Raw genomic sequence first — 288,358 nt, forward strand, 5'->3', positions numbered from 1 at the left:
TTTTTTTTTTTTTTCATATTTGTTAAGTTTTTTTCCCTCCCCATTTATTTCTATAAGTATGATCACTTGGATTTTTATTTTATTAGAGATTTAAACTCATTACTACTATTTACTTTGATGCTAAATTGTCCCAGATTTGGCCAGTGGGAACTCCTTTAAGCTGGTTCCATGATTCTTTGCACATTTCCTCACTTCTGGGCAGATGTGCTGGGCTCATCTTGTACTTTTCCTGTTCCAGTGCTGGGATCAGTCTTTTCTCCAAGGAGCTCTGTGCAGGGTGTATTTTAAAAAACTGGTCTTGGATAATGACTGCAAATAATGCAAATGTCTGACTTCTGCTTGAAAGATCAACCTTGTGAACTTAGTTAATGAGAAAGGATTCTCTAGCATTTAGCCACCCTGGTCGGTGAAAGCAGCTAGCGAAGCTCAGCAGACGTGGCTTCTGACATCCAGTGCAACATACAGCTCTACATCCAACACATGTTCATAGTGCCTTGGGTTTCGGTGAGGAGTGTTAAGTGGGAACTGTCCCCAGTTGACGGTAACTGGAAACTAAAAGCTCATCACAGGTTTCAGAAATGTTGTGGTGACCTCCCTGCCACTTCTCATGGTAACCTCAATCTTCACAGACTGGGGAAAAGTCTGCCTCAACTTTTAAGAACTCCTCGTCTCCAAGATCACAGACTCCACTGACCAGGCAGAGGAAATACACAACCTCACTGGGTGTTTTGTGGACCGTTCAAACAGCCTAGGGAACTCCTGGGACCATGCTTAGAAATCAAGGAAGGCACTCGATACTTCTGGAATAAGATTCTATGCTTTCCGATTCCTTTCTGGTTCCTGTTCTAAAGAGCTTCAAACAGGACTGCATCTTTTTCAATTTACATACACTTGAGAAACATAATTAGAAATATTTCACCTTAAAGCAACAAGGAGGGGCCGGCACTGTGGCACAGTGGGTTAAAGCCCCAGTGCAGGCATCCCAAATGAGCGCCAGTTCGAGTCCCAGATGCTCCTCTTCTGATCCAGCTCTCTGTTATGGCCTGGAAGCAGTAGAAGACAGCCCAAGTCCTTGGGTCCCTGCACCCATGTGGAAGACCTGGAAGAAGCTCCTGGCTCCTGACTTCAGATCAGCTCAGCTCTGGCCATTGTGGTCACTTGGGAAGTGAACCAGAGGAATGGAAGACCCCTCTCTCTCTCAGGCTCTACCTCTCTCTGTATCTCTGTCTTTCAAATAAAATAAAATAATTCTAAAAAAAAAAAAAAAAAGCAACAAGGAAAGAACAGAAGCAGAAACTTGTAAAAATACATCTTTTAATAAACATCAAGAAGTACAGTGCACTTTCAATGAGGTTTTACATTAAAGTTTACAGCAAATATTGTATCCATTATTGTGTATATGTACAAATAAAGTAAACTCAGGTTCATTTGTTTTCTCCCATGGCTGGGTAAACCAAATCTGACACATCCTAACACTTTAATGTTGTTTCCTAAGTTGCTGTCAATAAAGGCCTTTAAGTTGTTATCTATAAAGGCCTTTAAAATTAATAAGCTTTTAATATTAATGGAAAAAGATAATGCCTCTCAACATAATGACAGCCTGGTAAGTGCTCTAAAGTGACTGAAAAAAATTGTAAGCATTTGCTTTCATTTGATAGCTTTCAAAAGTAGCTTCTCCATAGCAAATCTGAAACCCTAAAGAAAAAAAAACAAAGAAGCAGTTGTTTTTTCTGCCTAATAAATCCATAATAAATAACTAATTTGATGTTACAAACCAAAAGATTCTTGTACAAAAGCTAATGTTTATATTTACAATCCCATGAACTAAAAACTGTCTAGTATCTTAATGGCTTAGTCTAGTTTTCTTTAACATTATGTATATGAAGACCAAGGGGATGGTGGAATTCTCAATACTTCTGGACAAATGCTTCATGGGAGAGATTAATTAATTACCAAATAGGCAAAATTAATATTAGTAGTTTTAATATTAATCTCAAAATTCCACCCCCATTGTCTTGGAATGATACAGACTCAGCCACATCAGAAAAAAATGAAAAGGATCAGAACTCAAAGAAATCAGAAACTGTAAATAAAAATCCATAGCCTTGAGAAAATTATACAACTGGCCTTATTTGCTATATACATAAAGTAGTGTTGCAATTAGGAAAAAAAAAACCACATGTAACTACAGAATTATAAGAATCTTATTCAGATTTGCAAAAGAGGCATAATAATTTTACAACTTCCTGCTTGTAAAATCCACAATGGCTAAAGGAACAAAATCCTTTTGGACACAATGCTAACATGTAGCAAATTACACAATAAGCAGCTCAAACTCCTAATAGTAAAGGTCCAATATCCCTGAATTTCTAAGTATTTGTCTTAGCATTAACATGGTTTTATCTAATCGTTAACCCATCAGAAGAGATTTTAAAAATTTCTTCCTTCTTAACATGGCATCATACTTCCAAGGGTGGAAAGGATACAACTTCATTGCTCTACCACTTCTGCCCATTCCTGTGCATCTGATATAGTGTTTCACAGCATCCAGGTTAAGCTAGCTCCCTAAGGATCCAATGAATTGAAGTAAACTGAATTTCTCTAGGTTCAGGATAATGCTGGTGTTGTACAACTAGTGTGCTAGAAAGTCAGATCTCTAGTCGAAATATATTCCTGGATCAATGATTTTGAAGTCAAAGGCCAGCCATCAGTGAAGTCAGACTGTTCCCTAATATCAGATAACAACTGCATTTTCCTATTATTTTAAAAGTTATTAGTGGATGGAACCAGAGAGCACACTCTTCAGGGATTCTCTAAAGCACCTCCGAAGGTACTGGGCAGAAATATATACACAAGGAAATCATCAGTGATGGTGCAGGAACTGAGTCAAAGGTAGAGGAGGTCATGGAAAAACCATTCCTTACTTCTTCAACCATTGCTCAACAGGGAGTCACCAGAATGAGGCTCTGATGTTGTCACTGGACAACAGACTCTTGTCCCCTACCACATATGTCTTTCAAAACCCAAATCCTTAGGGCCCTTTTATTTATTTCTGTTAGCCACTAGGAGATTATGTGTGGGCATGAGTACTGCTTGATGGGTGGTATCTGGAAAAAGGTTTTCCCTTCTTCCCAGGAAGCACCAACCTGTCACATGGCACGTTTAAACTCTGATAATACAATTTATGAAATCATTAACTTTAAAAATTACAGTAAGTATTATCCATAACTAATATAGACTTGAAATGTTAGTCTTACCCTGATATCACTTAAAATGTATTTTACTTTTAAACACTGGCATGAGGTAGAAGATAAGAAACTCACAAAAGAAAGTTATATTCAACATACTAAAGTCTACTTAGCACAATTAGTCCCAAGAGTGAAGTAAGAAAAATTATAGCCTTAAATTGGTAGATTATTGACTATAGTTAAAATTTTACCTTTATTTGGAGTAAATTTCTCATATTTGAATTGCCTTTGAGTTTAAGTATCACAGAAAAAGGAAAATACACAACAGAAATATTCATAAAGATTGTATGCAATGATTTCTCAGAGTTATCACTCTTTAACCATGTTACTCTGTCACCTCAATTGTGACATAAGTCCTTTCTATTTAAATATTTGACCAGATATCAATATGAAAGTTAAAAATCTCTCCATAGAAGAAGCAATAGGAATGATTCACATTTAAAATAATGTCCTTCCCATAAAAACTAGCAGCACTTCATTCTAACAAGACATACAAATTTGGTTTCACTGGTCAGGAACAAAGGAAAATGTATATATGTCCAAAAATGCTCCTTGCACAAGGGGAATATGAGGCTACAAGAAATTTTCTTTAACAACTATTTCCCCATTAGGTGGCGTGGGAAACTACTGGAATGTCAATTTCAATGGCAGAGAGGCGGGAGCGTGCTGAATAGGGCTGTGAGTAAGTGTGCATACTGGGAGGATGGGAGTACAGTGGTTGCCAGAAAGGAGAGGGCAAGGATTTGCAGACACAGTACCAAATAAACAGCAAGAGGGAGGTCATAAACAGGCCCCCTGCACTGGCGATCGTGACATACACTGCATAGTCAAACGTAAAGACTGGCTCAAATTTCCTGTTCAGGTGGAAGTTGTAAAAGATGACCCAGATGGACGGGGAGAGGCTCACGGTACCTGCCAAGAAAAACAGCAGCCCAGCCACAAGGTGGCAGCCGGCACTATTGACCAGACACTTGGCCAGCTTGATGTTAGGCACGGAGGCTCTGAAGGCCGTGTTGCACATTCCTATGAGGGAGAGCAGCAGGGCGCCCATGGCGATCAGGATGCTGAGGGGCAGGGCAAACTGGAGGACACGCAGGTCCAGCTGGTCAACCGACGAGTACCAGGTAGTGTCGTACATCAGGCAGTCACTGCTCCCGTCATACCGGGCACATTTTACCCACAGGCCTGTGTAAACAGTCAGGTTCTTCTCATTCCTGTTGAACGTGATCAGTCGTAACTTTCTCCAGTTGGGAAGCATAGTCCCCGCGAAGAGACCTGCTACTGAGGCGATTCCACACAGGAAAGAGAGGACTGTGGCCGCGTGGACATCCCGACAGCCCATGGCAGGAAAGCTTGTGCAGTACTGGCAGTCAGACTAGGGGTGACACACAAGAAGACACAAATGAGGGGACCACAGGAGAGCAGAGCAGGAAAGGTGGTGCCCACTGGCAACACATCTAGTAATGAGAGTCAATACAAAGGGGAAACTCTCCTTTGTTTCCTGTGTATAACAGGAATGTAAGAAACACATGTGCATGTGGTCCTGGAGCACAGGGTACACACCTACACTTGGTTATCACTGCCTGGGTCCTGTAGCAACCATAATCTTTAGTCATCAGTGTTTTTCTTTACAGTTAAACAGAGGAGCAACCAATGTCAAATTCTCTAACATCATACCTTAAATTCTCTTGGCTGTCAATAATCATTCATTCGGCACACATACATCAAGTACATTTATGTGCTGGGCACTTAAATTTATAGCGGGGGCCAGAGCACTCATCAATCATCATTTAGCTGCAAAAACCACAAATGCTCATGCAAGTGTAAATTAAGAACAGCACACAGCAAAGGGGAAGCAGCTCAAGGCAAAGGTGTGGGCCAAAGAGGCAGTACAGGACAGCAGAGTGGCTGAGAGCTGAATCCAGCCAGAATGCTCGAGTTCTAATCCTTACCTCCTTATCTACAGGCTGAGTGACCCTGGGCCAGTTACAGAACTGCCCTGCATCTCATTTTCCTCATTTGAAAAATGGAAAAAGTAACAGTACCTATTTCACGTGTTGTTCATTGGATCTGATGAGTTAATGTCATGTCAAGGGCTTCAATCATGTTTGGAGCTCTGTAAGCTATGCGAGGGTTTACTACCTCTCCGCATTCAATGGTCAGCTCTGTACTTGGCATGCTGGCCAGTTCAGGAAACATTTGTTGAATGCATGTTTAAGAAAAAGCAATGGATTTCATTTCTACACACTAGACACATTGGTAAATTACAGAAAGCAAATGGACTCATCTCCAACCAGTTAGTCAAGTGAAAAGATAAGAACAAAGGTCCTTGAAATTATTCAACTATTTCCTGACTGATTCAAGATCACCCAAGTGCTTTTCAAAGAAATCTATAGCCCTCGTTGGTTCATGTACTTTTACTATTCACATTAAGATGAATGCAAAGATTTCTGAAGCAATGGCAACCTATCTCTACTAATGCTATTGGAAAAAAAAACAGAGCCAGGCTTCTCTTCTCCCAAATTAGAAAGCTGTGTTCCTTTTCTATATGAAAAACAGTATCTTATTCAGCTTTAATTTCTTCAAGAAATTAAAACTCCTTTTCAAAGCACTACACGAACGTATTTTCTCTGTCTTATATAATACCCCCATGAGGCAACAGAGCAGACCTTTTTTTTTTTGGCCAGAGCATGAAAAAAGTCACAAAGAATAATTCTTATTTCTGGATATAGTGTGGTGGTGCCTACATAGTCCATCATCCTTTGCAGAATCAAATATTATCTGCTGAGATGGTGGAGTCGCACTCCTAGGAGTTCAGGATTAGAAAAATTATCATGACCAAACTGCTAGGAAAGTGCGTCAAGACACGATTCAAACATGTGTTCCATCAGAAAGGCATAATATTCTAAACAGTATGTTACATGTATATTTAAGCCAGTCATATGAAACAGGAATAACTTTACTAGCAAAAAGGTCTATGTGTATATACCTATAATCATAGATATATAAGTATTCAGTATAAAATCAGTTTATGCACAAATGACTACTTTATAAAAGTCTGTAAGTTAAACATGGTTAGTTCTAAATGTTTCCACTAATATTAGCTTACTACTTGTTTATTATGTTGCCTCTATCAGTATTCTCAGAAGTAGCAACTGTTTAAGAAAATCTCATGGATAAAAAGACCTAAATAAATTATATTGCTAATTTTTTCATGCAAATTGGGGTGGGGGGACCTCCTGCTTAACGTTAGTACCTTGCTTGCATGTGTCTTGATTAATTTTACCACGATGATCTAGCAATGGAAACTCTAGTGTGGATTTGAGGATATTTACTTTGGATAACAGTTTTAATGAAGCCAAGCTCCACAATCCAGCTCTCTCCTGGTTTTTGCTTATTCACCTATCTCCCCATCAGGAACAACTTGCACACCACCTGGCACGCAAGTCATTCTAGCTTTAATAAATGAGCAGCGAGCCCTGCACTAGTCAGGAACATGAAAGGTGGGCCACAGGAATTGGATAAAGTAGTAGCTATTGTAAGCAATCATTCAGCAAGTACATAAAAAATACAAGTAGTTATGTTGTGCTGAGTATCTACAACTGCAAAACACTCTGTTTGGCCTGGGAAGGACACTGAGACCACTGGTATCTGGAACCTGTTCCTATGTGTTAACAGCCAGGAAAAGAACATGCTGTTTTATGCAAACTCAAATGCTGACAGTGAATCAACTATATGATTACTACATACTAAATATTCATTGTTAGCTACTTTATGAAATGAACTAATAAGGTATCTACTCATAGAAATTTATTATCCAGGGTTACTAAGCAATAAAGGAAAATAAGGATTTGATCAATATTGTCAAGATAGATGAAAAAGGTTCCCTCTGTTTTTTTCAAAGCTTGAGAACTCCTTCAGACAACCCACTCAGAGTCTAACACAATCACAACTACTACTTGCTTTCAGAGGTAAGGAACAAATACTTGGAATTCCAATGTAACAGATTTCATCAATCAAACTGACCTATACTACTGACTACTGCAAAGTAAGTGCACTGAAAAACAAGATCAGGATGGATAATGTTGTTATTAATAAATTCCTTTAAGTCTTAGCCTACAGATTATGAAATGACATTAACAAACAGAGGTGGGCCAATACTTGTTTCGATATTAAGTGTGTTTAACTATATCCTCTACCAAGTCAATACAAGTGTTCTATCAGTCTTCTGAACTTGCTTCTGCTGAAGCACGTTTAGGTCCGATCTTAGAGACCGACTGGAAACGCTATGTATATGGTCATCAAAGACACAATGGCATTTTTCAGAAAAGAAATATTATTAGCCTCTGTTCTTACGCTAAATTCCAACATTGGTGATGAAACTGGCATCTAGTTCCTTCTAACTTCCTTTCACTGCTTTACTTTTTCATGCCCTGTTCTTAATTCCAGATGCCTACGATTTGATGTCATATATTTTACTAGAAGAATAAAGCAATATTTTATAGTATACTTAGGGGAAGGAATATATTCAGTGTCTTAAAAATCAAAGATGCTAAATTCCAAATTAGGATTTTTTCATACTTGAGAAGATAAAAAGACCTCTACTCTTGTGCTATGTCAATTAACTTTGAATCCAGATTAATTTCTTTAAATGAAAATCTTATGTCACAGCAATTTTTACCAATCAGTAGTTTCCATTTCTCACGTAGTAAAGTCATTACAGTTTCCAGTCTTCCTCAGTTTACCCACCCCCATCTGGTTCCTGCTTGATCCTCAACCTCCCTCTGTCACTCCCCCAACTTACATACCACAGTCTATGCAGCCATAATGTCTTTTTTTTTTTTAATTGCATTTATTTATTTGAGAGGCATGGAGACAGGGAGAGAGACAGACCTGTCAGCTAGTTCACTCCCCAAATCCCTGCCATCACCAGGGGCTGGGCGAAGGCCAAAGCCGGGAGCCAAGAACACAATCCAGGTCTCCCATGTCGGTAGCAGGAGTCCCACTACGTGTGTCATCACCACTGCCTTCTCGCATCTGCAGAAACTGGTCAGGTACTTCAGCATGGGATGTAGGCCTCATATCCTAGACTAAACACATACCTCTGCTTTCTTTTATAACTTCAAAAATTTTTCACTTTCTGATTTGGTTAAGGGATTCCTCTCATGTTATTCTTTCTTCTATAACTTTCTTAACCCCATCCTATTTTTTGCTTAACTAACAAATTTATCCTTCTTTCTGGTTTCCACTCCAATCTTCTTCCTCCTGCCCATGGTTATATGCTATGGCAGCACAACACCTCTGTGTTTTTTATTTGGTAGCAGTAATCATGTTTATAATTCCTTGTTCAGTGTTCATCTTTCCCACCAACCTATGAATCCCAGGACAAATATTTTTGTTTTGTGCACTTTGGCCAACACTGGCACATAGAAGACACTCGGTTATTTGTTGAATCAATGAAGAAACAAACAAAGGGTCCTTATGAGACTGATCAGGATACAGAGAAAGTTATAAATTTGCTCAAGTGTCAGTTTCATTCATCTCATTTGGGACAATTCACATCATCATGGGCAGTGAAGCTTCCAGGCTGCTGTTATAACCATGGCCCTGCTGTCCACTCCTTACCAGCCAAAAGTCTCAAAGGTCATTTTCTTCTCCCCAGAATCCTGTGACCAGAAAAGATGAGGCCATTTGCAGACTACTTATAAATAGACTATGCCTCTAGAAATACATATCTAAGTTTGGCAACACTAACTTCAATAGTGGTTAGGAGAGCAATCAATTCTGTCTGTGTTTATTTTGTTTTCAATTTAATAGGCATGTGGCATATTGGATATACTTCATTAAAAGTGCTTAGAATATCAAATGTATGTTTTAATAGCAGTGTGTGGGGAGAATACATCTTTTTTGCTACATAAAAACCCCTAACTGGGGATGACAGAGAAGATGTAAGGCTAAGAACACCCTTTACAAATCTGAAGCTGGGTCACTCGTACTGACGCGCGGTGCCATTTCCAGCCGGCAGGCAGCTTGTACTGTTGTTGAGGAGACCAATGACCCAAATACTAGTCATAACCTATCATTTTCAAAGTGAGCAAGTCATCTATGCCTTCTGAACCTCAAATTTCTCATCTGCAAAATGTCCCCCAAGGTAGCTGTGAGACGATGAACAGCAGAGCCCTTTGCAAACCAGAATATGGTCACAAATTTAACTTTATAATGATAACTAAGTAGGCATATTTACTTCAACTAGGAAGAAGCCTTTCTTTTGAATTCTCAGCTTATAACCACAAGCAATTATAGTCACATAACAATAATGACAAAATTTTATCTTCAGAGCAGTTACTGACCAAATCAAATAATCACTGTTTCAAAACAACCTCTTCACATTTGTTATTTGACTATCTTTTCACAGTGACTTTCAGAGAAGAAGGTGGATAAAATTTGGAACATACTTAAATGTTATCAAAGATATCACTTCAAATAAAAATGTTTTCAAAAGGATGTATTTTCTGTGCTTTTGAACAGAGTTCAAGCAAGGCTAGGAGCTTTAGGAATTCAAAGACCCATTACTATTTTTTCAAAGGCAATTCCAAGGAAAAGCTATAAGAGAACATGTCTAATAGCTAAATTTCTCAAAGATAACACTGATAATTCTGTCTAGCTGTAATTTGGGATTTTTAGAAAATGTAAGTCATCAACCACTGCACTCAGAAGAGGTCTGCCCCATACTTTAATTTTGTTGAACAAGATTAGAAAGTGTCATTACTGTTGGATAAATAGTAGCAGGAGGAAGGGAAATAAGATATTATCAAAGGATGTACTTACCCTTTGAGGTATCTGATAGTTTTAAAATAGCTTTAACCAACTTAAAAGAAACACATGTACATCTGAACACACAGTAGAGATGATCTGGACCTAAAGAATGAGTAAAAAATCCCAGATTAATACAGTACTTCTCCAAAATCTCAATTAAATTCATATAGAATTATGAAGCTCATATAGAATTAGAAAAAAAATTAAGTCTAAAACCAATACAATGTTATATCAAAAAGGCAGACATTAAGTTTTTTAAAAAGACAGCTTATGGCCGGCGCCGCGGCTCACTAGGCTAATCCTCCGCCTTGCGGCGCCGGCACACCGGGTTCTAGTCCCGGTCGGGGCGCCGGATTCTGTCCCGGTTGCCCCTCTTCCAGGCCAGCTCTCTGCTGTGGCCAGGGAGCGCAATGGAGGATGGCCCAAGTGCTTGGGCCCTGCACTCCATGGGAGACCAGGAGAAACACCTGGCTCCTGCCTTCGGATCAGCGCGGTGCGCCAGCCGCAGCACACCGGCCACAGCGGCCATTGGAGGATGAACCAACGGCAAAGGAAGACCTTTCTCTCTGTCTCTCTCACTGTCCACTCTGCCTGTCCAAAAAAAAAAAAAAAAAAAAAAAAACAGCTTTTTTTTTATTTTTAAAGATTTATTTATTTGAAAGTCAGATATACAAAGAGAGAGGAGAGCAGAGAAGAGGTCTTCCATCCAATGGTTCACTCCCCAGTTGGCCACAACAATGGCTGGAGCTGCGCCAATCTGAAGCCAGGAGCCAGGAGCTTCTTCCAGGTCTCCCATGTGGGTACAGGGGCCCAAGGACTTGGGCCATCCTCCACTGCTTTCCCAAGCCATAGCAGAGAGCTGGATCGGAAAAGGAGCAGTCAGGACTAGAACTGGCGCCCATATTGGATGCCGGCACTTCAGGCCAGGGTGTTAACCTGCTGCACCACAGCGCCAGCCCCCTGCTTATTCTTAAATTCATATATTATTTATACTTAAGATACAAGAGAAAAAATTAACTCACTTTATGATTTTAGGAGATAGAGGAGAAATAAGGCTAGAAATTACTTGGAAATATATGACTAACGTTTAATGAGCTTTTAGATCTTTTTTATAACTACAGTGAAAGAGTAAGGAAGGCAAAGACACCCCTACAGTTGTCTTAGAAGTAAAAGAAATTATCTCTTCTTTATCAAAGGATACTGACAACAAAACCAGGCAAAGGTGATCTGTACAACGCATCCTAAAATTTGCAACTAAAACTTTTTTTCTTTGAGTTTATAATCCCACCAATGTCTCAACACACCACTTAAAGATGTTTCTACACACAGGTTCAGTACCCTTGTCTGAAATGCCTGGAACCAGAAGCGTCTCAGATTTCAGGTTCTTTTTGCATTTTGGAATAACTGCATGTGCATAATAAGATAGAATGGGGATGGGACCTAAGCCCAAACAGGAAATCCATGTAAGCTTCACATACACCTTAGACACACAGCCTGAGGCTAATTCCACACAGCATTCTCAGGGTGCCCGCACTCTGCGACCTGGCCCAGGAGGTCAGGGGTGGCATCTTCCGCCTGTGGCATCACACCGGTGCCCAGAAAGCTTCCCGTTGTTGGAGCATCTGGATTCCGGACGCTCACAACCTGCACCTACTTCAAACATCTGGAACTTCCTCTTCAACGACTAGGATGAGAACCACAGCTCGTGACCTGGGGCGCTTCCAGGATGGAGGCGTCCATCAGGGGCCCTAGGGGGACCATACTGCACAAGGTCCCTGCAGCAGGGTGCAGGGAGATTTCAGTCCGGTCTCAGTGTTAGGTTTCCTGAGCTGGAATCCAGGAGACCTGCTCACTCCAAAGTCGGAGGAAACGGCTTACCAGTTAGGAACACGCACAGGATCCCAGGGCAATCGTGGGTGGGGGGTGGGTGGAGGGGACAAGGCTGGCCGTTCTCTAACAAGGTTACCGATCTCTAACAAGGTCACCGACCCCTTCCCAGGCCCGGAGCCCAGAATGTCAGAAGACAGCGAACCAAGCTTCCAGCGCAGCCCGCAGCCCCCTCCCTCCCACGCCCTCCTTAGGAGCTGCGTCCTTAGAAGCACCAGAGCCGGCAGAAAAAAATAAAGCAGGCGATCAAAAGGCCTCCAGGCTGAGCCAGTGGAAGGAGACCGCGGCAGTGCCCGGGGCCGCGCTCGGGGCCGGCGTGGGGCTGAACCGCGACTCGGGCATCAGCGTTACACAACCAGCGTCAGCCGCCTCGTCAAAAATAGCACCCCGCAGCCCCGCACCGCACACCCGGCCCTCCCCGCCCCCGCGAGACACCGCCACGTCCCCGCACTCCCGCGGACATTTTATTTCCCGAGTTTTATCAATTATCTCCTCACACCCACCCTGTCCACGTTCACACTGTGGACAGCGTTTCCCAATGCCCCCGACGCTCCTCCCCTCAACTATTTTACATAAAATTCTCAACTGCGTATGCAAAAGACCCCAAGCCCGCACACTCGTGACCACACCTACCTGATCCCCACACCCGGGGCAGAACCCTAGCCCCCTCGGAGGAGCCTCTCCGAGCGTCTCCCTCTCGGCGTCCCAGGAAGTGCGTTCCCTGCAAGCCGTCCCGGAGGCTTCTGGGAGCGCAGGCAGGTTCTCCCGCGCCCCGAACGCGAACGCCCGGCCGGCCGCGAACTACAACTCCCAGCATGCACTGGGCCGCCGGCGCGAGCAACGTCCCGCCACCCTCGTCGCCGACCTCTCCCGTTCTTCCCCTCGCACTGTAAGTTCCGACCAGACTCAGGTCTTCAAAAAAACAAAAACAGAGACAACACCGACCAGCAGCACCAAAAAAAAAAGAAAAAAAAGACAAAGCGAAACGAAACTAAGAATAGTTGTGACGGGTATTCAACCCGTTAGGTTAGCAAAAATTGTGAATCCGTACCCCTCCACACCCCTCCCACCGCAAGTATATTGATGTAGGCCTGAGTGGTTCTCACTCCAGCGTCGGGGTCCTGTTGGGGTGGGGGCTAACCCTGGGCACGCAGCCCCTCTCTGGGGCTACCTGTGACGCTGGTGATACACCTGTTTCGGACGGTTGTCCTGAAAACTAAGGGACTTAAGCAAGTACCGAGCACCACTGGGTATTGGAACTAACGTTGCTGTCCCGCACAATGTCAGCTGCGCTTCCCTGTCTTTGCTGGGTTCTTTTTCAATCCTTATTTGTGTATTGATATTTGAAAGAGGGAGAGAGACAAAGATGGAGATCCCCGCTACTGGTTCGATCCCCCAGTGGGCAACAGCTGGGGCTGGGCCAGGCTGCAGCCAGGAGTTCCACTGGGTCTCCCAGAGGGTGGCATGGACTCAAGTGCTTGGGTCATCGTCTGCTGCTCCCAGGGGAGTTTGCAGGGTGCTGGACTGGAAGCCGAGGCGGGACTCCAACCCACGCCCTGGACATGGGATGCAGTGTCTGCCTCTGCTGAATTCTTCTAAATACGAGGCCCTGCGTTGGTGAACATCTGAATTACAGTAAAGGATTCGGACCTTCTAAACAGCACTGATCTGATTGTTTTTATGAACACAGGATGCTGAAGTGCTCCACCTACAACTTTAAAATGATCACACACAAATGGAGACCCAGAAAATGTTGCAAATGTTTGAATCTAGGACAGAAAGTATATTGGTGTCCATTATACTATTCTTTCAAATTCTCTGTAGCTTTGAAATTTTCAAACTGAAAGGAAAAGAATCGTACTTTACACAAAAGTAAAGGATGACAACCATGTGTATGACTCTGCGCCCCTGCGTGGTCCTGGGCAAGTTAAGGAGCCTCTTTGCCCCTCTGGGTGTCACAGTAACACTGTGCTGTATCCACACTAGAAATTTTTGAGAACTAAATGAGTGACTATACAAAGTCTCCAACGGGGTGCGCACAATAAGGACTGTATATTTGCTATCAGCATTTTCAGTAATAACAATGGGATTATCTGTCCATGCAGGACAAGGGGAAAGGTTTTACCTGTCCACTTCTACTCCTGTCTTGTTGGCCGTATTGCTTCAGAGAATGGATAAGGTTATTTGAAGCCAGGAGCAATCTGATTCCAGAGCCAGACCCAGAAATGCACTAATGAGGAAGAAAGCACTGAGCAGGGAATAAACGAGTGAGCAGGATAGGCCCTGGACTTCAGGCCAGCTCTGGCATTAGCAGGAAGAGGACGGCAGTGTGACACAGGAGAATCACTTCTGTGCTCTCACTTTCTCCCATCTATTGAACTGAATTTTAAAAACTGAACAATAGCTGGTGCCGCGGCTCACTAGGCTAATCCTCCACCTTGCGGCGCCAGCACACTGGGTTCTAGTCCCGGTTGGGGCGCCGGATTCTGTCCCGGTTGCCCCTCTTCCAGGCCAGCTCTCTGCTGTGGCCCGGGAGTGCAGTGGAGGATGGCCCAAGTGCTTGGGCCCTGCACCCCAGGGGAGACCAGGAGAAGCACCTGGCTCCTGCCATTGGATCAGCGCAGTGCGCCGGCCACGGCGGCCATTGGAGGGTGAACCAACGGCAAAGGAAGACCTTTCTCTCTCTCTCTCTCTCTCTCACTGTCCACTCTGCCTGTCAAAAAAAAAAAATACTTTAGGTCAGTTTTTAACAGTCCTGGCTGTCCTGTTTTTCTAACCACAGATTTAACGTAACAAGTAAAAGCTTTTTAAAAAATATTTATTTATTTATTTATTTGAAAGGTAGAGTTACAGAGAGAGGGAGAGACAGAGAGGAAGATCTTCTATCCTCTGGTTCACTCCCCAAATGGCCACAACAGTTGGAGCTGGGCCAATCCAAAGCTAAGAGCCGGGAGCTTCTTCCAGGTCTCTTACAGGAGCAGGGCCCAAGGACTTGGGCCATCTTCCACTGCTTTCCCAGGCCACAGCAGAGAGCTGGATCAGAAGAGGAGCAGCCAGCACACAAATCAGCGCTCATATGGGATGCTGGTGCCACAGGTAGAGGCTTAGTCTATTACACCACAGCATCAGCCCCAGAAGTAAAATCTTAGAACAAATGCATTGCAATAAACCATTTACCACCAACCTCTTACAAAGATTCCCATTTGGTCACTATACTTCTACTGCTGTTGTAACAAATTACTACAAACTCAAAGACCTAAAAACACCACAGATGTATTCGCTTACAGGTCTGGAGCACAGAAGTCCAACACAGGTCTCCTTGGGCTAAAAGCAAGATGTCAGCAGGGCTGCGGTTTCCTTGTGGGAGTTTTGTTTTGCTTTTGGAGGCTGCAGGGGAAAATCCTTTTCTTGCCGTTCCCAGCTTCCTGAAGTCACCTGCATCCCCAGGCTTGTGGCCCCTCCTCTCTTCAAAACCAGCAATGTCTGGCCAAGTCTTTCTCACGTCACATGGACATCCTTCTGCCTTGTTCTTGCATCTTTAAAGAACCCTTGTGATTTCTCAGGCCCACCGGGATAACCAAGAGTAGTTTCTCTGTTTTGCAGTCATCTGATTAGCACCTTTAATTCCATCCAAAACCTAAATTCCTCCTTGCCAAATACAACAGTTGGCTTTGCATTACTACAAAAAAGTACCTGAGGCAGCTAACTTTATAAAGGGAAGAGGTTATTATTATTTTTTTTTTATTTTACAAGTTCATGCTTGTAAAGGGCATGGAATCTACATTGGCTCAGTTCTGGTGAGGACTTCATGACCCAAGGATCACACCAGGATGGAGAGGGAGAAAGAGACAGAGAGGGAGAGAGCAAGAGCGCAAGCTTGCTCTTTTAATACCAATCCTCTTTGGAGAATTCAAGGGTTCTCATGAGAAATACCTTCTCCGAGCATGCCCCTACTGACCTATGGGACCTCTGACTAGGCCCCATCTGATAAAGGTTCCCCCACCCTCCAATATGGCCACCACGGTGCTCAAGCCCCCCAGTCACATGAGCCTTTGGGAGGATATAAATGAAAGCACATCCAAACCATAGCACCACGTAACACATTCACACTCTGCAGATGAAGATGTGGGTCTCGTTGGAGACAGTTATTCTCCATACCCACAGTCCCAGTAACCTCTTCCTGTCTGAACCCCAAAGCCTCTTCTCCATCTTCATATCCACATTAAGCAATTTTTTTTTTAAAAAGTTGAACTCCTTTTTGTTGATGAGGAAACACTACATTCCTTCTTCTAGTTCCCTCTCCACTTGTGGCTTTCACGCTCACCCCCTATTCTCCAATGCAGTTAACAAATGGCACTGTCCTAGGTCCCTTCTTTGTCAACAAACTTCTTCAGAGGGCCACCAGTTTTCTATCTCCAGAAATCTGTTACTTTAGCCCAGACTTTCCACGACTTTAGTATTATTTCTAATACTTGCATTTTTTTAAAGATTTATTTTATTTATTTGAAAGACAGAGTTACAGAGAAAGGCAGAGACAGAGAGAGGGATCTTCCATCCGCTGGTTCACCCCCCAGGTGGCCACAACTGCTGGAGCTGCACCGATCCGAAGCCAGGAGCCAGGAGCTTCTTCTGGGTCTCCCACGCGGGTGCAGGGGCCCAAGGACTTGGGCCGTCTTCTACTGCTTTCCCAGGCCATAGCAGAGAGCTGGATTGGAAGTGGAGGAGCCAGGACTAGAACCGGCGCCCATATTGGATGCTGGCACTTCAGGCCAGGGCTTTAACCTGCTGCACCACAGCACTGGCCCCTAATACTTGTATATTTAACTTCAAATTCAGCATTTTCCAAAAACAAATGAATAAATATACCTTTTATGTCTTTCATCATTCCTTATTGTGTCAGTGATTTCAAATTACTTCTTATCTTCCTTGTATTTTATCCATTGATTTTACTTAAATTAGGAATCACATTCTGATTCTTCCTTTGAAATATCCACCTGTCTCTTATTCTCTACAAAGAACTGTCATGATATTATTCCAGCCCTCACCTCCTCACATCAGGACAGAAGTAACAATGTCCTATCATATATATTGTCAATTAAAAATTACAGATATCATTGATCAAGCATTTATATGAACCAAGCACTGGCTTCTTTGTCATCAGTCATCTAACTACAATGTCCCCTATATTTCCAGCACATGATTAAGTAATTTGCCCTACATTGACAAGGGTTATGTGGTGGCTCTTGCTAAAAGGTTGCTGTTACTGCTTGGAATGCAACAGACACACACCAGTCTCCTTATTGTGTATTTCTTCTGCAGTACTTACTCTAAGTGCTCCTTGAAGGTGTTCCTGAATTTTAAATGGCCTCTTTCTATCCTCTTTGCTCACCCAAATCCTGTGTTCCCTCTTCTCTCAATATTTGATCCTTCTATAATCTATTCACAGTTCATCCACTCCACCTTGCACGGGTTTTACATTAGTTATATCTCACCAGAGTATTTCCAAGTCCATAAATGAAATTCAACAAATATAGATTAATGAAAGGCTCCCATATACAATTTTAGGAGCATATCAAAAAGTAATAGATAATATTATCTATTAATTGGGAGGTGTATTAATACTAAGTGTAGAGAAAAAATAGAGGTGCCTCAGGTTGAACTGTGTCATTCCCACCCCCCAAGTTCATATATTGACGTCTTAATCCCCAGTAGCTTGGAATGCAACGTGATTTGGAGATAGGGTCTTTATAGTTAGGTGATTAGGGTGGGCTCTAATCCACTATGGCTGATGTCCTTATAAAAAAGGAGAAATTTGCAGAGAACCATGCACACATGTGATGATGAAGGCAGAAATTGGGATAATGCTGGGGCTGGCTCTACAGCACAGGGGGTTAAACATGCTTCAGTGCCAGCATCTCATATGGATGCCAGTTTGAGTCCTGGCTGCTCCACTTTCAGTTCAGCTCCCTGCTAATGTGCCTGGGAAGGCAGCAGAGGATGGTCCACGTGCTTGGGCCCCTGCAACCACAAGGGAGACCTCAATGAAGCTCCTAGCTCCTGGCTTCAGCCATTTGGGGAGGAAACCAGTGGATGGAAGCGCTCTCCCTCTCTCCCTCCAACTCTGCCTCTCAAACAAAATAAATAAATCTTTAAAAAAAATTGGGATGATGCTTCTAAGAGGTTATTTCAAGTTCACAGAAAATGGAATTAAAAGTTTATTTTGCTGTAAAAAATACCTGAAGTCCATGCATAGTTTCTCAGAATCTACATCTCCAGGAACTTTCTGAAGCCACCATGTGCTAGCCAAGGGATGCCCAGCGTTGTCGGCAAGCTTCTGCTGCACAAGGTGTGGGCAGACTCTGCCACAGCCCTCAGAAGCAACCTCCACCGCTGCCAGAGCCGCAAGGCCATACGTTTCCGCAGTGTAAGTCACCGATTAACAAAGAAAGGATTTTCAGTAATTTAAACAGTGATCTATTACTTTTCAGGACTTTGTAGTGCACCACCACTAGGTGCACATTTGTTTGCTAATAAAATTACCCTGGAGGGGAGGGAGAGAGAAAGGGCTCTGCACCTAAGAATTGGCCTCTAACGAAGGGAGCTGAAGGCTCTTGCCTGCAGTGGCTTCAGGCGGGTTAAATCTTCGTGCTTTGGGCTTTACCCTGCTTGCCACCCCTTCCTGCCCCACCACTATTTTTTTTTTTTACCAGATTTCAAAAGAAACCTGTATTTCAGCAGATGAAACAAAAATATGTTACAAATCCAGCATTATAACAATAATGGTTCCTTGAGGCAGATCAGTTTTTCTGGCTCATATTTTTATAGTAAACACTCTGTGTGCTCATATTTTTCTTCCAATTTCTCTTGACCCCAAAGTGTACCACTTCCTGGAAAGATTTGTTTTTGAAACTGAGGCTCAATTATTGACCAAGGGCTTCTATTTATTCTGTCATTTAATCATGTTCCAAATCTATCCAAAGTCATAAGCTTTTACTCAATGTCTATCCTTGATTTAAAATTTTCAGGATCCTTCAATTTGTAGCAAACCATATACAAACAAAAATGGAAAGTATATTTTAGCTTTACAATTGTGCCCTTTCTAAATATGAGAAAATTACAGTCTTTCATACAGAAATAATACCAATAATAATGTTTGATAACCAATAGAAAATGAAGGCAGTGGTTAGAAGATATTGGCAATTTCAGAAAAATACATTGGAATATGGATCATGAACAAAGGAAGCTTTTGTCCTTTGCTTTCAACCTTCAACGCACTTAGAGTTTACAAAACAAATAGGAAGAAATTGTCTAGCCATATATCGCTCCAAAATTAGTTATAATATAAAGTGCATAGCCTGTTCTTCAAATTCCAAGAATTGCAAAGGACATGATTCAGATAATAGTTATGCTTCACAAAGCTTGGTAGCTGGACATCCCAAAAAATTTAATTTCTATTTTTAAATACATTAATATGTACAAAGGTGATTACTTCCTCTGAAGTCTTGCAAGCACCCAATAAATATTAACTAAGAAACTTTCATATGCTCAGAAACATAAAAAAAATTTATAAAATCAGTGGCTAGTATTGGTCAGAGTAGGTAGTTAAAATTGCCCATGGCTTTTTCATGTCAGTCAACTAAAGGAATACCCTATCTGCTATCCCTGAGTTATCCAGTTTTTCAACATTCCTATTTTTCTCTCTGTCCTCTCTCCCTTTCTCAAGCCTCATATTTATTTGTTTTCTCCTTTAACCAGCTAGTGAAACCTAAGCACAGCTAGAGATTACCCTGACATTTTCCCTCTACTTCCCAAGCTCCAATCAAAAAAAAAAAAAAGAGAGAGATAGAAAAGGTCTCTTTTAGAAACTTTTGTAAAGACAAGACTACACATTTTCTCCTAATGTCTTTTTCAAAAGTTTTGAAATATCAGAGTGAATACTTAGCCTAAGCTGCAGGTAATGGCACATGTATCCCATGTCAGAGTGCCTGAGTTCAGTTCCCGGCTCTGAATCCTGATTCCAGTTTCCTGCTAATGTGCACCCTGTTAGGCCACAGGTGATGGCTCAAGTAGTTCGGTCCTTGCCACATGCAGAGCTGACCTGGACTGAGTTACCAGCTCCCAGGTTTAGCAAGGCCAGGTAATGGTTTAGCCATTACAGATATCTGTGGAATGTACCATCAGATGAAAGTTCTGTCTCAAATAAAAAAAATAACTTATCAAATATTTTAGAATCTCAAAAAATTTAATACTGCATATATGCATTACTCATTGAAAAACATAAATGACCAGAAGGCAAGACAGGCTAGTCTTTACATGAGTTAATATATGTGATGTACTCAGCACAGTACCAGAATATAACATTCCCAACTCAGAACACATTACCACACATTCAAACTACATTTCTGGGTTGGTTTCACACAACTTTTCTGTAAGGATAGATTTAAGCCAAATTTGAGATACTCTTAAGGATTTGAAAATATACATTAAATTCAAGTTACTATATTTGGTCTTCAAATAAAATGCTGCTCTATGTCTGCAAATGTCATTCGTGTGGGTTTACAATTCACATTATTGCTTACTTTCATTTTTATGTCAGAAGACAGGGACTCAACCTGAGTCTCCCAAGTTGGCAGCAGGGACCTAACTATTGTGGCTTTAACATGCTATCTCCCAGTGTCACATCAACCAGAAACCAGAATTGGGAGTGGAGCCAGGACTGGAGCTATGATGGAACCCAGGTCCTCCTACAGGATGCAGGTGTCCCAAGCAGCCTTCTAACCACCACGCCAGATATCTGCTCCTGGAACATTATTTTCAATCAACCTTAATTATATTACAAATTTCTGGATAAGCAGAGTGGATAGTGAGAGAGAGAGACAGAGAAAGGCCTTCCTTTTGCCATTGGTTCACCCCCACAAATGGCCGCTACAGCCAGTGCGCTGCGCCGATCCGAAGCCAGGAGCCAGGTGCTTCTCCTGGTCTCCCATGGGGTGCAGGGCCCAAGGACCTGGGCCATCTTCCACTGCACTCCCTGGCCATAGCAGAGAGCTGGCCTGGAAGAGGGGCAACCAGGACAGAATCCGGCACCCCGACCGGGACTAGAACCCGGTGTGCCGGCACCGCGAGGCAGAGGATTAGCCTAGTGAGCCATGGTGCTGGCCAGGATATATCTTTTTTGAACTGTGTTTTTAATCTGAACTTTTCAAGTTCTATGAAAATACTTGAGAACTACTTCATGTGTTGATGTGTATTTTTTGACAAGAAAAATATGGCTTTCATTATCTCAAAGGAATCTCTGATCTCAACCCTTAGAAAGCAAATAAGCACAGAATTAAAAGGAAACAATGTTACAAGAAATGGATAAACCTGCCGGTGCCGTGGCTCATAAGCTAATCCTCCGCCTAGCGGCGCCGGCACACCGGGTTCTAGTCCCAGTTGGGGTGCCGGATTCTGTCCCGGTTGCCCCTCTTCCAGGCCAGCTCTCTGCTGTGGCCAGGGAGTGCAGTGGAGGATGGCCCAAGTGCTTGGGCCCTGCACCCCATGGGAGACCAGGAAAAGCACCTGGCTCCTGGCTCCTGCCATCGGATCAGCGCGGTGCGCCGGCCGCAGCGCGCCGGCCGCGGCGGCCATTGGAGGGTGAACCAACGGCAAAGGAAGACCTTTCTCTCTGTCTCTCTCTCTCACTGTCCACTCTGTCAAAAAAAAAAAAAAAAAAAAAAAAAAGAAATGGATAAACCTGAAATTAAATACCCTTGAGATAGTTTTTCCCAATTATGTCTACCATTTAAAGGAAAACAAAGTTCACCTACCATGATAAATAATAATATGGACATTGCACAATGACATTTTGGTCAACAATGCTCCCTTAAGATCATATGGCCTCCTGATACTGTAGCTGTCTTGGTTTGTATAAGTAAACTCTATCATGTCTGTGCAACTAAGTAACAACACAGGTCTCAGAATGTGCCTTTTGTTAAGTGATGCCTGACTGTATATCACAAAAAGCACAATACAATAAGCAAACTCAGTTGAGCTAAGTAACATACACCCTTTACACATTGATTTTTTGTGGTGAGAGCATTTAAATCTTACTCTGATTTTTAAAATCCATTTTGTACACTAGACCTCCAGGACGTACTCCGTGTCCTGTGACCAGCATCTCCCCATTTCCCACCATCCCCAGGCCCGGTAACCACCACTTTCTCTGCTTCCATGATTTCCAGTCCTTCAGATTTCCCATGCAGAGGGTATCACACAGCGTTTGTCTTTGTGCCTGGCTTATTTCACTTAATAGTAGGTTTCCCAGGTTCATCCACATTGTTGTAAATAGTATTTTCTTATTTCTTAGGTCCAAATAGTATTTCTATCAATACCACTGTTAGTAGACTTCAATTCTACCCCTTCTGGAATTGTGACAGCATGCTTTGATGGTGGCTCACTGGACGTCTGTAAATTAAGCAGCTGTTTCTTACGATATGCATCGTTTCCCTGGTCGGCATGCTCATCCAGTGACTTCCTTATACAGTTCTTTAACTCCTCGATCCCTTCTCCGGTAACTGCAGAGACTGGGATGATGTGCTGGAACGCCATAGTCCTCTCTGGAATCATACTTCTTTCAAATAAATGCAGAAAATCTGAAACAACACAAATCTAAGCTGATTCTCAAGGTCTTTGAAAATAAGTTAAAACTGTTAAGGGTTTGATTTGTGAAGCAGGGCACTGAAAACTGTTGGTTTTTTTTTTTTAACTGACACAAAGATTGTATGTGTTTATGGGGTATCACATGATGGTTCTATACATGTATACAATGTATACTGTCCAATCAGGGTAAACATACCTATCTCCTCAAACGTTAAAGATTTCTTTATGGTAAAAATATTCAGAACACTTGAAAAAAAAAGAAATATATAACACACATCATTATCTGTAGTCATCCTACTGTAAAACTGAACAGAATTTATGACTGCTAATTATAACTTAGTACCACCCCTGCCCAGCCTCTGGTAACCACAATAACACTCTAAGCACTGATGAGATCACCATATTCAGGCTACACTTGGATGAACTCATTTGGTACTTGGCTTACTTCACTTTGTTTAATGATCTCTAGTTCCAACCGAGTTTTTGCAAATTTAAGATCTCTTCCTTTCTATGGTGAAGAGTATTCCTTTATGCATATGTAATATGTATCACATTTTCTTTGTTCATTTATCAGCGAAGGGCACTTAGGTTGTTTCCATTTCTTGGCTACTATGAATAGTGCTGCAATAAACATGTCTCTTCCATGAAGAGATTTCATTTCCTGTGGATACAAACCCAGGAGTAGGAAAGCTGGGTCATTTGGAAGCTCTATTTGCAGTTTTTGGAGGAACTGCCTTACTGTTTTCCACAATGGCTGTACTAATTAATGTACATCCTACCAACAGTGTGTAAGGGTTTCCTTTCCTCCACAGCCTTGGCAGCAGTGTTATCTTTTGTCTTTTTTTTTTTTTTTTTTTTTTTTTTTTTTTTTTTGACAGGCAGAGTGGACAGTGAGAGAGACAGACAGAAAAAGAGGTCTTCCTTTTCCGTTGGTTCACCCCACAATGGCTGCTGCGGCCAGCACACCGTGCTGATCCGGAGCCAGGAGCCAGGAGCCAGGAGCCAGGAGCCAGGAACCAGGAGCCAGGTTCTAGCCCCGGTCGGGGCACCGGATTCTGTCCCGGTTGCCCCTCTTTCAGGCTAGCTCTCTGCTGTGGCCCGGGAGTGCAATGGAGGATGGCCCAAGTGCTTGGGCTCTGCACCCCACGGGAGACCAGCAGGACCTGGCTCCTGCCTTTGGATCAGCGTGGTGCGCCGGCAGCAGCGCGCCAGCCGTGGCGGCCATTGGAGGGTGAACCAACGGCAAAAGGAAGACCTTTCTCTCTGTCTCTCTCCCTCACTGTCCACTCTGCCTGTCAAAAAAAAAAAAAAAAAAAAAAAAGGCCGGCGCCGCGGCTCACTAGGCTAATCCTCCGCCTAGCGGCGCTGGCACACCGGGTTCTAGTCCCGGTCGGGGCGCCGGATTCTGTCCCGGTTGCCCCTCTTCCAGGCCAGCTCTCTGCTGTGGCCAGGGAGTGCAGTGGAGGATGGCCCAAGTGCTTGGGCCCTGCACCCCATGGGAGACCAGGAAAAGCACCTGGCTCCTGGCTCCTGCCATCGGATCAGCGCGGTGCGCCGGCTGCAGCACGCCGGCTGCGGCGGCCATTGGAGGGTGAACCAACGACAAAAAGGAAGACCTTTCTCTCTGTCTCTCTCTCTCACTGTCCACTCTGCCTGTCAAAAAAAAAAAAAAAAAAAAAAAAAAAAAAAAAAGATAAGGGTCTGGTTTCATTCTGCAGATGGAAATATAGTTTTTCCAGGAGCATTTGCTGAAAAGTCTATACTTTTCCCAGTATGTGTTCTTAGAGCTTCTGTCAAAAATCAGATGCTACAGATGCAAGGGTTCACTTCTAGGATCTGTGTTCTGTTTCACAGGTCTATGTATATGTTTGAATGCCAATACCATTCTGTTTTAATTATTGTAGCTCTGTAATGTATTTTGAAGTCAGGTAGTGAAATGCCTCCTGCTTTTGTTCTTTTTGCTCATGATCACCTTCAGCATTCAAGAGCCTATTCTGGGTTTTCTTTTGTGGTTCCACACAAATTTTAGTAGTTTATCTATTTTTGTGAAAAATGTCATTGGTATTTTTATAGGGATTTCACTGAATCTATAAATTGCTTTAGGTAGTATGGACATTTAAATGACAATGATTCTTCCAATCCATGAACACAAGATGTCTTTTGATTTCTGGCTATATTCTTCAATTTCTTTCAGTGTTTTACAGTTTGCACTGTAGATATCTTTCACGTCTTTGATTAATTTTAGTAATAGGTATTTCATTTGTTGCATTGGAAATGTGATTTTTTTTTTCAGATAATTCACAACTGGTGTGTAACAATGCTATTGATTTTTCTGTTGACTTTGTGTCCTGCAACTTTGCTGAATTTATTTACAAGTTTGGTAGCTTTTTGGTGGAGTCTTTGGGTTTCTATATAAGTGATCCTGTCACCTGCAAACAGTGACAATTTAACTTCTGCTTTTCCATTTTGGAAACCCTTTCTTTATTTTACCTAACTGTTGGAAATAACATTTTTGATTCATTTTTTCCCTTCTTTGTCTTGTAAGTTTTCAGATTCCGGTAAGCTTAGGATTTTACTAATGATAATGTTAAGGTTCTTCAAGATAAATACTTAATAAATATTTTTCAGTGAATAGATTTTAAACTAAGTATAAATAGAAGATAAATCATAAAATGATGCACTTATAGAATTAATAAATTTTGCTTTGGGAGGTTTGAATAAATGAGGCAACATAGATTATTTGAAAGGAATTTGCTGTCAAAATAACATCATTTATAACATGGAACCTTCTAGCTGGCCTCAGCACATAGAAAAACTTTAAATTCCCCAAAATATACCTACTCATTACTGATGCTAGGATCCATACTAACACTGAAGAGACAGTGGGGAGAGCTGAGGGGAGATCATTTCTCACGCCACAGTGGCTGAGAGATGCTTTATCTCTCCTCTTCCCTGCCTCCATGGCATGGAAGCGGGCAGCATGATGGGTTAACAACACTATGAACCAGAAAAGCTGGACTGCAAGCAATTGGACAAGTCATCAGGGAGCTTGGTTTCTGAGATCTGTAGACCCCAAAGGAAGTCCCGAGAAGCCAACTCAGGAATCACCACTGAAGGGCCTACATTTTGTTTTAAGATGGTCTAGAATAGCTACAAACTCTTGGGTTACCCTCACTTCTCAGACCTCCTCTGAAAATTCTCTTCTCTAAAAGACCTACAAGCAAACAGAATAACCTTATAAAGCAAATGACATTAACAAATAAAGATTGGTATCAGGAAATGTCTATATTTGAAGACTAACTCAACGCAAGAACAGCTCTACCATGTATATTACACAGAGGAAACTTTCTGAGAGAAGAAGGATCTTCTGAGGCTGTCTGCTAGTCTTAATATAGTACATTTACCCAATTGTTATTCCAGAGAGAAAAGAGTGCCATTAAAAACATGTGAGGCACTTAACCATGCACCCTACTTTTCCTTGTTTCTACATGAAGCCCCCTATTAGTCTCAGAAAACTGAAAGTATCTTCACCATAGGGTGAAAGTGTCCGGCAAAGGTCAATGTTCAAAATTGTAGAGCGTCAGGTAAAGTGATCCATTTGGGAAATTTCAAACAAATACTTTCAAAGTAACAAGATCTATTTTTCTGTGTCACACGCACACAGGACTCATGTTCTTTCTAGAGGCCTAATACTCTTCAGAGACCTATAGAGTTGATGTTGCAAAGAAGCACAGCTCTACAGAACTATTGGCTCTGTTTTAAAATTTATGGTGTACGAGGGGAATGAAATTCTAGAGCTTGCAAAGTATGTCAATTAAAGTGGAACTCTTCAGGGAGATGCGGCCTTCTTCCTCCTTTCATCCAAATCCCATGCACTCTCTTTAAGGGTTCAGTTTAAATTTTATTTGTTTATGAAGCCAGACCTTTTCAGTTCAAATTAATTTTTCTTTTCCTTTGCCTCCTTTAACTTACTTACTGTGCATATCACATTCTGAAACTTGATTGTATTTACAATGTTATTTAAATGTATCAAATAGTAAGTGTTGTTTCTTCAAACATCCATGGTTTTTAAAAGCAGAAACTGTCAATTTTCTTTTCCAGTGATTATAACCTTTATCCTTCTCTGTAGAGAATGAGTATCCATTACACTGAGATTAAATGAATAAATGGGCCTACCTTTAGGGTTCTGGAGTTGGTTCATCAGGTCCTGGAATTTATCTCGTGCTCCAGGCAAGTCCATTTTATTCACTGCCAGGAGTGCAGGTTTTGTCTGAAGTTCTTCTTTGTACAATTCCAACTCCTTTAAACCAAAAAAACCAAGTAACTTTACAAAAGTTACCTATATGAATTACTTACAGGCTAATATCTTTCTTTAGTAGCATAGGTAATCTAGAGTCTGTTCACATTACTGAACTCTACTAAATCCCAACAACCACAAAATTAGAAAAGGAAATTCAGGAAGTGTTCCTGGCTAGGTCATATGTGAGTATATTTTAGCTCACATGACACCCTACAGATAGCTAGGATTGTGTCCAAAGCCAAATACTGAGCTGCACACAGATGAAATTTAGATAATTTACTGTTTTATTTACAGTATTCTCAGAAAAAGTAATGTACTTAAGGAGTACATGTTCATGACTTTGCATTAAGCAATCATTTTTTAGATATGACAGCAGAAGCACAAACAAAAACAGATGAGATTTCATCAAAATTAAAATTCTTGGATTTTCTTGCTATTGAGTTATTTGAGTTCCTTATATATTTTGGATATTAAGCCCTTACCAGATATATGGTTTACAAATATTTTCTCCCATTCCACAGGCTGTCTCTTCATTCTGTTGTTTCCTTTGCTGTGCAGAAACTTTTTAGTTTAATGCAATCTCACTTGTCTGTTTTCACTTTAGTTGCCTGTGCTTGGGAATCATATGCAAAAAATCACTGCCAAGAGACCTGTGTCAAGCAGCTCATGCTTATATTTTTTTCTAGCAGTTTCACACTTTCAAGTCTTACTTTTAACTAATTTTAATTCATTTTAAATTGAATTTTGAATAAGGGATGCGATTAGGGTTGAATTTTATTTTTCTGAATATGGGTATCAGGTTTTCCCAACACCATTTATTGAAGAGACTGCTTTCTCCCTCATTGTGTATTCTTGGTATCTTTGTTTTTAAAATTAGTTGACTACAAATGTAATAATTTATTTCTGGGCTCTCTATTAAGATTTATTTTTGTGGGGGCCAGATGCTGTGGCACAGCAGATTAAGTTGCCACCTGCAGTGCCAGCATCCCATGTGAGCACCAGTTCAAGCCCCGGCTGCTCCTCTTCTGATCCAGCTCCTGTTAATGTGCCTGGGAAAGCAGAAGAGGATGGCCCAAGACCTTGGGCTCCTGCACCCACATGAGAGACCAGGACACAGGATCCTGTAATTCTGACTTGCAAATGAATCAATCATTTTTTAAAAAAAGTTTATTCTTGTTTCTCTGAAAGGCAGAGTTACAGACAGTGAGGGAGAGACAAAGACAGAGATCTTCCATCTGTTGGTTCTCTCCCCAAATGGCAACAACAGGTAGAGCTAAGGCAAGTGAAAGCCAGGAGTCTGGAACTCCATCTGGTTCTCCCACTTGGGTGGCAGGGGCCCAAGCACTTGGGCCTCTTCCACTGTTTTCCCAGGCCCATTTGCAGGGGGCTGCATTGGAAGTGGAGCAGCCTAGACTGGAAGTGGTACTCATATGGGACGCTGGTGTTGCAGGCAGTGGCCTAACCTGCTGCACTACAATGTTGGCCCCTGGGTTCTCCACTCTGCTCCACTGGTTTATACGTATACTGTTACACCAATACCAAGATGTTTTGATTAATATGGCGTTGTTGCAGAGGTCCTGACATTAGGTACTGTGAAGTCTCCAGTTTTTCTGTTTTAGCTCAAGATTGCTTTGGCTACTTAGATTTTTAAATTTCTGTTTATAATGCCATGGGACACAATACTGAAGTGTAAATCACTTTTGGTAGTACAAATCAGATTAAAACTTGGTAATCTGAATAGGTAATTTTCAGAAGATATATAAATGGCCAATCATATACCAGAAAATGCTCGACATCACTAATCATCAGGGAAATAAAATTAAAACCCCAATGAGATATCATCTATCAGAATGGACATTATCAAAAAGGCAAAAGATAACAAATGTTAGCAAGAGTACAGAGAAAAAGTAACCTTTGTACACTGTTGGTGGTAATGTGAATTAGTATAGACATTATAGAAAACAATATGGAACTTCCTCAAAAAATAGAACTATCATTATGTTCAGCGATCTCACTTCTGGGAATAGATGCAAAGGTAAACAAGTCAGAGTGTCACAGAGATATCTACACTTCCCTGTTCACTACAGCATTATTCATACTAGCCAAGATATGAAATCAACCTAAGTGACAGATGAATAAAGAAAATGTGGTATACATAAACAATGGACTACTATTCAGTCTTAATAAAGAAAGAAATCCTGGGGCCGGCACTGTGGTGTAGCAGGTAAAGCTGTTGCCTGCAGTGCTGATATCCCTTATGGGTGCCAGTTCAAGTCCCGGCTGCTCCACTTCCAGTCCAGCTCTCTGCTATGGCCTGAGAAAGCAGAAGAAGATGGCCCAAGTCCTTGGGGCCCTGCAGCCGGGTGGGAGACCTGGAGGAAGCTCCTGGCTCTGGATCAGCGCAGATCTGGCCATTGCAGCAACCTGGGGAGTGAACCAGAGGATGGAAGACCTCTCTCTCTCTGCCTCTCTTAAGAAAAAGAAAGGGAGGAGGCCGGCGCCGCGGCTCACTAGGCTAATCCTCCGCCTAGCGGCGCCGGCACACCAGGTTCTAGTCCCGGTTGGGGCGCCGTATTCTGTCCAGGTTGCCCCTCTTCCAGGCCAGCTCTCTGCTGTGGCCAGGGAGTGCAGTGGAGGATGGCCCAGGTGCTTGGGCCCTGCACCCCATGGGAGACCAGGAAAAGCACCTGGCTCCTGGCTCCTGCCATCGGATCAGCGCGGTGCGCTGGCTGCAGCGCGCCGGCCGCGGCGGCCATTGGAGGGTGAACCAATGGCAAACGAAGACCTTTCTCTCTGTCTCTCTCTCTCACTGTCCACTCTGCCTGTCAAAAAAAAAAAAAAAAAAAAAAAAGGAAAAAGAAAAAGAAAAAGAAAGGGAGGGAGGAAGGGCAAGCAAGCCTACCACTTTAAATAACATGGAGGACACCGTGCTCAGTAAAATAAACTGGGCACAGAAAAACAGATATGGCATGATCTAACCTACATGTGGAACCTAAAAGACTGAACTCATAGAAGGAGAAAGCAGAATGGTGGTTGCCAGAGGGTTGGGTGAGTGGGGGTGGGGGTACAGATCAAGGGAATCAACTGTGAGTTAGGATGAATAAGTTCTAGAGATCTATTACACAGCACAGGGACTACAGTTAATAACAATGTACCCGCATTGGAGACCAGGAGGAGGCACCTGGCTCCTGGCTTCAGATCAGCGCAGCGCCGGCCATGGCAGCCATTTGGGGAGTGAACCAATAGAGGGAAGACCTTTCTCTCTGTCTCTCTCACTGTCTATAACTCTGTCAAATAAAATTTTTAAAAAATGTATTGTGGCTGGCATTGTGGCTTAGTGAATAAAGCCATTGCCTATGATGCTTACATCCCACATGAGCACCAGTTTGAGCCCTAACTGCTGCACTTCTGGTCCACCTCCCTGCTAATGCACCTGGGAAAGCAGCGCAAGACGGCCCAAGTGCTTGGGCCCCTGCCATCCATGTGGGAGACCTGGATGGAGCTCCTGGACCCTGGCTCCAGCAGCTCAGTCCCAGTCATTGAGGGAAGCGGGGGAGTGAAAGAGCGGATAGGAGGGAACTCATTTTCTCTGACTCTCAAATAAATATTTAAAGAAAAGAGCCTAAAAAGTAGACTGAAAAATAGTTTAAGTAGCAACAAAATCAGATTACGGTGTAGCAAGCTAAGAATGGAGAATTTTTCAAGGAGAAATAGGCAACATGTCACAGATGAAGCAAGAGAAAATATAAAAAATATATAATAAGGATTTGGAAGCCCACAAGAGTTTTATCCATTGTAATAGTTTAAGGAACAGATAAATATTACAGAACTGGAGTTTAAATAATCCTTTAAACCTATAAAAAGTTGGAATATGCATTTATTCTTTTTTTTTAAGATTTATTTATTTGAAAGGCAGAGTTAGAGAGGCAGAGTGGGGGAGAGAGAGAGAGGTCTTCCATCCGTTGGTTCACTTCCCAGATAGCTGTAACAGCTGGAGCTATGCCGATATGTAGCCAGGAGCCAGGAGCTTCTTCCCAGTCTCCCACATGGGTGCAGGGGCCCAAGTGCTTGGGCCACCTTCTGCTTTCCCAGGCCACAGCAGAGAGCTGGAGCGGAAGTGGGGCAGCTGGGACTCAAACCAGCGATCATATGGGATGTTGGAACTGCAGGGGGCGGCTATACCCACTACACCACAGCGCCGACCCCAACATTAATTATTATGCTATTTCATATAATCCCCCATGCCTATTCATCAGATCAGATACAGAACACAGTGAAAAAAAAAATAAAAAACCCTACTTTTGTAAGCAGTATTATGGTTTCAAAGGCAGTTCTGTAATGAGTTTGGGATGAAAGCTGAAATCCAGAAATATCGACCTGGAAATGGAGAGGGAAGAGATAGTTCATAACATATGAAGAATAGCTGCATTACATGTTTTGAAATGCTCTATTCTCTCAAGCTAAAAATAATTTCTCAATCTAAACTCTTGGTAATTTAGTAATTCAAAGTAAGCAAAAGAAATTGAGGTGTCAAGATAACTATCAGTATAAAAGAGGAAACTAGTTTAGATAAGACTATGCAAACATTGACAAGCACAAAAGAGTGCTATAATAGCATGTTGGAAATCTTAAGGAGCTACATATTGACACCTGATAAGGAAACAATGCAATTTGCATCTCCATACTATAAACAAAAGTTCGTTCCTGTATTTGGCTCCCATCTGAATAGACTCAGTGAAGTAACAATTGCTATTACAATCACAATTGCTTAAGATAAGGAACTGTTCTAAGAAATGTGATTTCACCATGGCACAAACATCACACAGTGTACTTACACAAACTAAGACAGCTGCATCATCACTAAGCCATATAACCTTATGGGACCACCACCGTAAATGCCAACGGTTACTGACTAAAATGTTATGCAGCCTATGACTGTACTTTCTCTTCAAATCTTATCTACAAAAGTAATCTGTGAACACTAAGTTCATTCATTTGAACATTACATTGGTATGCACATTACTTACAACAAAAAGTAGATGTCTAGTTCTTTCTATATGCTTGAGGAATTTGTGGCCCATTCCTTTGTTCATATGTGCTCCTTCTATCAAACCAGGGAGATCAGCTACAGATATCTGATAAACAGTAAAGGTTGGTTGAAAAAGAAAAATATATGAAACCCACAAGTCCAATTACATCCCCATATTTTCATATTTCAAATATTGTTTCAAGTTTATGATCACTACTATAACTTTGAAAAGCCAACATATCTTTATAGTAAAACTAATGTATATTTTTAAAGATTTATTTATTTGAAAGACAGAGTGACAGAAAGGGAGAGAGCACAAGATCTTCAATTAATAGGTTCACTCTCCAAATGGCTGTCAACAGCCAGGGCTGGGCCAGGCAGAAGCCAGGAGCCAGGAACTCCATCTGGGTCTCCCACAGAAGTGGCAGGGGTTCCAAGGATGGAGGCCATCAACCACTGCTTTCCCAGGCAAATTAGCAGGGAGCTGAGTAGGAAGCAGAAAAGCTAGTACACAAACTAAAACTCCCATATGGCTGCTGTGTTGCAAACAGCAGCATAATCTACTGCATCAGAATGCCATCCGCAGAATAAATATTTTAAAGATCAAAATCTCTTGTTACCAGATATTAGAGTCCCATTCAAAATCAGCTAGAAGCTGGAATCAGGTGAAGAGCTGAAAACCGTTCCCGGGCATCTTAACTGATGGGCCCTTTGTCCACTCCTAAATGCCCATAATGTCCACATTTCCATGAACACTATGAAGCATCCTCATATGAGAAAGCCATATATACAACAGAGATCTCATGTCCTGAAATATTCCTTGGAGGTCCTCTACTGATTCCCTTAAAAATGACATATAAACAGTGTTCTTGGGACAGGCATTTGGCACAGTTGTTAGGACGCCACTTGGGACACCTGCATCCCAAGTCAGAGTACCTGTGTTTAAGTCCCAGCTCCGCTCCTGACTCTAGCTCCCTGATGATGTGTACCACGTGAAAGCCCTGGATTGAGTTCCAAGCTCCTAGGTTTGGCCACACTGAACAATTCAATAACCCAATGTTGCAAGCATTTGGGGAGTGAAAAAAGTGAATGGTACATCTTTCTCTGTCTCTCTGGTAATAACATAAATATATTTTTAAAAAATGTCCTCTTTTCTTCTAAATATTATTTTCTATATTATGTTACACAGTATTACAGTTTTAAAATTTAATATTCTATAATTATTGAAGTTATTACTATGATATCACTACTTAAAATGAATATAAATCTTTTACACCTTTTGAATTATGAAACTAACACTGACTCATCATTATCATGCAAAGTCCTTGACTTTAGGATTCATTCTCAGTTTACATCCTAAGGGGTTTGATAAAAGCACAATGTCATTATAATACCACACAGAGTATCTTCACCAGCATAATGATCCCCTGGGACAGCTCTGCCTATTCCATTCCTCCTTCCTCCCTGACTCTGACCGCCACTGATCTTGCTGCTGTCTCCATAGTTCACTTCTTCCAATGCGTCACATTGCTGGAACCATAAAGTGTGCAGTCTTTTCAGATTGGTGTCTTTCATTCAGTAGTACGCAGACAAGGTTCTTCCTTGTCTTTTCATGTCTGCAGAGCCCATTTCTTTTTATAGCTGAATGATATTCCACTGTCTGGATGTATCACAGTTTAATGATTCATTTACTGAAGATCTGGTGACTGTTTACAAGTTTTAGTATTTATCAATAAAGCTGCTAGAAAGCATTTATGTGCAGGCTTTTGTGGGATAATTTTCCCAAGTTATTTGGTTAAATACTAAGGGGCACAACTGTTAAACTGTGCATTTTAAGAGGGACCTTCAAAAAGTTCATGAACAATTCACACTATCTTTCAATTCCATTTTTCCGGCCGGTGCTGTGGCTCGCTAGGCTAATCCTCCACCTACGTTACCGGCACCCTGGGTTCTAGTCCTGGTTGGGGCGCCGGTTCTGTCCCGGTTGCTCCTCTTCCAGTCCAGCTCTCTGCTATGGCCCGGGAAGGCAGTGGAGGATGGCCCAAGTCCTTGGGCTCTGCACCCGCATGGGAAACCAGGAGGAAGCACCTGGCTCCTGGCTTCGGATCGGTGCAGCGCACTGGCCATAGCGGCCATTTGGGGCGGTGAACCAATGGAAACAGAAGACCTTTCTCTCTGTCTCTCGCTCTCGCTCACTGTCTAACTCTGCTTGTCAAAAAAAAAAAAGAATTCCATTTTTCCAGGAATTTTATGAAGTCCCCCTCATATACCTTTAAATGCGTTATTTTCCTTTTTTATTTCAGTTTTTATTTTCTCTATTACATAGAACATCAACAGATCTATTTCAAGGAAAAGCAAAATTTAATACTTTGATGAGACCAAATCCCATTAAAACTTTTTTTTCAAAAGAAGAAATTTATAATAGTCATTTCCATAAGCATTAGAAAGTGTTTCTAGTATATGAAAAGCAAGAAACCAATGTGGTAGTAAAATATACACTTGTAATGAGAAGAAACAGAAATTAAGGAAATAATAATACATACATAAAATAAAACAAAATAAAATGTTACAGTGATAAACTGGACCTAATATTTAGAAAAAGGAAGAATTAAATTCTTACATAATATTCTGCTATAATAGTACTGGGCAGAATTAATGTGACCATATTTCCCCTACCATAAAACAAAACCTTCTAATTTTTTCCTAACACCACAGAAACAGGCAAACATTACAAAGTCAAAGCATCAACACAAAATACTTTTACTTCTTATCAAGTGCTCTACTTTAAAAACACTTACTTGTTTGTAATCACTATACATAATTTTTCCAAGTTGTGGCTTCAATGTTGTAACTGAAAGGAAGACAATAATCAATTTTTAAGGCTGATACTTTGAAAAAAATCAAATTAAGGCTGATACTTTGAAAACTGTCATACCATTACGTATAAAATCAACAGTATTGTTTTTTTGTGAATAGTTTAATTCAAATATTTTTCTCAATTTGTTGAAATGAAGCTACAATTATCCTTGCCAATTACAATGTGCTTGGAAAAAACAAAACTGCATAAGCTTAAACCTAATCTAATTGCTGGTCCTCAAAGTCTTTCTACGGCACTGAGGGTGCACACAAAGAACGTTTGGAGAGGCTCAGAATGTAGGTTTCTGTCCCTTATGTCTGGGTGACACTTTTCTGCCCTTTCTCATGTAGTTATCCTTAAGTTTCACGAATCCTCTCTCTAGCTTTGCTTTGCCTCTCCTTTCTTTCTCAAGAGTCCAGTGTATTTTGATAAACACTGGCCATGTAATTTATAGTAACTAGCCCAAAGTTAACCCTGGTTTATTGCAGCCTAATTTTAGAATGGGTTAATTTTATTTGCAGGTTAATGTTAGTCTATGTTGTTTTTGTTCAGTGATGGCAGAGATCTTATATTGACTCATTACTCTTAAATCTAAGCTTCCATTATATCTTAGTAGTCACTGCAACACCCTACTAACTGGTCTTTCCAGATCGTTTATGTCCCACACCAATTCATTTTCTACCTCACAAGCAGAGATTCTTTTTGAGAAAGCTCATCTAATCATTTTCTTCCTTTCTTCAAGGTTTCCAGTTGCTTTTAAGATAAAAACACGGATTACCCCCTATGTGATCTATGTGATAGTCTCTACCTACATCTCCAGCCTCATCTCGATTCCCTCCTCCCTTAAATTCATATCTATTATCTGCCACCACAAAGCCTTTGTGATTATGCCATACCCTCGGATTTAATGATCCTTCACCTCCATTCTCATCCACTAACTACTTCATTATTATTCTTCATAACTCAACATCGCACTTTCCAAGGAACTCTAAAGCAATCACCTATACTCGTTCACAGAACGCATTCATATACCCTTACATTTATTAGAGATATACACGCCTTACATTTATCAGAGATGTACACGCCTTCCATCACCAGTCTAAAGCACAAAAAAGCCAGAACAGTAGCTATTTCTGCTCCACCAGTATTTGTAACCTCAGAACCTAATGTGGCTCCTAGGAAAAATATTTACAAAATGAATGAAAAGTATTCATCTCTGCCTTTGTAACATTTATCACAGTGCTTGATAAAAGGCAGGTGGCTCATAAAATCTTAATTAAAGCAAATGATTGTGCAACAAAGAAATAAATGCAACCAAGTGTCTAACAACTACCAGAAACCTTCCTGAGGGCAACAGAGGTATCAAAGATGAACAGGAAATGCACCTTTCTATGTGTCAAGTTTTGAAATCAGGACTACCCTCAGAGTTGTTATTTTATTCACACTTAAGAGAAAAATTGGTCTTTCAAAGTTTACCTCCACACATTTAAATACAGAACCCAATTATACTCACACGCATAATCTGCAATAGCAGGCTTTGCATGAGAAACCCGACTTAACAAAGAGGATTTTCCAGCATTTGGGAATCTGGAATGAGAAAATAAAAATTATACATTACAACAAACATCAATATCATAATTCTTGCTTATCTTTGAATTCCAAACAATTCAAGAAGTAGACTTCTTGCAAATTTCTAGGACTATATATACAGAGTAATCTACAAAAAACTAGAAGAGAACAAAACAAAAAAGATAAAGATAAATCCATGCTAGACACTACAGATACCGTAGATGTTTCAGCACTGAGATACTAAAATAATTGCTACGGCCAGCGCTGTGGTTCACTAGGCTAATCCTCCACCTAGCGGCGCCGGCACACCGGGTTCTAGTCCCGGTCGGGGCACCGGATTCTGTCCCGGTTTGCCCCCCTTCCAGGCCAGCTCTCTGCTGTGGCCCAGGAGTGCAGTGGAGGATGGCCCAAGTCCTTGGGCCCTGCACCCGCATGGGAGACCAGGAGAAGCACCTGGCTCCTGGCTTCGGATCAGCGCAATGCGCCGGCCGCAGCGGCCATTGGAGGGTGAACCAACAGCAAAAGGAAGACCTTTCTCTCTGTCTCTCTCACTGTCCACTCTGCCTGTCAAAAAAAAAAAAAAAAAAAAAGAAAAAAAAATTGCTACTAGAAGAACAAATAAAAAAAGATCTTGAAAGCCATAGAAAAAAATAGACAATACCTGCAATCTACTATCTCTAACCAAACACTGGCAAAATATTACTCATATTATTATGTCAACTGCATTTTTTAAGATGTTGTGAACATTTTTAAATATAAATAAAAGTAGAAAAGAGTAATAAATCCCACTGAGCTATTATCTGGCTTCAGCAAATATTAATGCATTGTCAATACATTTTTAATAATTTGGTTTGCTTGAACAGAGACCAAATAAAGTCTGTGCATTATAAATGGTAGATATATCTTTTACACTTTTGATGTAAGCAACATCTCCATCTTTTTTTCCTTTTGCAATTTATTTTTTAAGAGTTATTTATTTATTTGAAAGTCAGAGTTACACAGAAAGAGAAGGAGAGGCGGTGGGGGGGGGAGGTGTCTTCCATCTGCTGGTTCACTCCCAAGTTGGCCACAACTGCTGGAACTGCTCCGATCCGAAATCAGGAGCCAGGAGCTTCCTCTGGGTCTCCCATTAGGGTGCAGTGGCCCCAGGACTTGGGCCATCTTCTACTGCTTTCCCAGACCATAGCAGGGTGCTGGATCAGAAGTGGAGCAGCTGGGACTTGAACCAGTGCCCATATGGATGCTCGCACTGCAGACAGCAGTTTTATTCGCTATGCCACAGTACCAGCCCGTAAAATTTATTTTTACAGAACTGGGTCGTTTGTCTCATAGAGTTTCTTTTTCACATAGTCTGGATTTTTCTACTGGCACCTACACAGCCTCATTTAATATGCTCCATTGCCCCGGATTTTCTACAAATTCATATATACAAGGACTTGATTTTTTTAAGACTACTTTATAGTTGGTTGGCATGCTTTTAATTGAATAATGTAAGGTGAACACCTTTCAAGGATACAGTATAATTTACCTAATTTCCTGATAGACATTTAGATTGTCTCCAATTTTTCACTATTATAAATACCATTGCAATATATAAGATAATACACTGTTAATAGTCATTTCCAAGTGCAGAGGGTTAATAAATAACTTTGTTTTGTTCTACAAATAAATGCATGTTATTTGTCTAACTCTTTTCTGAACTTTAAACAATGCAGTGATTATCCTTGAATACATATCTTTAGTCTGTCTTGGGATAAATTTCAAGATGAAGAAATACTAGATTAAAAATATATGCTCATATCAAAGTCTTTTTGATTTTACCGTATAACGCATACCATACAGAAAAAAAGTACTAGGAATGATAGTCACTTGAAAGATTCTTTCGTACATCTCATTATACATTTTCATTACACTTATCCAATAAATAGTCATGGAGTAAAGACTCTGTATCAGGCAGCATATGAACATCAGAAATACAGTAATGTGACATATGTGATCCCTATCTTCAGAATTTTCAAATTTGAGGAGTTTCTTTAAAAAATTCTGCCAAAATTTTATATGGACAATGTAGTATTTTGTAAATATTAACTTGGAATTCTGTAAAATGTTTAAGCTTTACAATGAAGCTTTTAATAACTCTCTCATAAAAACATTCTTATATTGGGGCCAGCTCAAGTCCTAGCTGCTCCACTTCCAATCCAGCTCCCTGCTAATGCACCTGGGAAAGCAGTGGAAAATGGTCCAAGTCCTTGGGCCCCTGCACCCTCCTGGGAGACCCTGAAGAAGCTTCAGATTGGTCCAACTCTGGTCATTGCAGCCACTTGGGGATTGAACCAGCAGATGGACGATCTCTCTTTCTCTCTCTGCCTCTAACTCTGCCTTTCAAATAAATAAATATATTTTTAAATCCTATAGTAAATTTAGGATAAAATGATGCAAGATTTCTTAAAAAGACTTGTTTTCCCTGTAACATACATTATTTTCTCATATCCTGTTTCTCCTGAGCTCTTATAATTTTTTGAAAAGCAAATTGCAACTATTTTTATCCATGACTATCACTATCTGAACTTGCTTATTCGCCAGTACCTTCATATTTTCATAATAATGATTAGCACAGAAAAATTCAAGTAAATGTGCATGCTGGGAGGGAGGAGGTGACAGCTCAAGTGCCTGAGCCCCTGCCACCCACAGGAGACCCAGACTGAGTCCCCAGCTCCCAGCTTTGGCTTGGCCCAGCCCTATCTGTTGTGGGCATTTGGGGAGTGAACCAGCAGATGACAGCTGTGTTTCTCTCTCTCCCTCTGCCTCTCAAATAAATAATTGAAAAAAAATTTTTTTTCATTTTTATGCTTTAACTACATTTTTAAACCCACTTCTGAAAAATCTAGTATTTACTATATGTAGTCACCAGTAAGTTGGCAACACAATGATTATATCAGCTACACATCACTGAGCATTCCTAAGGGCAAAGCATGTGTCCAACGGTAAATGCATTATCTTATCTACCAACACTTTAAGGTGAGCTCTCTAACCACTATCACAGATGAGAAAGCAAAGTTGTAGAGAGGCTGCGTAACTCATCTATTACCAGCCAGGCAAGTGCTGAAGGATTTACGATTCTAACCCAAATAGTCCACTCTGAGTTGCACGGCCCAGCCCACCTTTACTACTCAGCCTGGCTAAGCTTTGGAACTTGAAACGGTTTTTTTCTACCAAATGAGACTGTGGATGGCTGGACTCCCAGTTTAGACCAGAAAATCCTGTTATTCTCATAATATCCCTGAAGAATAGAGGATTACAGAATTCAGGTCTCATAACTCCTACAACTTTGTTTTACTGAAAAAATTAAATGTGAATGGCAAGCCAGGATCACATCTTTGCTGTTGTAATTTGAGCAGGAATGGGCCTCTGTAAACAGTAAGCCAATGGCGATAAGACTCAATAGCTGCTCAGGCTAGGATAGAGGGGAAGGACTTAGACTTTGATAAGTCTGCCAAAGCAGTGAGATGCAGAAGAAAATGAAAAGAGCTTAGCAAAAAAAAAAAAAAAAAAAAAAAAACAAAAACAAAAAAAAACCAGAAACACAAACAAAAACTATAGGGAAGCAAGAAACAGAACTAGCTACATCCCATATGCTGCTGACTAGTGCATAGGTCTGAGGACTGAAATCATTTGCACTTGTCTTCAACCATTTGATTAATGATACCTCAATGTCTTGGATCACTCTTTATTTTTTTCCTTTTTTTATTCTCTTCTGTATATATTTTAAAATATGGTTTGTTAGGATTTTGAATCTTATTCCTTAGTATCTGATAGCATTCTTTAACTTTCTTATATTTCATTTGATTTACTTTTCTTTTTTTATTCTCTAACATTCTCACTGAACTACTCAATTTATATGATTTTCCTTTTTTAAAAAAATTCTTATTTATTTGACAGTCAGAGTTAGAGAGAAAGACAGATCCTCTGGTTCATTCTCCAGATGGTTACAACTGCCAGCCCTGAGCCAGGCCAAAGTCAGCAGCTTCTTCCAGGTCTCCCAGGAGGGTATCAGGGGCCCAAGCATTTGGGCCATCTTCTGCTACTTTTCCCAGGCATTAGCAGGGAGCTGGATAGGAAGTGGAGCAGCCAGGACTTAACTGGTGCCATACGGGATGCCAGCATAACAAACGGCAGCTTTACCTGCTATGCCTCAACACCAGTCCCCCATCTAGGATCTTCCTTTTACAAATTAACAATAATATGAAAGTCTGCGTTGACTTATTGGAAAATAACTATATTTGGCAGCATATTCCCAAAATACATACACAATGCACAAATCCCATAAACTAGAAATAATTCTGGCCAAAATTATAATTTACACTTAGTTCCTATTCAAAGACTGTTTCTACAAAAGTATAATAAATATAAAAATAATACTTACCCTACAAGGCCTACATCAGCTGTAAGTTTTAGATCAAGGTGAATTATTCGTTTTTGGCCTTTCAACGGTAAGAAATTTGTAAGTAATTTACCACCAAGACCTCCTTCAGCTACCAAAATTCTGTCCTCCTCCTTATTGAGTTCTCCTTAAAAAGAGAAATATAGCAAAGATTAATTAAATGGAATCATAAATATCACATTATTTTTATTTATGAATTGCATTTTTATTCAGAATACAACATGAATGGATACAGTAAAATATGCTTACTGAAATATGGCAGGCACAGAAAGTCAGTGAGCATTTCCTTCAAAATCAGTATCTACAACAGACAAATTCAAAGGAAGAGGAAGAGAGACTACCCTGGGATGGAAGGAGAGAGAAGTCTGTGTTGTAATTCAGCGTTTGTGTTGGGCATAATGGAAACTGTTAGTGCACATGGTGGCGATGGGCACATGGTATTGTCATTGTAATTAATGTCCCTGAATATACTTACAAATTACAGAACAGTCAATGTTAAATATCATACATACCATTATAATCACAATGCCCAATGGAATCAATGGCAAATGTGGTAGCAGTTTATGCAGATCCATGCAAGCTGAATGATCTTGGGACAGGTCAGGAGAAAAGCAGGGACTTCTCTGACCCCCTCTACACTGGTTCTTTCATATTGCCTGGTTGTCTTTAGCAAGACAGCCAGGACTCCGGTTCTCATCTCTTCCCTGATCCTCTTCTGGGGCTGCCTTTTTTTTTTTTTTAACTTTTATTTAGTGAATATAAATTTCCAAAGTACAGTTTATGGATTACAATGGCTTCCCGAACCCCATAATTTCCCTCCCACTCACACTCCTCCCATCTCCCGCTCCCTCTCCCATTCCATTCACATCAAGATTTTGAATTATCTTTATATATAGAAGATCGATTTAGTATATATTAAGTAAAGATTTCATCAGTTTGCACCCACACAGAAACACAAAGTGTAAAATACTGTTTCAGTACTAGTTATAGCATTACTTCACATTGGACAACACATTAAGGACAGATCCCACATGAGGAGTAAGTACACAGTGACTCCTGTTGTTGACTTAACAATTTGACACTCTTGTTTATGGCGTCAGTAATCTCCCTAGGCTCTAGTCATGAGTTGACAAGGCTATGGAAGCCTTTTGAGTTCGCCAACTTAGATCTTATTCTGACAGGGTCATAGTCAAAGTGGAAGTTCTCTCCTCCCTTCAGAGAAAGGTACCTCCTTCTTTGATGGCCCCGTTCTTTCCACTGGGATCTCACTCGCAGAGATCTTTCATTTAGGTTTTTGTTTTTTGTTTTTTCCCAGAGTGTCTTGGCTTTCCATGCCTAAAATACTCTCATGAGCTCTTCAGCCAGATCCAAATGCCTTAAGGGCTGATTCTGAGACCAGAGTGCTATTTAGGACATCTGCCATTCTATGAGTCTGCTGTGTATCCCACTTCCCATGTTGGATCGTTCCCTCCCTTTCTGATTCTATCAGTTAGTATTAGCAGACACTAGTCTTGTTTGTGTGATCCCTTTGACTCTTAGACCTATCAGTGTGATCAACTGTGAACTGAAGTTGATCACTTGAACTAGTGAGATGGCATTGGTACATGCCACCTTGATGGGATTGTATTGGAATCCCCTGGCACATTTCTAACTCCACCATTTGGGGCAAGTCTGATTGAGCATGTCCCAAATTGTACATCTCCTCCCTCTCTTATTCCCATTGTTATATTTAACAGGGATCACTTTTCTGTTAAAATTTAAACACCTAAGAATAAATGTGTGTTAATTACAGAGTTCAACCAATAGTACTAGAACCAAAAAAAAATACTAAAAGGGATAAAGTATTACATTGTACATCAACAGTCACCCTCTCTCTCTCTCTGCCTCTCCTTTTGTCTAACTCTTTCAAATAAATAAATAAATCTTTAAAAAAAAAAAAAAGATGCCAGTTAGGACACAAGATGTGGGAATGCCTGGGGTTAATTCCTGGATCTGGCTTTGATTCTAGGTTCCCACCAATATGGACAAGGCAGTGGTGATGGCTCAAGTGACTGAGTTCCTGCTACCCACGTGGGAGACCTGGATAAAGTTCCTAGCTCATAGCTTTTACCCTGGCTGGCCATTGTGGGCATCTGGGGAGTGTATTGATGGGTGGATGGGAGCTCTCTGTTTCTCTGTCTACCTGCCCTGCCCCTCTGGCTCTCAAATGAATAAAATTAAAAAAAAAAAAAAAAGGTTCAAAATTCTAAAACTCTAGAGAAGCTATTTCCAAAAGCTGCCTTATAATTTTAGAAAATATGCACATTCTTGGGCGAACACAGTGGGTTAAGCCACTGCTTGGGACGCCTACATCTGGTATCGGGTGCCTGGAATCAAGTCCCTCCACTTCCAATCTAGCTGCTTTCTAGCGTACACCCTGGGAGCAGCAGCAGATGATGGCTCAGGTATTGGGATTCCTGTCACAGAGAAGTGAAACACAGACAGAACTCCCAGTTCCTGGCTTTAGCCTGGCCCAGCCCTGGCTATTGCAGACTTTGGGAATGAAAGAGATGAAAGATCTCCCTCTATTTCCCTCTATTTCTGTCACTCTGCCTTTGAAATAAATAAACGTTTTTAAAAAGTGCACATTTTTCACAACCTGAGAAGCTATAGTACACTTACCTATAATTTTACCATTTTCATCTTTTACTGAAATACCAACAGGTGCAGGGATTTCACAGTCTTTTCCTTTGGAGCCTTTCAGTGCACTAACCCTACAAAAAAAAAAGCTAAATTAAAATAAGGAAAACCTACTATATTAAGTGGCCTTATGCTTTAAGCAAATTTAAAAGTTTACAAGTAAAAGCAGCAATCAGCTCTTCTAACACAAATGTTAAACAAATATTAAAGGAAAACTAAAATTATGCCTAATTATTTTTTTTTTGGATTTTAGACTACAGTATCCTATAAAAATGGTATCAATAATTTGTTACCATGGTAACTACCAAAAGTCATTTTAGCCCATAATGAACTAAAGACTTTACACGCCTGAAATGAAGAGATGGTTGCTACAATACAAACAGGCTTAAAAAACAAACAGAAAACCCGCTGGCTGAGGAAGCGTTTAAAAACTTGACCTCAAATAGAGTACTCAAATTACAGCAGGACAATTTGGCTACTCTCAAGCTGCTTAGGAAAAAAAAATGGGTACAAATTCTAACTTAGTGATTCTACTTCAGGGAATTTATTACACATAAAAATTATCAACCATGGAAAACAGTGTCACAAAAGGACATTGAATTACACTTTTATTGTAAAAATAAAGAAAAAAGTCAACAATAACCTAAGTAGGCAAATGACAAAGTAAATTATTAATATATTGCACAGCCATTCTGAATAACTTTCTGACATGGAAGTAAATGTTACATGAAGAGAGGAGGTTGTGAAGTATTGGGCTGTCACTTTTGTATCCCCAGATTTTCTATGTAAGAGACTTAGAAAAGTCAAGGGGAGGTTAACAGTGCTAATATCCGGGTGGAAGACCGACAAGGGATTGACTGGGTTGGTGGTGGGGTGGAGTAGCACAGTTGGGCTATGAGAAAGATTTCCTAAAGGCTGTAAAAAATAACTGAGAAGAAAAGAGTGGGGATTCAGAGAATTTTTGTTTCTACAAGCAGAAGTACAAAAAAGAATACAGACAATTAGAAGAAATGGATGAAAAAGCCCCAGATATTCTGTAGAGCCCATTTTCTACGAGCTGAGACATTTTAGACGTTCGCTCCATTACAAACACAGGAAATAAAACCACAGTCATTCAGCAAGTACTTACCGACTATTTGCTCCTGCTCCAGCCACAAACCGCTTCTGAGGATATTTGTCTCTCAGCTGTTTCAAGGTCATTTTTGTGTGGGCCACAACCCAGACGTCACCCCCTTTGCCACCTTCTCCACCCAGGCGAGGGTAGCCCATTCCTCCACTTCCTCCCTTGGCGAAGAGTCTGAGGTTATCAACGAAATTTCCAAACTTCAAAAAGAAAGAGAGGTCTGTATACCAAAGGCGCTTATGCGCCTACCAATTCAGAACTCCTAGCTCTTTGCTTTTTGTTCCACTAAAAGTTCTTTAAGGGGATGGGAGAGAGGGAGCCTTTCAGTATGCCAGTTCTTCTTCTTTTTTTAAAGATGTACTCCATTTATATAAAGGCAGAGTTAAACAGAGAAAGAGACAGACCTTCCATATGCTGGCTCACTCCTCACGCAGCCCCAAGGCCTGGGCTGGGCCAGGTCAAAGCCACGAGTCTAGAACGCCATCAGGTTTCCCACAGGGTGGCAGGGGCCCAGTACTTGAGCCTTCTTCCACTGCTTTCCCAGACACTTTAGCAGGAAGCTGTATCAGAAGTGGAGCAGCTGGGACTCAAGCTGGCACTCAGATGGATGCTGGCATTGCAGATGGCAGCTTAACCTACTATGCCACAACTTGTCTGTCCCTCAGTATGCCACTTCTATAAGCTTTTCCTTCTTGGTTCACCTTCAGGCTGACCTCTCTCCCATGTGATTATCTCTGCTAAGACTTTTTATCGGCCGGCACAGCAGCTCACTAGGCTAATTTTCTGCCTGAGGCACCGGTACCTTGGGTTCTAGTCCCGGTTGGGGAACCAGATTCTGTCTCGGTTGCTCTTCTTCCAGTCCAACTCTCTGCTGTGGCCTGGGAAGGCAGTGGAAGATGGCCCAGGTGCTTGGGCCCTGCACCCGCATGGGAGACCAGGAGAAGCACCTGCCTCCTGGCTTCGGATCGGTGCAGCTCTGGCCATGGCGGCCATTTGGGGGTGAACCAATGGAAGGAAGACCTTTCTCTCTCTCTCTCACTGTCTAACTCTGCCTGTCAAAATAAAAAAGACTTTTTCTCAATTATTGTCTCATCTATCCTCAGGATGTCTGCCTTGGTCTCCTCTTCATTCTAAACCCTCTCCCCTGGGTGGCCTGAGGCTGTAACTATTACCCAGGTGAGACAGTTTCAATGTCCAATTCATTGGATATCTCCACCAGGAACTAAGCGTTCAGCAGTTTAAAGCAACTGAGAACAGGATCTGTATTTAATTTATATTTGAAACCCAATATGTAACTTGTTCATGGCTATCAGTCAAAAAGATAAGTCACTTGAAAAAGAAAATGTTAACATAAAACCTTTCCCAGGCAAAATGTGTTCCTCCAGTAAATCCATACTTTATCAATTCATTGAGAGTGCACAAAGTGGAAATCTTTTAGACTACACCTGCATCTTTCTTGAAGTCCTGTACTCTTTGATTCAGTACCAATGGCTTACTTAGGTCAGTATGTTAGCTCCTACGTGATCTCTCAATGTCTACTCATTTCTTCCTGAATGCATCCTTCATTTTGCTGCCAAGTTATTTTTCTGAACCAGGTTTGGTCCCTAATAATGTTTCTCCTCTATTCAAAAATTATCCATGATTATTTGTGCTTATAAAATAAAGTCTAAAATTCTTAATATCAAGGGGCCAGCATTGTGGCCTAGTGGGTTAAGTTGCCACCTGGGATGCTGGCATCACATATGGGCACCGGTTCAAGTCCCAGTCACTACACTTCTGATCCAGCTCCCTAATGATACTCCTGGGAAAGCAGAAGAAGAAGGCCCAAATACTTGGTCCCCTGTCACCAATGTGGGAGACCAGGATGAAGTTCCTGGCTTCGGCCTGGCCCAGCCCTGGCCACTGCAGCCATTTGAGGAGAGAATCACAGAACAAAGATCTCTTTCTGTCTCTGTCTTTCCCTTTCCCTGTAACTCTGCCTTTAAAATAAAATATATCTTTTAATACTATTATGAAACACCATAACCCTTCAGCATCATTTTCATTTGTTCAACTCTTATCTCCCTACCTTTTTGCTCTACTCTAGATGAAGTACTACCCAGTTCCCATGACACCCTGCTCACACCTATTCTCTACTTAGAATGTCACCCTCTCTTTTCTAGCATAAACCCGTGTGAGGGGCCGGCATTGTGGCACAGCAGGTAAAGCCACCACCTGCCACACCAGCATCCCATATCGGTGCCGGTTTGTGTCTGGGTCCACTTCTGATCCCCCTCCCTGCTAATGGCCTGGGAAAGCAGCACATGATGGCTCTAGTATCTGGGTCCCTGCCACCCACATGAGAGACATGGAAGATGCTCTTGGCTCCTGGCCTCAGCCCGGCCCAGCGCTGGCCATTGCAACCATCTGGGGAGTGAACCAGCAGATGGAAGATCTCTCTCTCTCCCTCTCTAACTTTTTCAAAATAACTGAGTCTTAAGAAAAAAAATAAAAAACCTGAATGCCATAGTTTCTACATTCTCTCAAATAATGGAACCAAAATGATTCAAAATGGCTTCATTATTTGACAAAACACTAGAGAACCATATTTCTTTCTTTCTTTCTTTCTTGACAGGCAGAGTTAGACAATGAGAGAGAGAGACAGAGATAAAGATCTTCCTTCCATTGGTTCACCCCCAGATGGCAGCCATGGCCGGCGTGCTGCGCTGATCCGAAGCCAGGAACCAGGTGCTTCTTCCTGGTCTTCCATCCGGGTGCAGGGCCCAAGCACCTGGGCCATCCTCCACTGCCTTCCCCGGGCCACAGCAGAGAGTTGGACTGGAAGAGGAGCAACTGGGACAGAATCCAGTGCCCCAACCGGGACTAGAACCCAGGGTGCCGGCACCGCAGGCGGAGGATTAGCCTAGTGAGCCATGGCGCCAGCCGAACCATATTTCTTAATTCCTCTAATCAACTCTTACCCTGAGTTGGGTCTCTCAGCAATTTATTACACTCATCCCTCAGGATCTACAGGGGACTGGGTCCAGGAACCTGCCCCCCCATAACAAAATCCACAAAACCAGAAATCCTTTATATAAAATGACACAGTATTTGCATACATGCTACTCATATCTTTCCAAATACCTTACATCATCTCTAGATTATTCATGATAACCTAAGATAATACCAATGCTGTGTAAATAGCTGTTGCTCTGCAGAGGGAAAACAACAAGGAAAAAAGTATGTTATCTGTTCAATACAGATGCAGTTTTTTAAAGAAATATTGTGGATCCCTAGCGGATTCCACAGAGGTTGAACCTGTGGACACAAAGGACCAACTCCATATATCACCGCACATTGCAAATCTTGAACTGCCTTTCGTGTTTACCTGTTTCTTTCACTAGATCAGGAACTTAGCATAGACAAAGATCGTGTGTATTAACCTCTCAGGCTATCAAAGTACCTTACAGAGTAATTTCTCAAATTTACAATCCTCACATCTTCAGCCATCTAGGGCAGTCATAAGTATCAAAAACATCTGGGAATGTTTTCAAAAAACCTCAGACACTGTTCTGTTACATTCTTGAGGAGTTTTTAAAGTTCCCTTCAATTTGCGACACTTTCTAATTGTTCTAGATTCGTCAGAATCAAAGGTTTAGGTGCCTCACTTAAAAGAAACATCTCACTCTGATCATAAGGTAATGGCAAAATGACGTAGGCAGGCTTTCTAAAGCATTACGGGTGCGGCCCTTATCATTTGCGTTTTTCAATTTTAAATTGGAAGCAGCTGTAGATTTTTTTTTGGACAGTGAGAGAGACAGACAGAGAGAAAGGTCTTCCTTTACTGTTGGTTCACCCTCCAATGGCCGCCACGGCCGGCGCACTGCGCTGATCCGATGGCAGGAGCCAGGTGCTTCTCCTGCTCTCCCATGGGGTGCAGGGCCCAAGCACTTGGGCCATCCTCCACTACACTCCCTGGCCACAGCAGAGAGCTGGCCTGGAAGAGGGGCAACCGGGACAGAATCCGGCGCCCCAACCGGGACTAGAACCTGGTGTGCCAGTGCCGCAGGCGGAGGATTAGCCTACAGAGCCGCGACGCCGGCCAGCAGCTGCAGATTTTTACACGCATGATTCCACAGCCGGCACTGCACAAAGAGGGACCCAAATTTTTCTGCAAGAAACCACGTCAGTTACGTATTCTCATTTCCTGATAGTTAAAAACCTGCACTGGAGAAAAATTTCTAGCAGAGGGATACAGATATTAAAGGGGGGCAAACGAGATACGATCTAAACCAAAAAGCCAACCAACCGTTCAGCACATTAAGCAGGTACCCCACCTCCGTATCGCAGGTGCACACAACGCTCCCCAAGACTGGGAACTCCCCACCCCTGATCGGCAAAGCCCTAGAACTGAAGACCGGAGAGGACTCTGACGAAACCAAGCAACAAGGAGGCCTCCGGAACGGAAACGGGGCGGGGTGCGACAAGGAGCCAGCGCCCGACTTGCGGCTACAGGCACTGGGCTGAGAGACAGCGGGTACGGACCTTTCGGAACAACAAGCAGCTACAATGCACCATGATTGCGGCCGACTAGGGTACACTCCCGCCTCAGCAGCACGAACCGAAGTGCGGCGCCGCCTTTGTACGTCACTGACGGCCGCCGAGGCGATTTGCCCTCCGCTCGGGCCAAGGGCCTCGCGCATGCGTTGTGTGGTGAGCTCACGGCGCGGGGTGGGGTGGGGGGACGCATGCGCCGTCTGCCCTTCGCTGCCGTCTGTGAAGCCGGAGCCGTGTTTCTATGGATGTAAAGCAAAATCAAACACTGGGATGAATTCAGGCACTGTGGCAGGGGACAATAGGGTGCCCCAGGAATTAAAACTTTGAGTAGACCCCTGGTGGGGACCGAGACTTAAAAGACGTTCTGTGCTAATTAAGGAAACCATGCACTCTGAAAACGCCTCCGCCGTCTATGAAACCGAATGCCTAAAAGCCAGAGAACCCCAGCTAGGAAAAAAAAAAAATGACCTGAAAAGTTCCCAGCCAAGGCTTCCAGGGGACAGTGGACTTAACACTTACGGCGCGAAAGTGTCACTCAAGATAAGGACCAGGCCGCCTGTGGCACAGCAGGAAGGAGGCCAGCATGGCTTCTCTCCCAGCTGTCTGCCAATGCACCTGGGAAAGCTGCGCAGATGGCCCACGTGGGAGGCCCAGGTGGAGCTCCAGACACTTGTGTTAGCAGGCTTTTTGTCACTGTTCCTAAAATTCCTGAGAAAAACTGCCTGTGAAGGAAGGAGGTGTGTTGTGGCCCGTGGTTCTGGAGGTTCACAGCCCTAAATTAGGTGATGAACGTAGACCATAACTGGAAGGGCCGGCCTCACATGGCCCGCCAGGAAGCATGCTCGTCCTCCAGACAGCGCTCTCTAATGCTATAATGCTCTCTTTATAAAGCCACTGTCGTTACATGAGGCTTAACCTGAGCAACATCATGCATGCAATTTAGCCACTTCCCCAAATCCGCGCCTTCAAACATCACAGCCAAGTAGGTGTTAACCTTTAATTCATTAACCGTTAACATAAGACTTTGGGAACCAACCCCATAATACATGAGCCCTGAGAGGCCCCCAAACTAAAGTAAAATGAAGCATTGACAAAGTTAGAGCTTCAGGCCACGTGAAGAAAAAATATGTGAAGAAAAAATAAGTGGCTTTATATTATTGCCTTTCTTCCTAGACATTTACAGTTCACTCATTTATATGACAATTGGGATTCCTAATTTGTTCCACATACTCAGTTCTTAGTAAAAAAAAAAAAAAAAATTGGACTCAAACTTCAGAATGCAATAGAATTCATTAAAGTCCTACAAAGTTTTCCAATCATACCTGAGCATCAGCCACACCTCCCTACCCCTGACCTAACAGAATGCTGAGACAACTTCTAATGACTCAAAAGTACATGGCAGTGATTGAGCAAAACAGAGGATGAGTCTCCATCCAGCGAGCAAGCTGTTCACTCTGAAGGGCCCTGTTAGAGTAGTGTCAGAAGGTTTATGTGTGGGTGATCCTCACGTTAGTTTTACGTTGAACAGCCCTATGAATAAATTCTAGCTTAAATAAATGTCTTCCGTTATCTCCTTAATTATTTTCAGTGGTGGGAGCTTTTCTCATTTGAGTTCCAGGATTTTCTGCCCATCTTTAGATTGAGCAGTCCTGAAGACATTTTAAGGCCTCAAATTCTGTCTAGATTCAAAAATTACCATGTTGGTTCCTGTATAGTATAGTAATCAGAACTTTGAATTTAATTTAAAGTTACTTCTTTTCCCCTCCCACAGCTACTGCTGATTTTAGGAGCTGGCTCATCGAACTTAGCTTCAGAACATTCTGGACCTGAAGTATGGAAGACAGAAAGAGAAGGGTAATAAGAAAATTACTTGAACTTTTTTTTTGGTGGGCTATGTTTGAGTTCCTTCCTGATTGTCCGAATCCTGGGGTTAAGCACTCCCTCATGGGTACTTTTGTGCGTACTTGGAAGAATCCCATCACTTGGGCCTCTCACCTCTGGTTCTCTTGACAGATCTCGCTTCTCTTAATACCCCTAGAAAACCATCTGGGATCTGCCTAGATCCTTGTGGCTGGACCCTTGATCTCTTTCAGTAACTTCATTGGATTGAACCCCAAGTTAGCTCTGTCTCATACTTGATCTACCTCCAGGTCATGAGAAATCCTCATGTAGACTTTACCTGGGCACAGATGGAGTTCAGGCCAACCTCAAAGCTGTAAAACCCGTCCCCCTTTCCCACCGACCATAGTTGGTAGGACAATTTCTCTGCACAGGAGAGAGACTACAGTCATTATTCCTCCCCACAGTAAGTGAAGAGAGCAAGCTCTCCTATAGGCTTGTTGCAGATCCCTGACCAATCAAAGAACATGAGGAAACGGGTAAATTACTCCCTCCTCCTCCTCACTAGGAATGCAAGACCTGAAGGGTCCATGAATTTTGTGATTATTTCCTATAGAAATCTGGGGGGGGGGGGGGGCTGGCGCTGTGGCGCAGCAGGTTAAAACCCTGGCCTGAAGCACTGCCATCCCATATAGGCACTTGGTTCTAGTCCTGGCTGCTCCACTTCCGATCCAGCTCTCTGCTATGGCCTGGAAAAACAGTAGAAGATGGTCCAAGTCCTTGGGCCCCTGCACCCACGTAGGAGACCCGGAGGAAGCTCCTGGCTTTGGATCAGCGCAGCTCCGGCCGTTGTGGCCACCTGGAGAGTAAACCAGTGGATGGAAGACCTCTCTCTGTCTCTACCTTTTTCTGTAACTCTGTCTTTCAAATAAATAAAACAAATCTTTAAAAAAAAAAAATCTGTGTGGATGTGGCAGCTTACTTTGGTTGGAGGCATTTACTCCATCTTAATGTGTCAGGTGGAACTTGTCATTCAATACCTTGAGGTATTTCCTTCTTAAATAAAAATTTGAGGCTGCAATTTAATTTGACTAACATAGACACACATTGTTTTTGCATTCTTTCCTGTCTCTCTGCATGATTTGAAACTTTCATCATTTCTCTTTCCTTGGTTCATTGATAATTTAGTATTGGAATTGGAATTAGCCTAGGGAAAATGTTGATATGAATTTTTCTCTTTACAAGTTTTCTATTATAATAACATTTATTTGGAAATGATGCCCTCAGCCTCTTTTATCCTTTTTTTTTAAAAAGAGGTTTATTTTATTTGAAAGGCAGAGTTACAGAGAGGCTAAGGAAGAGAGAGGGGGGGGGGGGAGAGGTCTTCCTTCCATTGGTTCTCCTCAGATGGCCTCAACAGCCAGAGCTGCGCCAATCCAAAGCTAGGAGCCAGGTGCTTCTCCAAGGTCTCCCACATGAGTGAAGGGGCCCAAGGACCTGAGCCATCTTCTACTGCTTTCCTAGGTCATAGCAGAGAGCTGGATCAGAAGTGGAGCAGCCGGGACTCGAACCGCACACATATGGGATGCCAGCACTGCAGGCAGCAGCCTTACCTGCCACGCCACAGCGCCAGCCCCATCCTTTTTTGTGTAATGTGAAGGAAAAAATAACGTCCAAGAAACCTCCATATGTAAACCACCATCCTTCTAGTGATGAGGTGCCACCACCCAACTTCAGTTACTCTGGGAGTAGGGTTGGCAACATCCCATCGTCATCAGTGAGCTGAGCTCTGGAACAGAGAGTTCTCTTGTCGGCCCTGGGGCCAGAGAGGCAGCACTGAGTCACTTAGTGATGCTGGTTGTGCTTCTCTTGCTGGCACAGGGTCGATCTTAAGCTGTAACAATTGCCCTCTTCCATGCCATTAACCTACATTTTGACTTCTCTTTACCTACTGTGTAAATTTCTCTGATAGGAATGATTACATCTGTTCATTGATGAAATCATCTCATATGAATGTCATCTTAGAAAAAATGTTAATAATGCCAATCTTGTCATTAAGACTCCTGACAGAAAATTCTCTTGTAGATGAAAGGCAGTATTTTTTTCTTTTTATCAAAGAAAAATGGTGCTATATTATTTGGTGAACACTTTTTCTTGAAAGAAGATGAGATCTATAATGTATCAAAATGACTTATAGTTCACAGAGGAGAAAAACCCAATAACTACATCAATTTCATATTGCATCCTTCTAAGATACTGAAATGAGACAACAAGAAAGCAAGCAGATCACACAAAAATATTACTTTAAGGGTAGACATAAAAGGCTATAGCAGAATTAGACAGGATATAGAATTAAGCAATCCTGACCTATTTTATTTATGGAGTCCCATCAGAGTTACTACTGACTCAAAGCTATGATCCATCCAGTCTAGCATTTTACCAAAAATGGTAACACAAGTGCTGCTATGCTAGTGCTACTCATCATGTGTGAGAATGCCAGGTGGCGTCACTTGGTAGATAGACCAGAAGATAGTTCACTGAGCTTTTCTGACCCATCACTTCTAAAGACCTAAATGCATCCTGGCTCACTTCATGTCTTATTTGATACGGCTAGAGTTGGGGTTCAGGTGAATCACCAATTTTTTTCTCATAGTATGTTCAGTGAAGATCATGACTGTGGTAATTGTTTCCAAGTCAATTCAGGTATAATAATGGTTCCCAAATTTATATCTCTATGATAGTTTCACTACTTTTAATTTAAATTTTTAAAATTTTGTTTCTTTATGTAAGTGACAGAGAGTTAGAGGAGAGAGTCCTTATTCTTTGGTTTACTCAAGAAACACCTGCAGTAGCTGGGGCTGGGCCAGGGCTCAAGCTGGGAGCCAGGAATGCAACCCAGGACGCCTGTGTGGCTGGCAGAGACTTGGCTTCCTGAATCATCAACTTGCTGCCTCCCAGGCTGTGCATTATCAGAAAGCTGCAACCAGAAGAGGAGCTGGGACTTAAATCCAAGTACTCTGCTAGAAGACATGGGTATGATACTTGCTAGACCAAATGCACACCCCCCTCCCAATGGTGATTTTAATTTGAAGTTAGTCATTAGAGAAATTTACATGAGATTTGCAATTATCCTCTGAAGGTGTGTGCAGGAAACTAGGCTTTGCTATAAATCATGGGTCATGTGCACATGTGTGTGCATGTATATGTGTTTTGTTGTTGTTGTTGTTACTGACATTCTGTTCACATGTCTTGTTCACATGGCTCAGAACCCAGGTCCACAGCTTCTCCTGCTCCCATGAGATCCTCAACATCTCTAATTTTGGAGCCAGTAGCATGTGTAGCAACACAGCCAAAGGTACCAACTTTTTCTGCAGATGGCCTGCATCTGCATCATTGGGGGTTGGTAGTGAATGGCCAGCATAGCTTCAGCTTTGTCTACATGGGGTCTTTGTTCTTGCTTCACCCCTGAATGTCCAGCTGAACTTCCCACCTGTCTGACCTGCTGACAACAATGACTACAGATTCACCACCCGCCCCGGAAGCAGGGGAAATAGCCTGGCATGTGCTTTTTCACCAGATTCCTTTGTGGTCCCGAATTTGTGACTTCTATTCGGTCCTCCAACAATTCCTTTTCAGACTTTTATTTCCTCAGCACCCACACTGTGTACATTCTAATAGCTATGATAAATTCCTTATTCCATAGCATTCATAGTGCTCCCTTGATGGAACTCTGTTTTACAGATGGAAGACAGAGAATGGGACAATGCTTTAGTTACATCTTCGTTAGACAGCTAAAATAAACAAAAAGAAGACAGGAAAATCTAAGGGAAAAGATGTCTCTTAGAGCACCAGTTGGAGATTCAGCTGCTGTGCTTTCAGTCCAGCCTCCTGCTAATGCACCTAGAAATGTAGCAGAAGATGGCCCAGGTATTTGGACCCCTGCTACCCACACAGGAGTCCTGGATGGAGTTCCAGACTCCTTGTTTTCGCCATTGTGGCCATTTGGGGAGAGAACCAGCAGATAGAAGATCTCTCTGTCCCCCCGCCCCATTCTGCCTTTCAAATAAATAAATAACTCTTCTAAAAATATATGTCCCTCAAATGTGCAAGGAAGAAAGTGTGTGTTTAGCCTGGAAGGAGAGCTCAGGATAGAGTACACCAAGGAATGTGGAAGAAACTTGAATAGAATAAGGGTATTTTTAAAAATTATTTATTTGAATGGCAAAGAGAGAGAGAGACAAAGACAGATCTCCCATCCACTGGTTCACTGGCCAAATGCCTGCATCGGGCTGAATCCAGGAGTCAAGACCTCAGTAGGTTCCCCATGTGGATAGCAGGAGCCCAGCCATTGGAGCCATCACCTGCTGCCACCAGGATGCACATTGGCAGCAAGTGACCTCAGGAACAGATCTGAGACTGAAACCCACAGACTCTCAGGTGCCATGTGTCTGTCCCAAGCAGGTTTTTGTTTTGTTTTGTTTTGTTTTGTTTGTTTGTTTGTTTTGGCAGGCAGAGTGGACAGTGAGAGAAAGAGACAGAAAGAAAGGTCTTCCTTTGCCGTTGGTTCACCCTCCAATGGCCGCCGCGGCCGGCGCGCTGCGGCCGGCGCACCACGCTGATCCGATGGCAGGAGCCAGGAGCCAGGTGCTTTTCCTGGTCTCCCATGGGGTGCAGGGCCCAAGCACCTGGGCCATCCTCCACTGCACTCCCTGGCCACAGCAGAGAGCTGGCCTGGAAGAGGGGCAACCGGGACAGAATCTGGCGCCCCGACCGGGACTAGAACCCGGTGTGCCAGCGCCACAAGGTGGAGGATTAGCCTAGTGAGCTGTGGCACCGGCCCCCAAGCAGTTTTTTAACCATTACACCAAATATTCACTCTGAGATTAGCATTTGTTTTGGTAGATTAAAGAAGGTTGCCCTCACAAATGTGAGTGGGCATCATCCAGTCCGTTGAGGTCTGAGTAGGACAAAAAAGGTGAAGGGAGGACAAATTTGCTCTCTACTTGACCTGGAACATCCATTTTCTTCTGTTTGTAAACAGTAACACTCCAGGTTTTCAGGCCTTTGGCCTTAGAGTGAAACTTATACCATTGGCTCTCCTGATTCTCAAGTTTTTAGACCTGGAAAGAACTACACACCCAGCTTTCCTGGCCTCCAACTTACAGACCACAGGACTTCTCAGCCTCCATCATGAGACATTCTGGCAAAATAATATTCTTTCTGCATGCCTGTAGGTACTTAATGGTTCTGTTTATCTGAAGAACAAACACTAATATAAATTGTCAAAGATAAAACCTAAAATTACCTTAAAAACTAAGAAACATGAAAACATCAGAGTGACATGAAATTTTTGAGAGAAAAGACAATCAACAGAGATCAACCAACAAATGCCCCAAATATTGGGATTATCCAAGAAGGATTCAACACAGTTACTATAAACATATTAAAGGACATAAAGGAAAAGATGTACATCATGAATGAAATATGATAAAGCTATGATGGAAATAGACACAACAGAAAGAAACAGGGCCAGTGCTGTGGTGTAGCGGGTAAGCCGCTGCCTGCAGTACCAGCATCCCATATGGGCGCCGGTTCGAGACCCAACTTTTCCACTTCCAATCAAGCTCTCTGCTATGGCCTGGGAAAGCAGTGGAAAATGGCCCAAGTGCTTGAGCCTTGCACGTGCATGGGAGACCTGGAAGAAGCTCTTGGCTCCTGGCTTCGGATTGGCATCGCTCCGGCCATTGCAGCCAACTGGGAGTGAAGCAATGGATGGAAGACCTCTCCCTCCCTCCCTCCTTCTCTATCTCTCTCTCTCTCTTTCTCCGCCTCTGCATCTACCTCTCTGTAACTCTGCCTTTCAAATAAATAAATCTTAAAAAAAAATCAATAGAAATCCAGAACTAAAAAAAATATGAAATAAAATTAATCATATGGACTTAACCAGAGAATACAGATAACAAAACTAAGCCAGCAAAACAGAAGATAAATTGACAGAAATGATCTAACCTGAGAAACACAGAAAAAAAGTAAAGCAATATGTCTAAATAATGTATAATTAAATCTCAAAGGGTATGAGGGATAAAGAATGGATTGAAACAATATCTCAGGGAAAAATAGCTGATTGTTTTCAAATTTGGTGAAAGATCTGAATTTACACACCCCAAAAGCTCAACAAACCCCATATGAAATACATTAAAAAAAAAAAAAAACATGATTGTGGGGGCCGGTGCTGTGGTGTAGCTGATAGACACTGCCTGCAGTGCTGGCATCCCATATGGGCACTGGTTCTAGTCCCGGCTGCTCCACTTCTAACCCAGTTCTCTGCTATGGCCTGAGAAAGCAGAAGAACAGGGACCAAGTGCTTGGGCCCCTTTCCCCCAAGGAAGACATGAAAGAAGCTATTGGCTTCGAATCGGCCCAGCTCCAGCCACTGAGGCCATTTGGGGAGACCGCTCTCCCTCTCTCTCTCTCTCTCACTCTCTGTCTCCGCTTCTCTGTAACTCTTCCTTTCAAATAAATAAATAAATCTTTAAAAAAAAAAAAAAACATGATTGCATAATAAGTAATTTGATTGACTTTGTTTCCTACAAGGTACCACTAACTCCATGGATTTTCTTGGAGTGTTAGGAATGTTTTTGCTATATATAATGGGTCCTTGAGCCCATACCTGGACTTATGCTAATGAGGTGACTCAGGATGGGGGCTGATTACACCCAAAAGACCAACCATGTGATCACAGGTGATATCAGTTAAGCCTTTCAGAGAACCTGGAGATGGAGTTAAATCATAGGATGATTCAATCAGTCGTGTCTATGAGATGAAGATCCAGTGAATACTCTCACTATGAGGCTCTTCATTTGGCTGGTTCTGAATCACATCCTTGACCAAAAAAAAAAAAAAAAAAAAAAAAAAGGTGTGGTTCCTTTTTAAAAAAACTATTTATTTACTTGAAAGTCAGAGTTACACAGAGAGAGAAGGAGAGGCAGAGAGAGAGGGAGAAAGGTCTTCCATCCGCTGGTTCACTCCCCAATTGGCTGCAATGGCTGGAGCTGCGCCTATCCGAAGCCAGGAGCCAGGAGCTTCTTCCGGGTCTCCCACACAGATGCAGGGGCCCAAGGACTTGGGCCATCTTCTACTGCTTTCCCAGGCCATAGCAGAGAGCTGGATTGGAAGAGGAGCAGCTGGGACTCAAACCAGTGCCCATATGGGATGCCGGCACTGCAGGCGGTGGCTTTACTCACTATGCCACAGCGCTGGCCCAAAGGTGTAGTTCTAATCATGCTGTGAGTCATTCTAGAGGATTACAGATCCTAAACACTTGAGGGGAAGCCCTCGGTGTGTAGCCAGCTGATCAGAGCATGGGTGGCCTGAGAACCCCAAAGCTTGCCGCTGGTTCTGCAGCAAGAGGGGGCCGTTTCCTTCACCTGTGACTGTATCAGAATTGCATCGCACACTCCTAGGCATGTCACCATCAAGTGGCACAGATATTTTGAAAGCTGTCAGAGAAAAATGGCACATTATATGAAATGGAACTATAATCTGAAAGAGTGTTGACTTTTTTAAAAATTTATTTGACAGAGAGAGAGAGAGAGAGAGAGAGAGAGAGAGAGAGAAAGTCTTCCTTCTGTTGGTTCACCCCCAAATGGCTGCTATCGCCAGAGCTATGCCGATCTGAAGCCAGGAGCCAGGTGCCTCCTCCTGGTCTCCCATGCGGGTGCAGGGCCCAAGCACTTGGGCCATCCTCCACTGCACTCCCGGGCCACAGCAGAGAGCTGGCCTGGAAGAGGAACAACCGGGACAGAACTGACGCCCCAACTGGGACTAGAACCCGGGTTGCCGGTGCTGCAGGCAGAGGATTAGCCAAGTGAGACATGGCACCAGCCCCGAGTGTTGACTTCTTATCAGGAAGATAGTGGAGGACAGAAGACCGTAGAACAGTATGTCTAACGTCTAGGGGAACCATATCAACTCAGAGCTCCATATCCAGTGAAAATGATACTCCAAGCACAAAGGTGGAAAAATACAATGTCCAATACAGAAAACTAAAAGGATGTGTTGTACTATGATTTGCATATGGTTTGTCCTCCTGAACTCACTTAAGAATTTAATCTCTGGGGGCTGGTGTTGTGGTCTATCAGGTTAAGCCATCCCCTATGGACACAGGTTGGAATCCTGGCTGCTCCACTTCCAATCCAGTTCTCCTCTAATGGTCCGGGTCCCCTCTAATGGGCACCAGAAGATGGCCCATGTGGGAGATCCAGATGAACTACTCCTGGCTTCTGACTTTGGCCTGACCTCACCCCAGACTTTGTGGACATTTGAGGAATGAACCCATAGATGGAAGATCTCTCTCTGTCTCTCCCTCTCTCTTTGCAACTCTGACTTTCAACTAAATAAATAAATCCTTATTTTAAAAAAGAAATGTAGATGCCGACATTGTGGTGTAGTGGGTAAAGCCACTGTCTGTGAAGCCAGCATCCCATATGGAAGCCAGTTTGAATCCGGCTGCTCCACTTCCAATCCAGCTTCCTGCTAATGGCCTGGGAAAAGCAGTGGAAGCCGGCCCAAATATTTAGACTCCTGACACACACACATGGGAGACCTGGATGAAGGTCCTGGTTTCTGGTTTTGGCCTGGCCCAGCCTTAGCCATTGTGGTAATCCATGGTAATCATTATGATAATGCAAGACTGGATACTACATGCTGCAAAAGGACATACAGTTGAAGAAATAGCAAAGGCATCCTTTAAACTTGAGAAAAATAAAACTAGAATGAAAAATCATATCTTGGAAGATGGAGAATGATGAGCATTGGCTATTGTAACACTGCATCATGAAGTTAATAATGTATGAGGGTACTTCACAAAGTCCATGGGAAATAGAATTAAAAGATAACAGGTGTTTTCCATGAACCTTCTGAAGTATGCACTTGACAACTATAGCGGAAGAGATTGAAGGGTAAGTAAATGACTCAAACCTTGTAAGCGTTTTCTGTTTCACAGAAATTGATTCACTATTAACCCTAAGCACCCTGTGAGCAGTTAAGGATGTTAGACCCTCGGAGTGAGGATGCTAACACGTCGAGAGTCACACCCCAGAGACTCAGACTCCAGACCAGCTGATGCAAAATCAAGAGGATTCGGCATCTGCACAGACGGGCCTCCTGAACTCGGGAGTCCGGAGAGCGCCCCCAGCACAAAGCCACACGGTTTATATACCCGCAGCGACCAATCAAAAGCACTATAGAGTCCATGCACACAGCAGTCCAGTCCGCGAGCTGATCATGTGAAGGGCATGCATCTTCTATCCAATCAGCTACGGGATCACACGGGAGGCATGCACCTCGTCGCCATTTTGTTGTTTACTTTTTAGTAGTTCCTTTCCCTGCCAGCGCCATCTTGTTCACCCTGAGGGGGACGACATTTTGCTCCCTTTGTTCCCCTGGTGGGAGAGCGGCGTCCCGCTTCCCACACCATTATTTGAGTATTAGGAGGCATACAAACTAGGTTAGGTCTTAGCACAGCCAGGCACAAGTGTCGCAGCTAGCTAAGCATAGGGTCCCTTATTTTATAGCTGCACCTAATGTTAGCTTTGGGGGAAAAAGTTTAGGGCTGTAATTTTAAACTTTAATTTTTATTTGGGGCAAAGGTGACTTCTTGTTTTTAATGGTATTAGCTTAGGTCACTCCATCTTGGTTTGATTTTTAAGGTTCTTCAAAGGATAGGTGTAATCCTTCCAGCAACCACTAAAACACAATACAAAGAAAATGAGGATCCTACAATATAAAATTTTTATGCCTTCAATGTTCTTATGTCCCAAGACAAACTTTTATCTTTTTCTTCTTAAACAATAACAATATATTTTATACTAATAATCCTTTTTAAAAGGACTAAGGACCAATGATCTCTTTTCAACTTCTCTCAACTCTTTTTTTTTCATTCTTGTCACAATTACAGTGTTATATTCATCTATTTTCCTGGAGGGGAAAAAAGCCTTTCTCTTCAATTAGTCAGAGGTCCAGGAGTGCTTCTTTCTCTATGGAGTTGTTATTTGTTTCAACTTCATTTCCTGCGCTCCTTCTCCCCAGAGTCATTGAATCACACTTTGATTAACACACTGTTACTAGGGTTTACTAGAGGCAACTGCAATTGCAGACATTTTAAATTAATGTCTTTCATTATAATGACTCAGACGTCAGGGAATTGAAAAATTATTCTTTTTGTAGGTATTGGGCTGCATTACTCAGTCAATATGTCCCTGCTGTGGGTGCTCTTCTGGATTCTGTGGGGAATAAGGATGGCAGTGTTTCCTGGAGACACGAGTTGTACACAGAGTAATCGGGTAGATACAAGGGTGACAGAACAGCAGCACAGTGATGGGAAGGTAGCAAGCCTGGGGGCCTGTGACAAGACTACCAGGACATTTTCACAGGTACCACTGGAGTTCCAAAGACTTGAGGGGCATGGCTGGTTTAAAAAAAAAAATGATGGAAGGTCCTAAGGGGAGGGAATGGCATAGATATGAAATAAAAATCAGCTGAAAATGTTTATTCAAAGCCCTTGGTACTAAATGACAGACACTAAATGCAAAATAAAGATAGCAGGGGCTGGGGCAGGAATTGGGCCTATCAGTTAAGAAGCCTGCATCCCACATTAGACTGCCTTAGTTTGATACTGGGTCCATCTCCTGACTCCAGCTTCCTGCTAATGCAGACCCTGGAAGGCAGTGCTGGCTCAAGTAATTGGATTCTTCCCATCGGTGTGGGAGACCTGGACTGAGTTCCTGGGGCTTCGGCCCGCGTCATCACAGGCATCTGGGGAGTGACCAGCAAAGGGGAGCCCTGATCTCTCTGTCTCTCTCTGAGTATGTGTGTCGCTGCCACTCAAACCTACAAAACAAAATGAACCAAAAGTACCTTGTGGTGTGGATTTCACATCTTCGTGGAGAAAAGAGAAAATACTGTAGTAGTTCACAGTTAGGGGACATGGAATGTCCTGCAGTAGACAGCTAACTGCAGAGAGAAAGCTGAATTAAGTGGCAAGGACTTTGGAGTGTGGTCAAGTCTCCACGAAAAAGAGTGAGGGAGAGAGAGAGAGAGAGAGGGAGAGAGAGAGAGAGAGAGAGAGAAATGGAGTGGGTAAGATGCTCTACTATATAACTAAGAGACCAATGGAAATGTAGTGAGGACAGGATGTTGATGATAAGATGATAATAAATATTTTGCTGCTGGTGAAATTTTAATAAAAATAATGCTTGTCTTGAAAAATATACTGGTTTTGTTAAATGTTTGAGTTTGGATATATGGATTGAAAATTCCTAATCTGAAATGTTCTAAAGTCTGAAGCTTTTTGAGGGTTGACATAATGCTACAACAAGAGGAAAATTTCAAGCCTCACCTCATATAATGCATCACAGTTAAAATGCAGGTGCACTAAAAATATCGTACAAAATCATTTTCAGGTAGTGTGCATAAGGTATATATGAAATATATGTGAATTTCCTGTTTAGAATTGGGTTCCATCCTCAAGATACCTCATTATGTATATGCAAATATTCTAAAATTCAGGAAGTATCTGAAATCTGAAACATTCTATTCCCAAGTACTTTGGATAAGGGACACTCAGACTGTAATGATAAGTTTGGAGGATTACTTATGTAGTACACTTGGCTTTATAGATTAGCTACTGTGAAATCTAAACTATTATGTAAATGTATCATGGCTATTTTTTAAACATCTTGTGTGCTTTTGAGTTTTGTCACTGTGCCTCCTTTTTCCAAACGAAAAATGTAGTTCAAATCCAATTCTCTTAGCCCTCTTTAAGCTGTTTGATCCTACAGTGGTTTTCTTGTTCTTCAACTACCTCCCCCCTTTGCTTCTGTGACATTATACTACGTCAAGCACCCCCACATACACACAATCCTATGGGCTTTTTTATTCTGGAAAACCCAGACGAACATGCCTCATATGTTCACCAACACTAGATAGTTTCAGATTTCTTAATTTTTAAGCTGATGTATATGAGTTCACTTCTCATTATGGTGTTGATTTAAACTTCTTTGCTTATGGTGCAATTATGAATATATTCATATGTTCCTTTACTATTTATCTTTGCTTAACTATGAGATGCCACTTTAAGCCTTCTGTATAGATTTCTATTTTGTAAGATTTATTTATTTATTTATTTATTTGAAAGGCAGAGTTACAGAGAGGCAGAGGCAAAGAGAGAGAGAGAGAGAGAGAGAGAGAGAGAGAGAGATATCTTCCATCCAATGGTTAACTTCCCAAATGGCCACAACAGCCGGAACTGGGTCAATCTGAAGCCAAGAGCCTGGAGCTTCTTCCAGGTCTCCCACATGGATGCAGGGGCCCAGGGACCTGGACCATCTTCCTCTGCTTTCCCAGGCACATTTGCAGACAGCAGCTTTATCTGCTATGACACAGCGTTGACCTCATTCTGTATGGATTTCTAGTTCAGTGTTTACCTTTTTCTTATTGATTCCATGGAAGGTTCTTACACCTTGGATTGTAATCCTAATTCATTTGTGGCTGAATATTCTGAAAACCTATTCTCTCAGATTATGATAATTTTAATATCTTTCTTTATTGTATTTTTATTTAATAGAACATGAATTTTTAATGTGACCAAATATAGTAATTTTTTTATGGTTGGCACTATTTGTGCTTTTTGTGAGAAGCCCTTCCCAACCCTCAAGATCAGAAAAATATTCATTTGAAATTCTTGAAGTTATGGGGCTGGTGCTATGGCTCAGTGGGTTAACGCCCTGGCCTGAAGTGCCAGCATCCCATATGGGCCTGGTTCTAGTCCCGGCTGCTGCTCTTCCGATCCAGCTCTCTGCTATGGCCTGGGAAAGCGGTAGAAGGTGGCCCAAGTCCTTGGGCCCCTGCACTCACGTGGGAGTCCTGGAAGAAGCTCCTGGCTCCTGGCTTTGGATCAGCGCAGCTCCGGCTGTTGCGGCCATTTGGGGAGTGAACCATTGCATGGAAGACCTCTCTCTCTGCCTTTCTTCTCTCTGTGTAACTCTGACTTTCAAATAAATAAATAAATCTTAAAAAAAAGAAATTCTTGCCGGCGCCGCGGCTCACTAGGCTAATCCTCCGCCTAGCGGCGCCGGCACACCGGGTTCTAGTCCCGGTCGGGGCGCCGGATCCTGTCCCGGTTGCCCCTCTTCCAGGCCAGCCCTCTGCTGTGGCCAGGGAGTGCAGTGGAGGATGGCCCGGGTGCTTGGGCCCTGCACCCCATGGGAGACCAGGAAAAGCACCTGGCTCCTGGCTCCTGCCATTGGATCAGCGCGGTGCGCCGGCCACAGCGCGCTGGCTGCGGCGGCCATTGGAGGGTGAACCAACGGCAAAAGGAAGACCTTTCCCTCTGTCTCTCTCTCTCACTGTCCACTCTGCCTGTCAAAAAATAAATTAAAAAAAAAAAAAGAGAAATTCTTGAAGTTATAATCTTTGCTTTTTACTTTTAAATTCTTACTGTCCTTGGGATTAAGTTTTTTGAGGTAGAGATCTCATTATAGTTTTTCCAGATAAAATCACTATTTTCCTATAGTTTTGCATGTTGATTCTGTTATATGTGTGATAACTAAACATAGTGCCTAACACACACTAAGCATGCTATTTGTGTTTGTTTTATAAAATAATACATTATGTCCACAGAAAAAATATTTAAATTAACTAGAGATTTTTGTAAGGTGGCTGAATATAAATCAATCTACATACTCCATCCCATCTCCATGTGTGAGCAAAAGCTCGATTTCACAAAATTCAATATATCTCATTTCTTACTGTACTTACATAACAGTTCAACAAAGTCTAAACTTGGTCTCTGTACCTCGCCATCCTCTCACTCTCTCCTCCTCCTCCTCTTACTCCTTTTCATCAGTCTTTGGTTCTTCTTCCTTTTGCTTCTTCCTTATTCCCTTGGAAATTTCACTTTTTTGATTACCCAACAATGATTTTAAAAAAATGTCATTTAACCAGGCTCTATTTGCAACATAGCTTCAGTTAGATAAAAGGATGTATCTTGTCACTAACTTGAGGGTAGATGCTGTATTAGCTTGCTTTTCTTTACTTTAACTAAAATGCCTGAAAAGAGCTGCCTGGAGAAACAGAGGTTTATTTCAACTTACAGTTTGGAAATAGTTCCAGACTAGGCAGCCCCATAACCTGCCACCTATAGAGGCTGGTCACAGTGGGTATGGAGGCGAAATCACATGGTGAGCCAGGAAGCAGGTAGAGAGGGAGAGAGAGAGAGAGGGAGAGAGGGAGAGAGGGAGGGAGGGAGAGAGGGAGAGAGGGAGGGAGAGAGGGAGAGAGGGAGAGAGAGAGAGAGGGAGAGAGGGAGAGAGGGAGAGAGGGAGGGAGGGAGGGAGAGAGGGAGGGAGAGGGAGAGAGGGAGAGAGGGAGGGAGAGGGAGAGAGGGAGGGAGGGAGGGAGGGAGAGGGAGAGAGGGAGGGAGGGAGAGAGGGAGGGAGAGGGAGAGAGGGAGAGAGGGAGGGAGGGAGAGAGGGAGGGAGAGGGAGAGAAAGAGAGAGAACCTAGAATAAATTGGAACTCAAGTATTAACTCTCTTGGGAAAATCGCCCTCCAGGGGGGCACACCCGCCATGACCCAAAGACCTGCCACTGGACCCACCTCCTAGCTGCCACATGGGATCAAATCTCCACCCTTAATCCATCAACCATAATATTAAGACATTAGAGTTGGGGCCGGCACTGTGGCCTAGCAGGTGAAGCCTGCCTGTAGTTCTGGCATTCTGTAGGAGCACCAGCTTGCTTGAGTCTCAGCTGCTCCACTTCCAGTCCAGCTCTCTGCTATGGCCTGGCGAAGCACAGAAGATGGCCCAAGTCCTTGGGCCTCTGCACCCATGTAGGGGACCTGGGAGAAGCTCCAGGCCCCTGGCTTCGGATCAGCCCAGCTCCGGCCATTGCGGCCATTTGGGGAATGAACTAGCGGATTTGAAGACCTCTTTTTCTCTCTTTGTCTCTGCCTCTGTAACTCTACCTTTCAAATAAAGAGATACATCTTAAAAAAAAAAAGACATTAGAGTTTTAACATCTTCACCGGCGCTGTGGCTAAGCCTTTGCCTGCTATGCCGGCATCCCATATGGGCACTAGTTCTAGTCCTGGCTGTTCTTCTTCCAATCCAGCTCTCTGCTATGGCCTGGAAAAGCAGTGGAAGCTGGCCCAAGTGCCTGAAGAAGCCCTGACTTCTGGCTTCAGATCAGCCCAGCTCTGGCTGTTGTAGTCATTTGGGGAGTGAACCAATCTATGTCTTTTCCTCTCTGTCTACAACTCTGCCTCTCAAATAAATAAATCAATAAAACAAAAATATACTTTGAAAATAATAAAATAATAGAATAAAAATATCTAAATTCTGCATGAGTTTTGGGGAGACAAATGCCAACAGTAGAATTTCCAAATCACTTTCATTTGAAAAAGAATATGCCAGTTTTCTCCCATGGTGATTAAGCCAGCTCTTACTCTGTCAAAAATACATGAAACAATGATTTTCTTGAAAATTTGCTAACACTGTATGTTACCAAATTGATTTGTTTTAAGCTCTAACTGGGGAAAACTATGTATCATTTCCTTAAAGTTAGCATCTTTTCTCATTTTTACTGGAAATTAGAAATTACTCTTTTGTGAATTGCCAGTGTTTTTGCTCGTTTTTTCCCCACAGGCTATTATCATTATTATTATTCAGGATATCCTTCCTTGTGTGTGTATGTGTGTGCCACCACAGTCATACCCAAATATCCTTTACAAATGCATATGAGGAAATATTTGAGATCACATAAATGGAAAAAAGTGTACTAAGTTATCCTTATGCCAGAATTTGCATTTTAACAAGCACTGGTGCTTTCGGAAGAATGTTTGTGTTCCTCCAAAATTCATGTTGAAATTTAATCTCCACTGTAATCATATTAGGAGGCGGGGCCTTTAGGGGATAATCAAGTCAGGAGGAGGACACTTCCCACTTGAATGGGACTGGGGCTCTTCTCCAGGGGGCCTCACACAGAATCTGCCCTTTCTGCCTTTGTTACATGAAGACACGGGAGGAGAGAGACCCCTGACACCAGGTGACTGGGTGTCGGTCTTGCACTTACAGGCTCCAGAGCTGTAAGAAGTAAATTTCTGTTTTGTTTTTGTTTTTGTTTTTTTTTTTTTTTCCTAAAAGAACTGTTTATTTATTTGAGAGGTAGTGTTAAAGACACATAGAGGAAGAGAGAAGTCTTCCATCCTCTGGTTCACTTCCCAAATGGAGGCAAAGGCAGGAGATGGGCCAATCCGAAGTCTCTTGCGGGTCTCCCACGCGGGTGCAGGGGCCCAAGGACTCAGGCCACCTTCCACTGCTTTCCCAGGCCATAGCAGAGAGCTGGATCAGAAGTGGAGCAGCCGGGGCTCGAACCGGCGTCCATACGGGATGCCAGCACTGCAGGCGGAGGCTTAGCCCACTACGGCCACAGCTCCAACCCCAAGATGTAAGTTTCAGTTCTTCATAAATTACGCAGTCCCTGTGCTGTGACAACAGCACAGACAACTGGGAACAAAAAGTGGAAAAAAACACACCAACCATTGCCTCTATATTTTTCTGTATCTTACAAGTTTTCTATAAAGGCTTTGCAAAACTTGCACACAGAAAGCGTTTCATGAAAAATAAAGTACATTTCACAGAAATAAAGTTTGCGGGTCCTTCGGTAGAGAAGCGAGAGCAGATGCACCTTAGAAGGGACTGGGGACGAGCCGGTGTTAACTGGAGGATGGGAGGGGATGGGCGGTGCCCACAGCCGGCTCCGCTGGGACAGCAGCAGTGGTGCGTGGAAGCGGCCCCGGTGGGATGCTGGACTGGGAGTCGGGCTAGCTCCTAGGACAGAGGGGGCTTTCAGTAGAGGTAGACGCCGGCAGAAGCGGGCTTCTGGGGACGGGAGGAGAGCCACGGAGGGATCGGGGTGCCGGGCGAGGCGCACACCCTCGCGCGGGTCTCCCCGCCCCAGGTCGGGCACCTGCCCAGGGCGCGGAGAGAGGCACGGCCGCCGGCGGGGCGCTGAGATCCACTCCAGCTGCCTGTGACCATCGCCGCGGGGTTCGGGCACGGGACACGGCCGTAAACCACGAAGACGGTCCCAGCGACGTGTCGGGGCGGCGAAGGGTGCAGAACACGGACGGGGAATTCTAGGGACCCGCTCGGAGGCTCCGATCCACCGACGGCCGAGGGAAGTCGTTACAAACGCCCTGAACTCCGGCGCAGGCGAAGTCCGATTGCGTGCCGGGGTCAGTGACTTAAACGGTGCTTGGTTAGGGGGTAGAGCCGCCCTGGCAGGTTGAGCGTTTAGTGGGGTTCACAGCCGTGAAAGCTTTCCGCTGCGCCGAGCAGGGCGTGGGGGCCGGGGTCTGCGGACTCACGATGGCCCATTCTCCGCGAGGAAGACAGCCCCGAGCCGCTGCCCGCTCCAAGGAGTCGGAGGTGGGCGAGAGGCGCTGCAGTACGCTGTCGGCCCCCATGCCCGTGAGCCGCGCCAGGCGGCGGGGGCGGCGCCTCCCAAGCGCAGCCGCCCCCGCCTCTGCCCCCTCGCTCGGCCCCTAGAAAAGGAGCGCGCCGGGGCTGCGGGAGTCCCACGCGGCGGCCTCGGCGAGCCACAGCCTCCCAGCTGCCTGCGCCCCGGTTAGGGCGAGACCGGGCCGGCCGAGCGAGACCCGAGCGCTGTGGCGCCTTCTGCCCGCTCCGGGGCGGCTGGTGCCGAGCACCCGCGGCCGCCGCCTGCGCCTCCGGGCGGGCGCAGCGCACGGCCAGCACCGCGCCGGGACGCGCGCCCCGGACACCGACGAGAGCTCCCCGGTTCCCGCGTACTCCCTCCTTGGCTGCCAGGTGAGCCTACCCGGGCGCGGACAGTGGTCAGGCGGCTAACCTGGGCAGGAGGGGCGGGACACGTCCTCGGTCCCACCCCGCGCGTCCCTCTTACAACTGTCCACTGCCGGCTTGGTGTGGGCCATCTGCGGTCTGCGACGATAAAGCGAGCCGCGCCTATGGTTTAGATGGGTTTCCTAGATTTCTCTCTGACAGTAACTTTTTGGGGGGAGGTGGCTGGGTGCAGGGAAGCGCGCTGTCCTGGGTGCTGGGTCCGCCCCCGGCCGGTCCCTGCGCGCTGGGTGACGGCCGTGCCGCGCCAGCCTGGACAGCAGCTCCGTGGCCGTTCGTTAGCCGGCTCAGCGCTATCCTCCACCGGTGCGCCTTAGGTCAGCGGAGCCACGGACTGACCGGGAGTGGTCGAGATTTCGCTGACCCTAAGCGGCCCTGCGCCCTGGTTAGCCTCTCGCCTCTGTGCGTGGACCTGCAGCCAGCTCCCCCCCCCCCCCAGCAGCGGGAGGGAAGCCGGGGCTCCCCCGGACATCGCCTTCATTGAGTACTGGTGGAAGCTGCAGCGACTCTGAAACGGAGGGAGGTCCAGTTAGCGGATCTGGGACATTTCCCCACGAGTTAGCCAAACCTCCTCAGGGTTTACCCACACAATGGGCTGGGCCGACGGGGGTCCGCAGGCTTTGAACTTTTCCGCTCTGTGAAGGGAGGCTGCTGGAGCGCCTGCCCTTTCCTTCCCTCTGAAAATGTTGTTTAAATAGACTCTTGAAGACTCGAGTAACTTTGCGAGCTAAAAATTCCCTCTTTCCCCCTTGTTGCTGTGTAGCGATGGGGTCTGGCGCGAGGCGGCGGCTCTCCCTACCCCTGAGCTGCGTGCTGCTCCTCGGGCTGGCCGGCGCGGACCTTGAATTGCAGAAGGGAGTGCTGGCCGGCGTCAGCCCCGGGATGGCAGAGGACGTGGACCTCCAGTGCTGGACCGCGTGCTCGCTGACGCTGATCGATCTCAAGGAACTCAAGATAGAGCGCAGCGTGGGTGCTTTCTGGAATTTCATGTTGTTCCTGCAGAAATCCCCGCGGCCCGGACATTACAGTGTCTTCCTAAACATAGCTCAGGACTTCTGGGACATGTACATAGACTGCCTGCTTTCCAGGTCCCATGGGATGGGCAGAAGGCAGGCGACACCTCCCAAGTATAATTTTCCAGAGAAAGCAACAGGAGGTAATTTAAATGTGTACTTAAGAGGGTAGTTTCATTCACAATTCAATATTTAATCCTTTGGATTTTTCCAAGTTTATTCAACATGACAGCAACTTTCCCTGCGTGATAGGCTTTTTATTTTTACTGGTTTTATATAATTTGGAAACCATGGGAACACTGATGTATAAACACTTGATTCTAAATGGTCTTGGAATATAACACATTTTGGTAATCACAAAAGTTAATGTATTGTTTTCCCAAGAATAGTTAGTTGGAAAATACTTTAACCCTGTAGTTATTCACAGTTGTTGAAGAATGTTTAAACATCATGTACTTAGGCTTTTGAAATGATTTTTTGATAAGAGTGGTAGAAAAGGGTGGAATCTTGAGTCGTAGTAGAGTAAATATGAACGACTTCTCTCTAATCTACAGGACTGAGTTTTATAAAACACGAGGTTTTAAAAAAAGTTTAAGAGGAAAAACACAGAGGATACCTCAGGCAAGTGTTTATGAGGTCAGATACCTCCTGCAGCAGTTACCAGAATAGATTGTTATTTGTAGTTCTTTATTATTGGTCAAAGTTGTATTTTTGTTGATGTGTAATTGCTTTACTATTACTATTCCACCTTTTCAGGTTATTTGTTAACAATTTTTATTTACTTTGCAGAGTGTCTTTGTTTTAAAGAGAACACCACTTACAGTGAAAATGTGATATATTTTTACCACAGTAGTCAATTGAGCAACATTGTAACTTATTTTTATAAGGTACCTTATTCCCTCAATATTGATCATAGAAACTGTGCCAACTCTAATGCCAGTATTATCTGAAAAATACTGAATCTTGATGTAGTATACTGTGTAGGTACTGAAACGTGCATTTCATCAGCAGGCCATCTTATATATTAAAGTATTTTTCTATGCATTAAGAAGTAAAAATTTTGTGTTCTCATTTTCATTGTCTTAATTTGGAAAATAAAACAGCAAAAGGCACTAAGAAACTTTATTTTAGCGAAGTTTAATTCAATAGAATTCTTGTCCTTAGGTGTTATCTTCTTCTTTAAATATTACCTGTGTATGTCTCAAATCTTATTCCACAAAGGATGTGACGCATTAAAGAAATCTACCAAACAATGGCATAGCAGGACTCCGAAGAGGAACTGGAATGATGGGAAATGAAGACAGGAAGTGCTAACATGCAGTTGGTTTAGATTAGTGCTCTTGCGTGCATGTCACAAAAGCCTAAACCTTTGACAAATGGTACCTGTGGATTTGGTCTCAATTTCTCAGAAGTGAAGAGGGTCTCAGGATTCACATGCTAATATGAAAACCCAGGCCACAGGTTCAGGAGAAACCACCGTTTGTTTCCCAGGGCTCAGAACCAATGGGAACCTGCCCCACAGATCCTCATAATAGCTACCAGGTTACCCAAGTATCATTATAATGACAGATTTCCTTTCTATGCAAGTAGATGCAAGTATACCCAAACTCAAATATCATTCATTTTAAAAGCAGCAAAAGTCATATGACACAAATATGTTCCTGTCTGATGGTTTGACTGAATAAAGTACTTTGGAGTAAAGGAGGGGGGCATTCTTTTTTTTCTTTTTCTTTTTTTTTTTTTAATTTATTTGACAGAGTCAGAGACAGAGAGACAAAGAAAGGTCTTCCCTCCTGAGGTTTACTCCCCAAATGGCTGCGGTGGCCGGAGCTACGCCGATCTGAAGCCAGGAGCCAGGTGCTTCCTCCTGGTCTCCCATGCGGGTACAGGTGCCCAAGCACTTGGGCCATCCTCCACTGCCTTCCCGGGCCACAGCAGAGAGCTGGACTGGAAGAGGAGCAGCCGGGACTAGAACCTGGTGCCCATATGGGATGCTGGTGCCACAGGTGGAGGATTAACCTAGTGAGCCACGGCGCAGGCCCCGGGGGCATTCTTTTGGGTTACAGACTACTTTGAAACTGTGATGAAGGTATAGACCCTTTGCTAGGGGTTTTACAAGGATTCAGGAGGGTACATGAACTCCAGGTTAATAATCCTAATGGACTTGCATGGCTCTCAGGTTATTCTTTTACACACACACATATATTTTGAAAGGCAGAGTTGGAGAGACAGAGATAACTTCTATCTTCTGGTTCACTCCACAAGTGGCTGCAACACCTGGGGCTGGGCCAGGCAAAAGCAAAGAGCCTGGAGCTGGACCAGAAGCAGAGCAGCTGGGACATGAACCAATGCCCATATGAGATGCTGGTGTTGTAGATGGAGGCTTAACCTGCTACACCACAGCACTATATAAGCAAGCTTTTCATAATAACTGGGTAGCAAATACTATGTCTGTAGGCTGAATACATTCCTAGATTGAGAATTTTTTATCTTGCCAATCGATAGCGAAGCCTTAAGGAAAACCAGCTGCAAGGTAGGGCTAATGGTCTCATGACAAGGACCAGACACTGAGGAGGGTGTCTAAAACCCATTCCTTGCAGACGGCCTGAAGAGGTAGCCACAGGCACAGTTGGAAGCCATCATCACACTTACCCAATAATGTACTTACTGAGTACTGATTGCAATCATGAATGAGATAGGGTTTCTGTCTTATGCTTGGGAAGTTAAAGTCTGGGGCAGGAGCTTATTGCCTACAGAAGGGGGCAAAGACTCATTGTTCTCAGCCATGGTGTATCTGAGGTACCTGAATGTATCTGGTGCTTTTGTGTGTGCATCCCGTCAGTGCTTGCCCCTTACACACATCCATTCTGGTCTTGGGCCTTCAGTGAAGAAAAGGAATAAATTGCGCTTTCAGATAATACTTTGCAGGTGGCAATAAAGGAAGGGATTCGAAAGAGAACAAAGCCCATAGAAAAGCTGATGCACATTATCTACTCTTGTGAGCCACAAGGGGACTGGGGCAGGGTGAGTTGCAAGCCAAAGGTCAGCTGGCTACTCAGTTCTTTGTAACAAATTTTAACTTTACTCATTTGAGAGGCAGAGGGAGAGAAGAAGGAAGGGAGGGAGGGAGAGCGACAGACAGAGAGAGAGAGACAGAATGAGAGAGAGAGAGAGAGAGAGAGAGAGAGAGAGAGAGACAGAGAGGGCTCTCATCTGCTGGCTCACTCCCCAAATGCCTTCAATGGCTGGGACTGAGCCAGGGGGAAGCTGGGAACCAGGAACTCAATCCAGGTCTCTCACAGCAGTGGCAGGGACCCAACTTCTTGAGCCATCACTACTGCCTCCCGGAGTCTGTATTAGCAGGCAGCTGGAATCAGGAGCAGAGCCAGGAACAGAACCCAGGGCAGGCCAGTGTAGGAACATGGGCCAAACATCACCCCATGGCATTTCATCTGATTGTAACTGCAGTAACTTCTCCTTTCACTGAAGATGCTATTATCCTTACAGACAGGATAGCATATAGTTGGGGAAGGTGGAGGAAAAGGAGATAGGAGAAGATGGACCCCAGGGGGTGATGGATCCCCCTCTTACCCTATAGTGAAAGTGGAATGCTTGCATCTCTGCCCAACCCTGCATTCAGTTCATCACATTTGTACTTGAAATTGTAGCCAAGTATTTCCACCATGCAAGTAGGAAAACACTATAAACATGAATGCTACTCCCCACTCCATCCATGTGCTTTGGATGGGGGGAGGCTGTCTCTGGCTCCAGGAGTAGGAGGCACTCAGAGCTAGCCAGTCACAGAGAATGGGGCAGGAGTGGGCATGCGGCCGATTAGGAATCCTGAGGTGCAGAGGCAGCTGTTGGAACTGTTGAGACAGACATGCACACACACTTCTCTGCTGGGCAAAATCCTACTCACAGAGTTTCAGTCCCTTGATGCAAGAATGCCTGTAGCCCAAATCACTGCTAGGTTTGATAGGTCCAGAGCTTGCAAACTTTTTTTTTTTTTCTTTTTGGCTTAGACTTGTTGAAGTAGTTCACATGCTGCCTGTCAACTCACATACAGAAAGATTCTCCAAAGAACAATGATATTTATTCAGGTAGGACAGAGCACTACAACTGGAATATGCATGCCATAGTAAACTTTGCACCTGTCAAGAAGTTGGTAAAACAAGGGTGTTTAAAGGCAAATGGGAGAAATCTACATAAACTACTTGGACACCTAGTTCACTGACCTTGGAGACCCACAGCAGGAGGCCCTTCCTTGGGCCAGTGTTCTGTCCAGGGCATCTTGTCTGAATCGTTTCAGTCTTTAAAGAATGTTCAGGATAAACTGTTACAGAAACCTGGGCATACCTGCAGGAGAGGCATGCAATGTATGAAGTGTGTGTAGGACACAAGAATCTTTTTAGGGCCTTTGAAAAGTCACTGAGAAAGTAACTTAAGTAGGCGAGCACAGGGCTTTCTCTGCCCTGCCTGAATGTGACAAGAACAATTTCACCTTGGTATCACCAACTCCAACGAACTGAGAGTCCGCCCTAACTGACAGACCACGTTTTACAATTTCAGTTACGAGAATTAGAGAATCAGTAGTTTTTCTAAAGAAATTGATGATAATATTATACTATAAAATAAATTATTTCTTACTTTGATTTTTAATAGTATTTCACTAAAATTGTTATTCTAAAATATTGCTTTGCCTTTACATATAAAGGTATGTCTAACTAAAACTTGTAAGCAGAATTTATCCCAGCGTCCCCCGAGGGCATCAGGTGGGAACACTCTTCTTGGGCTCATCCGTAGTCTTCACTGCTTTCACCCTCTGCAAGGCGCCCCCTCGAACAGGCAGCCTTTTGAGGGCGATGTCGGTGTCAGCCAGAGGTCCCCCCAGGAACCGCACAGGGGTGCTCTCCACCGTTACGACTGGACCAGAGGGCACCTACAAAAGCCAAAGGCAAATATCTGAGAGCCCATTTATAAAGTTTTTCAATAAGAGAAACATCCACTCATCCTCCAGTTCACTCCGGAAAAGACACAAAATGTGCGCTCAGTGGCAGGGAGCAGCAGGGCACACCGGAAAGGCGAGGGCATCTGGCATGGACAGTCCTGCTAGGCAAAGGACACTGCACACTTTCTGTGGGAAACGTGAAGATGCACAGAGCCTCGTGTCTGTAGCAGCTCCGCGGGAAGCTAGCGCTCCATCAGCACTGGGCGGGCGTGGGTGTGCCTTGGAGATGGGTGTCCCTTAATGATTTGAAATTTGAGTAGGAAAAAGAAGAAAAAAATGAGATGAAAACCCCACACAAATAACGTTTCGGGAACCTAAATTCAATGACTACTGAGAAAGAGGTAAAGAGCAAAGTAAGCTTACCGTCGTGTTAAGGCCTTTAATATCTGTCTGGTGAAATACCGCATTCTGTGGTCGTTCACTGTGTCTGGAGGCTTCTATAGCTTTTTCCTGAAGCCTCTTGGCTTTCTGAATATTTTTAAATTAGAAAGAAAAGTGTATCAGTTGCTGGTAGAGCGTTCGTTATGAGCATGTAATGAAGATACAAAGTGCAGTTAACTGTGCCTCACTTATGCTCTGGCTGTTTATCGGGTAGCCTGGAACCTGCATTGACTCATTCTGGCTAAAAAGGCAATTTAGTTAAGTAGATTGGTAAGTTACACTCTTTGTGTATTGAGGAAGATACCAGTCACCTAAAGATTTCTAGAGGTGCTGGTCATATACGTCCCAGGAATAAAGCAGCTTTTGAGGAAATTACATTTAATTCCCAGCACAAAAGCTAATAAGCCACTAAATGTCTATCAAGTGATGCATGTTTCAAAATATGCTGCATATATGAAATACTAATTCAGTACACTTAAGTGTTTCAAGCATTTAGAATTATATAAATGATACTAATCTTTGCGGTTGATTTGAGTTCAATGTATGAGACATTACAGAGGTGAAACAGGAAGTAGTATGGTCCCGAGGGAGGAGGCTGGTTTTGCATTAATTATCCCTTTAAAATACAGGCAACTATGAAGATAATTTGCAAGTAAGGCTGGGAAGAACTTTGACTGAAAAGGGCCATCCTCGCTACTATTAGTGAGCTTATTCTCAGCTTTGACTTTCCTCTCTTAATATGGTTCCACTACTTTCAGGGACTAAAAAATTAACCATTTCATATCTGGAGAAAGAATTATAACATTAGGCAAAAGTACATCCAAGGTATTAAAGGAAAAGGGTGGGAAAAAGTAATGAAATTTTGGAAATTCATGATTCTTCTTGCAGATTCCAAGTGAACAATTAGCATTATGAACTTTTTTTAAAAAAAGGCTTGACCTGTAGCAGCTGCTGGTTTAAAAAAAAATTTTTTTTAAATTTATTTTAAAGGCAGAGTTACAGAGGTAGAGAGGGAGAGAGAGAGAGAGGTCTTGCATCTGCTGGTTCATGCCCTAAATGGCTGCAGTGGCTGGAGCTGGGCCCATCCGAAGCCAGGAGCCAGGAGCCAGGAGCTTCTTCTGGGTCTCCCACACAGGTGCAGGGGCCCAAGGACTTGGGCCTTCACCTACTGCTTTCCCAGGCCATAGTAGAGAGCTGGACAGGAAGTGGAGCAGCCAGGACTCAAACTGGCGCCCATATGGGATGCCGACACTGCAGGTGGTGCTGGCCTTAGCATTATGAACTTTTTAGAACAGTTTCTAGCTTCTGACTAAAACAGCTTATCACAGGTTCTCCCAAAGGGCTATTTATTTCAAATTCTCACTGAAATGTTAATTTCATGTTCCTTCCAGGGATCAGAGAGGGAGGGAACTCCTGGGAGGAGTGGGTGACACAGGACGGCTGCCTCTTCCGTCCTTCACTGGACTCCCTGCAGAAAGCAAATCCATGAGCAGCTCCAGGTGGAAAGCGCAGCCTTTGTCCTGCGCTCTCCGGGCTGACTTCCACCTCCTCCTTCATGCAGGCAGCAACCCAGCCTTGCTTCCTGCTCCAAAACCAACTGCAACTCCAAGCGGCACCTTGTGTAACTGGGGCAGCCATCACCCTGCACTGCATCTGAGGATCTAACAGTGTCTGACAGGCTGCAGAAAGGTTACCAGAAAAACAGTGAACGCACAGTCATTGCTGAAACTGTCTGTCTGTAAGAACTGGTTACTTGTTGTGGATATTGTAAGATTTAAAAAATCTTACCTTTAATGTTTTAGCATTTGATGTTCTAGCCAAGAAATTTTCCCATGATTTATTAGCCAGTTCTCTTTGTTTGTGTGTGGCTTGTATCTGAAATGAGAAACATAATCAACAGTTTCTGTTTCTGTGCAAGGATATCGAAGGATTGAAGGTTCTTATTTTGAGGCAAACACCTCCCTTCCCAAGGTTAAGGCTGACTAGCAAAGGCAGTAACAGATTCATAGAACTTAACAAGTCAAAATACAGCAGCTTTAAAACGAAAAAAAAAAAATCCTTAGCTGCTCCTTGTATGTCTCAGGTTTGAACTGCTTCCCGTAAGATGTGATGTATAACTGCTATTTTCATAACAGCAGTTTCAGCAATACTGCTTTACACTGTTGCCATTAGTGAGGACAGATCAAAACTCAGAAAAAGTTATCTGAGTGACTTAACGGAAGATTCACAGGAAAAAGTAAAAAGAGATTCTTACTGACTACTAAAAATGGCTTATGCAAAATTATATTGGCAAAACTGCTTCTATTTTGTGACTGCAGCAAGACAAGCAACTCTGTGAGAGTGCTGAGTGTAATGTGGTGACGCAGTCTAGGAAGGCAATGACAGCAGCTGGCTGTCTGGTCCTCAGCAGACTATCTATTAAACATACAATGGGAGAGCACACACCCCTGGTTGGTATAGAATATACCTTTCTCTCTGTCTCTCCCTCTCTCTGTAACTCTACCTCTCAAATAAATAAATAAATCGTTAAAAATGTTTTTTGAAAAGAAAAAAAAAGTCCTCCTGCTAACTTGAGAATTTGAGATAATCTTTGTGACACAAAGTCCACCATCTCCTCAAGTCACCAGCTTCTTGAATAAACCCGATTTCTTTGCATCCACTCTCGTCTTTCAAGCACTGGCTTTTGAGCAGCAAGCAGTAGCAGTCTGCTTTTGGTAACAATGTCATAAAGCATCATGTAATATAAGTCACTGAGTCTCATTATCTTAACTCTGGCTGCTTCTTCTCCTCCTTCTTCTTCTTCTTCTTCTTCTTCTTTTTTTTTTTTTTTTTTTTTTTTGACAGGTAGAGTTATAGAGAGAGAGACAGAAAGAAAGGTCTTCCTTCAATTGCTTCACTCCCCAAATGGCAGCCATGGCTGGCACTATGCTCGTCCGAAGCCAGGAGCCAGGAGCTTCTTCCTGGTCTCCCACGTGGGTGCAGGGGCCCAAGCACCTGGGGCATCCTCCTCTGCCCTCCCAGACCACAGCAGAGAGCTGGACTGGAAGAGGAGCAACCGGGACAGAATCCGGCGCCCATATGGGATGCCGGCGCCACATGCGGAGGATTAACCAAGTGAGCCTGGGCACCGGTCCCAACTCTGGCTTCTTTTAAAACTATAGAAAGTCACTGAAATAACAGAAAAGAAAATAACTCATGGCTGAAACATTCAAAAGATAAATATACCCTATGGATAACTTCATCTTGTTTATACATAGAAATGGATAGCTTGTGCCCCAGTGGTATCCTATGCCTTACTTTTGCATATACTTTTTGTTCATTCTGCACATCTTGGCGAGCTTGGCTTTCAATCATTTCACTCTGCAGAGAAACAACCATCTTTCCGATATTTTCTGATCCTGTTGTAATAGCTTCCAGACTTTTTTTATCTGTAGTGACTGGTCTTAACTTTTCCAATTTTATTTCTTCATATATTTCATTCCATATTTCTCCAATCTGTTATAAGAAAGTTTAAGTTTAATGAAGTTAAATGATCCAAAAAAAGATATAATTTTATGTAATTTTTTGGCTATTCCTGTTAATGCACAAGTTTTTCCTAACTAACTTCTTGAAATAAGCTAGGTGCATTGGGAATGATTTGGGGTACCAGTTCAATAATTCAGAAGGAATTGACCAAATGTTTTCCATGAGAAAGTGTTCGTGTGTGATGCGCCATGATTTATGTCCAGCCCACGCCCTCTGTTTTCACAGCTACAGAAACTGCTAAGTTAGTCTCCTCTTCCTGCACCACTGCAGGCTCCCTCCCTAACGGTCTACAGTGACAATCAGGCAAGCTCAAGCTGAATTTGCGAAGGGTGTCCTCCAACACTAGAACCAGCCACCCTGAGAAATATGGCCCTGCCTCTCATTTTCCGGTTAAGGCAAATTATAACTGGATCTGAAGCTTTTATCTCCGTGGTTCTATCATGCTCTTGTACTCTGGGTTATCTAGAAATTAATGTACCTGAGACAATTTAAGATTAGAGAAAATTTTACATATCTAGGTTAGGCACAAGAGTTAGCTTTTTTTTTTCATTTGAAAATAGTGGTTTATTCAATTACACTCAAATACATAGTGCTAATATTAATAGGATGAAAATACTTTCCTAAAAAGACTTTCCTGAAACTTCAAAATTATTTATTTACTGGTGAAAATATAATTAGTGAGCTAAGCAACCTAATATTCTTTCACCGGGATTTGATCATGACATAAAGTAATGATAAGATATTTTAATAAGTAGTAATAATATATTTTAATAAATAACATTTAATTCTAGTTCCTAATCTTCTTTAAAGAGAATAAATTACATTTCTTAAATGCTGTCAGGATTCTGAGCAGTTCCACGTCAGTAACAACCATTTTCTAACTAATAAATTGCTGAATAAAATCTTATTCCATGAAAAACACCCCATTAATGGTACATTTCTTTAACAGCATTAGATGCAAAATTTGGAAAATAAAACTGTACAATATATAAGTGATTGCCCATAATTTTTATGAGCAGATCATGTATTTTCCAATTGATTATTTGTCAGGTAGCTTTTAATAAGAAGGTTACTTAAAAGGTACTTACTTTAAAATCAAGATATCTATGTATGATGCAAAGGGTGACAAAATCTTCAGCAGATAGGCCTGGTAAATTTTCAAAATCTAAACAAAGGTCATAAAGAGAATTTACTTAAATAGAGCAAGTCATTCAAGAGGCATGTGTTTATCATAAAAACAAATGCAAACAATCATTTCTGAGTTCACCTTCATTTAAGAAAAAGTTACTCCTGTGAGAGCATCTGGCTGATTCCTATGATTTAAGCTCGACAGATCATCTTTATCTGGACTACAGAAGAGGAATAATCCTTCCTGTGTTTTTGCTTTCAGAGGCTGAAGAGTGTTTAAGGACTTTTTCCTTAGTAGGAAGCAAGGACATCAAAAACAAAATTAACTCAGATGACTCCAAATGCTATCCTGAGTCTAATCATCTAAACTAACTGCCCTGAATCTGAGCTGCACACTGGAACTGGCTGGAGAGCTTTAGAAAATACTGACGCTGGCATCCCACACCCACAGAATCTGACGTGTGGTTAGGGATGCAGCCTGGGCACTGGAGTATCAGTGGGACATCCATTTACCTGTATAAAGGGACTTTTGTTCATTCTATTTGAGAAAATGGGTTCCTGAGTAAAATCAGCATGCATAGTGTGCACATTCACACAGGCTGTTATAAACCAGAGGAGCAGTTTCTTACCTAGTTTGCCCAACACAGCATAAATTTTCGCTCTGATATTCTCGGCAACGTCCATAACTGCAACAGATGGGCAGTTTGCAGGCAGTGGCATGATTTTTTGTTCTTCTTGAAAACTAGTAAACAAGGGTTTCTTTGTATCTAATCATGGAAATACAGAAAGGAGAGATAAAAACCATAGGGAAAAAGAAGTTAATCTTAGATTTTAGTCTACAACATAAAATTTATAAAAATATTTTAACAGTAAAAATGTCATATATGGTTACTCTTTTGAAAGCATAAAGAATCAGTAATTTCTTCCCCACTCAGTAACAAAACTTAAAGTTCTCATTATTATTTATGTAAAGTTTGAAAGTTCTACAAAATTACTTTGAAAAGTGAAACTTACATAAATACACTAGCATTTATGAGATCTAGAAATTGAATATGTCAGTTTAACAATGATGGCACCTCCTTTGTTTTTGGTTTCCATCTACTATGTTATAAATATAAAAATATTTTATGATGTTATAGATCAAAACTCAGAAATAATAAAATTGCATTAAAATAGAAAAAATCAGAAGTATTTTTGTTTAAAATGAAGTAATACAGTTTAAATGAAACATAGGAATCTTAAAAGATTTAGAAAATGTAGCAATACAGACTATATAAATGAACTATAAATTCTGATATTGCAAGCTTCATTAATGTAGAATCTAGTAAATTTATTTATTTATTTATTTTTATGTATTTGACAGAGTTAGATAGTGAGAGAGAGAGACAGAGAGAAAGGTCTTCCTTCCATTGGCTCACCCCCCCCAAATGGCTGCTATGCCAATCGGATGGCAGGAGCCAGGTGCTTCCTCCTGGTCTCCCATGCGGGTGCAGGCGCCCAAGCACTTGGGGCATCCTCCACTGCACTCCCGGACCACAGCAGAGAGCTGGACTGGAAGAGGAACAATTGGGACTAGAACCGGGTGCCCATATGGGATGCCGACGCTGCAGGGAGAGGATTAACCAAGTGAGCCATGGCACCGGCCCCTAAATTTATGAACATTTAATTTGTTTTCAAGCATTCCGCTTATATTGTAAAGTTTTATTGGTAAGTGAAATATCACCGAATCTATATTTGAATGCAGGAAAGCAAAAGAAACTTCTTTAGAAAGTACTGTTAGTTTTTTTGAGTTAACGAACATAATCAAATACCATTTCTTGAAAATATTCTATAAAAATATGAACCTGCTACTAATTTACTTGGCTTTCTTCCAATTATTCAGAATTTATGTTATCAAGTTTTTTTTTTTTTGTGAAAAGAATTTTAGACAAAGGAGTAAAAGTCTTCATACCTTCCCAATACCTTTTAAAATTCTCTTTAAAAAATAAGCATTTGCTTCTACAAGCATAAATAAACTTACCAATGATCTTCCCATTTTTGTCACGTTTTACTCCTAATTCTTTTTCTTCCTTTCTCCATAATTTAATTAAAAGACTAGCAGCTGTCTGATCTTTCTTCCCTCGCCAAGCATTGACATGAGCTGCTGTTTTGGGATTATCACAAAATTCAACCATTATTCCAAGTATTAGATTACAGAATTTTTTTTGGCTCAACTTTGGCAAGGAAAAGGAAAGGAGAGAAAAAAAGGAAAAAAAGTTGCCATAAATATTAAGGATTATTGCCTTTAAAAAAAAGGAAAACTTGTATTATCAGTAATTTCACCATTATTAGCAATCAGTATTGCACACTAAATAGATATTTTAGCAGAACTGTATTAAGTAGAATCCTCAATCAAATGAGTTTAATTCCTGAGAAAGAGGCATATATCAAAGGTTAAAGTTGGTATAAAAGTGTCATTAAAGAATATTTGTAATTTCTACTGAACCTGATTGGCTCAGTCCATATTTAATACAATCCAGTAATACTCATAACAGACACACAGCAGTAACATGTGTCAGGCACATATGTATGTGAACACATCTGTGTGCACCTGCACACATACACCCACAATATCACTCATTTGATGCTCCTAACAGTGTGATGAGGTAGCTGCCGTTATCCCCGTGCGGCAGGTGAGGAAGCACAAGACACAGACATCAACCATTGTTCTTTCAGGGGGTGAAGAGGCACAAGTAATTTTCACACCTTTGCGAAGTCAAAGTCATGTTAATAACATGAAGGCCGATGGCAATCACAGACGGTGGCACGGTTGGAACTCTATGCGAGTCAACCTCAAAGAGGTTTACTGCAGCACAGTGTACTTTTCCTCCCTATCATCGTGACTTTGGACCCCACTTGGAGTCAAAGCTAGCAGGGGTTACAGTCATTGCAGCTGCCGCCTGGGCAGTGTCCTTCTGGAAGGCTGAGAAAGCTCATTCCACAACACATGGGCTGTGACACACTGGACTTCACATCACCTCCAAACTGTACACTGTTCTTGAGAAACACTTACTTTGTTCCTTATCCACTGTTGAAGTAACACCTGGACAGTAGGGACTCCATTTTAGAGCACCCAAGACTCCATCTTGAGAAATCACCCCCCATCGTGAGACTTAGGTCTGAAACTATGATCTAAAACTCACACAGTGACAGTCCTCAGACAGTAACAGTACACTGCATCCCACTTGGCAGAGCATAGAAATTTGCTACCATGATAGCTCAAGTTTAAAACAAGCTGCACCTGGATTACTATTAAGATTATAATTTGTCTATTGTCAAGATTGCAACTGATATTAGTTTCTCATAGGCCTTATTCAGGTCAGCTTGACCCTAGTAAACACGTATTCCTCCCAATCCTAGCAACTATGTATTCTCCCTCCTCTCCTTGTGGCTTTTGCCTTTATAAACCCTGTTGCTTTGAACTTCAGGGTCCAGAGCTCTTTAGGGCATGAGCCCGCTCTCCACCACTGACAATAAAGGACTATCAGATTTTATCAGTGGGTGGTGCTGCTCTGTTCGCACTTGCTCAGGCACAACACTGTGGCCCTTAACCTTTAACACTAGGGAAAGAAGCCAGAAGTTACTAATACATGACCATGGGTTTTGATACACCTAGCTCTTCATAAGCTGTTTCTTAGCAGATTGATGGAACACAATGAAAAAACAAATTCTCTGTTTATGTATATTTGGGAGCACTGACGTAAGTAAACGGATTTCTTTCTTTCTTTTTTTTTTTTTTTTTTTTGACAGGCAGAGTGGACAGTGAGAGAGAGAGAGAGAGAGAGAGAAAGGTCTTCCTTTGCCGTTGGTTCACCCTCCAATGGCCACCGCGGCTGGCGCGCTGCGGCCGGCGCACCGCGCTGATCCGATGGCAGGAGCCAGGAGCCAGGTGCTTTTCCTGGTCTCCCATGGGGTGCAGGGCCCAAGCACCTGGGCCATCCTCCACTGCACTTCCCTGGCCACAGCAGAGAGCTGGCCTGGAAGAGGGGCAACCCGGACAGAATCCGGCGCCCCAACCGGGACTAGAACCTGGTGTGCCGGCGCCGCTAGGCGGAGGATTAGCCTAGTGAGCCATGGCGCCGGCCACGGATTTCTTAATTGGAAGAATTTTCAGAGTGTTTCCAAATACTTATTTATTCATGTATTTATTTATTTATTTTCATCTGATTTGAAAGGGGTGGGAGGAAGGGAGAAGGAAGGAGAGAGAGAGAGAGAGAGAGAGAGAGAGAGAGAGAGAGAGAGAGAGAGAGAGAGAGAGAATCTTCTACTACTTTACTCCACAAATACCTACAACAGATAGTGCTGGCAGGTTGAAGCAAGGAGCCTAGAACGTTTTTCTTTTCTTCTTTTTTTTAAATTTATTTGACAGGTAGAGTTATAGACAGTGAGAGAGAGAGAGAGAGAGAGAGAGAAAGAGAGAGAGAAAGGTCTTCCCTCTGCCGGTTCACTCCCCAAATGTCCACCATGGCTGGCGCTGTGCAGATCCGAAGCCAGGAGCCAGGTGCTTCCTCCTGGTTTCCCATGCAGGTGCAGGGGCCCAAGCACTTGGGCCATCCTCCACTGCCCTCCCGGGCCATAGCAGAGAGCTGGACTGGAAGAGGAGCAACCAGGACTAGAACCTGGCACCCATATAGGATGCTAGCACCGCAGGCAGAGGATTAACCAAGTGAGCCACAGTGCCGGCGAGCCTAGAACTTAATCCACGTCTGCCATGAGGATGGCAGGGACCCCACTATCTGAGCCATCACTTGCTGCCTCCCAGAGCGCACATTAGCAGGAAGCTGGATTGGAAGCAGAGGTACCAGGACTTGAACCCAGGCACTCCAGTGTGGGATGCAGGCATCCCAGGTGGGACTTAACCACTGTGCCAGATGCCTGCTCCTTCAGGGTCTTTACTATGCTATTTTACTATGACTCCTGTAGGGGAGATTTTGTTTAAAACAAGGCATTTGAACACGATCTGGGGCAAATCTATTCACAGATTAGTTTTTGCTACTACTCAGGTTAGAAAAGGCTAATAAAGACATACTTATCTTTTGTCTCATAATTGTCATAACTATACTTACTGACAATATATCCAAAAGGAGAAAAATGCCTTCCTTCTCAAGAAAGTAATCCTCTGAGGAATAACACCCCAAAATGCAGCACCTTAAATTAAAACAAAGTTATTCATTTGCCAAAACTTTATTGTTAAATTCAATTGCTAGAGCCTTCTATCAAAGCATTTGCAAATAATATCTGTTCTTAATCCCTTTACAAGTAGCTAATGTTTTTACTCAAAATATACAGAACTCTGAAGAAACTTCAGCAGTGTGGTTTACTCTCAACTATTTTTTAATCGATGTCAGTGAATTATTTTTCATCATTGCTTATTTCCTTTCTGTAAATGCAACATTCTCCTTTGCTTCCATGACATTAAGGATTCTTAAAGATCTCCTCTAGTTGCTCTGGTAACTACTGCTTTTAGGTTTATCTGTTTGTTTCTCTTTCAAGATGCTGGCGTGTCTGAAACATTTGCTAGGTTGGGATTCCACCTCATATTTGATGAATAACCACAGAGGCCAGTCGCTATTCCTCCGGCATTTTGAGCTCCCCTGTATCCCTTTACTGAACATGGTTCCCTCACGAAACAGAGACCCTTGTTTCTACTGCTTGTTCCATGGCAGCGGCTGTGGAGGGGGTGGAGGTTGGTGCCTAAAAGGCCATCGGCTTGGTTCTTTCCATTCACGCGGTCTGGTTACCACCTCTGGGGTTATACCACATTATTTTGGGTTCTGAGGCTATTTCTGGATGTGATTTACGTTTCAATTAGCAGTAGACTAAATAAAGCAGAGCAAGTAGGCTTTATCTAACCAACAGAACAAGAAGGCTGAGTAAAAGAGAACCCCTCTGACTGCCCTGAGAGGCAAACTGAAGACGGCTCTTTCTGGGCCTCGGGTCTGATGGCCTCCAGGTCCTCAGACCTGCACCTGCAGGCTGGAATGACCACAGATGCTCTGGTCTCCAGCCTGCTGACTTCTGCCCTCCACATGAGACTTTGTGGCCTTGGTTATCACTGAGTCTCAGAGAAGAGAGAGAGAGAGCTTCCATCTGTTGGTTCACTCCCTAAATGCCTGCAGCAATCAGGGGGGCGGGGCCAGGCCGAAGCCAGGAGTCCAGAACTCAATCTGGGACTCTCACAGGGTGGCAGGGACCCAGGTTCTTGAGCCATCACCTACTGCTTCCCACAGTGCACATTAGCAGGAAGCTGGAATTGGGAACTAAGTGTGGACTCAAACCCAGGCTTTCTGATACGGAATGAAGGTGTCCTAACAGCCCTAGCAAATGCCTGCCTCCAGGAAACATGTCTTGAGGAGGATTACGGCTGCGTGGGTACTTCTGTGAGAATTATGGAATGATATGCCTTAGCATATGCATCTTTAAAAAGAAAAAAGTTTAGAAAGCATTAAAAAAAACCATAAGCCCTCTGTGTAATTCTGCCTTTCTAATAAATAAATCCTTAAAACAAAACAAAGCAAAACAAACCATAAGACAACTGTAAAGGGGCCGGCACTGTGGCGCAGCAGGTTAATGCCCTGGCCTGAAGTGCTGATATCCCAGATGGGTGCCAGTTCTAGTCCCGGCTGCTCCATTTCCGATCCAGCTCTCTGCTACAGTCTGGGAAGGCAGTATAAGATGGCCCAAGTCCTTGGGCCCCTGCACCCTTGTGGGAGACCCAGAAGAAGCTCCTGGCTCCTAGTTTCGGATGGGCACAGCTCCAGCCATTGCAGCCAATTGGGGAGTGAACCATCGAATGGAAGACCTCTCTCTCTCTTTCTGCCTCTCCTCTCTCTGTGTAACACTTTCAAATAAATAAATAAACCTTAAAAAAAAAGACATAAGAGTGGCTTTGTATTTGAATAATGGAGAGGATAACTTTCCAGAGTATGTGGGCATCATTTTTAGGCTAAAAGAAAAAGGCATCGAAGGAGCTATCTTTCTGATACAGTTTTGAGGGAACAAAATCGGGGTACATGGCTTCAGGTATAATTTTCTTATGTTGTGACTCTACCTAAGTGGGTTATAGCAATACTTACCAAATGCTGTCCAGCGTACTAAAAAGAAGCACATTATAGCCTAAGCCACTCTGTAACTTCTTGGGGTCTGTTTTCATTACATGAAGAATTATATCTACTCCTTCTGTTCCAAAAATTTCCTGTTTAAGAGATTTGTTTAAAATTATTTCTTGAATTTTTGAAATAAATAAATATACACTCCATTCTTTCCCTACTTCTGAAATAATTTTATTCTACCAGGAAGATTTTGTTAGCAACATTGTCAAGAAGATAGTATTTTTAATATAACTTTAAAAATTCAGATTTGCTTGTTCTGAGGAATTTAAGACAATTATTGTGAAACTAATCATTAAAGGCATCAATGTGCCAACATAATATCCCTTGCATTTTTCTTCCTTTTCCTTTGAAAACAAAAATACCCTGTAGGACTGGCCCCCTGATTTTCTCTACATCACAATAAATGCAGTCTAGCAACTAGCATCATGCCAGATGAATACTATACAGCAATAGCAGACATGTCAAATGCTTCCAAGAGAGAAGTGTTTTAGTGGAAGTTAAACCTTTCAATAATTTATATGATGTTACTACTACTTAGTATTTTCCCCTTATCAATTATTTTACTCATTTTCTTTTTGTTTAGTTCTGGATCCCAGTAAGCAAGATTATGATTATTTCTCCAGAAAAGCACATGGTATCAGAATATGAGGAATACTGTATAAAAGTATGGAGCTAAGCATGTATTCACTGTTCTTAAAAGCTATACATGTAGGGGCCGGCGCTGTGGCGCAGCGGGTTAACACCCTGGCCTGAAGCGCTGGCATCCCATATGGGTGCTGGTTTGAGAACTGGCAGCTTCACTTCCCATCCAGCTCTCTGCTCTGGCCTGGGAAAACAGAAGATGGTCCAAGTCCTTGGACCCCTGCACCTGTGTGGGAGACCCAGAGGAAGCTCCTGGCTCCTGGCTTCTGATCGGCGTAGCTCCACCCAGTTGCGGCCAATTGGAGAGTGAACCGTCGGATGGAAGACCTTTCTCTCTGCCTCTCCTCTCTTTGTGTAACTCTGACTTTCAAATAAATAAATAAATAAATCTTTCTTTTTAAAAAGCTATCTATGTAAATCTTCAGCATTTTTCAATTTTATCTTTTTTTTTTAAGATGTATTTTATTTATTTAAAAGACAGAGTTACAGAGAGATGGAAAGACAGAGAGAGAGGTCTTCCATTGGCTGGTTCACTTCCTAGATGGCCGCAATGGCTGGAGCTGTGCCGATCCGAACCCAGGAGCCAGGAGCTTCTTCCAGGTCTCCCATGTGGGTGCAGGGCCCCAAGGACTTGAGCCATCTTCCACTATTTTCCCAGGGCATAGCAGAGAACTGGACTGGAAAAGGAGCAGCCGGGACTAGAACCAGCGCCCATATGGATGCCAGCGCTTCAGGCCAGGGCTTTAACCTGCTGCGCCACTGCACTGGCCCCCAGTTTTATCTTTTCAATTCCATTTCTTTCAATTTATCAATTTCTGAGACTCAGACTACACTATGGAGCTCAACGTGATCAAAAGAAATGAAACTCTTACTCTTTTAGTTTTAGGTATGAACCCAATTGAAAGCCCAAAAAACATTTACAATAGTAGACACTTTATTTATTATTTATTTATTATTTTATTTTTTTTTGACAGGCAGAGTGGACAGTGAGAGAGACAGAGAGAAAGGTCTTCCTTTGCCGTTGGTTCACCCTCCAATGGCCGCCGCGGCTGGCACGCTGCGGCCTGCGCACCGCGCTGATCCGATGGCAGGAGCCAGGAGCCAGGTGCTTTTCCTGGTCTCCCATGGGGTGCAGGGCCCAAGCACCAGGGCCATCCTCCACTGCACTCCCTGGCCACAGCAGAGAGCTGGCCTGGAAGAGGGGCAGCCGGGACAGAATCCGGCGCCCCAACCGGGACTAGAACCCGGTGTGCTGGCGCCGCTAGGCGGAGGATTAGCCTAGTGAGCTGCGGCGCCGGCCTAATAGTAGACACTTTAGAAAACTGTTTGGGCAGTTTCTTACAAAGATGAATTTATATCTTCTTTATGATCCACCAGTTATACTCCTGTGTATTATTCAAGACAAATGAAAGCATGCGATCAGTAGGGGAATGGATAAACAAATTCAGGTACATTCATGTAGTAGAGTATCATTCAGCAATAAAAAGATTGTAACTACTGATATAGGCATCAACATGGACATATTTTGGAAATATGATGCTGGATGACAGAGATCAGGCATAGGAGAGTAAACACTTTGTTATGCCATTCATATAGAGGTAAAACCAATCAATAGGAATGGAAACCTGAATGATGACTGCTTAGAGGTGAATGGGGGATGGCCGTTAAGAGGATGAGGAAATTTTATAGTATATGGCCATAGTCCATATTTTAATTGGGGTATTAGTTACTTAAAGGTGTATATAACACTCATCAAAACCTACTGACATATATATATGTATGTATATATATATGACTTGTACATTTTACTGTATTTAATTGTCCTCTGACCAAAAATATTAAATTTTCACAAGATTTTAAAAAAACACAACATCTGCAGGCACTTTTTTTTTTTTTTTTTTGACAGGCAGAGTGGACAGTGAGAGAGAGAGAGAGAGAGAGAGAGAGAAAGGTCTTCCTTTGCCGTTGGTTCACCCTCCAATGGCCGCCGCGCTGATCTGAAGGCAGGAGCCAGGTGCTTCTCCTGGTCTCCCATGGGGTGCAGGGCCCAAGCACTTGGGCCATCCTCCACTGCACTCCCGGGCCAGAGCAGAGAGCTGGCCTGGAAGAGGGGCAACCCGGACAGGATCCGGCGCCCCAACCGGGACTAGAACCTGGTGTGCCGGCGCCGCAAGGCAGAGGATTAGCCTAGTGAGCCGCGGCGCCGGCTTCTGCAGGCACTTCTAAAAGTTAGGTGATTGGGAGATCTAACCAAAATTTTGATTCATGGGCATACGTACCTTCCTTTGAATATGATTTTCGCAAAGACCAGATAAGATAAGTAATATATCAGACTGGATTTCCAAAACAATGGCCTCTTCATTTTCATCAGGGTTGCTTATAATAGTTTTAAATATTCCTGTTACAAAATATTCAAAGATTGTAAAGGTATTAGAAACCCATATTTCTATTTTTATCAGTGTTTAGAAACCATTTCTAAAAACTTTCTTCACTCAAATTATTTTAGAAGCGGGGCTACTTTCATTGCATAATAACCAGACGCTGTGGACAGAGGATGATAAATTGATTTCCTTCAATCGGTAGCCCCACATACGGAAAATTCTATAAACACATGTATATAGCACTGCAAACACTGAACTTCCATACGATCAGTAGGCCTGCAGACACAGAAACACCAACACAGAAGTAACGTCAGGCCTTTAAAAGGTGCCCTCAACAACCTGATACTTTGCCCAGCAAACTGTGTTTAGAAACACAGAGTTGGGCCGGCGCCACGGCTCACTAGGCTAATCCTCCGCCTTGTGGCGCCGGCACACCAGGTTCTAGTCCCGGTCGGGGCGCCGGATTCTGTCCCGGTTGCCCCTCTTCCAGGCCAGCTCTCTGCTGTGGCCAGGGAGTGCAGTGGAGGATGGCCCAAGTGCTTGGGCCCTGCACCTGCATGGGAGACCAGGAGAAGCACCTGGCTCCTGCCTTCAGATCAGCGCGGCGGCCATTGGAGGGTGAACCAACGGCAAAGGAAGACCTTTCTTTCTCTCTCTCTCTCTCTCTCTCTCTCTCTCACTGTCCACTCTGCCTGTCAAAAAAAACCAAACAAACAAACAAACAAAAAACAAAAAAAACAAAACACAGAGTCTTCACAAGGCAGCCATGAATGCCTTCGCAAGTACTTGTGTGTGACCCAGTGCCAGCCTGCAGTCTGCCTCTATCTGCCTCTCCCCAGGCCAACTTTAACAAGTGTGGAAGATCTCTCCAGGCATATTCCTCTCCTTGCAGCTTTCTGTGTCTTCTCATGTCTGCCTGAGGATATATTCCGCAACTTCAGGCAGCAGTATTCTGTGTCTTTTAAAATCCGTCCTTTGCTTGTAATCAAAATTGAAGGACTGGAAAACAACCTCTAATACTGATCAAATGACATTCACAGTAAAACAGGGTCTCAAAAAGGAACTTTAATCTTTAGATAAGCAACGAAAGTTATTTTTCCTGTTGAACAGATCACTGGCATTCGCAGGCAGATACGGAGCTACGTCCTAGAGTAGAGGCTTACAGAGATATTCCTGGTCCTGTTGGGATGAATTACAGGTGGGGAGTGAGACCCTAGGGAGGCCCCTGGAGCCTGATGGAGGACAGGTGTGGGGCTTCCCAGGGACATCAGCCCCTTGTCCAAGGGCATCTTCTAGGAATCCAACCTGGGGGCAACAGGTCTGTTTCTGTTTCTAGATTATCTCATTCTCCTACCTAGGTGTAGGTCTATAACTTCCCCTGCTGTCTTTTATTTTATTTTATTTTTTTGACAGGCAGAGTTAGACAGTGAGAGAGAGAGACAGAGAGAAAGGTCTTCCTTTTCCGTTGGTTCACCCCACAAATGGCCGCTACGGCCGGCGTGCTGCGGCCGGTGTGCTGCACCGATCCGTTGTGTTGAGCTTCCTCCTGGTCTCCCATGGGGTGCAGGGCCCAAGCACCTGGGCCATCCTCCACTGCCTTCCTGGGACACAGCAGAGAGCTGGACCGCAAGAGGAGCAACTGGGACAGAATCTGGTGCCCCAACTGGAACTAGAACCCCGGGTGCCGGCACCTCAGGCGGAGGATTAGCCAAGTGAGCCGTGGCGCCGGCCTCCCCTGCTGTCTTTAACATATAGTATAATAATACTGAATGGCTTTCTCCACATTTAAGTATACTTAAACTCTCTGCCTTTCTCTTTCCTTGTTCTATTCTAAATCATTCTATTGCTTCCAGTTTTCTTCCTAGAACAGCACTGTACACATAACCTCACTGACACCTCCCTACACCTCAAGATTAAGGTAAACCGTGGTAGAGTATCACTCAAACCCTTTCCAGCTTGTCCCCTGACTATATAACTAGCCTTATCCATTTGTCTTCATAAGACCCTGGTTCCTCTTAAACTAGCTCTGAACACATCATCAGGCATGTTTTAGCACTAAGTCTTTGTTCATGCTATCCCTTTGTTTGAATAGCTATCCCATTTTTTTTCCCCTCTTGAAAATACTCTTACCCTCACAAGCTCCTATTAAGACGTCCTAGCCTTTAAAAAGCTACCCAAGCCTCCCAGTTTCTGCAACACACACTATTTATACGACTAACCAAGTGCCTCACTGATGGTGTCGGGTAACACACGCTATCTTCCTATGATATATGTATTGTCTTTTGTGTTCTCATCAAAGGCAAGGTCCCAAGTGTCCTGCTCTATAAATGTTTGCAACCCAGTCTCTACACAGAAAGTGTAAAACCACTGAAGTTTATAATGCGGTTACTGCTTATTGACTGTCTTACCACCTCCAATCGATTTAAGATTTGGTGAGAAAAGGCCCTGCCTCCGAGATCTCACATGAGAACCAACACCAACTTCTCTCCCGCTAAAGGGAGAAGGACCTGGGACGAGATGAACCTTTACAATTGTTCTCTTTTCCCTATCACATCTCCCAGACCAGGCAAATTAAGACTTCTTCCAGGATGTGTAGAAGAAAGCACTGCCACCCACACGGGAGACCTGAATGGAGTTCCAGGCACCTGGCTTTGGTCTGGCCCAGCCCCAGATGTTGCAGCCATTTGAGGAGTGAACCAGCAGATGGAAGATCTTTCTCTCTCCCCCTTCCTCCCTCTCTCTCTCTGTAACTCTACCTTTCAAATAAAATAAATAAATTAAAAAAAAAATTCAGTAAACTAGCATGTTGTTTTTTACCTGTAAGTTGCTGAATTGCTCCATTCTCACAAAGATCTGTGTTTACGGTCTCATCTTCTGTGCTGACCATGGCTCGCAGGAGTCTTAAACTGTAACGCATCTGGGCAAACTTGTTGCCGCGACCACCTGAACCATGAAAACTGTTGCCATGACTAAAGAAGGGATCTGAGGAGAAAGATCAATAATTTACTCTACATCAAGAAGCTTCAAACATTAAAGCAAAATGCTTAAAATAAAATAAGACAATATATCAGATATCTTATAAATCTACCTCTAAGTTTAAACGGATGTCAAAATTTTGTCATATTTGCTTTAGAGAAACAAAATTTCATCTCCCTTTTTCTATTCTCAGAACAGATACTGCTTTAAGATTTTATCGAGTATATCATATCATGCATTTATTTTGCAGTTTGCCTCTGTTACTAAATATGTTTTTGAAATTATTCATGTTGTGGGCTGGCGCCATGGCTCACTAGGTTAATCCTCTGCCTGTGGCACTGGCATCCCATATGGGCACCGGGTTCTAGTCCCAGTTGCTCCTCTTCCAGTCCAGCTCTCTACTGTGACCCAAGTGCTTAGGCCCTGCACCCGCATGGGAGACAGGAGGAGGAACCTGGCTCCTGGCTTCGGATCTGCGTAGCTCTGGCCATGGCGGCCATTTTGGGAGTGAACCAACAGAAGGGAAGACCTTTCTCTCTGTCTCTCAATCTCTCACTGTCTAACTCTCTCTGTCAAATAAATTAAAAAAATTATTCATGTTGTTACAAATAATCTACAACATTTATTTGAATTGTTTTCAGAATTCATTTTACAAATGAGTCACAGTTTATACATTCATTACTACAAACTGCCACAATAAACATTCCAGTTCATATTCTCTTATTTCCAATGAGAAGAGTTTCTCTACATGACACTAAATTTATAGGGAATACTCATGAATTTTAATGAATTTGTCAATTTGTTTCCCAAAGTGACTATATGGATGTAATATATAACATTAATTCATCATTCCCCAAACCTGTTAAATGTGAAATGGTAGTTCATTGTTATCTTAATTTATACTTTCTTGATTACCAATGAAGTTGAGTACTTTAAATGTTTTTAAAAAATAATTTGGGATTTTCTCTGTGAAGTGTCATTCCTATCCTTTCCATATTTCTCTACTTTATGAACCTGGATGCTAATCCTTTATCAGTCACAGGGTAACAAATGTCTTCCCTCAAATTATTGACTAATAGTTTATTTAGATGTCAAAGGATCTTAACAGTATTTTTAAGTTTTATAATATCCAAATGCATCAATCTTTTTTGTAAAGCTTAAGCTTGAAGGTCCTTTTAAAGAAATACTGTTTTGTAATAATATGCATTCAAAAGTTATTGTTACTGGAACTGCATTTAAAAAAAAAAAGATTTGAGGCCGGTGCCGCAGCTCACTAGGCTAATCCTCTGCCTGTGGCACCAGCACGCCAGATTCTAGTCTCGGTCAGGGCACTGGATTCTGTCCTGGTTGCTCCTCTTCCAGTCCAGCTCTCTGCTGTGGCCCGGGAGTGCAGTGGAGGATGGCCCAGGTCCTTGGGTCCTGCACCTGCATGGGAGACCAGGAGAAGCACCTGGCTCCTGCCTTCGGATCAGCGCGGTGCGCCCGCCACAACGCGCCGGCCGTAGCGGCCACTTGGGGAATGAACCAACGGAAAAAGGAAGACCTTTCTCTCTATCTCTCACTGTATAACTCTGCCTATCCAAAAAAAAAAAAAAAAAAAAGATTTGTTTAGTTATTTGAAAGGCAAAGTTACAGAGTGAGAGTGAGAATGAGAAAGAGAGAGAGATCTCCATCTGCTGGTTCATTCCCTGAAATGGCCACAACAGCTGGGACTGGGCCAGGTCGAAGACAGGAGTTGTACCAGAGTCTCCCATGTGGATGGCAGGGGCCTAAGTACTCTGGCCATCTTCTGCTGCCTTCCCGGGTGCATTAGCATGGAGCTGGGTTGCAAGTAGAGCAGCCAGGACTCAAATGCAAGCTCACATGGGATAACTGGGTACATCACAATGCCGGCCCCTACAGAAATATTCTGAAAACAGAGTAAGACAGCTGTGGAGTAAGAACCTCCAGTGGTCATTTCTTCATAGAAATACCAATTTGAATAGTTGTACATGCACCATCTACCTTCATAAGAGCCAGGGAAAATAGGTGAGCGATTACAGTACCTGACTTTAGCACAATGACAAAAAAAAAAAAAAAAAAAAAGATGCAGGAAAGAATGAGCTGCCTATCTCACTTCATCCTCAATTCTAAGCAAATTAGCAAGGAGAGAAATGCCTCCTACTTGGAAGAGGGAGAAGAAATTAACCAGGCCTTAGACTTGAAACCTAGTGCCAGGCCTTTAAAGGCGAAACAGTAGTTGGCAGAGCCCCCTGGTTCCTTCCCCCAGGACAGTGCCCACGGACTCAGCCTCTGGAACCACATTTGCCTGTTGGCCACACTTCTTCCATCACCACTCCCCCAACCTTAGGCATGCAGCGCAGCATGGAGAAAGACTCGGTCTTCTGGGAGGTAAACCAGGAAAGTAGGCAGCTTTGCTTGGAACTGAGTGTGAGGCTGATGAAAACCAACTCTAGGTGCATCCCAACAGCCCTAATCCTCAGGTCAATGGCCAGACCTGTAGATGAAGACCCTGGACCAATGTGATGTCAGGCAGAGAGACCTGCTGCTCCAATCCAAGGAACCTGTGTTCCAACCAGCACCTCCTGTGGCTCAGACCATAAGTACACCACAAGAACAGTAAGGCCACAGAAGCATGGACTTGATTCAGCTTCTGTGCCGCATTGGTCTTGGCGGGCTGAGGGTTCTGAGTGCAATCTAGTGTTGCAGTGGTGGTGGTCACAGGACTGTATAACCTATCCTTCCCCTAGGCCCAGGCAACACCACATACCAATAGTTAGTATCTGCTCTGGGGAAGATGAGGAAGGTAGGTACCAAGTTGTAACACAGGATCCTAGATGTCCCATTCACTGTGTGGCCCAGTGATAGGCAGTATCCACTAGGTTATGACCATAGGCTGGTGATTGTGGACGGTGAATCCAGGCCTTGCTTGGTCCACAGAAAAGGCTTGTGGGGATGCACTGCCTGTGTTAGTAACTTCCCCAGTCTATCTTGAGCAAAAGACCGACTGTTAATTTGGGACAATCCTGGACTTGGAGCATCCTTTCTTGCTGAAACAAGGATGATGGCAGGCTTAGAGAAAATAGGGAGCCTGCTTAGAATCTCTGGAAGGATTCTAAGGAACACACAAAGCCATATTATTAAGACAGAGCACTTAATCCTTCCATTTGCAGACACTGTTGTATGCTAACAAGCATCAGGAACATTCAAGGGACCATGATCTCACCTAATGAACAAACTAATGTGGCAGACACTAATGATAAACCAATTAATATGTGTGAACACTTAGGCAGAGAATTTTAAATAGTCGATGAACTTCAAGAAAACACAGATAAACAATTCATTACTTAGCTGAGAAATTTGACAGAGATTGAAGTATTAAAAAAAAATCAAATATAAATCTTTGAGTGGAAAACTACACAAAAGGAAATGAAAAGTGCAATACTTTAGCAGAACAGATCATTAGCAGAACAGAGCAAACAGAAGAAAGAAGCAGCAAAGTTGAAGACAGAGCTATTTTGAAAATACACAGCTCAGGGCTGGCACTGCTGGCTTTAGATCAGCATAGCTCTGGCCTGCAGCCATTTGGGGGGTGGACCAGCAGGTGGAAGACCTCTCTGTCTCTATCTCTCCCTGTAACTCTGTCTTTATCTCTCTCTATAACTCTATCTTTCAAATAAATAAAATAAATCTTAAAAAAGAGAGAGAAAGACAATCTCCAGGTACAAGAAGGTCAAAAGTCTGATTCAACTCAACACAGCCTACTTCAACATATATTATAATCAAGCTCTCAAAAGTTAAAAACAGAGAGGATTTTCAAAGAAACAGGTAGAAAAGTGATATTATATAAGGATGTTACAGTTTGCCTGACTGGAACTAAGAGACTAATTAAAAATAACAACATTACTATTAAAAGATAGTCAACACAGAAAGAAGCAAAGTAGGACATCAAAATTTCAAAATGTGGGTAGAAATGCAGTGCAAGTGCAGAGATTTTTACTAGTGTTTTTAAAAGGATTTGTTTCTTTATTTTGAAAGGTAGAGTGGCAAAGAAGGGAAGGAGAGAAAGAGGAGATGGGGGGGGGCGGAGAAGAGGAGAGGAGCAGTCGAATCTTCTATCTGCTGCTCCTTCCACAGATGGCTGTAACAGTTAGGTTTGGGCCAGGCCAAAGCCAGAAGCCAGGAACTCCATCTGGATCTCCTATGAGGGTGGCAGGGGCAAATGTACTTGAGCCATCATCTGCTGTTTCTAGGCACCTTAACTGGGAGCTGGATCAGAAGTGGGGTTGCCAGGATCCAGATCAGCACTCTGATATGGGATGAAGGCATTTCAAACAGCAGCTTTCCCTGACACCTTACACAACTGGTCTCTCATTATTTTTTAATCTTTCTTTTTTGTTGTTGTTTTGTATTTTTATGACAAATGATGAATTGTTATCATTTCAAATAGTTTGTTAGAATCAAAACACTCTACTAAAGAAAATCACTTAACTACAAAGGGTTATAAGAGGGGGAGAAAGCAAGCAAGCAAAGAAGGGAGGGGGGGTTAAGTAATGAAATGTTGGTAGTAAGACTCTACCTGTCAATAATTTTCTTAAATAAAAAATGAATCAAATTCTCTAATTAAAAGGTATAGAGTGACTGAATTTTTTTGAAGACCCAACTACCCAACTATATACTGTTTACAGGAAATCACTTCATCTCTAAGGATACACATAGACTGAAAGTAAAGGAAAAAAGATATTCCATAAAAATGGAATTCAAAACAAAGTAGGAGTAGAAATATCTATATCAGATGATGTAGAATTAAATAAAAACAAGTTAAGACAAACCATGAAGGTCATCGTAGAAAGAGGTCAATTCACCAAAAGTAATATTTATAAATACATATACATACCAGATTATGTAATTACAAAACAAATATTAATAGACCTAAAGGAAGAAACAGACTCCAATACAATAAAAAGGACTTTTAACAACCCACTTTCATATATGGATAGATGTTCCACACAGAAAGTTAACACAGATCATGATTAAACTGAGCCCTAGACCAAATGGACCTAACAGCTATCTACAGAACATTTCGTCCATTAGCTGCAAAATGCAAATTCTCCTCTTCTTACAGCACGTGCAGTATTATCCAAGACAGATCACATGGTAGGCCATAAAACAAGTTTCAGCAAATTTTTAAAAGGGGTCAGTGCCGTGGCTCACTTGGTTGATCCTCCGCCTGCAGCGCCAGCATCCCATGTGGGCGCCAGGTTCTAGTCCCAGTTGCTCCTCTTCCAGTCCAGCTCTCTGCTAGGGCCCGGGAAGGCAGTGGAAGATGACCCAAATGCTTGGGCCCCTGAACCCGCATGGGAGACCAGGAGGAAGCACCTGGCTCCTGGCTTCGGATTGGTGCAACGCCGGCCGTGGCACCCATTTGGGGGGTGAACCAACGAAAGGAAGACCTTTCCCTCTGTCTCTCTCTCTCTCTCACTGTCTATAACTCTATCTATCAAATAAAAAAAATTTGAAATTTTACCAAGTATATTTTCTGACCACAATGCAATAAAACTAGAAATCAATAGTAAGAAAGACTTTGGAAACTTGGAAATCTATGGAAAGTAACCAACTCCTGAAGAACAAATGGATCAAGGAGGAAATCAAAGAAATTTAAAAATTTCTTTAAACAAATTAAAATGGAGATACATCATACCAAAACCCACTGGATACAGCAAAAATAGTATTAAGATGGAAATTTACAGCAATCAAGGCCTACATTTTAAAAGCAGAAAAATATCAACTAAACAACCTATTGTTGCACCACAAAGAGTTAGAAAAACAAGAACAAATCAAACTCCAAATTAGTAAAAAAAAAAAAAAAAAAAAAAAAAAGTTCAGGGGGCTGGCACTGTGGCATAGTAGGCTAAGGCTCTGCCTGCGGTGCCGGCATCCCATATGGGTTCTGGTTCATGTCCCGGCTTCTCCTCTTCAATCCAGCTCTCTGCTAATGGCCTGGAAAGCAGTAAAAGGTAGCCTAAGTGCTTGGGTCCCTGCACCTACTTAGAGACCTGGAAGAAGCTCCTGGCTCCTGACTGGCCTGGCTCCAGTTGCGGCTGTTTGGGGAGTGGACCAGCAGATTCAAGACCTTTCCTCTCTGTCTGTAAGTAAATAAAGTGTTTTTAAAAAGTCCATTAAATTTGTTAAAAATTAACTGAAAATTTAAAAAGATCAGAGAAGACTGAATGAAACAGATTTAAAAAATACAAGATTAATGAAATGAAGAGTGGTTTCTCCAAAAAGAAAGAAAATTAACAAATCCTTTGTTAGGCTAAGAAATAAAAGAAGACTCCAAGACTCAAAAAAAAAAAAAAAAAAAAAAAAAAAAAGAGCAATGAAAAGGGAGGCATTACAAATGACACCACCAAAAATACAAATGGCCATGAGAAACTATTATGAACAACTATACACTAATACATCTGATAATCCAGAAGAAATTGACAAATTCCTGGATATTACTCTGCACCTTACCAAGAATGAATCATGCTGGGGCTGGCACTGTGGCACAGTAGGGAAAGCTCTTGCCTGCAGTGCCAGCATCCCACTGGGTGCTGATTCAAGTCCTGGCTGCTCTACTTCTTTTTTTTTTTTTTTTTTAATTGACAGGCAGAGTTAGACAGTGAGAGAGAGAGGTCTTCCTTCCGTTGGTTCACCCCTCAAATGGCTGCTATGGCCGGCGCTGCGCCGATCCGAAGCCAGGAGCCAGGTGCTTCCTCATGGTCTCCCATGCGGGTGCAGGGCCCAAGCACTTGGGCCATCCTCCACTGCTTGCCTGGGTCCCAGCAGAGAGCTGGACTGGAAAAGGAGCAACCGGGACTGGAACCCAGCACCCATGTGGGATGCTGGCACTGCAGGTGGAGGATTAACCAAGTGAGCCATGGCGCTGGCCCCTGGCTGCTCTACTTCTGATTCAGCTCTCTGCTATGACCTGGGAAAGCAGTAGAGGATGGCTCAAGTCCTTGGGCCCCTGCACCTGCGTGGAGAGACCTGGAAGAAGCTCCTAGCTCCGGCTTTGGATCTGCCTAGCTCTGGCCATTGTGGCCATTTGGGGAGTGAACCAGCAAATGGAAGACTTCTCTCTCTCTGCCTCTGTCTCTCTGTAAGTCTTTCAAAAAAATCTTTAAAAAATGGAAAAAAGGACGAATCATAATAAAAAACCTGAGGAGACCAACAATGAGTAAGGAGACTGACTCTGTAATAAAAGGTTTCCTATCAAAGACAAGACTAGGATCAGCTCCTTCACTGCTGAGTCCTACCAATGCAAGAATTAATATTAGTTATCTGGAAAAAATATTAGTTGTCAAATTATTCCAAAAAATTGAAGAGGACGGAATCCTTCCAAACTCATTCCAGAAGGCCAGCATTACCATGATATCAAAAACAGAGGATATAACATAGCAAGAAAATTACACACCATTATCTCTGCTGAACACAGTAAAAAAATACTCAACAAAATATTAACAAACCAAATCCAATAGCACATTAGAGAGTTTGTTCACCATGATGAAGTGGGAGTTATCCCAGAGAGGCAAGCATACTCCAGCATACACAAATCAAGCAAGCATGATAAAGCACCATCACATGCAGTAAGTCATTTGCTAAAATTCAACATTGTTTCATGACAGAAACTCCGAACAAATTAGGCACAGAAGGAATGTACCAAAACATAATAAAGGCCACTTACGAGGGTGCTTCCAAAGTGTTCATGGAAAACACAAAAGATTTTGGTGAAGAAAAAAAAAATGAAATCCATGTTTGCTTTCTAAGAATTAAAATATTAGGGCCAGCACTGTGGCATAGCAGACAAAGCCGCCAGCTACAGTGCTGGCATCCCATATGGACGCTGGTTCCCGGCTGCACCACTTCTGATTCAGCTCTCTGCTATGGCCTGGGAAAGCATTAGAGGATGGCCCAAGTCCTTGGGCCCTTGCACCCTGCATGGGAGACCCATAGGAAGCTCCTGGCTCCTGGCTTTGGATCGGTACAGCTCTGGCCATTGCAGCCAACTGAGGAGTAAACCAGTGGATGGAAGACCTCTCTCTCTCTCTGTCTTTCTTCTTTCTGTGTAACTCAAACTTTCAAATAAATAAATAAATCTTTAAAAAATAAAATAAAATATTAATACATATTGGGACTTTGCCAATTTGGTAAGCTACATAAGAAGTAATCACTTCTGGCTAGAGATGTAGAATTTAAGCTCCAAGAAGTAAGGATTTTTTATTATTTCTAAAATTTATTTTTAAAAATTATCTTTTCCCATTTATTTGAAAAGGAGAGAGGGAGGGAGTGAGAGTAGAAGACAGAAAGAGTACAAGAGATAGAGAGGGAGATAGAGAGAGAGAAAGAGAAAATGAATCAGAGAAAGATCTTCCATCTGCTGATTCACTTTACAAAAGCCAGGGCTGAGTCAGACCATATCCAGGATACCAGAATTCAGTCCAGGTCTCCAACATGAGTGGCAGGTTGCCAACTACTTGAGCCATCCTCTGCTGTTTCCCAGGGTACACCTTAGCAAGAACCTGGATAGGAAATGGAGGAGCCAGGACTTGAGGTTTAATTGCAGTGCCAAATTTCTGTCACAGACTTTTATTTATTTTCAGCAGTTAAAATAAAATAGTAGCTAGTACCTAGTAGGCATTCAATAAACATTTGAAGGAATGAATTAAAATATTATCAGGATTTATTTCCTTCCTAAATATAATTTCTGGATAGTAATACTAAAGTATAAATCAAATCATGTGAATGATTTCTTTTGGTTGTATATCAACGATAGTTACATTTTCAGAAGTCTCACTCTAAATGAAATCTCAGTGCTTTTTCTTAAAACATAGAGATATAGTAAATGGAAAGCAAGTCTATATGTTTTTATTTCTCTTCACCTTAATAAATTTCAGTTTTTTTCTACACACATATATGAAAGTTGAGATATGTAAGGGCCACCCACTCACCTTCGCTTTTACACCACTGTAGAAATGCAAGAACTCGAGCATTTCCCTGGCACGACATGTAGTCTTCTATCAATAAAGGAGCCACCGAGGACAAAGTGGCGATTGCATGCAGTTGTAATTCTTCATGCTGTGCCAGAGACCATTCAATTATTTTATGTTTCTCAGGCTTTTTCACATAGGTAAACAAAGCCAAAACAACTTTGCCATCAATTAATAGCTATAAAAATAAAGCAAAAGACACTGTTAGAAACGTAATAACTTTAATCCAAAAAATTTAAATGAAATAGTTCCAATTTAATGTTTTATTGATGATAATTTCAAATATTTCCTTCACCAATCTACAACATCAAAGAACATAAAAACTAAAAAGACAAAAACAAAACAGAACTCAATAGTACATCAGTTGGCTACGAGCCCCTTTTCTGAGTTATGAGCTCTCTAGCTGATAATATAAAATGTGTATTGTTTTTAGATATGCTATATATATATAATATAGCTTACACTTACGATGAAACCATAGTAGAATATTTTGGCAAACAAACTTGCTGGCATTTCTTTCCTCATCCCCTCTTTCAAAGGAAATATATACATATACACATATATATATTTTTTTTTGACAGGTAGAGTGACAGTGAGAGAGACAGAGAGAAAGGTCTTCCTTACGTTGGTTCACCCCCCAAACGGCTGCTATGGCCAGCGCTGTGCTGATCCGAAGCCAGGAGCCAGCTGCTTCCTCCTGGTCTCCCATGGGGTGCAGGGCCCAAGCACTTGGGACATCCTCCCTGCACTCCCTGGCCACAGCAGAGAGCTGGACTGGAAGAGGGGCATCCGGGACAGAATCCAGCGCCCTGACCAGGACTAGAACCCGGTGTGCCGGCGCCGCAAGGCGGAGGATTAGCCTAGTGAGCTGAGGTGCCGGCCCCCAAAGGAAATATTTTTTAAAAGATTTATTTTCTTACTTGGAAGTCAGAGTTACGGAGACAGAGGGAGAGAAAGTGAGAGCGTCATCTTCCCTCTGCTGGCTCACCCCCAGGATGGCCACAACGGCCCCGGGTGGGCCAGGTGGAGGCCAGGAGCTTTATCCAGGCGTTGGGTCTCCCACTTGGGTGCAGGGCGCAAACACAGGCCTCTGCTGTTTTGCCTAGGGCACCAGCAGGGAGCTGGATAGGAAGTGGAGCAGTGGAGACATGAGCCTGCTCCCATGTGGGGTGCTGGAGTTGCAGGCAGAGGCTTTACCTGCTCTGCCACAGCAGTGGCCCCTCGGAGGAAATATTTCAAAGACTGGTTGTGTATTATTAAAAAAAATTTGAGGTGATGACTACAGTCAATATTTAACTTCTGAAAATACTCTATCAAATGAATGCCACTCAGGTCACAAGCCATGTTACACATCTAGTGTGGAAAAAACTGTGCTGAATCTATAATTTCAATGTAAATAAAATAAAAATGCAGTTATTACAAAATGGCAACAGAACTATCATCACAGTTGGTTCTGATGCCTATTTACAGTTTTCTAGAGTATAAAACACCTGATGCTATTTTCTATTTAATTTTCTTTTATTTCAGTGTTAATCTATAAAGACTTTTTCACAATACTGATTTTTAATTTTTGTAAATTCTCCACAAGTCCACATGGAAAGAATGCCAGACTTAGAGCAGAGAAAACAGGAATAAGAAAAAGTACCAGTTCTGGCTTTTATAGGAAGTAAGTGGATAATGTTTTTGATACACCCTGTGAGCTACAAATGATAGCACACATATTCTTTATCATCACTATTATTGGCCACAAATGTACAACATGCACAGAAAGTGCTTCACCAAGTTCACCACAATCTTTGTGCTATTTTACTCTGTTGGCTATGAAGTGTCCAATCAACTAAAATTGTTTTTTAAAGTGGAAAGTTTATTGTTTCTTTGTGTCTCATTTTAATAGCTGTATAATACTATACTGGAATAATAAAATATTTTATGGAATGATTTTCTCTTTGGCATTTTAGAAAACATATTTAAATTCTATTTAGTATCTATTTTTGACACAAACATTAAAGTCATAACTGTAAAGACAATTTCTCATTTTCTGGGTATTTAAAAATACATACACATACCTCTAAATGGCATCATTAAGAAAATGTTGAGCTCATTTAAATACTCACAATAATCCTATGAGGTAAGCTATTAGTCTCATGTGTAAACTGAGCTATCTGGGATTTAGAGAAACTAAACCTACTCAAGATCATAAGCTATCAAGCAACAGCAGTGGGATTCCAGCTGACAAAAACCTTATCTTCTACCTTATCTTCCTATTATCAGTAATGAGTTGATAGAATAGATTCCCACTTCTTTTTTATGGGAGGCAATTGGAGCGTGAAAGACTTTTAGGACTAAAAGGAAATTGCACTCTATGCAACAGGCAACGAAACAAATGAAACTGCTAGTGGCCGGCATGCGGCTCACTAGGCTAATCCTCCGCCTTGCGGCGCCGGCACACCGGGTTCTAGTCCTGGTCAGGGCGCCGGATTCTGTCCCGGTTGCCCCTCTTCCAGGCCAGCTCTCTGCTGTGGCCAGGGAGTGCAGGGAGGATGTCCCAAGTGCTTGGGCCCTGCACCCCATGGGAGACCAGGATAAGTACCTGGCTCCTGCCTTCGGATCAGCATGATGCGCCGGCCGCAGCACGCCGGCCGCGGCAGCCATTGGAGGGTGAACCAACGGCAAAAGGGAAGACCTTTCTTTCTCTCTCTCTCTCTCTCTCTCTCTCTCTCTCTCTCTCTCACTGTCCACTCTGCCTGTGGGGAAAAAAAAAAAAAAGAAAAGAAAGAAACTGCTAGTAATACAGTTTCTCTCACTTTATAGTTTACAGAACCTTCATCTCAGTCTCACAACAGGCCTGTCAACTGGGCAGAAATATTAAAGTCTTTCTTTTACAGATGGTGAAACTGAGCTTCAGAGAGTTTACGTGAGTTTTCCGAGGCCATGCAACTAGTAGGTGATAAGCCTGAAGTGAAATTCAATCCCAGCATTCTTCAAATTACATCAAGTTGCTAGATTGGTATTAAAGTAAGTGCAAGAATAATAAAAAATATTAACAGTGCTAGGTTTGCATGGAGAAAAAGCAGATTCACAAGGGATTGAGATTGGCAGTGCAAAGGTTAATGGTTTCCTTCAACATTATATCATTCCTGTTGTTATGGTCAGAGAAAGATTATAGGTTGCATGTACCTGCATTCAACTCCTTTATGTTTTCTTATTCAGGAGTTCTAAATATGTTAATAAATCTCTTAGGTTCTAATGCTTTTCACTGATTTAAATTGAGGTACTTCACTGCTTATTAACAGATAAGCAAAAAGAAATTTTTTCAAAGCTAAAATGCAGGCCAGTAAGAATTTGTTACTTTTTATGGTACCTATAAGGTCAATGACAGATATGCAACCATGATTTAAAATATATACATATATATATACAGACACTACATAATTTTAAATGAATTTTTTCTCTTTCAATTACTCTTTACCTGGACAGTAGGTAAATCTTTACATAAAATCACAATTACATTAAATAGCAATTTCTTCAACTCAAAATCTTCATAGAAATTTGAAAGTTTAAGACCTTTTACCAAAGGATTTTGACTTTTAACTGTGAAAGAAAGAAAAAAAGAGTAAAATGAAAGCTAGATTATACACAAGGTTTATTGATAAAAGAAGTTTAAAGATTTATGGTTTTATACCTTCATTAAAGGTTGCAAATAATATCAAATCCTTGGTAAAGCCAGCTTCCTGATACAAACAAACAAAATGAACAAAGAGATGAATTAGAAGTTAAGGTACAGACATCCATACTCATATTTACCAGCTGTTTAAACGGCCTTACTAAAATCCTTTATTGTCATTCATTTGAATTTCTAAAGTGCTAATAATAATGAGATGAAAGTAAGAAAATAAACATATACTGGTAGACAGACTTGCAATTTATTTAATTTTAAACTTATTTCTACAGGTCCTAAGAAATACTTTACATATTCTAGAGTATTTTACAAGATAGCATTTAAAACGTAGTGTAGGAATCCCAAATGGTTTTTAGCCCCAGAGTAGGGTTGTTAGAACACAGAGTGCTCCCTTGGTCTTGGTGGCTTGAAGTATTAAGGGGACAGGAGTGACCACAACCACTAGAGAAAGTAGGGGAGAAATCCCATAAAGGAGAAAGACAGAGGGAGGGAACTCCAAATTCTGTATATAAACTCTTCCACAGTCTCTGGCGGATGCTTTACCCACATGTGCAGGGAATACTCAACCATAAGTGAAGACAGATACTAGATGAGGCAAGAGGGACTGAACTAAGATTTAAACTGCCACAGGGCTGATTGGCAAGTCAAATGCCTAGTAATAACAATATAAAAAGGCTCTTCAGAGGGGTCTACCAGACCCACAGTAAGGGTGCTCATGATGAACGGAATGACAGGAACTGTCAGCAGACAAATGGAAACTGTAAAAGGCACACAACAAAGCATTTCCAAAACTGAAAGACATAAATTTGAACCAAAGGCACTAGATGGGATTAACAGCAGAATGGGGACGACTGAAGATAAGAGTTAATGAATTTAAATATGTAGTAATTCAAATACTCATTTTGAAGAATACAGAGAAAATGATTGAAAAAAGTGAACAGAGCCTCGGAAACTATCAAAAAGTCAGACAAGTAATCAGAGTCTGATAATACGAAGGGAAAACTAAGAGTCTAAGCAGCAGGCACTGTGGTGCAGTGAGCTATCACAATGGTTTGCGATGCTGGCATCTTGTATCTGAGTGCTTTTGCAGCTCTCCATCTGGCTTCCTGCTAATGCCCCTGGGAAGGCAGTGGATGGTGGGCCCAGTACTTGGGCCCCTGCAACCATGTGGGAGACCAGGAAGGAGGAGTTTCTGCCTCCTGGCTTCGACCAGATGGTTGTGAGCATTTGGGGAATGAACCAATGGCTGGGAGATTTCTTTCTCCCTCTCTGTCCTTTCTCTTCTCTTTCCATCTCTATTCTTTTTAAATAATACTTTAATAAAAAAAAATCTTAAGTGGCCAGTGCTGTGGTATAGCGGGTAAAGCCACCACCTGCAGTGTTGGCATCCCATGTGGGTGCTGGTTCAAGTCCTGGCTGCTCCTCTTCCAATCTAGCTTTCTGCTATGGCTTGGGAAAGCAGTGGAAGATGGCCCAAGGCCTTTGACCCTGCACCCACGTGGGAGACCTGGAAGAAGCTCCTGGCTCCTGGCTTCAGATCAGTTGCAGCCTTTTGGGGAGTGAACCAGTGGATGGAAGACCTCTCTCTCTCTCTCTTTCTCTCTCTGCCTCTGCCTCTCTGTAATTCTGCCTTTCAAATAAATAAAATAAATCTTAAAAAAAAAAAAAGAAATCTTAAAAAAAAAATAGGGCCAAAAGGATACTTGAAGAAATAATGGTCAAAAATATTACAAATTTGGTTGGTGACTTAAATTTATATATTGAAGAAGGTCCATGAATCCTAAACAGGATAAAGATAAGAGATCACACTTTGGCACAAGTAGTAAAACTACTCAAAATTGAAGACAGAGTAAAAATCTTGAAAATAACCAAAGGAAAAACTGATAAATTGTAATAAGGGAAACAACAATTCAAAACAATAAATACTTCTCATAGAAACTATGGAGGCCAGAATGCCATGTTTAAAGTGTTAAGAGAGAAAATTTCTCAGTCTGAAATTCTACAGTCAATGACACCACACATCAAGATTTAAGGGGAAGTAAGCGGCATCTACTGGCGCAGCCAGCAGATCTTCACCAGAAGCAAAGCTGCAGGGAGTTCTTCAAGAGAAAGAGGGAGGCCGCCAGGTGCAAGAGAAGGAAAGCACCGCGATTGCTAAGTTGGATGTAAACTAGAAAACATGAGGATGGCCCCAAGTTTCTGAGGACTGTAAAGAAACCTTGACGGAGTGACAAGCGTACTGGTGACTGTTAGGACACACAACATAACTTGGCATAACAATAAAATACATAAACATATAACAATTTAAACACCTGCCAGGCCCACCACTTCCACAGCTAAAACTAATGCAATTTGATTCATACTTACAATCATCGGTGCTCCAGGGTTTTGAGCTATAATTGTAGTGATAACTAATATATCATTTCTAAGCTGACGATCATAATGACTAAAACTTCTCATAAATAGATTCTTAAAAACCTCCTTCAAGGCCCTAGAAAGTGAAACCATATTTTAGAAACATTTCTGTGGAAGGAATGTTTGTGTACCTCCTCCAAGATTTCAGATGCTGAAATCCTAACCACCAGGTAGCTGAACTGGGAGGCGGGACCTGTGGGAGGCAGTGAAGTCTTGAAGGTGGAACCCGCATGAATGGGATTAGTGCCCCATAAACGGGGCCCCGGGAAGCTCCCTCACCATCTCTCCTCCGTGGGAGGAGATGAGGTCGGCAGTCCGTCACCCGGGACTGCATCTTCACCAGGACATAACTGTGCTGGCTCACTGATCCCAGACTGCCAGCCTCCAACAGGAGTTTGTTTTTCACAAGCCATCCAGTCCATAATACTTTGTTATAAAGTCCAAACTAAAATATGTAGTTCTATGGAAATACTATTGGAAGGTCTATCAACAAAATCCGACTTTTCATATTAGATGTTTTGTTTTAAGCTATTTCTAATCTCCCACATTTCCCAATCTGCCTCCCTAGTTCACTATGCATGTATCATAAAACAGCCCCACCAATGCACGTGGTCAAACTGACTGCTCTAAAATAAGATTTAATCACACCAGCTTCCTTTTTAAACTCTTTTTTTTTTTTTTTAAGATTTATTTTATTTATTTGAAAGACAGAGTTACAGAGAGAGGTAGAGACAGAGAGAGAGAGGGAGAGGTCTTCCATCCACTAGTTCATTCCCCAGATGGCCGCAATGGCTGGAGCTGTGCTGATCCGAAGCCAGGAGCCAGGAGCCAGGAGCCAGGAGCCAGGAGCCTTCTCTGGGTCTCCCCCGTGGGTTGGGCCCAAGGACTTGGGCCATCCTCCACTGCTATTTCAGGTCACAGAAGGGAACTCGATCAGAAGTGGAGCATCCGGGTCTTGAACCAGCGTCCATATAGGATGCTGGCACTTCATGCCAGGGCGTTAACCCACTATGCCACAGTGCTGGACCCATTTTAAACCCTCTTAAGGGGTGGCTATCTGGTGCCACAGTTAGGATGCCAGTTGGGACAACCATATACCATATTAGAATGCCTGGTTTTGGGTCCGGACTCCACTCCTAATTCCAGTTTCCTAATAGTGTGGACTCTGGGAGGCAGCAGATGACGGCTGAAAAAGCTGGATTCCTGCCTTCCACACAGGAGACCTGGATTGAGTGCCTGACTCTCGGGCGGGCATTTGGGGAATTAACCAGCAGATGGAAACTCTCTGTGTCCATCCACCTTTCAACTCAATAATTAAATTTTTTTTAAAAGCTTCTCTTTGTTCTTGGGATAAAGCCCTACCTCCTTAACAAGGCTTATCAAGTTTTTCATGTTATGGTACCTGCTAACATTGTTAGCTTTATCCCTCACCATTCTACTTTGTTCTTTCTGCTCTCTCCATAATGAATTTCTCTTAGATTTTTGATTTTGCTAATTCTACTTTAACTTCTGCTTCCCCTATCTCGGGTGCTCTGTGCGTGCAAAACTGCGTTGCAAATTCCTATTTATCATTCCGGAAATCAGATTAGGGTTGATCAGAAAGACTTATTAACTCTCCAAATGTGCCTCAAGTTCCTTCTGCAGTAGACACTTGTTACTTTGTCTCCTAGGGCCCACCTGCCAGCATCCTTATTTTACGTAGGCATTCACTCCTCCCCAGCAATTGGTCCTGGGAAGCTGCCCTGGGCTGCCTTCCGTAGTCAGAGCAGTCCTTCTCTCAGGCATTGTTATTCACTGTGGAGTGGGCATCGGTCAACATCAGACCATTTAGGGCCAAAAGGGACTCAACTCAACTTTTTCCGTGTGCTTTCGGGTAGCAAGCTTACTCTTCTGTTTAGCTTGGCATTGAGAGGATCTGAATCTGTACTTCCTAGGTCTCACCACGTGGAGCTTGAGAGTGAAGCCAATGCCGTGGGAAACTGCAGAGGGATAAAGACCAAGTCCAGCCTTAACCAATGCTGCTGATGAAAGTTTCATGCTTGGTTTCATAGTTTTGTGAGCCCACACATTTCATATATGGATTAAGTTAGTTGGGTTGTTTTTTTGATCCCTTGCAAACAAAAATGTGCTGATTCAACCCTCTTCTGGAGAACATGCAGCATGTTACAAGAATCTCTTTCAAACATTTACTACACTTGCTCTGAGTTGCCTCTTCACTTGTCTATCTCTCCTAGCAGTCATAAATTCTGTGAAAGTAGAGACTATGTTTGTATTGCTTTCAATTATAATTTTATGGCCCAGAACTGAACCTGGCACAGAAGAGATAACAGTTATTTGTTGAATAAATGAGTAAGCAGCTTGGGGGCTTCATCACATTTTATTGCTAAAGTTTATTTCAATATCTGGAAGGTAGTAAACATTCAATAAGAAATTTAATGAATAATTGAATCAAATAGTTCTAAAAGTCTTATTTCATTCATATGCAAAGGCATAATTTATCCTTAGCAAGCTACTTTAAGAGCTTTCATGTAGAAAAACATATCCTACTACTGTTAGGATTCATTTACACCACGCACCAAAAAGATGTCCTGAAACATTTTCAATGAATCAAAAGCCTAACAGAATGCAGGCTTACCCAAAGATGTTAGCTATGGCACTGTATTTTTAAGGTTAAAAAATCTCTCTATCCAGCCTCATATACTTACAGCAAGCATTCCAAGTTACTAAGCTGTTGTATGATTTCCTCTTTTGAAGACTTCTCCAGTAAGTTCCAAAGTATTTCTGCTGAGCGAAACAGAAGCTGTCCTGAGGGATCTGGGTCATTGAGGTGGGCACAGATCTCCCTGGCTGCTTCTGCCTTCATCATGGAAGCACAATTCACTTCTGACAATAAGGTTTAAAAATTATTTATGTTGTACAGTGGAAAGAAAAACAACTGGCCATGAAGTATTCAGATCTAATAATATTATACAAACCAGAAGTGGAGAGATGTTGCAGAACTTTAAGTACCCAAAGTTTCTCAGCAAGTTGATTTTCAAGCAAGGTCATTGACCAGACCATAGTTTTTGCCAGTCCTCCAACTTCAGCCATTTTAATCTTGTATGATGAACTAGCTTGCTGGTACCCTACCAATAATTAGTTAATGAATATGTATAGTTATTATAGATAATAATCATTAAGACAAAAAGTCAGAGTAATTTACCATTTAACAACAGCAAAAAAACCAGAAATTTTTAAAAAGTGTATAGCTTTAAAAGTTTTTTAAAGGTCAGATTATAAGTACAAATATCTCAAGCCGTGGAAAATACAAGGCTTTTGCCTCAAATACTCAACTCTGTAGGATGCTATAGCACGATACATAGCAAGGAGCAGCCATGGACAATATAAAAATAAATGGATGAGGCTGTGTTCCAATAAAATTTTATTTCCAGTGGGTTGATTCTGACTCCACAGTTTACTAATTGCTGGTAATGTACTTGAAATAGGACCATGAATTTTGGGGCACATCTTGAATTCTAAAAAGAACAAGTTTCTCACTTGCCAATTGATATGACTTTCTGTAAAGAAAAATGTCATGATTACAAATACTGAACGTTTTCAGTATTCAGGTTAGTATATTACTTCAGTGCTTTCAAGGGACAAGTATGTTGGCACCAGCAATAACATCAGAAGTGAAATGTGCTGCTTTGATAAATGCTAATCGGCATTTTAGGGAGTTGATTCTTGGTGACATGTACTATAAGAATTTCCTTCTGCATGAGGGATTATGAGAAATAGCCCTTCTTTTTTAAAAAAAATTTGACAGATAGAGTGAGAGAGACAGAGAGAAAGGTCTTCCTTCGTTGGTTCACCCCCCAAATGGCTACTATTGCCAGAGCTATGCCAATCAGGAGCCAGGTGCTTCTTCCTGGTCTCCCACGCGGATGCAGGGGCCCAATGACTTGGGCCATCCTCCACTGCCTTCCCCGGCCACAGCAGAGAGCTGGACTGGAAGAGGAACAACCGGGACTAGAACCCGGCGTCCATATGGGATGCTGTGCTGCAGGCGGAGGATTAACCAAGTGAGCCACGGCGCCGGCCTCCCTTCTCTTTCCAGTACTGTCATACAGATAGCCACCTACCTACCTGTACTCAGTGAGGGAGTAACTAAACATCACAAGTACTTTCTCACCTGAGATGAAACCGTCTTTTCTTAGTAATCTCACTAATTTAACTCCTTAACTTGTTATCGTTTGAGAACAAAAAGAGTTCTTTATTTTGCCAAAGTTCTGAGCTATCTGTCAGCTTGTCTTATCTTTCTGAGTTTGCACTCTGGCCATGGACAAGGTCCTGTCCATTCCTGGGATGGGTTCTCTACGATATGCTCCAGCTACTCACTATAGGAACTTAAAACTGCTTTTAAAAAGAATGAAGGGGGAAATTTAAATTTTCTACAATTTCACCATTTAGAAAAAGAAGCATTAACATTTTGATATATTTCTTATTGATATTTCTAATATATGTATTTTCTTTTAACAATGTACTGTATATAGAATTTTATATGCTATTATTGCCACTAAAATTTTTATTGTAGGCTTCTTATGCTCTAAAATATTTTCCAAAATCAAAATATTTATTTGCATACTGGTCTTTAATATAGATGGACCAAAAGATACTTTGTACTTAAATAAAATATTTTTTTCTATTAAGTTCACACTTCTTTAGAAAAGCATAGTAATAATAAAACTATGGATCTAATTCCTATTCCATGGCTATGTCTCTGTGATCCCAATATCCAGCTTAGCCCATCACTGGAAACCATCAGTGTGACAGTGAATGAGTGTGTTAACGCTCCTGATTTCCAGTCTGATAAAACTAAGGTCAGGCCTCTCTTCTTTGTACTGCAAGATCTGTTTTAACATACATGCCACTGTCTGTCTTCCTTTTCACTGACTGTATTTTGCCAAAATTAACTCTAAGCTTGTATTGTTAACTACATCTTCTTAAGCTTTGAGAAATTTGTCTTATTTTTTACTTACTATCTGCTAGTTCCTCTGCCTACAAATTTTACTTCCAGTCATCCTAAGAACAACAAATCCTAGTAACCTTCCTTTGATTTTGCTATCATTTGAGCTGTTCTCCAGCTTTCTTCCTGTTCTTCATAACTTGATCCTAAAATAAAAGGAAGCTTCAAAAAGTTCATGGAAATTTGCATTATCTTTAGAAAAATTATTTATTTTCACTTTTCTTGAAAGGCAGGGAGACAGACATAGAGAGATTTTCCATTCACTGGTTCATTCCTCAAATGCCTACTACAGCTGGGGCTGGGCCAGGCTGAAACCATGAGCCATTTGGTTTTCCTGTGTGGGTGGCAACGACCCAAGAACTTGAGCCATCATCATCTGCTGCCTCCTGGGATGCTCATTAGCAGGAAAGTGGACTGAACTGGCACTCAAATCAGGCACTTCAGTATGGGCACTCCAATCAGCCTCTTAACCACTAAGCCACTCACCCACCCCATATTGTCTTTTAATTTCATTTTCCATGAGCTTCCTGAATCCCCTTGATGTAAGCTTGCAGTCACGCACTGCCTCTATTCCCTCACTCTTAAACTCAGTCACTATTCTTCCAAGCCTCCCATTCGTCAATCAGGCATCTGTCCTGAGCACTTTATTTCTTTTTCTTCTTTTTTTTTTTACAGGCAGAGTGGACAGTGAGAGAGTGAGAGAGAGAGAGAGAGAGAGGCAGAGAGAAAGGTCTTCCTTTGTCGTTGGTTCACCCTCCAATGGCCGCCGCGACCAGCGCGCTGCAGCTGGCGCACCGCACTGATCCGAAGGCAAGAGCCAGGTGCTTCTCCTGGTCTCCCATGGGGTGCAGGGCCCAAGCACTTGGGCCATCCTCCACTTCACTCCCTGACCACAGCAAAGAGCTGGCCTGGAAGAGGGGCAACCGGGACAGAATCTGGCGCCCCGACTGGGACTAGAACCCGGTGTGCCGGCGCCGCTGGGTGGAGGATTAGCCTATTGAGCTGCGGCGCCGGCCCTGAGCACTTTATTTCAACAGATCTGTCAAAGGGTAACTTTTTTTTTAAAGATTTATTTATTTATTTGAGAGGCAGTATTACAGACAGACAGAAAGGTCTTCCATCCGCTGCTTTCACTCCCCAAATGGCTGTAATGGCTGGAGCAGGGCTGATCTGAAGCCAGGAGCCAGGAGCTTGTTCTAGGTCTCCCATAGGTGCAGGGGTCCAAGCACATGGGCCATCTTCTACTGCTTTCCCAGGCCATTAGCAGAGAGCTAGATTGGAAGAGGAGCAGCATCCATATGGGATGATGGGGCTGCAGGCAGAGGCTTTACCTACTATGTCATAGCCCTGGCCCCTCAAAGAGTAACTTTTCAGATGCCACATCAACTTGGTACCTTCATCCTCAACTACAGAAGCACCTGCAACACTCCAGAGACCACTGCCTCCTTTATCAAACATTTCATTAATTGGCAAAAAAGCCATCGCAGGAAGTCTTTAGGTTTTCGTCCCTCCTTTTGAAACTCACTTCGGGCACATGTAGGGGCATAGCAAGTAAAGCTGCCACCTGTGATGCTGGCATCCCATATGGTGCTGGTTTGAGTCTCAGCTGCTCCACTTCTGATCCAGCTCCCTACTAATGTGCCTGGGAAAGCAGTGGGAGATGGCCCAAGTGCTTGGGACTCTGCCACTTACATGGGAGACCCTGAGGAACCTCGTGGCTCCTTCGGCCTGACCCGACCTCAGCCATTGCACCCATTTGGGGAGTGAACCAGTGGATGAAAGATCTCTCTCTGCCTCTTCCTCTCTCGCTGTAACTCTGACTTTCAATTAAATATATAAATCTTAAAAAAAGGAAACTCCCTTAAATGCTAATTTCTTTGGATCATATTTCCCAAACCTCAATATGGCACTCTCCCTGATGTACTTCTTAATCCCTTGTTATGTATACACTTCATCTCCTGGCAAACTTGAGCACTCTCATGGCTTTTATTTGGCCATCTCTGTTTCGAGAAATTCCAAGCCTATATTTTTGGCCTCTGATATTTTTAGCATCCAATGTCTACTACCCGCAAAACACTATATCATTAGTAGTTCAAATTTGATATTTAATAATATCCTTACTAATTTCTTTAGTTCAGAGGTTATTTCCATTTTTCCCTAGTCATAATCTTTGTTTTGAGTTCTAATTTCCACCTGTGTTAAAGAACACATAAATTAACAACTACTTATACATTTTCTCTTTTGCTAGATCAATTATAGAAATTATAAAGGTAGGAAGTCTATATTAATAATATTATACCCTCACAGGACACAGGCCCCTCGACACCACCCATTTCAGTGTATTTCATTTTACCATGACATATTACGATGCCTTAGCTTAACACATAGAACTGTTTCCCCAAACATGATTGAGAATGATACTAGCATTGTGAATTTAGCATCTCATTGGGTGGGAGAGATATTATGAATAATTTTTAAATGTCAGAAAAATAAGTTTAATGGCAGCATTAAATAGTATTAGTTAAAAGTAAGTTACAATTAAACTAACTTGAATGTGACCTCACAAATTGTCATACACACTTAGCACCTGAATAAAAATAGCATGCAAACCCCAAGCAAAAAAAGTGTTATTTTTAGGATGACTGAACTACTGAGACTACAAAAAAGTTTTGTTTTCAATATGTTGTATTTATGAGCCTATCTCTATCTTTCAAGTTCAAAGAGAAATGAGGTAGCATATTTTACTTTCTAGAGACACAAGTTGAAAAGTTCACCTGGAATATGCTTCTTTGGTGGTTCTGAATGATAAAAGTCAACAATACACTTACAAATTTGTATCCTTAATTCAGAACTTTGTATTTTCATTAAATCACCTGCCAGAAAGAAAAATAAGTGCTATTTAATAACACTGTCATAAGTTTACTTGCAAATTTAAGCATCAAATATTAACATTATGATTATTAAATATATTCTTATCAGGGATACAAATTGGGTCATGTGTAATTTTATATGTGTATGTATATGTGTATTTCTTCCTCCTAGGAAGAAAAGAATGATTAATAACATAAATGCTGGAGGGACTGTGTATTATCACCCTTTTGGCAAGATGTAGATTAGTAGTTTTTCTCCCTAACTAGAGTCAGTAATTTGTATCCTTCACTTAAGAGATGTAACAAGTGAGCTTTGCTTTTCTATTTGCTGGCAGACTGGAAGGGAGCAAATTTCTAGGTAGTCTTTGCCCAACAGGTTCGTTATCTGGGTGGTACTGAGGAAATGGAAGGTCCCTTTACTATCTAAACTACTATCAAATTGGCTCCAGCCTATTATTTCAAGCTGGATTGCATTTATTCTGTTGAAGTCCTAGAAGTATTCCAAAGGAAACTGAAAATGATGTGCAAACTCTGGAAATGATCCATGCCCATTGGATTCCTGAGGACAAATGGAGTCGCTGGCATCAGCTTTAGAAACGAAAGGGATCCAGTTGGATTCTATGAGAGTAAATGAATGATTAGGTGTTTCCTGAAGATTTGAGTTTTGTCTTAGACTTTGAATAATGTTTATCTCTGGAGGAGAGCGAGTGAGAAGGTAAGGAGATGGAAGGAGGGGACACAAAGCAATGCCTTGTTAACATTTTTATTATTTATTTTTTAAAGACTTACTTATTTACTTGAAAGAGTTTTACACACACACACACACGCACACACACAGAGTCTTCCATTTGCTGGTTTGCTCCCTAGATGGTTGCAACAGCCAGGGCTGGTCAGGCTGAATCCAGGAGCCAGGAGCTTCCTCCAAGTCTTCCACATAGGTAGCAGGTGCCCAAACACTTGGGACACCTTCTGCTGCTTTTCCCAGGCCATTAGCAGGGAGTTGGATCAGAAGTGGAGCAGCCAGGACACAAATAGGAGCCCAAATGGGATGCAGGGGTTACAAGTGGTGGCTATACGTGCTACACCACAGCTCTGGTCCCATGGTATGTCTTACTCTTACTTAGAGTTCAGCACAATCCATCTGCAAAAGATACCACTTTAAAAATGACAATTTCGGCCGGCGCCGCGGCTCACTAGGCTAATCCTCTGCCTGCGGCGCCAGCACACCAGGTACTAGTCCTGGTTGCTCCTCTTCCAGTCCAGCTCTCTGCTGTGGCCCCGGGAGTGCAGTGGAGGATGGCCCAGGTCCTTGGGCCCTGCACCTGCATGGAAAACCAGGAGAAGCACCTGGCTCCTGGCTTCCGATCAACGCGGTGCGCCGGTCGCAGCGCGCCGGCCACAGCGGCCATTGAAGGTTGAACCAACAGTAAAGGGAAGACCTTTCTCTCTGTCTCTCTCTCTCTCACTGTCCATTCTGCCTGTCAAAAATAAAAAAAATATTTAAAAAGTGACAATTTCAAGATTATTTTTTAAAAATATTTATTTTATTTACTTCAAAGACAGAGTTACAGAGAGGGGTAGAGACAGAGAGAGAGGTCTTCCATCCGCTGGTTCGCTCCCCAGATAGCCACAATGGCTGGAGCTGTGCCGGTCCGAAGCCAGGAGCCAGGAGCTTCTTTCGGGTCTCCCATGCGGTGCAGGGGCCCAAGGACTTGGGCCATCCTCTACCGCTATCCCAGGCCATAGCAGAGAGCTGGATCAGAAGAGGAGCAGCCGGGACTAGAACCGGCACCCATATGGGGTGTTGGCGCTTCAAGCCAGGGCTTTAATCTGCTGCGCCACAGCACCGGCCCCTCAAGATTATTTTCTTAATTTAATCTTTTGGACATTTCTTTTGAAATCGCAAAAAATCACTGTTTAGGTTTTGAAAAACTTTAACCAACAAGAGCAACTACACTTTTTTTCGACAAAAGTACTGAAATGTGCAAGGTTATAGAAAATTCTAGGATTTCCCAATTGCTTCTCCACCTTTTTAACTCCTGTAAATTTACATAATGCCTTATTGATTTCCGTTTTATAATTCTGGGGCTCAGTAACAACTTCTTCCCTCATCCATTTCCAGAACTTTGCCCCTGAGTCTGAAGAGTTACAGACAGAAGAGTCACAGAGCTTCTACCTTTAGAAGAAAGCATGATTTGACTTACTTGTTCACAGTAGAAACTGGAAGGTATTAGGAAATATCATGCTAGCCTTTGTTAAACATTTCATACTGTGTACAATTATTTTAAACTCAGGTTTCTAGCAATTAAGAAAATAAGGAATAGTAGTACTTGCAGTCAGTACTTAGTGAAGGGAGCTTAGTTTAAGCTAAGAGTTCATTCTGCCCTCAAATGAAACAGCAACATGTTCTGTAGGCATCAGTAAGTAAGCAATGAGCAGGTGGATACTCAATAAGAAATGTGCCATGTATTTATCATACAAATGTCTGCTCATACAATTAAAATAATGGAGGGAACAGAAGAATAATTTTAGCAATAATTTACCAAGAAAAGCTACACTTTTAATCTGTTAACACTGCCACATCTTTTTTTGGGTTGGCTTTCTACTACACATTTATTGATGACAGAGATTCATGGAATTAAAATTTCCCACTATTTTTCAACCTGCCTGCTTCTTAACATTTCCTTCTCTAAGGGGCTGTGCTGTGGTGTAGCAGGAAAAGCCGCAGACTGCAACTCCAGCATCCTATTTTTTAAAGATATGAATATTTTTAGACTTTTTCATTTTTAAAAAATTTATTTATTTATTTGAAAGACAGAGTTACAGAGAGGCAGAGGCAGAGGCAGCGAGAGAGACAGAGAGAGGTCTTCCATCCTCAGGTTCCCTCCTCAGATGGCTGCAACGGCTGGAGCTGTGCTGATCCGAAGCCAGGAGCCAGGAGCTTCTTCCGGGTCTCCCACATGAGTGCAGGGGCCCAAGGACTTGGGCCATCTTCTACTGTTTTCCCAGGCCATAGCAGAGAGCTGGATCGGAGGTGGAACAGCTGGGACTTGAACCGGCACCCATTTGGGATTTGCCCACTTTGCAACAGCTTTACCGGCTATGCCAAAGCAAAGGCCCTCATTTTTTTAAAAAAAAGATTTATTTTATTTGAAAGGCAGAGCTATACACAAAGAGAAGGAGAGACACAGAGAGATCTTCCATTCTCTGGTTCATTCCCCAAATGGCCGCAACAGCCAGGACTGGGTCAGGCTGAAGCCAGGAGATTCTTTTAGATCTCCCACGTGGATGCAGGGGCCCAAGCACTTGGGCCATCCTCCACTGCTCTCCCAGGCTCATTAGCAGAGAGCTGGATTGGAAGTGGAACAGCCGGAACTTGAGCCAGAGCCTATATGGGATGCTTGCACTCCAGAAGGTGGTTTTACCTGCTGTGCCACAACCCAGGCCCCAATAAATCAATCTTAAAAAAATTTGTTTCCTTCTCTAATTCCTTGTGTTTATACAAATCTCCATGACACTTTCTCTTATTCTAGGCCAGAAAGTAGGTGAGCTCTAGGTAGTTCTTCTAAAACAACTAAAGTTGAAGACTATGAAACTTATTTAGATTTACCAATGGAAATGTTAAAAATAAAATGTTACAATAAAAATGTAAAATAAAGTATTAAAAATAAAATTGCTAAAAATAAAAATGCTTTTTACTCATTGAATAACATCTGTGCAAAGTAGAATGCTGAGATCATAACTAGCAAACAGCTTTTCTCTTTTTTTTTTTTTTTTTTTAATCATTGGGTCAGTCATGTATTTTTTATTTCCCTTTTACAAATAAAGACATAAATCAACCGACATGATGCAGGATTCGTTTGGGAACATGCTGTCATGTCTCAGGGGCTTACTCAAAGGGCTCAGGTTTCACTGATCTCTTTTCCTAGGAAACTATTATTTTCTTTCTCCAGAAAGTCAAGCAATCACTCAGGCATGAATTCCTACTTTTTTGTGCTTTTTTTTCAGACTTCTGTGTACAAACTACAGGTACCTGCATCTTTATGTGTACTTTGCCAAAGTTCTTCATGCACCACCATTTTATGATTTTTATTTAAAATTTTAGATAATTTAATGAACAATGAGGTCCTCAATGATTCTAGAAATTAAGTATTAAAGTTGTAAGCTGAAAACTTTTTGTTGCTGCTGGAGGAGGGGAACATATGCTTTCTGACTGAAAACAAATGTTAAATATTTCATCAAACTAAACAACACCAAGTCAATTAAGCATGAAGAATTATCTGCCAGTCTTTGCAATTTAGGAACATAGAACCTTGTTATCAAGAAACACCTACGCAGAAAACAAGTGCAGCATTATCACCAAGCACACTAGGATTAATTCCCAGCCGGAAAAGAAAGAGCGAGCCGAGACCTGGGCAGCAACTTTCTGTGAAGCTTAGTGGACTTACTGAAACAGCAGGCACTGGTACTTGTTAAACTCCCTCCCGTAAGGAAGCCTTAACGTACCGAGAAGTGCAATTGAATTGGCAGTATCTTCAGCATAAGTTACTTCATCCGACGTTTTCTTTTTCAAAAATGGCAGGCTTCAATAAGAATGAAGAATGTAAGACAATTTTTTTTAATGGAAGCATCTTTTGTAAAGAAGGGAAGGGAACAGTTTCTTTCTAAAGAATAAAATGAGAATAATATCCTGTTCTTTAGCCCTGGGGGAACTGATAGCTATAAATAAAAAAAGTATTTCTAACTGACCAGAAGAAAAACTGTTTTATAAAAGTGAAAAGAAATACATGTAAAAAGCATGGGTTAAGAAAGCTGTATCACATCTCATGAATAAATGACTTAGGAATTCTCTTTCTCATTGAGGGCAAAGCAATAATGAATTACAGCATAATTCATCAAAAGTTAGGAAGATAACAGTCTGATACAAAGACAGATCCAAGTTCACCTATAACTTAAAAACCGTGCAAGGGTTTTCTCTAAAGTTTTTCAAACTCTAGTTAATAGATTGGTGTCTGTTTGTTCTTAAAGGTCAGTGCCCTTTTCTTTGTTAACTGGATTAGGGACTGTCTACAAAGAACAGGATGCTTTGGGAGACACTAAGGAATTCAAGTTCAGTATCACTTATACTACAATTGCATATCACAGCTGTCAAATTCATAGTTATCTGAAAATAACTTATCTAACTATCATAAAAGATAAGGCACATAACCTGGGTCATTAGTCTGAACTTCAAAGGAGAGATAAAGTTATTTTTTTAAAACAAAATATAAACTGTTTTGGCATTTTGTGAATTCAAAATTTGAGTCTCCTGTGCTATGTAAAATACAATATATCCTATATATAGAATTTTTAAAAATATTTATTTATTTGAAAGAGATTTATTTCTCTGAGCTGGTTCATAAGTGGAGTAGCTGGGATTCCCACCCACACTTTGGTAAGGGGTCTGGGAATCCAAGCAGCAGCTTAACCCAAGGGCCACATGCTGGCCCCGGTCATCTAATAGTTAGGGAAACTGCTTGCCTTTTCCACATCTTGGTTTCATTATCAATGGATTTTTAGACATGCCTACCGCCTAGAATTATTGTAAGAATTAAAGTTTGCACTGCTGAGGAAGGCTCCCTGGGACTGTCTGACCACGTCCCCCTCCCCCTCCCCCTCCCCCTCCTCGCAGCCTCTTGTCCGCGGAGCTCTCAGGCCGTCAGCATATTCTGGGGTGAGAGCTGAGAGAGGGGGACTCCTGTCTGTGATGGGTGGAGTGGCTGTGTGGGCTCGCACCAGAGCTCACAGAGCAATACCAAAGTCTGGTTTGGATTGGGCAGGGTGGTCAGTAACCTTAGAGTATTTCCCAGGGTCCTGGGAGGGTGGCTCACTAATGCTGTTTTGGACATTAGTGTCCCAGTTTGGAAAGTTGCCATCAAACCTAGCCCCAAGCCCACACGGGGAACTCCAGCCTTGTCCCTCCCAGTGATTCTGTTGTAGAACATGGAGGCCTGGGCCTGACTCGGGTGGTGGGAGAAGGAGGTGGGAATCAAACCCAGCCATTCACCCCTGGAATTCTCTTAATTGAGTGAATTGACCTTTAAATGGAGCTGACTTGCAGCCAGAGCGGGCACAGGCCACAAGCTAAGGGGCCCGGTGAAGGGAACTTTAGAGCCATAAGGTCTGTTCCAGCCCCACTGGAGGCCAGAGGACTGGGGTCAGTCAGTGGAAGAGCAGTCGGCTGAATGTGTAAACTGAGTAAATATCTAAACTGTAGAAGTCACTTGTATGGGCCTTTGGGGCAATGGTTAAGTCATCTCTTGAGTGCCTGGGTTCAAGTCCCCGCTTACTTCTCTGTTCCAGCTTTCTGTTAATGCTGCCACCCACCCGGGAGTCCAAGATTAACTCCTGTCTCCAGGCTTTGGCCCTCCAGCCATTATGGGCATTTCTGGGCTGAACCAGCAGATGGGAGGTCTCTCACTCTTGAAATAAAAGTTTTAAAACAAAACAAAACAAAAAAATAAATTAAAGTTTTAAGTATTTCTAAGAGCATTTAGCAAGGTGCTTAGCACACACATTGTGAATGCCCCATAGATAGTAACTCTTTTGATTTAAAAAAATTACTTATTTGAAAGGCAGAGAGAGAGACCTTCCATCCGCTGGTTCCCACCCCAAATGGCTGCAATAGCCAGGGCCAGTCTAGGCCAAAGCCAGGAGCCAGGAACTCTGTCCTAGTCTCCCACATAGATTGCAAGAGCCCAAGTACTTGGGCCATCATTCACTGTTTTCCAGGCACATCAGCACGGAGCTGGATTGGAAGTGGAGCAATTAGGACTAGAACTGGCACTCCAATATGGGATGCAGGCATCACAAGTGGAGGCTTAATCCTCTGTGCCACAATGCAGGTCCCTAGAACTTTAATTTATGTCTTTCAAGGAAAAAATAACGAAGTTGGAAAATGGTCCTGAGAACTATCACAAGGTGAATGTAGAATACACAGGTCAAGCTGAATTTAGAGATGAATATTCAGAGGACAAGCTCTGAGAAGGACAAATTTATAAATGCCACAGAGGTTCATTTCTAGTGTTTTTAGAGTAAAATAGCAAATAATATATTACTTTATCTGACTATTCTTATCTCTAAAGTGAAGAATTTTGAAACTAGTACTTTTCATCTTCAAATGTTTTCCTTTCCTACCACAGGAGAGAACCTACAAGAAGCAGCATCAGAAGAGTTTTTAACTAAAAAGGCTAAGTAAGAGTAGGCATTATACTTCTGATGCACTAAGGAAAACATGCTGCTCAGAAAACAAAACCAACAGGTTTGATTTTACTTTTTTATTCTCAATGTTTCTATCTTCTAAAAATGTCTTTAAAAGAATCGAATAAGGATAAGGTGTGGAGAAATGCAGGACAGAAGTAGAACTCAGGAAAGTAGAAAAACTGCAGAGCCACGTAGGAGCACTGGTGTTGAAAGTAAGGATTGTGTTTCCTTAGAACTTGCACAACCCTGAAATTTGAAAGTGTTGTACATAATAAAATCTCATGTCATCATAATAATAATTTTCAATTCATTCCTTGAAAGCAGGAGAGCAGTCATTTATTTTTCATGGCTCCTATGAAAAGTAGGGCATGATGCAAGCATTCAACAAATTATTCTTGATTATTTTATTCAGATTATCAAAAATAGTAAATTTTAGTGGCTATAAAATTTTAAATATTATTGCTGCTAAATCCCAAAAAACAAACAATGTTATTGAAGACGTTAAGTTGGTAGAAACACTTAGAAGATAAAATTGTCAGACAGGTTTATTTACAATGGCGGTTTCAATACATATCCAGGTTAGCCACTGTGTGGCAGCAAAGTAGCATAATGTATCGTAGTTTCCAGAATTGGTTGTAGAAACAAAAAAGTAGGGAGAATGGGATGTAGTATTTTTATCATTGTGACTTCTAATTTGCATTAAAAAGTGTAAGCCAAACATAATTGATAATTTATTCTTCATTCAAATTTATAAAATCAAATAAAACTTGACACAGAGCTTACTATTATCCTTGAGAGCCAAATTTTCTAAAGACAGAAAAAAAATAGACTGAAACAACACGTATTATCTAGAAATTTATTTAGTGAATTTTTAAAAATACTAAAATTCTTTTATTTAACTTAATACTTACCAATCACTTGACAGTAACTAACTACAAGAAAATATTTTAGTATGCTTACCATCTAATCTTTTGTGGCTAATGATCACAGGCTACTGTAAAACTGACAACCTCTGAAACAAACCGCTGGCCTCCAAGGATCAGCTGAGGCTTCCTGAGTCTATGTCACTCTGCTGCCCCATAATGCATAAACCTTCTGCGATACATAATAATAAAATACCACATTCTAATACAAGATCAAAGAAAGTCAACTTACCCACACAGTTGTAGGATATCATATGTAGATTCTATGAAACGGGGATGGTGTTCAATTTTTCCTGCACACAGATTAAGAATTTTAAATATCTGTGCCAAATCCCTTAAGGGCTTTAGTATCATTGGTTAAGAAATAAACAGTAAGATTAATATATTTATTAAAATAGTCCTTATAGCCCATCTGCCAAGAAAATCTATAGAATCCCACTTATTTTGTTCAATGTGGCAGATATTATTACAATTATTTTTATTTTCAAGTCTAAAGAAAATTTAGAACCATTTTAGAAGTATTATTTTGACTCAGTAATCTCACTCAATTTCTTCTTCTCACCCCAGTGTAGGACTAGATTACCAACTACAACACCACACACTCAGTGGTTCAGTGATCTACTGTTGGCCATGAACAACACCACACTGCACAAAGTCACCTTAGTGATTAGATTCAATTATATCCTTTCTCTTCAACCTCCCACACATAAATACCTACCTCAAGGCTTATCTTATATTACCACATTATTTATTCAAGTTTAACTCAGACACATTTTCTTGTATTTAAGGTTTAAATTGGTTGGGACTTCATTTCATTTAAAACTAGCATGTAGGTGGGCACTTAGCCCAGCAGTTAACACAAGAGCATGTGTATGAGCTCGATACCCAGCCCTAGTTCCTGAGTCCAGCTTCACGCTCATGCACACCATGGGAGGCAGCAGTGACAGCTTGAGTAGTTGGGTCCTTGCCAACAAGTGGGAGACCTGGATTGAATCCCTGCTCCTGGCTTTGGCCCAGTGCAGATCAGGCCATGCCTCTGAGACTCAACCAGTGAATGGAGGCATTGTCTTTCTCACTCTTTCTGCTTCTCAAATAAACAAATAAAAAATTTAAAACTAATATGAAAGCAAACTGTAACCTCTCTAGACCTTCAGGTAAAAGTACCTTTTATTTTACCCTTTTAAATAACCCTTCTGTTGCAGAAATAAAATTTGTTGATTTTGTTTTACAACTAAGAAATCATGGTAGTTGTGACTTAAACGTCTTGGCTGAATCCTGCTACTTCTGGCCTCCTTCTAGGAGCTTCTTAGGAAAAGCTGGAAGAGCTGGGTATATGAGGACTTACATCTGTTAACTTCCTAGAGAAGTGATCAGACAGTGGTCTAACTTATCTTTGACAAGTTTTACAACTTCCTAAAGACAGCCTGCTACAGGCATTTAGAAATAGAGCCATCTGCCACCAGCTGTTTCACCTGAAGAAATCAACAGGAAATCACCTCCCTGGCTACCAGTAAATAGTGCTTAATATCCACAAGCCCTCACTGGTCCAACAGAGCCATAGAAAACCAGCTTGAAAATAACAGAAAAGATTTAGATGAACGTAGGAGGCACATTTTCCTGACGGGAAGCCTTGCGGTGCTTTGAACTGGAACAAGTTAATGCCAGAGGCCGCAGTCTTTAGACATGTCAGAGATGGTTTACATCAGTTCTGCTCCAAGTGTGGTATACAAGACACTGCCCATTCTGGAACTGTACTTACTAGCCTGTGGTAAGAAAGTCAGAGTGGGCATTTAAAAACTTTATAATAATCTGATATTTTTGTGGCACTTCTATTCTTTTTTTAAAAAAAGATTTATTTATTTACTTGAAAGAGTACAACACAGACAGAGGAGAGGCAGAAAGAGAGAGAGAGAGAGAGAGAGAGAGAGAGAGAGAGAGAGAGAGAGAGGTCTTCCATCTGCTGGTTCACTCTCCAGATGGCCACAACGGCCGGAGCTGCATCAATCTGTAGCCAGGAGCCAGGAGCCTCCTCTGGGTCCCTAACATGGGCACAGGGGCCCAAGGACCTGGGCCATCCTCTACTGCTTTCCCAGGTCACAACAGATAGCAGATCAGAAGTGGAGCAGATGGGACTTGAACTGGCGCCCAAACAGGACACCGGCACTGCAGGCAGCAGCCCTAATCACCATGCCACAGCGCCGGCCCCTGCAAATGGCTTTTAACAGCTGTAGCTGGGCCAGGCCAAAGCTAGGAGCCTGGAACTCCATCCCAATCTCTTGGGTGCAAGGACCCAAGGATTTCTTCCACTGGTTTCCCAGGTGTGTTAGCAGGGAGCTGGATTGAGAGTAGAGCAGCCGGGATAAGAACCGCTACCCATACAGGATGCCGGCATTGTTGGCAGCAGATTTACCCACTGCAACACAACACCAGATCCACTTTAATTCTGTTTCCCAATTACACAGGTTTTTTTTTTTTTTTTTTTTTTTTAAAGAACAAAACAAAAAAATGGTTCTTCAGCACAGATAGTTTTGAGGTTTTGAGCCACATATTCTGACAGGGTGGCAGATTCTGCGGGGCTACTGCATTCACACCATGTTATGCAGATTATCCAGTACTTGCACATACATTGCCTCTTCTGATCTTACCAACCTCATGAAGTGTGATTATATCCTATCTTAGCAGGAAGGAGAAGTGAAGAAGCTTATCAAAGGTGCAAGTGCTCACACAAAGTGGTAGAATCACGACTTAGGCTCGGTCCTACTAACTACACCCACTGTCTTCCTAAATCTGTAGAAAGTGACATTATCCAAGAGTTAATCGTGCTACACGGTTTCTTCCATTTTATTTATATTCTCTGATAGAAAATAAAATTCTGTAAAAAAATACAAAAGGGGCCGGCGCCGTGGCTCACTAGGCTAATCCTCCACCTTGCAGCGCCGGCACACCGGGTTCTAGTCCCGGTTGGGGTGCCGGATTCTGTCCCGGTTGCCCCTCTTCCAGGCCAGCTCTCTGCTTTGGCAGAGAGTGCAGTGGAGGATGGCCCAAGTCCTTGGGCCCTGCACCCCATGGGAGACCAGGATAAGTACCTGGCTCCTTCCACCGGATCAGCGCGGTGTGCCGGCCGCAGCGCGCCAGCCGTGGCAGCCATAGGAGGGTGAACCAACGGCAAAGGAAGACCTTTCTCTCTTTCTCTCTCTCTCTCTCACTGTCCACTCTGCCTGTCAAAAAAAAAAAAATACAAAAGGTTACAGTATTTTTTACTGTAGACACAATAATGGCCACCTCAAAGACGTCCACGTCCTAAGCTAGGGAATTCACGTACATGCCACCTCACATGACGGAGATACTTTTCAGATGTGGTTATGGATTTCAGGATTATGCAGGTAGGCACAATGCAGTCACAGGGATCCTTATACAGGAAGGGGGGGGGGGCTGAGAAAGAGAAGGAAGTGTGATGTCATAAGCCAAGCTGAGAGTGATGCCAGCTGTGAGGAAGGTGATGAGCCAACGGATGCAGGCAGGAAGCCTCTGGACAGTGAGGCAGGCAAGAGAAAGGATTCTCCCCTGGAGTCTGCACAAGGAACCAGCCCTGCCGGTACCCTGACTGTAGCTCAGTGAGAGGAAGTTCACACTTCTGATCTCTAGAACTGTAATATACTGGCTTACATTGTTGTAAGTCACTAAATTTGTGTAACTGGTTGCAGCAGCAATAGGAAGCTATCAATTTTCTAGTAGAATTTCTCCAGTTTCAGAACAACCAAAATGAATACACATATATACATGCGAAGGATACAAGTCCATTCTGGTAATACTGCATCACTTTCTTGACAGATTTAAGTTGTTTTTCTTCTAAATCATCCTAAAACAAATGATCTATTTTAGCCATTCTGTGTTATTAAATCTGTTGATATATCTAACATTACAATAACAATTAACAATAAAGGAGGCCCCCTACAATTATCAAGTAGTTCTTAAATTACTATACCAGAAGCATTATAAATGTTTCCTGAAACAGTAAAAGCAAAAATAAACTGCCATTTAAATTTGATTGGGCAATTGAGAATTAAAACTAGGCTAACATAAAAGCAGTAATTACTTCCAGAAATAATATTAACAATACATGCAAAAGTATGAGAATTTTTTCTATGCAATGCACCAGATAAGCACTAACTACGTACATATTACTTCATTCATCTTCAAAACGACTTTATTAGGAAAATATTATTATTATTATTCTTTTCCAGAACAGGAAACATAAGCTGAATCACTGTTGATAACTTGTGCAAAAACACATAACTAAAAAGTGTTGGTGGGGACCAGTACTGTGGTGTACCGGGTAAAGCCGCTGCCTGCAGTGCCGGCATCCCATATGGGCGCTGCTTTGAGTCCCAGCTGCTCCACTTCCCATCAAGCTCTCTGCTATGGCTTGGGAAAACAGCAGAAGATGGCCCAGATCCTTGGGCCCCTGCACCCATTTGGGAGACCCGGAAGAAGCTCCTAGTTCCTGGCTTTGGATAGGTGCAGCTCTGGCCATTGTGGCCAATTGGAGAGTGAACCAACCGATGGAAGACCATTCTCTCTCTCTCTCTGCCTCTCCTTCTGTCTCTGTGTAACCCTTTCAAATAAAATAATAAATCTTTTTTTTTTTTTAATGATGGTATTAGGAGTCAAATTTGGCAATATGACTCCAGAAACCACTTTTTTTTTTTTTTTTTTAACTTTTAAAACATGAAGTTCAGGGCTGGCATTGTGGTATAGTGCATAAAGCTGACACCTGCAATGTTGGCATCCCATATGTGTACCAATTCATGCTCTGGCTGCTCTACTTCTGATCCAGCTCCCTGTTGGGGGCCTGGGGAAGCAGTGGAAGATGGCCCAAGTGTTTGGGCACCCACATGGGAGACAGGGAGGAAGTTCCTGGCTCCTGGTTCCGGACTGGCCCAGCCCTGGACATTGCAGCTATCTGGAGAGTGAACCAATGGATGGCAGATCTTGCTCTCTCTTTCTGTTTCAAATAACATTTTAAACAGTTTAAAAGTTCAGTGTACTATATAAACCAAGTATCCTTAGTCAATCAAAAAAGCCAACCAACCCAAATTCCTGCACAGTGATGTTTTCTTTTTTTCTTTTTTTAAGATTTATTTATTTATTTGAAAGAGTTACACAGAGAGAAGAGAGGCAGAGAGAGAGAGGTCTTCCATCTGATGGTTCACTCTCCAGATGGCCTCAACAGCCGGAGCTGCGCCGATCCAAAGCCAGGAGCCAGGAGCTTCTTCCGGGTCTCCCACATGGGGGTAGGGGCCCAAGGACTTGGGCCATCCTCTACTGCTATCCTGGGCCATAGCAGAGAGCTGGACAGGAAGTGGAGCAGCCGGGTCTCGAACCGGTGCCCATATGAGATGCCAGCACTTAAGGCCACAGCATTAACCCACTGCACCACAGCACTGGTCCCTCAGTGATGTGTTTTCATGACTGAGTCTCTCTATCCTTTAAATCTTCATAAAACATTTATAAAAAGCTGTGGCATTATCTACGCTTTTCCCCCCTTTTTTCCCCCTCCAACCACACTTCATAACAAGCAATTAACAAATACTAGATGACCACTTCTCTACTCTTAAGATTCAATCTGTTTATATTACCTTCTCCATGCCTCCCTATGTGGCAAAATATATATATTCCCATGAACTTTTTACAGATCCCTTGTATATTTATCCTAAATTTAAACAGTCCTTGCATGTAAGATACATACTGTTTGAAATGTTTTCAACAAAAGGAGTTAAAAGATTTACAGTTGGTGGAATACATGTTACCATTCAGGGAAATAAAAGTTCATAAGTGATGTAGCTTACTCACGTTATCGGTTCCTTCAAGGAGTCTGATGACACGATTAAGGTCCATAGGTTTGAAAACACCCTAGAAAACACACAACTCCTAGTATTCTACATCATGGGAATCAAGAAAGTACATCAAACATACTACTTTTAGAGGGTATTTTCCCTCTGTAACTTGAGAATAATCTTATGACCATTAGACAGTAGGAAAAGTGAAAAGCAGATGAGATCTTACAGGAGCAAATAATTTTGGAAAAAAAAACATAAATCCTTCTGAATTCTGGTGTCATAACTGTAATGCTTAAAATTTCATTAGCTCTGAAAAGCCCATGAGCATGTGAAATAACAGCATTTGTGCTTTAAAAAATAAAAGTATCTGATACGTGCATACATTATGTTAAGTTTGCATAAGGAGATACATAGTAAGACCAGCTTCTAAACTATGGGTAGGAGACCCTCTTCTTTAATTAGGTACTCCCTCTCTCTTCTGGTACTAGCATTCCTCTACCCACTGCATTGGAAACAGGAACCTTTAAGATTTTACATCTCACTTTTCATTTCACATATTTCTTGAGACTACTCCTCTTCCTGATTTAGGCAGTCATCCGCTCTCACTCAGTTGCTAAGGTTTCCTGCTGCTCTCCTGGCATCCACTCTTGTACCCTTCAACACCATCCTTTATGGTCAAAATAATAAAACTCTAATCTGAACATGACCTGTCTAGCTCATGCGATGACTCATCACTAATACCATATCCCCGCTCCTCTGTTGTCCCTTATATTGTTGTAATCATATTCGCCTCCTTGGTTCATTCCCACAGGTCCTTCAAGATGAAGTCCAGGTGTCACTTCCCCGAATGATAAAAAAAAGGCTAGAAAAATGGTCTCTCCTCCGTGTCTCTACAGCACCCCACGTGTATGTGTATCTGCTGTAACTACAACCCTGTCACCTTGTTCTGAAAGGGCTTCCATGTTTTCCCCCCAACCACTCCATGCTCTCAAGTCTGCATAAGGACTAAAACGTTGTTCTTTGGCACCCCCAGCACCCAACACTGTGCCTGGCACACAGAATTGTTAGTTGCTCAACAAATGCTTAGAAAATGCCACCAAGAAGAGGCCATTTGATGATAAAGCTATCAGGTAAGGAACGAAACAAGAAATGCTACTTTCCAAATGAGTGACTTATGGAGATACAGAAGTCTCCAGTTGTAAATGCTGCTTTGGTTATATTTATTTCAAAGATTAATTCTTTATTGAGTAGTATTTTCTTTTCAATTTAAGTATTATGTTAATATCACTTGTTCCCATTGCATGAATTAAGCTATTTCACATTAACTCTTTGTTTTTTTTTCACATTAACTCTTATTTTAAAATAACTGGGGCCAGCGCTGTGGCATAGTGGGTAAAGGCCACCGCCTGCAATGCCAACATCCCACCCATATGGATGCTGGTTCAAGTCAGGACTTCTCCACTTCCTTTTTTTTTTTTAATTTTTTTAAAGATTCATTTATATTCATTCAAAAGACAGAGTTACATAGACAGGTAGACACAGAGAGAGAAAGATCTTGCATCTGCTGGTTCACCCCCCAAATGGCTGCAATAGCTGAGGCTGAGCAGATCTGAAGCCAAGAGCCAGCCAGGAGGTTCTTCCAGGTCTCCACCACGGGAACAGAGGCCCAAGGACTTGAGCCATCCTCTGCTGCTTTCCCAGGTGCATTAGCAGGGAGCTGGATCAGAAGTGGAGCAACTGGTACTCGAATGGGCACCCAAATGGGATGCTGGTGCTGCAGGCTGGGGATTTAACCCACTGTGCCACAGTGCCAGCCCCATGCTCCACTTCCAATCCAGCTTTCTGCTATGACCTGGGAAAGCAGAAGATGGCCCAAATCCTTGGGCCACTGCACTCGCATGGGAGACCTGGAAGAGGCTCCTGGTTCCTGGCTTTGGATTGGCCCAACTCCCAAAGTTGTAGCCATTTGGGGAGTGAACTAGTGGATGGAAGACCTCTCTCTGTGCTTCTGCCTCTCTGTAACTCTGCCTTTCAAACGAATAAATAAATCTTTAAAAAAAAGAAGAAGAAGAAATATTGGCAGAAAGAGGGACATGAAACACGTGATGATTATGCTTCCCAAGTCAACCACAGAGGATGCCCTGCTGCTCTCCAGGGTGACAACCTCCAGGGTAGGTCAGAAGCCTTCCTCGTCCCTCTTCATCCACGGTAAAGCTCCCTGCCTCCCCAGGCTCTGCCTACAGCAAGTGATGGCAGCTGATGGTCTGTGTTCCCATTTGTGTGGTCTTCATTTATCTCCGCTAAATTCAGCCAGAAGAACGTGATGATAAAACTATCATTTTGTTGGCTTGGTGGAGACTGAATTAGAGAGGATCAGACTGCGGGAGGGAGTCTAGTTGGTAACTCTGGGTTTTTACTAGGGTTTTGGCAACTAGAATAGACAACAGCGAATGGAGCTGAATCATCAAAGAAGCAGAATCAGCCGGACTGAATGACTGATGGGACACAGCGGGAAAAGAGGGAAGGTAAGGGTGACTTCACAGCTTGAGGGTCATACAAAAGACACAGGCAATGCTGGAGGAAGCGGCTTGTGCTGGGGGTGACTTACATCTGTGACAGGCTTCTGAATCATAGACTTAAGCAGTAATTGAAGATTCTGAGTAAAAAAGATCAACTAATCACAAATACATATTTATTCTACAAATATTTATTGAGTGCCCATACTGTGTTTGGCAGTTCTAATGGCAAAAGACACAGGCATGATTAAAATGTTCACAATCTGCTTCTATAAGAAACTGGCATGCTTTGGGGGAGACAGGTGAATAAGTTGTATAGCACAGGACAAGATGATAACACTGCAGAAAATGAAGGGGGTGGGAAGTGCTGGGGAGCTGGGAGTACGATTTTACACCCAGTGGCCAGCGAAGGACTCTCAGAGAGGTAAGGGTACCAAAGAGAAGACTTCCAAACAGTGGGCAGAGCAAGTGCAAAGGCCCTGAGGCTGGGACACTTGGCCTCGTTGAAGAGAAGCCAAGGGTCAAAAGGCCTGGAGCATGGAAGCCTTTCTTAGCTAGGACTTAACTTTATACCCTGAGCTTAGAATGGAGAAGTTCTGGGAAGGACACAGAACGACCAAGATATCTAAGGCGGCTTCGACAAGTTCAGGGCCAGTGAAACTAAAAGCTAAGTTGATTTTGGTGAAGTTATTTTGAAATCCGTGCAATTATTTTCATAATTTGGATTTTTCATGAATTTTTGAAGACTCCTTTGTATTTCCTACTCTTAAGGAACACATATTCTGGTGGGAGAGACAAAAACTTAGACAAATGAAACAGTGACCAATGTAAAATAAGCGACAGTAGGTAACAGAATGTGTGACTCAGACCTAGGGCGATACCCAGTCATGAGGATCCAAGTAGATGGGAAGTGTCACCCAGGGAGCTGGAGCTTCTAAAATCATTTGGGCCTAGAAGCTCAGGACGCCTCTGGAATTCTTAGTATTTCCAGTGGCTTCCAGGATGTGAGAGTGAGACTGGATCGCGCTGAAACAACACTTGCTGTCATCCAGATACCCATCTGTTTTCCTTACCTCAGCAAAGATGTTTCTAAGTGGCAGTGAAGATTCAAGAATTTAGGAATGACACTTTGGCTGCCTATGTCTTTGACAGCTTTGTATCAGCTTCCTTATTACAGACCTAAAACTTAACTGTTTCAGTGACCCTACACCAAGCTTCTATATTTGAAGAAATAGGCTTGACCGTTGTTACCTAAGGCAATGGATAAAATGTGCAAGTTACTTTGCATGCTTTTAATGAATATTTCACTTCTTCTTTAACTAGTATTGATATTTGTGTTTTTCATGGAAATAACTGTGTAGGAGACAAAACCACAAATTACATTTGCACGATATTGGATTTTTCTTACTTAACTAACTTTGGAGTGGCTGTAGATGGAATTGTGGAAAACAGAAATCTGGATTATGAATTGAAGCTAGTAGTCGATAAGGAAACAATAGTTAAGGAATGTGGAATTTTGGATTTTATCTTTTGTTTCATGTTGTGATTTTCACAGAAAGGTATTCATTCATTCTAAATACTCTATCTTCCGATTTTCTAAAAATTTGTATAACAGTTCCTAAGTGTAATGATTAGAAAACCTTTTTAACATGGCTTACTGGGCCAGCATAGCAGTGCAGCAGATTAAGTCGCCTCTTGAAATGCCAGCATCCCCTACCAGAGTGCCCACTGGAGTCCTGGCTGCTCTGCTTCTGATCCAGCTCCCTGCTAACACGCTTGGGTAAGCAGCGGACAACAGCCCAAGTGCTTGGGCCCCTGTCATCCACATGGGAGACCTGGGTGGAGTTCCTGGCTCCTGGCTTTGGCCTGGACTGACCCTGGTGAAGACATCAGGTGGGTGAACCAGCAGATGAAAGATCTCTCTCCTTTCCCCACATCTCAGTCTCTGTCTCTGCCATTCAACCTTTCAAGCAGATAAAAATAATATAAAATAAACATGAGAAATTTTTAAAAAAATATCTAAAAATTACCTGTTATACTTTCCAGGTGTCAAAACAACAAAATAGTACCAGAATTTTGGTGATCTCCACTTTTTAAAGATGAAGCTACTTGGCTGAAAGGCTGAACGATGGATGGGGAGATTCTGAGATTTCCATCCGCTGGCGCACTGCCCGGATGCCTGCAGCAGCTGGGCCAGGTGGAAGCCAGGAGCCCCGACCTCCATCCAGGCCTCCCATACAGGTGGCGGGGACTCAAGTACTCGACCCATCATCTTCTGCTTCCGAGGTACGTGAACAGGGAGCCGGCTCCGAGGCGGAGCAGCCGGGACTCCCACCCACACTTGGACAGGGGGTCTGGACATCCCAAGCAGCACCCGCTTAACCCACGGGACCACAACGCTGGCCCTGGTCGTCTGCTTGCCTTTTCTGTCTCGGTTTCGTCATCTGTAGATTTTCTCTTACGCCAACACATGAAAATGAAGAACCATACAGTTTCCCCAGCTCAGCCACCTACCTCTCCAGTGCCTGGGAGCGGAGCGGCACAGTCGGGCGTCCCTGCAGCCGGGGGAGAGCAGCGGTCTCCGGCGTGGAACACCGCCACCTGCACCGCTGGGGCCCCCGCGCCCCCAAAGCGCGGCCGCCCCGCGTCACCGCGCGGACGTCGGGGCCCCGCGGGGGAGCTCGGCCCACTCCCCGCAGCACGGGAAGTCCCCGTGCGGGCAGCCGGCCCCTCGCGGGGAGCTCCCCAGGGCTCGGGCGCCCGGCGCCGCTGACGCAGCCCGGATCCCCGGGGCGGCCCCTCTCGGTCAGCGCGAGGCCGGGCAGGATTCCTCCACAGGATGCCTGGATCCGGGGGCACCGCCGCGCCCCCTCCCCCGGGAGAGCCCCAGTGTGAATGAAACTAAGGGCCTGCGGTCTCTAAACGCCTGGGCCCGGAGGGTCCCCGGGCGCCGTCTCTCCGAGGACCGCGAAGCCAGCGCGAGCCGGAGTTCCGCTCTCCACGCCTCAGCGACAGCCCTGGACGGCAGGGACAGCGAGTTCGCACTGGCGCGCGCCTCCCGGCTCCTCGGCGCCCACGCTCTCCGGACCACAGCGGCGGAACCCCGGGGGCTCCGACCCCACCACACACACCGCCCGGCGACCGCCGCCGGCGGGATCCGCCCCCGCGCCGGGAACCGCCGTCCCGCCGGCGCGCCGCGTCTCCTCCCGGCCCCCAGACCCCCGCCCGTACCTGCGCCTCCGCGTCCGCCGTCGCCGCCCTCATCCCTGGCGTTTGGCGGGCACTGCTGGACTTCTTCCTGCCGCCGGGTTCCGGGGCCTCGGCCGTCGCCGCGGCCTCGCGGGCAGACATGTCTGGCGGCTACGGGATGCGGGGCGAGGTCCTCCTGGGCTTCTGCTGTGCGGGCGGCCGCGGGGCCCGAAGAGGCCCCACCACCAAGAAGAGAAAGCAGCCTGCCGGCCACTAGAGTCTAGAAAAGCCTCGCGGGTTTGGTGGCAGCCTCAGCCACCGCGATGCCCCCTGCACAGCGCCCACCTGGGGACCTCGACGCCCGCTAGCCCGCCGGTTGCTAACACAAGCGGCTGCGTTGCTAGGGGCGGGGCCAGAGGCGGTGACGCCTACGGAAAGCTGGAGAGCCAAACTACCTCAAAGGCCAATCTCTTCCTTCCGCTCTCGGAAAGGCCGGTTTGCAGGTGTGCTGGAGGGAGGAGAGGGAGACCAGGTTACGCGGCGGAGGGGCGGTCCCTCAGGAGTCGAGCACGTTGTGGTGTTGGTAGTTCGGTGGCGTGGTGAGGGGAGGCTGTGGGTTACGTTGCAAGTGAAGTGATGAAGAGTGTGGAAAGCATACCCGTTTAGAAATGACCCGTCTCACCTACCTTGCCCAGCCTTTGCGCCTCTTCTTCTCGGTAGCCGGCCGGACTGGGGACGGATAAGGCCTGCTACCCAGTGTTGAAAGGCTTTTGTCAAATATTGAGTCTAGGTAAGTTAGCCCTTGGAAGCCCACCTTTTGTCATCTATACAGGGGATTATTGAGAGGATTGAATGAGATGGCGGTGTTAAGTGGTGCTTGGCATGGAATAAGGTCTGGTCAAGATCTTCTCTTTTGGGGGTCGCGGGACCGCGTCAGGGAGTGATCCCAGCCTCGGCCGGAAGGTGCTGGGAGCTCCCCAGTAGTCTGCATGCTTTATCTGAGGCCCCGCGTGCCAAATCTCTAGCTTTGCAAAGTCTCCTGGACGGGGGAAGTTTTACTTTGAAGGAAGGATATGGAATAATACTTCCCTAGCCAGGGTGAGAAGACTGGTTGTGGGACCAGATTCCTGGACCCAACCCCAAACCACTACGTCCTGTGGGAGGGACTTGGGAGTAAGGCAGGGTTTTCCACATCTTGTTTCCTCATAACTCGATCCTGGGACAGGGTGCTGGGAACTGTCCTAAGCAGTGGGTTGTGACGATTGGCAAAAAGGGTGGCTGGGGAACAGTCACAGACCTGCTGCTCCTGAGCTCACTCCTGACCCCATTCTGGGCCGATGTGATTTATTTATTTGCTCCCTTGGATAACTGCACCTTGGGTCCCACTTTCTCCAGGATGCCAACTGCACTATGTGCGAACGATGTATCTTGTGCATTTGAACTTTTTTTTTTTTAATATAAATAGTCTGGGTTTGTATTTTTGTATATTTTAATCAAAGGCCCTCATTCCTGCACTGTGTTCTCAGGTACATGAGCAATCTCAGGGATAAGTCCGCAGCAGCTCCAGGTCTGCACAGCAGGAAGGCTTTTTGTTGTTTTTATCACCATGGAGAGCAACTATTTGGAGTGCACAGCCTATTGAACTACCTCATTTTGCCAACTGGAGCTGGCTTTTTTGCCACAGTGTCCTCTTGAAACCCCCTCCACCTTGAAAATGTTTCAGGGAGATGAAGTGTTAATGGGGTTGTCCCATGATTGAGCTCCTCCTCCCGGAAGATTGAAAATGAGTCTGGACAAGAAAATGCAGAGAAGTCAGGCCATGCCAGCTGAAAGGACCAGAGAGGAAGCCATGGTCAAGGTTGCCTGATCCTAGGACACAGGTCTTTTGCTTCACTTAACAGAGCCATCCTTCACCAACCAGATTTAGGCGAGGCCCACTATGCACAACAGGGTGTGTGTGTTTGTGTGCACACATGCGTGTGTGAAAAATGGGAGCTGGTAAGGATGAGTTGAAGACCAATACCCTGTACCCATCCTGTGCTGTCCAGGGGTGAACATGAAGCAAGGACTAAAAAATCCTTAACCTTCCCAAATTCTTGGCTTCCAGGGAGACCCATAAGTGAGGGTCCCGGTGGTGGTGTCCGGAGCCAGTGTCCTGCCCTGTGACTTTAGTGATGACTGTGTCATGGTAACTAAAGGAGAAGGGGATTTCATGTACATGCTGAGAGATCACCACAACCTACCTCACTGTGCTGAAATGGGACAAATGCATTAGAACGCATTGGGTGACGTGTGTCTGGTCCTGGGTTCCTGTCTCCCCCAAATGCTGCCCCCCTTCAGTTATTGTATTGTCTGGGCTTTGTAGGACTTCACTGCGTCTCTGAGTTGGTGATTGCTAGGTGGCCTAGTTTGTGTAAATATAATGTGTTGGTCTTTCTCCATGTTCTTTTGGGGTTTTATTGTTTACAAACTTCTTTTTGTATTGAGAGAAAAATAGCCAAAGCATCTTTGACAGAAGGTTCTGCACCAGGCAGAAGGATCTGAAACACAGGAGGCTCTCTTCTTGAAGCGGGGATCTTAAGCTCTCTTTGGTGTTCCCTTCCCCTATCCTATTCTGGATCTCTGTCCTTAAAATTTGACTCCTAACCTACCCTCTTCTCCATTCCCCCACCCACACGTAAACATTGAATCCTGGGTGTCTCCACACATCTAAAGGATTCATGCAGAAATCCTGAACAAAATCGGAAGCTCCGCCCCTTGTTCCCAACCTCCTGAGTCAAGACCATTTCCTGATGGGACTCATGCCAAAGACTTAAGACACTGATGCTTTTGGATGGGTCAGACCTCAATTTATCCGAAAGAAGAGAAGCTATTGGGCACCTTCTGTGTAGAAAAGGGGTTTGGAGATCAAGAAGGGGACTATGAATGTACATCCAAGTCACTCAGGAACTTTTATGCAGGTGCAAGAAACTTATGTCAAAGTGGCCATAAGATTGTTTGATAGGAGACGGACGAATGTAACTCCATGTTTACTGCTAGAAACCAAAGCTTTATGTGAAATCTTGAATTTATGGGTGGGAGGGAGGGAGGGTAGGAAAGCTTGCATCTGTTCTTTGGCTGACCCCCCTCCCCAATTCCTGAACTGCAGGAGAATAAGCCCCCTTGGGTTTGGTGACCCCATCACTGGGGAGTGTGTATTTGAAGGTTGATTTTTGCTGTACTGGGTTCCTCCTTTCCCATTTTCTAATTGCTTTGTAACACATATGCTGACTCTCCCCATCCCTTCTCCTTTCCCTGGGGAAATACAATGAATAAATCAAGACTTATTGGTACTGAAAAAAAAAAAAAAAAAGATCTTCTCTTTCCTAGCACTGTCGTTTTCTATCCAGTGTAGCCTGAACAATCAGAAGGCCGAAGATATTAGAGGAAAGCTCATGATGATCATCTGGATAACTTCATTCCCAACACCATGCCTTGACAACTTTAAATCTTTCTACCCTTTTAATCTTTCAAGAGTTAAATGTGGCTTTTTATGTCAGCTATAGAATATACAGATTTTAAAATGACACCTGACAAACTCCATGAAAATGTCACTTCCCTTCTCAGAAATTCTCTCTTCATTTGTAAAATGGACAGGTTGATCAATTTTTAAAAATAATTTATATATATTTTTTAAAGATTTATTTTATTTATTTGAAAGGCACAGTTACAAAGAGGAGAGATAGAGACAGAGAGAGGGAGAGACAGAGACTGAGAGATCTTTCATTTGCTGGTTCATTCCTCAAATGGTTGCAATGGCCAGGGCTGGGCCAGACTGAAACCAGGAGCCACGAGCTTCCTCTGGGTCTCCCATGTGGGTTCAGGGACCCAAATACTTGTGCCATCTTTGTCTGCTTTCCCAGGCGCATTAGCAGGGAGCTGGATTGGAAGTGGAGCAGCCAGGACTGGAACCTGTGCCCATATGGTGGTGTCAGTGGTGGTCCAGGCTTTACCCACTATGCCACAACACTGACCCTGATCAATGACTTCCAAGGTTCCTTCCAGCTTAGACACTGAATGACATTTCTGGCCTTAGAATAGAAATGGAAAAACGAGATTGGGCCTGGCAGTGCTTAACATATCCCATAGCCAAAGAAACCAAGGTTCTTCGAAAGACAGTTGAGCACTTCCAATCCCTATATCTGCTCTCTGTTGTAGTTGCCTGGTCCTTAGTCCCCTGAAACTGCACGGAGATCACAAACACTGTTGTCAAAGTTGGCTGTGAACACCTTTCTGTCCTGTAGTATTGTACACTGTTGGCCACTCTCTCCTGGAAACTCCCTTGCTTAGGTTTCCACATTCCTGTTTTTTCATTTTTATCTTTACAGATACAAGAGCACTTAAAAAGTATCTTTTTGTCTACTTGAAAGGCATAGCTAGAGAGAGGAGGGAAGGAGAAGAGAGAGAAATATCATCCATCCACTAGTTCACTCCCCAGACACCTGTGGGAGCTAAGGCTGGGCCCAGCTGAAGCATAGCAATAGGAGAGTCATGAGGAATATTATGGTGATAGGAGAGAGATTTGTGGGAGGAGCAGGAACTAAGGCTGCTACAGAAGTCTGGAAAGAGCCTGGTAGGCCAACAGAGCAGTTGTTATGTTTTATCTAACACGCTATTAATTTATAATACTTATATATTAAGAAAAAATGCTACCTATTATGACATGATGCTTAGAAGCCATTGATTGAAAGATGCAGGGGAAGGGGAGGGAGGGAAAGTGAGAGGAAGATCTTGTATCTGTTGATTCATTCCCCCAAAATGGCTGCAATGGTAAGGGTGGACTGTTGCTGTGGATTCCTTCCTGAAGAGGAGGAGCATGGTGGGGGCAAGAGGCGCGGAGTCACCACACAGACCCCGGGAGCCGGGTGAAAGCGAGCCAGAGGCGAGCAGCCCGCAGACTCATTTATTTCAGTTGGTGCAACAGCTTATATAGCCAAGGCAGCCAATCCGTTCAAGGGGCAGTCTATGCCCTAACCAATCACAGCCTGTTGCCAGGCAGGCTCCGAAGCCATCCAATCACAACCTGTTGCCAGGCAGGCTCCGAAGCCAGGCAGGCTTTGTTTGCCATGTGGTTTCCAAAGCCATCCAATCACAGCCCATTGCCAGGCAGGCTCCGTTGCCAGGTAGGTTTCATGGCCATTCCTGAGTAACTGACAGTTGCTTGCCATCTGCCATCTTGGCATGGCCTTCTCATTCCACCATAGTGGACCAGGCTGAAACCAGGAGTGTGGAACTCCATCCAGCTTTCCCACTTGGGTGGCAGGAAGCCAAGAATCTGAGCCATCATCTGCTGCCTCCCAGAATGCATTGGCAGGAAGCTGGATCAGAAGTGGAGCTGCTAGAACTGAACTGCACTCTGATATAGGATGTGGGCATCCTGAGAGGCAGCTAAACCTGCTGCACAATGCCCATCTCTTTTCCACAGGATCTTATTTGTTGTTGTATAGTCAGAGGACACCAACTGAAAGGAGACTGAAACCACTTGGACAGAACAGAATCCTGTGAGTTGACACCCAAAACCAAGATGGTCACCCTGGCCCCTTCAGATCAGAAAAGATAAAGAGGAGAGATCACAACGGGCAATGCTGCACTTAAAGTGGAGCTTGCCTCAGAGACACCAGCTGACTATTGTGTTTCAGCTCAACCAGCTGAAGCTGATAAGGGTCCATAAACCTCCCTGACCCTGGAAAGGCAGACCTTCCCCCTGGGCCTCCCTGAAGTCACTTTCCTGACTAATGATCAACAGGATATTTATTTTAACCAACTGTGTACAGACCCATGTATTTATTCTGTCCAGAGTGCCAGTTCCCACTGCTCCATGAGCATAATGCTCACCAGCTCTCCCTTGCTAGCACTTAACAAGCCTCTGAAATTTCCTCCTCAGTGAACTAAGGGAGGCTCACCACAGGGCAGGTTTCCTGGTGGCCTGGTGAGTTAACAGAACCAGTTGCATATATATATATTGCATATATTTAACTCCAATGGTATTTGTTTTAACCACTGACTAGTGAACATGATAGACATTCTCGAAGAGCCCACACTCAGCCATCTTGAGAGAAGTTCTTGCAGTTCTACACAGGTGTCAAGCATCCTCCTGTGCTACTTCTGCATTATGTTGTAGAGTTGTCACTGGGTGTCCATGAGGGAGTGGTTCCATTCCACCTTGCCCAAAAGTTAGCAAAATCAAGGGGCCAGCCCCATGGCACAGGAAGTTAATCCTCTGCCTGCAGTGCTGACATTCCATATGGGTGCTGGTTCTAGTCCTGGCTGCTCCACTTCTGATCCAGCTCTCGGCTGTGGCCTGGGAAAGCAGTGGAAGACGGCCCAAGTCCTTGGGCCCCTGCACTCACGTGGGAGACCCGGAAGAAGCTCCTGGCTTTGGATCAGCGAAGCTCCAGCCATTTGGGGAGTGAACCAATGAAAGGAAGACATTTCTCTCTGTCTCTCCCTCTCACTGTCTGCAACTCTACCTCTCAAATAAATAAATAAGTTAGCACAATCTGCAGATGCTCAAGTCTCTAATACAAGATGGCTGGTATTTGCATAAAACTGCACATTTTCCTGCTTTAGACAATCTCTGGACTACTCATATACCTGTTGCAAAATAAAAGCTATGAAAACAGTTGCTGTGCTGTTATAAGGAATACTGACCATGAAAAAGACTACATGTTCAGATTTGCTTTTTAAAGAGATTTTATTTGAAAGGGAGAATATCAGAAAAAGAGGGAAAGACACATACACAAAGAGAGAAAGAGAGCGAGAACTTGAGAGAAGCAGAGAGAGAATCATCCATCTGCTGGTTCACTCCCCAAAAGCCTGCATCAGCCAGAGGTAGGCTAGGCTGAAGCCAAAAGCCAGGAACTCCTTCTGGGTCTCCCACTTACAGCTTCCCAGGCACATTAGCAGGAAGCTGGATTGGAAGCTGAGGCAGGAACTGACCCCAGGCACTCAATATGGCATGAGGGCATCCCAAGTGGTGCCTTAACCAAATGGGTTTAAGGCACAATGCCTACCCTAACATGCAAGTTTTTATAAAGAGTATTTTTGCTTCACGGTTTGTGGTGGAATAAGAAGGCCATGCCCAGATGGCCTCTGGCAAGCGAGCGTCAGTTACTCAGGAATGGCTTTGAAACCCACCTGGCAACGGAGCCTGCCTGGTAACGGGCCGTGATTGGATGGCTTTGGAAACCATATGGCAAATGGAGCCTGCCTAGCAACAGGCTGTGATTGGATGGCTTTGGAGCCTGCCTGGCAACAGGCTGTGATTGGTTAGGGCATAAACCGCCCCTTACCAGATCGGCTGCCTTGGTTATTTAAGCCGCTGTACCAACTGAAATAAACGAGTCTGCGGGCTGCTCGCCTCAGGCCTGCTTTCACCCAACTCCCGGGGTCTGTGTGGTGACTCCGCGCCTCTTGCCCCCACCACGCTCCTCCTCTCAGAACGAATCCTCTCAGAAAGAAATCAGCCTCCACAACGGTTGGCTAAATTTGCTGATGGAAAAGCTGACATTGCAGAGGGTGAACATGCCGTTGTCTTTAGACGGCTAACTCCCTATGAAACTCCACTCACCTGACCCTTTCTAGGAAACTTTCTGAACACCCTCTGCCTTGCCACCGTGTGTGACATTCTGTTTCCATGCTCAGCATATACTTAATGGTATTTACTGATTCAGCAGCCCAACCCCTTCCCACCATACCGGGGTTCTTAAAAGCTAGGAGATCACTCGGGTTTGCACCACAGGCTCTGTGATACACTACTGTCCAAAGCAATGGTTTCCGAAAACTTAGCATGTGTCAGAATCACCTGGAGATCTAGTTAGAACAGACTCCTGAGCCCCTCTCCGAGGTATTTACGTCACTAAGTCTGGGGTGAGGCCCAAGGGTGTGCAGCCTTAACGAGTTCCCAGGTGACGCTGATCCTGCTTGTCTGGAGACCACACTTCGGGATCTCCTTGTCTGGGTCACACTCGGTACTCACTCAACACTCAGAGGTTTCGAGATTATAAGTTCCATTTTTAGTTGATTTGAAGCCCAACTTAATTTCACACGTTACCCAGAGTAAGGCCAACACTCCTAAGTCATTGCACTGCCTGTCTGCCCAGGGGCTCACTAGGAATGCAGACTCCCTGGCCCCGTGGTAGACCTGCGAAATCAGAATCTCCATCTCCACAAGACGCCCAGCTGAGCCACACACGCCCAAGCCTGAGAAGCTGCTCTCCCGTGCCACTGTTTTGGAGCAGTTTCACAAAAACCAGCTTTTACTAATCACCCCACTTCTGAATTTTCCGTGTTCTTTGTTCCCAGGATGATGGTAATATTAGATTTATTTACTTTTCTTCTTGGTAAGTAAACCAAGCCTAAGGCTCTTAAAAGCTTTAACTGCTTAAATTATGTGAATTTGATTTTAATCATTATTCACGGATTCTTTTTTATGATGCCAAAACATAGAAGGATGAAAGGGTGAAATAACTATTGAAGCGGCAAATTATTTCAGCAAAAAGAAAAATGAATAGTAGAGAAGCACAGGAGATGAATTATACTTAGAAAATAGAGATGCTTCAGTCTGAAAACAATTCTGCAGAACAACTGTTGAATTACAAATTTTTAGAAGCAACTATAGACTTAAAAATTAACTAGAAATTTTACTATGTTGACCTACACACAATGTTTACTTTAAATAGTAACAAAGAAAGCTAAATACATTTTCAAAATAAATTAAGAAATAATAAGATTTTTCTAATTTTTTTGCTTTTGATTTTTTTCTTGTTTGCACTCTACCAATGTTTGGTAAAACTGTAATTACTCATTAGCCTGAATTAAAAGCATTCCAAATAGGTATTTTAGATTACATGTTTAGTTTGGGATTCTGTAAATTAATGCCAGATGTTTGAAATTTTCGAACAAATATTACTCCTTTCTGAGTCAGTAAATTAAAGAGAATTTTTATAGAACATATGAAATTTAATTACTGTCTTAGCAGGTTAGCTTTAGGGGAATTTTGTACCACTAGAAATGCATGTAGCACTGGAATTTAATCTACTTTGGTGTCTTTAAAAGTCTTTCAGGTCGGGCTGGCCTCGTGGCACAGTGGGTTAAGCGGTCTCTTTCTATGCTGGCGTCCCATATTGAAGTGCTAGTTGGAATCCCAGCTGCTTCACTTCTGATCTGGCTTCCTGTTAATGCTCCTGGAAAGGCAGCAGAAGATGGCCCAAGTGCTTGGGCTCCTGCCACCCACCCAGGAGACTAGAATGGAGTTCCTGGCTCCTGGCTCCAGCTTGGCCCAGCCTCGGCTGGTGCAGCCATTCAGTGAGTGAATCAGTGAATGGAAGATCTGTCTCTCCTCTCTCTGTTGCTGTGCCTTTCAAGTAAATAAATTTTAAAGAATCTTTTGGATTGACTTACAGAAATAAAACCTAAGAAAGAAATAAAACTAATTACTACTTCTTTCCATCAGTTAATGATGCAAATTTGGGAATAGTAACCATGTGGAACAACAACAACAAAAATCAAAGTAAAAGAATGGCCAGGCCTGAAGTCAAGTGTACTGACAGTAGTCCAGATTGCATGTGATTTAAAGCAGGAAGCAGGAGGAACTCTTTATATCTAGGGGAAAGTTAAGTAAATGCTAATAAATGAAAAATTTATTAAGGGCTGTATTTATCTGATGTGAATCTTCGGCTCTATAGGAATAATTACATGACATTTACAAGTTCCTGAGCTTTTAGTAGTAACAACCATTAATTGTGTTTACATGGTTGGGGGGCAGATTCAAAGAAGTACACCTATTAGTTAGACAAATCTACTCCAACACGAATTCTTCAGGCTCTGCGATGAACGCAACTCGTTCTGATTTCACAGACTGTGTTGGATTGCCGGGGCCACAGTAACACAGCAGGTGCTGGAACGACAGAAATGCATTTCCTCACCGTTCTGCAGGCTAGGAATCCAAGACCAAGGTGCCTGGCCAGGTGCCTCTTCTTGGCCTGGTCTCTTCTCCATTTCTTCACACGGTCCTCCCACTGTGCATGCCAGTCATGTTGGATTAGGGCCCAACCACATGACCTCGCCTGACCTCCATCACCTGTAAAGGCCCTGTCTCCAGAGACAGTCATAGTAGGGGGGGCAGAGGGTAAGGACTTCAACACATGGATTTGAAGGAGCCGCAGTTCAGCCCGTAACACATCCCAGTATCCTTTGGATTCGAAAGTGAATTGTTACAAACATGAGGCAATGATGATATTTTTTCCTAGGACAGTGATATTTCTCACAGTAGTGATAAATGACTGCTCTCATCTATCACCAAACATTTGTTCCATGTGAACCCATACTCAAGATAAATGTACTCTCAGGGATCTCAACAAATCAGGATTTTGAGCCTGCAGGATCCTGTGCCAGACTGTCAAAATCACATTTCATGCATCCCCTTCCATTCAAAGAATCCACTCCCAAAAGTACTGTGCTATTGGGGGGGGCGTCCCTGAGCCTGCCATAGAGAAACCACATTTGACATCACTCACCTGCCACCACTTTACTGGGGACTGCCCCTCCCAGGAAGCAGAGGAAGGGAATAGAAGTGAGGTCCTGGAGAAGGTGTGACTCGGTTTTGGAACTAGCACAGGTAATTGCCTGGTCTTTTAGGATATTTTCATGAAGGATTTATGAACAGCCCATCTGGGAGGACAGAAAGGGAGGAGAATTCATCCACTTCTCCCTTGGGCTACATCTCTTTGACGCAAGCTCAGCCTTCCAGTCCTGTTGTCAGAGTCAACAAGGCATACAAGCCACACTTGGAACACATGTGCACTGAAGTCATTGGCTGGGGGCATTTCCGGTTTAAGTGAGAATCCTGCTTTCCACTGGCAATGCTGCTCTTAGGACATTAGCACTCTGGGACTCCCCAGCAGCGACCAGAGAAGCCAGAGACTCCCAGATCCAGCACACAGGCTCAGAGGTCGGAGCACACAGGACTCCTTAATAGCAGTGTGCTGGTGGTGGCAGCAGCCACAAGGAGTCCACGCTAGGAGGAAAGGACAGCTCCAGGCCACGGCCCTGAAGCAAGGCAAGGAGTGGAAGCCGTGAGGATCAGGGGTATGAAGAGGCAGGGGAAAATGGGCATGGCTGCACGGATGTGACTGATAAATAACCCAACTTCTGTAAAAATGAGCTACAATTCATCATACTATATCTTCAATGTCAACCACCGCTCCCACTGCACTGGGCACTGGCATTTAGAAGTCATTCAAAGTTTCTGCTTGAATATTGTGTAAATCCTCATTTAAAGGTGCTTCATGGATATGCATGTAATGAAATAATTTGAAGAATACCACCTTATTTTGTTTAAATTTTTTTTTTTTTTACTTATTTGAAAGGCAGAGTTACAGAGAGAGGAGGAGGGGGAGGGGGAGACGGAGGGGGAGGAGGAGGGGGAGGAGGAGGAGAAGGAGCAGAGAGCTCTTCCATCCACTAGTTCACTCTCCAGTTGGCTGCAAAGGCAAGGGGTGGGTTATGCCGAGGCCAGGAGCCCAGAGCTTCTTCTGGGTCTCCCACATGGCTGCAAGGGCCAAACACTTGAGCCATTTTCTGCTGCTTTCCCAGGCGCATTAGCAGTGAGCTGGATCAGAAGTAGAGCAGCTGGGTCTTGGATCAGCGCCTATACTGGATGCCAGCATCACAGACACTGGCCCCAGATACCTTATTAAGTAGAGGGCTTTCTAAATGACTACTTTAGTAAAAACAAAGTCCCCTTGCCTGCAAAATCATCACACATATTGCTTTCTGGATGCCTCTGAAAACAAAACAGGAAGCTATTAGATGGCCTCCATCAAGTACTGGAACTATTACTCCATAAGGAGGAAAAAAAAATCCATTTTTCAAAAGAAGTGAAAACATTAGTATTTTTTATTTAAATGTTTATAAAGCAGATCTATGAGAATGATATAAAAACCTGGCATGTAACTTGATAGTGATACTTTGGAGATTACACAGATTTAGCAAATATCAATTACACAGTTATAAAGAAAACAATATTTTCTAAGCAGATACAAAATATCTAATGAAAAATCAAGGCAAGAAAATGAGCACAATTAACTGACAATGGAAATCCAATTTAATATGAATTGCACATTACCCTTTACAAGATTTTAAAGGTAAGAATTATTGCAGCCTATTTTATTTGAACAGTCTTACACAGTATCATGATAAAGAAGCCAAATCCAGAAAGGATTAATTTTGACTTCAGGTAGCAAATAAACCCAACATTTGCAATGGCTTAAATGCAGAAAAAGCTGTGGAAGTAGGGAAATGCTCAAGGTCTTTCTAGTCTAAACTGCCTTGTGGGGGAGGGGGTGGCCTCAATCCTCTGAGGACAGTGGCCAGGGCTCCTGCTAAGTCCACAGCCCCAGCAGCAAGGAGGAAGCAGCAAGAACACGGGCTGCTGTCCCCTGGGAGACTGGATCTCATTGGGCAGCAGGACAGCCAGCTGCAAGGGAGCTGAGGCGTGGGAAAGGTAGCAGCTCGTAAAAGGAGGGGAACACGACTTCCATTGCTGCCCGGCTCCGAATCTACAAAGCTGAGCAAGACCTGTACTGAGAAATCCGGAGAGAACACGTTCTCAAGGCTGGCAATTTGGAAACCACACAGAAGCATCTGCTTTTGTGACTTAATTTAACCCATTTAGTCACCCATTTAGTCATACGGTTGGGAAAGCTAAAAAATTTCTCAGTGTGTGTGTGGGTCTTGGGCCGAACAAAGGACATTTTTGTCTCAGTTGGACAGAATCTTTGAAAATTCAGCACTTTAAAATTTTCTCCCACTAAAAAAACTCAAGAATCTATTCATTCCAGTAAATCTCATTGTTCAAAGGTAAGAACAGATTGTATTTTCACTAAAATTACTGCAGTTCCATTTAGAGCTAATGACAGATACAGAATATATGCCTGACTGTGTTTTACTACTTATGAACAAGTGAGAGTGGAACATGTCATTTCATGATGACACAATCTTGACACTGGCCTGAGGCTAATATACTCTGTGTAGTAGGTCATAAATTACTAAATAAATTCAACGTAGCATTTTAGGCTGTTTAAACACGTATTACAAAATGTGGACTTTATAGACTGCTATAGCTATAGTTAGTTCAGTGTTTACAGTATTCCTAAAGAAATACCTATAAGTTATATTTACGGTACTTTATTTAAAATATCACCTAGGAGACCTTAAGTTTCATAAATAAACCTCTTTTGTGGGGAAAACTCTTCATATAGAATCTATTATGAAATAATTTAATGGCAAAAGGCAATTAAAAAGAATTAAGGTTTTATATCACACTAGACAAATGAAAAAACTGAATATGCTATATTCTCAAAGCCCTTTTACACAGTTTTCATAATCTGACTGATGTTAAGTATAAATATATCTGAAGCTACTGTCACAGAATTTTGAAAGTAAAATTCCTTAAGTGAGGGATATGCTAATTTACAAAAATTAACCAGGTAGTGTAACACCAGATCTCATTAGCCATCTTTATGTATGTAGCCCAAAATAATTATCTCAGATAAATATTTATAAATATAATTTATTCATACTTTTACATATTTTAAAATTTAAATAAAAATCTCACATGTAGACTATCTGGGCTGATTTCCATATATGCTTTGAAAAATAAATGTTAGCATGAATATAGTCATATTTAAATATGACTTTAAAGATTCTTACTAGAGAAGACACTAAGTCTGTACATAAAAGCTAAGTAGCATGACGTAACTCACGGTTATTTTCCTCATAGGAAAAAGTTACTAGATTTTCTTTGCATAGAATTAAGACTGGGTATATTTTCTATATTCTTCTAATTTTCTCAGGGGTGCTTCTCAAAACACCCATCAGGGCACAAGTCACTGCTCTGAAGTTAACACTCCATTCTCACATTTACCAACAGCAGAAATTAGTCCTACCTCTGAGGACAGCAGAATGATGCAAAAAAAATACTTACTAGGAAAAATAATGATTCACAAACATAATCACATAAGCAGTAGAAGCAGTAAAATCAATTTCGTTTTTAGAAAGGCTTTAAACACTTAGCATAATAATTAATATACTACATTTACCCTACAACTTCAAGATTATCTCATTTTTATAAGACTGAAAAGGAGATATTATCATTTTGAACAATTATGTCTTTCATACATTTTCAGAATTTTTTTTATATTTTCAAAGGCTTCTTTTTTGATTCTTTTATTTATATTGTGGGCTACTTATTATAAACATGCAACAATATACTTGAGTAGTCATCTAACTTTTAGAACTATTTCATTGTATTTCCAAATTGAATGTTTAGGGTATGGTATTCAGTGAGTGAAATTTGAGGAGCAAGACGGTATTGAAAATATCTTCAAGTATGACAGTGTGTTTAGGTATTTACCCTTAAAAGTTATCATCCAATTGAATTCCAACCATGGACAACAAGTGATCCCCAAGAGGGGAGAAATGTAATTAAATAAAGAACACAGAGAACCCAACTGAATAATACAAGATATTAAAATTCACCAAGCAGAGAACATCAGAGAGTCTTGAATAGTTCATCAAACCGACAATGCAATGGTGGGAAATCAGCTGGTGGTGGGAAAGGTAGAGCCCGCTAAAGAAAAGTCCTTCTATTTTTGGCAGCTGGATTAAAGTCGGTGGGTAAGTTCAGAAATGTTATAATTTCCTGGAGAGGAATGCATATAATTGCATCTTGGCTGTAACTTCCCATCTTAATAAGAGTCAATGGAAAAACACATAGAGCATTCTAAGATTTGAACAAAACACAATTTGAGGTGGAATGTCAGCACCAAAAACTTGTATGAATAATCTGTATGATTCTGTCTCTACAGGAGATCTGTAATTAACCACTTATCCTCACACCCTTCATGCTGTAAACTGCTCCGTAATGAATGGTTGTGCAGGCAGGAGGGATGGTCTGGCAGAGAAAGGGAGATGACCAGCCCCACCGGGATTATTAAAAGATTCTGCAGGACCTCAGTAACTTATTGGCACTGCTGTGGCTCTCTCTCTGCCCCAGGCTTCACTGCACAGGGAGGCACGCAGACTGCTTGGGGTCTCCAGGCTCCTGTTGCAGTAAAGTGACTGGACTGCCCAATGAGCAGTATTGTATTTATGACTGACAGAAACAAACCACTGTCGAATGCCAGTGTCATCCTACAAAAGAGGAAGCGTCTTTTATGCCTGGGGATGGAGCAGAGGCTGTGCAGCCCAGTAGTTACAACCGTGGCTTCTGAAATATGGTTACCTGGACTTGCAGGTTCACTCTGCCACTTACTAACTGTGTGGACTTGGGCAAAAAGGTAAGTAATGCCCTTTCTAACCTTCAGCTCCTCATACACAAAAGGAGGATCATACCTATCTCATGGGAGTTGTTTTGGGTATTCAATGGGGTATCACAAGTGAATGCTTAGCATGGTGCCTGGTACATTATAATCCTTCACTGAATATAATCTGTAAAACCGCGTACCAGAGAGAGTGGTGTTGGCTAACGTGTGGTGACAAACAACTAGTAGTTTGTCTAAGAACAATTACACAGTCCCCAGAACTGGCAACATATCTGAGATGGCAGTTTGGGAACCCAAATATTATGGAGTCCTCTCCCTGATCAACATATTAATATGAAAATGAAACTGCTCTGCACATGAGAAAGAGTAAATTTTCATGAGGTATGCATTATCAGCATGTATGTCATGTCTCCAGTGCACTGTTAAAATAATTTCATGTTTGTCTTTTAAATTTGCTTTTATCATAAAATCACATTGCTTCATACAATTAGCGACATTCTTCACATCCTATCTTATGAGAGAAATACAGGAATGTTACTACGCACCCTTATGTAGATGCTACTGTAATGTATCATTTCTTAAAAATGATGTATGATTATGCATTTCTATTTCTTAAGTTGAATAATTAAAAATTTAAGCTTCAGAAAAAATGTATTCAATGAATTATATTAAAAGCTTAAAATTTTGCTGGTTTGCATAGTATTTTTAACATTATGCCATATCTATATTGCTAACCATGACTATTTTTGCCCGAGTATGAAGTAGTTAAAATAACAATTGTGTTACAGTTGTGCAAAACAAAAACAAAACATACCTAAATTTAAACAATATGCTGACTACAAAAATTCATATTGGCAAAATGTGACACTTGTGAAAATTAACTTGAAGAAATTTCTGTAACTAATTTGACTGCACTCTCATTTCACAGGTATCATCAACCTGCCTCACTGACAGCGCACTTAGAGCGGAACACAGAGGAAGTCCTCAAAACACCTTCCCGTGGCAGCCGGGAGCGCCACTCAGCGTCACATCACCGTGACCCGCTCCGGGGAGAGCTGCGGGATCGCTCCGGCAATGCCTTCTTCCGGAAACTGGCTCTTTTCCCAGCCTTTCTTGATTCTTTTTAGCTTTCGGTTTATGCACGGAAAGAGCAAAATGATCTTACCCAGAATGACAACTGAGGGCAACACCAGAGCAAGAACAAAGTTTGGCGGGGTGTAGAACCTGTAGTACTCTTCCTCGAAAGCTCGCTTCCAGCCGTAAATTAGGACATGGAGAGTGCTTATGAGCAGAGCCACGTACCCCAGTGTAGACTTGGGCATGGGCAGGGAAAGGAAGCAAAGAGTAAGGGAAAAAAATCAGTCAGACTCGTGGTCTAAGCCTTCCAGATACACCAGCTTCCCGTCTCAATAAAACGGAATTAAGCACTTTCTAACCACTTCTTATTTTCCACCTATACAGCTGTATTGACTTATTAATATGCATAACTTATTTTACACAAAGAAGGCCACATGTGTACATTCAACATCCTGATAACTTCATTTATTCTATCAGGGTCATTTTCCTTACGTCTTTAAATATGAAACCATTCATTGATACTGCATAATATGCTATTAAATGCATGTGCATAATTTTGTTAACCATTTCTTTTTGTTGATTATTTACTGTTTTTCCCTTTCTTCAACTATAAATGATGCCACATTAGACCCTTTTCAATGTCTTTATTTATCAGATAGTAGTGGGATTATTGGTCACAATGTGTAGCTTTTCCTTGTGTGTCGATAAACTCTGCTAGCTTTTCCTTCATAAAGGTGTTCCACATCCCCAAAGTGGTGTACACAAAGGAACTTACAAGTTTATAGAAAATTAAAAAATAAGCTTATTTGGGTGCAAAAATTTTGAAATCCATGCATAGTGTTTCATAATAAGGACTTCTTATATATGTGAGTATGTATATGTATACATACATATAAATACATAATAAACACATACATGATGAAATTACATGCTGAAGAGCATTCTCATGGGCATACAGACATGCACACAAACATATATATGTATATATATACACCACTAGTTATAGGTAAATATGAAAAATTCTACACTATTAATATGTAATATAAATGGCAATTAAATGTAAGGCTTTAATGTCAATATTAAATGGAATTGAGAATATTTAAGTCAGGCAGTTTATAGGTTGAATTCTAAAATCTTAGCGTTCTTTGGTCCCCTAAATTATTGTGTTTAAGACTGCTTACTTAGGCTGGCGCCGCGGTTCACTAGGCTAATCCTCCGCCTGCGGCACAGCATCCTGGGTTCTAGTCCCAGTCGGGGCACTGGATTCTGTCCCAGTTGCCCCTCTTCCAGTCCAGCTCTCTGCTGTGGCCCGGGAGTGCAGTGGAGGATGGCCCAGGTCCCTGGGCCTGCACCCCCATGGGAGACCAGGAGGAAGCACCTGGCTCCTGGCTTCGGATCGGCGCAGTGCGCCGGCCATAGCAGCCATTTGGAGGGTGAACCAATGGCAAAGGAAGACCTTTCTCTTTCTCTCTCTCTCTCTCTCTCTCACTGTCTAATTCTCCCTGTCAAAAAAAAAAAAAAAAAATGCTTACTTTGAGAAATGGTCCAGGTTACAAAAAGTAATATTATATCAGTATAATGATGTAATGTCTAACTTCACAGGGGAAAATACCCACTCATTCAGGCAAAGTGATTGCAATTACTCATCTAAATTTGCAATGATAATTTGTACCTGTCTAGCACCTTTTATCAGAGAATTTTCAATTTCTTTTTACGTGTGATTAAACTGGTAGTTGGGAAAATATTCATTTTCTCTTCTTCAGAAAGGGAAAATGAGTTTAGACAAGGGTTATGTCCTGAATTTGAATGACATTTTTACGTGATTTTTTTTTTTAAAAGCTCAAACAGGCAAAGAAAGGAAACAGAAATATACTACAAAGGGACACCCATCTAGATGTTGTACTATAAACACTTTGCATATAACCAAGATATATATTTTGTGATATGTAAGTCAGGTCTAAGTTTGAGCTATATGTTTTTAAAATATGCAAACTAATTATATAGGTATTACTGGAGAAGGCGAAGGTTTAACTTACTGCAGTTCTGAACTCCTATACATCCGCATACGGCTGTTATAGTAAATGAATTACTAGCAGGAGTCCTAAGGCTGGCTGCTGCCATGTCCATGAACCTCGTCACCTGGCTTGACACTGCTTGTATTTGTGTGTAGTTTGTACACAGACTCACAGTTATTTAAAATGCTTGACTTACTTGTTCCCCACTTGAATTCAAATGAATGATTTTTCCTCTGGACAGATTAAGATGAGTCAAGACAAAAAATATGTTTTCCTTTATTTAGCCAATAATAAACTAACTTGGCAATTACTTTCTTTTTCTCTCTAAAATAACCTTTATCTTGCCTTTCAAATAAACAAGTAAATCTTAAGAAAAGAACCTGTATCTGCACATGTTCGGGGGTGCTGTCAGAGCCTTCAGGACACTGAGGATCATGTCTTGCACTGACGACACCGGCCTGGTTCTAAGCTGGCTTCCTGCCATGTGTTTCCCAAGCTGCATGCACAGATACAGCCCCCAAAGGCACTCTCTCTAGAGGGAGCACATTTTCTAAAACATTTTATTTCAGACTAGTTCTAAATTTCCAAATATACAGGAATTGTGAGACAGTAATGGCTCCAAGGAGCAGGTTTAAAATGCAGCTTAAGAAGGAACTCCATGCAGCCCCAGACCTCACCAAACAAAGCCACACACACCTGAATGAAACTGAATTCCCTCCAGTTGAGAGCGCTGCTCACGGAGGGGATGGAAGTGACCGCCAGCAGGGAAAGCAGGCCGAGGCTCATGATGCCGAAGGAGATGTACATTTCGATCCTCCAGACCTCCTCCTCGTTCCAGGAGTTCTCGATGTTGGCATGGACCTGATAAAGAAGGCGGATGTGAACGGCCACGATCTGCTGCTACAGTGACTGAGCACCGAGTTCCCCCTCCTTCACACACGAACACACTTGAGTTGTATTAATTCGACACTCCGGGGACCTCGTTACTGTTCAGAGTAGAAGGGAGAGGGGAGTTAAATGTCAGGACTCAGCCCTTCTGCTCATGTCATTGTATCTGTGATATCCTCCTGTTACAGGGAACCTGGAGTCCAAGACCATGAAATACCAAGAAGTGCTGGCAGTCACACTTGGGTTTGAGGTACTTTCACAAGCTGGTTTAAACTTGTTTGAATATACGGGGTACATTCTTGTCTTAATTCAGCTTAGAATTCAGGCAGGCAGTTTCTTTCTTTAAAAAAGTATTATTTACTATTTTTTAAAATGTGCTGAAGGGTTGGGGTAGAGAGAGAGAGGAGAGAATCTTCCATATGCTGGTTCACTCCCCAAATGCCCACAACAGCTCAGGCTAGACCAGGCCAAAAACCCCAGGAGCCTGGAACTCCCATCCCGGTCTCCCACGTGGTGGCGGGGACCCAAGAACTTCACTCACCGCAGGCTGCCTTCCAGGGTGCACAATGGCAGGAAGCTGGAACTGGAAGTAGAGCCAGGCACTCTGATACGGGAGCAGCGGCTTAACAGGCAGTGCGAGTGCCCACCCCCAGGCAGGAAGTTTCCGGACTACTTTTATAGCTTCCTGCCTCACCCAATTAATGTAGCTGAATTGATTTATCTCTTTCTTCTTACCTCCTCTTCTCAGGAAGCTGGGTTTTCTCTGAGGACAAAGCTCTATAAGGCAAATATTTACTTGAATTGGTATACAGCTGCTGTATTTGGATACAGTGTTTTTCCAAATGTGAAACAAGTTTAAGTACTAGAAGTTGCCTAGGTAGGTCAGGATGCCCCGGATGCTTGCAAAATGCAAAGTATTTTATGCGTTTGTTTTGCTGCAAGGTCCTTGGCTTTCATTGAGAAATGCTACACCAAAGAGCTTCAGGGAAATCCCTCACACTGTATTTGCAGAATGGGAATTACTGAGGAAAATCCGTTTACCCTTCCATGAAGGTATTTTTCCTGCTGCGTGGTAACAAGAGCCTTTTAAGTAATGGGGTCTCCTTTTTCATTGTTTCAGAAATCACCAAGCCAAACAGAGCTGTGTGCACACTCTGATATGTGTTTTCTACTCTTTTTATGTTGTTATTGGTTCTAATTTTATTGTCCATGTTTACTGACAGTTGTTTGATAATTTCGTGGACTGCCAATTATAAAACTACATTAAGATATATAATGCTGGAGCCGGTACTGTGGCATAGCCGCCACCTGCAGTGCCAGCATCCCATGAGTGCCTGTCTGAGACCCAGCTGCTCCACTTGCAATCCAGCTCTCTGCTATCGCCTGGGAAAGCAGTAGAAGATGGCCCAAGTCCTCAGGCCCCTGCACCTGCATGGGAAACCTAGAAGAAGCTCCTGGCTCCTGGTTTGAGATCGGCCCAGTTCTGGCCATTGTGGCCACTTGGATGGTGAACCAGCAGATGGAGAAGATCTCTCTCTCTAACTCTGTCTTTCAAATAAATAAATCTTTTTTAAAAAGTCTACCATATTAAAAAAAGATATATAATGCTGTTGTAACATAAATGATTAATGTTATCATTCAATGATAAAAGCAACCATTGCAATCATAACACTATGGAAAAAAAATAAAAATCAACATTTTATTTATTAAATTATATTCTGCAAAGCAAGAGATGGTAGCAGCTTCTAACCTGATGTTGACTTACCCAAATAATTCTTATTTTTTTATTAAAACTGTTTATATTTATTTGAGAAGCAGAGAGAGACAGCCAGAACTCCCATCTACTGGTTCACCCTTCTAAATGCCCACAATAGCCTTAATCTGGGGCTGAAGGCTGGGAGCTGGGGATTCAGTCCATGTCTCCCCTGTGAGTGGCAGAGACCCAACTACTTGAGCCATCATCACTGCAGACAGAAGAGAAGCCTAGTATCAATCTTTTTTTTTTTTTTTTGACAGGCAGAGTGGACAGTGAGAGAGAGAGAGAGAGACAGAGAGAAAGGTCTTCCTTTGCCGTTGGTTCACCCCACAATGGCCGCCACGACCGGCGCACTGCAGCCGGCGCACCGTGCTGATCCGATGGCAGGAGCCAGGTACTTATCCTGGTCTCCCATGGGGTGCAGGGCCCAAGCACTTGGGCCATCCTCCACTGCACTCCCGGGCCACAGCAGAGAGCTGGCCTGGAAGAGGGGCAACCGGGACAGAATCCGGTGTGCCGGCGCCGCAAGGCGGAGGATTAGCCTAGTGAGCCGTGGCGCCGGCCCTAGTATCAATCTTAAGCACTCTGATATGGGACACAGGCATCCTAACCAGCATCTTTTTTTTTTTCTTTCTTTCTTTCTTTTTTTTTTTTTTTTTTTTTAAAGATGGAGCTACAGAGAGAGGTAGAGACAGAGAGGTCTTCACTCCCCAGATGGCTGCAACAGCTGGAGCTGCGCAGATCCGAAGCCAGGAGCCAGGAGCCTCTTCTGGGTCTCCCATATGGGTTTAGGGGCCCAAGTACTTGGACCATCCTCCACTGTCTTCCCAGGCCACAGCAGAGAGCTGGATCAGAAGAGGAGCAGCCGGGACCAGAACCCATGCCCACATGGGATGCCGGTGCCTCAGGCCAGGGCCTTAACCCACTGCGCCAGAGCACTGACCTATAACCAGCATCTTAATGATAGGCCAAATCTCACCCTTAGCCAGAATACTATTCAGAGTACAGTTCTTTTCCTCCCTAAATAAACCAAAAGAAAACATGCATTAGGAGGTATGCACAACGTCACAGTCTGTACTAGCAAAGGCATTCACTGGCATCAGATGAGTAGCAAGCAGAAGCTCAGTACCTGCTGGTAAGCCATGTTGAGAAACAGGTATCTTTCTGACCGTCTCATTGGTAAGCAGAGGCTGTAGGCAACGTGGACAACAGTGAAGAAAAAACTTAGTAATCCGAGCTGTTTCCTGCACTGCAACCAGGTCTCCAGCCAAGGCGGAAATCTCCTGTACTTGGTGCCATAATAAAGTTGATAGGCAGCTGCCAGGAGCCCTGCTAGGTACACCAGCGACAGTAGGGTAATGGCAACGACAGGCAAGGTTTTATTCACAACCTCAACAGGGATCTTGTAAAAGTCACTCTGCTGATTTCTCGCATATGGGTGGATCACATCTCTGACAAAGGAGTAAAGGAAGAAAAACGTGGCCAGGCTTATGGCCACCACTACTGGCCCTCTCCAGAGGGTAAACAGTCGCAGGGGTAAATTTTCAATCTCCCTGGCAGATGATAAAGATCCCAAGTCAACGGGGATGAAATTCAATTGACGGGCAAGTTCAATGACCTGCTGTCGAGCCTGAATATTGTTGCTGCATATATAAACCTGCAGGAAGAACAAAAAGACTCATCATTAATGACTGTTGTGGTATGTGTTTGTTTTAATCTGAAAGATAAGTCAGAGTCACAGAGAGAGAGGTGGGTGGGGAGAGAGGGAGAGAGAGAGAGTGAGAGACAGAGAGAGAATCTTCCATCTGCTGGTTCATTCCCCAAATGGCTGCAACAGCCAGGGCTGTGCCAGGCCAAAGCCAGGAGCCAGGAGCTTCTTCTGGGTCTCCCACAGGGGAACTGGGACCCAAGCAATTGGGCCGTCCTCCACTGCTTTCCCAGGTGCATCAAAAGGAAGCTGGATCGGAAGTGGAGCAGCTGGGACACCAACCGGTGCCCACATGGGATGCTGGAGCTGCAGGCAGCGACTTTACCCACTACGCCAGGACACCAGCCCCTAATGATTGTTGTTTAAAATAATGGCAGTGGGCACGTGCTCCTCTCAATCTCATCACTTGTGACAGCCTTGAGTGATGCAAATGATTCAAGTTAAGGAGGGAAAGCATTTATTAGCCTATTATTAATAGATTAGAAATGGTGCCATAAAAACAAAAAAGTCCTTGTCACCTGGGGATGACATGGGGAAAAAAGTGGGACGATCCAGCTGCAACCTGGGATCCTCAGAGGAGAGTCCTGAGGAGCAGCGAGCCAGGTGGAAAGAAAGGTGGCGCTGTCTGGGTCGCAGGGCGAAGCCTCCCTTCCTGCGGTGCAGGTGGACTCTAAGCTGCTGGCTCTGCCTCTCTCCCTGAGGCTAACTCCCCTAGGAAAGCGGGGGGTGGTGGCTCTCCCTGCATTGGGGACAATCTTTGTTCTAGAATTACAGTGATTCTGCCTACGAAAGTGGTTGCAAGTGCTGCTCAGATACAGATACTCAGCAGGAGACAGGATGGACAGGGCCTCAGCAAGGAAAACCTCAACATTTTGCCATGATGTTGGGCAATGTGTCTGACACTTAGCTTTAGGCTTAGACACCAACTTGGCTGAGCATCCCTGAAAAACCATGGCCAGTTTCAGGTATATTATTTCATGGGTCCGTATATGGGCAAGAGAAAGATTGCTACAGAGTCTCCAAGAAATGTCTAGTAAAACAAACTCCTAAATATGTCCCTGAAGATGTTTGTATAAGGGCTCTGAAATACGCCACACTGAAATATCTGCATGCTAATCCTATTTACATAATGGGGATGATGCGGGGGCTCTTTGGTTTCTTAATCTTTACTAACATCAGCCAAAACGAATGACAAATCCTATACTATCATAAAAACATTCATGAACTTCTAAAATGGAAGTCCTTTAATGCCAAAGAAATAAGGAAAAATAATTTATGAGCGTTGTGACAACAGTAAACTTTTTTTTCATTTAGGAATAAAATGTCTATAGACTACAAAATTTTATAATAAATCTAAAAGGATGAATCAAACATTCAAAATAAGGACACCAGCACTTTGAGAATACAAATCAAACTACTAACATAGCTTATTTTGGATTTAATCATTGTTACTTAATTTTTATCTGTTAAACATTTTAAGCAATCACAAATGTAGATAAAGGATTAAATCCAGGCTTGTCTCACAGGTCCTGGCTGTATTTCACTTGTTCCATAGCTATTGATAAACTTCAGCAGAGATACAAAAGAAAAAAGAGTATACCAATAGCCTCCAGGAAAGTACAGGTTGTTTTGCTGGCCTTTGCAACAGATTTGACAATGAAATGGGTATCATGAGTCTGATGTACAGCACACAACACCACTAACTTCATATTCATGTTGTAGGGAATCTAATCCACTGTCTTTACAGACAGGAGTAATAAATGCAATTTATCATAGTGCTCAATTACAATGCATATATTTACAAGATTCTTAGGGCATCCTTTTTTATGTCTCATGGAAACACTCATATCACAAAGATACGGACAGCACTCGCCACCTGCTGTATTCTCAAGTAGAATTAGATAAAGTGCTACATAGATTTGCACGCTCAGAGGGAAGCTAAAAGACATCCAGCCTGTCTCTACTTGCACAGATTAAAATCTATCCTTAAAAAACTCCAACTGTACTTTTTAAAATCCTATGAATATTTTATCTATGTATAATAAAAAGGCTCTCATAAAGCATTCTTCTTGAGATTCATGTCTTGCTCGGAGGTGGAATACCGTGGGAACAAATTTTGGCAGGGAAGGGAGAGGGAGGAAAAGAGCAAGAAGAAAACAGGTTTGTTATTGTTTCTGTGTTTAGGGGAGCCAGGAGAGACCCAGTGCAAGGAACCTCATTATTCACTGGCCAGCACCACCTTGTCTTTAATTAACTGGCTGTGTCAGGGCAGACCACGTAACTTTCCTAACTTTCCTTGCTTTCCATATGGCTTTGAGAATGGAAATGACATGCATTTCCAGACACTCATATGTAGTTTACAAAACAATCACTGAAGGGAGTCAGAATTTGTTTTTAAATGTCTGGTATTTGTTTAACTATAAAACACCAGATGAGTAACGGTAAAATTTAAATACACACCTGACGGCTGGCGTCCTTAGGTCCTAACTGAAGGGCCCAAGCTGAGATAACATTGAATCCTTTGACAACCAAGGAATCTGGAAATAATGAAGCCAAATATTCAGCATTGGACTCCGGGTACTGGTTTATCCTCATGTTATTGCTCACGTCAATTAGGACTTTGCCCACGAGCAGGTGCCGCAGGTCCCACAGGGAGGTGTAATGTTCTCTATGTATAGCAACGAATATTATATTTGTTTTTGTGAGAGCATCTTCATGATGGGTGACATCTACCACGTGAGGAAAAAATTCAGAAGCAAACTTAGGATTTCTGCTTCCTATAACCACGTGATAGCCACATCTAATCAGTCGAATGGTCAGGGATTTGGCAAAATCCCCACTTCCTATCACTCCCACAGTGACCTTCCTTGCATCTTTGATGCCATTTATGCCATTAGGCAAAAAGGTTTCACTTAGGCTCTTCGGGCTTCCCATCATAGAGATGGATTCCATGGTACGACTCTTCCAAGATCACCGGGAATATCCTAGGACAGAGAACAAGAAGTGTCCATCAGTTATCTATTACCGAGCTTAAAAATGCTTGTAGTAATTTAGCGAGATTCCACATTTCTAGAGGTAAACTATTATCAAGGTACAATTTGCAACCTAAAAAAAAAAATCTCTAAATAGAAAAATTAACTGCCACAAAGACAATGAGCCAAAATGGGGCTTCTCCCATTTTAATGTATGCATGAATCACCTGGGAATCTTTTTTGTTGTTGTTGTTCTTTTTTCTATTATTTTTATTTTAGAAAGCTTTTATTTAATGAACACAAATTTCATAGGTACAGCTTTAGGAATATAGCAGTTCTTCCCCCTATACCTGCCCTCCCAACCCCACTCCTGTCCCACCTCCTACTCCCTCTCCCATCCCATTCTTCATTAAGATTCATTTTTAATTATCTTTGTATACAGAAGATCAACTCTATATTGAGTAAAGATTTCAACAGTTTTCACCCACACAGACACACAAAGTATAAAGTACTGTTTGAAGACAAGTTTTACAGTTAATTCTCATGTTACAACTCATTAAGGACAGAGATCCTTCATGGGAAGTAAGTGCACAGTGACTCCTGTTGTTGATTTAACAATCAACACTCTTATTTATGACATCAGTGATCACCTGAGGCTCTTGTCATGAACTGCCAAGGCTATGGAAGCCTTCTAAATCCACAAACTCGTCAGTATTTAGACAGAGTCATAAGCAAAGTGGAAGCTCTCTCCTCCCTTCAGCGAAAAGTACACTCTTCTTTGATGGCCCCTTCTTTCCATTGGGGTCTCACTCACAGAGATCCTTCATGTAGATCATTTTTTTGCCACAGTGTCTTGGCTTTCCATGCCTGAAATGCTCTTATGGGCTTTTAAGCCAGATCCAAATGCCTTGAGGGTTGATTCTGAGGTCAGAGTGCTGTTTTAGGTGCTTATCATTCTATGAGTCTGCTGTGTAGCCTGCTTCTGGGAATCTTATTACACAGTAGATTCTGGGCTGTTTGTCCTAGTGGCTAAGTCAACAGTTGGGATGCTCATGTCCGTATTGGAGTACCTGAGTTCCATTGCTGGTGCCAGCTCAGACAGTTGCGTCCCTGACACCCATGTGAGAGACTTGATTGAGTTCCCAACTCCTGACTTCAGCTTGGCCCCGCCCCAGCTGTTACAGGTCTGGCGAGGCTCAGGATTCTGCATTTCTAACAAAAGCAATGCTGTGCTGCTGCTCTACAGAGCCTTCTCTGAGCAGCAACAGGGTTCCTGGAGCAGAAAAGGAAGAGACTGAAGTCTACACCCAGAATGTTTCCAAATACAGCTGTAAGGAGTGTGATAACCCAGCATCTCAGCAGGTCAGAGGAAGCAGCAAACCAGATAAGAGGCACACAGAAGGACCCTGATACCAGGTGACATGGCACACAAGACCACTAAGACGATACACTGTTTAAAAAGAGAACTCTAAATCAAAACTATAGTCATTTGTGGTGTGGTCCACAAACTCTCCCATGCACACTACTGGCTTTAAAATAGCTCATAAAAATGAACCCTTGGGGCTGGCCTTGTACTGTAGCGGGTTAAGCTGTCGTCTGCAATGCTGGCATCCCATAAGGGTGTCAGTTCGAGTCCCAGTTGCTCCATTTCCAACCCGGCTCCCTATGTATATGCCTGGAAAAGCAGTGGAAGATGGCCTAAGTCCTTGGGCCTCTGTATCCATGTGGGAGACCCATATGGCTTCTGACTTTGGCATGGCCCAGCCCTAGTTGTCGCAGCTATTTGGGGATTAAACTAATGGATGAAAAATACTCTGTCTCTTCTCTTCCTCTCTCTGTAGCTCTGCCTTTTAAATAAATAAATATTTTAAAAATTGACCTCTGCTAGTTTAATAAAATTATATTTAATGAAAATATTTTAACTATATTTTAAGAAAATGATATTTTTGGTATAATTTAAGAAATGATATTTTAAGAAACATAAGCATCAGGGCCGGTGTTGGTGCACAATAGGTTTAAGCCACTACTTGCGATGCCAGCATCCCATATGGGCACTGATATGAATCCTGGCTACTCCACTTTGGCTCTGGCTCCCTGCTGATATGCCTGGGAAAGTAGCAGATGATGGCCCAAGTGCTTGGACTCATGTGGGAGACCCAGATAAGAGTTCCTGGTTTCAGGCTTCAGCCTGGACCAGCCCCAGCTGCAGTGTCCATTTGGGGAGTGACCCACTGGATGGAAGATTGATTGATCTCTCTCTCCCTCTCCTCTCTCTCTCTCTGTCACTCTGCCTTTCAAATAAATAAATAAATATTTTTTAAAGTAGAAAAGAAACATGGGTATCAAAATATAGCAAAGGATTAATTAAATACCATAGACTTCTATCCTTCACCCTGAATCCTATGACTTACTGAGAAAGATAGCTTCCCTACGGCAAAGGAGTTAGCAATGTGTTCACAGTCTTAAATTATACAGCACTTGTGAAATCGTTTTTTTGCCCTTTCATTTGTTGGCTACAAAGCCCATGATGCAGCAATTCTTCCTGGAAAATGTTGTCAAGTTATTTTTTATTAAGTGACTAACATCTGAAAGGTTCCTATTTGTATAACTTTCTCAAGAAAGTTCACATCTGTATAACCTTGTCAGACGGCCATGAATCAGTGTCACAAACGGGTCTAAACGAAAAATACTCCTCCATTCCACCATTGCACAATTTCTTTTATGTTAACACCAGATGTGGACAACTTCAGAAGGTTAATGAGTTTTACAGGCACTGCTGGAATGTTTTACAAGCATGTTTTGTAGGTCTGTACTAAATGAAACCCCAAATTACTGGAGTCATGAAAATTCAACTTTTTACCCTAGAAATGGATCACATTCAATAACTGAAAACATCCATAAATCAAACTTGAAAGACATTACTGTCGGTACTATCATCTAGTTCTTCCACAGCACACACTGTTTCAGTTCAGCCTAGTGTTCTGCAGACACTGACTGACTGGATCTGCACAACCACCCTTGAGACAGGTGCTAACTTTGTCATGTCAATTTTGCAGAAGAGGAAGAGAAGGGAGGAAGCCCAGATCAGAACCCAGGCAGTCCAGCCAAGACAGGTGTCATCTGGGTGGATGTGAGAGATCTAAGAAAGGTTTTTTGGGGGTAGTGACAAAGGGATGGGTGTGACAGTCTGAACATGACTCGACTCCCCAACTCACACATGTTTCAACTCCAGAGTCTTATGTTAATGGTGCTAACCGGGTGGAGGCTTGGCTCAATGATAGGAGGAGGATCTGAAGCTCTGTAACGCCCACCCATCCCCCTCCAGCAGCAGGTGCAGGGGCGCACAGGCCCCTCGGTAGGGCTGGGCCTTCAGAATCCCCAAGGTGACTCAAACAACAGTGTGGCCAGCGTGGAGCCAAGCAGGACTCCCTGGTAGCATGGCCACTCCAGGGGGCAGTGGCCAGCACAGCCACAGGGAGAGCTTGGTGGGCCAATGTGTGGGCCCCTCGCTGGGCTGAGCTGGCATCCAGAGCTCCTCCTGGGGCAAGCATGTGCTTTCCTGTAGTTGCAGAGGGAAATAAAAAAAAAAAAAAAAAAAACAAAAAAAAAAAACGGGGCAGGGGGAGGGGAAGGGTGGGCCTTAGGGATGGGATTGAATTGGACTGGGTTGCTAAGATGGGGCCCTGTGATCAAACCATGGTGGCTTTCAACCAGGGACCACTTGGATGGATGTGTGTGCTCCCTGTCTCTGTGCTTCCAGGCTGGCCACGTGACTGTTCCTCCCCCACACACTCCATCTGCCAGCCTCCACCCTCATTGGACACCAGACAAATGGGGTGCTTGCTCTTGGACTGTGAACCTCCAAAAGCGAGCTGACATCAACCTTTCCTTTATAAGTTACTTCCTCTCAGGTGTTTGAGTCGTGAATGAAAAGCTAATAGTGTGGGAAGGTTATGGCTGTACTCGTAACAGCGTACACTGCTTCTTCTTCGGTCATTCCATGGCTTCTCAGCTTTACCTAGTGATCTAATGTCTAATTTAGGAACTGGGAACAGAGAAAACTGATTTGAGGATCGACTGCCCATTTTATTTCACACCTTTCAGGACAGAAGAAGTGCTATACATCTGCTTTCCCCTAAGAGTGGTACCATGTACCAGGGTAGTACCAAACCATCAGCATCATCTTGGAGATACTACTGACTGTCTTCAGGACCAGGGGCAGTAAAAGGAACCAGAAATAATGGAATTAATGTTCATTTCCTTTGAATCTTAAGGATGAAGTGACCAACACTTAGATGCTATGTATTATCTAGGGGTGAAAAAGGTCACTAGATTAACACAAAGAGCTCATGGCCTTTATAGCACAGTCCTGAGTTCTTCTAAGTATACCCTGAATCATCTACCAAAGTAAAAGAACTACCAAACCTTTAAGTCTAACAATGAGGATGATCAATGTCTTTTCAAGCTACAAACACAAATATGTTACCTGATTACCTTAAAAAGTAAGTCAAATCCCTTCTGTAAATAAGAATATGAACAGGTAAAAAATACATTAGGATCTTATAATATCACCATGAGTCCCTTGTAATGGCACATATTTGATACATTTTAATGGGCGACTCTGGTCTAACATGTGTGAGATTTCCAAGGGCAAGTTCTAACCAAACCCTTTAATAGTGTGGCTATGGCTACAAACAGAAGTTGGCCTAATAAATGACTCTTTTCATGACAGTTTTAAGGTATGTATGTAAAAGCACCCAATAGAGAAAGGGAAACAGAGACAGGGAAAATGAGAGCCAGCAAGCAAGAGAGAAACAGCTGCAATTCTGTTATGGATCTGGAAGATGGCAGGCATTTAACACCATATGCTTGTGTGCCTTTTCATAATTCAGAGTTTTCAAATATAATATTCCCTTAATTCTGAAATGGTTTGGAGTAGAGATTATGCCTATCTTAGAGTCAGGGAGACACTCAGAACTTGAGTGATTTGCCTATTACAGTGCAGTTTGTGGTGACACAGCAGGACTCAAATACAAGTCTTCCAATCTTGCTTATGTGTCTCCCTTATGGGGAATACTAAAACTTGCAGTGTCTACCTTATACGGAGAATATTCAAACTGTGTAGCATCTCCAAATGTCACTCACAATGCTTTCTAAAAATGATACTATCTGTAATTAAACTATGGCCCACAGCTTAGAGTAGTCGTAGATATATCCAGAGGTGTACATTTGGAAATTTTAGTTATAAAACACATTTTAATATGGTGGAAATAACCCCTCCTTTTGGATCAAAACCAACAAATGACCTATATTTATTAATACTATGAAACAAAACGTGATTGGCTGCTGTGTAACTATGAAAGAAACCTGGACAGCAACTCTCATGTCTTCTGTAGTCTCTGCAGACACTATGAAGATGCATACTGTTTTAGAGGGCGAGAAAGGAAAAAGGCCTAGAAGTGTGTCCATGTCCTCTTAGTTTCACCCATATCTAGGACAAAGAGCTATGGGTGATCATCTGGTGCTGAGACACTGGGGCAAATTAGCCTCAATTTGTAATTTGCTAACCTAGTCTTGTTGGATCATTTAGTTACCAGCTGAGCTGAAGTTAACATCACGGTATTCATGTGGGGAACAAAAGGGTCATAAAAATGAATGATGTTGGCCAGTGCTGCGGCTCACTGGGCTAATCCTCCACCTGCGGCGCTGGCACCCCGGGTTCTAGTCCCGGTTGGGGCGCTGGTTCTGTCCTGGTTGCTCCTCTTCCAGTCCAGCTCTCTGCTGTGGCCCAGGAGGGCAGTGGAGGATGGACCAAGTGCTTGGGCCCTGCACCTGCCTGGGAGACCAGGAGGAAGCACCTGGCTCCTGCTTTCGGATCAGTGCAGTGCATGGGCTGTAGCAGCCATTTGGGGGGTGAACCAATGGAAGGAAGACATTTCTCTCTGTCTCTCTCTCTCACTATCTAACTCTGCCTGTCCAAAAAAAAAAAAAAATAAATAAATAAAATAAAATAAAAGAATGATGTCAGGGTCAGCATTATGGCGAGTGGGTTAAGCCACCGCCTGCAAAGCCGGCATCCCATGTGAGCTCTGGTTTGAGTCCCTGCTGCTTCACCTCTAATTCAGCTCCCTGCTAACGGCCTGGGAAAGCAGCAGAAGATGGCCCAAGCGCTTGGGCCCCTGCCACCCATCTTGGAGACCCTCACGGAGTTCCAGGTTCCTGGCTTTGGCCTGGCCCAATCCTGGCTGTTGTGGCCACTTACGGAGTGAACCAGCAGATGGAAGATCTCTCTGTCTCCTTCTCTCTGTAACTCTGCCTTTCAAATAAATAAATTGTCTAAAAAAAGATTTCTGTGTGATTAAAAGAAGAATAATGTCAACATCTGAAGGAAGTTTATCTATTTACGAAAAAGAATAGTAGAAACACACGAACTTTGTCAGTAACAAGGAATGCAGCAACAATAATCTAACAGCGGATCTACCCTCTGTGGCCCAACAGGAATGCAGTCAGATCACTGTGTGCTTTGTGTCTAAGAGATAAAAGGCGGAAGAAGACACAGTGCTCACACCGATGTAATTTACATTCCAGTAGGGAGAGACAGGATGTACTTATATTAAAAAGTGCAATAAAATCTTCTCATCCCCTTAAAATTAAGAGCTAGATTGTATGATCAGAGAATACTCTAGAAAGTCAGCGAAGAGATAATTTTTCACAGTGTGTTTCCTTACCCCAAGCCATCGTTTGTGTGTGTGTGTGTATGTAAGAAAACTAGTAGGGGCCGGCACTGTGGTGTAGCAGGTAAAGCCGCTGCCTGCAGTGCCAGCATCCCGTGGGCACCGGTGGGCGCCGGTTCAGGTCCTAGCTGCTCCACTTCTGATCCAGCTCTCTGCTGTGGCCTGGGAAAGCAGCAGAAGATGGCCCAAGTCCTTGGGCTCCTGAGCTTGCGTGGGAGATCTGGAAGAAGCTCCTGGCTCCTGGCTGTTGCAGCCAATTGGGGGGTGAACCAATAGATGGAGGACCTCTCTCTCTCTCTCTGCCTCTCCTTCTCTCTTTCTATAACTTTCAAATAAATAAATAAATCTTCAAAAAAAATTAGCAAAGACATTTGCAAAACAATCTCTAATTTGCACAGAATTTCTTCAAATCAATTTGATGACACTTTAGTACAAATTCACCTAGCTTAAAATTAGAAGATCCTTAAATAATGTGAATTTTTGTGTGACCTCACCTTAAGGAGTGTTTGGGCACTGGTTCTTAAATAGTAAATATATGGATAGAGCCAGGAGTTTGCTGTAGCAGTTCAGCCACCACTTTGGGACGCCCGTAGCCCATGTAGGGGTGCCTGGTTTCGAGTCCCGGCTCCGCTCCAGCTTCCAGCTTCCTGCTAATGTGCACCCTTGGAGGCAGCTGCTGCAGCCATCTGTGGACTGAACCGGTGGATGAGAGATCTCTGCCTGTCTCTGTCTCTCCCTGCCTTTCCACACACACACATACACACACGGGTAGAGTAGGGGGCTTTTCATTAAAATTATTCAACTTAAAAGAACTGTCCTGTCCTCTGAGAGCATGTCTTTCCTCCTTGTAGGGGTCAGGGTCCTTTCTCATAAAATGATGGTGACAGTCCCCGTGTGTCTGAGTTGGCCATCCCGCATGGATTCTTTCCTATGTTCTCTTTTACTCATCTGCAAGTCTGAGGACCTCTGCCCTCACAGGTGGTAGAAGCCCTCTCTCTGAAACTGTTCCTTCAGCCGCTGGACAGGTTGGGGGGGGGCACCGAGGACCCTTGCCCCCAGCCCTGACACTGGATATGTGCGCTTAATGACATCCAAGAACAGGGCCACATTCTGAGGCGAAGTGTCAAAAATCCTAGTCGGGTTTTTTACAAACATCTATTGTCATTTATTTGAAAGGCAGAGTGGCAGAGAGAGGGGGAAAGACAGAAGTATTTTCCATCTGCTGTCTCACTCCAAAACGGCTAATGACAGCTGGGGCTGGGTCAGGCCAAAGCTAGGAGTCAGGAACGCCATCGGGTCTCCCACATGGGTGGCAGGGGTCCAGGTACCTGGAGTGTCTCCTGCAGCTTTCCTAGGTGCGTTAGGAAGCTGGATCTGATGCATGGAGTAGCAGGGACTTGAACTGGCGCTCTGATACCGGATGCCAGCTGAAATGTGGCAGCTTAACCCCTCCCCTCCCCAAACTGGATCTTCTATAACTAGATGTTGACTGTTACCATCACACTTTGGATTAAAATAGCCCCTAAATTCTCTTGGAATTAAAATAGACAAAATCTAACACTTTATATCTATGACAACAAGAGAGAAAAGTGGAGTTTTGTTTTGGAGTTTTTGTTTTTTTTTGGGAATTCTTACTTATTTTTATTTGAGAGGGAGGAAGGGAAAGAGAGGAATGGGGAAGGGGAGGGGGAGAGGGAGGGACAGGGAAGGGATAGGGAGAGAATAGGTAGACAGGGTCTCCCATCCATTGCTTTACTCCCCAAATGCCTGCAAAGGCAGGGGGTGGGGCTGAAGCCAGGAACTCGCTCTAGGTCTTCCACATGGGAGGAAGACTTGAGCCATCACCGCTGCCTCCCAGGGTCTGCATCAGCAGGGAGCTAGAGTCAGGAAGAGACAGAGACAGGCAGAGATCTCTCATCCACCGGTTCAGTCCACGCTGGGATGGGATGCAGATGTCTTAACACCTGCCCCTGGAAAGCCTTCAGCCCTTTAGAAAGTCCTGCAAGCAAAACTGCAATTCTCCCTGAAGGTAGGAATGTGATTTTCCAATGCAGTCCCTGGGCTGGCAGCATCAGCAAAACCTGGAACTTGCTCCAGGTGCGAATCTGCAGGCCCCACTCAGCCTTCCTCGGTCAGAACCCTACAGGTGGAGCCAAGAAACCTGTGTTTTAACAACCCCTCGGGGCCGGCGCCGCAGCTCACTAGGCTAATCCTCCGCCTAGCGGCACCGGCACACCGGGTTCTAGTCCCGGTTGGGGCGCCGGATTCTGTCCCGGTTGCCCCTCTTCCAGGCCAGCTCTCTGCTGTGGCCAGGGAGTGCAGTGGAGGATGGCCCAAGTGCTTGGGCCCTGCACCCCATGGGAGACCAGGAGAAGTACCTGGCTCCTACCATCGGATCAGCGCCGTGCACCGGCCGTGGCGGCCATTGGAGGGTGAACCAACGGCAGAGGAAGACCTGTCTCTCTCTCACTGTCCACTCTGCCTGTCAAAAAAACAAAAACAAAACAAAACAAAAAACCCTCGAGGTGATTCCATGCAGGTCAAGCTTTGGGAACAACTGCCCTGGTGTACTGCAGTCTGGCCGGTATTTACTGCTTGTTTTTACATTAAAATCCATTTACTTCAGATTATTAAACTGTTTCCCTCAGCTGAAAATCATTCTCCAATAATTAGGAGTGAACAGTAGTTTTATTAAAATATGAGCTTATTCTTTGAAATTCAATTTATAAACTGCAGCAATTACAAATAACTTATTGATAGTTCATGCTCAGTATGAGTGTGCTGGTTCATGTTTTATAGCACCAAGCAAGGAACTATCAGGAAAGAAATAATAAAGCATTACAGCTAAAGTCGACTAAATCCAAGCTTCCAAACTCAACTAGAATTTTGATGAGGAAATTTCAAAATAACAAGTAATTTCCAAGTTATTACCTAGGTTCAATATGTATTCAATACGTACATTTAGGTGTGATTTATGGCATCTCTAGACCCTAAATCACCAAACCAAAATTGTTTATGTTTATTACATTCCACTTACTAGGACAGGAATGCAGTCTGGTTCATAATTACGAAGAGATTCAATAAAAAGCCTTTCTGATTAAATCTAGGTTAGTCCAGAATTTCACTTAACTTGTTTCCCCCAAGGATTTCAGTTAATAAAATGTTAGGATCCTCTTCAATAAATTAAAACAACCACACCTCAATGCCGCCTCACTCATGGTTCTTCTATTTTGGGGGCAGAGACTGGTGTGTCCGTCCGCCCCTCTACAAGTGCAGCCTGCTGTCTCAAGCAGAACTGTGTGCCCTGCGCATCCCTGGCCTTCCTCAACGTGGCAAATTAACATGACCAGAAAGTATGTCCAAAATGAAGCAGGGCACAGCACGTCCTAGCAGGGCTCAGGTAACTTCCCCCTCAGATAACCTTGCTGCAGATGGAACTATGTTTACTGGCCAGCAAACTCAAGTTCTCTGTGTTGCACCCATTTCTCTGTAAAGAGTGCTACGTAAGGCCTGGCACTCTGGCCTCAATGCAAGTCCACTTCCCTATCCCATCGCCTTACCAATTAATAGGTTACATGTGCCTGAGGCACCAGGGCTCACAGAGTGCTGTCAGCTGTAAGGATCTCTGGTGACTGACAGTCTAGGAATCAGTCCATCACCAAAGGTCATAATGATATTAATCATCCAACCATCCATCCATCCACCATTCACCTAGCCAACATCTCACTGAGCTCTATCCACCAGGCATTCAGCTAGTGCTGATACACCAATTACATAAAACAAGCCTTGGCTTCCTGGTTATCTAATCAATACGATGAAATTATGAACATTAAAGTGTACATAGCAACTTAAAAAACTTTAATGAGGTATGATTTACACATAAAATTTACCTATTTTAGCTATAAAAACTAATGACTTGCAGCAAATTTACCAAGTTATACAACCATCACCACATTTTACTTTTAGAATACTGTCATTCATAGTAACTGTTACTGCTCATAATTTAAAAAAAAATGGCCAAGGATAAATTCTCCTTTTCTTACAAAATGATTCTACTTCCTTCCAGCCAGTGACCTGAGTTTGAGGGATTTGGCTTCAGCCAAGGGTAGCAACAGAGAGTCCTTGTGTTTCAGCAGGTGGGGAGGCAAAGCTGCAATCACAGAGCTGCCCCCCCACCCCCAAGTCACAGACGGCGATTAAAGCAATGATTCTCTCTCTCTCTCTCTCTCTCTCTCTCTCTCTCTTTTTTTTTTTTTTGACAGGCAGAGTGGACAGTGAGAGAGAGAGATAGAGAGAAAGGTCTTCCTTTGCCGTTGGTTCACCCTCCAATGGCCGCACCGCGCTGATCCGAAGGCAGGAGCCAGGTGCTTCTCCTGGTCTCCCATGCAGGTGCAGGGCCCAAGCACTTGGGCCATCCTCCACTGCCCTCCCTGGCCACAGCAGAGAGCTGGCCTGGAAGAGGGGCAACCGGGACAGAATCCGGCGCCCCAACCGGGACTAGAACCCGGTGGCCGGCGCCGCAAGGCGGAGGATTAGCCTAGTGAGCCGTGGCGCCGGCCCAGCAATGATTCTCAACCTCAAGTGCACACTGAAAAGCCCTGGGAGCTCCAGTACAGTGATCCCTGCTCACTGCTCCTCCACCCTGGTTTCTATTTATTTACCATAGGGTTCAGCCAGGACATTAGGATTTTTTTTTTAACAATCTTCACTTGTTTTGATTGGCATTCATGATTGAAAACAACTCTCAAAAGACCCAGGATCCAATTTAATATTATTTTGATATTTGGAGATAGCAGATGTGGTTTTCTGACTCCTGTGTGCATTTTACATCATGTTTTGCAATAATGAAAAATGACACTTGCAAGAGTGAAATCGTTGCCCTTGAGTACAAGAAGCTGTAGACCATGTGTGCAGTCCACTTCCCTCTCCCACTCAGACAGGAACTGAATCAGAAGGTCCACTCCCGGTTTGTAATTTCCTTACTTCCCTAGTGGGAAGGACAATGTCATTCCTTCACATGTGTCATCCCACCACACAGCACATTTTGTTCCTGCTGTTTTACAACACTCAGAATTCAAGATGTGCCGATGATAACTCTCTTCCTTCTGTCCTATCAGGGCCTGCTCTCCCCAGTTCCAGGCATGATGGCCCTGCTGACCTAGCAGATCAGAGTCGGCAGGTGAACTGTCTCACTCTAGAACAGCACTTGTCAAGGTCAATGCAAGCAGCATCACCCGAGGGTCGTGCTAAAATGCACATTCAGAGCCTGAGCTGGAAGGCAGAGGATTCTGTACTTCTACCAACTCCCACCTGATGCCTGCAGAACTGGTTCATGGGCCACACTTTGACTAACAAAGTTCTGCCGTCTCTCTACCTTTTCATTGGATGGTTTTCACAGGTAATCCACATTATGTAATGATAAAATCATGTCATTTTTAGAAAGCTTTGGTTTGGGGATTTCAAGGTAAAGCGACAGGTATAGCCTCCTGAAGTCACCTTGATTCTCTTTCTCCAAGTCTCAGTTTTCTTTCTTGAATGAGAAATAAAAAGATGGCATTTAACTCCTGTGGGCCTTTCCAACACAAGGATTCTGGTTTCTAAGTCTTGAAGCTACTTAGTAGTGGTGTGTCACCACTCTACATTTAACACTTCAACCTTTAACAGCCCCATCTAAAAACAATTTAAGTAGCTCACGACTCCCTGAAATTTCAAGGACCCTCTTCTCTTGGATAAACTTTCGACTTGCTCTAAGTATCCAATGCATGGGAGTGCGTTATCAAGGTGAAAAAAGCCTCAATTATGCTCAGCTACACAGCCTCCTAAGGCTCTCAAGGTTAGACGGACTTCCTGGACATTCCTCCAGCTGAACAGCAGCTGTGGTGCTAGATTATATTAGAAACAGATTCTTATTTGTTTCACTCATAAACATCTAGGGCATTAATCATTAGATGAGGTATCTCGGTAATTGCTTCTTGGCCTTTTGGCTGAGATCAAGTGAAGGACTCAGAGCTGTCCTCAGACTTCTCGATGACACAACCGACCTGCTGACGTGTACAGGTTATCCAGAAAATGAAATCCCCCAGGGACGTGAGCCGAGGGGACTGTACTCTTGAATTAGCAAGCCCACATCCGAACCTTCTTCTCCTTCTCTCCTGCAAACACCCAGCTCCTTTGAGGCTCACGGCACCTCACGACACCTCTCACTGCCCTCACTGCTCTCACCCACTTATGTCTAGCTGATTCCTGGAGCCCCCAGCCCCCAGTACACACATGATCATCCTTTCTGCCCCAGTAGCTGTCTGCTTTCCCCAGAATTTCATCATTTCCGGGGAAGAACCATTCAACTTCACGGCCTCTTGTTTCCTTGACTCATTCATCAAAGGCGCTGAATCTTTGCCTACACCCCGCCTCACTCACTCACTCACTGCCTATTATCTCCAAGCATTATCCCCTAGCCTCCTAATAATCTTAGTGTGAACACTCAGATAGAGAATTCTAGACAGAAGAAATCCGACCTGTTGACATCTCGTCCCATTACTTTTTCACTCTGCGTTCACCTGCTTCTGGTTTCTCTATACTCAGTCTAGGTTTCATAGTGGGTGTGCAGCCAGTGCCCTGGACAGATCTCCACTCTGTTACTCTCCCTGATATTCACCTGGCAAAAGCCTAGTTCTGGAAGAGGCCAGCCAGCCATTGTCCCTGTCTCTGTACCCAGGTAGGTGAAGGCTGCTGAAGACAAGTCAAACTTCTGAGCTCATTAGTTTTACCCTAAACCCACACTCGTCAACTTCACCTATCAAGGGCCATCTCTCTGCTTCTGCCCTGGAAGCCAGGCCTTCTCTCCCTGCAGGGGGCTCTGGTCATGCCCCCTCTCAGTGAGAGCTCTAACATAAGAGGTCCAAACCTGCACTCTTTTTCCACCCAGCCCTATTTCCACTCACCACAATTTCCTCATCTCAGGCACTCAAGTCAGAGTCTGGGAGCCGGTCTCACGCCCTTGCTTCCCCCACCCTTGACATAAAATCCCACAGCAACTCCTGTCCTCTACATTTCTTAACTCCCTCTTCCCTGACACCTGCCTGGTCCGGTGTCTCACCTAACAAACACCTCCTAACAGGGTGGCCTACCTTCTCCTTCACCCTTTTCAAAGCCATTCTCCACCCAGCATCTAAGCCAGTCCTCAAGCAGACACTGTCACCAAAGGGCTCTCTCTTCCTCCTTGTGCTCAGACCCAGAGCCACCTTCCTGACCTGGTGTGAAAGGCCCTCACCGGGCCGGCCTCTCTCACCTCTGCATGTTCTCACTCTGCTGTCCAGCCACTGCCTCCCTTTCTAGAAGCAGAAAAGACCCATCCGCTTCCTGCCTTGGGAACTTTGCGTATGGTAGTCTCTCTCTGCAGTAGATTTACCCCAGTTGTTTTTTCCTTCTCTTGTCACTCCTTGTTAAATTTCCTGGATACTTATTTTATGGGACTGTTTCCTATCTCTCCCATCAGACCACAAGCTCCCTGAGAGCAGAGCCATGTCCGTCACCGCCTCTGCACTGTGTGGTACACAGTGACTAAGCATGCAACAAACATCCACTCTTACTCTTACTGAATGCATACAAGAAATGTCAGGACCGAAAGAGATGCAGTAGGCCTCTAGATCAGACCTCTCTTTGCTATCAAGACAGGCGGACCCAAAGGGAGTCAGTGATAGGTCAATGCCATGGTTGTTGCCTGTGCAAAGAATAAATGCAGCTCCTCACGTCCTGTGAATTTCACTGCATCCAGGGCCTAGTCTTTCAAAGTTTTGGTGTGTCCTCTTTCTCTTCTATATTATCTGTGATCCTTTACAAATTTGCCTTCATCTGTGCTGTTTGTCCTTCAGAAATAAAAAACAGTGGTGCTCATTCACCGTAAGGGCATTTTCCATGGCACCAGAATGGTGAGAAGTGATCTGGATAAAGCTTTTTCATCTCCTTGCACAATTAGCTCCATCTATCATTATTGATAAACGGAGCAGCTAGGAGCAGAACCTGCAGCCACCCCTAAGCAGAATACGCAATTGCTCTTACTTTCTAAAAATCCAGGAGGGGTGTTTTCCTTCTTTAAATGGCCTCTATGCTTAGAAGCAGCAGAGGGAGAGATGGAGGAGGAGAAAACACGCAGGTTAGAGAAAGAAAGGAACTGATCAGTGAAATGAAGAGACGATAAGGGGTTGGAGAGGCAGGGAGGTGGCGGGTGCGCAGCAGGGGCTGCACACAGGATCCGACCCTAATTTAAGTCAGGAGCCTGGGGAGGGGGCAGGCGCCTGGACCCCACTTCTCCCAAGGTGATGCGCAAGCCTTCACCTTGGCCCCGAATAAGTTCTCCTACCTACAAAACTATGCGCCACGGCGTGGGGGAGAGACAAGAGATGGCAATTCCTAAAGGAAATCCTCGCAGATCGCTCTCCGCTCTATTTTTATAAGAGCAACATTTTTTTTTTTAGGGCAGAATTTTCAACAAGTTTTGGCTGAAGCTGAACGCAGAGCGCAACGACAATCGAGAACAGTCCACGAAGATGCCGATGACTTCCTGACACAAAATGGCCTAGACGCGCCACGCCGACATCCCCCGGGTGATCCACGAGGTGACCCCGGCCCGTCCTCAGGGAGGCAGGGGGACGCGCCTGCCCGCTCCCTCCCGGGCACGTCCTACCTGGGACGGCTGCTCCCGGCTTCCTTTCTCCTGGGCCCACCCTCAGGACTTCCAGGCAGCTCGAGGAAGACCCAGAGGACTGGGGAGTGGACTGCGTGCCACGGCCACCCCACCGCACCGTCCCCACCGCCCCCGGCAGGGCGCCCGGGCGGCCAGGGGGCAGCGGCTGCGCGGGGCTGACGGCCGCACCGGGCGCGGGATCCCGCGGGGGCCCCTGGGGCTGGACCCGCAACTCCGCGCCACCGCCTCCCGCGCTCTCCCCAGACCCGCTCACCTCCGCGCCCTCTGCGCCGTGCAGAGGCGAGCTCTGCGGCTCCTCGGGCGCGGCGCCCACTCCCTCACGGACGCGCCGGGGCTCCGGGGCCTGCACCTCGGACTGGCGGCTGCAGGCGGCTACCGCGGCGGTCTGGCTCGGGCGGCTTCCCAGCCTCCGCAGCTGGTTCGCGCGGGGCGAGCTGGAGAGCTGGCGGGCGGGCGGGCGGGAGGCCGGCGCGCCGAGGCCCGCCGCGCCGTGACGCGCCGCTAGGGGCTGCACACCGGCAGGGCGCGGGGAGGCCGGGCGCCGGCGGGGCTCGGGGCGCGCGGGCGAATCGGGGCGCTCGTGGCGCGTGCGGGCGCTGGGGAGGAAGAGTTCGAGGGCCGCGCGGCTCCGCAGTTTTGCGCGCCCTGCAAGTGGGAGCCGCGGCCACACACCAATGCTTTGGGAATACGTGGTCGCCTTTCCGCTCTAGACTAGCGGGTTATGGCGCCCCCTTCTCCATTGCCCACCTCCCCACCCACGGATCCCGACAAGCCTGCCAGAAAACTGCGCCTTTTCCCTGCCTGTGCTTTCCTGTCATCTTGACCCAGCTCCAAGCACCTTGAGGCTGGAGTGTGTCCTTGGAATGCACTGCGCAGACAAGTCCTCTGACGCGCCACGCTGTAACGCTCGCCTGGCTAGCAGGATCCCGCAGCCCGCGGGCTGGCGGCTTCAGCCTCTGCCTCTGACCTTGGCGGCGCGGCCAAGCGGGTCAGGCCGCAGCCCGGAGCCGCGGGTCCATGGCCTTGTGTGTCCAGTGGGTGTCAGCTTAGAAGTTCAGGTCTTTGATTTTCCAAGATCTTTGATTTTTAGTGCACCCGAAATTCTCATTTTTTAGGTAATTTTTTTCCCCATGACTGAGTAGACTCCCATTTCATCAGAGAAAGTTTAGAAGTTCTCCCTCCCGGTGGCTTATTAACCAGGCTCAAAACAAAAAACAAACAAAAAAACCTGAGAAGGGGGTCCTGGTTGGGTCACTGGGGCAGTGCACTTTCCCCTTGTAGCCCATGTGCCCACGAACCTTTGCAAAGGCTGCCGGGCCGTTACATCCTCCGACTGGAAGCAGGCCAGGTCGTCCAGGCTCAGTACTGCCTGGGCTCGGCGTGAGCATAAACCAAACGTTTAGTGATGTGTGTTGACCCCTGGTAAAATTATTTCACTTCAGCCACTCTCATAATGAAATGCACAGGTTTTTCTTGAGCATTTTGAAGAACTGGTGTAGAAAACTGACGAATCTTAGCAGTAAATGAAAAATGAAAAGTTTTTTCCCCCACTTTTTAAAAGGAATAGCATTGTATAACTTCCATGAAAGGTTATGAAAAGATACATCATTTTTGTCTACCCTAACACCAGAAATTATTGTATAAAGCACATGAGTAAACCATTTATTTGAAACAGTTTGGAAAGCTGTCTTAACATGGACTTTGATGATCCAAAAAATACATAAATAAACACAATACGAAGAAGAGAAACAATGAATCACCCATTTCCAGTTTCCAGAAGGAATATGTACTTTCCATACTTGAACTTTTAAAATAAGCAAATGTCCTTGACAGACAGCCCAGTGTTGCCAAACGTTGGCCAAGATTCGCTGGTGTTGATATACGATGCCGTTTGGTTCATTCCTGAACAGTGATTTCCACCATTGTTTTTTCAGTTGGAGTTTCAGAGTATAAAAATTATTTCGCCCAGCTTTTCCAGGTCACGAAGTACTCTCTGAGAAATCTCTTCAGCTCCCTGAAGTAGTAATTGATTCTGCCATGCGCAGCAATAATTTATTAAATGGATCTCTGGTGGCCTAGTGCTGCTAACACAATTTTTTCTTAGAAGTTACTGAATAACTTCAGAGTGGTAGTTCCCAAAGTGTGTAACTTTAAGCCCTTGTGCACCCATAGGTTCCTCTGGCAACTCATTTACTACAGAAAAATTTACTGAGTCCGTGTTATGCGCAGTGGCTGGAGCTCCAGGAACACTGCTGGAGGCAGAGGCAAAAGTAAGCTGCTTGGAAAGAATTTGCAAGAATTCCTCGAAGATACTCAGTAGAGGAGTGTGAGGAAGATGTACACAAACTCCCTTACACTGGGCCAATAAATGTCAGTTATGATAGGAAGGTAGATTTTGAGATAAATAGTAAGAACAATCTCTTCATTTTAGAGATTCATGATCGTATTCATGGGTTAAAGGCTTTGATAATTGAAGCAAATTTCTGTTTATTTACTTGAGAGGCAGAGGGTATGCTCCCGTTTGCTGAGTCCCTCCCCAAACGCCCGCAGGCTGAAGCTGGGAGCCCAGAACGGGATCACATCTTCCATGTGGGTGACAGGGACCCAGGTTCTTGAGCCGTCCGTCCGCACTGCCTCCCAGAGTGCACATTAACAGGAAGCTGGAACAGGAAGCGGAGCCCCGACTTGAACCCAGGCACTCCTAAGTGGATGGAGGCCTCCAAAGTGGCATCTTACCAGCTAAGCCAAACACCAGGCCCTATGAAAGCATATGAACTTACATCTGTACAAAACAGATATTTTATAACTATTGTTGTAACAATGGCGATTTCCATATGTTCACAATTCTTAATGACTGTGTAGTCCATAATATTGATAAAGCATAGCTTTCTTAACCCTAAGCTGTAGGAAAATAATTTTCTAACCCACTTACTATAAGCAACATTACTTTAATCTTATTGAACAAAGTACTTCTTGAGGTAGTAAGTGGAAGGAGTATTTCTTTGGGATATATTCTGAAACATGGGGTTATTGAGTTAAAAGAAATTATAGCTTCTTCTTATATATTCACATATTTCTTTGTGTAACAACCAAAAACCTATGAAAAATGCAGAAGTGTTTTTGTCTTTTAACTTCCTCTCATTGGCACTGCATTTTTAAATTATTTTTAGTTACTTAAGTAGAGTGAGGAAGATTTAAGATGTGTGGAATTTACCCACAGGAAAAAAAGAATTTGGGTCACTTTGGTTATTAATCCAATAGAGGCCTTAAAGCTATTTCCTTCCCAATGGGTCTCTCAATTCTTTTAAGCTAATTTTGTGGTAATCAAAAAAATTATCTTATGCTTAGAAAAATCAGTGTATAAGCATTGTTTTGCTGGGATAGGTCAGCAAAGTTGATTCAAGAACATCGTTGGAAAGAGGAGCCAAACTTTGACTAGAGCCTAAGGATGGCCATTGTTGGGCACTCCTGTAGGAAGGAGAAACTTTCCAAGCTTTCTAGAGGAATGGGATGCAGGTGTCCCAAGCAGACCCTTAACTGCTGCACCAGATGCCCACACTTGCCATTTATTTATTTATTTATTTATTTATTTTTGACAGGCAGAGTGGACAGTGAGAGAGAGAGACAGAGAGAAAGGTCTTCCTTTGCCGTTGGTTCACCCTCCAATGGCCGCCGCGCTGATCCGATGGCAGGAGCCAGGAGCCAGGTGCTTCTCCTGGTCTCCCATGCGGGTACAGGGCCCAAGCACTTGGGCCATCCTCCACTGCACTCCCGGGCCACAGCAGAGGGCTGGCCTGGAAGAGGGGCAACCGGGACAGAATCCGGCGCCCCGACCGGGACTAGAACCCGGTGTGCCGGTGCTGCAAGGTGGAGGATTAGCCTAGTGAGCCGCGGCGCCGGTTTAAGACTTTTAAAGTACAGGTATGAAAACTTTTTCAGACGAATATTTCCTTTGTTTTTTATTTTTGAAAATTACAAAGCTGTTGTTTCATGGTTTCATACCATTTCATCATCTTTTTGAAACCTGGTTTAAGACTGTAGGTTCCAGGAATAATTGAGTAGTCTCCAACATCACAAATCCTGTTGTCAGTATCTGAAACCAGCCTGAAGAAACAAACGGAACTGTTGTTTCTACAAACAAATGTTTGACCTTCATGACTGTAAAGGGATAAGACAAGATTAGTAATGGAAGAGATAATGAAACAGGAATCTATTTTAATCTGTTTTGTTATCTTTTAAATTATATTTGACCTAGTTCATTTATTTAAAAATACATTTCAATACAATTAAAATGTTTTTTAAAATGTTGGAATTTTATGATTCTAAATCCAACTATATCTGAAAAGAGACTGCTGTCTACTTCCAGACAAATGTTACAAGGACTGATTACAGTGTTTATAAATGAAAAAATGATTTGTCATGCTCAGTGTCATACACTAAGCTATTTAGATTGGAATACACAACTTAGGGCGCCAGCATTGTGGCCCAGTAAAAAAACTGCTGCCTGCAGTGCGGGCATCCTACATGGGCACCAGTTCCTGTCCTGGCTGCTCCACTTCTAATCCAGCTCTCTGCTAGTGGCCTGGAAAAAGCTGAGAAAGACAGCCCGAGTGTTTTGGCCCCTGCCACCAATGTGGGAGGCTTGGATGAAGCTCCTGGCTCCTGGCTTTGGCCTGGCCCAGCACTGGCTTTTGTAGTCATCCAGCAGATGGAAGATCTCTCTGTCTCTGTGTTACTCCCTCTCTTTTTGTAACTCTGACTTTCAAAATAAATAAATAAATTTTTTTAAAGAAATGCACTACCTAGGTTGAAATATAAAATTTAGAAGCCATGTGATAAAAATTAGAAAAAACAGAAATGAAAATTTGGTATGTTTCTGGTGGGAAAGGAATATTTAAGGTTGTATTCATGGAAACAATCTCAAAGATAAACTTTTTTTTAACGATTTTTATTTATTTATTTGAAATTTGACAGGTAGAGTTACACACAGTGAGAGAGAGACAGAGAGAAAGGTCTTCCTTCTGTTGGTTCACTCCCCAAATTGCCGTTACGGCTGGCGCTGCGCCAATCTGAAGCCAGGAGCCAGGTGCCTCCCCGCCGGTCTCCCATGCGGGTGCAGGGCCCAAGGACTTGGGCCATCCTCCACTGCCTTCCTGGGCCACGACAGAGAGCTGGACTGGAAGAGGAGCAACCGGGACTAGAACCCAGTGCCCATATGGGATATGGGATGTCAGCACCGCAGGCGGAGGATTAACCAAGTGAGCCACAAAGATAAACATTTTTAATTTTTACTTAATAATATGTAGAATTCTGCATAATTTTTTTAAAAACATAGGGAAAGTATTTGCTGTGAATTTGACAGTGTCTTATATATTCAAAACAGCTCACACAAACAGAAAAGAAGCTCCAATAAATGGGCAAAAGAATTGAATGAACATTTCAATAAAAAAGAAGAATGTATTTAGTAAACAGACAATGGGACAAATGCTAACTAGAGACATTTAATTTTTTCCTGTTTATTGATTTTAATAATCATCATCATAATAAATCACCGAAGGTTTTGCATTTACAAGACTTCCTTAAAATTTTTTATCTCAGTCAAGGAGGCAAGTAAGAGACCACCGACTTAAAGATACTAGAAGTGTTTTTCTTGAGTTTGCTTTTATTATACAATTATACAGTAAGGTATTCTTCAGACTTTCGAACATTCAAAGGGTATCCCAGGGCTTATTGTCTTATTTCCTGGATTGGTTTACAGCAGTAAATTTATCCTTTTAAAGAAGATCATTACTGTTTTGAAGCCATCTTTTCCAGGTTTTTTCATTGAATTAAGAGGATCCATTTTATTTTTTAGATTTATGTATGTATTATTATATGAAAGGCACACACACACAGAGGAGGGAGAGACACACGTGCATGGACCGATCAACTGAGAGATCTTCCAGAACAGGCGGCCCGCCCAGGTGACCTCCCATCGATCTACTGGCCCACTCCTCAGCACCTGTGATAGCCAGGGTTGGGCCACGCTGACGATAGGAGACTTGAACTCAGCCCGTGTCTGCCCTGTAAGTGGTAGGGATCCAACTGTCGTGGGCTCCAGATCCCCGAATTATGGTGTGGGAATTGAGAGTCCCACTGGGGCTTAGAGAGACCCCCAGCTGGACTTAGTCCAGGTTCTTGTGTTCCTGTGTATAAGACTTCAACTGGGAGACATAAAGAGAGGAGAGCAGAAAGCAGGGTTTATTGAAAGGCCAAGGGGGTAATAAACACTCAGATGTGAGTATGGGCAGCCTTACGAAGGAGAAATGCCCCCACCCAGGCTGCGATCATCCTTTTTTTTTAGTCTAAGAGATGGTGTTTGGAGCAGGGCCTGATTGAATGTCCAAAGGAGAAAGGATTGGGGGTGGGGCTGTGGCACACGGGGTGGTCCCCAAGAAAGTGAACCTTAGCTGATGAGAGTCTTCAATCAGCATGGAAGGTGATGGGATTTGGGTGTGCATTGCAACTGGGTGTTGGTGGCCTGGTCTTCAGCTTCTTGCCAGTCCCTCTATACCTCCTACCCATCTCACAACCACTGGAGCCATCATCTCGTGTCTTACCAGTGCACCTGAGCAGGAAGCTGGAATCAGGAAGCCGGAATCAGGAGCAGAATCCAGACTCAAACCCAGGCACTCTGAAATGAGGTGTGGGTATCCTGCTTGGTGTCTTAACTGCTGTATCAAACACCTGCCCTTCATGTTTTATTTTAACACAGTAACTAATAATTTTAACTTTGTGGAAGACAGATAATAAGCAATCTATATTACAAAATAAAAAGATGGAGCATGTTTAATGTTGATAAACTCTATTGGAAAAATAAAGAATGTGTAATAGGAAGTGTGGCCAGGGAAGGCTTCCAAGGTGGCATTTTAGTGGAAATGAGAGGTGAGCCAGGGAGCCATGTAGACAGCTAGGAAAAAGCATTCAAGTTGGAGTGAAATCAAACAGAAAGGCGCTGTGTCCAGAGAGCAGACCAGCTTGTCTGGAGCAGAGTGAATGAGACCAAGCCATGGCAGGTGAGGTCAGAAAGCTTACGAAGAGGGTGGGACATGGGGATGCAGGTAGGCCCAACTGTTTAGGGCCCAAGGCTAATGTAAAAAATTTAGTTTTTGTGCAAATGAGATGAGAAATCTTGGAAGATTTTAAGTAGGTGTGACAGAATCTGATTTACATTTTAACACACTAATTGTGGCTACAGTATTGAAAAGAGACCAAAGAGAGACAGAGATGGAAATCGAAGAACTAGCTAAAGGGCTATGATAATAATCCAGGTGACAGGTGGTGGTGGAACAGAGGCAGATGGTGGGCGTGGAGTTAGGGCAAACGCTCTTCATATATTCTCAGGGGGGAGTACATAGAACTCAATGGTGGGTTGGATACAGGGTCTGAAAAAAGATTGTTCAGGATAATTCCAATGTTTTAGGCCTGATCAATTTGGAGCACTGAGTTGGCATGCAGAAAGAAGGGGGAGACTGTGTCAAAACCAGGTTAGGATCAGCTCGGTTTTGAGACAGTTAGGTTAGCGATGGTAAGTGGAGGCTTCGATTCCTAAGCCTGGGTTTCAGAAGTGTGGTGTATACAGATACTTTGTGGCTAATGGCATGTAAAATGTTTAAACCATGAAGTCACCAATGGAGCATCCCAACACCTGATGGTGATGGAGGTAAGGAGTAAAGGACTCTCAGAAGGTGCCACTAGTGATGTAGGAGAAAAATAACAGGTATCCTGGAAGCCAAGTGAAGAGTGTTTCATGAAAAGACATAATCCTCTGTGTCAAAGGTTTTTAAGTCATCAAGTAGGATGAGAAATGAGATTTAAAATGTGAATGTCGGTAACTCACCTGGTGGGAACTGGCTCAGAGAATGGAAGAACAGAGTAGACCACTCTTCTGCATAAGTTTTGCTGTAAAATGACGAAGAGAAATGTTGCAGTGACTGAAGGAAAAGATAAGGTCCAGAGAAGGGGATACTTTAAGATGGGAAAGATCCAGTAGAGAGCAAAGGATTCGTGGTCCGGAAGAGAGGGCAGCCTCGTTGGAGAAAGGCCACAGGTGGGCAAGAAGGGATGGGAATTCGTGCAAAGGAGATGAGGTTGCTCTTTGCTGGGAAACTTAACAGTGTACCCTCACCAGCAGAAAAAGCACTCTAAGCGGGTCCTGATACAGTGAGGTAGCTAGATATGAGGGTGAGCTTGTGGAAGCTCCCTCAGACAGCTTCTCAAGGAAGTAAGAAGCAAGGTTGTCAGCTGAGGAGCGAGGATGAGGAAGAGGGGAAATTTGGGGAAAGAGGAAAAGACATGGAAAAATGGGATATAATAAGAAGGTGAAAATAAATCCAAATGTCTCACTGATCATCACAAATAAGAATGGAAAAAAACTCTCCAGTTTAAAAAAAAAAAAACTTTCAGACTAGAATGAAACAAATGCTCATTTATGTTATTCATAAAGGTCAGACATAAAGCTCAGGGGCACAGTAAAGCCCCAAATCAAGAGTTTAGTAGAAATACAAAGTGAATACCAGTTAAATGAAGCACGGTGTGAGTAGATGCTTTCAGACAAAATGACTTGATTGCAGTTAAAGAGGTCATTACAGAGAAAATAAAGTGAATCTAAAGCTGCATGTGTTTAATCCAATAGTCACAAAACAAAATATGGTAGAACTATAACTGGATTTTTTTTAAAAAGTTCCAGAACAGGAAGAAATTTTAACACATTTTTTTGAGACATTAATATCTCAGGCAGACCAAAAGTCAGTGAGGCTGTAGACAATGTGGACATCCTTAAACTAACACACACATTGCAACAAAGGGAGAAGGTGGTACAGTTTTATACTTTTGCAAATTACTGTGTGGCTTAGTGGAAGACAGCTGCATTCTTCTATCTGTGTTCCTGTGTAATCTGATGCATTATTCCCCGCCATGCTGCCCTGGAAAACACCCTTCATTTCAGAGAGAATGAAAATAGAAAAGGCCATAACATCTTAGTATTATTTTGAAAATACTTTTGCATGAGAGTTTGTAGCTAGGAGGAAAAATGATAAAGGAAAGCCAGGGACTATAGGTCAGACATCGAGATGCGCGACATCACTGGGTGAGGAGCCAGCTGCAAGGAAAGGCAGCCAGAGGCCTTCTGAGACACTGGCGCTCATTGCCTAGGCTGCTCACGGGTACGTCCACATATATACATTAGCAAAAATATGATTTAAAGGATGCTTTTCTACTGATATAAAACTCTGTTCAAAACAACCCAAACAGTAAGAGTGTGTGAGGCAGGTGTTGTGGTGCAGCAGGTGAAGCTGCTTGGGACACATGCATCCCACGTCGATGTCTCAGATGGGCCTGCCTCTGCCTCTGTCTCTGCCTCTGCTACAGCCTCCTGCAGATGTGCTGGGGAGCTAGTAGATGAGTGCGCAGGTACAGAGTCTGTGTCACCCAGGTGAGGGACCCGGGTGGAGCTCCCGGGTTCTGGCTTTGGCTTTGCCCAGACCTGGCCATGGTGGGCATTTGGATAGTGAACCAGTGGCTACAAGAGTTCTCTCTCTCTCTCTCTCTCTCTCTCTGATTGGAAATAAAATGAAAATAAACACTTTTGTGAAGTTCATGGGAATTGTGTATTGTGAACAACCTATGCAAAGATTTCAAATAAAAAAAATCAAAGTGTATTGGCTTTCATAATTGAAACACTAGTGGTGGGAGAGCCAAGGTGTGGTTTGATCCAGAGTCTACATACAGCAAGAGAAGTCTGCTTCCTTCAGAGCATGTGGGCTACATTCAGAAAGGATGACTATCAGAATGAATGACCAGTGAAAGGAGAGTCTGAGCAGGAAACACTGGTAGATGTCCACAGCCACAAAGAATACAAGGAACACAAATGTTTTTGTTAGTATTTATTTTTTAATTAATTAATTTAAAAGAGTTACAGAGAGAGAGAGAGAGAGAGAGAGGTCTTCCATCAGCTGGTTCACTCCCTAATTGGCTGCAATGGCTGGAGCTGTGCTGATCTGAAGCCAGGAGCCAGGAGCCAGGAGCCAGGAGCTTCTTCTGGGTCTCCCATGCAGATGTAGGGGCCTAAGGACTTGGGCCATCTTCTACTGCTTTCCCAGGCCACATCAGAGAGCTGGATTGGAAGTGGAGCAGCTGGGAGTAGAACCGGCGCCCATATGGGATGCTGGCACTGCAGGCGGCTACACCACAGCGCCGGACCCTGTTAGTATTTCTCACCTTATGTTCATCTTTTAAAATCCTTGTTCCCCCACTTCCCTTTTGATAACCTGGATTTCTAGCTATAATGAAATGTATTAAGAGGCATAATGGTTTTATTATATCCCTTATTTATCTTCTAACCATCACGTTCCAACTTATGCTTTAACTTTTTGCTAGAAAGATATTTCGATTCAATAATAAGCTCTTCTAAGTGTGATGACATTCTTTATAGAAGGTGTACTAAAAACTTATTTAAAAAGTGACTTCTTTCCTGGTACACATTTTAAAGCATTTCTGATTTGAATATTTTTGTACATTTTTATCAATTATTAAACCTTCTCTTGAAAAAAAATAAAAAGTGACTTCTGATCCTCTCTGTGGCATTCCAAATGTTTCTACAGGTCATAATTAGTGCCATATTGACTCTTAATATAATTGCAACTCTTCATTCATTTCATGTTACCTTACTTTAATTTTTAATGCGTTTCCAATTTTAAAATGTCATTATAACATAGAACTTTCCCAAGCTAATTATGATCATATCTTATCATTTATCTATAATAATTATGGACTTATTTAGATAATTGAAAATTTCTCTTTTAAGTCCAAAAGTTAAAAAAATTATTCCAGATAGTAATCTCTTCAAAGTCCTAAACAGATTAAATGCCATGTAATTTTATGTCCCCTTCGTGATTCAGGCTCATTAGGAATGTAAATTACTTTGTTTTAATTACAATAATTTTAGATGCAAGTAGCTGTTTGCTTCTATACTTAAGAGGACTACTCTGAGGAGCACAACATTTTTCTGATTTTTTGGTCTCCCACTGTCAGCTTTAACTTTTTAATGCTATCAATATGCTGGTACCTAAAAGTCCAACTCTAAATTGTGGTATCTAAAGTGCTACATTCTGATAAACTAGTTAAGCATTTCATATAATCATGTTAAAATTGTCGGTAACAGGTTCTAAGTGAACTTCTCACTAAAAATATTTTTTTATTTTTATAAAAATAAGATTTTATTTTTTATTTATTTGAAAGACAGAGAGAAAGAGAGAGAGAGAGAGAGGTCTTCAATCTGCTGCTTCACTCCCCAGATGGCTGCAATGGCTGGAGCTTCATCAATTCAAAGCCAGGAGCCCGGAGCTTCTTCTGGGTCTCCCACATGGGTGCAGGGGCCCAAGGACTTGGGCCATCTTCTACTGCTTTCCCAGGCCATAGCAGAGAGCTGCACTGCAAGAGGAGCAGCTGGGACTAGAACTGGCACCCATATGGGATGCCGGCACTTCAGGCCGGGGCTTTAACCTGCTGCGCCACAGTGCCGGCCTCTTCCTCTCTCACTCTCTCTCTCTCTATATGTATATATATCCTCTCTCTCTCTCTCTCTCTCTTTCTCTGTCTCTCTTTTTACAGACTTATTTATTTAGTTGAAAGTCAGAGTTACAGAGAGGTAGAGGTAGAGGGGGAGGGAGAGAGAGACAAATGTCTGCAATGGTCGGAGCTGGGCCAATCTGAAGGCAGGAGGCAGGAGCCAGGAGCCAGGAGCCAGGAGTGTCTTCTGGGCCTCCTATGCAGGTGCAGGGGCCCAAGGACTTGGGCCATCTTCTACTGCTTTTCCAGGCCATAGCAGAGAGCTGGATCGGAAGCGAAGCAGCCGGGTCTCGATCTGGCACCCATACTCTCTATGCCATAGTGTCAGCCCCTAGTGTAAATATTTCCGATATCTCTTTATATCACAACAGCTTTTAGATTTTTAATTGTAATTTTTCCTCTCACCAAATTTTCAGTTCTATTTCAAATAGTTAAAATTTCTAAGGAAGTTTCTAAACAAGGAATATGAATTATTTTATAACTAGGAAAAAACACTAAAGGTCACTAAAACTGCTGAAATATTTATTACATTTTATGATCCAACCACTATGTTTGAATCTATGCTTCTTACTAATAATCTTGACTTTGAACTTTATTAATTCCTTTCCGAGGTATATGTAAGAGTGCGATTTTCATTTTATTTTCTTCCAGAGGACTGGTTTTTCTCTAGTCCTTAAGAACTCAGTTCCTTGTCTGGGCTCTGGTGGAGGTCTTGGCAATGCTGGAAGGTCTCCTTGGGCTTCCAGTCTTCCAGGTTTCTCTAGATCCCTCCCTGACTGCCTCGCTGTGAATGTCACACCTCACACAGTAATGCAGTGTTGTGTGCAGCTTGGGAAGCACTAAGGCTTCAGAGATACTTCAGAAAAGTCCTGGTGACTGCTTAACGACCTCCTGCTTCCACACAAGGGGCGCACTTTGTGCTGTGAGCAGACACACGGGCACCGCCCTGGTTCCTTCATTGTCATTCTGGACATGAGAGACAGATTGTTTGTTGTTTTTTTTGTTTGTTTGTTTGTTTTTTTTTTTTTTTTTTTTTTTTTTTTTTTTTTTTTTTGACAGGCAGAGTGGACAGTGAGAGAGAGAGACAGAGAGAAAGGTCTTCCTTTTGCCGTTGGTTCACCCTCCAATGGCCGCCGCGGCTGGCGCGCTGCGGCCGGCGCACCGCGCTGATCCGATGGCAGGAGCCAGGAGCCAGGTGCTTTTCCTGGTCTCCCATGGGGTGCAGGGCCCAAGCACCTGGGCCATCCTCCACTGCACTCGCTGGCCACAGCAGAGAGCTGGCCTGGAAGAGGGGCAACCGGGACAGAATCCGGCGCCCCGACCGGGACTAGAACCCGGTGTGCCGGCGCCGCTAGGCGGAGGATTAGCCTAGTGAGCCGCGGCGCCGGCTGACAGATTGTTTGTTAATTGTCTATTTCTTTTTCTTCAAAATTACTTTAGTGATTTAATTATCTCTCAATCTGATAGTAAGCCACTATTTGGTGCTTGAAAAGTCACAGATCTCCGTAATCTGTAGTATAAAACACAAGAGTGTGGTGGTGGTGCTTGGTGCACAGGCTGAGACCCCTTTTGTGATGCCAGCCCCAGCCCATATCAGAGTGTCTGGGTTCAAGTCCTGGCTCTGCTCTCTGTTCCAGCTTCCTGCGAATGTAGTGTGGGGGGCATCAGTGCTGGCTCAGGGTGTTGGGTCCTGGACTAAGTTCTGGACTCCTGACTTCGGCCTGGCTCAGTCCCGGTTGTTGCAGACATTTGGGGGTGAACCAGCAGATGGAAGATCTATCTGTCTGCCTTTCAAATAAATAAAATAAATAAATGAAAATATTTAAATATACAGAATATTAAAACTCTTTTTTAATGACTTTCCAAATTGCTCAGCTTCATCGTTTAGTCATCACGTCCGCAAGTCCTCAGTTTATGTCCTATTGGCCTTGATTAGGACACTTTTCATTCCCTTTCAGAGGGGTCCCTGCTACATGATCCCATCAGTTAAGTGACCCACTGGTTAGACTCTTTTCCTTTTGAAACTTTTCTTGAGTTCTCCAAGCCCACCCCAAACTGTACCTTCTCCTGTTACAAAACTTATCATTATTGACTTAGAATATGTTACTATTCTATTTGCGCCCTTTCTGGGCTAAGCACTTCATGATTTTGCCAATCGACTGCAGCTAGCTCAGCACCTGTCCACAGCACTTAGCAGAGCGTCTTGGACGACACTGGATAAGAACAAGATGGGTGGGGTCATTGCAGAGTGCACGCCGACAGTCTACCTGCGAGCGCTCCTGTCCTGTCTCGGTGAAGTACAGTAGTGTGAATTTCCTTTTGGCAAGGCACTCTTGCCAAAGATACTATTAAGACAGGAAAGCAAAATAGCGATGAAAAGCCAAAACTCAAGGAATTCTGGCCAGAGATAAAAACGACGAAATTCTCTCGGAATTGGTTTCCTAGAAGTAAATTGGCCTTGACTGTGTTTCAGTTCAGATAGAATCCTTTAAAAGCAACACAGCGGTATGCAGCGAATCTAATCATTGTCTACAGCGAAAGCATTCAACTGTTGGCTGATATCAACTAGATTATTGCTTCAGCCATCTAATTCATTTTGGAAAGTCACAATTTGTTTTCTGAAGACACATAGTAGAAAGTGCACATCTTTTTAGAATAAAAAGTATGTTCCTTTTTAAAAAGCATTGATTTATTTAAAGTCAGTTACACACACACACACAGACACACAGAGAGAGAAAGAGAGAGATGGATCTTCCATCAGCTGGTTCACTCTCTGGATGGCAGCAAAGGCTGGGGCTGGGCCAGGCCAAAGCCAGGAGCCAGGAGCCAGGAGCCAGGAGCCAGGAGCTTCTTCTAAGTCTCCCAAGTGGGTAGCAGAGATCCAAACACTTGGACCATCTTCTGCTACTTTTCCCAGACTGTTAGCAGGGAGCCAGATTGGAAGTGGAACAGCTGGGACATGAACTGGCAGCTTTATAGGATATCAGCATCGCAGGTGGCAGCTTTACCTACTACACTACCACACTGGCCCCAAGAGTATGTTTCTTTCTTTCTTTCTTTTTTTTTTTTTTAAGACTTATTTATTTATTTGAAAGAGTTACACAGAGAGAAGGAGAGGCAGAGAGACAGAGAGAGAGAGAGAGAGGGAGAGGTCTTCCATCTGGTTCAGTCTCCAACTGGCCACAAAAGCTGGAGCTGCGCCAATCCGAAGCCAGGAGTCAGGAGCTTCTCCCAGGTCTCCAGTGTGGGTGCAGGGGCCCGAGGACTTGGGTCATCTTCCACTGTTTCTCAGGCCACACACAGCAGAGAGCTGGATTGGAAGTGGAGCAGCTGAAACTTAAACTGGCGCCCATATGGGATGCTGGCGCTGTTGGCAGCAGCTTTACCCGCTACACCGCGGTGCTTTCCTCTCGTGTGGGTTTTTGATGAAGCAGGTGTGTGGGCCTTTTTTTTTTTTTTTTTTTTGAAAAGTAAGCATCATTTTAGAGTGACTAAAGGAAGAAGTCAGCAGAAACTTGTCTTTTTTTCTTCATGTGTGCATGGTTTAGAAAGTAATTCCTAAATTGGGTTAATAATTCATACCTTTAATTGTCCAGGTAGAGAAATATCTATATTTCTTAAGTGTTTATTAGTTTCAAGATAAACCTATCATGGAATGAAAAGAAACAGGAGAGTACTTTAAAAATTTGTGGAAAAATAAAATTAAAAAATAAGCTCATTTTGGCACAAAATTTTTTTGAAATCCACGCATAGTTTTTTCCTAAAACATTTTCCATGAAATTTTGAAGACCTTTTTTATCAGCCATTATTCTTTTCTTTGAGAAGTCTGTAATATAGATGGGTTGATAATATATGCTACTTATTATTTTTTTAATTTTTAATTTATTTATTTGAGAGGCAGAGTAACAGAGAGAGAGAGGGAGAGAGAGCGAGAAAGGCCTTCCATCCGCTGGTTCACTCCCCAGATGGCTGCAACCTTGGATCTGAAGCCAGGAGCCAGGAGCTTCTTCTGGGTCTCCCATGCAGGCTCAGGGGCCCAAGCACTTGGGCCATCCTCCACAGCTTTCCTGGGCCACAGCAGAGAGCTGGATGGGAAGAGGAGCAGCCGGGACTAGAACTGGTGCCCATATGGGATGCGGGCATCTCGGGCAGAGGCTTTTTAGCCCATTATGCCACAGCACTGGCCTCAGTGCGACTTGTCAAGATATGAACTTGTGTGAGACAGTCAGTGTGTCATTTTTGTCAAAGAAGTATATAACAAAAATATGATCGAGAGAGACAAGAGGAGAGAAAGGAGTTGCTTGGGACTGGGTTGACAGTAGGCATTTTTGCAGAGGTAGACTCTGAGTTGTACTTGAACAATGGGTGGAATTGGAGTAAGGGGAGAATAGAGAAAAAGATAACCTTGGAGGCTAAAAATGTTAACAGTATGTGCAAGACCATGGAGTCATAGTTGTTTTGGGAAAAACTGGTTTTTTAGGGAGCTGAAAACTTACAGACCGAACTAGAAAAGGAGTTTGGGATCACACTGTGGAAGAGTGTGAATGCCGGGTAAGACTTGTGGGCAGCAAGGACACCTTTGGGGAGGATTTTGATAGTATATGCTACATACTTGCTAATATATGCTGTAAGAAAAGCCTTGATCCAAGCTGAGTTTTAGGAAAGTTAACTTGTCAGTTAGGTACCATTTGAAAGGGGAGGTAAGAGACAGGGCCTATGAGAGTGTTTAGAAGACTGAAGAAACCACTGACATAAGGCAGACCAGAGGAGAGCAGCTGTTTCCTGTTCATCGTCCTTTCTTTTCTGAATGTGGTTCAGGGGACACCGTTGTCCCTCAACAGCCACAGGTAGGGCACATGACCCAGGGCTGCTCAAGTAAGGGAGTCCATTCTTCTGATCCCAATTATTGGTTCAAAGATGGGCACGTGATGTGAACTGAGCTAACTGAGACAACTCTAGATCTTGTCCTGCTAGACTTGATGTGATGTGGACGGGTAGGCAGCTGGGAGGAGCACTGTGAGGTTTGACAGCGGCAGCCAAACCATGAGGTCATGTGGGCTGCTAACTGACAGCCCCGGATCATACATCTATGGCAGCACCTCCCACGGTACAGCTCCCGTGGCCAACCCACTGCAGGACAGCCGCAGCAAGCCCTGCGTAACAGCCTGGCCTGGTCCATAGGACAGCCTGACAGCCCACGTGGCAACTCCTTTTCTGGGCACCTTGCATGCCTTCTTTTCTGTGTACTACCAAGCTCTGCCAACGCCCCTTCCGCTGCCCTCACTGGTTTTTCAGGTAGCAGAAACTGTGAGTTTCACATGTTACAAATGTAGAACCAGCACTAGATGGAAATACCCATAGGGCTGCAGGGTGTGTCCCTGCAATGACCTTTAGGTCACTATAATGTCATTCTACTTATAATAAAATTACCATGGGAGGGGCTACCAGTCCCATCATGCGTGAGCATGACATGCCCTGACACTTGCAATGTTTCCATACAATGGCATGGAAATGGGCAATACTCAAGTCCCACCCCAAACCCTGCCCCCTTTTGAATATTCAATGAAGCTCCATTCCAGACATCACATCCCCCTCGCCTCCAGATAATATAAAACAATGGTGTTGGTGAGGGGGAGTTTTCTTTGTGAGTGTTTTTTTGCCTTCTTTGGGGTCCTTTCTTGTTTTGCCTTTTTGTTCACTCTCTCTTTCTCTTGAGCTTGGCTGAACTTTACCTTTGCTTTGAGTAAATCCTGTTTCCCTGATCATCTTTATGCCTCCACTTGGTCTTCCACGTGAGGAGACAGAAACCTGGAATAAAGCCAGCTGAGGACGCCCTAGCCCACAACAGCTCCATTGGGAAAGACTCCTTCAGTGTCAGGACACTGTCAGTAGCCTTTTTCCTTGTCACATTGTGGCAGCCAGACACCAACATGATCCCCAGTGTCTCCTCCTGAGGTTCATGCCTTGGTACAATTCTCTTCCATATCGTGTCAGGGTTGGACTGTGACAGATGAACGCAGAAGTGATGGTACATTGTCTATGCACCTGGGTAGGCGTAGATGCTACAGACTGCAAAATATAATCAACAAGTCCTGATAATTGAGTGGACGTGTAGCTAGGAGGGAGTACCCAGTTTGACAAAAAGGTACATCATTTAGCGATGTCACAACATCTGAATTTACTGTAATAATATAGCATCAAAGTCACTGCCAACTAAGAGATTCGATGATTCTGTTTCTACTAGCTGTGACACACACACATCTATATGTACACATACATTGGCGTGAAGAGACCCTAAAAATAAACAGTGGCAAGAGCTACATCTCTCTCGCTATGGCCTCTTCACAGTTTTCTCTCCTTCTCTTTGATTGTGTCAGGTGATTGCTGATCTCGATGGAGCATTCCCAGTTTGGTGGACAGGCTGGCACTAGGATCAGGGGACTTGTAGGCACACTCATCTCTCAACCTGGCAAATTACTTTGGTTTCGCTACTATTTGATTCTATGTGCTGTTAAACTGGCCATCTCAGAAAATGCAAAGAGAAAGAGAAAAAAATGGCCATTTTACAAGATGATCAGAGAAACAGAATATATCCTGGCAAAATGGCAATCCCAGGTGTCTTTTTTTTTTCATTAGAAATGATTTTATGCCCTGTAAATATCTTTCCCTATATTGCCTAGAACACTTTAATTCATTTTGTCTTATTTTCTTTCCCTTTAAAACAATGATCTCTTCCTTGATTCTCAGAACCAACAAACAAAAAGTCCTTTTCTTTAACACTGTCATGAGGCAAACAAAATACATAGGGTGGAGAAAATAAAACAAATGCAAACAAGGAAGTTAAGCTAGACAATTGCTAGATTCCTTTTAGCTCATAAACTTAGTAGTCATTCTTAAATATCTTGTTTTAGCATCAATGAACTCCTTGAATAAGAATAGAAAATCTTTTTAATGATACAATTAATACAAGCTTTGTTTGATGCTTTTTCACAAAAAATGTTGTAAAATACTACGAACATTTAAAAGACACTTATGGGTTTGACAAAGCTAACATAATTTTCTATTGAGTATCTTATTCAGAGCAGGACAAATCTTGATATTCAATAGGGTTTATGCAACACAGCAAACAAGGAAGTGGGACAAGGCAAAGAACACGGGCTCTCCCTTTCTCGCCTCATTTCCCTGCCTCCCTTGCCCCACATCTTGGATTCCCAGACACTTTTCTCTTGCAAGTGGCAAAAACTCTTTTGCTTGTATAATTTGGTGAGTGCCTTCCCTAGGTAGTTTTCATTTTTTTTCTGCATTTAGTCCAACATTTTAATGAAAAGATAGAGACTTCTTTGAAAATGTTTGTTTTGGCCATTGTTGAAAGAGCTTGCAAAATGAGTGAAAATTTTAGTGATTTTCTAAAACACACAGCACATTTTTAATGATTGGAAGTAAAAAGTTTTCTTATGCTACCTAGCAACATCAAAAAATCAGACTGATGCAATATTCACTGATAAGTTGTATGAGGAAAGCAGAAGAATCCACCATGAGTCTTTTCTGACTACACTGCACCTTGCTAAAAGGGGCTATTAGACTTTTTACATCTCTACATAAATACATGCAAACCCAGAGAGTATATGGGTCAACCGGCTCCGTGATTTTCTTTCACGGTGCTGTTCTTTTCCTCTGTTCCTCACTCCAGCCTCTCTCCTCTTGTTGACATTCATTTCATGATAGCCTGTTATAATGGAGAAGATATTATCTTTCAGGACAAAGGCAGAACGCCAAAGTGGGAGGCAACATTCTGGCACCGTTATGGGTTTTCTTAAAGATTTTGCATTTTTCTTCTTTTATTTCTTTAGAAGTGAGAAATGGATCTCACCAACTTTAATAAAACAAATTTAGCTCAGCCTTCAGCTGACAAAGTGTTCTTTTCTCTGTAGCCGCTGCGGGGAGAAGATTCTTTGGGGAAGATTACTTAAAAATTTATTTTTCTTTTTCTTTTGGTCAGACTTGTGAAGAATACCAGTGTAATGTAAGAATAAAATCCCAGTTTTTGTGTTGCAAGTCTGGTTGCCCTAGTTTAAAAATTATATGTTGAATTTTGAAAATCAAGCATTTGGTTGCCACGGAGAAAACAGAATTCCATCATGGAATTGTTTAAATAGGCTTGGTATTTTACCCACTCCTGGTTTTCTTCTAGAAAGTTGTCTGCAAATCCTTCCCTCCTCTACTAGCAACACTGTACAAGTGTAATGAAAACCAATTTTGGTTTTCACTGAGTTCTTATAATTGGGCACATATTCTGCTTTATTCTCTGAGAATATAAAATAATTTGTTTTGTCCAAGGGATATTGTGAGGAAGGAAATCTTTAGGATTGACTAATAGAGAGGTAAGATACTGGTCTACATTGTGAAAACTGTTGCCCTTAAAGGAATTCAAAGGAACTAGATTTGGATGTATATATAAAGATAATAGATACATTCTATAAACTATATAATAGGGACTTAGGAACTCCAGTAGGTATAGAAAACCAAAGCATTGATAGAGTATTTTGTATTTTAATTTCAAAATTTCAAAACAATATTCAACTCATTTTGCATTAGATTTGCTTCTCAGTAAATTAAGGAATGGGCTGGTGCTGTGGCATAGTGGGTAAAGCTGCCGCCTGCAGTGCCAGCATCCATATGGGCACAGGTTCAAGTCCCGGCTGCTCCACTTTCTATCCAGCTCTCTGCTATGGCCTGGGAAAACAGTAGAAGATGGTCCAAGTCCCTGGGTCCCTGCATCTGCATGGGAGACCCAGAAGAAGCTCCTGGCTCCTGCCTTCGGATTGGCACAGTTCTGATCATTGCAGCCAATTGGGGAGTGACCAGCAGATGGAAGACCTCTCTCTCTTCATGCCTTTCCTTCTCTCTCTGTGTAACTCTGACTTTCAAGTAAATAAATAAATCTTTAAAAAATTAAAAACCAAACTTTAAAAAAAAGTTTTATTTTATTTGAAATGCAGAGTCACAGAGAGACACAAAGAGAGAGAAAGAGAGAGAGAAAGAGAGAGAGAGAAAGATCTTCCATCCACTGGTTCACCCCCTAAATGGCCACAATGGCTGGAGCTGAGCCAATATGAAGCCAGGAGCCAGGAGCTTCTTCTGGGTCCCCCACATGGGTGTGGGTGCCCAAGGATTTGGGCCATCCTCTACTGCTTTCCTAGGCATCATCAGTAGGGTGCTGGATTGGAAATGGAGCAACCAGGATTCAAATCTGTGCCCAAATGGGCAATCTAAGCGGTGGCTTAACCTGCTATGCCACATGCCAGTCCCCCAAAACAAACTTAAAAGGAAGAAATAGTGGTTCTTCATTTGAAAGCATAGCTCACTGTCTTGACTAATTCACGGGACTTTTGAAAACATTAACTTAGTCATTTATATGTATTGGAAAGAACATTAACTTAGTCATTTATATGTATTGGAAAGGTACAGTCACACACACACACACACACACACACACACACCCCATCTGCTGGTTCACTCCCCAGATGCCCACAACAGCTGGGCTTGGCCAAGGCAGAAGCCAAGAGACAGGAACTCAATCTGGATCTCTCACGTGAGAGACAGGGGCCCGAGTTACTTGAACCATCATCTGCTGCCTCCTAGGGTGCCCATCAGAAGAAAACTGGATCCGAAGCAGAGTAGGGAAGACTTGAAGCAGGCAATCAGATATGGGTTGTGGGTACACAAAGGGTGACATAAGCACTGTCTCACTCGCCTGCTCCTTACGTGGCTCCTTGCCCAGCAGGGTTAGGCGCCTCTCCCTCAGGCAGCCTGAGGCGGTCTTGGGACTTCCTGTCCCCAACCAGTGAGCTCAGAAGCCAGTGAGGATGTCTGCAGATATGGAGGGTCTCTGGACCCTCCTCAAACCCTTCTAATGTCACAAACGCATGTCCTCCCTCCAAAGACGACCCAATGCAAAATGCAGAAGGTGGCAAAATGCTAAGCTGGCAAATGCTGTGTGGCCCCAATGCTGGTTGCAAAGCAGGAGCACTGGGTTCTAGGCCTCGTTCTACCACCCATGAATGCGTGACTCTATAAAAGTCACCCCTCCCCGGCCTCAGTGCCATCTGAAAAATGGGACTTAATAGGGGATTTACAATTTGAAATGATGCAACTCAGTGTTTACTGAAAGTGTTCTAGATTATGGCTGTGTAGACAGTAGAACATCATTTATGAACTCTGGGTTTAATGAGAGATGGAGGGTAGGCTGACTTTGGATGATGATGCATTGGGACCAGGTTTATAATTGTGTTCCTTTCAGAACATGACACTTTATGTGGAAAGTGATAATTTTACTATCCTTAGTTCAGTTTTAATGATATCCCTTCTAGCAAAGCCATCTACTGCCCAGGTTTTTTCTAGAGACACACTTTAGCAATGTGCATAGTCATCTACTTTCACTCTTTAATTCCTTGGACTCTAGATTGCCTTTTCCCTCAAAAAAATAGTATATTTTTCTTCTTTGGAAATTTCTGGGATTTTTCTCCTTCTCCCTGGTGGTCTGCAACTTCACCAAGGTTGTATGCAAGCACACCTTCTCCTTCCCTCTTTTACAGAGACTTTGATCTGAAGTCTAGTGCCTTTCTGAACTCTAGGAGATTTTCTTTCATTATTTATTTCCTCACTTTATTGCTTCTGTTCCAACCTTCTGAGACTTACACAACATGTATTTGAAATCATTCGAATCTCTTTTCCATGTCTCTTACTTTTCTTTAATGTTTCATTACATTCATGGATTTTTTTCTTTTGCATTGCATTTTGGGAGAATCTCTCAGTTTAGTCATTTCATTATGTAAATTAACCTTCAATAGTATCAATTATGGAATTTAGTTTCTATATTAATGTTCAAATTTTTTCTTTTCTGAATCCTGAGTGTAAACAGTTGGCATAATTAGAACATGGTTATTCATAGCACAATGTTATAATTTGTGCATGTTAGAGTTTTATTTCATTCATTCATATTTTCAATTTCATTCCTGATTTGTGTTCTCTTTCTCTCTAACCTTGTTTCTACGTGGAATGTTCTTGAATACACATATATTTTTGTATATTAAAACTATTTTGCTGTTTACGTTAGTATTTTTCTTAATAAATAGTATTATATGTAGAATACATCTTTTTAAAATTTTGGCAATCATAATTTTAATTCCAAGGAACTCAAATTGCTTTTTTTTTTCCTCTTCACTTTTTTAAAGATTTATTTATTTATTTGAAAGGCAGATTTACAGAGAGAGAGAGGGAGAGATAGAGGTCTTCCATCTGCTGGTTCACACCCCAGATGGCCACAAAGGCTGGGACTGGGCCAGGCCGAAGCCAGGAGCCAGGAGCTCCTTCTGGGTCTTCCTCACGGGCAGTAGGGGCCCAAACACTTGGACTATCTTCTGCTGCTTTTCCCAGGCCATTAGCAGGGAGCAGGATTGGAAGTGGAGCAGCCAAGATAAGAACTGGTGCCCATACGAGATGCCAGCATCACCAGTGGTGGCTTTATCTGCTATGCCACAGTGCTGGCTCCCAATTTTTTATTTGTTTCATAGCAGTCATGTTTTTCTAGTGGATATAACATTCTCAAATATCTGCATGTAAATTAGCTATAAATATTTTAAAGTCTCATCCTGGTTCTCCATCAACTCTGTATAGGCTTTTGTTGTTCAGATGATTCTTTCTAAAAGTGTTGATTTCCCTCAAGTATCTGGTGATGACTTAGTTGTTCCTATGGCTATGAGTCTATGTCCTTGGCTGAATAAGAATTCCTGTTTACTTGGCTGCTAATTCAGGTTCCATTTTTGGTGACAAAGGAGGAGCAGTAGAATCTGTGGCCCAGATGGCTGGTGCATCAGTTTTCTTCATTTGCTCTAACAAACCACAAATTGATGGCCAATAGAAACATGTTCTCCCACAGTTCTGGAGCCTGGAAGTTCACAGTCAAGGTGTTGTTGAGGCCGTGAATCTGCTATAGCCTCTAGGGGAAGACACTCTGCTTCTCTCGGCTCTGGTAGCTCTGAGTGCTCTTTGACTTGTGGCTGCACGACTCCAACCCTGGGGCTGTCTTCACATGGTCGATGCCTGTGTGTCTCTGGTCTTCACGTTGCTTCTTCCTCTCTGGGTCTCTCTCCTTTTTGTGTAAGGACAGAAGTCATATCAGATTAATGGGCTACCATACTCCATTATAATCTCATCTAAATCAATCGTATTTGCAATGGCTGATTTCCACATTCTCACTACTAACATGTCTTTTTCTGGGACACAGTTTACCCCATAACAGTGGAGACTCATTTGCCCACTGGGTGAAGGTGGGCTTCCACCCTCCCTGTGCATTGTCCTCTTTCTCCTGTCCCAGAAACCCTCTGGGAGTCTCCTATTGCAGAGGTCACACTTGTGTGTTATACTTGAACCTGATGGCAAACACTCCAAAGGTAGCTGTCTGTGCCTCTGCTGTCACTGCAGAAGTCTATTGGACTCCACTTCTCCAGCCCCACCAAAGGAGCCAGGAGACTTTCCCAAAGACATTTAGCTGAGTTTATAAGTGAGGTCTACAGGGGCCAGCGCTGTGGCACAGTAGGTTAATCCCCCGCCTACGGTGCCGATGTCCCACATGGACGCCAGCTCTAGTCCCAGCTGCCCCTCTTCCAAACCAGCTCTCTGCTATTGCTGGGAAAGCAGTAGAAGATGGTCCAAGTCCTTGGGCCCCTGCACCCACATGGAAGACCCAAAAGAAGCTCCTGGCTCCTGGCTTTGGATCAGCTCAGCTCCAGCCTTTGTGGCCATCTGGGGAGTGAACCAGCAGATGGAAGACCTTTTTCTCTTTCTCTCCTTCTCACTGTCTTTATCTCTCAAATAAATAAATAAATAAATAAATAAATAAATAAATATTAAAAAAAGAAGTCAACAGCCAGCTGCAATGGTTTTTGGATAGAAAGGTAACTGGCCATAGCTTCTGGCTGAGTACCCAGTGGTTTTTTCCAGAGATGACTTGGTTTGGTTCACTTGGAGCAAAAAACTCATGCATGATTTGATTTTTTTTTTTTTTGGAACAATCACTTCTTTTTGCAATAAGTTTCTGTGGATCTTGAGACTTGGAACTTGCTTCTCTAATCTGAACTCATTTGTTTCTGCTCTCCCCAGATGCTTTAAAAAAAAGGTTTATTTATTTGAAAGGCAGAATTAGAGAGAGGCAGAGAGAGAGAAAGATAGAGAGAGAGAGAAGCTCCAAGAGCCACAAACTTTCTCCAGGTCTCCCACATGGGTGCAGGGGCTCAAGCACTTGGGCCATCCTCCATTGCTTTCCCAGGCAATATCAAAGAACTGGATCAGAAATGGAGCAGCTGGGACTAGAACCAGTGCCCATATGGGATGCCAGCATTGCGAGCAGTGGCTTTACCCACTACGCCACAGTGCTGTCCCCCTCCCCCATGCTTTTCTGAAAGTTTGTTTATGGGAGAGGGAGAAAAGAGAGAGAGAGAAGACAGAAGACAGAAGACAGAAGAGAGGAGAGAAAGTCTCCTATTTGCTGGTTCAACCCTGTTGGGCCAGGCTGAAGCCAGGAGCCAGGAAATCAATCCAGGCCTCTCAGGAATCCAAATACTTGAGCCATCACCTGCCTCCCAGAGTGCGCTTTAGCAGGAAGGTGGATCCGAAGTGGAGGAAGGCTGGGATCCAGGCACTGTGATGTGGGATGCAGGTGACACGAGCAGCATTTTAACAGCTGTACCAAATGCCCTCCCTTCAAATTCACCCTTTTAGTGTTGCTCTTTGAACTTCTAGACCAAATCCCCACCCCTATTAACTATTACATTTTAATGCTTGTGCAGCCAATGGCAAAGACACAGCAGAGAGGGGTAAACGTAAACTGATAACAAGGACAGTGTGGTACGATTTCATAGCAAAGCCTTTCGACTAGCAAAGGAATAGGACCCAGTGCTGAAATGGAAGAGTCGGCCTTAGGAACAGGCATATTTTTTTCTGTTGTAATAGGGGCTGTGGGTGTCAGACGGATGTGCTTTGGTAGATAGATTTGCTGGCGAGAGGCCACAATCATTCTCTTCTGATTGCATCTGTTCTCTGAGAACGATTTACTAGCTCAGGGAAGGAGGAGAGGCTATTGTTGTTTGAGCAGAGGGAAGGTGCGAAGTGGTTTACCAACAGGAAAAAGGGATTAAGAACAGAAACATAGGGCGATGAGGCAGTGCCGCGCATCCACGGAGTCCCTGTGACTGCCAACTTAAAGTGAAATGAGTGCGGTGGTGCTTGGTCGCTTCCAGGGAAGTTCCTCCTCTTCGATGAGGGCATAGGGCAGGTGGAGGGTTTGTGCTCCTCCCTCACAGGGAGGTGGGTGAGACAAGGCCCCGCCTGGCTGGTTGCTCTGTGAAACTAAGATGAGGATCATTTAACACCTTTGGTTCTCAGTTGCTGGCCTAGTTGTCAAATGTGAGAAAATGGGAAAAAGCCCACTTTGGACTTCGCAGCATTGTTACACCCTTCGCAGAGACAGAATGAGCGGACATTCCTCAGCTTCTGGCTTCCAGGGCGTGAAGTTAAGTCATTTGCTGGAACTGTAGGTTTGGTCAGTGACTCCTATTAGGGTCTTGGTGTCTCCCCTTTGTTTGAGTGAGTTTTGGTGCTTTGCAAATAGTCAATCCCTGGGGAAAACACTGGGCTAGTGAAAATCACATTTAATTCAACAAGGCTCATTGATCTGCCTCTGCCACTCAGTCTCTAAGAACTTAGGGTGACTTAAACCACTCTGGGTCAAAGAGGAAGGGTTTGTTTACTTATTAAAGAGAGGGAGAAAAAGAGAGAGAGAGAGAGGGAGAGAGAGAGAGAAAAAGAGAGAGAGAGAGAGAGAGAGAGAGAGAGGTCTTCCATTCACTGGTTCACTCCCCAAATGGTCACAATAGCTGGGGCTGGGTGAGGTCAAAGCCAGGAGCCAGGAGCTTCTTTCGGGTCTCCCATGTGGGTGCAGGGGCCCAGGGAGTTGGGCCATCTTCCGCTGATTTTCCGGGTGTGGTGGAATGAGAAGGCCATGCCAAGGTGGCCACTGGCAAGCGAGCATCAGTTACTCAGGAATGGCTTTGAAACCCACCTGGCAATGGAAACTGCCTGGCAACAGGCTGTGATTGGATGGCTTTGAAACTGCCTGGCAACAGGCTGGGATTGGATGGATTTGAAACTGCCTGGCAACAGGCTGTGATTGGATGGCTTTGGAAACTGCCTGGCAACAGGCTGGGATTGGCTGGGGCATAGACCGCCCCTTGACCAGATTGGCTAGTCTTGGCTATATAAGATGTGGTACCAACTGAAATAAATGAGTCTGCGGGCTGCTCGCCTCTGGCTCGCTTTCACCCGACTCCTGGGGTCTGTGTGGTGACTCTGCACCTCTTGCCCCCACCAGGCTCCTCCTCTCAGAGACGAATCCACTGCAACATTGTTGAGAAATCAACAGCAACATCTAGGCATGACAGGGAGCTGGATCAGAAGGAGGGCAGGCAGGACGTGGTCCGGCGCCCACACGGGCTGGCTGCATGCCCTGACACAGGCTCTGAGGAAACGTCTTAACCTGTGCACCATGGAGCCTGTGTTGTCACAGGAGCTTGTGTGTGGGATGGAAGAAGTAACAACGCAGGGCAGTAACAAACCTGGTCCTGAGGTCCATTTCAACTCTGACCTCTAGTGTAGCTCACCTTCCGTTAGAGATTTTCCTCAAAAAGTTTCCTTCTATTAAAAATTACAAACAAAGCCCCTTTCCCCCACTCTTACAGTGTTGAGCTCCGCTATGCAGTCCATTAAGATTTCTCGTGTGTGGCAGTACAACTTCAAGTTACAGCCAAGCGTGGGTTAGACATGACTTCCCAGGGTCGTGCTTGGGTCCTGAGGCGTAGCTTCCTGGTTCTCTTGAAGATCTGGGCCAAGCGGTCACTGCCCAGGCTGAGGAGCAGGCAGAAGTGTTGGCTCTAAGGAGATGCACGGGTTCTTAGCATTACCGTTTTGGTCCCCACGTTCCTTTCCTGTCCCCGCTCTCTCTGAGTGTTGCTCAGAAACGCAAAGCCAGTGCCACGGGAAGTCTCATTTTGGTGGGATCATGGCTCTAGGCAGGGATTACACAGCTCAGGTGGCCTCGCCAGCCTCTTCCAGTTCAGTACTTCTGCAGCTGCAGGAACTGGCAGCTTGTTCTTGGCTCAGTGAAAATGGGCATCAATGCACAATTCCTGGAGTCTGACCTGGTGAGGACCCCGACCGGCCGAAGGAGGAGGATCAGTGCAGGAGGTCCCGCACCTTGGCCTCAGGGCACGTGACATGGTCACAAGTCAGTGGTTCATTAATTATTCAAGCACAGGATCATATTCAACAAATCAAAGATCCAATAATTTACCACCCCTTCAAAGGGCCTCTTGAAAACATCTGGAAAAACTAGCGTGAGGAGAGAGGACTTCTGATTAACCAAGCAAGGTTTACCATTAAATCCACGCTGGAACATTTCTAACGCTCACTTTGAAGGCAGATTTTTTTTTTTTATTGCATCCTGTTCATTTCCTCATTTCCTTGGAAGAAAATTCTAGAGTTAGTGGTCTCAAGGAAAATGACATATTTTGGGACCAGCACTGTGGTGTAGCAGATAAGACCACTGCCTGCAGTGCCAGCATCCAATATGGATGCCTATTAGAGTCCCGGCTGCTCCTCTTCTGATCCAGCTCTCTGCTATGGCCTGGGAAAGCAGCAGCAGATGGCTCAAGTCCTTGGGCCCCTGCACCCATGTGGGAGACCCAGGAGAAGCTCCTGGCTTCTGATCCGCCCAGCTCTGGGGCGTTGCAGCCATCTGTGGAGTGAACCAGTGGAGTGAATACTTCTCTCTCTGCCTCTGCTTCTCTGTAACTCTGCTTTTCAAACAAACAAATGAATAAATAAATCTTAAAAAAAAAGGAAATAAACACCAGGAGGACTCATTTTGAGCAGGAAAAGGAACTCTGCTTGGGGAAGGCAGGCTCTGGGTTCCTGGTCAGTGACAACCCAGGTGCTGGTCCTTTCACTCCAGGGAGACGCTGTGACTGTCCTCCAGGACTGTGTGACCCACACCAGAAGTTTTATTTTAAAAACACCTTTGCAGGAGTGGGCGTTTGGTCTAGTGGTTAATATGCCCATGCTGCACATCAGAGTGCCTAGGTTTGATTTCATGACTCCAGCTTCCTGCCAATGCACTCTGGAAGCAGCGGTCATGACTCGAGTAATACGATTCCTGCCTCCCACATGGGCCACCTAGCTGTGGTCCTGGCTCTTGGCCTCACTGAAGCCTGGCTCTGGTTCTTGTGGGCATTTTGGGAGTGATCCAGCAGATGAGAGCTCTCTGTCTGCCTGTCTTTCTGCCTCTCAAAATCGCCATTTCAAAGGAGCAAGAAACCATCTGTTTTTCCTTCCCACTGCCCAAACTGTATGCTTAATTCTATTTCTGTACCTTGAAACTGCAAAGAAAAGTTGTATCTCTTAGCAACTAAGATTATTGCAAACAACATACACTATGCAGAACACACACCTATTTTTGTTTTCATTAAAATATATTTGCTACTTTTGCAGATTTCTCTATCATATTTAAAGTTGCCATTCTTGGGGCCGGTGTTGTGGTGCAGCAGGTAAATCCAGTGCTGGTGACACAGGAGTGCCAGCTCGAGTCCTAGCTGCTCTGCTTCTGATCCAGCTCCCTGCCAAAGCACCTGCAAAGGCAATGGAAGATGGCCCAAGTCCTCGGGTCCCTGTCACTCATGTGCTAGACCAGAATGCCGTTCTGCATCCTGGCTTTGAACTGGTCCAGACATTGGCTGTTGCAGCCATTTGGGGAATGAAACAGTGGATGGAAGATATCTTTCTTTCTCCTGTTCTAATCAATCAATCAATCATTCAAGCTGTCATTCTTTAAATCATCCAAGCTAAAAGAATGCTAAAAATGTTACCTTGAATGCTTTATCTCTCACTCTTCATTTTTTTAAAAATTTAAAATTAACATAGATTAATTTAACTGTCTGTATAGATAGAGACAGAGGCAGAAACAGAGATATCTCCTGTACACTGATCACTTTTTTTTTTTTTTTTTTTGACAGGCAGAGTGGACAGTGAGAGAGAGAGAGACAGAAAGGTCTTCCTTTGCCGTTGGTTCACCCTCCAATGGCCGCCGCGGCCGGCGCGCTGCGGCCGGCGCACCATGCTGATCCGAAGGCAGGAGCCAGGTGCTTCTCCTGGTCTCCCATGGGGTGCAGGGCCCAAGCACTTGGGCCATCCTCCACTGCACTCCCTGGCCACAGCAGAGAGCTGGCCTGGAAGAGGGGCAACCGGGATAGAATGCGGCGCCCCGACTGGGACTAGAACCCGGTGTGCCGGCGCCACAAGGCGGAGGATTAGCCTAGTGAGACACGGCGTTGGCCCCACTGATCACTTTCTAAATGCCTGCAACAGCTGTGACTGGGCCAGGCCAAAGCTAGAATCTGAGAACTCAAGACAAATCTGTACGTGGATGGCAGGGACCTGAGTACGTGAGCTATCTCCTGTGCATTAGCAAGAAGCTGGAATCAGAAATGGAGCTGGGACTTGACCCCAGGGGCTCTGATATGGATGCAGCCATCACAAATGGCATCCGCACTGCCGTGCCAAATGCCTGCCCCCTCCTCATTTTCTATTGCTCGCAGACTCTTGGAGAGCTGCTCTTCTTATCGCATTTCATTAGCTCCACTGTTTTATCCATCCCCTCTGTAATCCCCCTGATATGGGAATTTATTTCTTCCTGGAACATTGTACTCATCTCCCAAATATTCTTGCAGTTTCCCAACGTGCCGTCACCCCTTGGCCCTCACCATCAAACCCATTCCTGCATGGCTTGTAGATAAATCATTCTGAAATACAAATCAGATGATTTTAAGCCTGTTTTGAGTTTCTCACTGACTTCCCTACTCCTCGATGGAAAATGTCCAGAGACAGCTTCATGTCATATGATGACCTAGGTGGCCTTTGTCCGCACCTAACCTGGCATTGCTTTCCCCACAAAGTCTGGTATTTTCTGTTCCAGTCACTCTGAAGTAGACCTTCCACCCCCTCCCATCCCACTCTATCTTCCCATTCTGCCTAAAGGAAGTCTACTTATACTTCAACACTCACATAGTTCTTTTCTCTCATCAACTGCACATCTTCCCAACTTTGCCCTCCTAAACAAAACTGGACTTGCCTTCCTCAGTGACACAGCACTCTCAGAATCCACTGCTCTCCTAAACTTGTCTTCCCTATCAGTCTTTGAGTAGCTACTAGATCATTTCTATCTTGCTTTATCCTCTGTCTAGCACTGGCCTTGAATATGGGAGGTGGTTTATAGATACTGATTGGAAAAAAGGAAATCCAAACTTATACCAGAATATATTTTGTTAAAAATATAATAACTTTTATTTCTATAAAGGGAACAAATTTCATGTATTTCATATATACAGTTTATGAAATACATAATACTTCTCACCTTACCTCTTAGTTAAAAAAAATTTTACAATGACACACTTTCAATTTTCTTTATAATCAAAGCTTAACCCTTCATTAAAGAATTAAACAAGTGGAAAAACCACTGTTCCTCAAGAGTATAGATAAGAGCGATAAGCAATAATCAGATCTCAAAATGTCAATTTCATTTATATACTTTTGTACTCTGTGTATTGGTTACCACAAAAATTTTTTTTTTTTTTTGACAGGCAGAGTGGACAGTGAGAGAGAGAGAGAGACAGAGAGAAAGGTCTTCCTTTTGCTGTTGGTTCACCCTCCAATGGCCTCTGCGGCTGGTGCATTGCGCTGATCCGAAGGCAGGAGCCAGGTGCTTCTCCTGGTCTCCCATGCGGGTGCAGGGCCCAAGCACCTGGGCCATCCTCCACTGCACTCCCTGGCCACAGCAGAGAGCTGGCCTGGAAGAGGGGCAACCAGGCACAAACGTTTTATTCTGCCTATAAAAATACTATACAAGCATTATCAAAAATTTAGAAAAATTGCAGTTATTTAGTTTTTATCAATCTATGACTATAAACTGGATATAGATGTTTTGTGTCTTCCTCCTAAAGCCTTGCAAATTCCTTTTCTGCTATCACTGGGAATTTCCAAAGAGGTCTATTCCACGTTTCAGAAGAGGCCTGACGTTGCTTGTTACCTGACTCAGCAACAGTGCTCCAGTCACCAAGCCAGGACTCAGATGTTGTCCTTGAGAGCTTGCTTGAGGTGCACTTTGTTGGAACTCATTTCCAAGCTCCAGCATCACTGCTGCCTTGGTACCAGGAAGGCCAGCACTTGATGTCTCCTGCTAGTCCGGAAGGTGCTGGCACTTTCCCTTGCAGGTAACGGCGCAGGCACTCGACTGCTGCATCTCAGAGGCGGATGAGGATGCATGTGTGTCCTGCTTAATTGACTCATCCCATATTAAGTCAACTTTTGAATCTGGTTTGCAACTCTAAAACCCTAGATTCCTGTTTCTTATGGTGAATCATGTCTCTCGTCTCCAACTGTGCTGCTCCCAACTCCTTTCTTCACTGTCTGCAAGCATGTCTCTGTCTGAACTCCAGTAGCACACAAACTTAGAACTCAGGAGGTTCCTCAGCCCCCATGTAATGATGAATAATTACCCTTGTAATAGAACAAAAAAGTAGAAACAGTCTCCACTTAGTGAACGTATGAATTTGTTTTCCTAATTTGGGTCAGTAGCATTGACTCTACTGTCTTTAATCATAAGTAGCCTCTCTGTACAAAAGATAAGGCCTGTGATGATTCTTGCTAATTTTAGAAACCTCTGAATATACAACAGATTGAGTTACCAAGTCATGGACAGCTGAAGTACAGTTTGCCTCTTCAATAACTGGTTCCTGGTATGCTTTCACCAATGTACTGAAATAAGTTCAACTAAGTTGTATATATTCAAGTGGGAATTACTGAATTTCCTTTTTATCCTGGATAGCTTCAGTTTTGTCTGGATGTGCATGTGTGTGTGTGTGTGTGTGTGTATACACAGGTCTCCCATGTGGGTGATAGGAATCCAGTTACTTGAGCCATTATTACCAGGAAGATGGAGACAGGCGCTAGAGGTGGGTATTGAACTTGGGCACTCATACACGGAACATGGGCACTGCATCTGGCATCTAAACCACTCATCTCCTGTGTGCTTTTTGAGACAGGTTTTCCATGAATAAAATCTGGCTGCATGAGAATAAAAGTTCTCAAAAAACCACAAACACTGGACATACTAGTATCATAGATTCAGATAAACATGGTTCATGATACCTGTGCAATGGGAAGCAAGGACTGGTATAATAAGGTCTTTTATTATTTGTAATGCTTGGCAGTCTGGCAAAGCAGATGTGATTGTTCTGTTGTGTTTAGCTTCATCAAACATAGAGAATATGCTGAAGATTTGTATTTTAAAAGACATTTTTGCTTAGAATCAAATCTGCAAGGAATTTTATATATATATATATATTTCAAACTTACTCTCCCATAAACAGAGATACATTAATATCCTCAAGTGATCATTTTATTAACAAATACAACTTTGAAATGTTTATGATGAAATATACCAATATGGAAAAAACTGTGTAAACAGTAATTCTACAGCTGAGAAGACATCTCAGTTTTGTTAATTTTGGTGACATCTTCCCAACCATGTCTGATCTTCAGGATCCTGTTCCTCAAGCATGGCAGAAGCAGTACGGCTTTAGACATCAGCACAACAATGGGAAGGAAAACAGCGAGCATAAATGTCGGGGGCGTGTACCACACAAATTGTTTGATATCTACCCATTTATTCCAGGCAAAAACCAGTGCATGTATTGTGCCCAGTAGAAGAGAAACGATTCCTAGCTTGCTCTGCAAAAGAAAAACAAAAGTATACTGGTGAAAACCGGTTCAATACGAGTTTATACTATCCTACGTCATCAGAGGCTTGGAAATCCTTTCATTCATGTTTGATTGTTTTCCCACTGAGTTTCTCAACAACGCTCAGTCACGTGTTGCCATTCTCTACATTTTCTCCATCACCACCTTCCTTGGATATTGCTCTTGCCTCCTGGCTGTCTAAGTTGAGAAAATTCACTACCATCCTTTTAGTCTCAGGTGACCAATGAGTCTGTCTTCTGTTTTCCTAGCACTTTGTTCATTTCTCTAGGACACTTACGGTACTTTGTCTCTTGTGCATCTGCCTGAATTCTATTAGGAGACATTGAGGATCAGGGACCGTGTCTGACCACAGCATCCTTGCAGAATCAACACAACGATTTGCACTTGTTAGCTGCTCAGTCAATATTTGTGCTTTAATTGAAGATTGCTGCAAAAGTCAATTTGATCTCAGTGATCTTTATTAATGTGAAGGCAACTAATGTAATTCACTCTGTTTTTGGTGAATGAATATCAAAGGGAATTAATTTGGCCTATGATTAAAAAACTCAAACGTTCCGATAGAATGGAAAAATACTGATGATTATTTTAATACTTTAACAAAAAAATATGAAGAAAAATTTCAGCCTGCTTTGGCGCTGAACTTGCTTACAAATAGTTATTCACCTATGTAATCTTATGGCATTCTGACAACAGCTCCACTAGATGACTTCTGACCTCTACTCACTGTACTGGAAATGATTATTAGCCTGCCAGAATGAATCTAACTCACAATTATTCAGGCGTACTCTCAAGCCTCAATGAATACCATCAAATAGCTCAGTTCATATTTCGGGATAAGCACCTCTAAGGTAAATCATAGCAGAACCAGCTCTTGGATTCTAAAAGTTTCAGGGTTAGTAATTGAAAAATACATGTTCCTGGTTGAAAATAAGTTGAATAAATGTGTTCTATATATGTCTCATGGACAAGGTGTTGCACATTGAGTGAAATGGAATCAGTTGCTATGATGCAGTGGTTGAATTACCAATCGAAGCTGAAGAGTGGTGTTCAGATATGTGTGATGGGGGAGTAATGTAGGAAGAAAGCTACTTATTGGAGGAACAGAGCACTCCTACAGGCTGAACCTGCAAATGAGAAAATACTGTGTTGGAGAATGCGGTACACTATCTGAGCTGCACTGCACTAGTTCTGATGGAGCCACACTTCCCAGCTTAATCAGGTGCCCTTATGTCTGCTGAAGTGAACCTGTGGACACGCAGAAAGAACAGTGAGGGACGTCTGACTTAACGGAAATTTCCAAAGAAGTCCACCTATAAAGGCCAAAATCCTGTAATTGAAAAATCTTGGCAGTGCTGATAACGGAATTAAATTTAGTCCTCTGAGCCTTGTCAGACATGGGTCTCTTTCTGCATCTTGGCACACTGCTCTGATGAAGTGTAATCTACCACTAAGAGATAAACTTCAGTAAGTCGGTGATAGTTTTTGAATTTCAAGAATATTTAGAAACTCCTGAGGAAGCTACATGAAATTTAACTTGGAAAAGCACCTTCTAAAATGAAATACCTGAATAGCTCAGTAGATAACACTCTGCATTTCAAGCACAGATTTTAAAGTCAGAAGACAGGTAACATAATATTCTTATTTATGGAGAACTGATAGACCATGGATATTAGATTCCTAAAATATCATATTTGTAGTTATTTGGTTGCCTGCAAGTTGTGTAACAAATTTCAACTATTAGAGTACTTTTCTTTGAGTATTGCCTTTTATTTATGTCTAGAAACACTATTCCTATTTAGAAATAACAGGGAAAATGATGAGAGAGGATATTATTAATTAGAACAATTGTGGGATCTTTGCTATTGGAAAATCTCTTGTGTTTTGTTGGGTGAGTCAGGGCACTTGATATTATAAGCACAAACAAGATTTATCTCTTGGGGAGAGCAGAGTTATTTTACATGTCATTTACCTGAATATAGTGAAATTCTCTCCAGGTCAAAGAGTCACTCACAGATGGAATAGATGTCACCGCTAAAAGAGCCAGGATTGCAAGTCCCACAATTCCCAGGGACACATAAATCTCCATTCTCCAAACATCATGCTCAATCCAGGCATCCTCTTTGTTTTGCTTGACCTATCAGGGAGTAAAAGAGGAAAAATGGAACGTAAACAATACTCACTTCCCACATGTGTCTCCTTCTGCACTTCCTGTCTACAAGGGAGGCCCTGAAAACAAAGAGGGCTCCATAATTGATGACTTTTTCTTTTTTCCTGGATTCTTCTAACAGAAGTTTTACACGGCAGCTATTAATATCTTTTCTGGAATACAACATGTATCTCATCTGTTTTATTACCTTATAATAAAATCATAATATGCATGCACACATGGTAAGTAAGACGACAAGGACAATTAGCATTAAAAAGTAAGCTTGGAGAGTGGTAGAGGATTAGAGGCATCCCTATCTATGAACAAATATTTATATTTTTCAATGTTGTTAACATTGTGCTTTATTTTCAGGTTAAAACACATTCTTCAATGTAAAAGTGTCTAGCCAAGACCCAGTGAAGTTATCATGGAAAATATTTTTAAATGCTTAATACTTTCTCAACACATGGTTTCAACAGAGGTTTGGGGCATTGGTATCACAATGAGAAAAGATTAATGTGTTAGACGACCCCGACTTGTTAGTTTGGTAGTACTGTCAACATCGTCATCCTACCTGCTCGTATGCCCATTTTAGCAACTTGTATCTGTAGGAGCGTCTCATTGGATAGGATAAACTATAAATCGCATGCAGGACAGCCAAAAAGAAACTGAGGAGCCCAAGCTGTTTTCTTGCTAACATCCACCTATCCAGCCAGGGTGGGAACTTCTTATACTTGGTTCCATTATGAAGCTGTACCACTGCTGCTATCACACCCGGCAAATAAACCAGTGCCAAGAGGGTGATGGAAACCACTGGCAGCACTTTGTTGATGACCAGGATTGGAATTTTATAAAAATATTGTTGGTGGGAAGTGACTAACGGGTGAATTATTTCCCTCAGAAGCGTGTAGAGAAACGTCAGGGACGAGGCGACAGCGGCTATTTTAATTGGCAAGCGCCATTTTGGAAAGAGCTCCTGTGTGTGCTGCAGTTCTGGGGGGCAATCGAATTCATCAGCGTGCGCTGTTTGGTGCATGGGCACAAGCACGGGTGTTTTCAGCATGCTGGTCTCTCCTGTGTCCTTGCTCTACAAAGGAAAGAAAGTGCACATCTTAACACTCAACAAAACAAAGTACTTCTCTTCATTACCTATTGCTCACTCATTGTGTTTCTCAGGGGGAAGGGCATTCAGAACCCTGCCTGCAGAGCCGGGCTTGCTGGGGACAGTGCAGCCAACGTGGCACTGAGCGAAGGTGTACCTAGGGTCACTGGAGTTCTCCATGAAAAGAAACAAATGCTTCAGACACCTCTGCTAAAGCTTAGACACTTGAAGACATAAACTAATGCAGCTGGAAAGCCAAAATTGAAGAAGTTTTTTTTTTTTTTTTTCTAAATGTAGTAATAGGGCTGGTGTTGTGGCAGAATGGGTTAAACTGCTCTCAACATCTGCATCCCATATAGGTGTGGGTTCAAGTCTCGGCTTCTCCATTTCCCATCTAGCTCCCTGCTAATGTGCCTGGGAATGCAGAAGACGGCCCAAGTACTTGGGCCCCTGCACCCATGTGGGAGACCTGGAAAAAGCTCCTGGCTCCTGGCTTTGGCCTGGCCCAGCCCCGGCTGTTGGCATTTGGGGAGTGAACAGTGAATGGAAGATTCTCTATCTCTCTGTAACTCTTTCAAATAAATAAAATGAAATTTTAAAAAATGTAATCTTTGGTAAAAACAATAAATGTGTAAACTATGAGTTTATTTTTATTGATTACTGGACAAGTGTCTGCAAAGCAATGAAGAGTAGATTCTTCACTCATACAAAGGATCAGAAATAATATAATCATTATTACTATTACATAAAAATATGTAATTTATCTCACATACTCTTGAAATTTGATTTTTATTTCTAAAATAACATCTGTGTAAGTACTGATAGTCATACATATTAGGTTAAAAAAAGGCTCTATAAGTAGTTAAATCCCACAGAAATGATTATTTCCTGAGAACGTTACACTTTATCCAGGTGCATTTCTAGACAGTCAACAATTCAAAAGAAGACTGCATTGAATAATGTGTCATTTCCATCACTGACCGAAATACCAAAACACTATGAATAAGGTTCCTTCTCACTCAATATGTGGATCTAGAACATTGTAATACCCAAAATCATGTTAATGATTATCTTGTTCATCTAATTTTATGCAGAGTAATTTTAACTCATACAGTTCTCTATAATTTCTAGTGTTAAAAATGACAGCTCTTGGTATGTGAACTTCACTTTGAGTAATAAATCACTGTTATAGCCAATGCTTTTTCCAACTGCTCCATTTAGAGGGAGTTGAGCGTGAAACAGCTTCTGTCAGTTCTAGATGTTAAAACAAAAAGTATAACCAACTGAGATCAACTTTATGGTTAAGAGCAGATTATGAAACAGCAAGCAAGACACTTAAAAAATGAAAATGATTTTATTTTATGCATGCTGTTATTTTTATAGAGTCTTAATACATTTCTTATTTTGCCTAATAATCAAGAGGAAAACATATAATTTCTGTTAAAACTGCAGATGAGATAATTTAGAAAGGTAAGAGTTTGAAACAAAAATTCCTGCCACGTTTTCAATGCAGTAATGCAGTAAGAAGCCTTTAATTCTGTGGTTGGCTAAACGCTAGATAACAGATTCTCCAAGAGTGAATGTATTTGGTTACAGTAATATCTTGGTGTGCTGCCATAGCACCTCTGAGAAAAATGTTTGCTTACAAAATCTCTGCTATATAGACACTGTTTTTTTTTTTTTTTCCAACTTAAAACCACAGACGGTTGGAATTAGAAGAACCATGCAGATGGCCCGTACAACACTTTCACTTTGTAAATAAATCACGACCCAGGATTTCCAGTGACTTCTTCAGTCAGTTGGTTTAGTTGCTGACAATCAAGGTACTATTCCTCTCACATATACCACACTGCCTGTCATCTCTCACAGTGTTAGTGACAGGAATCCAAATACAGATTTCACCAGTGGAGTAGGGTGAAAAAATCACTATTGCAACACTGGGAGATAAAGAATGACATATGAGCTACATTTACATATTTTAATTATAGTTATTGTTTTACCAAATAATCATCTTCTTCTAGATTTCTCCTAGGTTTCATTTTCCAAAGTTCTTCTTGGTTTCTCATATCTTTTCTGGTCTCCATTAATTCTACAAAACAGTATGGCTTAAGCCACCTATAAAAATAAAAATAATAATCTTCAAATTTCTTCTATTGATGTTAATGTTTGATGGGACAATATGAAAAAATGTACTTGAAGAACTACAGTAAATAAAGTACAACTAAAACTCAGAGAGTGACTGATTGACCCATTTACAATGTGCAAGAGTTTCCTGCCAGTGCCCTTACTTCAATAGTAACCACTCTGCTTTGTCCCATTACCTACACCACGAAGGACCCGGGTGTCTCGGTGAACTACCACGGGTGGGATGTCGGTGAGCTACCACGGGTGGGATGTCGGTGAGCTACCACGGGTGGGATGTCGGTGAGCTACCAAGGGTGGGATGTGCCTTTTATTTCAGGAAGGGTTAGCTCTAGGTTCTCACACAGGGGAAAACCAACTCCCTCAAAGGTAAACAGAACTGAGAACACTTTTTTTTGAGTAACAATGTTATCAATGGAGGCAGCAATAGCAGATTAGGAAGTCGTCAGATGTTTAACAGACTGTTGACAATGGAATCAGAACTAATAATCACTGATGGATTTTGTGGGGAAATGTGGCCTGGGTTTCAGACAACGAGCAGAATAGATACTGTTAGCAATGAACCCAAGGTGGCATAAAGGTCAGGAAGGTGCTGTTTGTAGAGCGTGGTTTCACTCTTGGTGGGGCACAGCTGGTCCAAGTCTACTGAGGGTGTGGAGTGTGCTCACTGACAGGCCCGCTCTCTGGGTCCACCTCCTGGGAAATAACTGTCAGCTTTCTGCTGGCTGAAGAAATATTTCCCCTAAGGTCTTCACAGATCTTCAGCCAGGCTTGGTGGACCAACTTTTAGGGAAGGGAAACACAGAATGTCACAATATTATTTGTTGTTTTACTAGTTCTAAAATGATTTTCACAGGAATACATCTTGAATCTGTTCTTTATGAAATTCAGTGAGAAAAAAAGATCAGACACACAATTTGATTGACAGAAGATATTCAGAGTATTTCTGAATTTCAGGTCACCTGTAATACTTCATTAAGAGGAAAGCTCTTTCAGGGACAGTTAAAAATACTTAAAAACAAAGTAGGGGTGCTGTGAGGCCACCAGCCGTTTCTCTGTGCGGTAACTGTGGAGGAAGACGTCATTATTTGAACAGAAGAAAGTCAACAAACAGAAGCAAGAACAAGACATGGGCAAGACACAGAGTAGCCCTGTGACTATGCAGAGGGGAGGCCAGGCCTGGCTTTCCCCGCCAGAGCCCACGCCTTCCCTGAGCGGGGGAAGTCAGAGCTGCACTGTTCACCAAGGGCCTTGGAAGAATCGCCAGGAATCAAGCACTGACCAACTCAACGTCTCTCTCTCTGAGACACGGCACTCCACACCGTCCGGTGACTTAGCTGAACTCCAAGCTGAGCTGGGGCGGGGTGAGGAACGGGAGTATCATCTCCTGACATCAAGCACGAGAAGGCGTGTAGTGTGTTTGGGGGCAGTTTCAACCCTAAGAGTGCCAGGACCGTAAAGTCTGTGGACACGGCCGCGTCTGTGCAACACGAGCTCATCAACTCCGGGGACAACCGTGGCAGGCAGGGAGCACACAAGACGGCCCGGACCCTGACGCCCAGGAGAGCAGGCGGGCGTTTCCAGCAGGCCAGAGGTCTGGCTGTGGACGGGAGGGAAGCAGAGGCCGGGGCATTCATGAGCCCGGGCGTTGCCAGTCCTGCGTAAAGTCAGCGCGCAAAACCAGGCCGGCCAGAGAGGCAGAGGACACACACAGCACCCACGGTGTCCAGCAGACATCAGCACACACACCCCACAGCAAGCTCTTCCCAAGGGCAAAGACCCCAGGAAGGGAACGGGCCGGGGGCTCAGACCACCCCGGAATCCGACCCGGGGTCTCCTAACTCGGCTCCCCGGGGAGAGGCGGCCGCTTCTGTGGACTGCTCCGGGCGGCTGGGCTGGCTTTCCTGCTACATGTCGACACGCCTCCGCAGACCCCTGTTCGCGGAAGAAACCTTTCCCTGGCTGGCACACACCGCGGGCATTAGGGCCGTTCCCAGCGCACACTCGCTTCATTGTGCCCGTGCGCTCCAAAGCACCGCTCCCTCCCCGAGCTCAGCTTCCACGCCTCGGAGCGCTCTCTCCCTACAAGCCGGGAGTCAGAGGGACTACTCCGGAGGCACCCGAGCCCCTCCCAGACCCTGGAAGGGCAGCAGAAAAACCTCCGGATTGGAGACCCCAGACCCAGCCGCACGGCTGCACGCACCAGTCATTCCCCCACGGCGCGTGCAAACGCGGGCGCCCTGGCCAGGCTGGAAAACTGGCCCTCGGAACCCGCACTCCGCCAAACGTAACCAACATCCATCACCGCCCCCAGGCTCTCGCCTCGTGCGCGTGCCCGGCCCCCCGCCCCGCGCCCGCGCCGCGCCCCGGGGGCCGAGGGAGCCGCCGCCCCGCCCGCCCCGCAGCGTCCCCCGGGGGCCCCGGCGACGCAGGGAGCGCGCCCCCGCCGGGCAGGCGCGGCCCCAGGGACTCACCCGCTCCTGCGTGGGACTGCACGGTAAGACGCGGCCGCAGCGGCGCTGCCCGGGCGCCGAGTCCCCGGGGCGCCGAGCCCGCTCGCCGGCCGGGCAGACCCCGCCTCCGCCGCCTCCGCCGCCGCCGCCCCGCGCGCCCGGCGCCCCCTGCCGGCCGCGTCCGGGCCGCCTCCCAGCGCCCAGCCGGAGCGGAGCGGCCCGTTCCGCACGCGGGCTCCCGTCCCTCTCGCAAGTGGCCGGGGTTTGCAGCGAGGGATTCGGAGAGCGTCTGAGAGCCCCCGCCTTTCTGCCGGCCTCAGGTCCTGGGGGTCCCTAACGCGCGGGGGCTGTCAGGACTCAGGACTCGGAGCTCCGCGCTGGAGCCGGCCCCGGGCAGTGGCTGCGACCCCACGGCCGCACCTAAGGGGTTGTCCTGCAGCTCTGCAGAACGGACCTGAGTTGGAGAAAGCAAAGGAAAACAAGCGCCCAGCCGCGTTCCCGGGCTGTCCTGGACTCATCGCCGAGACCGTCCGTGTTTCGTTAGAAACCGCATTTTTTTTTTTTTTTTGGTACTCATGGGCTTTCCCTTTGAAGATTAAATGACTGTGGCCCGACACCTTGTGGTGGAAATAGAATCCTACACGTTTTGGTAAAACTAGAAAAAAACTAAGTTTTACAGAAAAAAAACTGCGTGTGTAGCACAGGCTACACAATTAACACAAATTGTTAAGGGCGCCTAAAGCGTTGTTGGGTGTTTTAATTGACCCTGGTTTTAAATGGTTAGACAAAGCTGTGTGCTTTCATTCTGCTAGATTTGGTAGAACAAATGTCATTTTTTCATACGCAGATCACAAGGCGATTATTATATTTATATATAGGTAATATTACAAGTTCCACTTACAGCTGCTTTTCTTCTTCTAACTCAAACTTTTAAAATCAAGTCCCAGATAATTTTGTTTCATGGTTAGACTGCAAGAATTTTTATTTTTGCATTTCTTTTTTTAAAGACTTATTTGAAAGGCAGAATTATTTTTTATATATATATATATAGAGAGAGAGAGATTGATTCTATCTGTGGTTCTCTCCCTAAATGGGTGCAATGGAGGGGCCTGGGCCAGGCTGAGGTCAGAAGCCTGGAACTCATCCAAGTTTGTCCCCTGGGTGCTAGGGGCCGCCTTCCACTGCCTTCCCAGGCCCATTAGCATGGAGCTGGATGGGCAGTGGAGCAGCTGGGACTTAAACTGGTGCTTAATTGGCATACCAGTATCGCAGGTGGTGGCTTAACCCTCTGTACCACAACATCGGCCCCTATTTCTGCATTTCTTATAAATGTTTCAATGCTGAATATTTTAGTTTAGTGAATATTGTATGCTCCAAAGTAAAATGATTGAAAATGTCAGGCAGTTTACTAGTTTGCAGATATTATGAAAGCAACACAGTATACTAACAAGTTTCTATTGAGTTGTCAGGAGTTAATATCCCAGCTCAAGTAGCTACAATTTTTTCATTTTTTTGCATACAAACGACCTGTGATTTGAGTGTGAAAAGAAGGAAAATACGGTTTTTGAGAAATATGGTGCAAAGTGGCTGAGATGCTCTGAGTCAGCCTCCTGAACACTAATATTTCAGAGCCCATATGGCTTGTCGAAAACAGTGCTACGCTCTTGTAAATATTGAAAAGCAGATTGTGCATTTTGGGATGACTCATAAGAACGAGAGGATTTTAAAGTGGGAATTCAACTGTGAGTTGCTAACAAATTTGGATCACTCAGAATATTTTGTCACAAACTTAAACTATAGCAAAACAGCTTATTAGCAAAATCAACCTGCAGTGTTATTTCAGGTCAAATACCAAGCTAGTGACTCACATTAACATGTCATGGAGAAAATATAATAAATTAGAATCCATGAGTACTTTAAAGTTTTAAAATTTCATTTATTATTTGAAAGGCACAGTGACAGAGATTGGGAGAGGCAGAGAGAGGAGAAATATTCTATCCACTGCTTCACTCCCCAAATGGCTGCAATGACCAGGGTTGGGCCAGGCTGAAACCAGGAGCCAGGAACTCCATCTGGGTCTCCCACATGGATGGCAGGGGCCCAAGTACTTGGACCATCTTCTGCTGCTTTCCCAGGTGCATCAGCAGGGAGTTGAATTGGAAGTGGAGCAGCCAGAACTCGAACTGGCACTCTGGTATGGGATGGAGATGTTACAGTTGGCAACTTACTCTGCTGCACCACAACACAGGCCCTCATAAGTGTTTTTGCCAGACCAATAAACAACCTGATCTCTTTGTTTATTTTCATTGTATTTGAAAGGCAGAGAGGCAGAGACAGAGAGACAGAGAAATATCTTCTCTGTGCTGATCCGCTCCCCAGATGCTTGCAACAGCTGGGGCTGGGTCAGGTGGTTGCCAGGAACTGGAATTCACTGTGGGTCTCTTACATGAGTGGCAGAGATCCAGGTACTTGAGCCTCCTAGGCTCAAGTCATCAAAGGCTAATGAGCCCTTACTCATTAACAAGAGGCTGGAATGGGGGAGGAGCCAGGCAGAGGAACAGGAGTGGGCTGAGCCAGGCACCCAGATAAGGGATGCAGGGATCCCAAGAGGTGAGTCAAACCCTGTACTACACTCTGCCCCAACAACCTGATCTAATTAATTAATTAATTATAGAATATTTGTTTATTTGAAAGGGAGGGAGAGAGAGAGAAAGAAAGAGAGAGAAGTCTTCTATCCATGTCTTTACTCCCGAAATAGCCGCAATTTCTGGGGCTGGACCAGGCCAAAGCAAGGAGCCTGGAACTCCATGTAGGTCTCCCACATGTGCAGGGACCCGGGTACTTGGACTGTCCAGGAGCTGGGCAGGTCCAAAGCCAGGAGCCAGGAGCTTCTTCCAGGTCTCTCACATGGGTGCAGGGCCCATGGAGTTGGGCCATTTTCTGTTGCTTCCAAAGGTACATTAGCATGGAGCTGGAAGTAGAGTAGCTAGGACTTGAACTGGTGCCCATATGGGATGCTGGCATTGCAGGAGGTGACGTTACCCACGATGCCATGGTGCTGGCCCCGAAAGTGAAGTATTGAGGCTAAAAACACAGATTTCATCACCTTAATCATATTTATTTTAGGCAGTTTCTCCTTTTCCCACATATCTACCTCAAACATTACATGATAGTGAAGTAAACTCTCTTTTTCAAAACACTCTGTCTTGGTTAAATCTTTGTTATAGTCTCATAGCCCATACCCTACCTTTTTTGTATAATACCTTGTATTGCATTATAGCCCTTTTCAGAATCCATATGTATTGGAGATTTTTATATGTATCTCTGTTTATCTTACTGTGAACTCTAAGAGAGCAGAGGCCTTGACCACTTTTATCTTTGTATCTCTTGCAAGTTGGAGATTGCTGGACTAGCCTTGCATCTTGGTAAATTTATAAGGCATATGGATAAGGAACCCATGAATGTCTAGACATCACTTAAATCACTTATCCATCTGCTACAGGTTTTATTGTATGGGGAACATTCTCTTACCCACCTTCCTTAGTGCATATCCTTCTTGTTTTCTGTTCTAGAGAGTATGGGTCTAGGGTTGTCCTTAACATGGAACTACAGGCCTTAGATGTCTGGATCTATAGGGAGCAGAGAACTAAAGAATGTTGGGTAGGAGGTACTAGTCCAATGCGTAGTCCAAGAAGCTTGATCGGTCAGAACCATGCCTACTTCCTGCTAGGTTTGAGCCTCCAGAAGAAAGGATGCAAGAAAGGACATTCTTGTTTATGAAACAATGGCTCTTTCCTAGGGCTATTTTATGTAGCCTTAAATATTACTTAATTTATATTTTACAATATCCCTACTTTATTGTGACTGTCCTCAGGTTATAGGTTAACTGGAGCTTAGGAAGTTTAACTTGACCCAAGTTGTATAGATTTTAGAGGTCAAGTAGCATTTTCAACCAAAGTCTAGTTGACTCCAGGGCTCTCTCTGCTACACTTCACTGCTTCTCGACCACACAGAATGAATCAGTACTTCCTCCGGCTGTGCCAAATCGGGAAGATTCAAGAGGGTAACAGTTAATAGAAAGCATCTTCCCTTCCATTCAACTGTACCTTTGGTGTCAGGCTGTGGGGTAAGCTGCTGTAACAAAGAGGAACTAGACAGAGAGGTTTTGAGAAGTCAGTGTCTCTCTCCTGTAATAGTCCTGCAGAGAGGAGTGAAACATTCCATGTCGACAGGGTCGTTCTGCTCCACAGCGTCACTCAGGCATCTTAGCTCCTTGTGTCTTGTGTCTTGTCACACTTCTGACTCCAGGTGCACTGTTCTTGGCATAATGATCGAGGCTAAGGCACGGGCACATCATAGTCTAGCTCATGAGAAAGGGAATGCGTACAAGTAGCAGGTGAACTATTTCCCTGCAAGAACTGAAGCACAAGTTGTGCAATCAGCATTTAAAGTCTATTACTGTGGAGGAAAGGGTAGCACATTTTGGTTATCAACTAGAAGTAACTGCCATGTTCACACCTCCAACTCTAATTTCTGTTCATGGTGGAGATGAGCTTTCTGCATTCTCCTTCATCTGGTGAAATGCCGTGCTTCAGTCTTTAAACCTTGTGAGAGTTCAGGTGTAAACCTGTTAGTTCACAGCTCACGTTTACACCGGAGGCTGATCACTGGTGCCAGCCCAGCCTCCTGTGTGTTCTGATAGTGGGCATCCTGTGTGGGGGCTACCTTACGTGGTCTTCCTGCTGGCCCTCCAGGTTATGCCTGGACATGGGAGAAACTCAGTGGGAACATGGCTGGGTCCACCATGGGTCTCCTTGGTACCAGAGAATCTGTTTTTCTTTTTAGTTAAAAAAGAGCTAGGCAGGTACCATACTGAAATACCAATACCAGAGGCATTAAGGAGACAAGTATACATATACATATATACATAAAAATAAATATATATATTTATTTATTTTTGACCAACCAATAACCCCTAATGATCTTTTTCTTACTGGATTTATTCTGTTTTAGGTGACATCTTTCCAGTTCCGCGCATTTCTATCTGTCCAGCATCGTTATATTCCCAAGAGTGGAACACTTGCACCCAGCCATCAATCCAGGTATGTTTCAACAGCGTTTCCAGTTTCTCACAGTGCCTTGGGTGTCTAGTCTTCTTGAGGACCTTTTCTTAGCACGGAAGGTATCTAAACCCCAATGCGTGTTATTTCAATCTATTAATAAACATTTAATTGAACTGTATATACACAACATTGTGCTAAATCCTGTATGATAAAGTTCAACTCAAACAGTTGCTTACAAAATTCCAGTAAAGATATTGCAATTTGCAAAGAAAATCCATAATGAAAATATTTGTCGACAAGAAGAAGGTGGCAGAGCTGACGTTTTTCTTATTTCAAGTTTAATTGCTTTATCAAGTTCATTTGCAAGTAAGTTTTTTGGAAGCCATCCCAAAGATTATTTGAAATGTGGATTTATATCGGGCATAACTAATAACAACTCCCATCTTGTGGTACTGAGATATTATCTAATACTAGTATATATATTTATATGGGTATGTGTGGGGAGCAACTTGGACTAGACTGTTACTGGAGTTAAGACTTATTCTATGCATCTGCTCTCCCACAATATGGCGCTGAGAAGGGAGTAACAACTTCTACGCAGCTGCCTCTTGCCAACTTGAGTGATGACCTGCAGGAGCTGATCCTGCTCCTGATTGGAGGAGAGCAGCGTGCTCGGCGTGTGGGTAGCAGAGTTGGGATTGGCGGAAGAGGACTGTAAAGGAGGAGAGAGACAGCATGCACCAGGAACATCTAAGGGGAACATCTAAGAGGAACACCTGTGCAGCCCCCGAGAGAGCCGGCCAGCGGTGTGCCGCTCCCCCCCGGAAGTGGGGAAAGTGGCAGGGGGAACCGCCCTTCCACGGAGGTGAAAGGGACAGTAGCCAACCCGGGAAGAACCAGCAGCAAACCCGGGGAGGGCCGAGCAGACAAAAGAGCAGCACAGGGTCCTGTGTCGTTCCTCCACGAAGAGGGGGAACGACAGGTATGGATATCTTTCTAAGTATATTGGGATGCATGCTTGGATAAGGTATGTGATCAAAAATTGGAGAGACCTTTTGTTGTAGGGAGAAGGGAGTGTGGAAAGATTCAGTAGGACACCTCTTTCTCTGCACTTCCCTTACCTGGTACTCAGTCTTCCATGGGAGATTGTAAGCCAGGCAAGGCAGGGGCCATTGCTTTCCATTTATCTCCTCATGCTTAGTATGGAGTATAAAACTTAGCAAGGAGTTGACAAATACTTATTGAATGAAGACTGCTATGAGAAGAATTTTGATGAGCAGTAAGTGGTCAACAGGGTCAAGTGCTATTAAAAGGTCAATTAATACAGGAAATAAAAAGAGCCTATTGGATTTGATATTTAGGAGGATTCTGCGAACTTCATGAGAACAAATACTTAGGGTGGAAGCCCAGCTGCAGTGTGTCAGGGAGAAATTGGGAGAGGGAAGTGAAGACCATGACTGGAGACTTCCAATAAGGAAGAGTAAGAAAGGAAACAGGGAGTCCTTAGATTCTCCATGCAGATTGACATGATGGAAACTCTGTAAAAAGAGAGATCCAGGATACTTGAATACAGAAAAGAGGATAAACGGTGACATTAAATGCTGGAGAAAATAGAAGTGGAAAAATTACCTTTGGGCAGAAGCAGGGGCACCTTTTTCTCAGGTATTAGGATAAAGAAGAGGAATGGCAATTGAAATGTACACAGGCCGGGCTATGGCTCACTAGGCTAATCCTCCGCCTTGCGGTGCCTGCACACCGGGTTCTAGTCCCGGTCAGGGAGCCAGATTCTGTCCCGGTTGCCCCTCTTCCAGGCCAGCTCTCTGCTGTGGCCAGGGAGTGCAGTGGAGGATGGCCCAAGTGCTTGGGCCCTGCACCCCATGGGAGACCAGGAGAAGCACCTGGCTCCTGGCTTCGGATCAGCGCGCCGGCCGTGGCAGCCATTGGAGGGTGGACCAATGGCAAAGGAAGACCTTTCTCTCTGTCTCTCTCTCTCTCACTGTCCACTCTGCCTGTCAAAAAAAAAAAAAATGTACACAACTTTTTGGGTAGGGATGAAGCCCAGTAAGTCAGCTCAAGACTGGTGGGAGTCAAGACCAGATGAAGGGGATGGAGGGTTTGGACTTCTTAAAAATTGAAGACTTATTCCCTGCCTTCAACATTTATAGCTTTTATTTGAGTGAAATGGAAGGACAACATTTGTGAATAATTGGATTTAGTGGAAAAAACGCAGAGTTGCTTGGAACCAAGTGTTGAGTAATCGGATAATGGGGTGCCTAGAATTCATAGAATTGGTGGAGAAATGATTTAAGATTTGTCTGCTGACAGAAGTAGTTAATGGCAGAGTGGATGTTTAGAACTTGGCCTCAGAAGAGAGAAAGGTTTTCCAATGGGGAGAAGAAAGAGAATGGTTGGTACTCCTCACTCCCAACCAGAAGCAGTACGTAAGGGTTAGCTTCCCTTCTGCCTCACAATGTGCTTTTTTATGTCCATAAATTTAGTTTTATAAACACAAGACGATTCCTTCCCTGGACATGGTGAACTATCTGGGAACTTCTACACAGTATTATGACTGTGATTTTTAAATATTTCTCAAAGAGTTCTCCAGGGTGAGCAATATAATACAGGGTGTTAGCCATCTTGGGGTCTTATCATTAAGGAGAGAGCATGCCTCGGAAATTTTTTAAAAAAGTCTTTAAACTTTGTTTGCTTAAATTCTCCCACTATCCCTTGCTGGAGTTATGATTTTTAAATTTTGATTAGCTTCCTCAAAAACCATCATTGTAATCTGTATCAGTTGTGCACACCTCTGTTTAGCTCTTAGTGGATTCTGTTCCAGTCACGCATGTAACATGCCTATCTCACGTATGTATAGGTAGCAGCAGAGAATATATTTTTTAAAGATTTTATTTATTCATTTGAGGGGTAGAGTTACAGAGAGAGGGAGAGACAGACAGAAAGGTCTTCTGTCTGCTGGTGTACTCCCCAGATGGCTGCAACTGGCCAAAGTACACACCCAGAGATAGATTTGTGGACAACATAGAAAGTTTTATGTACGGTTTCTTTAAAATCTGAGATGGAATAGGGTTTTTCTTCTGACTTACTATGCCACAGCAGTAGAGAATGTTAAGGATCCACTTTGAGCTTTCACTGGGAGAGTGAGTGGTGAGCTGGGTTAACTCGATAAATAAAGCAGGGGGCCTGCACTGTGGTGCCTCCGCCTGTGGCGCTGGCTTCTCATGTGGGCACTGGGTGGTGTCCCAGGTGCTCTCTTCCGATCCAGCTCTCTGCTGCGGCCTGGGAGGGCAGTGGGGAATGACCCAAGTGCTTGGGCCCCTGCACCCACGTGGGAGACCCGGAAGAAGCTCCTGGCTCCCAGCTTTGAATTAGCCCTAACCCTAACCCTAACCCCTTGTGGCTATTTGGGGAGTGAACCAGTGGATGGAAGACCTCTCTGTCTCTCCCTTGCTCTGTAACTCTGCCTCTTAAATAAGTAAGTAAAATATTTTAAAAAAAATAAATAAAGCACACACCCAGAGATAATTTGTGGACAACATAGAAACTTTTATGTACTGTTTCTTTTTTTAAATCTGAGCTGGAACATGGTTCTTCTTCCAATGATCAGTTTAGGAAGCTATCCTACTTACTGGTATCAAATGAAGCCTTTGGAAAGCCGTGACTTTACACCTGCAGAGCCTGCTTTGGTCCTGGGCTGTGTGCTGTGTGCTGTGTGGCCACAGGGTGGCTCTAGAGGCTTTTGTAGCAAAAATGAACATCATTGGTAGCCTCTGGAGCTACTGCTTTCTGCTTCTGTTATTTTACCAGATTTTCTTGAACTCCGTGGAAAGAAGATATCATTTTGTGATTAGGTTGGTATTATGGTGTTTGAGCATACCTCAGTATCTAATAGTTTTCATGGAGGCAGATATAAATCACACACAAACTCTAGTTGTTGCTGAAACACCTTGTGGGCTATGCAGGAGTTGTAGGGAGGCAGGGAAATAACTCATCCCCAAGCAGCTTGACCCGCTCCATGTAAACCTCAGGCGTTATTCAAGGGATTGGCTTCAGCACCGTGAACAGAGCTCTGAACTGAGGCATGGTGATTTCTGTCATTTGGTCCATTCATTCTTGTCACCATGGTTCACGTTATTCAAGGTGTTTAATGATTGTTCTGTTGTATACATTGGGGTGTCTAATTCATACCTGTAGGCAGAATGAAGGAAAATCAATCTTGCCATGTCTCAGGCTCATAATTGGTAAAGTGAGAAAGCAATGTTTCCTATGACATAAAGTGGCTGTGGGGATTAATTGCGATAACAGTATAAAATGCTCAGCACAGTGTCTTGCACATAGAAAGAGTTCAAGGAATGCTACTGTAATTATTGGAGAGTAGTGGATGGTAGTGTTGGAATCAGGAGCTGTCAATAAGTGGAAGCAAGGAGTGTGAAGAATGGTGGGTATGTGTACCGAGGGACTGAGGAATGGGGACCAGGGGTGGTGATGGGAGGTCCTTAATTGCATCTTACCAGGACAAAAGATGTTAATTCTTCAGTCCTGATTACAGCCAGCCACAAAATAATAGAATTTCTGGCAGTAAATTTAGAGATAATCTGGTTTACCCATGTTGCGGAGAGAATGCCATGTCTGGGACTCACTCAAGGTCAGCCAGTGAAGGTCCAGTTTTAGAATGTTGACTTTTATGCTGGTGTGGTTTACCACTCTTCACACTGCTTTATGTTAATCAGGATATTTGCAACTGTGAGACCGTGATAGTTCTTGTCTGTATTATATGAGCTCACTGTAGTGCTGTGCGTTGCTGAAATATAACGCCATATGGAACCGAGGGAGGGCAAGATACTATAACTTTAAATCAAAAGGACAGTTTGCATGGAGACTTAGTCCTCTTTGGCATACTATGCTTGTGGTGCATTCAATGTATCTCTTCCTAGGAAGGCAAAATGCAATAGGGTTTTCCCCCATTACCAGTGAATTATGGCTTCTTTTGTATGTGATTTCTTCAAGATGCTTCCTATTATCTTTACTTATGTTATAATTTTATACAGACTTATTTCTCAGTAAGCTCCCACATAAGAATAGCAGTAACTTGATTTTATGGGCTAATATATTTCCCTGAAGCTATGCTTTCAGAGTCTTCCTTAGACAAAAATCTTACTTATGTACGTATATTAGCATCTCTCTCTCTCTCTCTCTCTCTCTCTCTCTCTCTCTTTTTTTTTTGCATCTATCTCTTATACACATGGCTATTGGACAGAAGTGGGTTGAGAGTTGCTCAAGTTTTAGAGGTTGCCAAAATGGAAGGACCTTTCTTTAAGAGTTACATTTAGGGGCCAGCTTGTGGATAAAGGTGCTGCCTGCGATGCCAGCATCCCATATGGACACTGGTTTGTCTCCTGGCTGCTCCACTTCTGATATAGCTCCCTGCTAATGGCCTGAGAAAAGTAGCGAAAGATGGTCCAAGTACTTGGGCCCCTGTTACCCCAAGTGGGAGACTTGGATAAAGCTCCTGGCTCTTGGCTTCCAGCTCACCCAGTTCTGGCCATTGCAACCATCTGGAGAGTGAGCCAAAGGGTGGAAGATCTCTCTCTGTCTCTCCATCTCTCTCTGTAACTCTGACTTTCAAATAAAAAAAATTTTTTTTAAAGCTTTAATCAAGATACAGGCTGTAGAAAAGGAGAGGAAGGAAACTACTCGCCTTGTGCTAAGTCAAGGAGAGTGTGTAAGTGGCTTACCCGATTGAAGCAGTTACTTTCTAGGTTGATAGCTTTTGCCACTTCAGATAATGCTGTGGTACACACCCTTGCCCTGATGCCTGTACTCACTGGTGTTTCTATCTCTGTATGGAACATACCCACACAAGAGATTCCTGAGTCTCAGGCTGTGTGAATTTTAAGTTTAATTGATAATGTCAAATTGCTTCTGAACAACATTTTCTGAAACCTTCACACAGTTCTAGATATTTTTGCTTTTTGTGTAACTGGTTTTTTTTTTTAATTCTTAATAACCTACATTTTTGCTGGCAATACTTTCTCGTGAAAACCTCAGCAATAGAGTTTTCAAACAAGAAATTTGCTAGCCTGAAGGATAGGTAATTTCATAATATGGCTACTTTAATTTGTTTTTCTCTGTTTACCTGAAAGTTCAAGTGTATCTTCATAGGTTAACTGGCCATTTGGAGTTGCCCTTCCTAAAGCATCAATTCCTATTGTTCGCTTGTATTTTGTATTTGTGTTTTTGTTTTCAAGTTTGAAGACCTTTGATGTCAAGGAGATTGTTTATCTGATAAATGCATCACAAATATTTTTCCGTAACTTATTTCTTTATTGATTTCTGTTAAGGTATCTTATGCCATATAATAATTTGTTTTTTATAAAGTTATAGACCTTTTTTTAGTAATTTTTTAAAGATTTATTTATCTTATATGAAAGAATTACACAGAGAGAGAAGGAGAGGCAGAGAGAAAGAGAGAGAGGTCTTCCATCCACTGGTTCACTCCCCAGTTGACTGCAACGGCTGGAGCTGAACTGATCCGAAGCCAGGAGCCAGGAGCTTCTTCCAGGTCTCCCACATGAGTACAGGGGTCCAAGGACTTGGGCCATCTTATTCTGCTTTCCCAGGCCATAGCAGAGAGCTGGATCAGAAGTGGAGCAGCTGGGACTCGAACCAGTGCCCATATGGGATGCTGGCATTGCAGGTGCTGGCTTTACCCAGTATGCCACAGTGCCGGTCCCATAGTTAGTAGACCTTTAAGAATGTTTATTTACAGTTATATATAAATATATACTTCTAGATTTTTCCTAAAAATTATTGCCTACTATATAATATTGTTTATATTTTCTTTAATCTCTCCAATGTATTTGTGTAGATTACAAGAGACAGAGATATAATTTCTTTTCTTTCATATGGTGATCACTTAAGCCAAAAATTCTTTTCCTACAGAATTTATGTATTACTTTTTAAATAAGTGACTCCCTAGATAGAGTGGGGTCTGTTTGAATTTAGCTTTTCTTATGTTTCACTAGTTGTTCTTTATCATGCAGTAACAAATTGTTTTGAACACATTAGCTTGATAGCAGACTTTAATATCAAGTAAGGAAAATCCTCTCATTCTTTTATTCACCTCTACTTATCTGTTTATTTTAGTTGTGGTTTTATCAAACAATAAAGGCACACAGATTAACGGTCAAATGCTTCTGAAAATATTTATGAGAATCAGAGAGTGAGGGAGGTTGGTCTCCTGTCTTCTGTCACTCCCCAAATTCCAAAAATCCCTGGGTTCAGGCCTGGTTGGAGCTGGGAGCCATGAACTCAATCCGGGCCACCCCCATGTGGGTGGCAGGGCCCCAGGTACTTGAGCCATCACCTGCTGCCTCCCAGGGTGAGAATAAACAGGAAGCTAGAATTGGGAGTGGAGCCAAGACTTAAACCTAAGCACTCAGTTACGGGATGCTGATATCCCACTGGCATCTTAGCCACTGCACCAAACACTTGCCCTTCAATATAATATAAAAATAATATAAAAATTAATATAAAAATAATATAAAAATTCACACAGGTGAATGCTATTTACCACGGAGATATTTGGCATACTTTGATTACCCTCTTCCTCTCTTATATAATTTTTTAAATTTCTGAAAGACTAATAATTATGGCTTTTTGTTTGCTTGCTCAGTTGTTAATTTACTTTAATTCATTCCCTTCCAAACTTGCACCATGTGTCTAAATCTTCTCCAAGAAGCTCTGGTGCTCCTGAGACAGTCTATTAATTTCACCGTTGTAGGGAAACCTCAGTGTTTTCTGATTGCTTGCAGTCTGGACGGGTCATCCCATATGCTTGATGCACAGCTGTTTTCCGAGATCTTTTGCCATTATCTGGAAATTATTTTTTTGTTCTGTATTTAATCTTTCTGGAGTTTTTTTTTTCTTTTTCTTGTATTTAATCTCCTTTCTCCTGCGTCCTAAGTTACTTCCTCCTTGGTGAAAACCTTCGTTGAGGTTGATTCCTGAGAGGAAGGGCATAAGAAGCAGGTGGGTACTTTGCAGGAGTGGAAGACTTTATTTTATCTACACTTGATGGATAGTTTGGCTGTGTATAGAATTCTTTGATATTCGTTTGTCTAGAATTTTGCAGGAATCATCCCATTGTTTTCTGGCTTCCAGGTTTTCTTTGAAAAGTCCCAAACCACCTACATTCCTTATGTTTTGTATGTGGCCTCTTATTTCTCTGTAGAAACTTGATTTCTAATTACTCCAGGATTCTAAAATTTAAAAGTTGTGTGCCTGCTTTCATGCAGTCTCCCGTAAATTCATTGAAGTAAAGTCAAGGACCAGGGTACCTAGCAAATAAAGGCCCATGATCACACTCCCTTCCCAGCTCTTAAATTCTCTCAAATTAAGGACCAGCATGGTGGTGCAGTGGATTAAGCTGTCGTCTGTGATGCCAGCATCCTATATAAGCCCTGGTTTGAGTCCTGGCTGCTTCACTTCCAATCCAGTTTCCTGCTAATGCACCTGGAAAAAACGGTGGAAAATGGCCCAAGTTCTTGGGCCCCTGCCAATTCACGTGGAAGACCCAGATGGTGTTCGAGGCTCCTGGCTTTGATCTGACCTAACCTGGGCTGTTTGTGGCTATTTAAGGAGTGAACTAGTGGATGGAAGATTAATCTCTCTCTCTTTGCCTTTCAAGTAAATAAAATGTCTTTCTTTCTTTCTTTTTTATTTTTTAAATTCTCAAGCCTTTGTTTAAATGGAGTTGAGAGTTTCAGCTCTTTCTCCTGTGGCACAGCCTTGATAGCCTACCTCTCCTGTCTAACTTTGTTGGGTACAATTTTGCTTTGACGGAGTTTATGTCTGTCCTCTGATTCTAGGGAAGTTTATCAATTCTTTGTTGATGGTTTGCTATCACTACTTTCCTTGCCTCCTTCCATAGTTATTCAGGGACCTATAATTTAAAATGTTTTTGATTTTATTTATTTGTTGTTTTTTAAAGAGTTATTTTATTTATTTGAAAGGTAGAGTTACAGAAAAGGAAAGATGAGGAAGAAAGAGGTCTTCCATCTGCTGTTTTACTCCCCAGATTGCTGCAATGACCAGTGCTGGGGCAGGCCAAGGCCAGGAGCCAGGAACTCCATCTGTCCATGCCGCAGGCAGATGATCAAACTGGTCGTTGCCTTCAGCTCCCATGGCAAGATTTCTGGACATTATGCAGTCTTATCTGAGTGGCACTGGACAGCAAGGGCTACCTGGTACCCTGGTCCTTGACTTTACTTCAAGAAGGAATGCAGGGGCTGGTACAGTGGCATAGCAGGTTAAGCCAACATCTGCAGTGCCGGCATCTCATAATGGCTCTGGATTAAGTCCTGGCTGCTGTACTTCTGATCCAGCTCTCTGCTAATGCACCTGAGAAAGCTGCAGAAGATGGCCCAAGTCCTTGGGTAATGAAAGGGGTGGCACACAAAGGAGAGCTGCGTTCTAATGAGGGGAGACATACCGGTGTTCCTTTTCCTGGGAAGTCAGTGTAAGTTTCCTGAAATCTGGCTGCCGCCCCTTTGCTGTCATGGCAGTTGGTGGGTGTGCCATTTGGCATGCTAATTTATTATAATGAGCTCTGTGTCAGTCTAGGGCAGCCTTGGCCTCCTCAGCTGCAATGAGCCTTGTCCAGGCAGGACGTCCATGCATCTTCAGAGCAAGGGGGAACAAACCCATCTCCTGTAGGTCTTGACATCATGGGAACCATTAGCTCCAGGTGATTCAACTGCTTCCTTCACCCCCAGTCTCCATGGGACTGGATGCGTCTCCTTGGAAACCACTGACGTATGAACCAGAGGAAAGATTGTCTGCTCTCTGCATTCCTTTGGCAATGGGGAAGAAGAAACAGGAAAACACAAAGATCACTCCTGTTTGCAACAGGGAAAGAATGGGGGACAAACAGCTAGCTCCAGCCCATAGATTCTGAAATTCTGCTAAGCCAGCTTCCTAAAGGCTTCGTCAGCTGGAGGTTGCCCTGAATAATCTTTCAGAGAGGAACTCCTTTTATTGTGGTTCCTTGTGGCTTTTCATTGTTTTTCTAGAAGGTTCTTTCTCATCCAGCACACCATCTTGTTCACATCGGAAGGAGACTTTGTTGAGTATGTCTTCCCTGGGAATGCATGTGGCTTTTGGTGTCCTTTCCTTGTATTAAGACTTTTCCAAACCAAGTTTTAAAAAACTAGCCTTGTGAGTTCTTTGTCAATTCCATAAAAGCATTGATAATTTTCAGTCTGTTTGCTTTCAGTAAGTTGTGAGCTTGTCATGGTTCAAGGAGGTTTTTCCTAAACATTCTTCAGATTTTCTTGTTTATTTCTTTACTCTCATGTCTCTCCATGTGAGAGTTGTTACTTTGAGTTGTGGCTTAGTTGGGAAGATGGTATTATTCTGACAAATGAAGTGACCTAATCACTTTAAATAGCTGAAAAGTCTCATTTATTGCTTAAGATGTTTAAAAATCTTCTCTTTTACTATTTGGGCAAACAAAAGCTATAATTTTGAACCCTTGAAATTTGGACACTCTGCATTCTCTCCTGTTATTGTATGAAAACCAGATAATTTTTTCCTTAACTCCTCTGTCTCATGTTACACCATAACGAGGTCAAAAAATAGTAGGCACAATATATTGTAAGTCTAAAATTTTGCAGTTACTTCCCTAGAGCTATTGACCTAGTAAGCAGTGGCCTGTCTTTCAAGTTATCACAGCTGGCAGTTTTAACAAATGTTTTACTTGGCATTGCAGGGTTCTACAGATTTCCAGACTTTCATGTTTAATCAAATGTCTTATCCACCCCACATATCTTAATTTTGTTATAAGAGCTTCTCATTTTAGAGTAATAAAGTCTATGTAAGTTAGGATAAGAAATAGCTGTTATAACAAAAAAAATCTCCAAATCATAATGGATTCATGCAGTAAAAGTCTATATCTTGATGCTACGGTTTGGATGTGGTTTATCCCTCAAAGGTTCATGTGCTGGAAGCTGGGTCCTCAGTGTGGCAGTGTTGAGGTCCAAGAAACTTTAGGGGGTGGGGCCTAGCCAAAGGGAATCAGGTCTTGATTGGTTCATGGAGGGGGTTGGCCATTTCCCTTTCTGCTTTTCCATCATGTTGTGATACAGGCAGGGGGCCCTAACCAGAATGCCAGCCCCATGCTGATTAGACCCTCCAGCCACCAGAATCATGAGCCACATAAGCCTCTTTACTCTAAAAGTTACCCAGCCTCGGGTATTTTGTTATAGTAAGAAAAAACAAATCAACACATTTGCTCACCTAAGTTTAATGTGATGTTCAGATAGCCATCTCTATAGTTGTGTAAGGAGCTGGGTTCTTTCAATCTTATGGCATTGAAATTTACACTGGGTCCTTTGCATCTGGTTGGATAAAAGGGAGCAAATGAGATAGTGACCTGTGGGAGATGGTGATGAGGGAAACACATCACTCCCAGCCACATTCTAACAGCTGAAATTCAGTCACATGGCCACACCTCATTGTAAGCCAGGTTGACCAGTCCAATTTAGTTGTGTGTCCTGAAGAAGAAGGAAACTGGTTTTACAACTGCTAGCTATTTTGTTTTACCCTCTTTAAAGACTAAACCTCCAGTGTTTTTCCAGGATTGAAGTAGTGTAGTTTCTGCCTGTTCTGAGCGGAGGGGAGTTTTAGGATTAACTCTTTCTTAAATCAGCTTTCAACCAGTCCACTTGAGCCTCCCATTCTTCTAGAAGTAGGTTGTTGATCCTTTTGGGGGATTTTCCAGTATAAATTGGTTTGTTCTTGGCTTTCCTCAGTGCTTTCTTAGGCTTTCAATTCCTGGGACTCTCCCAGGATTTGAGAAACAGACCTTGGTATTCTCATTCCCAACAGTTGCTGCAGTTGCATGTCCTTCTGTTTTCCCTGTTCATCGTAGGTTTATGATTTACAGAAAATTCCCTTTGAAGTAATTTTTGTAAACCTTATTAAGCCTGTAGGACAGAGCAGGACTAACTGTGCTCAGTCCACTGTCCTTGTTTCCTCTCAACACCCTCCTCTTCATAATTTTCTTGGGTATGAAATTCCACCTTTAATGGGAATGGCTGAATACATTTTGATGTATGAAGAGGTCTTCAAAAAGTCATGGACATGTACATTGTAAAAATTTGCATAGATTTTACGAGTTTTTGTGCCAAAATAATGTTTATCTTTTTTTTCTTCCTTGAGAGAGGGAAAGAGAATGATAGTGTGCTTTCATCTGCTCATTTACTCCCCTGGTGTCTGTAACAACCTGGCCAAGAGCCAGGAACTCAATCCAGGCCTCCCATGTGTGGGTGGCAGGGACCCAACCCCATGAGCCATTACCTGCTATCTCCCATACTGTGTATTAGCATGAACCTGGAGTTGGGAACAGAGTTGGAACCCGAACTCAGGCACTCTGATATTGCATACAGGTGTCCCAGGTAGATCGTAACTACTAGGGCAATCACCCATTCCAGTCAACTTGTCTTTTAATTCCATGTTTCCTTGAACTTTTTGAATTACTCTTGTGTTAATAGGATAGATACACATCCAATAAACAGAGGGTTAGTTCCACTCTCTGTGGCCTAGAGAGTTTCCAGCGCATTGTGTAGAAGAAAACCCAGAACTCATTTAAACAGTAAGAATGGATTTTATTTGTATACTATTGTAAAAGAGGAAAAGAGACCCCAGGACAGAACTGGGCACAATTCTGGATATAGCATGGACACACGAGGACTTATGGCTAAGGATCAGAAGTCAGTGGAATAGGAAATTACTAAGGGGCAAGGGGAGACTCTGGCTAAACTGACCTGGCAGGATGCCTGCTGAAGACAGGCCAGAGTGATCAGATATAGAAGGTGGAGATGAGGAGTTTGATTGGATGTTGAGGAAGATCAGATATCAAGGGTGGGGATTCTTTCTAAAGTGAATCCACAGGATTCTTGTCAGACTGGGTGATACAGGCCTGTCAAGGATGAACACTGTGGGGGGGGGCGGAGCCAAGATGGTGGAATAGTGAGGGTGTGCACCGATAGTCCGGGAAAAGATAGTTTAATAAAAGTGGAGTTACTGTAGCCTCAGGAAAAGGCTCAGGAAAAAATTGCAGAGGAAACTCTTCCGGATCTAGTGGATGTGACACGGAGGACCTATGGGGAGAGCAAGGTCGCCCACCGTGTGGAAGCCCAGCTGCAGAGTCTGCGTGCCAGCGCTGGAAGGGGAGGTGAGACAAAAACCTCGGTAACCCGAGACATTGGCGGGGAAAGGCAGAAAGAGCCTAGAGGGAATGAGGCCTGAAGCCCCGCTGGGGAAAGTTTACCAGGCTGACTGAAGGAGAGAAAAAAACGAATAAATAAGGGGAACCGGCACGGACACAAGCCTCTCTCTCCACTCACCTTAAAAAGCTGAGCAAGAAAAAGAGCAGGCGCCATTTTACGTATGTAAAGCAGTGCCCGCCTTAAGCCAAGCAGAAAAACCTGACTCTGGTGGGGAGAAATAACAGGAGGTTAGGACCTAGTGAAAGTGTGGAGCTAACAAACTGAGACTGAAAATCTGAGGGGGGGGTGAGAGAACTCACCGAGTACACAAACTTGGTAACCTTGGCAACCTGGTGAGAGACTGTGGAGATATTTGAGATCACACTGAGGGCTGCATAAACTCTTTGTGTGGTCCCAGGGTAGAGCAGACGAATACCCACAGGAGCCAGATTTCATACATCAGCTACCCTCAATTCCACTCAGCTGTGCGGAATTACTTCCCAACTGAGTCAAAAAAAAAAAAAAAAAAGAGAGAGAGAGAGCGAGCGAGCGACAGAACAATCTGGGTGAGTCACCTTTGACACACCCTTAACCCTGAAGAACCAAACAGAGCTCTCTGGCCACACCCATCACAGCCTCTAAGGATCCATCAAAAGCAGAAGTCCACTTAATATAGAGTCATAGTATAATGAGAAAAAGCACCACAGTGAAGAAATCAAAGAATATCTCCACTATGCCAAACAAACGCAGAAACCGAGGTAACAAGAACAAAGAAGACACTATGATGCCCTCAAATGAAAAAGACACCCCAATTCAAGATTATGAAGATGATGAGATAGAAGAAATGCAAGAGGCAGATCTCAAAAAATTGATAAGAACATTAAGAAGTTCTCAAAAACAAATTCTTGAACTACAGAAATCCTTAATGGACAAGACAGAAAATCTCTCTCGTGAAAATGAAATATTAAGGAGGAATCAAGATGAAATGAAACAACTAGTAGACCATGAAACTGTGATAGTGACGAGAAATCATAATGAAATGAAGAATTCAATAGATCAAATGACAAACACATTAGGGAGCCTTAAAAACAGAATGGGTGAAGCAGAAGAGAGAATATCGGACTTAGAAGACAGAAAACAGGAAAGTATACAGTCAAACCAAAGAAAAGAAGAGGAAATTAGAAATCTAAAAAATATTGTCGGGAATCTACAGGATACTATTAAAAAAACCAACATTTGGGTTCTAGGAGTTCCTGAAGGCGTGGAGAGGGAGAAAGGATTAGAAGGCCTTTTTAGTGAGATATTAGCAGAAAATTTCCCAGGTTTGGAAAAGGACAGAGACATCCTAGTACAGGAAGCTCATAGAACCCCTAATAAACATGACCAAAAGAGATCCTCACCACGACACGTTGTAATTAAACTCTCCACAGTGAAACATAAATAAAAGATCCTAAAATGTGCAAGAGATAAACGTCAGATTACTCTCAGAGGAACTCCAATTAGACTCACAGCTGACTTCTCATCAGAAACCCTACAAGCTAGAAGGGAATGGCGAGATATAGCCCAGGTACTAAGAGAAAAACTGCCAGCCCAGAATATTATATCCTGCCAAGCTCTCATTTGTGAATGAAGGTGAAATAAAGACCTTTCACGGCAAACAGAAATTGAAAGAATTTGTCGCCACTCGTCCAGCCCTGCAAAAGATGCTTAAAGAAGTGTTACACACAGAAACGCAGAAACACGGTCATCAATTTGAAAGAAGGTAAAGGAAGGAAACCTCACAGCAAAAGATCACAGGAAGTTCAAAAACATATATTAGAAAATATCTTTGGCAAATGGCAGGGCAAAGTTACTAATTATCAATAGTCACATTGAACGTTAATGGCTTGAACTGTCCAGCTAAAAGACACAGATTGGCTGAATGGGTTAAGGAACAAAACCCATCTATTTGCTGCTTACAAGAAACACATCTTTCCAACAAAGATCCATACAGACTGAAAATGAAAGGCTGGAAAAAGATATACCATGCCAACAGAAATGAAAAAAGAGCGGGCGTAGCCATCTTAATATTGGACAACATAAACTTTACTACAAAAACTGTTAGGAGAGACAAAGAGGGGCACTATATAATGATTAAGGGATCAATTCAACAGGAAGATATAACGATTATCAATGTATATGCACCTAAATACAGGGCACCGGTTTATTTAAAAGATTTGTTAAGGGACTTAAAGGGAGACTTAGACCCCAATACAATAGTACTGGGAGACTTCAATACTCCACTCTCAGAAATAGACAGATAAACAGGACAGAAGATCAACAAGGAGACAGTAGCTCTAAATGACACTATAGCCCAAATGGATCTAACAGATATCTATAGAACTTTTCATCCTACACATAAAGCATTTACATTCTTCTCAGCAGTACATGGAACCTTCTCTAGGATTGACCACATACTAGGCCATAAAGCAAGTCTCAGCAAATTCAAAAGAATTAGAATCATACTATGCAGCTTCTCAGACCATAAAGGAATGAAGTTGGAAATTAACAACTCAGGAACCCCTAGAGCATATGCAAACACATGGAGATTGAACAACATGCTCCTGAATGAACAGTGGGTCATAGAAGAAATCAAAAGAGAAATCAAAAATTTTCTGGAAGTAAATGAGGATAACAGCACAACATACCAAAACTTATGGGATACAGCAAAAGCAGTGTTAAGAGGAAAGTTTATATCAATAGGTGCCTACATCAAGAAATTGGAAAGACACCAAATAGATGAGCTTTCAATTCATCTCAAGGATCTAGAAAATCTGCAGCAAACCAGACCCAAATCTAGTAGGAGAAGAGAAATAATTAAAATCAGAGAAGAAATCAACAGGATTGAATCCAAAAAAACATTATAAAAAATCAGCCAAACGAGGAGCTGTTTTTTTGAAAAAATAAACAAAATTGACACCCCATTGGCCCAACTAACTAAAAAAAGAAGAGAAAAGACCCAAATCAATAAAATCAGAGATGAAAAAGGAAATGTAACAACAGACACCACAGAAATAAAAAGAATCATCAGAAATTACTAGAAGGACTTGTATGCCAGCAAACAAGGAAACCTATCAGAAATGGATAGATTCCTGGACACATGCAACCTACCTAAATTGAACCAGGAATACATAGAAAACCTAAACAGACCCATAACTGAGACAGAAATTGAAACAGTAATAAAGGCCCTCCCAACAAAGAAAAGCCCAGGACCAGATGGATTCACTGCTGAATTCTACCAGACATTTAAAGAAGAACTAACTACAATTCTTCTGAAACTATTCAGAACAATCAAAAAAAGAGGGAATTCTCCCAAATTCTTTCTATGAAGCCAGCATCACCTTAATTCCTAAGCCAGAAAAAGATGCAGCATTGAAAGAGAATTACAGGGCCAGTGCTGCGGTTCACTAGGCTAAACCTCTGCCTTGTGGCACCAGCACACCGGGTTCTAGTCCCGGTTGGGGCGCTGGATTCTGTCCCGGTTGCCCCTTTTCTAGGCCAGCTCTCTGCTGTGGCTCGGGATTGCAGTGGAGGATGGCCCAAGTGCTTGGGCCCTGCACCCCATGGGAGACCAGGATAAGTACCTGGCTCCTGCCAATGGATCAGAGCGGTGCGCCGGCCACAGTGGCTGGCTGCAGTGGCCATTGGAGGATGAACCAATGGCAAATTAAGACCTTTCTGTCTGTCTCTCTCTCTCACTGTCCACTCTGCCTGTCAAAAAAAAAAAAAAAAAAGAGAGAGAGAGAGAGAATTACAGACCAATATCCCTGATGAACATAGATGCAAAAATCCTCAATAAAATTCTGGCCAATAGAATGCAACAACACATCAGAAAGATCATCCACCCAGACCAAGTGGGATTTATCCCTGGTATGCAGTGATGGTTCAACATTCGCAAATCAATGTGATACACCACATTAACAGACTGCAGAAGAAAAACCATATGATTTTCTCAATAGATGCAGAGAAAGCATTTGATAAAATACAACACCCTTTCATGATGAAAACTCTAAGCAAACTGGGTATGGAAGGAACATTCCTCAATACAGTCAAAGCAATTTATGAAAACCCCATGGCCAACATCCTATTGAATGGGGAAAAGTTGGAAGCATTTCCACTGAGATCTGGTACCAGACAGGGATGCCCACTCTCACCACTGCTATTCAATATAGTTCTGGAAGTTTTAGCCAGAGCTATTAGGCAAGAAAAAGAAATTAAAGGGATATAAATTGGGAAGGAAGAACTCAAACTATCCCTCTTTGCAGATGATATGATTCTTTATTTAGGGGACCCAAAGAAATATACTAAGAGACTATTGGAAATCATAGAAGAGTTTGGCAAAGTAGCAGGATATAAAATCAGTGCACAAAAATCAACAGCCTTTGTGTACATAGGCAATGCCAAGGCTGAGGAAGAACTTCTAAGATCAATCCCATTCACAATAGCTATGAAAACAATCAAATACCTTGGAATAAACTTAACCAAGGACATTAAAGATCTCTACGATGGGCCGGCGCCGCGGCTCACTAGGCTAATCCTCTGCCTAGTGGCGCCAGCACACCGGGTTCTAGTCCCGGTTGGGGCACCGGATCCTGTCCCGGTTGCCCCTCTTCCAGGCCAGCTCTCTGCTGTGGCCAGGGAGTGCAGTGGAGGATGGCCCAGGTGCTTGGGCCCTGCACCCCATGGGAGACCAGGAAAAGCACCTGGCTCCTGGCTCCTGCCATCGGATCAGCGCGGTGCGCCGGCCCCAGCGCGCTGGCCACGGCGGCCATTGGAGGGTAAACCAACGGCAAAAAGGAAGACCTTTCTCTCTGTCTCTCTCTCTCACTGTCCACTCTGCCTGTCAAAAAAAAAAATCTCTATGATGAAAATTAAAAAACCTTAAAGAAAGAAATAGAAGAGGATACCAAAAAATGGAAAAATCTTCCATGCTCATGGATCTGCATCTTAATGTTTATTTCAGCTCAATTCACAATAGCTAAGACCTGGAACCAACCCAAATACCCATCAACAGTAGACTGGATAAAGAAATTATGGGATATATACTCTATAGAATACTGTACAGCAGTCAAAAACAATGAAAGCCGGTCATTTGCAACAAGATGGAGGAATCTGGAAAACATCATGCTGAGTGAATTAAGCCAGTCCCAAAGGGACAAATATCATATGTTCTCCCTGATCGGTGACAACTAACTGAGCACCAAAGGGGAAACCTGTTGAAGTGAAGTGGACACTGTGCTAAACAGTGACTGTCCTGAGCTCTTGTCCTGACTGTTGATGTAGAATGTAATACTTTATACATTTTAGTATTTTTTTTATTCTAGTACTATTGGTTGAACTCTGTAATTAACACACAATTATTCTTTGGTGTTTACATTTTAAATGAAAATTGATCCCTGTTAAATATAAGAGTGGGAATAAGAGAGGGAGGAGATGTACAATTTGGGACATGCTCATTCGGACTTGCCCCAAATGGTGGAATTAGAAATGTGCCAGGGTATTCCAATACTATCCCATCAAGGTGGCATGTACCAATGCCATCTCACTAGTTCAAGTGATCAACTTCAGTTCACAATTGATCACACTGATAGGTCTAAGAGTCAAAGGGATCACACAAACAAGACTAGTGTCTGCTAATATTAACTGATAGAATCAAAAAGGGAGAGAACGATCCAACATGGGAAGCGGGATACACAGCAGACTCATAGAATGGCAGATGTCCTAAACAGCACTCTGGTCTCAGAATCAGCCCTTAAGGCATTCGGATCTGGCTGAAGAGCCCATGAGAGTATTTTAGGCATGGAAAGCAAAGACGCTCTGGCAAAAAAACAAAACAAACAAACAAAAAAACCTAAATGAAAGATCTCTGTGAGTGAGATCCCAGTGGAAAGAATGGGGCCATCAAAGAAGGAGGTACCTTTCTCTGAAGGGAGGAGAGAACTTCCACTTTGACTATGACCCTCTTGGAATAAGATTGGAGTTGGTGAACCCCAAAGGCTTCCATAGCCTTGGCAACTCATGACTAGAGCCTAGGGAGGTTACTGATAAAATAAACAAGAGTGTCAAATTGTTAAGTCAACAATAGGAGTCACTGTGTACTTACTTCTCTCTCTCTCTCTCTCTTTTTTTTTTTTTGTACTTACTTCTCATGTGGGATCTGTCCTTAATGTGTTGTCCAATGTGAAGTAATGCTATAACTAGTACTGAAACAGTATTTTTACACTTTGTGTTTCTGTGTGGGTGCAAACTGATGAAATCTTTACTTAATATATACCGAATCGATCTTCTGTATATAAAGATAATTGAAAATGAAAAAATAAAAAAGGATGGACACTGAAGAATAAAGGTGAAGCTAAGTTGAGAAGAGAGCTTAGAGGAGCCCAACTCAAGTTTGGCCTAGGAGGGGGCCACTATCAACTGTTAAACAGGGGCTGGTGCTGTGACGTAGCAGGTAAAGCTGCTGTCTGCAGTGCTGGCATCCCATATGAGCGCTGGTTCAAGTCCTGTCTGCTCCATTTCCGATCCTGCTCTCTGCTATGGCTTGAGAAAGCAGTAGAAGATGGCCCAGGTCCTTGGGCCCCTGCACCCATGTGGGAGACCCAGAAGATGCTCCTGGCTCCTGGCTTCAGATCAGCAAAGCTCCGGCTGTTGTGGCCAACTGGGGAGTGAACCAGCGGATGGAAGACCTCTCTTTCTGTCTGCCTCTCCTTCTCTCTCTGTGTAACTCTGACTTTCAAATAAATAAATAAATAAATAAATCTTTAAAAAAAAGACTGAATAAAGATTTGTATGTGCGGGAGCGCGCACACACACACACACATGTATAAAACATGATTATTGACTGCAGAAAAGAATGCATTCCACTTTGTTAGCTTTGGCTATTCGGTGGAAGAAATACATGTGCCAGGCAGGAGAGAATTGAATAAGATAGAGAACTCTAGAAAGGAGCCCATAAAAATACCATTTTGCGCATAATTCCATTATGGAAAATGCATAATATATACATAGATGCATTGCTATGCATCTATAGACATGTTTGAAAGGATGCAGAAATGATGTTAACCATGGGATGGTTGATTAAAGTGACCATGGATTTCTTAGCACTCATTCTACAAGAAGGTGAGCATCTCTGAGCTCTACCCTGGGGGCAGGTGGGCTTGACGACTGCTTTGACAGAGAGAAGGCAGTGGAAGTCATGTTCTGCCAGTTTCCACACTGAGGCCAAAAGAACACGGCAACTTCCATTTCTTCACTTGAAACATTTGTTCTTGGAAACCTGGGCTGCCCTGTAAGAGCCACCCTGTAAGAGCCGCCCTGACTACCAGGGGCCAAAAGGAATGAGGTATCACCTAAGAAGAAGCCCAGGGGCCTTACCAAAGAGGAAGCACAGTGTAGTAGTTGAAAACATGGATTCTGGGGGCTGGCATTGTGGCGGAGCAGGTGATGCCACGGCCTGTGAGGCTGGCATCCTATACTGGTGACGGTTTGAGTCCTGGCTGCTCCAATTCTGATCCAGTTCCCTGCTGGGAAAACAGCAGAAGATGGCCCAAGTGGTTGATTCTCTGTACCCATGTGGGAGACCCAGAAGGAGCTCTAGGCTACTGGCTTCAGCCTCTCCCAGCCCTGGCCATTGCAGACATTTTAGGAGAGAACTAGTGGATGGAAGCTTGCTCTCTCTGTGTCTCCCTCTCTCTAACTCTGCCTTTCAAATAAATAAATAAATCTTAGCAAAAAAAGAAAGAAAACATGGATTCTGGAGCCAAACTCCCTGGTTTCCAGAATCACAACTGTCCCTTATTAGCTGATTACTCTGGAGCAAGTTAACTAAGCTTCTCTGCCTCAGTTTCTCATTTATAAAATGGTGATGCTTGGTGAGATTGTTGGGGAATTCAATGAACAAATTCATATCAGGAACTAATAGTGCCTAATAAATGTTAACTGCTATTAACAAAACATGTATGATCCAAATTATTTTCCCCAAGACTGTGGAAAGAATAATGCCAATGAGGAAATACACTACCTTTTCCCTTAATAAATTATTTGTTAATATACCCAATATATAGACTTAAGAAAATCAGGATTAAAATATAATTTTGATGTTTATGCTATTAAGTAAAAGGATAGAATTAGCATTTACCAGATGGTAAAAGATAACCTAATTTTACTCTATCTGGTGAATATTTAAACTAAAATAGGAAGGGGTCATTGTTTTGGGAGCTGCAAGACAGGAATTAGGGAATGCCCACAGAGTGGGGATTTGCAAAGGACTTGGGATTGGCCTACTAGAGAAGGGAGGTTAAAGCTGATATTAAAGGTGTGGGAGATTTCTGGTTCCTGGTGTTTACATGTGCTTGGAAAGGCTATGGCACTCAATGAGCTCTTTGGTGAGATCATATCTCATCAAAACTTTAACTTCAGTTTATTGGGAAATATTTTCCTGTGAAATGGAACATAAGACATAAGGGAAATAAATGAGAAATGGCATGATTCTCTCCCTGGTTTGATTTAAAATAAGTATTATCCATAAATTAATTTCCCTAAAGCTGTGCCAAGGCAAGTGAACTAAGTGGAAAGGAAATTTTCCTGATAACATGGGACAATAAAGCCTGTTGTTAAAGTGTTTTTGGTTTGAATTATGCACACTGACATTTACATTTACTTGAATATATTTGTTAGCTGTTCTACAATCTTCACTCTGGCTATATTGAAATCCCCAAATTGTGTGATAATAAGATGCAAGCGACCTGGTTCTCAGAACCAGGTCATTAAATATAAATAGATCTTTCTCTATGATACTTTAATGTCAGAAGGTAAAATATGTTGTTTTATCTTTTTGTCCTAAGAAGTTTCATCTAGTAAGTGTGGGGCTGAATCGAGATAAAAGGAAATCAATGCAACTTCCTCTTTCCTAGAGTAGATTCAAATAATGTCTCAATTCTCGGTCATGATTCAATTTAAATGGAAAATGCACTTGACTGTCTACTCTACATAAGCATCCTGTAGAATTTAATGGAAAATTTAAAGATTCAAGAGAAGATGAAGCTTAGTTTTAGTGACAAATGATATTACAAGGCAGCATGATGTAAGTGCTGGATTATCTTAATTCATATGTTATGATCTAATTCTAAAAAACAGAATTTCAGGAGCCAAATAAAGTCCGTAACACAGATTAAAAGCCATAGTTATTGTAGGATCCTGGAGAATGAAGTTGATAGTTTCACCCAGGAGAATCAGGACCCTTTTCTGCGTCCCAAGGATGACTAGGATTTTGATTAGTGGGGGGAGGGACCCTCTAAAAGAAAGAGTGCACATGTCTAACACAATGAGTCAGTGGCATAGAGTCTGTTCGCACTACAACAATTTTAAAAAAGTAGATGGCTAAAAAAGCCCCAAGTTTGATAATCTGGGAATTCAGATGTTTGAAGGCGTGGCCCTGGGTTTTTAGATACACTCAGTGATTATTCTAGACCAGCAATTTCCTGTTATCTTACTTAGAAAGATAGCTCGGCAAAATGTGTAGAGATAATCCAAGAAAAAAGAATTTTATGATACAGGAAATATTAGAAATGTTGGGATAAGTCTATCAAGATAAATTTTGTTATTGCAGGAAGGTTCAGAGCCTTTTCTGTGCTGGTATGCCTCACTAATCATCCAATGTGAGTTCTTAGAATATTTTAATTATTTTTAAAGCATTGTTTAGTTTGTTTTAAATACATGATTTTAATACAAGGTCCCTTTAATCAGTGATATTTAATTCTTTTTTCTTTCCATCCCTTTCTTCCTCTTACCTTAATTTTTCTGTTCTAAAAATCTTTCAGTTACATTATAATTTCAAAAATCTGTGACCCACAAGTGTGTGTTAAGAATGAAGTCCACCTCTTTACAAAATTTATTCTTATTTTTTAAGATTTTATTTATTGGCCGGCGCCGAGGCTCACTAGGCTAATCCTCCACCTGTGGCGCTGGCACCCCGGGTTCTAGTCCTGGTTGGGGCGCCAGATTCTGTCCTGGCTGCCCCTCTTCCAGTTCAGCTCTCTGCTGTGGCTCTGGAGAGTAGTGGAGGATGGCCCAGGTCCTTGGGCCCTGCACCCGCATGGGAGACCAGGAGGAAGCACCTGGCTCCTGGCTTCGGATCGACGCAGCGCGCGGCCATAGCCCATAGCGCACGGGCCGTAGCGGCCACTTGGGGGTGAACCAACGGAAAAGGAAGACCTTTCTGTCTCTCTCTCTTTCACTGTCTGACTCTGCCTGTCAAAAAAAAAAAATAGATTTTATTTATTTATTTGAGAGTTAGAGTTACAGACGAGAGGGAGAGATAGAGAGAAAGGTCTTCCATCTGCTGGTTCACTCCCCAGATGGCTGCAACAGCCCGAGCTGCGCCGATCCGAAGCCAGAGCCAGGAGCTTCTTCTGGTCTCCCACGAGGGTGCAGGGGACCAAGGGCTTGAGCCATCTTCTGCTGCTTTCCCAGCCCACAGCAGAGAACCAGATTGGAAGAGGAGAAGCCGAGACTGGAACTGGCACCCTTGTAGGATGCTGGTGCTGCAGGCGGAGGATTAGCCTACTGTATCACAGCACCAGCCCCCCAAAATTTATTCTTAAAATACAGATGAAAGTAAGTATTTGCCACTGTTGAAATTATATTACCTTAGTCTTTACACTGCTATTGTTTTAACAATGGAGCATGGTTGCTTTTGCCGAAACAATTCTTTCAAATGGGAAGAATATCTTTCTATTTTTTTCTTTATTTTAACCTAAATTGCATCTTCTGAGTGATGAGGAAAAAACTGAGACATTCCTCTGCCATCCGGATGAACTGAGTCCCTGTGCGGGCTAATAGGTGATATCTCTGCCAGACATCTCTGGTTGCTTTCAGGTTTGCTGTACGTATGCACTGGGAACCAAGCTTTTCTCTCCCTGTCATTCAGTTATTTAAGAGATAGAGCTGGAATTAGAAGCAGCAACTATGGTTTCAAAATTCCTACATTTTAATGCTTGCTGATATGCAAATAAGGACTTAGAAAAACTGCCAAAGGCATGCTTCTATTCTGATTATCTGTAACATTTAAGAAATATACTCATGTGTCAAACATGCAAGTATATTTCTTTGTAGATGTGGCAACTAACATATAAAAATAAAATAACAAACAGAAAACTAGAAATAAATTAATGGGAAAAAGTAACCTTCATTAATTTTCTTAAATGATTCAAAAGGCAGAGAGAGAAAAATTCACAAACACACACACACACACACACGGAGAAAGAGAGTAAGAGGGAGAGCATAGTCTATTTGCTGGTTCACTCCCCTGGGCCTGACTGGAGCTAGGAGCCAGGAACCTATTACAGGTCTCCCCAGTGGGTACTTGGCAGGAACCCAGTCATGTAACCTATCATTGCTGTCTCTCCAGACCAGCATTAGTTGGAGCTGGATATCAAACCCAGCACTCCAACATGGGATGTGGCCATCCTAACTGACATCTTAACCAATAGACCAAAGCCAATCTCAAAAGTAGTTGTTAACTATTATAAATAAATGACATGTTTTCAGATCCAATAATAATGTGATGACATCGTTTTGCATGTGAATGACAACAAAACACCATAAAAATATCAATTTAATATTGAAATAAATAAAGTACTTTTCAGGTTAACATACCCTGCAAAATATTTATGACAGTAAATTATTTATCAATTGTGGTTTATTTAAAGACTATCAGTAGAGAACTTGATGAAATTTAGAATATATTTTCCAGAAATAATTATTGTAGAGAGCTAATTAGGTAAAATATAGCAAAATTCAAAACAGAAATGGGTAAGATTCATTTGTAAGAGGAAAAGGATGCTGGAAATACAAACTACAGAAACAAGAGAAAACTTTAATCTTGCCCCAAGTTCAGTGGGGACCAGCGACTCTGAGCTGCACACGCCTTAGGCTGTGTACAGATTGGAGGTGTGAATAAGGAACCAGCTGACGTGTGGAATTGGTTTTTTAAAAATGTGAAAATGCTTGAGGTTGACATTTGTTAAAACCTATTCCACTAAAATGGTATAATTTTTAATAAATACACAAGAAACTCAAATGTCAAAAGATGAATCAATCTTCTTTTTAAAGATCTTTTGGAGCTGAGCTATTCTCACCCCTACTGTGACTCTTTCACTTGGAAATTATTCACAACAAAAGGACAAGTCTCTCATTTTTGTAGCCATAAGGGGATAAGAAAGATGCTATTTGAATTGTAAAAGTCTCTTTCTCAATGCTTACTTTATAATAAAGAGGATACTTTAATCTGAAGAACAATCCCTTTTCTCATTTGTCACCTAATATGTTGCACTTCTTCAGTCCATCATCTTGATGACTATAATTATTAAATATGAAATAAATTCTCCTTCTACATTAGGCTATTTAATTTAAATTTTCATAATGTAATGGAGTAGGAAAGGTCAGGAGTTCCTCTCCTAAAACCCAGGTAGGAAACTTCATTTTTCGTCTAGGCAAGAATGGCTTTAGCAAAAGATCCAGAGCATTGGTGCTCAAAGAAACGGGTCCAAGGAGGCAGCAAGAGACATGCGGCCCAATGGAAATGTCCCCAATTAAATCTCTTCCACGGTGACTCTCTCGATGTTCTTTCTCTTGCCCCTTTCCCTGGCAGATACTAACCCACCCCACCATAAGGAGCTTCTTGCTCCCAGCTGGTAGGGTTGATAGAACTCTACTGTTGGGTCTTGGGGTGTACTATGGTTAGAGACCATCAGAGACTTGATCTTGCTTCAGGATCCTAGGTCTCTCTATCACAATAATGGCAAGGTTTAAAAATACTAGTACAGGGGCCGGTGATGTGGCATGGCAGGTGAGGCCGCTGCCTGTAGTGTCGGCATCCCATGTGAGCGCCAGTTCAGGTCCCGGCTGCTCCACTTCCAATCCAGCTCTCTGCGATGGCCTGGGAAAGCAGTGGAAGATGGCCCAAATCCTTGGGCCCCTGCACCAGTGTAGGAGACCCAGAGGAAGCTCCTGGCTCCTGGCTTCAGATTGACACAGCTCTGGCCAATGCAGCCAGTTGGGGAGTGAACCAGTGGATAGAAGACCTCTCTCTCTGTGTAACTCTGACTTTCAAATAGATAAATAAATCTTTAATAAAAAAATACTAGTACATTCAGTAGAAAGGCAAAGGTTTTATAAGAATGTCGGTGACCCAAAGGGAGCAGTAGTTCTCAAATCTTTTTTTTTATTATTATTTTTTGACAGGCAGAGTGGACAGTGAGAGAGAGAGACAGAGAGAAAGGTCTTCCTTTGCCGTTGGTTCACCCTCCAATGGCCGCCACGGCCGGCGCGCTGCGGCCAGCGCACCGCGCTGATCTGATGGCAGGAGCCAGGTGCTTATCCTGGTCTCCCATGTAGGTGCAGGACCCAAGCACTTGGGCCATCCTTCACTGCACTCCCTGGCCACAGCAGAGAGCTGGCCTGGAAGAGGGGCAACCGGGACAGAATCCGGCGCCCCGACTGGGACTAGAACCCGGTGTGCCGGCGCCGCAAGGCGGAGGATTAGCCTAGTGAGCCGCGACGCTGGCCATAAGCTGTCTTTTTAAAAAACTTAATGTCTACCTTTTTGATATAACATTGTATTGGTTTTAGACTTAATTTTTTTTTTCTAATTCAGTTTGGGTGATGTGTAGGGTCAGTTTCCTCCTCCACATCTGGAACAACCTTGTGCAAATGTTTGCTCTGTCTGTACATCCACATGTCCTTCTTAATTAATCAGTAGCCTTCTTTTCAGCATAGCCTGTCTCTAAAAGGTGTTTGTAACCAGGCGTGTTCTAACAGCAGTAATCGTTAACCTGTGAAAAATTCACCCTTGGTTACCTAAAACCCATATTTTTGGGCCAAGCAGTTGCATGTTCACTGTGTAATGATAAATGAAAAATTTAAGTTATGGAATATGTAAATTCTGACTAGGAGCACTCTGGAACATTTCCCAAGACTCAATCTGTCAGGCCTGGGTGGGTCACTCATATTCTGCCCTGAATAAACCTTGTATTAGCCTTTCCATCGAGCCTGTTTATTTCCACGGACACTGTTAGTTCTCACCACAACTGAATGGCGTAGGTATTAATTTGCTGTTTTCCTTCACCTAACTGGATGTGGAGTACAAAAATAATTTGCTCAAGGTCACAGAGCTGGTAAGTGGAACCAGAGTTCAACCCAGCTATCTCGGACTTCAAGTTCCTAGCTGTGCTGCACGGTGCTGGGAGCCCTTCCCTTCCAGCATCTGAGATTGCATCAGTTTCAGGAAGAGTTAAGTCAAGCTGAAGTTACATCTAAGTTCCCAGTGAAGAGGCAATCAAGGAAATTATGGCTTTATTGGCTTATGCCATTTATGCTTCACGTTTTCAGGGGATTTTATGTATAGCTGGAAGTTTTGAGCATGTGTTTATTATGCCTCTTCGTGAGTTTGTGTGCTTTCCTTTGGTGGTGAGCTGCAGCTGACACCTGTAGTGTGTCATAATTTCTTGCCTGTGTCATGTGGGCACTATGAAGTGGTGAATTGGGCAGTTAAATGATTGCAAGTGGATTTGCTTAAGATCAGGTTTGAAGACCGAAATTTTTTCCTCTTTGCTTTGCTGAGACGCAGTCTATCAACCTTTGTCTAGAAGCCATCCCTGGTTGCCACTGCGATCAGCACTCTCTGAGTTTCCAACTCTTCCACCATTTCACCTTTGCCTACTTTGTCTTCACATCATCTCAATTTCTAACTCATAAACACTCTGTACCCTGTTTGCTGTTCTATTTCACTTGAGCGTCAATACATCACTTGGAGTGTTAAAAGGACTCATTAATTTCTTTTATCATGATTCCTTTCACATTTATTTCTTGTTTGAGATGAGTGTCATTCCCAACAGGGTGCCAAAATAAGTGTTTTAATTGGATAATTTATTAATGACTTTAATGGTTGTCTTCAATTACTTTAATTGGTATTGTGTTGTATTATTTTTGAGTCAATTCTTTTCACTAAAATTTCACATATTAATATATTGAATACACAGGCAGAAAAGGAAATTAGCTGAGTGAATTAAGGCTTGTATCTGAGAAATGGACTGCAACTGAAAACATGTTGAAAGGTTACTGTTCAATGAGAGAATATAAATTTTAGAGAGATCAAGGGATCGGCTGGCAGCCCTGCTTCTGGTCTCTGATCAGAAGTCAGCCAGAGCTGGCTTTGAGTCCTAGATTTAAACTTATTAGATCAGTGATCCCATTCAATTAACATACTTCCTGATGCAAACAAGTGGGGACGGTAATACAGAGAGTGCTTGACTTGGGATTTTCAACTTTACAATGATGTGAAAGTGGTAATCATTCGGTAGAAACTGGACACTGAGAGAAATGAAGAATAACATGTTGGTATTTCTTCCAGCTTTAAATAGAACCTCTCTTTGATTCCCCTCTCCCGCAGCCTCCCATTTTTCTGTTCTTTGGTACAGCAAAATTCTTCAGAAAGAATTGTCAGTGTTCTCCTTGTGGTCTCTGAGGCCACTCAGCCATACTTTTGCTCTCTTGTCACACCCATGCTGCTCCACTGAAACTGTGTTCTCAATGTCACTGGTAACCTCCGTGTCACCCGGTGATAAATTCCCAGACCTAGTTTACTTGACTCAGCAGCTTTTGACATGGTTGATCTCTTCCTCATTGTTGAAAAACATCCGTCACTTGGCTTCTGCACCTTGGCATGACTTCCGTGTCTATTCTTTTTGGGTTCCTTTTACAGAGGTCAAGAACCATCTTGCTCTGTACTTAATAAAATACTCCTGGAGCTTAAAGTCACTTCCTGGTTATGATCAGAACACACAGTCTACACAGGACATTTTACTGTCCCATAGCTAATCATTTTTTTCAATGTTCCTCGCCCATGTGCTAAATGGTAAGTTTGGGGTCTCTCTTATTCCTGTACGTGGCAGTGGGGGAAGATTGCAGTGTTTCATGGAGAGGCTGTTTTTGAGGATTTAGTGTTATATACACATTCAAAATTCCTGGCATTATGGCTGCATGGTATGCACCTAACAAATGTAAGCTATTTCCTGTTACATGCGGGCAAGGGGGTCTCCTGATGCTCAGGCAGATGCAGCAGCCCAGCTCAGCAGCAGGCTGGAGAATCCCATCTCTCCTGTGGAGGCGCCTTTTCCTCAAGCCAGTCGTTTACAGATTGCACAGTTTCCTCCCTGTGTTAGTCTGCATGGGAAACGTGAATGGATACTTTTGATTTCTCCAATAATTAGGATATACACTGGCATTAAATTCTATAATATGTGAGGAATTATTCTTCCCTAAATGTGAAAAATACCATTAGGGAATGCTGTACTGGACCTGATACATGATTGACAGGAATGGGGTGCCACACTTTCTGTACTCAGGCAACTGTCAAGAGTCATGGTAGAAAGAAGGGGTTGGGACATGAAGTCTAGATCCCAGTTCTATCATGTGAATAACAATAAGATAAGGCACTTCTTCAGAGAGATTAAAGAGGAGCAGGGTTAAGCTAGTGGAGCTCCTGCCATAATGAAGGAGTTGGGAATCGGGAATGAGATTTTTCCCAGTGTTAAAAATAGTTTGGAAAAAAGTTTTGATTGAATGTTGCCTTTATATTCAAACAAACATTTGGCTGTGTTTATTTTCTTTAAATATTTGTGTATGTATTTATTTGTATGAAAGAGTGAGAGAAGGAGAGAGAACAAGAGAGAGAGAAAGAGGGAGAGAGACAGAGAGACCTTCCATCAACTAGTTCACTCCCCAAATGCCCACAAAAGCCAGGGAAGCACCAGTCTAAAGCCAGGAGCCAGGAACTGCATCCTGGTCTCCTACGAGGGTGACAAGAGGCCCACGTTCTTGGGCCATCGCCTGCTGCCTCCCAGGTACATTAACAAGAACCTGGAAGGGAAGCAGGGAAGGACTCCATTCCAGGCACTCCAGTATGCAGTGCGGGCGTTTCAACGGGAGGCTTGCCTGGTGTCACAGCACCTGCCCCGTGCTTGTGTTTATATTTGTGGGTTATAGTTTTATAATCACTCCACTGCTTTGTTGAATGTTCAGTGTTGTTACAGAGATATTTAAACTCAGACTGATTTGCTTTTTTCCCCGGGGAATGATTTGATCTTTTTAAAATGTATTCCTTCATTATTTTTGAATTTTTACAGTTTTACAAAGCTGTGCATCAGTATGGATCTCTTTGATTCTAATATTTTTTCTGGAGAAAGTCCTGCTATTTGATGTATTAGATTGAGATCTATTGTTATTTTTCTTGTATTTATATTTTAATAATGATAATGTCTTGTTATTCTATTTTGTTTTAGAGGCTTTTGCTTTATTTTATGTGGCTTCTTTTAGATATAGGTAATGACAGAATGTCTATTTCTATTCTTGTTTTTTGTTACTTTTTGAAATTTCTAAGAGTGACAATAGTTTTATGATGAAAATAGTCTACCATATTTAAACTGGTTGAACCTATACATTTTTAAAAGCCATATCTTAGGCCGGCACCGCAGCTCACTAGGCTAATCCTCTGCCTTGCAGCGCCAGCACACCGGGTTCTAGTCCTGGTTGGGGCGCCGGATTCTATCCCGGTTGCCCCTCTTCCAGGCCAGCTCTCTGCTATGGCCCGGGAAGGCAGTGGAGGATGGCCCAAGTCCTTGGGCCCTGCAGCCCATGGGAGACCAGGATAAGTACCTGGCTCCTGCCATCGGATCAGCGCGGTGCACCCGCTGCAGCGCGACGGCCATTGGAGAGTGAACCAACGGCAAAGGAAGACCTTTCTCTCTGTCTCTCTCTCTCACTGTCCACTCTGCCTGTCAAAAAAAAAAAAAAAAAAAAAAAAAAAAGAAAAAAAAAAAGAAGCCATATCTTAAATTAAAAATATACAATAAGGACTTACACATATTCTATTGTGAACTCAATTTCGTTGTTTTAGACTTTTCACTGTGAAATTATGCTTACTCAAGGACAGTGTGTTGAATTAGAATTAAAAATTTTGACTTTGACACCTCTACCTCTGTTAAGGATATAGGAATGTCTTCCAGAAATTAGAACATGAAATGACAAGAAATGAAAACTTCAAGGACATGTCAGGTGGCATCCTGATGGATTTCTTCATCATTGCTTTTGTGTTGGAGTGATCTTATACACTAGTGGTTCCCAAATGTTGTTGCATGTCAGATCAAGTGAAAGGACTTGTTAGGCTGGTGCCGTGGCTCAATAGGCTAATCCTCTGCCTGCGGCGCTGGTACCCCGGGGTTCTAGTCCCGGTCGGAGTGCCAGATTCTGTCCCCGTTGCTCCTCTTCCAGTCCAGCTCTCTGCTGTGGCCCGAGAAGGCAGTGGAGGATGGCCCAAGTGCTTGGGCCCCTGCACCCACTTGGGAGACCAGGAGAAGCACCTGGCTCCTGGCTTTGGATCAGCGCAGTGCGCTGGCTGCAGCGGCCATTGGGGTGTGAACCAACGGTAAAGGAAGACTTTCTCTCAGTCTCTCTCTCTCTCTCTCTCTCTCACTGTCCACTCTGCCTGCCCAAAAAAAAAAAGGACTTGTTAAAGAAAATATGAATACATAGGAGTCATGTTGGGTTTTTGGGTCGGGTGGGGGTTAGGAATCTGTATTTTTACAAGCATCTCAGATGATTCTGTACTGCCAGGAGTGTTACACAATGCTGTACCTCATTGGCAGACATTAGAAATGTTTCCCCTGGAGCTACTCCTTCAGAGCAATTGCACACTATGGCACCAGCAGCAAGTGTGGAGAATGCTATGGGGATGCATTCTGGGGGCAGGAAGATTCTTTAAAGTTCCACATCAATATCTGTGTGTGAGCCTGTGGGAGAGTTGGTGCTCTTTGTGGACTACAGGTGTCGCTCCCTGTCTTCGTGGAGGAACGACACAGGACCCTGCGCTGTTCTTTTGTCTGTTCGGCCCTCCGCGGGTTTGCTGCTGGTTCTTCCCGGCTTGGCTACCAACCCTTCCACCTCCGTGGAAGGGCGGTTCCCCCTAGCCACTTTCCCCACTTCCGCGGGGGAGCGGCACACCGCCGGCCGGCTCTCTCGGGGGCTGCACAGGTGTTCCTTCAGATAGATGTTCCCCTTAGATGTTCCTGGTGCATGTTGTCTCTCTCCTCCTTTATAGTCCTCTTCCGCCAATCCCAACTCTGCTACCCACACGCCGAGTACGCTGCTCTCCTCCAATCAGGAGCAGGTCCTGCTGTTTATTGGCTGAACTGGAGGCAGCTGTGTAGAAGCTGTTACTCCCTTCTCAGCGCCATATTGTGGGAGAGCAGATGCATAGAATAAGTCTTAATTCCAGTAACAGTCTAGTCCGAGTTGCTCCCCACAACAGGCAGTTAACATTTCTCTTAGATTTCCCTACTTCAGTTGTGCTCTCTGCTGTGACGAGATTCCAGTTGCCAAAGAGAGCCCCAAAGTGTAGGTAGGAACAGATAAATGAACAGCTGCATTTTTTTTGAAAATATATAACAGCCTCAAATGTATTTTTTTTAAAAAAGCAATGAAGTGTGTTTCTTCAAAACACACGAAGTAGCATGAATGACTGTTCTTTATAGTATTTCATAATTTGATCTGATTTATCAAATTAGCCTTTATGTGTGTATATTTGTTTATTATAATAAATCAGGTAAAATGCTCTAATGTGAATGTTTTCTTTTATCTCTAGGAGACAATGAAAAGGGTTCCCTTTGTTGTAAAATGCACTGAAAAGATAATTATATCACTTTATACTTTGGATAAATTGTTCGTAAAATGACTTAGAGCTGCTTTTAGTGAGAAATGCTTATGTCTGATGATGCAAGAAAATGGGACATTTTAAGTAGAAAATAAATGGTTTGTATGAAGTCCTAAAGATTTTTTATTACATCTGTCATATTATAAAGTGGTTTACATCTTTAAATGTTGCTTGTAAAACATATGTATTGTGATTTTACTATAATGCTTTTAAAAATGCAGTTAGATTTTCAGACTTACCTCTGATGGAACATCTTTGGAGGTATAATTATGCCTCATATATTAAACACTTCTTTAATTTGCTTGAGCGGTAAGGAAATATAGCTTAAAAATGTTCGTGTAGTGCTGGAACACTATGATAAATGTAATCTTTGAAGAAACTTCTCTGGAGACAAAGGGATTATTTGACATTTTCTTGGGAATTTTTTGTTTTTGTTGCGACTACAGTCTGACTCCCTGAGTGTGAACTGACACTAGACATTTGGATGTCATTTTTTAGAATGATTATTAGTTTATTTATTTTACTTGAAAGGCAGAAAGAGAGAGAGAGAGATCCTCTTGCTGCTGACTCGCTTCCCAAATGGCTGCAACAGCCAGGTTGGGCCACGCTGAATCCAGGAGCCAGGAACCCCGTCCTGGTCTCCCAGGGGAGCAGCTGGGGCCATCGTCTGCCGCCTCTCAGGATGCATTAGCAGGACACAGAGCAGCTGGAACTCAGACCTGCACTCCGGTCGGGGATGTGGACGTTCTAAGGGACACTTAACCTTCTGCACCACTACACCTGCCCCTACTTGTAATATTTTGACCATAAACTAAGATGAAGAATAATTGTGCTCTTTCTGGTTAAAAATAGTAACTAAAATTATGATAACTGTACATGTGATTTCTTAAATTTCTGTTTATCTCAGGATAAATAAAGGAAAAACTGTGTCAGCCTGCCATTTTTTTTTGTGGTTGAAATATCTCACAAAATATTGTAATTCTATTCTCTTTCTTTATCTATCAAGTATTAGATATTAAGATACTTTAGTTTGGAAGGTGTTCTAAATTGGAGCTAATCTCATCCGGGTCACTGAGACCTAATCAGAAGAATGTTTTTATTTTCTGCTCGTGTATCTGTAGCTAGGGGACACTGTGCATCTTTTGTGCAGCACGGTTGCCTGCTGGTCCCATTGTGTGTGTCCACTGCACGCTGGGCACTGAGTTCCCGTAGCATCCTTTCCCACACCTTTGACACATGCACCCCATGCGATTCTGCTTTTGTTCACTCTCTAGTGCTCAGGTTCTGTGTTTTTCATATTTTGTGTTGATTTTAGGGTTGCTTAATCCTTTGGTGGGGGGGGGGTTACTCCATTCCCCACCATTTTTATCTACCCATCTTTTCTCTCTTGAAATCACTCTGGCCTAGTGTCCTTATGGTTAGGATGCCTTTCTGAATAATTTCCAAAGAAAGAGAAATCGGGTGTGTGTTCTACTTTGTGTGTGTGGTTCAGCTCAAGAAGGTTTTTTTTTTTTTTTCATTCTTGTCTTTGATGAATTGCCATTGTTCTAATAAGTTTTAATTCCTTTTTGTAAAGTCAAGAAGTTCTAGCTTGAATTTCCATTTTTCCTTCCTTTTGTTCTAAATGTTCTTCATTTATTTCTTAATCTTATCCATCTTCAATCTGTGAAATAATTTCAATTTTACATCTCATCATTTATTCTATTTGCCTGGGTGTCAATTCTGTAATTTTCTAATTGCAGTTGAAATATGATTTAATTCATCTGTTTAATAGCCCTCTAAAAACTTACATTAAAATTTTATTCCTTATATATAATTTAGCCATCTTTACTTTTAATTTCACTTTGTTCCTCTCTTGGATTTTGGTGTCTTTTTCATAGAATTTGTGACTTGTTTTTAGGAGATAGAATATTTAAATATTTTTCCTCCCATTCCTATAGCTCATTTTTTCCTTTTCTTTAATATGTTGTACTCTTTTTAAAAAGAAGATTTATTTTATTTATTTGAAAGGTAGATTTACATACACAGAGAGAGAGAAAGATCTATGTGCTGGTTCACTCCCCAAATGGCCACAATGGCCAGGGCTGGGCCAGGCTGAAACCAGGAGCCAGGAGTTTCATCCAGGTCTCCTGCGTGGGTACAGGGTCCAAGTACTGGGACCATCTTCCACTGCTTTTCCAGATGCGTTTGAAAGGAGCTGAATCGAAGTGGAGCAACCAGCACTTCAACCAGTGCTCATACGGGATGCTGGCATTGCAGGAAGTGGCTTTACCCACTGTGCCACAATGCTGGTCCCTGTACTGTTTTTTTTTTTTTTTTTTCACTAAAATAAACTTTTTATTTCAGAATAGTTTCAAATTTACAAAACAAAAATTTTGAAGTAGTACAAGAGTTTCCCTGGACCCCACACCCAGCTCTACCTATTCTTAACATCTTATAGTAATATGTGTGACATATCTGTCACAATTATTAAACCACACCAGCTTCTCCTATGTTATTGTTTCTCAGTATTTTTGCATAAGCCCCTTCTAATTTTCTCCCATTCTTTCTTATAGTCAAAGCTATTCTTTTTTTTAAACTTTTTTTTGTAACAAATATAAATTTCCAAAGTACAGTTTATGGATAACAATGGCTTTTTCCTCCTCATAACTTCCCTCCCATCTGCAACCCTCCCATCTTCTGCTCCCTCTCTCTTCCATTCACATCAAGATTCATTTTCAATTCTCTTTATATACAGAAGATCAATTTAGTATATATTAAGTAAAGATTTCAACAGTTTGCACCCACACAGAAACACAAAGTGTAAAATACTGTTTGATTACTAGTTATATCATTGATTCACATAGTACAACACATTAAGGACAGAGATCCTACATGGGGAGTAAGTGCACAATGACTCCTGTTGTTGACTTAACAATTTGACACTCTTGTTTATGGTGTCAGTAATCACCCTAGGCTCTTGTAATGACTTGCCAAGGCTATGGAAGCCTTTTCTTTCTTTCTTTTTTTTTTTTTTTTTTTTTTGACAGGCAGAGTGGACAGTGAGAGAGAGAGAGACAGAGAGAAAGGTGTTCCTTTACTGTTGGTTCACCCTCCAATGGCTGCTACGGCCAGCGCACTGTGCTGATCCGAAGCCAGGAGCCAGGTACTTCTCCTGGTCTCCCATGTGGGTGCAGGGCCCAAAGACTTGGGCCATCCTCCACTGTACTCCCGGGCCACAGCAGAGAGCTGGCCTGGAAGAGGAGCAACCGTGACAGAATCCGGCGCCCCGAACGGGACTAGAACCCCGTGTGACAGCGCCGCTAGGCGGAGGATTAGCCTATTGAGCTGCAGCACCGGCCTGGAAGCCTTTTGATTTCACAGACTCCGATCTTATTTAGACAAGGTCATAGTCAAAGTGGAAGTTCTCTCCTTTCAGAGAAAGGTACCTCCTTCTTTGATGGCCTGTTCTTTCCACTGGGATCTCACTTGCAGAGATCTTTCTCTTTCATTTAGATTTTTTTTTTTTTTTTTTTTTTTTTTTTTTTTTTTTTTTGCCACAGTGTCTTGGCTTTCCATGCCTGAAATACTCTCATGGGCTTTTCAGCTGGATCCGAATGCCTTTAGGGCTGATTCTGAGGCCAGAGTGCTATTTAGGACATCTGCCATTCTATGAGTCTGCTGTGTATCCTGCTTCCCATGTTGGATTGTTCTCTCCTTTTTAATTCTATCAGTTAGTATTAGCAGACACCAGTTTTGTTTATGTGATCCCTTTGACTCTTAATCCTATCATTATGCTCAGTTGTGAACTGAAACTGATCACCTTGACTAGTGAGATGGCATTGGTACATGCATGCCACCTTGATGGGATTGAATTGGAATCCCCTGGCATGTTTCTAACTCTACCATTTGGGGCAAGTCAGCTTGAGCATGTCCCAAATTGTACATCTCCTCCCTCTCTTATTCACACTCTTATATTTAACAGGATTGCTTTCAGTTAAATTTAAACACCTAAGAATAATTGTGTGTTAATTGAAGAGTTCAACCAATAGTATTAAGTAGAACAAAAAAATACTAAAAGGGATAAAGTATTAAGTTGTTCATCAACAGTCAGGGTAAGGGCTGATCAAGTCACTGTTTCTCATAGTGTCCATTTCACTTCAACAGGTTTCTATTTTGGTGCTCGGTTAGTTGTCACTGATCAGAGAGAACATATGATATTTGTCCCTTTGGGACTGGCTCATTTCACTCAGTATGATGTTTTCCAGATTCCTCCATCTTGTTGCAAATGACTGGATTTCATTGTTTTTTCTACTGCTGTATAGTATTCTATAGAGTACATGTCCCATAATTTCTTTATCCAGTCTACTGTTGATGGGCATTTAGGTTGATTCCAGGTCTTACCTATTGTGAATTAAGCTGCAATAAACATTAAGGTGCAGACAGCTTGTTTGTTTGCCAATTTAATTTCCTTTGGGTAAATTCCAAGGAGTGGGATGGCTGGGTTGAATGGTAGGGTTATATTCAGGTTTCTGAGGAATCTCCAGACTGACTTCCATAGTGGCTTGACCAGTTTGCATTCTCCACAACAGTGGGTTAGTGTCCCCTTTTCCCCTCATCCTCACCAGCATCTGTTGTTGGTAGATTTCTGTATGTAAGCCATTCTAACCGGGGTGAAGTATAACCTCATTGTGGTTTTGATTTGCATTTCCCTGATTGTTAGTGATCTTGAACATTTTTTCATGTGCCTGTTGGCCATCTGGATTTCATCTTTTGAAAAATGTCTATTGAGGTCCTTGGCCCATCTCTTAAGTGGGTTGTTTGTTTTGATGTTGTGGGGTTTCTTGATCTCTTTGTAGATTCTGGTTATTAATCCTTTATCTGTTGCATAGTTTGCAAATATTTTTTCCCATTCTGTCAGTTGCCTCTTCACTTTCCTGTTTCTTTTGCAGTACAGAAACTTCTCAATTTGATGCAATCCCAATAGTTAATTTTGGCTTTGACTGCCTGGGCTTCTGGCGTCTTTTCCAAGAAGTCTTTGCCTGTATCTATATCTTGCAGGGTTTCTCCAATGTTCTCTAATAATTTGATGGTGTCAGGTCATAGATTTAGGTTTTTAATCCATGTTGAGTGGATTTTTGTGTAAGGTGTAAGGTAGGGGTCTTGCTTCATGCTTCTGCACGTGGAAATCCAATTTTCCCAGCACCATTTATTGAATAGACTGTCCTATCCAAAACCAATACAGGGATTGATTTTGGATCCTTGAGCAAATATAAGTTGGCTGTAGATGTTTTGATTGATTTCTGGTGTTTCTATTCTGTTCCATTGCTCTATCCATCTGTTTCTGTACCATTACCATGCTGTTTTGATTACAACTGCCCTGTAGTATGTCCTGAAATCTGGTATTGTGATGCCTCTGGCTTTGTTTTTGTTGTACAAGATTGCTTTAGCTATTCGAGGTCTCTTGTGTCTCCATATGAACTTCAGCATCATTTTTCCAGATCTGAGAAGAATGTCTGGTATTTGGATTGGTATCACATTGAATCTGTAAATTGCTTTTGGAAGAATGGACATTTTGATGATATTGATTCTTCCAATCCATGCGCATGAAGATTTTTCCATTTTTTGGTATCCTCTTCTATTTCTTCTTTTTAAGATTTTGTAATTTTCATCGTAGAGACAAAGCTGTTCCTTATTGAGGTAGAGTTCTAGCTTACTCACCATTTTGGCTGTTTCCATGTAAAAATGATTACAGGCAGAGATGGAGATGCTAGGATTCAAACTTGTGCCCATGTGCATTGAAAAACTATTTTCTCTGTGATTTCTAGAGTGAGGAGAGCTCCTTCTATGAAGATTGTTCATAAATAGTCAAACTGCTTGGATTACATTTAGCAAGCTTGATTCTAGTTGAATTACACATAGGTTCTGTACAGGTATGTAGGTTATTCTTTAACCATTTCTCCTAAAAAAGTCAGCACTGGGTATGAATGCAAAACCTCTGTAGCTCTGTGGGCTCTTTATTTATTTGTTTCTTCTTGAAGTACCCTTTCCTGAGTCTACGTGGCCCAGGAGGGAAGGCTCTCTTTTTTTAAGATTGATTAATTTATTTGAAAGGCAGAGTTAGAAACAAAAGGGAGAGGGAGAAAGGAGAGAGAGAGAGAGAGAGAGAGAGAGAGAGGTCTTTTGTCTGCTGGTTCACTCTCCAAATGGCCACAACGTCCAGGGCTGCATTAGACCGAAGCCAGGAGCCAGTAGCTTCATCAAGGTTTTCCATGTGGGTGCAGGGGCCCCCTCCTCCACTGCTTTCCCAGGCACATTAGCAGGGAGCCGGGTCAGAAGTGGAACAGCTGGGACTTGAACCGATGCCCTTATGGGATCACAGCACTGCAGCCTGGGGTTTAACCTGCTGTACCACAGCACCGACCCCTCTTTTTTGTTTTTGAGCTGTTGTTTATGGCAGTTGGAATTGAGAGCTGGTCTCTGTTTACAGAAATATCATTGAAGGGAGAGCTTGGAGTTCTGGCTGCTTCAATGTTCAGTGTCCACTCAGTCAGAGGTGACTACTCGGTGTTCCTTAGCCTGTGCAGCCCCAGCATTTTTGAGGGACTGGCAGTGTATCCTCCATGTATCTTTTTAGGAAGGGCAATTTATTGTTCCTCATTAGCAAAGTGTTAATAAATCATACTTCAGTTCCCAATAATTTGATCAGTGATATAGGTAAGTATAGAAACAATGTTCTCCTGGCTTCTGGCGTTAGGTTGGCTGTCCATTTCTCTCTTGTTCTGGTTTGTTAATAGTCAGAAAAGGGGTCAGATGGCATCAAAGAGTGAAACCTATGTTTTGGGTTTAATTAGAACCTCCTGTAGTTATTTTTGCAAATCATGCTTTAATTATTTCCCAAATGTAATATTTTGGCTAAAATGCATTCTTCTAGCAATTTTAAGCTTATATTAGGGCAGAGGGGTTCATGGGACCGTGAAGGATTCTTAATTGCTGTTTTCTCTTTTGCCATTAGCTGGGGAAAATGAGAATGGCCTTTCCCTTCCTGTCGTTTCTGGCACATGCATCTTCCCTGGAGGCGGCTGCCCTCTCTTCCATCCTCTCCTCCATCCAGGCCTCTTCCCTCTGTTTCACTCCTATTTTCGGGGTTGCATAATTCAAGGAAACCCCTGTGAAAAGCTGTGATTTCAGTTGTTTCCAAATACAATTATGTCATAAGAGCTTCCAAACTCTACATTTTGCAAAAGTTCTCACAAATTGTTTTTAAAATAATTAAAAAAGACACATATAGGATTTAAGAGAGAGGTATTTCCTGACTGGAACAAATGAAATATTTCTATAATTTCTATAAAAAGCTAACGATCATGGACTGTTAAATATGTATATTTAAGATAACAGAGACAGTATTGATTTAGATTAACAACTGATTTTTGGAAGAAATCATAAGGTTGTTTCCTGTACTTAAATAATTCTGTGAATCTCTCAGATAAATGATGTAATAGCCAGAGTCTGCTGTGTGCTAGTTCAGCTGGGTATCAAAACATTGCTGTGATCCCTGGGATCCTGAGTTCTTTTCCAGCAGTTAAATAAGATCAAAATTATTTTTATTATAACATTTTTACTCTGTCTCTCAAATGTATGATATAGTTTTCCAGAGGCTGTCTGATGTATGGTATTGCAACAGATATGAGAATTCGATTGCCTTCTGTGAAGCCAGATTTAAAGAGGTTAAAAAAATGTAGAACAAGGCCACTTGAAATACGTTGAGCAATGGCATCCTAAAGAAATTCAACCCCCAATCCCTGAGCCTGTGAGAATGTTACTTCCCAAGGGGACTTGGCACATGTGCTGAAAGATTTCTAAGTGAGAGATTGTCCCGGGTTATCTAGGACAGGCCCAGTGCCATGACAAGAGCCCTTGAGTGGGAAGAGGACGTTGCAGTGTCAGTGTGACAGTAATGCTGTGTGAGAAAGACTCAACAGGCCAGAGGTGCTTTGAAGATGGAAGGGTTCTGTGAGTCAAGGAGCGTGGGAGGTCCCAAGAAGTAGGAAAGGCAAGAAAAGTTAATGCTCCTTAAGGCCTCCAGAAAGGAACACTGCCTGGTTGTCACCCTGATTTTCCACCACAAAGGCCTACTTCAGACTTCTGACCTCCAAAACTCTAGGGAGATAGATTTGTGTTGCTATTTAAGTTGCTAGGTTTAAGGTTCTTTGCAATGGCAGCAATAGGAAACTGATCCAGTATTCACTGAAGTCCTCTTTTAAATGCAGTTTTATTCCTCTGCTCTAAATCCTCAGCAAGTCCTAATTGCTTTCTCACTGTGTAACTCTGCCTGTCAAAAAAAGAAAAAAAAGAAAGAAAGAAAAGAAATAATTAGAGAATAACAGAATCTCAGGACTATAATAGATATTCCATTAATGGCTAGATTCCATACTGTTTTACATTGATGCAAACTAAACATAGGAAAAAACAGAAAACGTTTTTGATGATTCATTGATGGTCTAAGAGAGCACAGTTGCAAGACTTTTTGAGTGAAAAAACTCGCTGGTCAAATTCAACAACACAACACAACATCACACCAAGTATCTAGCCATAGAAATCTTAAAATGAAAAACACATTGGCAAGATGAAAATGAAATCTGAGCCATAACATTGCTTATGTTTCAGAAGTGCAGAGAGCAGTGAGGCCTTGCAGAGAAAGTGGAATGGGAGGTTTTAGGACACAGGAGACTAAGGATGTGGTTTAGGCAAGTTAATGAACCTGTCTGTGCTATAGCACATGTCCATGAATAAACAGTGAAAATTTCCCACTACTTACCTGAAATAATATAGCTGGGACTAATAAGGTGGTACTGTAAGGTATCTCAAATTACATGGAAAAGAAATTCAGCAGAAATGTAAGGTATTCTCATTTTTCCCTTTGGAGATCATAGGGTTCAGTAAGCAGAGGGTGATTTACATTAAAGCTGTTTTTTAATTGTGTCTACATAGGCCAATTAGAAAAGAAATCAATAATATTTTTTGTATTTGATCAATATATACAGGAAATTGAATTAACTTATGTTGCCCTATATGATTTCATTCTTTAGTAGAAGGATTTTGGATCTAAATTACTGTAATTGTTCTCCATCCCTTCAATTTCACCACTTTTTCTTTTTTCAAGGGGAGACTCAAGAGCAAATCCTCAATCATATTTAAGGCATAAGACTTAAGTGAAAATTATGTTGTGGGCAAACAGTGCCAGACTAAATCTATTTCATACTAAAGAACAAAATGGAAAATGTTATGATGCTATGATGCTTGTGTTGCCAAGATAAAAGTCAGAGGATGGAGAAATTGAAAGCCATACCCAGCCTAAATTGTATTCCAAGTTAAAATGCGTATAAAAGTGCACTTGTAACGTTTTAGTGTACCTATAAAGATTTATTTATTTTAAAGTCAGAGTTACAGAGAGAGAGAGAGAGAGAGAGAGATCTTTGATTCGCTGGCTCACTCCCCAAATGGCCGCAATAGCCAGGGCTGCACCAGGTTAAAGCCAGGAGCCAGGAGCTTCGTCCAGTTCTCCCACATGGGTGGCAGGGGTCCAAGCACTTGGGCTATCTTCCACTGTCTTTCCCAGGCCACTCTCTGAGGGTTGGATTGGAATTGGAAAAGCCGGGGCCTGAACTGGCTCCTACATGGGATACTGGCATTCTGGACTGCAGGTTTACCTGCTAGGCCATAATGTCAGCCCCAGCATATGTTTTTGATGGGAAGTAATGAACACACAATAGACACTGATAGCCTCCCTTTACAGAATGAAGATTTTCTCAGTTAATGAAAGCATAGAAGAGTCATACTTTAAATGGTTTTCAACATTTACCAGCTACAGTCATGAAGAAGTAATTAGCCTAATCTTCTTTTCAAGAAAACTTGAACTCCTATTATCCTCTCCCCTGTTCACATCAGCCTTGGTAAGTGAAGTAATAGAGTAGACAAGAATACTTCCCAGCTTGCATTTATTCAGTCTGTGAAATTTATTGCCACAAGAGGTCATCAAATCGGTTATAACAGCTGGATTGAAAATGAGGTCAGGATAATTTTATAACCAATAACATTTATATAGTAAAGTAAGTGACTTAAGAATTTTATGCTTGAGTTCATAAGTTCATATTTCAGTTCATAAAATATTAAACCATGGAGTCAGAAAATTTCTCTTGCAAAATATCATAGATACTTTGGATGGTGACCACTTCTTGTGGCTTATGACAGACAAAAATGTCCAGAAAGCCACATAACAGAAACATCATTTGATAGCAGCTCCAATATTTATTTTAATACTGTATGAAATACAACAAACAAATGTCAAACAGCCTGTCTTTGCCTATGTAGGGATAACACAGTTTGTTTAAAGGGAAGAAAATTCGAGTGAACAAATTATTGGTATTATGGAAATATAAAAATTCTTGTTTGTTGAATGCAGCTTAAAAATAAGAATTCATGTAAACTTGCTTATATGTTTAAACATAGCCTAAATGCATCTAACTAGTAGCAAACTGATCCAACTTTTAATACAAAAATGGTCACTTTTATTTGTGGAGTTGGGGAATTCAGTTGGGACTGTTTCATGATCTCTCTCCTAGTTAGACCTATAAGGCAATTCTTTCCTCAGAGTAGTAGCTTGACCAGGAACTCAATACATTTAAATAAATGCATTGCTCTTTAGTTACCAGAATCCTGACTTTTACAGCAAGGTATTGTCTAGGTTGAGAGACTGTGGAAGTCCAAGTGTTGTTCTTTTTTTTTGTTTAAGATTTATTTTATTTATTTGACAGAGAGAGAGTGTTCAAGTGAGTAAGCAAGCTTAATCTTCCATCTGCTGGTTCATCCCTCAAACGACCACATTGGCTAGGGCTAGGCCAGACTGAAGCCAGGAATCAGGAGATTCTCTCGGGTCTGCCACATAGGTTCAGAGGTCCAAGCACTTGGGCCATCTTCCACTGCCTTCCCAGGTGCATTAGCAGGGAGCTGGATTGAAAGTGGAACAGCTGGGACTCAAACAGGTGCCAATATGGGATACCCATGTTGGAGGCTGTAGCTTAACCCAATGTGCCACAATGCCAGCACCCCAAGTGTTACTCTTAAAACAGGATTTTATATTGATATCACAACTCCTGCTTTTAGCTTCATTTTAGATAAAAAAATGTTGTGGGCTAAAATTTGTAATGTGTGATACTGTATAATGCATATCAGTTTGATCTTATGATTTAAGCCAGTAATCTTTGTTCTAGATTTATGGAATGTCAGTAGTCTGAATAACTCTTTTTAGTTTCTCCATGTTTAAGTCTTGCTCTCCATTTGGAGTACAGACACTGCTAAGAAAAGGAATTTTTTTTAAAAGATGTATTTATTTATTTGAAAGTCAGAGTTACACACAGAGAGAAGGAGAGGCAGAGAGAGAGAGAGAGAGAGAGAGAGAGATCGATCTTCCATCTGATGGTTCACTTCCCAATTGGCCGCAACAGCTAGAGCTGTGCCAATCTGAAGCCAGGAGCCAGGAGCTTCTTCCAGGTCTTCCATATGGGTGCAGGGGCCCAAGGACTTGGACCATCTTCAACTGCTCTCCCAGGATGGGAAGTGTAGCAGCCAATACTTGAACTGGTGCCCATATGGGATGCTGGCCCTGCAGGCAGCGGCTTTACCCGCTATGCCACAGCACCAGCCCCTCAAAGGCATACTTTGGCAGCCAATTATTTCAAATATTCCCACTCTCTACATTTCTTTTTCTGTTGCCAGTGTTGCTTATTTTCTGAGCTTGATTCTCAAGCATAGAGATGTATGATCTGTTGACTTGCTATAGTGTTGGGCAGAAACAAAGCTAATGACCATAGATACACAGAGCTGTAATAGTGGTTTTCAAACTCTCAGAAAGAAAGAGTAAAATGGTGGTTTCCAGAGGCTGGGGGGAGATGTTGATCACAGGATATAAAATTTTAACTGGACAGGATGAATAAGTTAAGAGATCTGTTGTATACCATGGTGATTATAGTTAATAACGATGTGTTGTTTACTTTACTTCTAAGATCAGGAGTAAAACAAAGATGCTCACTATCACCACTTCTTATTATGTACAATGGGAAACCCTATTCAAAGCAATTAGGCATGAGAAAGAATAAAAGGCAACCAGATAGGAAAGAAAGAAGCTAAATTGTCCCTGTTTTGAGATAACATGATCATATATGCTTGTATATAAAACCCTACAGAATCCACCAAGAACTCCTATAATTAATAAACAAATTAAGTAATATTGCAGAATACAGAATCAACATACAAAAACTAGTAGTGTTTCTGTACATTAACAACTAACTCTCTCACAAGAAAACAATCCTGCTTTGGAATAAATTTGACCAAGGATGTGAAAGACATGTATAATTAAAAGTATAAAACATTAATGAAATAAGATGAAAAAGATACAAATAAATGGGAAGATAGCCCATGTTCATGGATTAGAAGAATTAGTATTATTAAAATGTTCATATTTTCACAGAAATAGGAAAAATATTCTAAAATTCATGGAGAACCACAAAAGATCCCAAATAGCTGAAGTAATATTGAGGTAAAAGAGCAAAGCTGGACACAAAATACTGCCATACTTCAAAGTATACTACAAAGCAGAAGAATGAAATTAGACCCTTATGTCACACTATATACAAAAGTCAACTCTAAATGGATTAATACTTAAATATAAGATCTGAAGCTATAAAAATATTTGAGGAAAACATAGAGGAAAGCTCTATGAATTGATTTGGACAATGAATTTTTGAAAACAACCCCTAAAGCACAGACAATAAAAGTGAAAATAGACAAATGGAATTACATCAAGCTAAAAGCTTCACACAGCCAAGCAAATAATAGAGAGAATGAAGAGAGAGCCTGCTGAGTAAGAGAAAATATTTTCACATCGTACATCAGATAAGGAATTAATATCCAAAGTATATAAGGAACTCAAAAAAGTCAGTAGGGGGGAAACAGTCTGATAAAAGAAACTGAGTAGACATTCCTCAAAAGTAGGCATACAAATGACCGGTATGTTTATGAAGAAGTGCTCAACATCACTAATCATCAGAGAAATCAGTTTAAAACCAAGTGACACCACTGTTAGCATGACTGTTATAAAGAAGACAAATGACAACAAATGCTGGTGAGGATGTGGGAAAAAGGGAATCTTTCTACGCTGTATGTGAGAATGAATGTAAATTCATATAGCTGCTGTGGGAAATAGAATGGAAGTCTCTTAACAAACTGAAAATAGAACTACCTTGTGTTCCAGCATTAGTACTACTGAATGTGTATGCAAAGGAAATAAAATGACTATGTCAGAGACATCTGCACTCTCATATTCAGTACAACGCTATTCATAGTAGCCAAGATATGGAGTCAACCTCAGTGTCCATCAATGAATGCATAGATGGAGAAAATGTGGTATAAATTCACAAAGGAATTATATTCAGCCTTAAAAATCAGGAAATGCTGTTATTTTTTGACAAAAAGATGAACTTGGGATACATTATGTTAGGTTGAATAAGTCAGGCACTGAAGGACAAATATGGCATGATTTCAATCAGATGTAGAATCTGAAAAAGCTGAATTCAGAAATAGAAGTGGAGAGCAGAATGACCATTGCCATGGGTGAGCAAGAGGGTTGGGGAGATGGCAAAGGGAAAAAAAATTGATAGCAGTAAGTTCAAGTAGCCTGCTACAATGTGGTGACTATAGTTAGTAACTGTATTGTATTCTTAAAAATTGATGAGAGTAGATTTTAAACATTCTTACCACAAAAAATGATGATAGCAGTTCCACAACATATACATATATCAAAACATCATTTTGTACACCATAATACATACAACTTTTGTCAGTTGAAAAGATAAAGCTTTAAAATTTGTGATACACATGTAATAACAGTTCCCAGATTTGCCAGATTTAAAATTCCTGTCTCTGCTTAGTGGGACTCTTTATGATAGATGAGCATTCTTCAGAAAATTCATGGGAAATGCATATTATGAGAAAGCTATGCAAGGACCCATTTTTTTTTGCTGGAAAATAAACATATCTTAATTTGATTTCCATGATATTTTTGAAGTACTTTGATATCCCTTTTGAAATTAAAGTAGACAAAAATTATATGAATTTTTGGAGATTCTTGTGGCTTCCTTTTACAGATGACATAATTACTTTGGGCTATCATTGTTATATTCATTTACTTTTTAAATGAATTTTAATTTCTTTCTGCTCACCGAAAAGGTCAATGTTTATTCTAAAATGCAAATACTGTAAAAGTATATCACAGAAAATAAAAAGACCTCAAAATTTTCACTAAAATGTTGGTTTCATGTCTATAAAAAAGTAGCTATAAAAATGTTGAAAATGTCAAGTGCAGAAACAAAGGATCTATCCCCTACCCACTTATTTTACAAAGGTTAGTGGTCCCAGAAAGGCATAAACCGATTGGTCTCATAAAGTTAGTGTGATGGCTAACTCTATGTGTCAGACTGACTGGATGGCCAGGTGCCTGCTGTTTTGCTCAACGTTATTCTGGTGATGTGTCTGTGATGGTGTTTTGGAAACAAGCTAGCATCTGATTGGTAGATGGAGTAAGCAGTGTGCTCTCACCAGTATGAGTAGGTACCGTCCAATTGGTTGAGGGCCTGAGAAAGGAAGAATTCACTCAGTGCTTGGTTGCTTGAATTAGGACACTGTTCTTCTGCTCTTGGACTGGGGTTCATATCATTGGCACTTCTGGGTTTCAGGCCCCCAGACTGGAACGATACAGCCAGCTTTCCTGGGTCACCGCTTGCAGAGTGCAGATCACCAGAGTTCTCAGCCTTCAGTAACATACGAGCCTTATAGTAAATCTCTGTTTCTCTTTTCTGTCTCTCTGTGTATACACACACACACACAGCCACACACACATGCACACACACACACAGCCACACACACATGCATACACACACATGCGTGCACACACACATTTTTTCCTATTGGATCTGTTACTCTGGAGAACTCCAGTGCTGTTAGTATTTAGAGTGGAGATAGCACTACAACATAGTGGATTCCACACCATACCTTTGGAAATGCCTGGTGCCTGGTATGAAACAGGTGTGAAGTCAGTATGAAGTAATAAATGAATACCTAACAGTTTAAAGAAATGTTCACCTTGACTTGCCTAACAGTTGCAAATTTTCATTTTTCCATTGCTTTTTTCATTTTGAAAAGCTTTCTCCTTTCACAGAAAAGCAGAGAAAAACCGAGAGCTAGCATCATATACCTTTCTCTTGCCTTGGGTATTAACTTAACTTACTTATTAAGATGGAGATAACGGTTTCTGAAGTGTCTTTTATAGGAGCTGCATTTCTGCTCATGTGTGACCCCTGTTTTGTAGAAGTGGGTAGGAAATTTGAAAAACCAACCCAGTTGAAACGACTACATCCTGAAGTTTTAGGTACCTGCAGTTTATTGGCCACATCTTCTGAATCCTTAGAGATAATAGGTTCTGCCAATCTAAGTAACATCTTGTCATGAGCTCAGGGACAGGGCAATGCTTCTGAACTGCACCGTGCATGCAGATCACCCGGGAGTCTTGTTATCTTGTTAAGAATCAGATTTTCTGATTCATAGGTGTGTAGTGGGCACTGAGGTTCCGAATTCCTCCTGAGTTCTCAGATGCGGACGAAGCTTCTGGTTTAGGGTAGGCGCTGAATGAGAAGCTGGCTTCTAGAGAAATGGACCATCTGGCCCTAGTGTTGGATTCCCTACCTTTGCCTCCAGCATTCTTGGTACTTTGCCAAAGGTCATGTGCTGATAGTGGCAATCCACAACTTGAAGCATTCAGATAAAGACTTACCAGCCTTGAAACTGCTGTTTTCTCCCTCAAGCTACATGAAAAATGACATCAATCTTTTTTTATTTGACTTTTCATGATAGATCCAAAACCTGTCTATCTCATTCTATGATTGTTTTGTGAAGTAATATCAGAATTTAAAAGGTTTAAAAAAACAAACAGGTAAGCGAATCTGTGTTTGGAAATGTGGCTTATTTAAAGGATTCATAATTTGATACAGAAATAAAAAGCGGTCATCTCATCTCCAGTGGGTATTGCTGGGAAAATGAGTGGTATCACTGAAAATTACCACCGAGCGGAAGTTTGTGATTATCAGGAAACTGGCCTCTGCACATAGACACCCTTGTGAAAGTGTGAGAAAAAAAAGGTAGAAATTCACTTTACCACAAGATGGCAGTAAGATCCATGTTTTTAAAGGGGGTTTTCGCTGTGAACTGATTTCAGTCAGATCTCTGAGGAAGAGATTTTCAAAATCGCAGCATTTCCTCACGCGGGGGTCTGCGAAAGGCTCAGTGGACTGCTGGTTTTTGACATCCTTGGCTAACCACGGTCTAAATTGTGTGTGTGCTGGGTATTTTCCTGGGCCCTCAGTGGACATTTGCAGAGGACAATTTAGATTTGACAGCAACTGTATGGTGTGATTAAAAACACTTATTTTGGTTCCATTTAACCAACAGTCAGGGTCCTGAGGTACAAGTCAGTATTCTGAAGATGGGAACCTGAGAAACTTTGACAAGTTCTCAACTCTGCATGCCATAATTTAAGCTCCCTTTTTTTGTGTGTGAAGAGTCCATTTATTGGAAGTTTTAAAAACATTTTGCTGTTCTGTTCTTTGTGATACTATGTTACTGTTACTTTTTTATCTTTCAACGTAGTCTCTTTATCTTGGTCATGAAGGCAACTGTATTGTCTACTAAAAATCGGATTGATGGTGTTGTGAGCACCCTGTCAGTGGTTCTTGGAAAGCTGATTAGGTTTCAGTTTGCCTAAGCAGAGCTGAGTAGAAGAGTGAAGTTAATGTTACAAAAACCACAAAGGCATCCAGATGAATAAAACCCTGACTTCCTGTTGGACATGGATTAGAGGCATCCTGATTGGAGGAGTTAGGGGAGGTTCTCTGAAAGACGAACAGATGTGGATTAAATTATTCAGAAACTGTTCCAGTTTTAAAGAAAACTTTCATGAGGTATAACCAGTCTCTCCATATACTCAGAACTTAAAAATACCTCCAAATGCCCGTTACAAGCCAAAATTTTTGGTAGGTAATTGGGGATGGGAAAAGGAAAGGTATTCTGGCTGTAATGACAGGTGAAATTTCTTCCTGTTCTTGCCATTGGCAGGATGCCTGCATGCCGAGCTGTGCTGGGGCTGGAAGTTGGCCAGAGTGAGGCTGAGGCCAAGAAGCCAGGGAGTGACCCTGTGCAGGTGTGTGTGTGGCCCTAGCTCAGGTATCCCAGTGCAAGCCAACACGGACTGCATTTTTGTTTGCTTTATACTCTGCTGAATGGTTATGTAAATTATATGTGTCCGAAAATGAGTGGGGTTTCCTTAAAATCAGTGGTCAGGAAAGAGGGAGTAGTCTTTGTGGAATTAATTTTTTAAACTTTTATTTAATAAATATAAATTTCAAAAGTACAGCTTTTGGATTATAGCGGTTTTTCCTCCCATAACCATCGTCCCACCTGCAAACCATCCTGTCTCCTGCTCCCTCTCCCATCCCATTCTTCATTAAGATTCATTTTTATGTGGAATTAAATTCTAAGACTTGAGAGTTATAAAGGCAGTCGTTCCAGGATGCTCTCTCAGTGACTCTGTTTTTGAGTAACAAAGCACTATCGTTTGAAATAACTCAAACAACCTTCTTCATCAATGCTACGTTAGGATGCTCTCCTGAGTAGCTGACATATTTAATAAAGGATAAGGAGAGAAAAATTTTAACATACACTCAGTAAACATTCCAGGGGATGTATTATAATTAGAAGTGGTCCTAGAAGTTTAAGTTGATGTGAACTTGGAACCCCAAGTTTCAAGGTTGGAGAGAGACTATGACCACAGTGTGTTAGTTTGCAGGGATGTAGTGGTTAATAAAGCAATGAAACCATCAGAAGTTAAGCTGCATTTACACAGAAAACAGACATGGAAGTGTAAAACTGAATTCAGTATATGAGGAATCATACTTCTGAGTGAAAATATCATTATCATTTTGGTTTGCTATTGTTGTTACATTCAGAAAAGAGGTATTTTACTGTGGTAGTTAATATAGAATACAAAAAATGAAAAGAAACCCCTAATGTATAAGAATGAAACTGACATGATTTGATTATTGTTTATAGGCCTTGTCTGTCTTCCTGTGGTCCTTCTACTTCTTATTTGTCGAACATTGTGGTTAGTGGTGCATTAAGCCTGTGATTATAAAGTAAATTGAAAGTATGCTGCTGCAAAAATTAAATAAAAAAAAACAAAGGAGGGGAAATTGAAGGCAGGAGGGAGGGAGAGAGGAAGGGAGGGAAATACGGTTATCTTAGAATTGTATCCATGAAATCTGTTCTGTTTATATTAATAAAAAATTCCAGTGGTAAAGTTTTTTTGCTACCCTTAGATTGAAAATAAATGGTAACATATCTTATGATCATATTTTCTCAATTTAGTGAATTTAGTTAATGAGGTTAAACTATTAATTTAAGAACATGGGCTTAATTAAACATGGATATCATTGTACACAGCCCTATAGGCCTACAAGGCCACCATCCCTGTGACCACATGGGGAGCACACATAGTCAGCAGCTGACTGTACTGGATCCTTATCATTTAGCCTGAGTAAATAAAACGCCTGGGCCACAGTGGATATTAAGTTCAGGTTTGGGGTGGCAGCTGATACCGCTGTTATGTCTTTAACCAACCCACAAAGGACACTCCAGCATCATTCCTGGGGATGAGGGAGACACACTTCATGGCCAAAGACATCCAGGACCAGCAAAAAGACACAGTCTCCCCTGGGTTTTCTTTCCACCTTGTTACCTTTAGAAAACAGGTGTCATGTGAATGGTTAATAAAATGTGCACAGAAAAATAAAAAATTCTCCTGGCATCTGACAAGAGGAGGACTATGCTGCTGTGTAAAGCAATCAACAAGCTACAAACACCTGAGGCTCATTCTTAAAGTTCATGGAGAAGTAGAATTAAAATAGGAAAATAAAAGTGTACGGTTTATTTCTCAACATAGACCCCACCAAGTTCAAGACACTTAAAAAAAGATTTATTTATTTATTTGAAACTCAGAGTTACAAAGAGGCAGGGGCAGAGAGAGAGAGAGAGAGAGAGATGTCTTCCATCTGCTGCTTCACTCCCCAGATGGCCACAATGGCCAGAGCTGGGCTGATCCGAAGCCAGGAGCCAGGAGCTTCTTCCAGGTCTTCCATGCAGTTGCAGGGGCCCAAGGACTTGGGCCATCTTCTACTGCTTTGCCAGGCCATAGCAAAGAGCTGGATTGGAAGTGGAGCAGCCGGGACTTGAACCGGTGTCCATATGGGATGCTAGTGCTGCTTGTGGTGGCTTTACCTGCACCGGCCCCTAAAGACACTTTTATAAATAATACTAGTCCACCCTTCAGCAGTTGAGGCAGTTTCTGAGAATTTAACCATGTCAGTACAATTTTTTTTTTAACAATACTTACTGAAGGAAAATGACTGCTCTTTAATGATCCTTTAACAAACAGTAAACAAAAATAAGTCAGATAGAGCCAAATTGGGATTGTAAGGTGGATACCTAATGGTTTCCTATGGAAACTCTCACAAACCTGCCCTTGTTTTATTAAATGGATGAGCAGAAGCATTATTGAGGTAGAAAAGGACTCTCATAAAGTTTCCCGTGTGGTGGCAAAGACCCAACCACTAGAGCCGTCACTTGCTGCCTCCAGGGTGCACGTTAGCAAGAAGCGAGAGTCAGAAACAGAGCTGGGTGTCTTCTAATGTGGGACACAAACGTCTTAATCAGTATCTTAGCTGAGAGGCCAGAGTCTGTCTTAACACCTCTCATGCTGGGGCTGATGGGAAGAAAATGCTTTTACTTAAATATTCGGTCAATTTTTAATGTTTAATCAATTTGATAATATTGCACTTTAATACAATTAAAAGGCACCCATATGAACTGTAATTTAAGAATAATATACACACATGTAATCAATTATACCCAAAGCAAGACACAAATGCAGAAGTCTAAAGAAGGTTCCTGTGCTCCTTTGTAATCTCCCCTTTCTGTCCCAAGCAACCACTGGTCTGCTTCCTCTCATTATAGATTAGTTTTCCCTATTTTAGAATGTAAGGCTATGTAGGTACTTTCTTAAAGACTTTCTAACAGTTGCTTCTCCCCGCTTTCTAAAATAAGATAATTTTATTAAAGGCTATTCTGGTTTTAACTTTCGCTAAGTCAACTTTTGCAATTAACCCTTGTGGACTTCAACAGTGACTGCAGAGACCTAACTCAGCCGGAACACCCTCTGTGCTCTGAAGACTCTGTAGCTGGTTCCCAGGTACCAGGATCGTTCAACAAACCGCTGTGGCCAAGGAAAGCTTGGCCACGGTCCAGGAAACATCTACTGTACCTTAAAGGGAATGGGCTTTATCTTAGCACCATCGTATTGAGAGTGATTGATGGCCTCTCCCTGCAGACAGGGAATGAATGTAATGCACCTCCTAAATCAATAACCACGTATTCTTCAATTTTCTATGAGGATCTTCAGTTTTCAATGTGATTGATAACTGCACATAAACCTGTGTTATTTTAATCTGATTCAACGCACACATTCACCCTGTGGAAAATAGTACAACCCTGTAACCAAACTCAGGCTTGCAGAACCACCAATTTAAGCACCTGACTGGTAGTTTCAGGGTCTGAATACCCAGTTGGACTAGCTGAAGAACCTCTAACTTTTTTTTCAACCAGACGCTGATCATTTAGTTCCCACCCTACTCTAGTAAAAGAACCACGCTGATGGCGCACTGCAAATTCACTCTCGTGTTTTGTTTTTAATGTGCTGATCTTTAAGGGTCTTTGATTTGTGAATGGAAATGTTAAATCCACATATAGAGAGAAGAAATGATATTTGAGTTTTAAAAATCTTTTCATTTTATTAAAATTTTTAAAACAGATAAATAAAAAATTGTGCACATCTATGAGGGCCAGATCATGTTTTGATATATGTGTACATTATGTGTTGTTCAATCCTGGCAAAGGTATCTATCTTCTGAAACATTTAATGTTTCTTTATGATGAAGACATTCAAAATCCTACCTTCTAGTCTGTTTTTAAATAGAGAAATACACAATACATTATCTACAGTCATCCTATTATGCAATATAACCCTAGAGCTTCTGACTTGAATCTATTACAACCTCATACTCATAAATAAGTCTTTCCCAATGCCTTCTTCTCCACTTCCCTCCAAGCCTGTGGTAGCCACCATATACTTTTAGCTTCTATGAGATCACACGAATGAGGTCATGTGATGTTTGTCTTTCTGTGCTTGGCTTATTTCACTTAACATAATGACCTCCTGTCTCCTTCTTGCTGTTGTAAATGACAAGATATCATCCTTCTATATGGCTGAGTTGTGTTCCTTTGTTTACATGGACTATGTTTGCCTTATCTATGTATCAGTGGATGGACACTTCAGTTGTTTCCATTTTTCACTATTGTGAATAATATTGCAATAAATGCGGGTGTGTAGATATGTCTTTTCATCTGATTTATTTCATTTCCTTTGTATACATACCCAATAGTGGGATTGCTGGATCATAGATTAGTTCTGTTTTTAGTTTTTTGAGGAACCTCGATAATATTTTTTATGACTGCACTAATTTAATCTTTCCACCAACAGAGTGCAAGTGTTCCTTTTTTCTCTATGTCCTAGCCAATACTTGTTATCTTTATCTTTTTAGTAATGGCCAATCTAAATTGAGTCTGGGGTAGTATCTTACTGTGGTTTTGATTTTTTTAATAAATATAAATTTCCAAAGTACAACTTTTGGATTATAGCGGCTTTTTCCCCCATAACCTCCCTCCCACCCGCAACCATCCCATCTCCCACTCCTTCTCCCATCCCATTCATATTGATTCATTTTCAATTATCTTTATATACAGAAGATCAATTTAGTATATACTAAGTAAAGATTTCAACAGTTTGCACCAACACAGAAACACAAAGTATAAAGTACTGTTTGAGTAGTAGTTATACCGTTAATTCACATAGTACAACACATTAAGGACAGAGATCCTACATGGGGAGTAAGTGCACAGTGACTCCTGTTGTTGATTTAACAATTGACACTCTTATTTATGATGTCAGTGATCACCCGAGGCTCTTGTCATGAGTCGCCAAGGCTATGGAAGCCTCTTGAGTTCACCAACTCTGACCTTATTTAGGCAAGACCATAATTAAAGTGGAAGTTTGTGGGGAGCAACTCGGACTAGACTAAGTTACTGGAATTAAGACTTGTTCTGTGCATCTGCTCTCCCACAATATGGTGCTGGGAGAGAAGAAAACTGCTTCTACACAGCTGCCTCCAGTTCAGCCAATAAACTGTAGGACTTGCTCCTGATTGGAGGAGAGCAGCGTACTCGGCGTGTGGGCAGCCGAGTTAGGATTGGCGGAGGAGGACTATAAAGGAGGAGAGAGACGGCATGCACCAGGAACATCTAAGGGGAACATCTAAGAGGAACACCTGTGCAGCCCCCGAGAGAGCCGGCCGGCGGTGTGCCGCTCCCCTGCGGAAGTGGGGAAAGTGGCCAGGGGGAACCGCCCTTCCACGGAGGTGGAAGGGACAGTAGCCAACCCGGGAAGAACCAGCAGCAAACCCGGGGAGGGCCGAGCAGACAAAAGAACAGCGCAGGGTCCTGTGTCGTTCCTCCATGAAGACAGGGAGCGACAGAAGTTCTCTCCTCCCTTCAAAGAAATGTACCTCCTTCTTTGATGGCCCGTTCTTTCTGCTGGGATCTCACTCACAGAGATCTTTCATTTAGGTATTTTTTTTTTTTTTTTTTTTTTTGCCAGAATGTCTTGGCTTTCCATGCCTGAAATACTCTCATGGCCTTTTAGCTGGATCCGAATGCCTTAAGGGCTGATTCTGAGGCCAGAGTGCTGTTTAGGACATCTGCCATTCTATGAGTCTGCTGTGTATCCCACTTCCCATGTTGGATTGTTCTCTCCTTTTTAATTCTATCAGTTAGTATTAGCAGACACTAGTTTTGTTTATGTGATCCCTTTGACTCTTAATCCTATCATTATGATCAATTATGAACTGAAACTGATCACTTTGACTAGTGAGATGGCATTGGTACATGCTACCTCGATGGGATTGAATTGGAATCCCCTGGCACATTTCTAAGTCTACCATTAGGGGTAAGTCCGAGTGAACATGTGCTGAACTGTACATCTCTTCCACTCTTATATTTAACAGGGATCACTTTTCAGTTAAATTTAAACACCTAAGAATAATTGTTAATTACAGAGTTCAACCAATGGTATTAAGTAGAACAGAAAAATACTAAAAGGAATAAAGTAGTAAGTTGTTCCTCGACAGTCAGGATTTTTTTTTTTTTTTGCAGTTGAGTTTTGCTAATATTACCTGGTCATTAATCTCTTGTGAAATGGATAACTTGCAAATCTTCACCCCCGTTATGTAGATTGTCTTCATTGTGCTGATCATTCCCTTTGATGTGCAGAAGCTCCTTAGTTGAAACATAGCCCATTTGTCTGTTTTTTATTTTTTGCATTTGTTTCTTGTGCTTTTGTGGTCTAATCCAAAAAATCCTCACTCATTCCAGTGCCTTTAAGCATTTACTTTATGTTTTTTTCCTAGTAGTTCCATAGTTTCCGGTCTTCCATTTATATCTTTAATCCATTTTGAGTTGATTTTTTTATACATGGTTGGAGATGATAGGGATCTAGATTAATTCTTCTTCATGAGTATATCCAAATTTCTAGTACCATTTATTATAAAGACTGTCTTTTTCCAATGTGTTTTCTTAGTGTCTTTGCAGAGATCAGTTGACTGTAGATGCATTGATTTATAGGCTTTCTATTCTGTTCCATTGGTCTACATATCTGATTTTATGCCATTATCATGTTCTTTTAATTACGATAAGCTTTGTAATATGCTTTGAAGTCAGATAGTGTAATGACTCCTGCTTTGTTCTGTTTGCTCCAGATTGCTTCATCTATTTGGGGTCATTTGTTGTTTTATACAAATTTTAATAGTGCCTTTTCCAGTTGCGTGAAAAATGTCATTGGGAGTTTGATAGGGATCTTATTGACTCTGTAAATGGTTTTGGGCAGTAGGGACATTTTAACTATATTGATGTTTCCAATCCACGAACATAGAATGCCTTTCCATTTATTATGCCCTCTTAAATTTCTTTCACCAACGATTTATAGTTTTTATTGTAGAGATCCTTCACCCTTTTGGTTAAATTTATTCCTATGAATTTTTTTCCAGCTGTTGAAATGGGATTGCCTTCATTATTTCTTTTTCAGATGCTTCACTATTGGTATTTAACAACACTACACATTTTGCGTGTTTGCTTTGTATCTTGCAACTTTGCTAAATTCACTTATTAGTTCCTTTTTTAAGGTTTATTTATTTGAGATAGAGAGATAGAGATAGATAGATATTGGGGGAGAGAGAGAGAGAGAGAGAGAGAGAGAGAGTTAGTTTCCATCCACTGATTCATTTCCCAAGTAGCTGAGCTGCAACAGCTTGGCCTGAGGTAAGTTGAAGACAGGAGCCAGGAACTCCATCTGGGTCTCCCACGCTGGTGGCAGGAAATCAGGGACTTGAGTCATTATATGATGCTTCCCAGGAGCATTAACAGGGAGGTGGATTATAAACAGAGTAACCAGGACTTCAACAGGCACTCCAGTGTGGGATGGGGACATCACAAGTGGCAGCCTAACCTGTTGTGTCACAACACCTACCCCTGGTTATTAGTTCTAATAGCTTTTTGTGGGGTACTTTGGTGTTTTCTATATGTAAGAGCATGTCATCTGCAAATAGTGACAATTTAACTTCCTCCTTTCCAATATAGATGTCCTTTATTTCCCTCTCTTGTATAATTGGTCTGGAGGCGGGGGGACTTCAGTACTATGTTGAGTGTAAGTGATGAAAATGGGCATCCTTGTCTTGCTTCAGATCTTAGAGAGAAAACTTCAGTATGATGTTAGTGGTTGACTTGTAAATATGGCTTTTATTATATTGAGGTAAATTCCTTTTATACCTAATTATTTTTTTTTATTTAACAGGTAGAGTTATAGACAGTGAGAGAGAGAGAGAGACAGAGAGAAAGTATACCTAATTATTTTTCAGAGCTTTTATCATAGGGGGGTGTTGAATTTTATCAAATGCTTTTTCTGCATCTATTGAGATGATCATATGATTTTTGTCCTACATGCTGATAATATGGTATATCTTGTTATTGATTTTTGTGTTTTAAAAACCTGCTTTCATCACTGGGATGAATCCCACTTGATCATCATGAATAATCTTTTTAATGTGCTGTTGGATTTGGTTTGCTGGTATTTTATTAAGGATTTTGCATCGGTGGTCATCAAGGATATTCGCTTTTAGCTTTCTTTGGCTGCTGTTGTTATTTTGTCCTTGTCTGATTTTGGTGTCAAGGTAATTCTGGTCTCATAGAATGAGCTTGGAAAAATTACCTCCTATTTTTTGGAACAGTTTAAGAGGAATTGGTGCTAATTCTTTAAATGTTTAATGGAACTCAGCAGTGAAGTCATCTGATTTTGGGCTTTTCTTTGATGGGAGATTTTTCGTTATTGATTCAATATTGCTATTCACTATTGGTCTGTTTAGGTATTCTATTTCTTCATGTGTCAGTCTTGATAAGGTAGGTGTCTCAGGAATTCGTCCATTTCTTCTAGGTTTTAAAATTTAGTTTTCATAGTGATCGCTAGTAATCCTTTATACTTTTGTGGTGTTTATCATGAAATCTCCCTTTTGATGTCTGATTTCATATGTATTTGAGTCCTCTTTTTTTTTTTAGTCTATTTTTTTTAGTCTAGCTAAGAGTTGGTCAGTTTTATCTTTTCATGGAGCCAGCTGTTTGTTTATTGATTTTAATATATTTTCTACTCTCTGTTCTCTGTGTCTTTTGATACTCATTTTAAAAACAAAGGGTAATCTTCTCCACAGTGTATATTGTACTTAGTATATTGCATCTCTTAGTTTTATTCCTTAGAAAGCTATTTTTCTGAGAGCCTGTTTCTGATTTGTAAACTCAAGATATCCAAGATACTGTGGGTGAGTTCTGGTCCTACTGAAGAAGAGTTATGTGGGATACATTTTCAGTACAGTTGAAGGCTTTCTATGTAATTACTTTTCATTTTTGATGAGAAGTCAAGTTGGCATTAAACTGACTTAGCGATTGATGTAGTGATTTTGTCCAAAATGGCAGTAAGATGAAAAGGACTGCCATCGTTAAGAGCCTCATTAACTAAGTGTCTTTTGGAAAAGGTTTTAGTTCTGTGGTGAACTTTGCAGAAGATTGTCAATAGGTAAAATACATAATTCTCTGTCAGTGTTCTTTAGCTACATAGTAAAAATGAAAATTGAAATAACTAGAGAATAGAACAGGTCACTAAGAACCAGGCGCCAGTTTGAGATACTCCCAAAGAATCAAGTAAGAGAATATGTCCATATAACCCTCAAGTAATTTAGTATTCTCGACCTGCAGTGAGAGACGTGGGGTAGATATTGAATAAGTGGAAACGAATGTGAAACGAGAGTGTATGAGGTTATATAAAATCTTTATAAATTGTGGTGGTGGTTTTGGTGCTATGTTGGGACAACTCATTATCCATATATTGTCCTATCTGTGTGCTTCATCTCTCTGTGTGCATTGATGTAAGAATTATGCATTTCCCTTTGTGCTCATTTAAAAACCAATTCTATAAGATACAGAGAAAGGGGGGAAAATCAAGATGTTATAGTCTCTGAAAACCCCACTGGATGCTTCATCTCCCTTCATATTTCATTCACACCCTTGAACATCTGTTGTACCGTTCATCTTTCTTATGACGTTCCTAATGGAAATGCTCATACAGCTTAATGTGAACGTTCTTTTGGTCCTTGGGATTATCTATTACTTTGCTACATAAGACTTTTGTCCATTTATCTCAAATTTATCTCCCTTTCCGTCTCCTCTCAGTATAGTTAAATCCTTTAAAAAATCTTTATTGAGTACATGTGTAAATTTAAGTAATTTGCTTAGAGCCTCTTTCATCAACTATGATGTGCCTCTGGCTTCCTAAGGTTGCAACATAGAGGATTGTGTATGTAGCCCCACTTTGCTTTCCACTGCCTAGCTTCTGGAAGTTGTGCCTTTAGTTTTATAAAGTAAAAATTGACAACATTTATGTTGTCCTGTCACACGTTCTACTGGCTACTCAAAATCATGCCAAATTTGAACTTCTGTCATTGCTTCAGTTATTTATATTATTATTCCTAGAGTACCTAATTCCTGCTTGTGTCTTCTTCACTGTGTTGCTAATGTTTGCTAGTTTCCCATTTATTCTCTCTACTCTTTAGAATCAATTATTTTCTTTTCCTTAAAGCCACTGAATGCCTGTTTTAACTTGGAATGGTTGCATAAATCATGTTTTTTTTGTACCGTATTCTACTTTTCTGGTGTTCTAAATTTCCTTACTTGTTTCTAATAAAGGCAGAAGATATATTGATAAAAAATTCCCAAAAGGAAATAAAATTTCAGTTAATAGTGGAACAATTTTACTAGCATGTAAGTTACTTTATGCTGTGGAGGTAAAATAGTAGTGTTTTACTTGGGATTATAATTAGCATTTTAAAATATAAGATCCATAAATATGGATACTTCCTATAACTTACATGATTGTGGACTAATCAAACATGGTGTCTTTAATCCCAGTGTTTATTGTATTACAATGAAAAGAGAAAAGCAGAGAATCATAACAAAATTACTTTTGTGGTGAGAGCCACTGTAGAGAGAGGGAACACAGAATTTGATTTTATTGCTGAGATATGAATAGAGTGTGGGTGATGACCTGATCTTTATCATTTATTAAATATATGGAAATATCTTGAGACTGAAAAAAACTGGCTGTTGAGATGGGGCAAATAAGAGTTAAATTCTAGAAGACACAATATAGTTCAGGTGGTTTTCATACTGTTAGAGGTGAGGTATGAATAATTAAGTATCTCAGAAGTAAACAAATTTCTCAGAGTCTGTTTCATTTTGGCTAATAGTATTTAATGACATAAAACATAGATTTGTGAAATATGCACTCACCCTGGCTTACATGAAAAAGTCCTGATTGGCACTGGGACTGAACTGACATAAGGCACAGTAATTGTGCCAGCGTAGCCATCCTTATCACATTAATGTGCCCCATTATGTGATGATTAAACCTTTCCATTTATCTAGCTTGCCATAACATTTGCATTCCAAGCAGAAATGAGGGTTACAAATTATGCTTAGGCGAGGGGGAAAGCTGGCATTGAACTAGTAATGGCGACAGTACACAGAAACTTCTCTAAGTGTTTTTCACATGAATTTGCTCGTCTACTTTCTATAATAACCCTGAGAAACATGTGCTGCAGTATTACCTTCGCCTTATTGCTGACAGAACCATAGATCAAAAAATTGTTATGTTTTTCAGGGGAGCTTATGATAAGAAATGAACAGGAGGATTCAAATCTGGGAAATATGGCTGTCAGTCTCTTTAGGACTCCTGTTTGTCACAGACAAGATCAACATGATGAAGGAAAGGTGCTGGACATTTGTGGACATCCAAATTTCTAATTATGTAGATGGCAAGGACCCAACTACTTGAGCCACCACCCACTGCCTCCAGGGTACATGTAAGCAGGAAGCTGTAGTGGAGAGTGCAACTGAGACTTGAACCCAAGCACTGCAATATGGGGTGTGAACATCCCAAGTGGCAGCTTGACTGCTGTGCCAAACACTGGACACAACTTGTTAAGTTCCATAGTGCTTCTTCCCCCTTTCCCTATCTGGCATATAATGCCACTTTTCCTTTCAAGTAATTTCAAGTCAGAGTGATCACACTCTGGTTCAAGCAATATTATGTTCCTTGCCTTTATAGTTCCAAAGTCCTTTGAGTTGCCTTCTAAGAACACATTCACAGAGCTGGCATCCATTATCAATTGCCCATGAAACTGCACTTACGCTAGGGAATGACATTTTCATCTACTGACTAGATGACTAGTTATGCTTCCAATTTAAGCGCGTACAAGCTTGCACTGTTTGCGTATATATTTTAGTGTCAAACGCATTCTTAGAATTTGCCAGAAGAATTTAAAAGGCCAATTTTGGGTAGTTTTTGGAGATGGCATTTCTCAAGCCTTCAGGATTCTTGATATATTTACTTATAAGGAATGCACATGTACTGATGGAGATTTGGTGTGGAATTTACTTAGCATTATTTATACTGTTTTTCTGTGAAATGAATTCTACCTACCTGTCATGTTGGTTGTCAACAGAGGATATTTGTATGTGTGTGTGTGTGTGTGTGTGTGTGTTTTAAACTTTGCACCATCCTCAATTAAAATTATTTCCTATGATCCTATGGATTTCTATGTGTCAATATGGTTGAAACCTTTGGATGATTTTATTCTGAAAGAATAATTTCACACTTTTATAAACTGTAAATATTACAAGCTTACACTGCTAAGGCATTTATCTATTTTTTCATTTATCATACATGTATGGAGTACCTACTATGCTTAAAATAGTGCATTCTCTAGGTTAATGTTTAAAATATTAACCTTTGGAGTCACAGCACTCTGCTAGGGGGCCATCTTGGCTAGACACATTTGTCTGCTCTTGTCCTAGTATAAAGCTATGTGTAAACAAAGGAAAAGGAAGCCTTGTATTTAAGTTTTGTCCTTGCTCTGTCAATCATTGAATGTCCAGGGAAAGATCATTTTAACTGCCCTCCGCACCTCCTGCCGTTTGCCCATCAATAAGCCAAGGATTATGATAAATGTCTTACTTACCACACTAACCAATTGTAAGGCTCAATAGTAAGGATAAATGAGCCTTGCCTGTGGCTGTATTGTTTATCTTAAGATGAAGAAAACATCTTGTGTGCACTGGAGTAGGAAGAGCGGGGTCTACCATGGCCTGGATGACTTTACTCCAAATTTACAGTAGCTGAAATAGGCATATCAAGAGGTTGAAGACAAAGAAAGCAAGAAGCATCAGCCATGAGCAGCATTACCAGGAGCATAATAGAATTTCTGGGTAGCTTGAGGCTCTGTGTTTCTGTCTGACCGCAGCCAGGGGTGATGAACATGTTGGCTGATGCATCCTGGGCTCCCCAGAAAGCAAAGCCTGAGGCAGGAGCTCAAGTTGGGGCACCTTGTTGAGGCAGCATCATCCTGGGGAGTGGAGTTGAGAGGTACAGGTACGGCGGAGGATGATGCACTGTAGAGCCAGTCTTGGTTGTGTGGACGGAACCACCAGAAAAGACACTTGGCATGTCACAGGCTCTCATCTGTCAGTTCCCATCTCCTGTTGGTTACGGTTACCCCCGTAAAGTGTTTGGCTCCACTTGTGTTTCTGGGCTGTGTATGAATGAATTGGAACAGGGCCTGGGCTCTCCTGTGCCTCCTTCCAGGTGACACTGTTCCAAGTGAGATCTGTGGATGGCGCTGTCCCTAGTCCACAGTATAAGTCCAGAAAGGGAAAGTGAACATTCAGAAATTTTTATAGTCTTTTGACTGAGTAGTTTGATGTCTGTTGAGTCTAATGATAAAAAATTGGGTTTGTCTTTGTTATGTTTTTGCTTTTTCTACCTGTGCATTTTCTAGGCTGTGCTTTTTTATTGTATTTTACAAAATGTCAGCAATAGGTTGGTTAAAAAAGATACTTCACCAAAAATAGGTTGATAATGACTGCCTTCGTTTGAACAGGGAAGCTCTGTGTGGAAAGAAAGAAGTGCACTGTTCAGGAAATGGGCGAAGGAACAGCAGGTTCTACTTGGTGAGGTTAATCACACCACGTGCAGAGCTGGGCACTGCAGAGGTGGCTGCAACAAGTGACCAGAGTCCCTAGAGCAAAGGGAGATCTGAGAGACACCTAAGACACCTAATCCTCACGTTATCTGATCACTCACACACTCGTTCACTGCCTTTTGGTCTCAGGAACACTTCAGAGTCTTAAAAATTATAGAGGATGCCAGAGAGCCCTTAGTCATGGGAACTCTATTATTGTTAGAAATAGTCCTCAGAAAATTTAAAAATATTTGTGTTAAAATTTACTAGGGACAATAATTTCATTACATAATGACACATATAGTAACCTTTAATGGTCATTGTATAAAATATAGCAATGATTACACTTTCTAAAACAGAAATAGTTTAGTGTGAACAGTAGCATTGCTTGTCATTTTTATCAAACCTCTTTAATGTCTGGCTTAGTAGAAAACAACGGAAATCCCATATCTGCTTCTGAATCCAAATGTTGTGAAGAGTGGATCCTGTTTATCCAATAGATGGTTATTAAGTATGTCATGTTAATTGCTATGCATTAATAATGATGATTCAGATGTGAAGAAAATTAGAAAATCTGTCCTCCTCCATTCTTCATTCAAGGTTTAGAGGGAAAAGTAGACTAAAATAAATTCCTAAATAACATGCCAAGTGTGCCAATCTAGGCAGTGTTCTGAGTGTCCAGGTGGGCATGACGCTTACTCCGGGGAGGGGCGAGCGTGTTGGATGGCGGATGATGTCATAACTTAGTATAGCTGTACTTATGTTTTATGTAGGTAGAGTGGCCACCATTTGGATGGAGAATGGGATGTTGTTCACATTCACTAGCCCACGACTGGTGAAGTGAGCCATGGAGAATTTAAGAAA

The 288,358-nt window shown here is 42.7% G+C and overlaps 6 protein-coding genes and 2 long non-coding RNA genes across 15 annotated transcripts; 2 read left to right on the forward strand and 6 right to left on the reverse strand.

Moving 5' to 3' along the window:
- Nucleotides 1-1,297: 1,297 nt before the first annotated feature.
- Nucleotides 1,298-12,767, reverse strand: CLDN12 (claudin 12). 2 transcript variants are annotated; one of them, XM_008261492.4, is made up of 3 exons: nt 12,585-12,767; nt 10,077-10,166; nt 1,298-4,623 (listed from the first exon to the last, which is right to left on the reverse strand). In XM_008261492.4, exon 3 carries the CDS (start codon nt 4,588-4,590, stop codon nt 3,856-3,858), a length of 735 nt encoding a protein of 244 aa, XP_008259714.1. In that variant the 5' UTR covers nt 4,591-4,623; nt 10,077-10,166; nt 12,585-12,767; the 3' UTR covers nt 1,298-3,855. The 2 variants fall into 2 exon arrangements, with proteins under 2 accessions (XP_008259714.1, NP_001164747.1); NM_001171276.1 differs by lacking the exons at nt 10,077-10,166; nt 12,585-12,767 and having other exon boundaries at nt 3,856-4,590.
- A 6,104-nt stretch (nt 12,768-18,871) lies between these two features.
- Nucleotides 18,872-21,976, reverse strand: LOC138845907 (uncharacterized). The gene is made up of 2 exons (XR_011383223.1): nt 21,688-21,976; nt 18,872-21,317 (listed from the first exon to the last, which is right to left on the reverse strand). It is a non-coding gene; the product is annotated as an uncharacterized lncRNA (long non-coding RNA).
- An 85-nt stretch (nt 21,977-22,061) lies between these two features.
- Nucleotides 22,062-49,252, reverse strand: GTPBP10 (GTP binding protein 10). The gene is made up of 10 exons (XM_008261755.4): nt 49,115-49,252; nt 44,597-44,790; nt 43,450-43,541; nt 40,771-40,915; nt 36,292-36,365; nt 34,720-34,772; nt 31,920-32,027; nt 31,192-31,269; nt 26,769-26,892; nt 22,062-22,585 (listed from the first exon to the last, which is right to left on the reverse strand). Exons 1-10 carry the CDS (start codon nt 49,145-49,147, stop codon nt 22,296-22,298), a joined length of 1,191 nt encoding a protein of 396 aa, XP_008259977.4. The 5' UTR covers nt 49,148-49,252; the 3' UTR covers nt 22,062-22,295.
- Nucleotides 49,253-68,598: 19,346 nt separating this feature from the next.
- On the forward strand, nt 68,599-71,027 carry FAM237B (family with sequence similarity 237 member B). Its single transcript, XM_051853363.2, has 2 exons — nt 68,599-68,858; nt 69,673-71,027. The coding sequence occupies exon 2, from the start codon at nt 69,675-69,677 to the stop codon at nt 70,092-70,094; it is 420 nt and encodes a 139-aa protein (XP_051709323.2). The 5' UTR covers nt 68,599-68,858; nt 69,673-69,674; the 3' UTR covers nt 70,095-71,027.
- A 2,969-nt stretch (nt 71,028-73,996) lies between these two features.
- Nucleotides 73,997-136,215, reverse strand: CFAP69 (cilia and flagella associated protein 69). Of its 3 annotated transcripts, XM_070059826.1 has the most exons (24): nt 135,871-136,215; nt 133,713-133,890; nt 130,137-130,196; nt 128,077-128,142; nt 124,516-124,625; nt 120,625-120,701; nt 116,023-116,121; nt 111,219-111,368; nt 110,949-111,126; nt 108,196-108,319; nt 105,832-105,880; nt 105,619-105,740; nt 102,111-102,327; nt 92,959-93,123; nt 90,040-90,158; nt 87,083-87,201; nt 85,073-85,154; nt 81,988-82,180; nt 80,597-80,734; nt 79,928-80,004; nt 78,612-78,809; nt 77,103-77,189; nt 75,297-75,401; nt 73,997-74,864 (listed from the first exon to the last, which is right to left on the reverse strand). In XM_070059826.1, the coding sequence occupies exons 3-24, from the start codon at nt 130,179-130,181 to the stop codon at nt 74,694-74,696; spliced, it is 2,691 nt and encodes an 896-aa protein (XP_069915927.1). In that variant the 5' UTR covers nt 130,182-130,196; nt 133,713-133,890; nt 135,871-136,215; the 3' UTR covers nt 73,997-74,693. The 3 variants fall into 3 exon arrangements, with proteins under 3 accessions (XP_069915927.1, XP_069915926.1, XP_069915929.1); XM_070059825.1 differs by lacking the exon at nt 133,713-133,890 and having other exon boundaries at nt 135,871-136,214; XM_070059828.1 differs by lacking the exons at nt 133,713-133,890; nt 135,871-136,215 and adding an exon at nt 135,154-135,382.
- Nucleotides 136,216-136,301: 86 nt separating this feature from the next.
- On the forward strand, nt 136,302-148,500 carry LOC138845908 (uncharacterized). The gene is made up of 2 exons (XR_011383224.1): nt 136,302-136,618; nt 137,355-148,500. It is a non-coding gene; the product is annotated as an uncharacterized lncRNA (long non-coding RNA).
- Nucleotides 145,540-177,948, reverse strand: STEAP2 (STEAP2 metalloreductase). Of its 4 annotated transcripts, XM_051852761.2 has the most exons (6): nt 177,301-177,948; nt 161,098-161,621; nt 158,059-158,586; nt 154,982-155,146; nt 152,359-152,506; nt 145,540-145,765 (listed from the first exon to the last, which is right to left on the reverse strand). In XM_051852761.2, the coding sequence occupies exons 2-6, from the start codon at nt 161,587-161,589 to the stop codon at nt 145,686-145,688; spliced, it is 1,413 nt and encodes a 470-aa protein (XP_051708721.1). In that variant the 5' UTR covers nt 161,590-161,621; nt 177,301-177,948; the 3' UTR covers nt 145,540-145,685.
- A 32,250-nt stretch (nt 177,949-210,198) lies between these two features.
- Nucleotides 210,199-218,573, reverse strand: STEAP1 (STEAP family member 1). Of its 2 annotated transcripts, XM_051852757.2 has the most exons (5): nt 218,443-218,573; nt 215,827-215,941; nt 213,299-213,811; nt 212,548-212,712; nt 210,199-210,548 (listed from the first exon to the last, which is right to left on the reverse strand). In XM_051852757.2, exons 2-5 carry the CDS (start codon nt 215,908-215,910, stop codon nt 210,291-210,293), a joined length of 1,020 nt encoding a protein of 339 aa, XP_051708717.1. In that variant the 5' UTR covers nt 215,911-215,941; nt 218,443-218,573; the 3' UTR covers nt 210,199-210,290.
- Between the last annotated feature and the right edge of the window lie 69,785 nt (nt 218,574-288,358).

This window comes from Oryctolagus cuniculus, chromosome 16 (assembly GCF_964237555.1).
Source record: "Oryctolagus cuniculus chromosome 16, mOryCun1.1, whole genome shotgun sequence".
NCBI lineage: Eukaryota > Metazoa > Chordata > Mammalia > Lagomorpha > Leporidae > Oryctolagus > Oryctolagus cuniculus.

Coding starts and splice junctions, on each gene's coding strand:
- CLDN12 (XM_008261492.4), bottom strand. CDS start 4,590: ATGGGCTGTCGGGATGTCCACGCGGCCACAGTCCTCTCTTTCCTGTGT.
- GTPBP10 (XM_008261755.4), bottom strand. CDS start 49,147: ATGGTGCATTGTAGCTGCTTGTTGTTCCGAAAG. Junction 34,773..36,291: donor TGCTATTGCAGATTATGCGT/GTGAGTATAATT, acceptor TCTTCCTTTCAG/TTACAACATTGAAGCCACAA. Junction 32,028..34,719: donor TGTATAGTGATTACAAACAA/GTAAGTGTTTTT, acceptor ACTGTTTATCAG/ATATCTGTAGCTGATCTCCC.
- FAM237B (XM_051853363.2), top strand. CDS start 69,675: ATGGGGTCTGGCGCGAGGCGGCGGCTCTCCCTACCCCTGAGCTGCGTG.
- CFAP69 (XM_070059825.1), bottom strand. CDS start 135,990: ATGTCTGCCCGCGAGGCCGCGGCGACGGCCGAGGCCCCGGAACCCGGC. Junction 80,005..80,596: donor TGCTGTGTTGGGCAAACTAG/GTAAGAAACTGC, acceptor ACCTTTGTTTAG/ATTTTGAAAATTTACCAGGC. Junction 74,865..75,296: donor TTAAAGGCCTTAACACGACG/GTAAGCTTACTT, acceptor TGGCTTTTGTAG/GTGCCCTCTGGTCCAGTCGT.
- STEAP2 (XM_051852759.2), bottom strand. CDS start 161,589: ATGGAATCCATCTCTATGATGGGAAGCCCGAAGAGCCTAAGTGAAACC. Junction 158,587..161,097: donor CTAAGGACGCCAGCCGTCAG/GTGTGTATTTAA, acceptor TTCTTCCTGCAG/GTTTATATATGCAGCAACAA. Junction 155,147..158,058: donor TCAACATGGCTTACCAGCAG/GTACTGAGCTTC, acceptor CTTCTTTATCAG/GTCCATGCCAACATCGAGAA.
- STEAP1 (XM_051852757.2), bottom strand. CDS start 215,910: ATGGAGACCAGAAAAGATATGAGAAACCAAGAAGAACTTTGGAAAATG. Junction 213,812..215,826: donor TAGAAGAAGATGATTATTTG/GTAAAACAATAA, acceptor TTTCCTTTGTAG/AGCAAGGACACAGGAGAGAC. Junction 212,713..213,298: donor TAAAATGGGCATACGAGCAG/GTAGGATGACGA, acceptor ACTCCCTGATAG/GTCAAGCAAAACAAAGAGGA.